The sequence below is a fragment of the Pelobates fuscus genome, chromosome 3 (genome assembly GCF_036172605.1).
Source record: "Pelobates fuscus isolate aPelFus1 chromosome 3, aPelFus1.pri, whole genome shotgun sequence".
NCBI lineage: Eukaryota > Metazoa > Chordata > Amphibia > Anura > Pelobatidae > Pelobates > Pelobates fuscus.
Window position 1 is genome coordinate 129,795,562 of NC_086319.1, and position 288,358 is coordinate 130,083,919.

At 42.9% G+C, this 288,358-nt stretch overlaps 3 protein-coding genes across 5 annotated transcripts; all 3 read right to left on the reverse strand.

Annotated features, from left to right (window-relative positions):
- Positions 1-1,614: 1,614 nt before the first annotated feature.
- Positions 1,615-169,456, reverse strand: PCBD2 (pterin-4 alpha-carbinolamine dehydratase 2). Its single transcript, XM_063445268.1, has 4 exons — positions 169,219-169,456; positions 159,660-159,791; positions 34,621-34,701; positions 1,615-1,734 (listed from the first exon to the last, which is right to left on the reverse strand). Exons 1-4 carry the CDS (start codon positions 169,321-169,323, stop codon positions 1,642-1,644), a joined length of 411 nt encoding a protein of 136 aa, XP_063301338.1. The 5' UTR covers positions 169,324-169,456; the 3' UTR covers positions 1,615-1,641.
- A 10,627-nt stretch (positions 169,457-180,083) lies between these two features.
- Positions 180,084-189,609, reverse strand: TXNDC15 (thioredoxin domain containing 15). The gene is made up of 5 exons (XM_063445270.1): positions 189,501-189,609; positions 187,941-188,410; positions 186,029-186,192; positions 183,711-183,841; positions 180,084-181,962 (listed from the first exon to the last, which is right to left on the reverse strand). The coding sequence occupies exons 1-5, from the start codon at positions 189,568-189,570 to the stop codon at positions 181,766-181,768; spliced, it is 1,032 nt and encodes a 343-aa protein (XP_063301340.1). The 5' UTR covers positions 189,571-189,609; the 3' UTR covers positions 180,084-181,765.
- Positions 189,610-254,603: 64,994 nt separating this feature from the next.
- C3H5orf24 (chromosome 3 C5orf24 homolog) lies at positions 254,604-277,268 on the reverse strand. Of its 3 annotated transcripts, none has more exons than XM_063447466.1 (4): positions 277,052-277,268; positions 263,352-263,533; positions 258,504-258,912; positions 254,604-255,817 (listed from the first exon to the last, which is right to left on the reverse strand). In XM_063447466.1, exons 2-4 carry the CDS (start codon positions 263,382-263,384, stop codon positions 255,798-255,800), a joined length of 462 nt encoding a protein of 153 aa, XP_063303536.1. In that variant the 5' UTR covers positions 263,385-263,533; positions 277,052-277,268; the 3' UTR covers positions 254,604-255,797. The 3 variants fall into 3 exon arrangements, with proteins under 3 accessions (XP_063303536.1, XP_063303535.1, XP_063303534.1); XM_063447465.1 differs by having other exon boundaries at positions 254,604-256,142; XM_063447464.1 differs by having other exon boundaries at positions 254,604-258,912.
- Between the last annotated feature and the right edge of the window lie 11,090 nt (positions 277,269-288,358).

Below are 288,358 nucleotides of genomic sequence, written 5' to 3' on the forward strand. Positions count from 1 at the left end.
ATACTGGCAGACAATTTGCATGAAGCCTGCACATGGGACACTCTTGGACTTTCCAGCATGACAATGACCCTAAGCACAAGGCCAAATTGACCTTCCAGAGGTTACAGCAGAAAAGGGTGAAGGTTCTGGAGTTTCCATCACAGTCTCCTGACCTTAATATCATCAAGCCACACTGGGGAGATCGCAAAAGTGTGTTTCATGCAAGACAACCAAAGACTTTGCATGACCTGGAGGCATTTTGCCAAGACAAATTGGCAGCTATACCACCTGCAAGAATGAGGGGCCTCATAGACAACTATTACAAAAGACTAAGCAAAAAAAATGTAGAGAAGAGGCGGCGCCACAGGTGAAAAAAAAACCTGATTATAAACTATACAAGCACATATACAATACACTACAAAAGAGAAAATACATACAAGATAAAAACCCAAAAGAGTTTGAAATAAAGATAATGAAAATTAATCAGGAGTCCAAAAAGTAAGTCCATTTATCTTTTTTCTATGTATATTTGGAATCCCCACCACCACTGTAGGTGCCCCATTGGAGGTGACCACAGGAAAGCATACATTGATTTTCTGGAAGCATTGCAGGTAGCATGTTAATCTCCCATGTTAAAATTTGTGTAGGACCCACCTATATTGGAGTACCCTCCTATATTGTTACATAGTGGTGGGCTTAACATGATATGGCCATATGATGAAACTGAATCCCCATATTTATTTACTAAGAAAGGTGATTTTAATTTAAAAAAAAAAAAAAAAAATTATATATGGCTCCTTAAGGAACTCCTAGATAGAATATGGCCAGCCTGGAGCTCTACTAATTTAAAGTCTTTGTTACTACCCACATTATAGGCTTGCTTTAACTAATTGTGGCTAATTGAAATGCTGGCATGTGTATAATCTTTGAGTTTTCAGACATGTTGTAATTTCTTTGGATAGCATTGCCAAAGAGCCACAATACAATTTTTGGAAGAAGTATGGAGCCCTGCAGTTAATTACTGAAAAGCTAGCACAATGTTCATAATGAGGGCACCAGCTCAACAATTTAATAAAATACAATATAGTATAAAATAGTGTACTGTATTCAGTGATATTGATATTGATTCAGTTGAGTTGAGTACTCAATAATAACAATGCAAAAGGAGAGTCTAAGCACCATGACCACTACAGTGCCATGCAGTGGTTATGGTTCCAGTGGTCTCCTGGTGGATTCCCATATTAAGTAGTCAAACTGTTGGTAAAGGGCACTATAGTGTTAGGAGTACAGTTTTTTTTTTATTTCTAACACTATAGTTTTCCTTTAATAGAAGAGAATGATAAGCTGTGATAGATACTGATAAATGAGATTAGGCAGGGTAAAGACATTAAGTGGTCAGTTTCCTGCCTAATATTTTTAACAATTTCTTAAAGGACTAAATACTAGGGTAAAGTCTACTGGTGTTGAATTCCCAAGATTTCTGCACCTCCAGACAAGTCTAGTTGCTGAGGATGAAAGATGCAAGTAACAAAAGAGAAAATGCACAGGTTAGTGTCAGGCATAATCAGACCCTTAAACTGGTGTAGAATGGCAACTTAGTATGTTTAGCAGCAAAATATAAGGAAACATAAAAAGTTATTTACAGCATTCTTTATTTATGTATTATGATGTTGCAGCATTTTCAATAAATTGGGCAAGTTTTATATCCTTTTTTGTCAGGCTTCCACAATCATGAGTTGTCAGAGTTACTTGAACCTGTAAACATAAAAAAGAACACATTTAGCATAGAATTTTGTCTTCAAATATAGTTATATTCACCTGGTAATGGCAGAGTGCTTAGTAATATTGCTTGCTAGTTTACATAACAGATTTAAGTGATTTTATTATCAACTGTAACACTGCAATTTCCCTTTGTTACCCCCAAAATAATGATTATTTCTTCATTAATCTCTGAATATTCATTTAGAAAAATATGTTGCCTCACAATTAACCTTTAAAGAATACAAGATACTAGCAGCTTATTTTTTTTGCAAATACAATTTTAGATTCTAGAAGTTCTAGATATTCTGTTAGCAATGAGGATGATAATAAACATTACACTACTCAGGCTAGATAAATACTGGGTCCTTTACGAATATTGATAGGCACATATACAGCAAACAGATGGATACACTCAGGGGTCAAGTCCTGGGTCAAAAAGTGCAGGAACTCACCCAAGATCCACTCCCCGCCCCCGCCCCCTCCCCCCCCCCCCCCCCCCCCACACCCCAAAAAAAGATACGCTTGTATGCAGGGACTGAGTAAGGGCACGGGGCTGAGGAGGGGGACAGGAGCTGAGGAAGAGGGACAGGAGATTGGGGGGGGGAGCATGGGCTGAGGAAGGGGACATGGGCTGAGGAAAGGGACAGGAACTGAGGAAAGGGACAGGAACTGAGGAAAGGGACAGGAACTGAGGAAAGGGACAGGAACTGAGGGGCTGAGGAAAGGGACAGGAACTGAGGGGCTGAGGAAGGGGGGCCAGGGGCTGAGGAAGGGGGGCCAGGGGCTGAGGAAGGGGGGCCAGGGGCTGAGGAAGGGGGGCAGGGGCTGAGGAAGGGGGGCAGGGGCTGAGGAAGAGGGGCAGGGGCTGATGCGCGTATGCAGGGGCTGAGTAAGAGCACTGGGCTGAGTAAGGTGGACAGGGGCTGAGTAAGGTGGACAGGGGCTGAGGGAGGGGGACAGGGGCTGAGGAGGGGGACAGGGGCTTAGGAGGGGGACAGGGGCTTAGGAGGGGGACAGGGGCTGAGGAGGGGGACAGGGGCTGAGGAGGGGGACAGGGGCTGAGGAGGGGGACAGGGGCTAAGGAGGGGGACGGGCTAAGGAGGGGGACAGGGGCTAAGTAAGTTGACAGTGCTGTGGAAAAGGGACAGGAGCTTAGGAGGAGGGGGGGGGCATGGGTTGAGGAAGGGGCCATGGGCTGAGTAAGGTGGCAGGGCTGAGGAAGAGGGACAGGAGCTTAGGAGGAGGTGAGGGGGGGGGGCATGGGCTGAGGAAGGGGCCATGGGCTGAGGAGGGGGACAGAGGCTGAGGAGGGGGACAGAGGCTGAGGAGGGGGGCAGGGGCTGATGAAGGGAGCAGGGGCTGAGGAGGGGGACAGGGCCTGAGTAAGAAGACAGGGACTGAGGAGGGAGACAGGGACTGAGTAAGGGGACAGGGCTTGAGGAGGGGGACAGAGACTGAGGAAAGGGACAGGGACTGAGGAAAGGGACAGGGGCTGAGGAAAGGGACAGGGACTGAGGAAAGGGACAGGGACTGAGGAAAGGGACAGGGACTGAGGAAAGGGACAGGGCTTGAGGAAAGGGACAGGGCTTGAGGAGGGAGACAGGGCTTGAGGAGGGAGACAGGGCTTGAGGAGGGAGACAGGGCTTGAGGAGGGAGACAGGGCTTGAGGAGGGAGACAGGGCTTGAGGAGGGAGACAGGGCTTGAGGAGCGAGACAGGGCTTGAGGAGCGAGACAGGGCTTGGGGAGCGGGGCAAGGACTGAGAAGGGGGGCAAGAACTGAGGAGGGGGGCAAGGACTGAGGAGGGGGGCAAGGACTGAGGAGGGGGGCAAGGACTGAGGAGGGGGGCAAGGACTGAGGAGGGAGACAGGCACTGAGTAAGGGAGACAGGCACTGAGTAAGGGGACAGGACTTGAGGAGGGGGGCAGGGACTGAGGAAAGGGACAGGGACTGAGGAGGGAGACAGGGACTGAGTAACGGGACAGGGCCTTAAATAGGGGGACAGGGACTGAGGAGGGGGTCAGGAACTGAGGAGGGGGTCAGGAACTGAGGAGGGGGTCAGGAACTGAGGAGGGAGGACAGGGCCTTAAATAGGGGGACAGGGACTGAGGAGGGGGACAGGGACAGGCCTGAGGAAGGGGGGCAGGGCCTTAAATAGGGGGACAGGGACTGAGGAGGGGGGACAGGGCCTTAAATAGGGGGACAGGGCCTTAAATAGGGGGACAGGGACTGAAGAGGGGGGACAGGGACTGAGGGAAGGGATAAAAAAAAAAAACTAAAGTGCCTTCCCCCCCTCCCTGAGGCTTACCTTGTGCCAGGAGGGGTGGGACAGGATCTGGAACCTGCAGCCTGCAGTCAGTGGAGTAAGCCGGCCTCTCCTGATGATGTCAGTAGGAGGGAGCGTGACTTCCTCTGCTCCCCAGCGGTCCTGTGAGAAGAGCAGAGAAAGCCACGCCCCCTACTACTGACATCATCAGGAGAGGCCGGACGACTCCACTGACTGCAGGGGGAGAGGTGAGTTTAAAAATCCGAGTCCCCAGTCAGAGGCAGGGGATTCGGATTTGTGCTCCCCCTGCTCTGGCAGCCGCTTGTGCCAGCCCTGGGTCCTGCAGGACTAGTAATGGGAACGGCGTTCCTGCTGTGGAAAAAGTGCAGGAACGCCGTTCCCACACGTTCCTGCAGGACTCGAGCCCTGGATACACTGGAGAGAATCTTGGAATAGAAGAATGCAACTAGGGAGGTTAGATGATGAACTGGAGGTTCTAGAAGTAGGTAGTTTGTTTGTATCAGGAATAAAGATCTGATGGTATATGGGGAAGGAGACTCTTTCAGCACAAGGAGGCTACGGTGAAGAATGAATGGAACCGCGAAAGATCAGAGGAGAAGACAATCAAGATATAAATTATTAAAGCTTACTTGGAATCTGCAGACAGAACACAGAAGTGGCTTAAACATTTTTTTCCTCTGTGCTAAATATAACTGACATGTAAAATTACTTGTTGAGAGAAAAGATCAGTCAAAACAGAAGAGTTGGGGTCCAGGAACAAGCTTAAATTTTACCTCAGGACTCGGGGAACAGTGCACCAAAATTGCTCTAGTTTTGCATCTTACGGCCAGCAACATAAAAAACTGACACGATTTTAAAAATACATATCATTTTACAGGAATTAAAAAAGGTTTAATTTGGATTGTTTCAATGACACATGTATATATTTTTCTTCAAACAAACTTTATTCAGTGCAGCGGTGAAAGAATGTGAACCTCAGCAATTATCCATTTACCTTCATCAATATGAATAACAAAATCAATATTAGCCTAGTGCAATAGGTATTTTTCAGTGTTCTTAGATTTCTTTAAGCTTTGTTCTATTTGGTTTAAATCATTAAATCTTAGATTAATTACCTGGCTTTACCTTTAAAAATTGATAAAATGCTAGTTAAATTTAACCTACCACAGAGAGCAATATTCGCATACCTACACCTCAAATCCTTTATCACTGGCAACTGCAACCTGGATAGCAGCAAATACAACTTATCTAAGTTTGAGAAACTATGCATTTCAACCTGCGAGAAAAATACTTATACAACTTATTAATAACGACCTCCCTGGAAGTGAAGAGAGATTTTATTGAAACTTGGCACACACTATGTACCTGCCGAATGTCCCACATGTACTCGGGCACTTCCAGCAAGTGCTGGAGATGCGCATCTGGCACGGACATGATGTTGCATGTCTGGTGGACGTGCCTGATAATAAAACCTTACTGGAATATGGTAGAGCAGGAACTCACCAAACTGTTTCACACCCCACGCCCTGTGACACCAGGAATATGGTTACTGTTTACAGGTCTGGACCAACTGCCCCGGATAGAGGCCAAACTTACATTTCAAAGCCTAATAGCGGCAAACACCCTCATAGCGCAGACATGGAAAAACTACTAGGGCACGAGACAGAACAAACCTTTTAACATAAGTCACCATGAACTGGGACTATGAATCTGTGGCCAACACCAGCCAAAGATATTTGGGATAGGCATGTAAAACCTTACGCCCCAGTTCATGAAGCAGTCAAACATGTATTTGTAGAGGAATGAAAAAAAATAAAAGTCAAATAAGGATCAGTGCTAAAACGCCACAGAGAATAATATATATGAATAGTGTAGGCAGCACACCTGTAAGGAGAGGGGTCCCCTCTAGTACCCCCCAATACAAACGTAATATGGAAAATAAAAAACACAAATAAGGTAGCGCCTGTGAGGAGTACATATGAAAATAAATATATAAAATAACTTTGAAAAAAGTCCAGGTAACTTAACACTAGTGAGGTAGTTTAAAGTAGTAAATAAAACTTGAAATCCAATAGGACATGTGGAGAATAAACAAAAAAGGGAAACTCCAATGGTATAGTGTGTATATAGAGATATATATATATATATATATATATATATATATATATACACACACTGTGTTACAGAAGGTATATAAATGAAATAGTACTCACAATATCCAGACTCTGGTTTAGAAAGCGTGAAGTGGAATAATCCCCACTGAAGGATATATGTAGTTCTTCAGGCTTTCAATCTTGTGTAGCAGCAAAGTAATCCAAACCAAAAAATAAAATGTGGTAGAATATAGTGTTCACTGTATCTTTAAGTGTTAATATATGAAATGTACTTACAATTTGCCGAGCAGTCTCACTGTTCGGTGTACAGCATATGGGTGGTATAATCCCCACCTAGGGAATCTTTATGCTTCTTAGGAACAACAAAAGGGATGTCAGGCCAAAAATAGTAAAAAAAAATAGCTGCGTCATCATGGGGGAGGAGCCTCGTGACGAGGTCAGCAACAAGCATCTAGAACAGGCAGATCGTTGCCGATCTGCTGTTTGGCAAAATGAACAGAGCAAAGCAGCATGGGCACACAACACATAGCTGGATCTCATGATCCAAACCGCCATAAGGTAGCTGTTATAGGTAACAGACATAATGTACATAAAGATTTTCTGTACAGACCCATACAGAAGCCCCTCAGGCCCAAACACCGCCGGGGCAGACCAGACACCCCAAGTCAGAAACGGACAAACCTATACACACAACCAAACTCCATTCGGGGCACTAGACAACCCGCTACAACCAACATCCCCAGAAACAGGACCGGGTCAAAACCTCTCCCTACAGATTCCACAAAAACTTAAAGGGACACTATAGTCACCAGAACAACTACAGCTTATTTAATTTGTTCTGGTGAATAAAATCATCACCTTTAGGCTTTTTGCTGTAAACACTGTCTTTTCAGAGAAAATGATTACATTATAAAGTGTTTACATTACAGCCTAGCGGTTAGAGATCCTTCCTGGGTCATGGCTGCCTAAAATGCATCCAAACATTCAATGTCTCCTCCCTCTGCATGCAGACACTGAACTTTCCTCATAGAGATTAATTGATTCAATTCATCTCTATGAGGAGATGCTGATTGGCCAGAGCTGTGTTTGAATAATGCTGGCTCTGCCCCTGATCTGCCTCTTTGTCAGACTCAGCCAATCATATGGGAAAGCATTGTGATTGGATCAGACTACCACTTCTGATGTCAGCAGGCTGCTTTTTTTCTGAGGCAAACAGCATGCAGAGTTACAGCTTCAGGCTTGAATACAGCAAGATTTTGCTATATTTATGGAGGCATGAGGGGCCCAGGGGAGCTAGATGGTTGTTATAACACTATAGGATCAGGAATACAAGTTTGTGTTCCTGACCCTATAGTGATCCTTTAAAGCCACAGACAGCTTGTCACATAGCACGAAGCAGGTGTTTAAATAGCTACTCCTTACGGGTTATATCACAAAAACCCAATACATTGACAGACGGCATATTTATAACCTAAGATTGTCCCTTACTCAAAGCGATTCTGAAAGGCTAGCTGGTCCTGAAGCACTCACTGTTAACTTCGCGCTAACCACACTTTAATAACTCTACAACCCAGCCATAAGCATTGGCACAAATACATAGCAAGTCATTACTCAGACTTAGACGTGCATACTTAGCCAGTTTCTATTACTCTTCTTTCTCCGTATCTGCCATAACCAAACATCACTATGATTAACATACCTGTCTCATACCAGGACATGTCTGAATTTCCCGACATGCACGTTAATTTTTACTTTCCTTTTACTTTTAAAAACATTTGCACAATATTCTCTATGCCATGTTATATTCTTTTTTTTTTTTTTTTAAATTCTTTATTTTTGGAGTGCAGGTGATTACAGAAAAAAGTCATGCGCCACAGCAGCGCGCATTAGCATTTGAGTTTCGGGTAAACAGTGGCATGAAAGGTTTTGCACATTTTTTGTAAAAGAAACATAAGTAAAACAGACATTCGTGGCTAGTCGTGTGTAAATTAATTGCAGTAACTGCAACAGGTTATTCCCAATAGCATCGTCGTCGTCAGGATGCCACACCGGCATGTTCAGACAGGTACATGTAGCGTAGTGGGTGGCATGTATTTTTATGTAGGTAGGTTTGCGTGCATTGTGGTACTAGACGGCCTGACCTGCCACGTCAGCTGGTACAGACCCAAAGTGTAATTAATAGACAAGGACATGGCAGGCAGAGTCCTGCTCTTCTATGGGAATGGCCTAGCATGGCTAGCGTGGCCTCGGTTTAGGGCGATAGGTGTGCTTGATAGCGGGGTCTCCAGGGGCCTAAGGCCGTACTAGCAGGTAGTTGCGGCAGAAATTTTGCGTGTAGGACGCATGTGTAGGGGTCTCATTGAGTTCCCTCATTCGAATAGGGAGGCTTGTGTGGCGTAGTCCCTACACCTGTGAGTAGATAGATCCCCTTCCTGGGACTATACAGAGGAGCGGTGGCTTTCTTCTTATGTTAGGGAGGGGATAGGGGGTCTCTGACGTAGTTCTCGGTCTGGTCCCCCATTACTACGGGTGTCTCGTGGATCTAAGTGATGGGTCTGATGTGGGGACACCCATACATAGCAGGTTATGTGTGGTGGAGGGGCGTATTGAAACAGGGTGTATAGAGGTGTATCAAAAATAATCGTCAGCAAAGAGAAAATAATAAACAATAAACATTTAGCAATGGCTTAGGTCTAAATACATGACCTAGTGTGTTCAGTCTGTGAACTTGTTATGCAGCAGAGAGTCCAGCCACTAGAGCGGCGTTTTGCAGGTTTCTCCACCAGCTTGCAGTTTGCGTTGCGCCGAGCGAGGGGTGAACTCCCGGATGGTGGAGGGGTTTATGCCCGCCAGACCCGTTGTGGTAGATCTCGTTGGTCCGTGCAGGTTCAGGCGTTGCAGATGTTGGTCCAGCTCTTGGAGCGTTGTTGCCCTGTATGTCTCGCCCTGATGGGTGAATGATATGATTTTCGGGAACCCCCAACGGTAAGGAATGTCCTTAGCCCTTAGTGTTTGCAATAGTGGCTGTAGGGTCTTGCGCCAGGTGATGGTGCCTCTGGTGAGGTCCGGGTACAGAGATAGGGTAGACCCCTCAAACACCAGGGGAGTGTGTCCTCGGGTAGCCGCCCGGATCGAGATTTTTTCGTGGAGCGTTTGAAACCTGATGATCAGATCCGCCGACGCCTCCGCTGGTGCGTTAGGTGGCTTTGCTATTCGGAACATGCCCTCTGGCTTGATCGCCTTGGCTTGTTTTGGCGGCAGCAGGGTACTTAGCAGGCGTCTGATATAATGTGGAAGGTCGGTCGGACTCACAGAGTCTGGGATGCCCCGTATTTTCAAGTTGGTGCGCCTTCTGCTTTACTCTTGGGCTTCCATTCTGTCCGCTGTGGCTTTTTGCCTCTGTTGGAGCTCTGCCAGTGTGCGTTCCACAGCCGCAAGCCGTGAATCCTGTGTTTCTGCTTTTACTTCCAGGAGGGTATTTTTTGTACCGCTCCATCTATGGCGTCCTTATAATGGGCCATGTCCGCTGCTATATTAGCTCTCAGTTCCGAGAGCATGTCCTTTAGTTGGGCGGCCGTGACCGGGTCCCCGGCAGCCGGAGGTCTGACTGCTGGCTCCGATGGCTGGATTTTCGAGGTCCCCATCCCAGGGATGTTAGAGAGATCCTCAGAGGAATATGAGGAGCCGTCGTCTCCCGACGCCATTTTGTCCCATGCTTGCCGCTGCGGGCCTCGCAGCATCTCACCGATGCCGTGGCAAAAGGGGCCTCTATCCGCCCTCTGCTTTTTGTTTTTCCGACCCATCTCACACTTATGCAGGTATGTGTTAGCTTGGTACCGGTTCCTGGCTCTTTTCAGTTCTTTTAGTGCTGTAATTTAGTACCGAAGCCCGGAGCTCGGGAAAAGTGTGGCCTCTCCGCTCGGCTGCTAGCTCCGCCCCCCGCCATGTTATATTCTTTTATTGAATAGTTTCCTACAGCTATTGTGGTGTAGCAAACCTGACTGTTATATCATGCACAAGAAAATAAAGAATTACTGTATATACTCGAGTATAAGTACATTTTTTGTGCTGAAAAACCCCAACTCGGCTTATACTCGAGTCAGTGTCTGTATTATGGCAATTTACATTGCCATAATACAGACTGGGGGCTGTTGGGGCAGCAGAGCGTTTACTTATCTCTCCTGCAGCTCCTGTCAGCTCCCTCCTCCTCCGCGCCGGTTCGTTCAGCACCTCTGTCAGCTCCCAGTGTAAGTCTCGCGAGAGCCGCGGGGTCATAGTGCGGCTCTCGCGAGACTTACAGTGTGAGTTGACAGAGGAGCTGCACGGACCGGCGCGGAGGAGGAGGGAGCTGACAGGAGCTGCAGGAGAGGTAAGTGCTCTCCGCCAGACTCCCTCCCCCCCACTGAACTGCCAATGCCACTGGACCACCAGGGAGTGAGAGCCCCCCTCCCTGCCATGTATCAAGCAGGGAGGGGGGACAAAAAAATAAAAAAAAATAATAAAATAAAAAATAATAATTAAATAAAATAAAAAATAATAATAATAAATAATTAGTAAAATAATTATAATAAAAAAAAATTGCCCACCCCCCACCAAGGCTCTGCAACACACACACTGCATTCATACACACACACACTGCACCCCCCCCACACACACTGCACTCATACACACTGCATTCATACACAAGCACTGCACTCATACACACACTCTACACTCATACACACACTGCACTCACACACACACACTGCACTCATACACACACACTGCATTCACTATATACCCACTGCATTCATTATATACACACACTGTAAATAAATATTCAATTAATATAATTTTTTTAGGATCTAATTTTATTTAGAAATTTACCAGTAGCTGCTGCATTTCCCACCCTAGTCTTATACTCGAGTCAATACGTTTTCCCAGTTTTTTGGGGTATAATTAGGGGCCTCGGCTTATATTCGGGTCGGCTTATACTCGAGTATATACGGTATATAAAAAAATATATTTTATTTACAATAATAAATATAGAGAGAAACATATGGGTATAAAAATAAGCATAAACATAATGGGAGACAATAATACAGTCATATATAGACATATATGAAGGAGAGTGCATATAGGTAATTAACTATGAGTGTTCTAGGTGTCTAAGGGCTAAGACATAAAATATAAGAATATATAAAAATCTATATATATATATATAATAAATAATAATGGAGGGATTTAAAAAAAACACAATATATATAGGAATAAATAGATTACACACTAAAATATAAAATGTAGAAAATATGTAAGAATAAAAGTAGGAAATACTGATATGAATTATATAATTATAAAATATGTGGGATGAAGAGATATATATTACAAAAAAGGGAATCTGGGGGCGTGGCTTGAATGCTGATGGCGCCGGCTGCTTAATCTTGGAGCTCCGACTCGCGCAGCAATCATCGGCGCACATATCGCAGCACAGACTCTCCTAAATGGGGCGCACTAAACTCCCAGACACGCACCAGACACCCATGAGGCAGCTGACTACCCCGCAAAGCGGCTCCCTGGACAGGTTCCTCCACGCGACAAGAAGACCGCTGAACGCCGAACAAGGCCCCAAGATGGCCGACGGGCCGACCACGCCGCTGGTGGTCGAGCCACAAGCTCTGTCCCTGGCAGACATCAGGGAGGACATTAGAGCCCTGACCACCAGCATGGTCACTAAAGCTGACCTGAAGGCCACATCTGACACGCTACATGCGGCGATCCGAGTGGAAGTTGCCACGCTGGGGAATGATATAGCAGCACAGGGCACCCGTATACAAGCATTGGAGGCTGCAGAACAATCGATGTCAGGCCGCATTGAAGCTAACAACCTGGCTATTAGCCAACAAGGTACCATTCTCTTACACCTCAGGAGGCAGGCAGAGGACCTAGATAACAGGGGACGTAGATCAAACATTAGAATCCGAAACCTCCCTGAGCCACATAACGAGGAAAATGTGGAAGCCACACTCACAGCACTATTCCAAGAAATACTGGGCCCAGACGCACCGCCTAACATCAGATTCGACAGAGCACACAGGGCACTTCGGCCACAAAACACTGACAACTCGCTGAGAGATATTATATATTGCCTGCATGAATTTAAAGTGAAAGATCTTATCATGTCAAAAGCCAGATCCAGACAAAGCTGGCCGTTCCAGGGAGCTGAGGTTGCCCTGTACCAGGACCTCTCACCCCTCACACTAGAAGCCTGCAGAGCTCTAAGGCCCATAACACAATTGTTACGGAGCAGAAACATACCATACAAATGGGGGTTTCCCTTTAGCCTGCTAGCCCGACATCAAAATGAATGGGTAACCGTGAGGTGGCCGGATTAGGTCCCAGTGTTCCTGAGAAGGCTGGGCTTGCCGCACACAGAAGTGGCCGACTGGATCTTGGGACCACTTGAACAACGGCCAGGCCCCATAGCACAGAGAGCCGCCAGAAGACGCAGAGAGGACTCACCGCGGAGACCTCCAGCGCATAGGCCGCGCAACCCAGCCCAACATGCTGAATGAGAGACAAGCTGACCCAATGGGCCAATGTGAAGCCATCCCTGATTGGCGGTCCGGAGACATCGACAGACAAGACCAGGGGATGGAGCAACCAAAACCCACTCAGATAAGTACCTTCTACCCCCCCCATCTTTTGACATGCACTGACTGACAGGTTTTGGCCCTTACCCGTCCCTCCCGGGACCCACCCCACCACGGGACACAACTTATGACAGAGGCACACAGCCCACCACTGACAGCGAACATGGCTTATGTATGCCCGACACGGAGCAGACCACAAGCTGGAAATACCGATACCACTATACGTGGCACCGAGGAGCCATAACCTGCCACATAGCTCTTGGGGAGGGTGTTACAAAACTATTATTTACCCTGTGTGCAGTTAAGTGCTATTTTACCTTCCAGCTCTATTTTCAGCCGTTCGCATGGTTCCTTTGTGTAAAGTATAGGTGGCCGCCATTTCGGGACTTTGCACGTGTTCGCGGCCATCTTACGTGCGAACAGCGGTGTTTGCCAGCAATCGTCTGGAACTAAAAACGGAGACGCAAACAGGCGAACAAAATAACGTAACTTCATGCTGGACCTACCGAACGACCAGCCATTCGGTAGAAAGATTACCCTTTACATGGGGATTATGGTGAACCCCGGGATAACTGTGGATGGCAAGGGTTTCGTGGAGTTTTAAAGTACGAACGGAGACCGACCGCAAGGCCAAAACTTGTGGAACTATTTTCGGCCAGAAAGTCTGTGCGGTCGGTCAAAACTTCAAAGATCCATAACTCCCGAACCCTTTAACCGAATGGGCTGGATTTTGAATATGTGGTTCCCCTGAACCAGGACTATCTGGGGATACCGGATTTAAAGCTGTACCCCCTGGTTTTGGGGTACATCCAGAACTTAGGTAAAATACTGTATGTGTTAATTATGTTAAATGTTTATCTGAGGGGAGGAGGTGTGGGGGTTGTACCATGTATATGATTGGTGATTTTATGCCTCCCCCTGGGTGTGTTCTTTTTGTACTCAACTGTAATAAAAAACAGTTTTCTCCTTAATCCCTATGTATATTTAGACAAATAGAGTTCATTTAGTTGCTCCAATGGCCATTGGAGGGAATGCCCGCCTGCCAACGTCAAGGCAGACCCCCCTAAGCGGGTCCTAACACTGACCCTTCAGCCTGCTTCCTTGAGCTTCTGGCAAAGATATCTCTAATGAGACAGAAAGGGGTATTTTTTATATACACCCCTATACTTATTAACCCTTAATAGGGAACACATGGGATGGGCAGCAGCATTGTAACCAGGCTGTGTGATACAAAGTAAATACAAATACAAAAAGAGAAGTCCTGCGCTTAGTCCCATTACTGCTGGGCCAGCAGCAAGGACTACAATACACATCAGCCCGAATATATAGTAAAAACCAAAGAAAATAAAATGTTACTTGCGCTTTCTCCTTAATCCCTATGTATATTTAGACAAATGGAGGTCATTTAGTTGCTCCAATGGCCATTGGAGGGAATGCCCGCCTGCCAACGTCAAGGCAGACCCCCCTAAGCGGGTCCTAACACTGACCCTTCAGCCTGCTTCCTTGAGCTTCTGGCAAAGATATCTCTAATGAGACAGAAAGGGGTATTTTTTTATATACACCCCTATACTGGCAGGCATTCCCTCCAATGGCCATTGGAGCAACTAAATGACCTCCATTTGTCTAAATATACATAGGGATTAAGGAGAAAGCGCAAGTAACTTTTTCTTTTCTTTGGTTTTTACTATATATTGGGGGTCCACGTATAGGTGGCCTGGTGTAACGACGCCCACTTACCACAATGGCTTACACCCCCACAACTTTGACTATACTTACGCAAAACTGCAGGGGACTCAATGCCCCGGAAAAGAGATCCCATTTTCTGAGAGATCTCAAGAGACAACACGTCTCAGTTGCACTCTTACAGGAAACCCACCTGAAGACGGAAGCGAACTCCCTACTTAAAAATCGGTATTACCCGCAGAACTTCTACAGCAACCACCCCTCTCTGAAGAAAGCGGGTACTGCCATCCTGATCGCAGCTAAACTCCATTTTGTGGTTTCCGACCAATTAGTGGACGCCGATGGTAGATTCCTATTTGTGAAAGGGGAAATGGCCGGAAAAACATACACACTTGCAAAGATCTACGCCCCGAACTCGGGACAGGCCAGCTTTATTCGCAGAACACTGATGAAACTGGCCAAATTCGTGGAAGGCGTCCTGATACTGGGAGGAGACTTAAACGTCCCACTGGACCCCCTGACAGACACGTCAATGGGACGGAGCAGTATACCGAGCTCGACTATTAAGACCATCCTGAAGACCCTCAGGGTCCTTCGGCTCATAGACACGTGGCGGGCACTACACCCGGTGGAACGAGACTTTACGTACTACTCCACACTACACCACCGGTACTCCAGAATTGATTACATCTGCATACAGCAGGAGGGACTCACCTACCTCAGGGACATCCAACCTACGCCCTGGTCGGACCACAGTGCGGTAAAAGTGGAACTGGAATCACCCCTGTACCGCCCGACCAAGATGACATGGAGACTTAACGATGCCCTACTTCTGGACGAACCAACGAGAACGCAGGTGGCTGAGCACATCCATCAATACTTCGAGGAGAATACGATGGAAGAACTGTCAGGCATGACGATCTGGGAAGCGCACAAAAGCGTCCTGAGGGGACACATAATACGGATAGCAGCGCAGAAGAAAAAAGACGCAGGACAACAACTAAGAGACCTCACCCAACAGATAGCGGCCTTAGAACAGAGGCATAAAAGATCCCAACGTGACCATACATATAGAGACCTCGTCGCGAAAAGGAGACAACTAACGGACATCATAGAAAACAGGTATGCAAGACAACTGCAACGCTCAAAAGCATTCTTCTATAGACATGCCAACAAGGGTGGGAAACAACTGCTGGCCCAAATGCTGCGGGGTCCGCAAAACAGGTCCCAGGTGAACGCCCTGTGAACCAGACAAGGCAGATTGTCGCAATTCCCTGAAGAAATCGTGGAGGAATTCAAGCTCTTCTACACAAACCTCTACAACATAGACGACTCAAACGGGGTCCCTGATGCCGCGCGCAAATAAACGGACACGGTGAACTACCTGCAGGACTTCAGCCCTGATGCCCTCACCCTGGAGGAAGCAGAAACGCTTGACGCGCCTGTGACTGAAGAGGAGGTCAAACTAGCCCTAAAAGTAGCTAAGAACGGTAAAGCACCAGGCCCGGACGGTTTCCCGGTAGAATACTACAAGAAGTTCAGCGATGAACTGGTACCGAAATTGGTTAACGCACTAAATAGCCTACGGGAAGGAGCATCCTTTCACAAGGAATCCCTAGCAGCGACGATCACGGTGATTCCGAAAGCGGGGAAAAACACAGAACAAGTGGGGAACTACCACCCGATATCTCTCATCAACACAGATGTCAAGCTCTTCTTGAAGATACTATCTTTTCGACTACAGACGTACATGCCGCGACTGATCCACCCGGACCAAACGGGGTTCATCCCGGGCAGGGAGGCCAGAGACAGCACCCTCAGGCTCTTTGTGGTCCAACACGCAGCAAAACACCTTAAGGAGAAGCTACTTCTGCTATCCACGGACGCAGAAAGAGCATTTGATAGAGTGGATTGGCGATTTATGATGGAAACACTGCGGAGAACAGGCATCGGAGACCAGATGCTGCAATGGATCGAAACACTCTATCATGAACCAAATGCTAAAGTCCGAGTGAATGGGACACTCACAGATAGCTTCAACATACAGAACGGAACCAGGCAAGGCTGCCCACTCTCGCCGCTTCTATTTGCGCTCACCTTGGAACCACTCCTGGACAGAATACAAAGCAACCCCAGGATACTAGGCTTCAGTCATATAACGCAGGAACACAAGGTCGCCGCTTACGCAGACGACATGCTATTCTTCCTGGCTGAACTTAACATACCCAAGTGCGAGATACTGAATGTGACGGTACCAGGGGAAGAATGCGAGCGGCTACGATGACAATTCCCGTTTCACTGGTGCACGGAGAGCATGAAATACCTGGGGCTACAGGTTACCCCCGATGCGAAAGATCTGTACGCGCATAACTACACACCCCTCCTGTCCACTGTCCTGGAGGACCTCAAAAGATGGAACTACAACCACATCTCATGGCAGGGACGTATCGCGGTTGTAAAGATGAATATCCTCCCCAGGATACTCTATGTGTTCCACACACTCCCATGCATAATCCCACAAATTTTCTTCAAAACGCTCCGGACCGCGATCCTTAAATACATATGGAAGGGGGATAGAGCCAGGATAGCACACGAAAAACGGTGCCTTCCCAAAACATGGGGGGGACTTGCCCTACCGGATCTGAACAAATACTACCAAGCAACGGTTCTACAGTGCATTAGAGAATTCCATATCGCCACACCTCATAAACGATGGACCACACTGTGCAAGGATCTCACAAATAATCAACTACACCAATAAATCTGGCACGACGGGGCCGAGGCCTCGAACCCGCTGGGAGAAGACTCCCCCCATCACACAAACGCTCAAATCTTGGACCAGACTGAGGAAGGCACCCAACATATCCCCCTCTCCCAGCCCGCTGATCCTCATCACACACAACTCGAACATAGGAGACAGTCTACCGCCGTCAGCATGGCCACTGGAAGCCCAAGAAGGCTACATCCCATTACATACGATACTAACTGGAACCGGACTGAAGACCCTACGGGAAATATCGGACGGAAGGACGACTACCCTCATACACCAATTTCACTATGCCCAACTCAAGCATTTTTACCACAACCTTCCAAACAAGACCAAGCTGCACAGGGACCTAACCTGGTTTGAACAACTCTGTTTCCAGACGGCCGAAGCAGATGGCACTGTCTCGACCGTATACCAACGACTGGCGACGGGCGAAAGGGAAAGGAAGGACCTGTTCAAGAGGCAGTGGGAAGACCTCCTGGATAACACATACACGGAGGGACAATGGGAACAAATATTGCTGCTACAGCATAAAAGCTCATCGAGCACTAACTACCAAGAAATGAATTATAAGTTGTTATCTCACTGGTACCGCACGCCGTCTCTCCTACATCGGATTAACCCGACAATACCAGACACCTGCTGGAGATGTGACAATGGAATCGGCACTCTCAAACACATCTGGTGGGACTGCGACAAGATTCAACCATACTGGAAGGAAATTGAAGCAGAAATACAAATAATAATGGGAGAACCCACGGTCCTGACAGCGGACCTGGCCCTGCTACACCATACGAAAGACACGCTCTCAGCGTACAAAAGATCAATCCTCAGACACCTGCTAAACGCAGATAAGGCACTGATACCGATACTGTGGAAAACGCTGACCCGGACGACAATGGAAACTCAAGGTCGAAGACATACACAGAGCCGAATCCACAATAGCTAGTCTTCTGGGGAGGCAGGAAAAACACGCAGAGAAGTGGACTATGGTATGTCTATTGCTCTTAGAACACATCCGATAACTAGAGGGGAGGTGGGAGGATGGGAGACGGGAGATGGGACACCTGGACTCGCCGGACGTAGCACCACCTGTCCAAAGCCTAGCACCCCCCCCCCCCCTTCCCCGCCCACCGGTAGCGGCGGAATGGGGACTCAGGGGGGAGCGGATACACTGTGAAGACGAACTTACACAGGACCCTACCAATGGGCAAACGGGAAGAACTAAGACCTTAGGGGTGGGAATAGGGGGGTTTACTATTAGACGACAGGTGGACAGACACTCCCCACAACCCCCGAAACCAGAATACAAACTACCCCATATCACACGGGGGGAAAACAAGATGGGAAACAACACCATTCACCACCACTGGTCTACCACAGCCCAGAACATACACACTGCAACCCCACGCAGGGATCCTCCATGCAACCACCACAGCACATTCACACATACAAACCACAACACTACAACCATACCCCGAATCACGGGGTCAACCACATGAAAACAACATTGAAGACCTCACTAGACAACAGATTAGATACCTGACATCTCACGCCAAACAACCACCCCAACGACCACGTAGCTACCTGGTGTTGACGGGACCGTGGGAGCTGGAGGGGAAACAGCAATCTCAGGGGCGAACATGACCCCACAATAGCCCTCAAAGGGCAGACACAACATATGCTCTACAGAAGCAGACGCAGAGGATCAAACCCCCCCCCCCCCCCCAACTCACAGGGGAGTCAGGCAACTGGCCAATACGAACCATGGAAACAAGGGGGGCCCAGTCAAAAGGGGAGACGCACCACATGGCACATCACTCCACACATACAACACACCACAGACTCAGATAAACACTGCCACATAAAGTTATAAATGTAAAGCAATAAATAATGAAGGAAAAACACATTTTCGTAAACGACTAAATGAAAATAATAAAGGTAATGAAAATAAAAACGAAATGATAAATAATAACGCTACGACAGACCCACTGTGGTCACGATTACTAATTGTTGAAGGGACCTCTGCGTCCCGTTGTTCATACTCACTTAAGTTAACTCTTAACACTCCACTAATTATATATAGGCAAACTGGTTAATAAGGTTTTTCGGACCGTATGGAGCAAGGTACTCACTTTCTCTCTACGAACGAATATATGCCTGACTAAAGTGGAGCTGCTTATCCAAATCATATGTTATTGATGTCACCCACATGGGGACCTGCGTGTCCCACTGCTATAACATCTGACTGCCATGTTTGCTTATCTATTCTGTTCATACCTTACAATAAAAAGTGACTTTAAAAAAAAAAAAAAAAAAAAAGGAAATCTGTTACGAAGTAGTTTTGAAGGACGGCAGACTCCCTATGCCCAAATATACCATAGACTGGGTGAAAGACCTAGGGCATGAGATACCCAACGCTGCCTGGTCTGGGGTCTTCAAAATACACAAAAAATACACAAGATGCAAATCTCACGTGGAATTAATAAGGAAAATAGCCACCAGATGGTACCTAACACCAGCGAGGCTAGCACATATGTTCCCAAACACCTCCGACAAATGTTGGAGATGCACCACTGGCAAAGGAACAATGCTACATATCTGGTGGGAATGCTCGTTGATTAAACCCTTCTGGGTGGGAATAGCCAAGCTAATTGGGGAAGTAATACACAAACCGATACAGGAATCGGCGGAATTCTTCCTACTGTACATGTTCCCCGATCACCTCTCAAAACAACAAGGGACCCTAGCATTCCACATATTGATTGCAGCAAACTTGCTGTTAGCTAGGAGGTGGAAATCCAACACTGCCCCTCCCATAGATGAAGTGATCCAACAGGTATCTCTTAATGGTCGGTACGAAAAGATGGCTCACGAGAGTTCCGATAGACATAACAATAGCCTAGATGCATGGGGCAACTGGAACGATTGGCTGAAAGGGAGGGCGAGTCAAAACACTGCAGCTACGGACGCAACAACCTGATGACACAAGGGGTATGTAACCACACTAGGTACCTCTCACCAACGCAGTTTGAAATAACAAAACCCATAAGAACACTCACCAACACCACCAACCCTCCCCCCGCCCTTACCAAGAAGGTCCACTGAGACACCACAAGTGTCTTCAAAACACCCTCCTCCCACTACTCTTTCTCTTCTTTCCTCTCTCTTTCTCTCTATAGGAGTCCTCTTATCCAGCCTCGAGCTGGAATTCTCTTGAAAAAAAAACCAGTGACCACACAGACAGGCATACCACGGGGGGCTAAAGACACACATATGAGATGCTACCGTAGCCTTCAGAAACCATGCACACAGGGAGCGACATATGGGCTATGGGGCCAGCAATCAACATAGTATTATCTTGACAATATAAGGGTTGAGCTGACTAGCGGCCCACAGGTATTGAATATGTACATACGACTGCGTAACCAAATTGTAACGTAATGTTAATGCTAGGGATCGACCGATTATCGGATCGACCGATATTATCGGCCGATATTCACAGTTTCCTAAATTATCGGTATCGGCATCTAACCTTGCCGATAATGCCGATAATGCGTCCAGCGGGTGCGCCCCTGTCTCGCTGCTCCGCACGGCAAAACAAGAAGTGCGCACGAATCGCGGGAGAGGAGCTGAAGTCCCGGCCGCCCTGAAGTAGTGCTCTCTGGAGGAGTGGCTTCAGTCAGTGCCGTGTGCCAGCCGAGTTGTCTGCTCTGCCGCTTGTGTGTCACTGCCAGCCCAGTTGGATCGCTTTATTTGCCACCTTTTCTGGTCTACTAAAAAGGTAATTTTCTTTTATGATTTATATCTATGATTTTTATGTAATACTATGAATATTGTTTATTTAGAGGTTACTAAGTGAGGTGGGGGAGGGGTGGTTGTGGTCGGATGCCGGATGGCACATGGTGGCACACTAAGTAACTATATTGGCACTTTGGCATCTTAAATTATAATTAATCCCTTGGTTGGAACTGGAAGTTTAAGTCAGGGGGAGGGTGGATGATGGTGGAAATTGGCATTTGGCATTAGTATAACTATATTATAAATGTAAATTATAAATTGACTACCAACTAATATTATTAATATTAATATTATTAATTTATAATTTACATTTATAATATAGTTATACTAGTGCAAATTTTGCCAAATGCCATTTTTTGTCACTAATAAAGCAATTAGTTGGTTGTCAGTGAGGGGGGAGGGGAGGTTGGTGGTGATGGTGGTGGTAATTGGCATTTGGCACTAGTATATTATAAATGTAAATTATAAATTAACAAAGCCTTTTGTTGGTAGTCAGTGAGGTGGGGGGAGGGGAGGTGGTGGTGGTGGAAATTGACATTTGGAAAAATTGGCACTAGTATATTATAAATTAATAAATCCCCTTAGTTGGTAGTCAGTGAGGTGGGGGGACGGGGTGGTGGTGGATATTGGCATTTGGCAGTGGCACTAGCTTAAATTATAATAAAGAAGCAAGCAGCCCTTGGTAGTCAGTCAGGGGGGGAGGGGTGGTGGTGCTGCTGGATAATATGGCACTATAGTATATATTATAATAAAGCTCTGGGTGTTGTTTGCATTAGATTTATATACACACACATACTATACAAACACACACTGCATTATATACACACACACTATACAAACACACACTGCATTATATACACACACACACTGCATCCACTACACACACATACACAGCTCCCCTGTCTAAACACACTGCATCCACTACACGTGGCATGTCTATTTTGTGCATTTACCTTTAGAAATAGTTTTTTATTTTCCAAAATGGTAAATGTACAGAATATCGGCAAATTATATCGGCTATCGGCCTGAAAGTTCACAGAATATCGGTATCGGTATCGGCTCTAAAAAATCAATATCGGTCGATCCCTAGTTAATGCACCGATTATATGCAACCACTGTAACAAAGTATAATGCCGTCTTATTGTTCGAATGCACTGTCAACCGTGTCCTATAAATGTTTGGATCTCCGGATGAAAAAGAAATAAAGAATTTAAAAAAAGGGAATCTATAGGAAGTTGAAAAGATCAAAATCTACGTTGAGACCCTGTGGAGAGAGAGGAAAGTTATAGGCCCATTCCATTTCTTTACTCCCCATAATTTTCTTTATATCACCTCCTCTCCATAAGATATTGCATTTATCTATAACTATGCACTTAAGGTATTTAGGATTTTTATTGTGTTTTAAGAAATGTTTTGACACCGAATGATTTTCATATCCCTTGGCAATATTATTCAATGTTCTGCTAGTCTGATCTTTAGATTTCTGGTGGTCATGCCCACATATTGGAGTCCACATGGGCATTCCAATAATTAAATTACGTTTTTTGTGTTGCAATCAATAAAATCTTTTATTGAATACGTTTTTTGTGTAATCGAAGATTTAAAAGTGGTAGTTTTTGATTAAGTGGTGCTATCTGTGCTTCTGCAAACTACACATTTATTGCATTTAAAAAAACCTTTTGGTTTTGCTAAAAAAGAAAAGCAAGGGGAGGGGGAAGTATAGTGTTGTTTGGTATAGTATTTTGTAAGGATAGATTTAAAACTGGGAAAAAAGACATTTGGTCTATCGGGAATAATTCCAGCTAAGATATCATACTTTTTTAATATATGCCAGTGTTTGTTAATGATCTTTTTTATAACATTGCTTTTGTTATTAAAATAATTGCAATGGTAAGGTGCTTTTTGTATTTTTATTTTTATATTTTAAAAGATCTGATCTGTTCTTTTCTTTAATATTTAGTGTTTTATTTAAATTATTAGTAGGATATTTTTTGGGTTAAATTTTTTTATTAGGGTTTGTGATTGTTCTTCAAAATCCTGGATATGAGAGCAATTTCTTCGAAGTTGAAGGAACTGGCTTTTTGGTATTCCATGTAGCCAGGGTTTGTAATGACAACTGGACATATCTATAACATTATTAGTACATACTTTTTAGAAAAAAGTTTTTGTATTTACCTGAGTGTTGTGAATAAAAATCTCCAAATCTAAAAAGTGAATAAAATATTGACTATATTCACAAGTTAAAATAATACCGTTATCATTAGATTTTAAATGTTGTAAGAACTGATTAAGAGAGCTTTCAGAGCCCTCCCAGATAAAAATAAAATCATTGATGTATCGAAAATATGTAACCAGGTTTGCCTGCCAGTCATGCCCACCAAGAATAGCTGCGGACTCCCATAAAGACTGCCATAAAGAGGTTGGCATAACTTGGGGCAAACCTGGTCCCCATAGCAGTCCCCTGTTTCTGTAAAAATAAGGAGTCTAAAAACCAAAAATAGTTATTTTTTTAAATTATATTATTACCTTGAATGATAAAACGTATCTGATGATCAGCGATCCTATTTTCTGCTCTTAGAATTTTCTCAACTGCTGAGCATCCCTTGTCATGGGGGATAATTGTGTACAGGGATTGTACATCACATGTAACTAAAAAATATGTATCTTTCCAAATAAATTTTTTTTTTTTTAAAAATGAAGCAGAGTCATTGAATCTTTTAGGTAGGATTTCATACATTTTACCGAAGGTTGTAATATCTAAATATTTAAAAACATTTTGTTTATTCTCCACACGTCCTATTGGATTTCAAGTTTTATTCCGTGATACCACTACTATCAAAACCAGTTTGCTGTTCCACAAAGACCCTCCCCTACTTTGAACTACCTCACTTGAATTAAAAAAAAAAAAAAACCTGAGTGGATATGGCAATTATACGACTTGGTAGAAAGACCGCTTTTCCCCTGGATGATGTTGCCTCCTACTGTGACCTTATGGACAGGCATATAAATATACATATGACAAAAGCCTATTTATCTGCAGGGATGGCATGAAAGCCAGCTGTTGCTTTGACGGCTGTTTCAAGAGCTCTAAAGAACTGGATATCTAATTTGGAGAATGATATTGAAAGCAAAAATAGTAGATCTAAGATCCTGAATTTGATGGCCGAAATTAAATGGACATTATGGCCCATCTTGCTGCAAAGAATAATTTGGAAGGTTTGCCTTTTAAAGGTGAACTGTTCTCTAGGAAACCATTAGAAGAGGCATTTAAAAGACCTGCTTATAGGAGAACATATTTTCTTCCCCAAGACAAAAGGGACTGCAGAGGTAGGAATTGATAAAGGTTTTAGTCTTCTAACACTTTGTTTACAAGTTTAAGCTTTATCCACCCTTATAGGTGCCGATGGGATTTTGAACCTGTGGTTGTAAGTATTAAGTTAATAGGCCTCCATTAAAAGCTTTGTCACTGCCATTGGATCTTCCATTAGTCTTCAGAGCACTATCATCATCATCATCATCATCTCCATTTGAACGTATTCAAGATATGCTTTATTACTTGCTTACTTTGAAAACCTGTATTTTTCCATGTATAAGACCATGTTTTTTTTCTAAATTTTTTAGTCTAATTTGGGGGTCATCTTGTACACGGAATGTCACTGCAGGGGTTAAAAACAAAAGACTTGTGCGCAGGGCTTAAGTTAAGATGGCAACTGCCGCATTTCAGTGTGCTACGGCCCACATACCTGGCTTCCCTCCTGCCAATCCACTTCTGAATGCTGTGGCAAGGAGGAAGAGGTCCCTATATGCGTGGAAGCTGCAGCAGACATCAGCACTTACCACCAACGGAGCTCCAGAGACATGCCACACCATACAAGGAGCAGCCATGTTAAGGTTTGCTCTACCTCAGGTAGGTCTTGCTCTCTGATATTTATGGGAGAGGAAATGGGGATCAGGGAGCAGAGGGAATACTACTGTGATGTCCCAGCATGCCCTCACACGACCTTCTGTATTGTGGGAGCTGTAGTCTCCCAGCATGCACTGTAGAGCCATTACCTTCACAGAGTACTGTAGCACAGGGGAGACATGAGAATCAGAAGTGTGTTGTTCTCCTCAGAAGTCACCTCTGTTCTATTTGATGTTTAAATACTGATTTGGGGCTAAAAAAAAAAATAGGGGTTGTCTTATACACGGAAAAATACAGTATTTTACCATAACCACAGCTATAAGAGTGTCAGAACTTCAGTCTCTTTCTAGCTTGGAACAGTACACAATCTTTCATCAAAATAAAGTCATTCTTCAATGTACGCCTGATTTCAGACCTCAAGTTGTCCCAAATGTCCATATGATTTGATTTACCTTCTTTTTCTCCAAACCCACAAACACAAGAACAATAAAATGGCAAACTTTGGATGTGGTAAGATGTCTCTCCATTTACTTACAAAGGACTAAGTTGAGGAGAAAATCAACCAGTTGTTTGTTATTCCTTATTGATCCCGCAAGGGGCAGATGGCATCCAAACCTACTTTGACTAGATGGATAGTGGCAGCGATTTATAAAGCTTAAAAAGTTCAAAATGTTCAAATTTCAGACAGACTTAAAGCACAATAAACTAGGTATCTCTCTTTCTCATGGCAGCTGCAGCAAAAAGTCCTGTAGAAGGCATTTTCAGGGCAACAATGTGGGCATCGTCAATACATGATGTCAGATCTGCTCTTGTTAAGAAGTCCTTAACTTGGTTACAATTTTCAGATTTTTTTTTCAATCTATTTGTAACTAATTGTTCTGTGTATGTTCATTTAGTTTCCACAGACAATAAGGTACTGCCATGGATTGTCCGGGAAAAAGTATTCATATTTACTGTAATTTTGTTTCATGACAGCATCAATTGGTCCCACCTCCCCTTTTTTTCTCTGCCTAAAAAATCTTTGTTTTATTTCGTGTCCGGTTACCCAAAAGGGGAGGAGCTACTTATTAGCGATAATGCCTTGGCTCTCTCCGGAAAAAGAAAATTATGGTAAATATGAATACAAATAAAAACAAATAAATAAATAATGGAGATCATTATCCAGCTATAACAAGAGGGGCTAAAAAGACAGAGAGGAGAGATCAACTGAACTACCACCACTGTTCTAGAAATTTAATGTTATTGTTCCCATGTCACATCCGGACTAAATATCACAATATCACTCCCAACCCTGCAACCAAAAACTCCAAACAAAGCTATAAAGCTATCAGCCACTTATTCAAAAAGAGGGATTCAAAGCAGATATATTACTCAAAATTGTTGGCAGCAGAGACACTGAACAGTGTATCAAACATGTAGCATGGGGTTTGTAAAAATCAAAAAAATGTTTTTAAAAGAAAAAAATGCGTGTTTTGGTGCCGCAATCTACACCTGCTTCAGATGATAAACCTGTCCTATGCTCATTTCCAGGTTTTTATTTCAAAGGTGGGCATACCTCTTTACTCTGTGGTAGATGGTCTCAGAAATGCCTCATAGCCATATGACCATATGTGGGACAAGAGCTGTACATGTTCAGGGCCAAGACACATGTACAGGAATGCTAAGAATGTTCCTACGCAGTAAAGTAATGAATGAAATGAATAAAATAATAGTTAAACGCATGCTATTTGGTTATTAATTGCCGCATTATGGGAGTAACCCTTGCATATCTCTATTGCGTATAAGCTGCATCATCTGTCACATTTAACCCGAGAGCCCTTTTTGCAGACATGTGTCTGTGGTGATGAGACCGCTATGAATAAACTGTGGATTTATTTTTTTCCTACGTAGTGAGTCTGTGTAACCTGACACCAAGACCACCTGCAACATTTCTGGTGCATTGGCCGGGAAACTCTAACTTCACTGTGGGACAGTGAGATTTCACCCTCAGGCTCCTGGTTCATGCTACAGAGCAGGCTCACCAGACCTTAATGTGTTTCAGGCGCCACTAAACCGGTTATGTCTAGGAGATTCTCGTTCCTCTCTTGGACCTGCTCCGGTCTAGGAACCACAACAATGTCTGGTAAGATCTCTCATACAGGGGACTTCTATTCTGTCCTGTCCTGGCCTCTCCCTATAGAGAGAAGACAGAGCTGATCAGTCTGTTTCTGTAATTGAGTTTTTATTCTTCCGATTCCAGAGGGCGGGTGTCTGTATATTTGGCTGAGTGTGTATGTATCTGAGACATTACATTGATCAGGGGAAGTGGTTAGTATTGTTAATATGTTGGTATCTCTGTCTGCCAGTATTGGAGGAGGTGGGTCTAAATCACTCGGGCCTCTGGACTGTATGACCAGTAACTGTAAAAAGGGTCATAGAGCAGACTATTGTGTTAAAATGTACCCCAAACAACTGATTGTTCTGTGTGAACGGGCATGGCCCGTCATATGCCCTGGCTGTCCGTCCATGAGTACAGGACTGTCCAGGACCCTAGAGCTGTCAACAATGATGTTGTCACTATTCACCCTGTTGTGCCTAACCCATACAACCTGCTTGCCTTAATCCCTGGTAAGGCTTCTTACTATACAGATCTGGGAAGATACCATCACTGTAATTGGGAGACAACTAACCTGGACCAGGCTCCCTCAGGGTATCAAAAACTCCCCCACCCTGTTTGGAGAAGCACTCAGTCAAGATTTGCGGGATTTCACGTCTGAGCCAGGACACTGTGTCCTCCTGCAATATGTGGATGACCTCCTCATTTCTGCTACTTCTCTAGACAAGGGCCTGCAAGCTACCAACCAACTGCTGCAGATTTTGTGGGAAGCAAGATACAACGTGTCCAGAAGAAAAGCACAAATATGCTACACAGCAGTCACGTACCTAGGATTCCATATTTCAGAGAGAAGACATATTCTCAGTCTAGAATGCAAAGAAGCTGTATGCCTCATTCCCACACCCACCAGTCGCCGAAAAGTGTGTGAATTCTTGGGTGCTGCTGTATTGTGTCGCACGTGGATATCTAATTTTGCTTTAATAGCTTAACCCCTCTACGAGGCCACCAAAGGCTCTGAGCATGACCCATTCCTTTGGGAACCAGAACAACAGCAAGCGTTCAGAGCTCTGAAGGAGACCTTAGTCCAAGCTGTGGGGTGATGCAACCCATATTTGACTGTTTTCTTTTACCTTGCTTATATCACTCACTATAATTCCTGTGCTCCCCTTTCCTACTTCAGATCTCATAGTTTAGATAGATAAGAGGGATATAATATTATTTTTAAATGTGCTCAACATAAGAGAAGAAAAAGTGAGGGAATGTGGTGACATTCTGTCATCAAACTAATATGGTGACCAGGGGTCATGTGACCAAGCTCATGTATTTACAGGGGGATAAGCTTTACCTTTTTATATGGTAATCGGGTAATTCAATACCTTTACAAGTCAGGAAAGAGATAACCACTTCCCCCTATATCCATTCCTCTCTGTTCCTTCTTGGCAGAGCAGATGTGCAGATGCCATGTGCTGGCATGGTGAACCATGTTACACTCTGTTGCTTCCTTTTCTTCCTTGGTGGATGTGATGTTAAACTTGCAGCAGTGAGCCATTACTAGATGTGAAGGCCTAACCATGTGGGGAAGGGGATTACTATATAGATAGATACATTTAAAAAGGGTTGTTGCTCCGTGGGTCTGGGCTGTGTGTTTGTGATACATTTATAGTATTGTGTTGTTGCCTTCCAATAAATTCCTTTTAATGTAGATGAACCTTGTGTAATATATATATTAATTTGGTAATTTTACCACACAAGCTCCTGCACTGGGACTCCCAGACCACCAGAGAGTATTCTTCCTGTATGTCCAGGAGAAAAGGAAGTGTGCAGTAGGCGTCCTTACACACTACTTGGGCTCATGGCAGTGCCCTGTTTTCTACCTGTCCCAAACAACTGGATCCAGTGGCTGAAGGCCTACCCTCTTGTCTGAGAGCAGTGGCTGCGGCCACCCTCATTGTTGCAGAAGCTGATTAACTGACCCTAGGACAGGAACTCTATGTCTGTGTTCCACATAGTGTTCAAATCCTCCTTGACTACAAGGGCAACCACTTGTTTAGTAATAGTACAATGACAAAGTACCAAGCCATGTTATGTGAGAACCCAAGGATCCACCTTGAAACTGTCAACACACTGAACCCATCCACTTTACTCCCAGAACCTGACCATATCCAAAATGACTGTATGGAAGTCATGGATGAAATCTTCTCCAGTAGACCTGTCCTCCAAGACTACCCCCAGGAAAAACTAGATGCCGAATACTTCACTGACGGCAGCAGTTTTGTTAAAGACGGGATCAGATATGCAGGATATGCAGTCACTACCGTCAGTTCTGTTATCGAAGCTAAAACCCTTCCAAAGGGCACCTCTGCACAAAAGGCTGAACTAATAGCCTTGACCAGGGCCCTGTAACTGGCCGCAGGCCTACGTGTCCACATCTACACTGACTCAAAGTATGCATTCCTTACAACTCATGCCCATGGAGCCCTGTACAAGGAACGGAGCCTACTCAACTCTGGAGGAAAAGACATCAAGCATTCATCTGAAATTGCGGCAATACTCAAAGCGGTCTGGGCTCCTGCCCAGGTTAGCATTATCCATGCCCACCAGGCGGGCGACAGCCATATGACAACTGGAAACAGATTGGCCGATGGAACTGCAAAACATTTCGCTATGAAAGACTCTGTACCTCAGTTAACCCTTGCCCCGCTGTTCCCGAACCCATCTGTAACGGATCACCTGGCACCCTGACTGGGTACCTTCCATTGATGGATGCTCCTAGTGCTTCCCGAGGCCTCCAAGCACTCCACTTGACACCCACGAACTGCTGCAGCTTGGTTGGGGTCTCGCCGTCTCCTACCCACCCTGGACCTACGATAAGGCTCCAGGCTCCAGTGGGTGAACCTCTCTCTTCCTTCAGAGAGCGAAGCAGGAACAAGCTCTTAAAAGAGCTTAGTGATTATAGCCATGGGAGTATACAGCATATAGCAATCCCCAGTGTAGATGCAGCCTTTTCCCCCACACATGAGACGAGGCTCTATGTTGAGGGTAAAACAGGAACTCAGCAGTCAGAGGGTTTATTCTCTCTTGTATACCTTATGGTACACAGGATACAAAGTTGAAAAAGCCAATCAGGACATACTTGTACATTTAGACACTCCCAAATAATGCACATAAACCCTCCCCTCTGCTTAGGAGATAATTGAGCGAGATACTGTATTAACTCAATTATCCCCAAACAGAAAAAACACATTTTTACACATTTCTCATAACTTTAAAATTATATATGCAGGGCGGGGCCTGACCGCCAAGATGGCTGGACGCACCTGCTTGTAGCTCCGGTGGCAGCGGGCACACTCAAAGCCCTAATTGTGATTTTCAGCACTGGGTAACAGCATCCTGATACTGGAACTGACCAGCAATCGATGGGGCACCTATTGATGCCTGAACCATAACGTACCGCCCGCAGAATGCCGGGGCCCGGCAGAGCGGCCTGACACGCAGCATGACAAGCGGAGGAGCCGCGGGAGAGACGGCTGCTCTCTCGCGACCACTAATCACTACGATCGCAGCACAGTTCAGCCCCCCCCCCCGCCCCCTTTTGGACCGGTGGGGGTTATCCCGGTCCCCACCATCCCCAGGCATATGGCCAAGCAAACACCAGTGCTGCCCTATAGCCTGAATGACAAGGCCAGACGGCCTCTCGAAATGGCGCCCGCATCCGAGCGGCAGAAACCTGCGCACACACAGCATAGCTGCCAGGGCACTAACCCGGTGGACCATCTCATGGAGCAACTTGACAGGCTCTTCCAGAGGTTCTGGAGGAGATTAGAGGACCGCAGCAGCCAGGAGCAGTATAATCCTGAGGTAGTGGTACCAGAGGGGAGAAGAGGAATGTTATACATTCAATTCACATAATTTTCCAAACGGGCATAATTATGGGAACAACATATTCAAAAATCACAGCAATCGGTTCAGGGGTTCGAGAGATAGCTGGAAGTCACATGGCTTTCATGCCCAAAACAGTTCCACAGATTTGGGCTGTGCGGCCGGTCTATTCACCATAGTTCACATAGGTTCAAATGTACGAACGGGAGTCGTTCGTGTAAATAGCCAATGTTAAAGTGACGTTTGAATTGTCGAAGCTCCAACGAAGGTAAAGTTCAGCGGTGTTCGTGCCGTTGCATGCCCGATTTTAGTTCCATGAGCTCGTCGGCAAAACACTGCTGACCGCGTTCGACTTAACAAGATGGCCGCCGCCATGTGTTCGACTATACAAACGGTGACCGCCCAGCCATTCTTCTATTAGCTTGCGGTTAACCACCAGCCTGGGAGGAAAATTGGCTGCACACTCCACTTGCGTGCTGTCCAGCTGTTCAGTAGTTTGTTCGATAAGTTCCATTTACCGAACCACATAGTAAAAAGACACGAACAAGCCTTTTTACAGGGGGCCATAATCCTGAGGCAAAAGGCTCGCAAACAGGCCTCTCCAAAACTCAGTGGCGAGGTTATTTACGCCACACAATCTTTGACTGGTCCCATCTTTACAGCCCTGCTGAACAAAAATGGCTAGAAACAGAGCCGGGCCAGTACCTGGACAACAAGTGGCACCTATAGAAGATGGAAGACTTGTTGTCCCCACATCATTAGCCGTGAACATTGTAAGGGCACTCCATGAGACCACCCATGCAGGGAAGTCGTCCATGGAAGCTACACTTAATCGTTTCTTCTACCTACCAGAGCTGTAGGTAGCCAAGCAAACACCAGCACTGGTAACACAGGCAGTAGCCAGAGGGTGCATGGGACGTGCCAGAAATAACCCCCAACAAGGACCAAGCCAGCCGCTGGGAATTCAAACTGTTGGAACACTACCTATGTCTGATCTACTCATTGATTTTACAGTCATGCAGAAATCCGTTGGATTTCACTACGTTCTTGTTATTGTGTGTTCCTAAGGGAATGAAGGGCATTAATGATATGGCAATAGAAAGATGATGAATGGCCCCCTGAAGGTATAATCAACTATTATAACCCAGCCATTTGGGCTGAAGATGGTAGTTATGGTTGTCACACCTCTATATACATGCTGAATCGAATAATCAGGTTACAAGCCATGGTTGAAATAGTTGCGTACAAAACTGCGAAAGCCCTCAATCTTCTGGCCAAACAAAATACTAGGATGTGGTCCGCTATTTTTCAGAACCGCCTGACCCTAGACTGCTTGCTTGCTACTGAAGGGGGTGTATATGGAAAATTCAACCTGTCTAACTGTTGCCTTCAGACTAATGATGAAGAAAAGGCAATTACTATGATCACCGATAAGATGACAACACCAGCCTACGTCCCAGACCTGGAACGGGCTTAACCCAGGTGGTTGGTTTACAGGATGGTTTGATTCTTTTGGGGGCCTAAAGACTCTGGTGGGAGAAGTCCTATTATTGCTAGCGATTTGCATGATCCTCCCATGCCTAATCCCAGTGCTGCTCCGGTCCCTTCGCAGCATCATTGATGCCACAGTAGAACGACAGCAGCCCATGTACTGGTCTTGTGGAAATATAAACCACTCAACCAAGAGGACACTTAATAGCCCCATCTGTTCTAGCATGGTATGAGCCCTACAGGTTCTGAAGCATCAAAGGGGGGAATGTGGTAGACGATCTCGGAAATGCCTCAGAGCCAAATGACCATATATGGGACAAGAGCTGTACATGATCAGGGCCAGGACGCATGTACAGGAATGCTAAGAATCTTTATACACAGTAAAGTAGGAAATGAATAAAGTAATAGTTAAATGTTTGCTAATTGGCTATTAATTGCCGCAGTATGGGAGTAACCCTTGCATATCTCTATTGCGTATAAGCTGCATCATCTGCCATATTTAAGCACTTTTTGCAGACATAAGTCTGTGGTGATGAGACCGTAGCCGGCTATGAATAAACTGTGGATTTTTTTTCCTATGATCTGTTATCAAACACCAAGTTCTGTGTAACCTGACACTAAGCGCACCTGGAACAACTCCACTGCACGTATCACCGGACAGTGTTGCCCCTAATGGACAGTTCTCTGCCAAGGTGTAACACCCTTCAGTGAATAGCTTCCCAATGCAGTTGTCACTTATCTCCGCCTAATTAAGGGGTGGAACCCAAATAATAATCTGTACCTCCTCATAAAGATGCATTCAATCAATGCATCTCTATGAGGAAAATTCAGCGTCCCCATGCAGAGCGGCACTGCTGCCTATTGTGCAGCACTGCACCAGGAAGCACCTCCAGTGGCCATCTAAGGAGTGGCCACTTGGAGGTGTCCCTAGGGGCAATGTAAAAGGCAGTGTTTGCATGAAAATGCCTGCATATAATGCTTATACTCACCAGAACAACTACAATAAGCTGTAGTTGTTCTGGTGACTACAGTGTCCCTTTAACTCAAATATTATTTTTACAGGATATCTATGATGATACTATTATATATCATGAGGATATATTTAATATTTGGCTATATTAACTATATGGGGTCTACCTTATCATTGGACACAGTATGACTATAAATATTTTGTTAATTCTAAGTGAAGGGACATAGTATGACGTATTACTAAATCTCCGGGGAAAATGACAGGTCTTATGTATATTTAGGCTAAGTGTATCCCTTCACCGACTTTACATTTGTTTATTATATACAAATGTATTAAACATCAATAATGTGAACAAATCAAACAGTTTTATCTTAATTCTGAAACAAAAGGTGTATATGAAAACCTTCATTCAACCTGCTGTACTTGATGTTGTAAACTTTTTTTTCTGCACAATTTGTAGCACTGACCCAGGAATCATCTCTAGTGGCCGTCTGAGTTTCAGTCACTGGAGGTGTTCTCAGTACTGTAAAAACTGCATTTTCTCTGAAAAGGTAGTGTTTACATAAAAACAAGTTTGTTCTGGCTATAGACACATTAAGCTGTAGTCGTTCTGGTGACTGTAGTGTCCCTTTAAGGGAAGGCACCAGAGCAAACGGTTTCTAGGTACCTAGAAAACTCTGTCTTAAGTCAAACAACTTGAAAATAATTTCATAAAATATAAATGAATGGTTATCAACCCAACAGCTAGGCAAATGGGTGGTAGTCAGAAACGATTTATTATTATTTTTCAAACTATGTCAATGACAATAATATAGTGACTTTCATTTCTTGTCAAATGATCTCACTTTTAAAGTATTCTAACAGTAGTGTATACAATGAATTAAAGTTAACAATTCTTATTTGATACTATTTATACAGATATTTTATATACAAATAACCGCTTATTCATGCACAAAGTATCACTTGCTAAAAGTAAAATGTCACAATGAATAGAACCTAGAATCTTGTCACCATGCTTATATGTGCTATGGAATACAGTGATAGAATGTACTTATCGCCTAGGCACTGACACTTGACAACTATTCCTATGTCATAACCTTTAAGAGTATCAGCATGGGACTGATCAGGTCTCCACAGTGTAAGGCTTAGCAGGAAGCACTATTCCCATTTGACTAACAAAACCCAGTAAAATGATATACTGAAAAAACAAATCCTAATGTGGTTTATGCTCAGGTGATGGAATATAAAAGTAATGAACTACCTTGTTGTACACATTAAACCATTCTGGGTGGTGATTCATTTTCTCTGCTTGCAGGGCCACACGAGTCATAAATCCAAAGGCCTTAAGAAAAAGGAAAAAAAATAGAGTAGACATTAGTTTAACATTACCACACTGTTAATGGGAGTGTTTCTGACCATCATATACAACTGATACACATACTTTTTCCCACTGCAGTCAGAAGGGAAGCTTCAGAAGGTAAAAATATAATATTTGTAAAAAAATTATAGGAAAAATGTAATTGAATTAAACATATGTTCCATAGCGAAAAGCAAGTACAGTTTAGTCAGGGAAGGATACGGTATTTATATAGCTGTAGTATCACAATGACCATAAGCATAATACACATATTAAAACTTGTATCATTACACTATTTTTACTGTGAACTTCTATGTTCAAAATATAAATCAAGGTTTAAAAATGAATCTGTGTAAGTAAGATACATTGTGTTCTATATTACATTTTGGTTGGATAAATAATAATTAGTAAGCCACTTAATATTTCTCAGAAAAGCCCCATCCCTGGTCACACCCCAACCCGCACCCATAAAATGACGGTGTACCTCTTTGTCCATTTTTTGAAGGAGCAATACCCTCTATATAAGCTCTGTTTCTCTCTTTTTGAAGAAAATTATTTGTCTTTATTCATTACATACAGGTTACAGCAACTCGACGTTTCAGTCCGTCATAGGACTTTCATATACATATATATATATATATTTACACACACTGACCCGCATAAATATATAATCCTGAAATTAAGGTCTGCAATCAAAGGTCTTTCCAAAGTGATGCCTTTATTTAAGCATACAAATTAGGTCTGTCCCGATCGCCGTTTCAACCATTTCAGGTCTTATATATATATATATATACACAATAAACAATACACAAGATCCAGCGCACTCACTCGTTTCAGTCCATCATAGGACTTTCATATATATATACACACACACACATATAATGTGAATTTGTTCAATAAACCACAAGAGGAAAAAGGAGACCACTTTCAATCCTTCAACCATGATTTACTAGTTACTAAAATACCCACAATCTAGTTCAATCCCATTGTATGAAGCTTGGTGCACACATAACAATATAGATAGTAATTAAGCCCAATGTTTATTTTTTCCCAAGTGTTTCTCACAATAATCTGTTAAATAGGAACATTTACTGCAAGAAATGTAACCATGAGGAAGACTAGCAATGTACCTCTCAACCAATCATACTCCCCCTGCCCTATCCTTTTCTTCTTTTGAAGTTCACACTGTCCGCCTATTTTAACCCACTCCTTTAAGAATTGCTATCATCTCCCCCCCCCTCCCCCCCCCCCAGTTATACTAGACTATTCATTGAGCACTTTTCTTCCTGGCTTCCCCACTTCCTCTCATCTAGCACTCCTTCCCTTATACTTGGGGATTTCAATATCCCGATCAACAACCCCAATTGCACTGATGCCTCTCGTCTGCTCTCTGTAACCTCCTCCTTTGGTCTTACGGAATGGTCCAATTTAGTAACCCATACAGCGGGAAACACTCAATCACAATTGATCTTGCCTTCACCAACAACTGTACTGCCTCTAATCTCTCCAATATTCCTTTTCCTCTATCTGACCACCATCTGCTGACTTTTGACATTAGCATACCTAAGACCCAATTGACACCACCGTCTGAACATCACTCTCACAGAAACCTCCAATGTCTTGACCTAGAGCATTTCTCCACTAATCTCCAAACTCTCCAAACCTCACCTGTCCTAGTTCTGCAACCTCCTTCTACAATTCCACCCTCTCCTCTCAACTAGACATCATGGCACCTTGTACATTTTAAACGCCGCAGGCGCCCCCAACAACAACCCTGGCACACCAAGTTCACTCGATACCTCCAAAAATGCTCCAGAACTGCTGAACGCTGTTGGAGAAAGTCTCACTGTGCACCTGACTTTCTCCACTATAAATGTATTCTGAGCTCATAAAGCTTGGCTCTTTCCTCTGCAAAAGTTAATTACTTTAATATCCTCATAACCACACTCTCCCGCAAACCCAAACGACTATTTCACACATTTAACTCTCTTCTTCACCCTGCTGTTCCTCCTCCACCTACTAGACATGTGCAATTCGTTTCGGTCCGAATATGTATTCGGACGAATTTCGGGCAATTCGGACATTCGGGTACTTCCGAATGTCCGAACTGCTGAAGTGCCGAATTGCCGAGGTCCCGAAGGTCCGAAATTACCGAATTTCCTAAGTTCCGAAGTGTCAAAGTGCCGAAGTTCCGAAGCACAGTATTGCCTAAGTACTAATATACTTACCCAGTGAAAGAAAAATGTTACATTGTATACAATTTTAAATAAAAAGTATACAAACATAGCCAGCATTCACCTGTAAGCATTTGCAACACTTACAACAATCAAGTAACATACATTCATTTAAAATGTAAGCTACTTGGCCAGTCAATGTAATGGCAGGAATGAATAAGTAGATAACTCCCTAATTACCACGGCATTAGGGAGCTATCTACTAAAAGGCTGAAAGACCTAAATTGGTCTTTCAGACAAATTTACTAATACTAAGTAAAGATTACTTAGTATTAGTAAGTTCTTGCTATACCGCGAGTAGGGACATGTCTATTAAACAGTGAGCAGCCCCCTTACCCTTGAGCGGCGGGTGGGGGCCCTAAATTATAATAAGGGGGGGGACCTAATGTCCTCCCCCCTGGCCCCCACCCCTGAGCAGTGGGTGGGGGCCCTAAATTATAATAAGGGGGAGGACCTAATGTCCTCCCCCTGGCCCCCACCCATAAGCGGCGGGTGGGGGCCCTAAATACTAATAAGGGGGGGACCTAATGTCCTCCCCCCTGGCGCCCACCCCTGAGCGGCAGATGGGGGCCCTAAATAGTAATGGGGGGGACCTAATGTCCTCCCCACTGAGCGGCGGGTGGGGCCCTAAATCCTAATAAGGGGGGGGACCTAATGTCCTCCCCCCCTGTCCCCCACCCCTGAGCAGCAGGTGGGGGCCCTAAATACCAATGGGGGGACCTATTGTCCTCCCCCCGGCCCCTACCCCTGAGCGGCGGGTGGGGGCCCTAAAAAAAATGTCGTCCCCCCAGGTGACTAGGGGTCCCCAATCATCAATTTGTGTTCACAGACTATTGTGCATGAATCAGTGTATCTCTATGGGAAACGTTTAGTGTCTCCAAACAGAGCACTGTGCAGCACTGACCCAAGAAGCAACTCTAGTGGCTGTCTGAGGGACTGCCAGAAGAGGTGCTCCTCGGCATCAATATAAATGCTATCTTTTCTCTAAAAAGGCAGCATTTACATTGAAAATCCTGCAGGGACAGGCTATAGACACTAGAAGAACTACATTAAGCTGTAGTTGTTCTAGTGACTATAGTGTCCTATAGACATATCTCTACCTAACCAGAAAGAGTAACCACCAATTAGAAGCTCTAATTCTAGTAGTATATCCTCCAGCTGCAGTTACACACATCACATGGTAAAAATTGTGAATCGGGTTGGTACTAGCTAGATGTGAAGATTTGGGGCAAATCATGATTTATCTGAATTTAGGATGATCAGCTATTAAGCTGAACAAACAAATTCTGAAAAGCCCACCGGCCTAATACAAACCAAGGGGACTGGGTGGGGAGACTAGGATGTATCCCCTATTTATTATTCACACTGTTTTAATCCATCCCCCATTTTTTAATATGCCTATGTGCTGGACTCCATAAATATGTGTGCATGCTTTCATTATATCCAATGAACCGTAATTAATGAATCTATGTCTGAACTGAGCTGCAAATGAAAAATGAGCAGGGCATTCCATACTAGCAGACAGAACCATACTAGCAGACAGAACAGAAAATACTGAGAATAAACAGCAACTCTAATATATCAGTTTTCAAGTTCATTTTAACTCATCTTGTACCATTACAGAGAGAACCTGCCTTTTGCATATCAGACTGAGGCCACCTAAAACGGTAGTCCAGATCTGAAATGTCGGGTCTGCTTAGGAGCCCATTTGAGCTCTAGCCTAGATCAGCACAATGTATTTAATCTTTGCTAAAGTTGGACAGAAATTATATAGACTCAGAAGATAACAATCTGGCTGCCTGATTAACAGCTCTGTGGGGCTATCTTACAGCGGAAGTGACTAATGCCAAATTTGACATTATGAGCAGCTATAAGAGTTGCTGCTTAGAGTTACAATTTAGCAGAAGTAAGTCACAGGACTGAAACCCGGAAAGTTATATCATGTTATAGAAGTAAGTCCGAGGACAGAAACCTGGAAGTGTAATTTAATAGGTTTCCCATAACTGTGCTACTAGTCCCTTTAGCATAGTCTGGATTATGAAGAAAAATCAGATGATTAAAGTATTATTCAAATTATACACTGCAGAGAGTATTATAAAAAGAACACCCATTGTTCACTTGCATGGGGAATAAAATAGGAAAGATAGATAGATTACATAGATAGACAGACAGACAGGCTGACAGGCCGACAGAGAAATTAACATGAAAGAAATGAAAGACAAAAAAAAACATGTATAGGTATAAGTAATTTCACCATTATAATCTCTATTCATTTTCTAAATACTTCCCATCATTAAATTAATTGAGTATTGTTTGAGACCGTCTCCAACCATTTAAAAGGTCTGCAATCTTGTTTTTGGCATGATAAAATTGTTTTTTAAAATGGAAATTATATTTACGTTACACTATGTAATCTTGTTTTCATTCCTCATCGGATATAGTATTTATAGTTTTGAAACATGATCACTAATTTGGTTTAAATGGTGATCAAGGAAACTATCTTGCGATCAATTAAAGTAATTTTGAGTTTCCGCACTGCACAACCTATGTTAATTTTGGCAGACATCTGTGCTTCTTCAACTTTAATTAGCAATAATGGCAATTATCAAACAGTTTTTCAAAGCAATATTATTGTCAAACACATTTATGTCACCCGGCATCCACTCAAGGGTTAGCCAGATCATGTTTGTTTGTCCTATCATATCCTCATCAATTCCAAACTAAAGTCTTTAAAATACACATGGACTGATCTATGGGATTTTAATTCCCTGTTGACTGAGTAAGGATTGTCTGTAACTTATGTAATCAATGCAATATAAATTATCATGTATGACTGACTTACTTTCAGCACCAAGGTGCCATAGATTAGCCTGACTAATCAGACATTGAAAATTCAAACTAATAACATTTATTTTGGCTCACAGGAACCCAGATTTAATAGATTGTGGTTGTTGAGAAGACTGCAATAATGAATTGACCAGTATTTAAAATAATTCCTACCAGTGCTTTCTATCTTGCAGGGGTCCGATCGCACTAAATGGGCTGCAGTGCTGACCAGGCCCCTGTAAACACTTTTGCCATGGTTTACCCGATGGGCAGCCTGAACTTTTCTGTAATCCAGCAAGCAAGGACTTAAATCTCTTCTCTCAATTTTATCTAAATATCTATACATCTTAATAAAATCTTCAGTTAAGAAGATGAAATCCTATCTGAAAGATTATATTTCCAAATTCTTGGTAACTTGTGAATTACATACCTTATACGAAATTATTTCAGAGAAAGGGCAGTGTTTACATTGCTGCCTAGTAACACCTAGTAACAGAGGACCCCTAGAGGTGCTTCCTAGTCCAGTGCTGCACTGTGTGCATCACCTCCACGCTCTGCATGGAGGTGCTGAACATTCCCCATAGAGATGCATTGATTCGATGCATCTCTATGAGGAAATGCTTATTGGCGCAGCGTGGCTTATTGCTGCGCATGCACAATAGCCTCCCACTGATTTCCTATAGGAAATAATGAGATTGGCTGAGATTAACATCATCGCAGCCATGGAGGTGTGGCCATCCCACTGTGAGAAAAGCATGGACTGGGGAAAAAGGTAAGTAAAAATGAATTTTCAATGAGATTAGAAGGGGGACTGTCACGTAAATTGTTTAACACTATAGCACTAGGAATACATGTTTGTGTTACTGACACTATAGTGTTTTTTTAAATTTACACATAAAGAAGACATACACACACACAGACACACGGACTGATTTGGCACACACTCACACATTCTTTTATACACTCACAAATTATTTGCTTTATTTTAATTTATGTCCACCTAGCTTCCCTATCTTTGGGAGTAATAATGCCCTCATTGAAGTATTCATAACTGCATCTGATGACTTACAGGATGGCACAGAGAGTGGCCTGGTAGGTTGGAAGGTTTTATCACTTTTATGTTGCAGATTGACAATAGACTCAGACAGTGGCGTACACATGACCTATGGGGCCCCGGTGCGAAAATTGATCCGCGGGCCCCCCCCCCCCGCACGCTTACTCTGCGCAGGCCGGGGCCGCAACACATGGCGGCAGGCACCTGGTTGCAGGGGTTGCAGGGATGCGACCCCTGCGACCGCAGTATGTACACCAGTGCATGCAGATGCACACACCCTTAACCCCTTAAGGACCAAACTTCTGTAATAAAAGGGAATCATGACATGTCACACATGTCATGTGTCCTTAAGGGGTTAAAGGACCACTACAGACACCCAGATCACATCAGCTCAATGAAGTGGTCTGGGTGTCAGGTCCCTCTAGTCTTAACCCTGCAGCTAAAAGCATAGCAGTTTCAGAGAAACTGCTATGTTTCACTGAGGGTTAATTCAGCCTCTAGCGGCTGTCTCACTGACAGCCGCTAGAGGAGCTTCCGCGATTCTAAGACACTAAACGTCCATAGGAAGTCCGGCGCTGGAGAAAGGTAAGTGCTGAAGACACACACACACTCTCACGAACAGATGCTTACACACTAGCTAACACACACATTTACTGACAGAGACACACTCAGCGACAGACATACATACACACTTACAAAACATACACTCTCACTGACAAACACACACTCACTAACAGACATCAAACAGACTCACTAACACAAACACACTCAGTAACAGACTCACACAGTAACACACTCACTGACATTCACTAGCAGACACACACTCACTGACACTAACACTAACACACACACTAACACTCACAGTAACACTAACACACACAGTAACACTAACACACACAGTAACACTAACACATACAGTAACACACACACACTAACACTCACCGTAACAGTAACACACACAGTAACAGTAACACACACACTAACACTCACAGTAACACTAACACACACACTAACACTCACAGTAACACTAACACTCACAGTAACACTAACACACACACACACACACTAACACATTTTTTTTTTTATTTAATCCCCCCAGCCTCCTTACCTTTTCGAGTGCTGGGGGGATTCCTTGGGGTCCAGTGCTGGGCTCCTGGGGGGCCGGTCACCCGGCGGGCAGTCAGGCAGGCGGGCGCGCGAGGGAGCACTCTCCCTTGAGTGCTTCCTCTTCAGCTCCCTCGCACGCCGCGTACTGATACGGCTCCGGTATCAGTGCGGTGCGCGAGGGAGTTGAAGAGGAAGCACTCAGGGGAGAGTGCTCCCTCGCGCACCGGCCAGCCTGCCTGCCCGCCGGGTGTAAGCAGAGCCAGCCTCGGGGGGCCCGGAGGTGGCCGGCTCCTGGGCCCCCCAGGAGAAGAGGCTGGCCCAGTGCGACCCTGGTATGTACACCACTGGACTCAGGGAGAGCATTATACCAAGGACAAGACTAAGAAACTCAGTTCTCACTTGGTTTTTATGCAGCCCTAGCCACACCTCCTTGCATTTGACTTGCACAATCAGATGTTGACTTGCTTTAAAAAAATTGATCTCGTGCTTTGTAAATTGAACTTGAATCACACACAGGAGGGTCTTGAACTTTAATTGAACTTTAATCACACACCCTCTTGCAGGGTCTAGAAGGATATTAACAGAGCAGGAAATAAGAAATTATAAATTAAATGGACTGTGCAATAAAATAAGTTTAAACACAGATCTCTCTATTCAAGAAATATTTGGAAAGTCTGTGCAAGTCACATGCAGGGAGGTGTGACTAGGGCTGTATAAACACAGTGATTTGACTTCTAAATAGCAGAGAATTGAGCAATTAGACTGCAGGGGCATAATCTATACACCAAAACTGCTTCAGTAAGATAAAGTTCTTTTGGCGACCATATTGACCTTTTAATTGTTTGCTAGTTTCTTTCCCCTTTTCATAAGAACCTAATACATTATCAGAATGGCTACATGTGAATTAACAAGCACAAGAGTGTACAATCGCTATTTCTGCTTTTTGGAAAAGCTATATGAACTCAATGAGGCTTTGAATTAATTATCTGGTAGAAAGACTTCGGCATTTAAATTCTGTGTCGCCCAAGCCCCATGCAGACTTAAAATCAAGCAAACTGTGCCCAAATAATTATATTTCAGGATCAAGAGTTACAGGCGGCCGCTTGCTGGGGTGTGAAGGAGGGAGGCAGGAGAGAGGACTGGCGGAGCGCAGACATGTTTCGCGGCAACACACACAGGGGTGTTTTTGGACGAGCGGATCGGCAGAGGGGTCGTGCCACCAGCCGCTTCTGGCCATCAGGCCACAGATACTCATGTCATCCATTCTTTCCAGAAGTGGGTGGCCGACAATCCTTTCAATATTCCTGAGGATCCAAGAGAGGCCGCGGTGGCCATGGACTGGCTTGTGCAAGTTTCACATCAGGTAAGCCACCATTGTTTAACTGTTAGGCCTTCTGTACTAACCGTAGCACCACCCCTGCGGGTCGCCTCTTTAATTTTTTTCCTTAAGTGGGAAGAACTTTCGTCAGATTCCTGTGTTCCTTGTGAGGAAAAAGACAGGAGAACTCCGTCCGGTAATAAATCTAAGGGATCTCAATGCTCACGTTTCATACCACCATTTCAAATTGGAAGGGATCCATTTACTGAGAGATCTCCTTCAGGAGAAAGATTGGTTTACCCACCTGGATCTAAAAAAGACGCATATCTGTCCGTGCCAATACACGCCGACAGTCGTCCTTTCTTACGATTCCTCTGGGATGGGACTCCATGGACCCTACCCTTCGGACTCAGTTCAGCACCTTGGTGATTTCTGAAAATCCTGAAAACAGTGATGGCCCACTTAGGAGGACAAGGTATCCGTTGCTTGATTTATCTAGATGATATTCTACTCTTCAACCAGATCCGAAGTCATCTAGTCTCAACCACGGATTACACGGTGACCTTGCTAGAATTCCTCGGGTTTCTGGTGAATCGGACAAAATCGGCTCTGATTCCAACTCAATGTGTCCAATTTCTGGGATTCGACATCGACTCAATGTCATGTACACTCCGACTCCCAACTACCAAAGTCACGGGGTTGGGGTGCCACCGATGGGCAGACGGTGTCTGAACGACAGAAGAACTCGCCCTGCACATCAATTGCCTGAAACTATTGGCAGGCACCTTCACTTTCCTAAGCCTAGCAAAAGGGGGATCCGATTGTTGTATCCTACTCCATATGGACAACGTCTCCGCAGTTCAATACATCAACCACCTAGGTGGCACTCGCTCCCAGATGCTGGCAGAACGCACAAAGGAAATCTTTGAGTATTGCCTCTCACGCAATATCACGCTGATGGCAGAACACCTGCCAGGAGATACCAACCTGACAGAGGACTGGTTCTTCCGACACTGAAGAGACAGCAGCGATTGGCAACTGGATACGCACATATTTGCAATGCTGAACAGGTTTGATCTCTTTGCGTCTCGCACCAACCGACAACTAACGATTTTCTACAGTTGGTTGCCAGACCCAGAGAGCTCGGCACTGGCCACCCAAAGGGCTTATGCATTTCCGCCATTCACAATGATTGCGAGAGTGATCGATCACATCAGACTGCAGGAAGTGACGATCCTCCTGGTGACACCCGATGGCCGAGTCAACCCTGGTTCCCGGATCTCCTAGCACTGTCGTACAAAGATTCTCTCCTACTGCTGGATGATCAGATGTTGCTCATGGATCCCATGGGGAAGCCCATGCTACAAGAAGGATACCTAACTGCTTGGTGTACCGACAACCTATAGTCTACAGCTAGAGACTCATGGGCCCCAGGAACAAGGAAATGCTCTCTCTCAGCCTGGAATTCCTGGAACAATTGGTGTGTGGGACGGAATATCGACCCCTTTACAGCCTTTCTTCCCTCTATATTGAATTTTATAGAACCGACCATTAATGTGGTGTGTTCCGCGGCTCACATCCCAATATTGGCGGCTCACATCCCAATCCAGGGCAAACCGATACGGAAGAATCCCTTGGTTTGTAGTGCGTAGACCCCCGGCCTCAAAGTACTCCTCCCTTTGGGATGTGGCCAAGGTTCTTTGTTTCATAAAGGAGTGGCCTTCCAATGATAGATTGTGGTTACGACAATTGACGAAAAAGTTTACACTCCTTTTGTGTTTAATTTCTTTCCTTCGGATTTCGGATGTTCGGGCCTTGGATGTAGACGCTTTCTCGTTTTCTCCAGAAGGGGTCACTTTTCAGGTATCTCGACGTACCAAGTTGAATTATATAGCTTGGTTGCTACAACTAAGTGCTGCTTCAAAGTCTGTTATTGGAGATATTCTGGAGAGTTTTACAGAATATTCAACTATCTAAGATTTTGCCAAGAGCTTTCTATTTTACTGTTACAAGTAAGCTGCATCTATAGGAAAAATTTACTGAATGCTTGATTTCCTGTTGGTAATTGGTAAGTCATTTGACTTGATTAGAAAGGTGCTTGCTATTGATTGTTGGTTAATTAGATATTGTCTGCAAATAAGCGTAGGCCTAACCAGGTGTTAAACATTCCTAGAGGGTGGTGCGTTTGGGAGTTATAAGGGTTGTGGTCATTAGCTTGGCTAATATAGCTTGGTTGCTACATCTAAGTGCTGCTTCAAAGTGTGTTATTGGAGATATTCTGGAGATAAATTAGATATAATCTGTGGTATACACGAGGACAAAAATAAATAATTAAGATTTGTTTGATTTACATTATTCACCTCATTAAAATGGCAGACTTAGTTCAGTGTAATAGTTGTTATGCCTTTGTTTCACATTACACTTTTTGGAGATTTGGATGTCGTCTAATCTGTAGACAGTTCTCTATATTGCGGCAGGAGATTGTATTTTTGAAGTCTGAGATTTGTAAATTATCCGGTAAACAAACTCAGGCTGGAACTGTTGCAAAGCCACTGCCGCAGAGACGTTCTAGAAACGGCAGATGGATTACTGTAGGATCTGGTAGACTTAGAGTTGTGGATAAAAGGCACAGTCTGTTGCTCTACATAATTAGTTTTGTGGAGACAGGCTCGGTCACCATGTGTACTGGTATTATGGAGACAGGCTTGGAGACTGGACAATGGTGGTCTTGTGAGATGTCTTCCCGGAGATACTGCTCACAGAGACAGGAGAAGTATTTGTAATATTGTTAAGCGAGCAAAGCAGGAAGGGGAATTGGATGTACTTGTCAATCTAGGGACAAATGACTTGGCTTGGAATGAGGTTTCAGAGGTAAAGGAACTTTTTTGTGATTTTGCCATTGATATATGGCAGGTTGCTTCCACACTGTCCTTCTCTGAAGTTCTGCCTGTGCATAACACTCAGCAGGACAGGCGGATGCGTATTAGGGACTTTAACTTGTGGCTTGGTGAATGGTGTCGGGAGCAAGGATTTGGCTCTATTTCTCATGGCTCTGTTTGGAATGGAAATAAACTGTACAAAAAATATGGTTTGCATCTTTCTCAAAAGGGAACAAATGTTCTCAGTGAGCAGTTCAGAGGTTTTGCTAGGATGCATTTAAACTAGGAGGGGGGCAAAAGGGCGATAAAACATCAATCCAATTGCCCCCCAAAATAAGGACAGAAGGTGCCTGTAGCAAGCGTGTTAAAAAATTATAAGCATGTCTACAAATGCTCGCAGTTTAGGGAATAAGATTCATGAACTTGTGGTTATAATGGCAACTGATAATGTAGATTTAGTCGCTGTTACTGAGACATGGTATAATGAGAAAAATGACTGGGACATAACAATATCAGGGTACTCTTTATATAGAAAAGACAGTGAAGGCAAGAAAGGGGGAGGGGTGGCCCTGTATGTGATGGATAGCATAAAATCTAGCCTAATAAAAGTTAGTGAGGCGAACATATAGTCTGTTTGGGTTACATTAGAATTTTGTAATCACGCAGTAACTAGTGTAGGTGTGATTTATAGGCCCCCAGGACAAATAGAAGATTTAGATCATCTACTAGTTGAGGAAATAGCTAAAATAACAATGAAGGGGAAAGTTATCATCATGGGTGACTTTAATCTTCCTGATGTGAATTGGAAAACCAAAATTGCTGCTTGTGCCAGGAGCACACATATTCTAGACTCCCTACTAGGATTGTCTCTTGTAACGGCTACCCCAGTTAGTGAGAGGGTATCAGCCGTTGGAGACGTCCTTTTTCCTGGCAAGCTGCTGTTCAGTAGTGGAGTTGCTTATTCCCATTCACTGGATCCAAGTAGAGAGCAAGGCAGAGCTCTTAAAAGAGCTAGGTGATTAAGCTGCAGATTCCCTTCCGAGAACGAGACAAGGCTACGTTTTTAAGGGTCAAGAAGAACTCTGGTTTAATGACACACACTCTGCTTTTATGCAATTCTCCCATGCAAGGGAGACGCCCACAGACAATTATACATTAGCCAATCAAACAATGGTTACATCCCACTCATCTCCTCCCCTTAGCCTGAGAGGTAACCCAATTATCCGTACAGTTTAAAACATACTTTTTACCCAACTTTCATAACTTTAAAACTATACATCCAATATTAATAAAAGTCACATATTATTAATCGGCACATTTCAAATACAAACATACTCAAAAATCATTCAAATGCGTTCAGCCGTTCGGGAGATAGATATAAGTCACTTTTCACCGACCGCAAGCACATTTTCATGCCCAAAACAGTTCCATGGATTTGAGCTGTGCGATCGGTCTATTTTACACTGAGAAAATGTCTAAGTCCCATTCGAACGAGCGTTCGAATCTTCGAACGGGACTTAGTCTCCAGCCGCAGTGTCAAAGTAGAGTAGAAGGTACGGGTCAGCGGTGTTCGTGCGATTGGGTAGCCGAAAACAGTTCCATAGATTTGGCTGCACACACGGCTGACCGCGTTCGAAAAAGTTAAAATGGCCATCGCCACGTGTTCGGTTTTCGAATGGCGGCCACTTCGACGACTTTGGCACTTCGACTGCATCCGAAGTGCCAGTTTAAAAGTACAAATCCTTTCTCTGGGAATTAAAGGGCCAGTGTAACACCATATAAGAACAGTCTTTGCATTTATGTGCAGGATAAAGTGAGAAAGGGCAGAAAATGGTGGATGCTCCCAGGCACATTGTAGGGATTTGTTACATCTCTAAAACAAGTCGTTGAGGAGCCAACTCCTAAAGAGGCCATACTAGATTTAGTGTTAACAAATTGAGATTTGGTATCAGATATTACTGTAGGTGAAAGTTTAGGATCCAGTGATCATCAGTCAGTGTGGTTTAATATAAGAACAGTGACTGAGTCACACCACACAAAAACAAAAATGTTATACTATAGAAAAACAGACTTTTCTGAGTAAAGAAGTCATTATCAGACTGGAGCAATTTAAATGGAGTCCAAGAGAAATGGGATTATTTAAAATACAGAAAATTGCATTAGGCTTGTCAGTAAAAGCAAAAAATTCAAGAAAACACTGTGGTACTCTGTTGATGTGGCCAAAATAGTAAAAAACGAAAAGTTAGCATTTAGTAATTATAAAAAAACAGAATGAGGAAGACAGAATGATCTATAAGATTAGGCAGAAAGAGGCTAAGCAAGTTATAAGAGCTACCAAATCACACACAGAAGAGAAAATAGCACAGTCAGTAAAAAATGGGGACGAAACATTTTTTAGATACATAAATGAGAAAAGAAAAGTAAAACAAGGATTAGTTAGATTAAAAACAAAAGAAGGAATGTATGTAGAAGAGGATAAAGGTCTAGCTGACTGCCTCAATTAATATTTTTGTTCAGTATTTACAGATGAAAATTAAGGAAAGGGGCCTCAGTTAAGAAAAAGGACAAATGAGTCATTTGTTACATCTGAGTTTACAGATGAAGAGGTTCTATTTCAACTGTCAAAAGTAAAGACAAATAAGCCAATGGGACCTGATGGAATACACCCAAAGTTATTAAAGGAGCTTAGCAAAACCATTAACAGATTTATTTAACCAATCATTGCTAACAGGAGTAGTCCCAGAAGATTGGAAGTTAGCGAATGTTGTGCTCATGCACAAGAAAGGTAGTAGGGAGGAGTCGGGCAACTATAGGCCAGTCAGGAAAGTAATAGAAAGCATGTTAAAGGACAGGATTGTTGAACATCTAAATCACAAGGATTTCAAGATCAGAGACAACATGGGTTTACTTCAGGCAGATCATTCCAAACTAATCATATTGATTTTTTTGATTGGTTAACTAAAATAATAGATCAGGGTGGTGCAGTAGACATTGCTTACCTAGATTTCAGTAAGGCTTTTGACACTGTTGCACATCAATAAACTTATCAATACACTGCAACTTTAAGTTTGGATTCCAATATTTTTGAATGGGTAAGGTATGTATTTTTGCTGATGAAGATGTGTAACAGGGTTGATGTTCCAGGAGGGATAAGCCAAATGGCAAATGATTTAGGTAAACTATAAAAATGGTCAGAGTTGTGGCAACTCATATTTAATGTGGATAAGTGCAAGATAATGCATCTTGGACATAAAAACCCAAGGGCAGAGTACAGAATATTTGATAGAGTCCTAACCTCAACATCTGAGGAAAGGCATTTAGGGGTGATTATTTCTGATGACTTAAAGTTAGGCAGACAATGTAATAGAAAAGGAGAGAAAAGACAGGAGAATCCAAAGGGTAATGGAGTAGCTCCACACCCTTATAAAGGATAGACCTATCGAGGAGACCCCGTCCTGATGTAATGCTAAAACTTAACTTTTAATAATAATAGCATAAAACAATGTAAACACAAAAAATAATATATAAAATTAAAACAAAAAATGGAAAATAGGAGTGCTACCACAGAAAAATATATATAAGTGTGTGGATATCAACCGTGAAAAATATATATACACAGTCCACTATAACCACCTATATATACATATATTATATAGAGATCAAAGCGTCACAAAAAGTGACTATTAGTGGGGGGGGGGAAAGGGGGAACAGCCTGGGTAATCCTATGAGATACTGAAAAAAATCCCTAGGCTGTAAGCCTAGAGGTAACAGAGTATATAGTGCAAATGGCAACAAAGTTGCACTACTGACAGTTGCACATAGAAAAAAAGTTCAGCTGTAAGAACCCAAAACTGCTGTACAGCTTGCCCAGAATCCTAAAGTCAGATCCTGAGGCTAAAAAGCCTGGAGGTGACCGAGTGTCTGGTGCAAAAGGCAGCAGAGATTCACTAATAGCTAGTGGATATGAGGCAAAGTAACTCTGCAAGCACCAAATCTCGGCTAAAACCCTCGCCCAGTTAAATAAATGTAGCGACAAAAATCCCCTCCTACATAAACCACCAGAGTCCCAGAGCTAAATAAGGCGGCTAGACTAACTAAGATCTCAGAGTGTGGAGCAACAACTAACTAGACTAACTAATGCGCGTTTCATCGCTTGATTGCGCCTTCGTCAAGAGGTAAATTTTGTGTCTGCCCCCTAGCCGGCTTTTTTATATAAGTGCCGAGCCGGCCAAATTGAGGGGGAGTGGCGGACCCGTGCGCGTGAAAAACGGCGTGCAAGGTAGTACCGCCCCCCCTGGATGCGTCACTCTAATGATTGACAGGGCTTGTGAATGTGTCCATGAAGTTCCAACACCTAAACGCTCGATACGAAATGAGCTAAATGGCTTGAAAGCAATGAAGAGAGAGTCACTTTGCTCATCAGGAATAATGAAAGAAGTAAATAAATCAGAGTCTATTGATAAATAGATAATTTTATAATTTCTCTTGCTGGCAAAGTGTCATATATTATCTATTGAACTGAGGAAACTAAATGAACAAGTAAAAGGATCTAGCCCATCTATTAGTCCGTCTTAAAGTGACAGTATCCTAATCTCACATCAAAAACAGGGGGATAGGACTACAAAAATCCATATATTCAAATGATTGATGATGAAAAAAAGTGTTTACAAAACATAAATAAAGTAAATAAACTTAAGTACAAATTAAGAAACGTGCATTACTTATGATGTAAATTAAATATACTCGCAATGTAACTCATTTATCGATGAAGGGAGTAAAAGTAAACCCCTCGTTTAACCCATTGGGGGCCAGAGTGTTGAAATTGTAAATCCAAAAGGATTCTCTTCTGAGGAGGGTACGGTCTAGGTCGCCTCCTCTGCGACCCAATTGTACTTTCTCAACCCCTGCAAACTTTATACCTCTCGTGTCGCCTTGGTGATAGTTTCTCATGTGTCTAGCAACCGGGGTGTCTCTGAGGTTTCTAACAGAATGTATGTGTTCCATGATTCGCCTCTTGAAGGGGCGAATGGTTTTACCCACATACCTAAGTCCACAGGTGCAGGTTAGCAAGTAAATGATGCCTTTTGTGTTGCAGTTGAAAAAGTGTGTGACATGATGCGCTGAGTTATCAATCAAGTTTGAAAGGATTTTCGAGTCTTTCATTATGTATTGGCAGGCCACACACCTTCCACATTTGTAGGTGCCCTGTACCGAGAGCCAGTTTGTAGTGGCACTCTTGGAGGACAGGTGGCTAGAGACAAGAACCTCTTTTAGATTTTGGCCTCTCCTTGCAGTGAGAGAGACAAAAGGGGTCACAACTCCCTTGAGATGGGGATCTTGGGAGATCAGTGGCCAGAACCTGCCTAAAATTCGTTTAGACTGATCCCAACCCGAGTCAAACGTTGCTATGCAGCGTATAGGTTCCTGTTTGGTAGAAATCACCTTATCTTTCAGAAGGTCCTCTCTGTCACTCAAAAGGGCCCTCTGATAAGCCCTCTTGAGGCAGCGATTGGGGTATCCCCTCTCTTTAAACCTTGTTCGGAGGAGTTTTGCTTGGTTGATATATTCTTCCGTAGTTGAGCAATTTCTCCTCAGACGAAGGTATTGCCCAACCGGGATCCCTTTTTTGAGGGGAATAGGGTGATGGCTGTCCCACTTCAGCATAGTGTTAGTTGAAGTGGGTTTCCTAAATAGGGTAGTCTCGATCTCTAAATCTTTAGAGATGTTAAAGGTGCAGTCAAGGAAGTTAAGTGTGGAACCACCAATCTCAAAAGTAAATTTTAAATTGAGATCGTTGGTGTTCAGAATATCCACAAATGACCTAAAAAGGTCCCCCGTGCCTGTCCACACAACGAGGACATCATCAATAAACCTCTTCCACAGGAAAATATGCTTCGTGAAATCAGCATTTGCGTCTGAAAATACCACATTCTCTTCCCACCACCCCAGGTGCAGGTTAGCGTAGGATGGGGCACAAGACGTACCCATAGCTGTACCCTGCACCTGGTGGTAGAACTGACCATCAAAGAGGAAGAAATTGTGGGTGAGTACGAATCTTAGCAGCTCAATCACGAATTTTGTATGTCCCTCATGTCTCAAACCACGTGTTTCAAGATAGTATTTGGTGTGTGTTAAACCCAAAATGTGGGGAATGGAAGAGTACAAAGTCTCTACATCGAGGCTACACAAGAGTGCATTGCTTGGTAGACTGAGAGAGGCTAGGCATTTAAGTGTGTCCTTTGTATCTCTTAAGTAGGAGGGTAACATTCCCCACATTTTGGGTTTAACACACACCAAATACTATCTTGAAACACGTGGTTTGAGACATGAGGGCCATACAAAATTCGTGATTGAGCTGCTAAGATTCGTACTCACCCACAATTTCTTCCTCTTTGATGGTCAGTTCTACCACCAGGTGCAGGGTACAGCTATGGGTACGTCTTGTGCCCCATCCTACGCTAACCTGCACCTGGGGTGGTGGGAAGAGAATGTGGTATTTTCAGACGCAAATGCTGATTTCACGAAGCATATTTTCCTGTGGAAGAGGTTTATTGATGATGTCCTCGTTGTGTGGACAGGCACGGGGGACCTTTTTAGGTCATTTGTGGATATTCTGAACACCAACGATCTCAATTTAAAATTTACTTTTGAGATTGGTGGTTCCACACTTAACTTACTTGACTGCACCTTTAACATCTCTAAAGATTTAGAGATCGAGACTACCCTATTTAGGAAACCCACTCCAACTAACACTCTGCTGAAGTGGGACAGCCATCACCCTATTCCCCTCAAAAAAGGGATCCCGGTTGGGCAATACCTTCGTCTGAGGAGAAATTGCTCAACTACGGAAGAATATATCAACCAAGCAAAACTCCTCCGAACAAGGTTTAAAGAGAGGGGATACCCCAATCGCTGCCTCAAGAGGGCTTATCAGAGGGCCCTTTTGAGTGACAGAGAGGACCTTCTGAAAGATAAGGTGATTTCTACCAAACAGGAACCTACACGCTGCATAGCAACGTTTGACTCGGGTTGGGATCAGTCTAAACGAATTTTAGGCAGGTTCTGGCCACTGATCTCCCAAGATCCCCATCTCAAGGGAGTTGTGACCCCTTTTGTCTCTCTCACTGCAAGGAGAGGCCAAAATCTAAAAGAGGTTCTTGTCTCTAGCCACCTGTCCTCCAAGAGTGCCACTACAAACTGGCTCTCGGTACAGGGCACCTACAAATGTGGAAGGTGTGTGGCCTGCCAATACATAATGAAAGACTCGAAAATCCTTTCAAACTTGATTGATAACTCAGCGCATCATGTCACACACTTTTTCAACTGCAACACAAAAGGCATCATTTACTTGCTAACCTGCACCTGTGGACTTAGGTATGTGGGTAAAACCATTCGCCCCTTCAAGAGGCGAATCATGGAACACATACATTCTGTTAGAAACCTCAGAGACACCCCGGTTGCTAGACACATGAGAAACTATCACCAGGGCGACACGAGAGGTATAAAGTTTGCAGGGGTTGAGAAAGTACAATTGGGTCGCAGAAGAGGCGACCTAGACTGTACCCTCCTCAGAAGAGAATCCTTTTGGATTTACAATTTCAACACTCTGGCCCCCAATGGGTTAAACGAGGGGTTTACTTTTACTCCCTTCATCGATAAATGAGTTACATTGCGAGTATATTTTATTTACATCATAAGTAATGCACGTTTCTTAATTTGTACTTAGGTTTATTTACTTTATTTATGTTTTGTAAACACTTTTTTTCATCATCAATCATTTGAATATATGGATTTTTGTAGTCCTATCCCCCTGTTTTTGATGTGAGATTAGGATACTGTCACTTTAAGACGGACTAATAGATGGGCTAGATCCTTTTACTTGTTCATTTAGTTTCCTCAGTTCAATAGATAATATATGACACTTTGCCAGCAAGAGAAATTATAAAATTATCTATTTATCAATAGACTCTGATTTATTTACTTCTTTCATTATTCCTGATGAGCAAAGTGACTCTCTCTTCATTGCTTTCAAGCCATTTAGCTCATTTCGTATCGAGCGTTTAGGTGTTGGAACTTCATGGACACATTCACAAGCCCTGTCAATCATTAGAGTGACGCATCCAGGGGGGGCGGTACTACCTTGCACGCCGTTTTTCGCGCGCACGGGTCCGCCACTCCCCCTCAATTTGGCCGGCTCGGCACTTATATAAAAAAGCCGGCTAGGGGGCAGACACAAAATTTACCTCTTGACGAAGGCGCAATCAAGCGCTGAAACGCGCGTTAGGTAGTCTAGTTAGTTGTTGCTCCACACTCTGAGATCTTAGTTAGTCTAGCCGCCTTATTTAGCTCTGGGACTCTGGTGGTTTATGTAGGAGGGGATTTTTGTCGCTACATTTATTTAACTGGGCGAGGGTTTTAGCCGAGATTTGGTGCTTGCAGAGTTACTTTGCCTCATATCCACTAGCTATTAGTGAATCTCTGCTGCCTTTTGCACCAGACACTCGGTCACCTCCAGGCTTTTTATTTATTTATTTTTTTTGTAAATCTTTTTATTTGTTCACCGTACAGCAACAGTTGTCTTAGGCTCGCAGGCCAGTAAGAAAGATCATCTGGAAAAATACACTTTAGGACTGGTAGCAAACAAATTATCATGACATAACAGTGTATAAAGTGTTGCATAAGTACTGTACAGCATTTTTTTTCTTTTTTTTTTTTTTTTTCCTGTTTTTTTCTTTTTTCGTTTGTTGTTATGTTTTAGGTTTTTGAAAAGGAGTAGGAGATCATATAAATTAACAAGGGAACAGTAAATGTAGGGCTCGTAGGCCTCAAATAAACATTCGTGGTTACATAATATGTCTGCATCTTATATCTTTCAGTTTATAATTCAGCATTTTTTTTTTTTTTTCCCCAACATAATGTGCTTGTTAATACCTTCGATGAGCGTAAGATGCAGTGTCCTTTTACATGAGTGTATAGTGTGTGTATGTCAAGGTTGTAGCGTGTGTAAGTAAACAAAAATAGTGCGTTCCCACAGGTAGGGTATTTCATCTCACATCTGAGTACCTTTTTGCCCCTCTGGGTAGAGTGTACGTGATGATGTCTATGTGAGATGTCTTTATTTGTAGGTAGTGAGGAAGATCAGATTGTTGGTAGGCGATATGATAGGTGGGTTGTGGTGGTGTTCGTGTCAGCGTCCGCCTCCGAATCCCCGCGATGCGGCCCCCACGGCAAGCGACCCCACCGTCCCAGTGAGGGAAGGCCTGGCTCGCTCGGGCTACTCATCCCCAGCGTCAGATTGGATGTGTGGGAGACCATGCCCGAGATCCAACGTTGAGGTTACTATTCTCGGGGGTATTCCCTCGGTATAAGGGTGTTTGTGTGTCCGGCAGTGTTAACGTGCTGTGTTATGTTCTAATGCTCAACCTCGTTTCCCCCTCCCTCATGCTAGGCTGTGTTTTATTTAATGTCCTCTGGCTTTGTAAATGAACCATGGTTGCCAAAGCTCCGCGTGCCTAGTCTCTCGGCCCGCCAGGGATGCCTGCAGTGCCTCCGCCAATTGTATGTCTCCAACCCTATGGCGCCACTCCTCTACCGTGGGGATCTCCACACGTTTCCAGTACAGAGGTACAAGGGCCTTGGCTGCGTTCAATAAGTGTCTGAGTATGGACTTTTTATATCTAGATATGGACTGAGAGGTGATATGGAGGAGAGCCAGTTCTTTAGACCACTCTGTATCATCCCCGAGGACCATTTTAATTTCTGTCCTAATTCGTTCCCAGTATGGTATAATGGTATTACAGTCCCACCACAGGTGTACCACCGTCCCCCTTTCCTCCTGGCATCTCCAGCATGTCGGGGACACCTCCGGGAATATTCTGTGTAAGGCGACTGGCGTTCTGTACCACATGGAGATCAGTTTATAATTGACCTCCTGGTAGTGGGAACTGGAGGAGCTTTTGTGTTGCCACAAGAGCGCTTTGTCCCACTGCGATGTTGATATGGATTCTCCCAGCTGGTCTTCCCATCGTCTCTTGAAGGTGTGGTTATTTGCGGTGGTACTGACTATTAAGTGCTGGTAGAGCTGTGAGACTGCTTTGTCGAGTTGCGCTCCACGATGGCATATATCCTCGAACCAGGTGAGTTCTCTATGCAGCTGTTCTTTGAGTGGAAGCGATTCGTAATAATGTGTCAGCTGCATATGTCGGAGGGATGCCATTGGTGTAAGAGGTCTATCTGCCAACAGTGCGCGCAGGGGCTGTATCGTTCCTTCCTTAAGCACAGTGTATATCGGGATGTAGTCCCTTTCCTCCAGGAATATCCAAGCCCGGGCCGGGACACCTCCCCCTATACCCGCGTTAGGTGTAATGGGGATCAGGGGGCTAGGGATCGGGGAGACCTGTGTGGTTTTCCTTATCTTCCCCCATGTCACCAGTGTTTGAGTCACTGGGTTCCCCGTTCCCCCGTCATTGTGACGTCTCGATCCTCCTTGCCACACTGCTGCCTTAAGTTTAGCTTTCGAGTCTCCTCTGTCCAAAGTCACCCATAGTTTTGGGGAGTCATTTGAGTGCCATTCTAGAATGCGCTGCATCGTGGTTGCTTGATGGTATCATTGGAAGTCTGGGAGTGCCAGCCCTCCTTCTCGTCTAGGTAGGCACAGAGTTTCGTGTCGTAGTCTGGACTTTTCTCCCCTCCAGACGTACCGTATGATAGCCGATTTTAGGGTGGAAAAGAAGATAGGCGGTGGTGCCAGCGGGATTGTTTGAAACAGATAGAGGATTCTCGGTAGTACATTCATCTTAAGTACGGCAATTCGACCATGCCATGTAATGTGCGGATATCTCCAATTGTCGAGATCCCTGGTTACCTGTTGGAGGATGTGTGCGAAATTATATCGGTAAAGCTCTTGGGGGTTCGTAGTTATCCAGACACCGAGGTATTTCATCTTCCCTACGCACCATCGGAACGGGAAGGCGGCTCCCATTTCTGTGTATTCTCCTGTTGGGAAGGTCAAGTTGAGTACCTCACATTTTGAAAGGTTCAGCTTGAACCCCGATATTCTCCCAAATTTTTCAAATTCCAGGAGTAGGCATGGGATCATGATCCGTGGGTTAGATATGAAAAAAAGGAGGTCATCCGCGTAAGCGGCTACCTTGTGCTCTGTGTCCTTCCATGTGTATCCCGTGATATCTGGGTTCTGTCGGATCGCTTGTAGCAACGGTTCCAGAGTTATTGCGAATAAGAGTGGTGACAGGGGACACCCCTGTCTCGTTCCGTTGTTGATCGCAAAGCTAGGTGTCAGGGCCCCATTCACTCGGACCGTTGCGCGGGGCGAATCGTACAGCGCCGATATCCATGTCAGCATGTTTTGTCCGAGTCCCATGGCTCGCAGCGTGTCCAGCATGTATGACCAGTTGACGCGGTCAAAGGCTTTTTCAGCATCTGTGGAAAGTAGGAAAATCTTATCCTGTGACTCCCGGGCTCTGTGCTGTATAGAGAAGAGGCGTAGGGTGCTGTCACGGGCCTCTCTCCCTGGTATGAACCCCGTCTGATCCGCGTGGATCAGACTTGGTAGCACGCGTTGTATCCTGGTTGCGAGTACTTTAGTGAGCAGTTTCGTGTCTACGTTTAATAGGGATATTGGACGGTAACTGCTGCACTGTTCGGGGTCTTTTCCGGGCTTAAGTAACACTGTGATGGTAGCTGTCAGAGATTCTGGTCCAAATCGTTGCCCCTCGGTGATGGTATTGACCGCAGTCGTCAGTCTCGGCAGGAGGATGGAAGAAAAGCATTTGTAATATCCTGTGGAGAAGCCGTCAGGTCCCGGAGCTTTGCCCAATTTGGTGCGCTTCAGGGCCGCCGCCATCTCCTCAAGACTAATCGGGTCGTCCAGTATGTTAGCTGCCTCCATTGTCACTGTTCGGCTTACGGTGTTACGCAGGTATTCGTGTATAGATGTATTGTTATGCTGCGTCGGTGGCGTAGCTCCGGGGCCAGGTAGGTTGTATAAGGTGTGGTAAAATCGACGGAATTCATTTGCGATGTCGTCTGGGTGTTGGGATGAGTTCCCTGTCGGTAGTCGTATCTTGTGCACCCGTGTGCGGGGGGTGTCGCCTTTCAGGATGCGGGCCAGGTATTTGCCACCTTTGTTTGCGTGGATATAAAAGAAATTTTTTGAGTGTTGTAGAAATCGGTGGTGTCTTCTCGTAATTAGGTCCCTGAGTCGGTGTCGGGCCTCTGTCAAGTCCCTTTGTACGTCGGCACTTTGAGTTTCTTTGTGTTGGAGTTCCAACCTCGAGATGGTAGCATATAGGTCCGTCATTTCCCTCAGGATTGCTTTTTTCTTGCGTGAGGCGATTTTGACGAGTGTGCCACGGATGGTGCACTTGTGGGCTTCCCACAGTGTGATTGGTGAAATGTCCGCCACATCATTTTCTTGAAAGTATAGGTCGAGAGCTTGCGTAATTTCCCCTTTCACCTCCGGGTCCTGGAGCAGGGACTCGTTTAAGCGCCAAGTCCATTGTGCCGGCTTGAACATCGGCGATTCCAGTTCCACTGTCACCGGACCATGGTCAGACCATGTAGCGGGTTCTATGGCGGCCTTCCGTAATCGGGGCAATCCTTCCTGTTGAAGTAACAGGTAGTCAATTCGCGAATAGCGCCCATGGAGTGCGGAGTAATGAGTGTAGTCTTTAGTATCTGGGTTGAGCGTTCTCCAGCAGTCTACTAGCCCCAGGTCGTCCATTGACTTACGTATTGAGTGAAGGCTAGATCGCGGTATATGGCTGTGCCCTGTGGAGGTGTCTATGTGGGGTTCTAGGGGGGTGTTAAGGTCCCCCCCAGGATGAGTGTGCCCTCGGAGAATTCCCGCAGCTTGTTCAGTGTTCTTCGGATGAAGCGTGCCTGGTTCTTATTGGGCACATAGACTGACGCTAAGGTGTAAAGCTTGCCTGCAATGGTGCCTTTGAGGAAGAGAAATCTCCCTTGTGTGCCTGTCATCTTACCTAGTTCTTTAAAGTCCAGTTCGGCTGCGATTAGTATTGCAACTCCGGCTCTGCGGGCCGTGGGGTGATTGCCAAAGGAGTTGTTAGGGAAATGTCGGTTTCGGAGTTTGGGTGCGGAGCCCTCAAGGAAATGGGTCTCCTGGAGCATTGCCACTGAGATCCGTTTCGTGTGTAATTCCCGCAGTAGGTGAGTGCGCCGTTCTGGGACGTTCAGGCCCCGACAGTTGAGAGTCATGACATTGAGCGGGGCACCGAGGCACGCCATAGGCACACCACTGAGGTAGCCCGGTCGCGCGGAGATACCAGCACCTGTCTGTTAGCTATTGTTATCAATAGGCCTAATCGTGTCTCCGTATAGTTTCCCGGGGTTCTATGCGTTGTGCGGGTGTGGTGTAGCAGGTTATGTCGTGTTACTCCTTTACGTGTACTGTAGTCCCTGGCTATACCTGTGTAGCAATAATTCGCGGGTCTCTCGGGTGTGCGGACTTTTACGTGTTGTCTAGGTATGTGATGTTGGGATTGGGTAGGGTGCCGGGTTCGGTGAGCTCACCCGCCCGTGGGCCGCACCGCAGGGCAGGGGAGAGGTAGACGCCGGTGTGTTAAGTGTGGGATGTAAGGTGTAGAGTGGGTGTAGTGGAGAGGTTAAGAAAATGGGGTTGTTAGGTCCCCAGATAGAGGTGACCCCCACAGTGGGAAGGGAGAGTGTCCACCTCGGTCCCCCTTCAGGAGAAGGGGGGTATAGTCGTGCGACGGCAGGGGTTGCCCAGGCCCACTCCAGTAACCAGACCAGGAGTTGGGGTCCCGGGGAGCTCCGCCGTTGTATTCTATGCACGGCCTGTCGTAGGGGTAGGCGGCCTCGCCCCGATCCGATACGGATCCAAAGTATGTGTGTGGTATGTGTTTTGTATCAACTAACTCCTCACCGCCAGCATCACAGCCTAGTGCTGTGAAGAACACATGGTATGGTATGGAACAAAGAAAACATGAATAGCAACATATAAACATTTCAACATAGCAATATTATTAAACATGTGGCATAGCTCAAGTCACTTCCCCTCCCCGTCTCCCCTCCTCCCATCCCATAGCTATTCCCGCAATGGATGTACATTTAACGAGTATCAGGCAATGCGTATAAGGTACAATCAATGGTATCACCTCCACGTGTTTCTGTATAAGTGATAAGTAGCATTATTCCTCGACATTGTTGTAGTCATATACCCACTCGAGCCCCCCTCCCCCCCTTACATCATGTTGCGGAGTGTAGCATGTGGTATAGGTACATGTCCCTGCTAGTATACCTTGGTATTACAGATGTTGCAATAGAATGAGTGTTTGCATAACCTTTGAAATGTGCGGCCTATGTGTAGGTAACATGACTATAAGCGTGTCAGTAAGTTGAACACCTAATGTTGTGTGAGTGTGGACGTGACACCCTGTACCGTTAGTCCATCGTGAGCATCTTTCGATTAGACGGTGCAGTGTGGGGGTTCAGAGTTTTGTTCAATGCAGAGGTGTGTGGTTCTCACAACGGAGTCCTGTTTTGTAGGGGTATATACAGTCACACGTGCATGGGGTCTTTCTCCTGCTATATCTGCTTTCCAGGGGCTGGTTCGGTGCACCAATCAACAAGTGTATCGCAGTGTCCACATTTTCCGTAGTTGGTGGGTTCCGTGTCCTTTGGTCTGAGAGTTGGTACTGAACGTGTTCTCTCTTATGTCTGTATGGGCATATAACAGTTACCGTCCATATCCTGCGAGTTGGCGTAACGAAGGGATATTGTAGCCTGTCTTTGTGAGGGGTAGTCCCCTAGGGTTCCAATGTCTGCGGTTAGTCCATAAATTTCAAAGGAGTGGTGGGGTACGTGGGTATCCAGGGGAATGCAGAAGTTGGGATGGGTATTCAGGGAGGCGGTGAGCATACTCATTATTCTGGTGCCTCCGGGTTGTTGCGTCTGCGCCTCGCTAGGCCCCGAGGCGAACCACCTCCACGCCTCCGTGGTGCTCCCCTTTGAAATTGGGGTCTCCCTCCCAATGGGCCCAGGAACCAGTCCGGGACCGAGATGTTCGGTAAGTCCATTTCCTCGAGGAATCTGGGGATCTCTTCTGGCCATCGGATGGAGGCCCAGCCATTCTGGTGTCTGGCCATCAAGGCAAATGGGAAACCCCATCTATAGGCGATATTTCGTTCTTGCAAGGCTGCCGTGATGGGTTTTAAAGCCCTCCTGGCCTCTAAGGTGATGGGCGAGAGGTCGTTAAATACTGAGACCAGTGCCCCTCGGTGGTTCCAGGTAGGTTGAGCTCTAGCTGCTTTCATGATGGCTTCTTTGTCACGGAACGAGCTGAGGCAGCATATAATATCCCTTGGACTGTCATCTAGGGATCTGGGGCGCAATGCTCTGTGTGCACGGTCGTATTTGAAGGTGTGAGGAGCTTGCTCACCCATGATCTGATGGAAGAGATCATTCAGGGTGTGTTCGACATTTTCCTCTCCTTCCGCTTCAGGGACTCCACGTACTCTGATATTGCTCCTCCGTCCCCTGTTGTCTAAGTCTTCCACTGTTCTCCTCATGTGCAACAGCATTTCCCCCTGGCGTGCAAGGGCTGTGTCAGTTGCCTGCAGTCTTGTGGATTGGGCCTCCTGTGCGTGCTCAATAGTCTGAATGCGGCCTGCTTGTGCTGCAACCTCTGATCTGATACCTGCAATTTCCGCACGTAATGCATCTTGTATGGATGTGGTGTGAATTAAGAGGTCTGCCTTAGTCACCATTGCTGCAGCCATCGAGCGGATCTCTTCCCCAAGTCCATCTAGGGTAGTGCCACGTGGCCCGCTTGTGGGGGGTGATGTCGGCGCCATATTGGATCCGCACGCTTCCCCACTTACTTCGGTGTGGGTTTGGAGGAAGCCGTCCATCGGTCCGTGAGTGTGTCCGGACTGGGAGCCCCTCGGGGTCTGCGGGGTATCGGTGCGGCGGTTTCGTCCCATGTGTGCCGTTTATTGCTAATTTTAAGGCTATGTTTTGTGCTGGCGGAGCGGAGCTCACTCTCTAAGCGTCCATCTCGGTCAGAGCTCAGGCCACGCCCCCCATGCTCTCCTCCAGGCTTTTTAGCCTCAGGATCTGACTTTAGGATTCTGGGCAAGCTGTACAGCAGTTTTGGGTTCTTACAGCTGAACTTTGTTTCTATGTGCAACTGTCAGTAGTGCAACTTTGTTGCCATTTGCACTATATACTCTGTTACCTCTAGGCTTACAGCCTAGGGATTTTTTTCAGTATCTCATAGGATTACCCAGGCTGTTCCCCCTTTCCCCCCCCCCACTAATAGTCACTTTTTGTGACGCTTTGATCTCTATATAATATATGTATATATAGGTGGTTATAGTGGACTGTGTATATATATTTTTCACGGTTGATATCCACACACTTATATATATTTTTCTGTGGTAGCACTCCTATTTTCCATTTTTTGTTTTAATTTTATATATTATTTTTTGTGTTTACATTGTTTTATGCTATTATTATTAAAAGTTAAGTTTTAGCATTACATCAGGACGGGGTCTCCTCGATAGGTCTATCCTTTATAAGGGTGTGGAACTACTCCATTGCCCTTTGGATTCTCCTGTCTTTTCTCTCCTGTTCTTCTTATACGTATGTAAGGGTTACCCCCTTTTAGGATTCCCCAGACACACTCTCAAGCTGGCTGCCTTAGGCAACTAGCTTATTTTCTTGTCAGACAATGTAATAGAGCAGCAGGAAATGCTAGCAGAATGCTTGGTTGTATAGGGAGAGGTATTAGCAGTAGAAAGAGGGAAGTGCTCATGCCATTGTACAGAACACTGGTGAGACCTCACTTCGAGTATTGTACGCAGTACTGGAGACGAATCTCCAGAAGGATATTGATACTTTAGAGAGAGTTCAGAGAACGGCTACTCAACTGGTTCATGAATTACAGGAAAGGTTAAAGTAACTTAAAATGTATAGCTTGGAGGACAGGGGGGATATGAAAGAAACATTTAAATACATAAAGGGAATCAACACAGTAATGGAGAAGACTATATTTAAAAGAAGAAAAACTGCCACAACAAGAGTACATAGTCTTAAATAAGAGGTGCAAAGGTTTAAAAATAATATCAGGAAGTATTACTTTACTGAGAGGGTAGTGGATTGTTAACACGGTTAACACAGTAAAGGAGTTAAGGCATGCATTGGATAGGCATAAGGCTATCCTAACTATAAGATAAGGCCAGGGACTAAAGTATTTAGAAAATTGGGCAGACTAGATGGGCCGAATGGTTCTTATCTGCCGTCATGTTCTATGAATTAAACTGCAATTTTTTATCCGTTTTTCCCATTAGAACCCCAACTTTGTGTGGTCCAGGCACTACATGCCTATGTGACGGCTACAGCCACGCTTCAAAATACTTCATCCAGACAATTGTTGGTATCTTATGTTAGATCAAATGGGCCGATTTCGGTTACCACGTTGGTCCGATGGCTTTTATCTCTAGCCGGGATTGACCCATTTGGTGCTCACTCGGTCCGGGGTGCGGCAGCCTCTTCCAGGGGCCTCCTTATCAGACATTTTACTAGCGGTGGACTGGTCATAGGAAACCACCTTCTGGACCTTTTATTTCCGTTCGTCTTCTCATGCTGCTTTCTCAATTCTACCTTAGCATTAAAACTGCAAAATATGAAGCCACCTATAATGTAATAAAATTGAAGATTATACTAGCTTTAGTATACTAATAATCTTAATTTTAATAATGACAGGAGGCATTGGTAGGAGAGCATCTCATGATACAGATAAGTAAAACGATGGAGGGAAATGTAACTGAGAAATGTAACAAGGCAAGTTGAACAAGTTCGCTCATAGAGACAAGCTTCTCCCACTAATACTAGGCTTTCTCCAACTGACCTGGCTTGTACAATATATGCTATACCTCTGTACAGAAAAATACTAGCATCAACAGCACAATCAAATTTCTCAGCTTCATGTTTACTCCATTCTGCTCTTGTGAGCTCATATATTTTGCTAAATCTCTAGTAGGATTTACCATTTTAAAAATATCAATGCTACAAATTGCCACCATGTGTTTAAGAAGAAGAATTTGAGAGTAAATTGCAAAATGCTGGCTGACAAGAAATTATGCTATTCAAGGAGGGCTGCAAGACAACACAAAGCTCACACTCTTCTAGATGCAGTAAACCTGCATGATATCAGGAGTAGTAGCAGTTTGACCGACAAACCTTTGTTTTAAATTATGTCATAAATCAAATGTATTTCTAATTCTTGTATTGACACTTTTTTTTTTTGTTTGTTGGATATTGTTTTCGGTTACCCAGTTTAGATTTCTTTTAGCAGCCTCCTTAAAATGCTATTCAAGGTGAGTATAGATTAGGATGGTCCCATATACGTTTCTACATCAGTAATAATGTTGGTAGATCTTTAACCAGATTTGCTAGGTCTGGCCATTCAGGAATAGCTACAGGAGATGTGCAGCAGTTGGCAGTCATGCATTCATTCTGGTCATCTTGCGGTGTACCACGTTTTTTTATAGAGTTTCTAGGGCTTATGGGCAAAGTTATTTTAATGCCTCAAGAAATCAAGCAATCAGTGCTCTGTGGATGAAATATTATTTAACTGGCAAAGGGAAACAGCTGTTAGCGGCCATCCTATTCCTATAAAACACTCACACTGACTATCTGATAATAATATAATGATGACCTACAGGCAGTTATATAAGCTTTGTGTCATAAACCAAACAGCACAATAATCCAACTGTTTTTTCAAAGAGTTTAGCAAAATACCAGCTAGCTTTTTAAAGGTGCACTCAATGTGTACTTACTATTACTAGCTTTAAATTGTTTCCTTTAAATAAAACCAAACCACTACTAGGAGAAAAACAATCAGAGGCATGACGGTCTCTATTGTCTGTAAGGATTGATATGATGTATTTTCTAGTAATAAGATAGCCTGGCTGTATCCTACCAAAAATTAGCCGATGTTGCTCGCTTGCAGTACCTACCAAGCTTAAAGGGACACTGTAGGCACCAGAAACTAGTCCCTATAAACACTCTTTTAGAGACACCTCCAGTGGCCATTCTTCAGAAGGCTAAGTTTGGCTCTGCCCCAGTTTGCCTCCTTGGCTCCTAAGGGAATGTATTGTAATTGGCAGAGATCTTCACTTCTGATGATGTCAGCCAATAAGGCAGATCAGGGGCAGAGCCAGCACCAGTAGACTGGAATAAAGGTAAGGTTTTACCATATTTAGGGGGCAATGGGGAACCTGAAAAGTTAGATAGTGTTAACACTTTAGGGTCAGGAATACTTGTTTGTGTTCCTTTAGTGTTCCTTTAATTAATCTACTCTATCTGTTTTAGTTTTGCATTAAAGGAACACTATAGGCACTATCTGAATGAAGTGTCATTGGTGCCATGGGTTTCCCATTTTAACATTGCTGTTCTGTAAATATGACAGGCACTAGAGGTACTTCCGGTAGCAGAGTAAATCTGCTTGGCGCAACGTTTAACATGCATCTGCACTAGCCTCCCAATGCTTTCCCAAAGCATTGGATTGGTTGAGATCATCAACACTGATGATATCAGCCAAGGAGGCAGAGCTACATTGAGGAGACTGGTGCAGTATAGTTGTCAACATTTTAAAAACATTTCCAGGAACACTGCAGCACAGCTATCAATTACTACATTGAAAATGTACCACACCCACTGCCGCAAAGCTCTGCCCACTATGTTCAACCCACATCATTAATATCCACCTACTTATAGTGCAGATTACAGCGTCTACTTAATAAAGAGAGAATTACAGGGAATTGAGATGGTAATTTTAAACTAAAGGCCACAGTAGCGGAGTTGGAAAAATTCTCTCATTCAGCTGCACTATTTCAGCCTAAAGTTTGAAATTCCCATCACAATTCTCTGCAATTCTCTCTTAATTTAGCAGACATTTATAACACCAAGTTCCCACCAACAGTATCATGCATCCTTAGTATGCAGTAGATACATTCGCAGCACAGCATCTATATCAGGCAGGTGCATTTTATCATATTTAGGTGAGTTGGGTATCAGTGGTGACACTGTCAGTACAAATATAGAAAGACCTGACTGCTTTAGTCAGAGAGTTGTGTCTACATCATAGAACAAACAGTTCACAAAAATAATTATATTGGAGAGTGAATATAGTAAAATAAAAAGCTGAAAATAGTAAATTAAAGATATACAAATAGAACTTACATAATGGAATTAATGAGAGAAATGGGAGCAAAAGGAAAACATATGCACATTCCACTAGCCCATTTTCATGCCACCAATTCAATATGTTGAATGTCTCAGATTGAGGCTTCAGTCACCACTCCACTGTTTCCGATTGTTCTAGTTCCAGGAGTCTGTGGGTATTATATGTGTATTATACAAAGAGCAGCACTATTCAGGGAGCACTAAATATCCCAGGATATTATACACAGACCTGTATTGTACAGAGAGCGGCACAATACAGGGAGCACTGACTGTCCCAGGATATTATACACAGACCTGTATTATATAGAGAGCAGCACTAAACAGGGAGCACTGACTGTACTGGGATATTATACACACAGACCTGTACTATACAGAGAGCAGCACTATACAGGGAGCACTGACTATTCTGGGATATTATATAGACACAAACTTGTATTATACAGAGAGCAGCACTCTACAGGGAGCACTGACTGTCCCGGGATACTATACACCCATAGAACTGTATTATACAAATAGCAGCACTATACACACAGACCTGTACTATACAGAGAGCATCACTCTACAGGGAGCACTGGCTGTCCCAGAAAATTATACAAACAGACCTGTATTATACAGAGAGCAGCACTATACAGGGAGCACTGACTGTCCCAGAAAATTATACACACAGACCTGGACTATACAGGGAGCCCTGACTGTCCCAGAATATTATACTCACAGACCTGTATTATACAGAGAGCAGCACTATACAGGGAGCCCTGACTGTCCCAGAATATCATACACACATACCTGTACCACACGCACACACCGACTGCTGAATACATACACACACTGACTGCTAAATACACGCACACACCGACTCCTAAATACACGCATACACAGAGTGGTGAGCACACACACACAGAGTGCTGAGCACACACACACAGGCTGTTGAATACATACACACACACACACACATACAGAGTGCATACACTCAGTACACTAAATACACACACAAACAGACTGCTGAATACACACACACACACACACAGACTGTTAAATACACACACACACACACAGACTGCTGAATACATACACACACAGACTGCTGAATACATACACACACAGACTGCTGAATGCACACAGGGTGCTGAATGCATACAGATTGCGGAATACACACACACACACTGCTGAATACACACACTGCTGAACACACACAGAGAGACTGCTGATTACACACATTCTATTTGATACACACACACACACACACACTGTTGAATACACACACTGCTGAACACACACACAGAGACTGCTGAATACACACACTGCTGAACACACACAGAGAGACTGCTGATTACACACATTCTATTTGATACACACACACACACACACACACACTGCTGAATACACAGACTGCAGTGAATGGTACAGTGCATGTGTTTTTGTTTAGGGGTGCTGTGTGTGAGTTGTGTGTGGGGCTGTTGTGTGTGAGGGGTGCAGTGAGTGAAGAGTGCAGTGTGTGTGTGTGAGGGGTGCAGTTTGTGACAGTACTGTGTGTGTGTGTGGGGGGGGGGGGGGGTGCTGAGTGTGTGTGAGGGGTGCTGAGTCATGGATGAGTATATTAAGGAATCACTAGAAAAGAGGTTTATTAGGAGATCCTCTTCTCCGGCTGGAACGGGGTTCTTCTTTGTATCGAAGAAAGAAGGTGATTTAAGACCGTGTATCGATTATAGAGGTCTAAATAAAATCACCATCAAAAATGCATACCCTATACCTTTAATCACGGAATTGTTTGACAGGCTCAAACATGCTACTGTATTCACAAAATTGGATCTTAGAGGTGCATACAATTTAATATGTATTAAGAAAGACCATTACGAGTATACTGTTATGCCATTAGGTCTATGTAATGCCCCAGCAGTATTTCAAGAATTTATTAATGACGTCTTAAGAGATTTTATTCACACATTTGTAATTGTGTACTTGGATGACATATTAATATATTCTACAGATTTACACACTCATCACAGACATGTTACAACAGTTCTGAAGACCCTTCTTGCTAATGGTCTTTATTGTAAACTGGAAAAATGTCTATTTGACCAATCCGAAGTCCAGTTTTTGGGGTATTTGATTTCCGCTAAAGGTTTTCGTATGGATCCCCAGAAGCTTTCTGCTGTCATAGAATGGCCTCTACCACAAGGTTTGAAAGCCATTCAGCGTTTTCTTGGTTTCTCCAACTATTATAGACGCTTTATTAAAGGTTTTCCTCTATTGTAGCGCCTATCACCCGTATGACAAAAAAGGATGGCAATACTCGTGTCTGGTCTCCCGAGGCACTTCAGGCTTTTGAATTTGTTAAGACTACGTTCGCACCTATTTTACAGCATCCTGTCCCCTCACTGCCCTATATTCTTGAAGTTGATGCGGGGTAGGTGCTGTCTTATCCCAAAGAGAGTCGTCTGAAAAGCCATTGCATCCTTGTGGCTCCTTTTCCAAACAAATATCAAAAGCAGAAAAGAATTATGATGTGGGTAATCGCGAACTCCTTGCTATTATTTTAGCACTTAAAGAATGGAGACATTTGTTAGAAGGAACTAAGGATCCCATCCTCATATTTACGGATCACAAGAACCTATCCTACCTTAGTGAGGCTAAAAGATTGTCTTCTAGGCAGGCTAGGTGGTCACTGTTTTTGTCTCATTTCAATTATATTATCCCCTATAGGCCAGGTGATCGCAACACTAAAGCAGAAGCTCTGTCCAGACAGTTCGAAACTGCTGACAAACAGGAGATTGATGTTACTCCTGTCATTTCCCCAGACAGGATAATAGCTACTACTATTTGTCTATTTCCTCGTCCCTCTTGCAGGCCATACAAGCGAAACAAAGCATGGCACCTAGCGAGAGGCCTACTGATAAACTATTCGTTGATGTTCCCGAGAGACGGGATATTCTGTCATTGTATCATGACACTAAGACTGCTGGACATCCTGCTATTTCCAAAACGGTGTCAGCTGTTTCTCAGAATTTTTGGTGGGATTCCTTACGCAAGGATGTCACCGACTATATAGGTGCTTGTACTACTTGTGCCTGTATGAAATATTCTCGTAGAGTTCCTTGTGGGCTGTTGCATCCGTTACCCGTTCCCGAGAGACCTTGGTCTAACCTGTCCATGGATTTTATTGTTGAATTACCCCCTTCGAATGGTAACACAGTTATCCTAATGATAGTAGATCGGTTTTCCAAGATGGCTCACTTTGTGTCTCTTCGCAAGCTGCCCACGTCTAGGGAACTGGCACTTATCTTCGCTAGAGAGGTGTTTCGGTTGCATGGCATTCCCGTATCTACTGTGTCCGATAGGGGTAGCCAATTTATTTCCAGGTTCTGGAAAGCCTTTTGTTCGGAAATGGGTATAACTCTCTAATTTTCTTCCGCATACCACCCCCAGTCTAATGGAGCTACTGAACGTGCCAATCAATCTCTGGAGCAGTACCTTCGTTGTTTCGTATCCCACCATCAGAACAATTGGTCTGACCTTCTTCCTTGGGCTGAGTTTGCTCGGAATAACGCTACTCATGATTCTTCCGGCAAAAGTCATTTTTTACGTTGTCTACAGCCAGCACCCGTTGTTCTTCCAGCTGCATTCTCCTCACAGGGCATGCCAGTTCTGGATGAGCATTTTGCTGGTTTGCGTGATACTTGGGAGCAGGTTCAGCGTTCTTTGGTGGATTCCGCTGCTCGCCAGAAGGTTCAGGCTGACAAGCGTCGCAGAGCAGCTCCTTCTTATGTCGTGGGGGACAGGGTTTTACTTTCCACGCAAAATATTCGCCTCCGGGTGCCTTCTATGAAGTTGGCTCCCCGCTTTATTGGTCCTTATCGTATTTTGCATAAGGTTAATCCTGTTTCGTATGCCTTGGGTCTTCCTAAGAACCTGCGTATTCCTAATGTCTTTCACACCTCATTGTTGAAGCCATACGTACGCAACCGCTATACCCGGCATACTCCTCCTCCCCCTCCTGTCTCTGTGGAGGGTCATGAGGAATTTGAAGTTGCTGCTGTTCTTAACTCTCGTTTCCTTAGGGGTCGACTTCAGTACCTGGTGTATTGGAAGGCGCAGTTGGATTTCCGCTGACGCTGTTCACGCTCCTCGCCTTGTACGTTCTTTCCATTCTCGTTTTCCTGCCCGGCCTGGTCCTCCCCGCCCGGAGGGCGTGTCCTCGGGGGGGCTACTGTAGCGGTACTTACCCTTTCCAGGGGCCGGCCGGGGTCCTCTTTTCGAGCCGCGCGCGGGCCTGCTGCTTCACGAGCCGCACGCGGCTCATCCGATGGCTGTAACAGAAAGGCGGGCACTGACCGCGAGAAGCGGTGACGTGTCCCACCTGACTCTAAGAGCGCGCCGCGGGTCTCGGGCACGCTCTTAAAGGAACAGTGGGAGCCTAAATTGGAAAAGGTCTCCCATTGGCCCCTGTCATGCCACATTCCCCATACACTCACCTTTTGGGGGCGTGGATATGACAGGGGCCAATCAAATTAATTGCTAAGGTATATATACTCACCTTTTTCCCTTAGTACCTTGCCCTATCGTGGTTTCTGTTTCAGTTCCCTTTAGCGCTTGTTGTGTTCAGTTGTGTTCCTTCGTACTTGACCTTGGCTTTGTTTCTGACTATGTCATCTCTTTATCCTTTTCTGTTGTTTGCCGGCTTGCTGTTTACTGTGTACCAGACCCCGGTTAGTCCTAGTTTACGCTGTCTATTTGTGCCCTTGACCTCGGATCGCTCCTGACTCTGTACGCCTCTCATATACGTCGAGTCCGGCCATTCTAAGGTCCGGTAGACGTATCTCCCCTCTGTGTTGTCTTCTGTTGAATTGAATCCTGCGTGTTGGGGTATATTTTCGTTACACAAACTAATCATTAAGTGTTCTCCCCAGTTTTAGTCTCTAGATCAGAGGTAGACAACCTTTGGAACTCCAGATGTTTTGGACTACATCTCCCATAATGCTTTTACAGCCATAATGGTGGCAAAGGTTCAAGGGAGATGTAGTCCAAAACATTTGAAGTGCCAAAGGTTGTCTAACCCTGCTCTATGGTCATAAAACAACTCCAACAAGAATTACTGCTGTCTAATAAATTAATTTCACAAAGTATTGTACATAAGGTGTATCATCCACCACTAAACCAAAAAATAATTCAGCAGAAAGCTTAATACGAAGTGGGGACTGGAATCTAAGACTGAGAGAGGCTTTTCCCTACACTGGCCCTGGCCAACAGGCTAACTGCAATAAAATATCCAGACTTAATAGTGATATAGTGAAAATAGTAAATTGACCCGCACCCAGATCATCAGGAGTGCCTATACGGTGAAAAACCTTTCAGGACAACAGTTAAAAGACCAAGGCATGTATGTGCTTAAAACACTACATTATCAATATATAAATTTAAATACAATCAGTATTTAGCCGATATATCCTTAATAATACCATTGGAAAGTGTATGTGCTGGATTCACAAGCGGCTCTTACGACTGCAGTCTTTCTAAGCTTTTCAGTAAGCTGTAATAAAGCTCATCGAGGTGGGGGAAAGGCACATGTGCGCTAGCACAGTGGCTAGCTCAGCTATTGGAAGTGGAAAATACTTCCCTAGCTATCTGACAGCTAGGGGGTCTATCTGCCCCAATTATAAAAGTGTTGATTATATTTAATATTTCATAAACTGCCACTAATATCACAGTCTCCAGGCACATAAAGCACTTCAGCAAGCTGAAGTGCCTTATGTGTGTACAGCATTCCTTTAAAAAGTTTGTGCTTCAATATATTAAATGATTACTCTTACCTTCATGAGCACTTCTGATTTTTAAAGTCATCATGGAGGGAGTGTAGGTGTGCAGTGTTTCACAGCTTCTCTTTTTGGGATTTCCTAATTGTTATGAATGTGTTATAAGGACATTTCAGGTGGCTGCCTGCAGGTATCCCATTGTGAGTTGTTTAGTTTGCACATTTAAGATTTTTGAGGTTTTTAATATCTGATGACTTACAAAAAATTACTTACACTTCTGAGGTGCCAACCATTAGAATATAAACCAAGTCATATTGTGGAATTCCTCTAAAAATAAAATCTAGATAACTTGTTTATGGAAAAAAAGGGGAGTTAGGCGCTCACTAAATAAACTAAAAATGGGCAGCAGTGCACCGAGCAGGAATTCCCAATACCTGCTGACAATAGTAAATCAAAAAAGGACAGAAGTGGTGAGCCGCGCCCAAAAAGTGCAAGAAATAATTAAAATGTATACATACAGATAATCCTATAATGAGCGATGTATAAAACCTTCAATAAAAAAAATTACAGAACAATAATAGTGCAATATGTCTGACAAGATAAGAGTGTATAAAGACTTATAAAAGACTCACTCACACTTTGCAGAGCTACTGAGAGCTCTGCCGTATAGCGCCTAGACGGTACAATCCCCGTCTCAGGATATCAAATGATGATGGATACGATGTCCAATCCTCCACCGTAGTATATGGAAAAGATAAAAATAAACTCCAATAGTGAAGTATGTCTAATAACCAATAATATATAAAGGAAAAGGTATCCTACTTACAAATTTCTGAGCAAATATCTTGCTCTGGTATGTGCAGCATGTGGTGGTATAATCCCCACCAAATGATATATATCAGGATTCAGATGAATCAGGAACAACAAAAAATAAAGTAGTAAAAAAACTCTAACTTTATTATAATAAAAGAATAAATGAAGTGGATATAAATCTCTTACTTAACGCGTTTTGCCCGGTCTGGGGCTTCTTCAGAAGTAATAAGTCCAAAATTTAGTATAATCTTCTTTATATAGGTGTTCCTGATAGTTGTAATAGCATCCTGATGTGATTTTTCTTCCTACTTCCGGGTCGCGTATGTCGCCCGGAAGTGACGTCAGCTCGTCTGCTTGTGGTCTGCTGGGATATGTAGTATCCCTCCATTCATGCTGTATGCGGCTCCCGGAATTGACGTCAGCGTATATCCATGATGATCTGTGGGACATGTAGTTTACACTGTCCATAGTCTTACAAGTAAAATTTTCGTCACCCGGAGATGGCAGATGGAAAATTTCTACCCTCTAATTTCACCAGAAGAATGTATAGATTAGTTTGAATACTTACCTAAAGATTAGATTGCCATTTTGTGTATTACAAAACTCCACTCCGTTTTTTTCTCAGATTTAACAGTGTGTAAATTTGCATAAATGGGATTATATACATCACTGGAATTATGTCTAAACTCCAGTTTTTCCTCAACATGTAGCACAGGATTTAATGTTTTTTAATAATAATAAAATATGTAGTCAAATAAACATTTAATACATGTCTAATCAGAGAATTCCCATCTACACCTAAAAGCAAATTAAAATGCTCGGAGCTTTGTTTCAGGAGTGGGTGCGATAAATTACATGCAGCCTTTCAGATCAAGTAACTTGAAAAAGCTAGCAAAATCTCTTTACTAATCTGATAATATCTTTGGTCTCACACTTCCTGCCAAGGAACCATTCCTCCACCATAAGAGATATTGTGTTTGAAAAACAGTTCTAGGTCAACATTGTCTTATTAAGTAATGCATCCGTGAAGTAATCCTATTTAAAGCTATTCTATCGACACCATCTCGCAGCCAGCAATCCAGTGTTATTCAATAACACATTATTAATGTGAGCCTAAGTACTTAATTATATAGAGTAAGCACTTAACCGCAACACTGTGCAGAAGCTGCAAATTATCGAGAGAAAAAAAAGTCAGGTATTTTACATTTGACAAAAAAATAGAAAATCACAAAGAAACATGCATCTGCAATCTGCAAATGCTATAGTATTTTTAATACAGTTTCAGTGCTTTCTACGGTCCAAATGTCCTGAGCATAGCGTTAACACATCTAATGGTGCGCTCACTATATACTTGTTGGGGACAGTTCCATGTGGTCCCCAAAAGCAGACACCAGGAATCTAAGTGGGTGCAGCAGGACCCAAAAATTGGGACTGTCCTGCCAAAATTGGGACAGTCAGCAGACTTGCCCTTACCATTTGTTAAAGGCACCCAAACCACTTAATCTCATTGAGTGGTTAGGGTGCCTGCACTGGGTGCAGTATCTCTCCCCCTCCTTAGTCCTGCAATGTAAATCATTGCAGTTTTACTGTAGTGATTACATTGCAGGACTAAGACTGCCTCTAGAGGCACCTCCTGGTTGTTAAGCAATTTTGATCACCTAACTGACACTGGACGTCCTCATGAGCACATCCAGCGTCAGTAAAATCCCCATAGTAAAGCAATGCAGCAATGCTTTCCTATGGGGAGGGCCTAATGCACATGCCGCAATCCCTGTCGGATGATGTTGGTAGAGGTGGAGGGCCGACCCAGCGTCAAGAGTGATTTTTTTAAACCTTACTGTGCTGGGGAGGGAGTGAATGGGTTAGGGGGAACTATAGTGTAATAAATACAACTTTGTATTTCTTACACTATAGAATCCATTTAAAGTAAGCAAACTGAGCTAGCTTACACGGGTATTTTGAGTATTTTAAGGAGGTTGTCTTATAACTATTGTTTGCTGAAGTTAGAGATAATATAATTTTGCTGTGTTTTACATTTTATATTTGCTGGTCTAGGTTTTCTTAGTTTGCCTCTACCTACTGCAAATGTAGATTACTGGGCTACCTTTTCATGAAGCCATGTCTATGTATGTGTTTGTGTTAAAGACCTTTTTTTAACACAAAATTCTAGCACACAAGGTTTCACTGTGAATTTAATCAAGGCTAACATATTATACTACATAAAACCCCCCAATAATCTTATTATGGGACTGCTGGAAACCATGGAGAAACCAGAGATACAGAGATAAAATTGTTACGCCACCACATGTACCACCCCTGAGCTCCCATTCGCCCTGGCATTTATTCGAAATACCCATTCTCAATACAATAGAAAAAAATACTGTCGAACACAGTGGCAAACACAGATCAGGCAGGCCTTTACTAATACTAATTCCTCTAGAGGCCCTTCCAGAGGAAACGCAATAAATCTCTGGACGTCTCGGCCACTGGGACCGTCAAGTACGCGTCCTTCAGATCCAGTTTTGCCATCCAGTCGTCACGAAGGAGTAAGTCCCGCAGGATGTGGATGCCCTCCATCTTGAAGTGGCGGTAGCACACCAAGGCGTTGAGGGGACGGAGATTGATAACTGAGCGCATCTGTCCACCCCAAGATGTTGCAGAGTACCCCTGCGGGGGACGTGGGGGCTAGTTCTATCGGCCCTTTTTTGTGAAGGGCCGACAATTCCATGTCTATCAAGACGCGGTCTCTTACGGAGAATGAGATTGGGTGAGGAGGGGGGATGTGACAAGGAGTGTCGACCAATTCTATGTGGAAACCATGAACGGTGGCCAGAACCCAAGCATCAGAGGTGATGGATGACCAAGTGTGGAAAAAATGACAGAGTGACCTCAGGTTCATCAGTCATATGGGTTCTGGAGGCAGAGGGATTTAAGTGCCTGGATTTGGCAGTAGTCTTTTTGGGTGTGTCCCCTGAAAGGTCCGAGCCAGGACATGTTTGACGCGTCGGTGTGGCCGAACTTTCTGCGGCCAGTGGGCACGCAAGTAAAGCCTGGGAGATGGTCTGGGAGAGGGCAGAGGACATAGAGCCCATAGGTGCCATAAAGGCGTCAGTGACGGAGCACTGTAGCACCAGGGACAAAGCCTCATCAGACAGAGACACAGGGTCAACCACTGATGAAGGGGAACTAGAAATTGAAGAGGGGTTCCCGAAGCCCTGAGGCATGTCCATCTCACCAGGGGAAAAGGGGCAGGCAGGCACCTTAGACATGGGCATTCGTATGCTGTGAGATCCACCAAATAAAATACTAGACCCTGAACAAGCTGTCTAAAACAAATATAACAGTACAGGCTAGTAGGAGTGAATCACCCCGAGCTAGATACACCAGAGAGGGAGAAATAGGGGAGCTCACCAGGTCCCAGACCGGCAGACAGAGAGAGACACGAGAAAACACAGAGCCAGAAGGTCAGAAAATGGCCACCGCCAGAGTCGCGAGATTCGCAGCAAAAAATCCCGCGAACGTGTCCAATTTGCAAACCAAAAGTTCGGAGAAACAGGACGAATTTGTGGGAACAAACTAACGAGCGGTCAGTATACTGTAAAACAGTTGAACAAAAACCATTTGCAGCAAAATAGTCGAATGGTACTATATGCCGGTCAGACCAACGAATGGCACAGATTCGTGATAGGTTTAGCCGAAAGGGCTTAACTCAGACACGAAATTAGCCGAACAAAAGTGAGGAAACAGGTGCAAAAAGGCACCAAACAGTCAAGGTGAAGGGGGGAGACCAAAAAAGCAAAAAAATAAGGCAAAATAGGGAGAGAATAAAGGAAATGAAAATAGAAGCAACAAAGTAAAGCTCAAGAGAGAGGAGAGGTAATAATTCCCCAAAATTATAAAATAATAAGTAAACAGTTATTGGTAAGAGTAAATTTTGTTGTACTTACCTTGTGTGGAGCAGCAAAGAAAGAGAAAATATGTTGGGAGGTGCTTACTATTATACTGGGACTTGGTATGGGAGTGGCTTATCACTATGGATACCATTTTTTCTTACTGTTTCTATTCTTTGCTGCTATTGGGGGACAGTAAAGAAAGGGTTAAGCAATATGAGCCTCCGTGTCTTGACATAAAATTCAGAGTCAAATTACAAGAATGTTAACAGATACATTTTGCTATGCCCTACCTACAAAGTTATGCCTTTGTAATATGACAATATGTTGCAATCTGCATTCTGAGAGCAGGATAACCAGGCAAATTCACACAATAACAGAGGAACACTAAATCAGGTATGCAATGAGGTAGCCGCACTGCACAGAACAAGTTAGAATGTTCAGTCAGCAGCTCCCAGCCTGACAGTATCTGCAGACAATATTTAGGTTGGTGAGAAATGGGGGCAGACAAGTGACATGACAGCCTCAAAGAGACACATTTGGAGACGAGGAGAGATAACAATGAAGGCTAATATGAGGAGACACACAGATTGGGGGTTTGGACAGAAGGAGAGAAGCAGATTGGGGGTTTGGACAGACGGAGAGGCACAGATTCGGGGTTTGGACTGGAGGAGTGACAAATACTGTGGATTTGATGAGCTTTTACATCACTTTTAGGGTCATTGCAATTAGCAATCCATCACTTCGTGTTTCTCACGCAATTCTCAATGCTGCAATCGCTGTCTCTCTTCTTATAACATAGACCATCACACACTCTTATTTATGCCTTTTTGAAGGGACGTTAATTCCTTATATAAACTAACTATTCCGTGCTTCCTTTGACTGATAGTAATTTCTTAATATGCAAAGCTCTTTTCTTCTATCATTAGTTGCCTCACTTATTATTTAAAATCGATTTTAATCATCTAAAAACTTAATAAGCTCAGCATAAGCTTTCTTGTTCTTGCAAATCTTCATCCTCATCATCGGTATCATCCGACTCGTTTAGGGTGGTTTCCTTATGATTCAGCAACCATATATGTCCTCAGAAGATTGTTTTCCATAACAGCATTAAAAAATGGGCTTCAGGGTTAAACTTCAAGGACTTTAGTTTTTCTTCACCCTAGAACAACTATGTAACTCATAGTTCTTCTCATCTCGAGTTCCAGCATGCAATCCAGATTGGACAAAGTGACTCTGAATGCTCACTACCTTCCTCCAGTTCTCCCTGCCAATCCATTCTGCTTGCCGAAGTACTTTAGGGGTTTAACTACATATCCCTGTTAGCTTATTTTATTCACACCCAGAAGCATCTGATCACAAATCATCAGTAATGATGACTCTCTCAAAGTGGTGGAATAAAGGCCAGTGTAATTGATAATAACCCACCCAATGCTGAAATGGGGGAGGGCTCAGTCATCTAAAGATTTTTAAAAATAGTACAATTATAAAATAAATGTGTTTTACAATTAAGCGGAGTGTTCCTTTAACGGCAAATGACACAAAATACGCGTCCACCCTTTTTTGTTCAATCAATGTTCCCCCAGTGCCAAAGATGTTAAAACATTTCCTAAACATTCTAACATGAATACATTTCTGGCACTTCCATCCCTGCCCTTCTCTCCCCCTCACACAAATAGCTTTTCGGCCAAGATGTTTTGTTTTTACAATTGGCTATATGCAAATAACAGTCTGCATATTAAGGAATAACAGATGAGATACAGCTCGTGTTAAATTTAATCCAACACAGAACTCTGCCAGAATGCTATGATGTGCCCATAAAAAAATATTCCAATTTGTTGATTTTACATTGGATGAAACATACTGTAGCAATCTTGGTAATTTATGTCCTGTTGGGACACAATGATTTAAAGTAACATAATACAGAACAGCATCAGGGCTAATCTAAACCACCTGACCAGATAAACAATAGTTTCTCTTCTCTCTTCACAGACGGTATTTCTGTTTATTGTCGTATCATTTGTTAATTTGGAGAATCTTGCCAATAATTGCTGTCAAACCACCAATGGAAAGCCTATGGTTCTCTGCATACAGCAGAGTTAGTCGTGTATGTATGCTACTAGTGATTATTTCAGGCCCTCAACTCTTTGGATATCATCTTTGAAATCCTTTTGTGGTCGATGAAATCTTGAGTTCATCCTTTGCAATTTAGACCAGGTGCAGTGTCATAAACTACATATTTTATCTGTCACTATAGCAGCAGCTTTTGAGAGGAAATTACGGAGCCTCAAACTGACATGCACATAAATATTTAATGTACGTGGCAAACAAATGTTAGATGGTGAACAGATATCCAGAAACGTGTTAAAAAGGGATTTCACTCACGTATACATGTCGGACCCTACTTCATCATTTAGCATTTCAACAAGGACTCCTTTTATCCTGTATCCATCAACAAAATGTACAATAAAATACTTGCTTTGAAATAAGTATAGAGAACTGTATACCTATAACCGTGTGCTGACTAGGAATTGTCAACTTCATAAAGTATTACAATTTTTTTTGTCCTTATGAAAACAAAATGTCTGTACTACCAAGATTCATTATCAGAGAATGCAGCAATGCTGACGTTTTTCAGGTCCTTTCAAGATCTTTGAAGCACACAAACGTTTCTCAATAAAATCAATATTGTTCACAGACTCTTATTTTTTACCTAAACCTGCTATAGTAAATTCATCTTTATCTTATTAGACTTCCAAGTTTTCATTGTAGATGTAACGCTCATAAACATTTTCCAAACCCTTTACAGTTGATTTTTTGTTTTATAAATTAGCATCAAATCCAGCAGGAGGTGGAGGAGAGACAGACAGAAGAGGCTGAGGTGGAAGGCTTTGAATAAATAATCATGATAGTTTCAAGATAGTTACAGGCACCCTGACTACTTAATTTCAATAAAGTGGTCTGGGTGAGTGGCCTTTTAGTTTTAGCCCTGCAATCTAAAACACTGCTGTTTAGTAGATACGGCAATATTATGAATGCAGGGTTAACACACTTCTAGTGGCTGTCTTCCTGAAAGCCACAATAGGCCCTTTTCCTCTGAGAACAGAGTCAGACTCTGATCTCCATCAAATGCTGCTCACAGAGTGCATTTGATTGGCTAGGGATGATGATGTGAGTTTCTGCATATTCACAAGAGCATTGAAAGCTGTAAGATGTGGTAAGGTCTGACAAATTGAGGTAGGGTATTTTAACAGATGCTGCAGAATGGAGTGAAACTGGGGAACTCCAATGCGGAACTCTTCTCCTCCTGCCGATGTCGGTGCCGAATGCGCATGCGCGGCAAGAGCCGCGCGCGCATTTAAACAGTCCATATGAAAGCATTTCTCAATGCTTTCCTATGGATGTCCAGCGTCTTCTCACTGTGATTTTCACAGTGAGAAGCGCGGAAGCGCCTCTAGCGGCTGTCAGTGAGCTGCAAGGTTAACATTAGAGGGACCCGGCACCCAGACCCCTTCATTGAGCTGAAGTGGTCTGGGTGCCTATAGTGGTCCTTCAAAGATCGTAGTCATTTGTTAATTTATCCAAATCACAAATGCACAAATTCCCATTTTCACAGATTACATGAAAAAAGTGATTTGCATAAATCCATACAATGTATTATTTGTCTAGTGGGACATTATTTCCATTGCCATTGTTTTTGATATTTAATGCACTACCCCATTGGAGACAGATGTACAGTGAACTCTGGTGACCCCAGCCCATAGACTAGCGGTTGATCAACAAGAGTGAGCCAGCTAAATGGCAAATTTGACAAAGACAGATAGTTCTTTTTCAGGTCTTTTCACTAAAAGCGTCCAAATAAATTTTTTCTGTTTTTTTTTCATTATTCAACGTTTATCTATAGCCAAAGTAATCGGATTTCCTTAATTCTTGTCCAGTATAATAACTGGGAATACATGCATGGAAAGCATATGTTGGATAAATAAAATTCTAATTGCATGATCATATCCATCAATTTGGTAGTTTGTGGTCAAGAGAGGGGTCTCACACAAAAGTTCTCTTTTGCTTTTATAATATTTAACGTAGATCTTGATCTGTTGTTGCTACTTCTTGACATAACTTTGGCGAGAAAAGCATAGGCAGACATCCAAAACTGTAAAGTTGCCACATTCGTAGAAAACCTTTAGTTATCATTATTTGCTCTTAATTATACACCTTATATGACAAGAGGACCTAGGAACTTCATTATACATTTTATAGCCTATAAACTTCTATTTTGGTCCTTCTTGGTCATCTTCTTGAGCTTTCCACAACTTCCATTTCAGTGGAAGAATGATTTCTTGGCATAACTTACCATACAACTTTTCTGTCTAAATAACCCTGGCATCTTTACAAAGTTAATATTCTTACCCCACTAGACAGGTCAAAACAGATTTCTGAAAATGGTACAATCTATCTATACTATTTATGAGTAGATTTATACATATCTGCTGTCTTAGCCAGAATCTACCTAGTAACTATGTTAAGCAAAAACCAAGAAAGTTATGGTGAGGAAAAATTGTGATTGAAAACCCCTTCCACCTGACTCACTCAATGACACATGCTCCCTTGATACGTTGGGGGCTATTCTGTGACTTTCTCTCCCTTCTCTCATTCGCCTTAATAGGTTCTATTGGTTCTGGTATGTACTATTTGGTTACATTTGTATATAGGTATCCATTCTCGTTTGTATTTAGATTAATACTATTTAGTTTGCATATCCAATATTGCTGATTTCTTATCTCCATTCTCTGTTTTGGTCAGAGCCGTCACATTGACTGTATATGTATGACTATATTTAGACTTTGATGTATACTTTTGATATTTGGCAATACCTGTTACGATTGTACCTGTACAATAAAGTGCTTTGTATTTTAGTTGGTTGTGCTCCTCATTCAGTACTATATCACTCACTGACACAAATACACTTCAGTAAAAGCAAGTTTCATTATTTGACTGGTGTGCAGATCTTGTTTAACGTTGTATTAACTAGCCACTGACTTCAGCTGGGAGGGGTTTTCAAACTCCCCCCCCCCCCTCCCCTTGGACCAACAAGCTGTAAGGGCACATTATAACCCTCAATATTCGGTTTTATCAAAAACTCTGTTCTTTGAAAATTGGTACAGAATCTGATTATCTCTATTATGCATCTTCATCGTTTGAACACTAAAGAATTCACTTATTTCCCCACTTAGCTCCTTAAGTACTCATGGGTGAATACCGTCAGGCCTCTGAGCTTTATTTACATTCATTTTTTTTAACTGCTGTTGCACCTTGTCTCGAGGCATCCAATCACAAGTTATCTGCAAGTTTTTTGCCGCAATCATTTGCATATCTATTGCGACAGGATCCTCAATATATACTGAAGAAAAGTAGTTATTTAAAATGTCTGCCTTTTCCTGGTTAACTAACAGACCCATTTCTGTTTCCAGTATACCTACACTTTCAATTATTTTTTTTTTTTTTAGAATTTATGTATTAAAAAAAAAAAACTTTAGGGTTGGTTTAGCATTCTTTGGCTATCAATTTCTAATTTTCTATTTTAGCCACTTTAATTGCCTTTTTGCAAGCATTATTGGCTTCCTTATATCTTATATAAAATGCTTCTGATTTGTCCGATTTAAATGCCTTAAATGCCCCTTCTTCTATCTTACAATAACTATTAGCCAGGGAGATGTAATTGAAATGGTAATGGAACTAGAAAGACAAGCAGCATAGGAGCTGCTAGTCTGAATGAAAACCTGCAAAAAAAAATATTTATCATTAAAATAACCACAGTAAATAAATTAAATTAACATTTCTTTAATTTGGAGAAAAGCATTATTTGGTGATCCATATTTCAGCACACGTTTAGAGGCTTCAAAGAGCACATAATCAAGCACCTTAGCCCCGGGTATAAATATATAAAGAGTAAGATTCTCTTGTTTAAAATAATTAGATTACCAAATCCACAAGTCAACCTCAAATGACTGGCAGTGACACTGGCACAGAGAAAAGGGCATATGTTTTAAGAAGCAGTATACATTGGAGTCTGCAGTTATATCTTGATGAAATGCATTTAATATTTTTAGATCTTGTTAACAAAACTGCCTGTCATTAGAGGTAATACCTCTATAACTATCATACTAATGACCTGTTTGAGGAATTTTAATGTAAACAGCGGGTGAGGTTTTCAACCACTGGTTTGAGGGCTGTCAGTACCAGTGATAGGTCTTAACTCACAGGCAGAGCCCTCTTTAAATTTTGTAGTGGTCTGTGTATATTGTAATGTCTGTTTTCCCAATCTGTACAGCGCTGCAGAATACTAATAATTTTCCTCCACCTCAAGACCTTATAAAAGATTTACATATTCAGTGCAGACAACAGATTATTAGGGGAACGGTCACTCTTCTAGAATTTACACCATTGAATAAAACACTGAAAAACCCTGTGCTCAGTCTGCCCAGAGAAGTATCAGCTACACCCTGCTGATGAGGCCCAAAGAAGGCCAAAACGATAATACGTGGTTGCTGTATTTGTCATGCAGAGAGAACTTGAGACCTCAGCGGGAACTAAGTGAAGGGCAAACTACTGAGTTTCTCTAAGCATTCGTCTGTTCTTAGAGTTCTTAATATCTGTTTTTGTTGCAAACACTGGAAATCACTTATAATGTGTGTTAATCTTTTTTTTTCATGTTTGGTTTTAACTATATCATACATAATATGCAATAATTAAAACAGACAGCATTAGAATACCAAATAACTAAGTTACCAAGTTTGCCAGAAACTCAAATGACTTGCCCTTTGGTGGTTCACCACTCACCACTCACAAGTTTTTTTTTTTTGTCAATCTTTCTTTTATTAAGGCATGTGCAATGGGGTACAGAACAAGAAGAGGGGAAATGCAGTAGTGATATACAGATAAGGGTTAATACAGCATTAAGTACATTTCCTGCTAAACAATGCCTAATTTTTTATTTTTGTGTTGGTTAACGATAATTTCTCATTCAATCAAGTAGTATAGATTATCTGTCGGTCTCATTAACTGACTATACATATAAGATCGGTAGAAATGGTTCGCTAGCTATTACCTCACTGTCTAGTAATACCACGACACAACATAAGTAAATCAACTTAGTGAAACTGGTACTGCGCTTGCTAATAACAGGTTAAGAGCACGTATAGTGAAATCGCATATGGTCTGGTACAGCAATTGGGGAAAGGTTACATTATGTTAGGCTACCTGAGGGGTCTGCCAAGTATTATACAAGTATATGTCCTTCGATTAAGTAGCATAGGTTAATTTCTGTGGTTATCATTCCAGTTATCTGGGCTAGGGTAACGCAATGCAAAAACTTAACATATTTAACAGAAACAGGACACGCTGACTCTGAACTAAAACAAAAACAAAAACACTGCCCCGACATCTCCTGCTAAAGCAAGTGTGCATTATGTGTGCAAATTAAAATATGTAAAATGCTAAACCAGGCACAAGGGGGTCTGTTGATAGCATGAGAAGGGGCAAATACCACCAGTGGTCTGCCACTCGGGCTAGTCCTCATCATGTCCAGTGACAGGGGGCCAGATCTGGACCCAGAGTCCCGCTTGCCTTCGATGTCGTTAAGCCGCTGACCAGAGTCTCTGTGTTGGCTATGCTGCTTTCGAGGGCCGCTCGTCCTCTGCCTGAGGCCTTGATGGGCACTCGCGCCTGTGTGCCATTGGACCCATCTTCAGGACCGTGGGCCCAGGGTTCCGCCGGGCCCCTAGCTTCTCCCTGGGTGTATGGCAGGCTGTGGGGGGGGATTCCTCCCAATGAGCACCCAGCCCAGATGAAACGTGTGCGGACCTCTCAGCAACGTAGTATCCGTGAGCGGTATATGTTGGGCTCTCTGTGTCAGGGGTATCTCCGGGTGTCTGTGCCCGTACCTGAAAATGCCTCGGGTGCCAGAGCGGATGGTGGCTGCAGGTCGTCTTGCTGGTCTCCGCCATCTTGTGCACGGGTCCAGGCTGCATGTTGGTGCACGTGTGGGGGGCTGGTAAGCGTGAGCTCTGCATCTGCAATTCTCTGGACTTTAATGCTGCTTAAGAATGTGGGTCGTGGAGTTCAGGCGACCCTGTGTACCACGCCAGGTCGTTTCTGTTGTCGGCTTCATGCGATCACCGCTCTCGTGGCCTCCGCCATCTTGGCCGCGTGTCTGAGGCCTGCATGATGGTCTGCTAGCTCCACCGCGTGTAGCTTAAAGCATGGACCGGGATCACCCCCCCGGTCCGGTGGGGGGGAAACAGGACCGGGTCCGCCGTTGCGCTTTGTGTGCTCCGGGCTCCGTTGGGCAGGATAGTGGAGCGGCGGCCGTCCACTCCACTCACCGCCAGGCAGGTACCCGCTGGTTGCTGCAGGGCACCCCTCCTCCGGGGGACTAGAACTCCGCGAGCAAGCCTCTCCCCGGCTCCGGTAGCCCGTGTGCTGTGCGGGTCGAGGTTGGTAGTAGTTGATTTCAGATTAAGTACCGGTTTTCAGGTGAAATTGAGTATCTTGTGCGGGAGCTGTGCTTGCCTGCGACCGCTTGGCTCGGCGGCCCGGCCCCGCCCCCCCACTCACAAGTTTTAACTTAACTATGCCATTATAGAGGGATCTATTTTACTTGCTTATGATTCAACAGTCCATATCTGAAATGCCAGCAAGTTCCCTGTGCACGAAAGATACAGCAACCTCAGACAATTATTTCAGCCTTGAGATTGATATGTGGCTAATTCTCCTCTGGCCTGAGCAACGATAAAGTGGCACTGGCAGCTTTAGGGTGCATCGGCCCGGGGGTGCAATGTCTGACAGTCCGTGTGACCGGCAGGAGGAGAGCTAATAACGCTCCTCTCCTGTAAGTCACTTTTGTGCGGTAGAGCTCTGTCATACAAAATGCATATTATTCTTTGTTTAACGATAGGGAGCTCTGTGATACACTAAAAAAGCACATTGCCGGTTATATTTTTGTTTAGCTTTGTCACACACTAACAAACTGCACATTACTGTTGTGCAGTAATTATGAATTTAATAAATCCCCTACACAAGCACTACACCCCTATACATGGATGGGGGGTGTGACCAGGGAAGGGTGCTGTGAAGATCTTTGCACAGGGCACCTAAATGCCTAAGGCCAATACTGACTATATGTATTATTTTCAAGTACTGCTAAAATCATGATAAAAGGAATACATAGTGAATCTGACAACATTAGATGAGATAGTGATGAGGTAAATGTTAAAGGGACATTAGCTTATAGCCATGGTCTGGTACAGGAATCAGTCCATGGGGGTGAAACTATGAATTAACCGTACCAGGTGGCTCAGGACGGCAACTGGAAACATTAGTGCCGTTTTTTTCACTCACCGCGATCTGCAACGGCTAACTGACACTACAATCATATAGCGTCTGCAAGTCAATGAGTTGATAGCCCTTCATAGAGGGAATACCTTTCTCTCTCTACCACTCAGTAAAACATCCTTTTCTTCTCGATCAGTAGCGTTAGTAGGAAGGGGGGTTTAGAAACAGAGCGGGTTTTTGTTAAGGGGTGCCCTCGAAGGCACTATTGATCCATACTGCTAACTTAGGAGAATTCATCTCTAGTTTAAAATTCGTGTCATCTATTCTTGACAGTTTTTAAAACACCTTTACTTTTTACTTTATACTTAGGAATACCAGCCCTCCTACAGCTGCATCTGTATCTTTATGTACATAGTGATACGAAGTATCTGAAATCTCTTACTAACTTCATAAACTGCTACTAGTATCTCTATACGGAGATACAGAGGACGAACACCATTGCAAAATACAGCATATTTGCTATCATTACAGCTATTTTACATTGCTATAATTGTCAAACCAGCTAGGACTGTACTCTTGTATTGTTTTTAACTTTACCTTTATTCTTTTCATTCAATTATTTCCTTTTTTTTAACGGGCTAATAAAAGTTATATTTTATACCCCTCTCACAAAGATATGACACACTTATAGGTAGAAATGTTTTGTTTTATTTATTTTAGTTTTATGTTCATTTGAAATTCACTGTTTAGGGGTTATCCCCCACTTTTGCATGCTACCTTAAAGTGTCTTTAAAGGCTCGACATATTTTCTTTTTCTTCTTTTGTCTTAACTGTACCAGACAACACCAAACCTGGTGTTGTCATTGACTAAGGGAGACCTACTAAAACAGCATGTTGAAGTGATTTTGGGGTCTGGAGTGTCTGCTTAATGGAAATGAGTGCCTTCTCTCGATTTGGAAATATGAATCAATATTTAGTTTGGTTACTTCAATTGTTCATGGGGGGGGGGGTGAGACTGCATGTTTTCATGGACTGGAATAAAGGAGATTCCTTATAGTTCACATGTTTTTATCATCCCAAAATTATGGGTTAAAGAGAGCTGCAGATAGAAAAACAAACGCAGTCCAGGATTTCCACAGATAGCCAATTATCGCTTGCAGTAATAATTAGGTCTAGTTGTTCTAGAGTTAATCTAGTTTTTTAGAAGTGGTCATGTGCAATGTTTCTTCTTAAAATTAGTTCTAGTTGGGGGGCGTGACTGTGACGAAAATAACCTTGTCACTGGCTTTTGGAGGGGCCTGTTTGCCAGCCTCCTGCCCTGTGATTATGGCCCTGTGACAAACTGAACCTCGTTAAGGGTTCTTGGAGGGGCCTGCTGGCCAGCCTATTGCCTCAGGACTATGGGCCCGACAATATACCTTACCAATGCACTTTAAAAGGCTCTGTTCCTGTGAAGTATGTACTTTTGTACTTCAGACAGAGAGAACAACCGTTAGCCCGAATTCTCTGGAACTGTTTTGGGCATGGGACCATGTGCACGGTGGGTCAAAAATAAGACTTCTCGGAATTTCCTGAACCCCTGCTCTGATCTGGGTGATTTTTGGATATGTTGTTCACCCAGATCAGGGCTATCAGGGGATGTAAGATGGGGATATGTTGTGTTTTGGGGTACTTTTGGGGTTTTGTAAAATATATGTGTTTTTTATGCTTGGGGATAATTACGTTAATACATTATCTACCTTAATTGTATCACAGGCAGAGGGGAGGGATTGTGTGCTGTATGTGGGAGTGTCAGGCATTGTTACATTGTTTCTATTGATCTGTACAATTTGTGTCCTGTGCCCCCATCAGGTCCAGTGGGTCCAGCACCCAGAATGCCCAGGCTACAGCTGCAGCCAAAGACGGTGCCTGAAACTTGCAGTGAACTAGAGGCTTTGGAGTATTCCCAGGAAAATGGTTCTATTGCCTCACCGCGGTCTGCAAGCGTCTCCCATCCATCACAGTCAGATGAGGACACCTGCCCATCGATGAAAGGGGACATTAAGAAGCTTTTAACTGACCTATGGAAGGTCTGGAAGGCCGACTTGAAGGAAGCCCAAACAGAGATGGGCATAATCCATAACAAAGTCAAGGCAGTGGAGGAGAGAGAGATGGTCAGAGATGGAGAAATCCAAGTGGCTAAACACCAGATTGAGGGTTTTACCTCACAGGCCCGGGTGGTCGTGGTCCTTGGAAACACGCCACAAACGTCTCAGAGGAGTACCCGAATCGGTGGGCAGTGAGAAACTATTGCAGTATGTCCAGGGTCTTCTTTCCTCTATCGGGGTAGGGGGGAGCACAGGCCCTACACAGATAACCTCTGTCTTCCAGGTGTGCAAATCTGGAGCTGCACCCTCTAGGGCTCCCAGAGACATCACTGCGGTCACAAGAGATGTAGTGGCACGAGCAGCAATTATGAACCACTCCAGAGCTTTAGGGACTATCCAATGTGAGGGTTACACAGTAGCGATATATGGAGATATCCCGTAATCAGTACTGAATGAGAGGAAAAGGTTGGCACAGATCGCTAGGAAACTCAAAGATTACTCAGTAAAATACAGATGGAGCGGAGAGGGATCACTCCTGGCTACAACTGGAGATGGAACCCTTGCATCAAACCTCAGCTTAAAATCCGGCCCTACTATGAGCAGAGGACACCACAGGGGAGAGATGAAACTGCCACAGAGCCCACAGCAGAACAGGGCCCAGTACATTGTCTGGTGGGGGGCTGCCTATTGGCAGTGACCCCTGCTCAGAAGGCCAAGGGACTTAAGAGTTCTTCTCGCCATTTATATGTCCAATGCCATTTATCCACCTCTTTCCACACACGGGCTATGCTAGACTGCTTCCTTAGTCTGATTGCTTACAGAATGACCAAGATTGTTAGACTTTTATTTTGTTTACAGATATGTATACACTTACCATATCTAGATTGTTTTGTTTGTTATATTACTTGCATATCTTGGAAATTATGAGTACACAGTGTACAACTCAAATAAAATTTAAATTAAAAAAAGAAATGCACAAGTTTACTGGGACCACCAGTATGATACAATTCTAGTTGCACGCCTGGCAAATGTGACTTAGGCAGCTCGGAGCTCTGTTCCAGATTGCCTAATGTTAGTATGTGCTGAAGACAGACATAAGATTTGCTCAAAACTTTATATCATTTTGACAAATGCAATGAGATTCACTTGTAGGCAGAGCTGTGAGCATGCATGCAAGTGAGTTGCGCACACAGTCTCACAATGTGCCTCAATGCAATCCTTCTCCCTCCCCAGTGACAGTCCACTCTTATATCAACATTTCCTTATGTCCATCTCTATCCCTCCCAGATTCTAGCTCCCTACATATTATACAATGTATCCTATTCAAAATTGCTTTCTCTCCCATTGTCCACTGCCCCGGTCCACCCTATTGCAAGTTACACTACCTCCCTTAAATGCTTCAGATAGAGAAGCACTGGATCCAGTGTATGTGAAGGAGTTCATTGGTGCATACATGGCACTCATTGGGCATGTACCCAAGGTCCACCAATGCTTTAGTATGAGAATAATTTGACTGGACCAAAACCTGAAAGATGATGATAAATTGTGAAGATGATGATACAGCATGATGACAAAAGAGGGGTGGAAACAATTTTGGCCCCGCACTTTATTGCAGGTAAGTATTATACTATTTTAAAAGATTACTCAGATAAGAGACAAAAATATATATATTGATTTAGAATCTAATACTATAAAAATAAATGGAGTGAAGAAATTGCATAGAGCAATCCTTTAAATAGACAGCTGGCAAGAGGAGAGGTAGAACCCACTTTTAAAGAGTGTTTGAAATCTGTGCATGGAAAAAGGTATAGATTTCCTGTTTATTATCTTATGGTTGAAAAGAAGGGTAGCTGCCCACAGTTTATTGGGCCTACAACTGAAGGGTTTTCTTTTGTTGTTTATTTATTTTGTAGATTTATAATCACAATCACTCAATAAAAAACAGAAGTTGGGGTATTATATCACACCAGATAAACCACAATTCTTAAGGTTCAAGATAAAGACATCACAAGCACAATTTTATAAATTCTTTTTTTTTTTCAATTGTATACATTTTTAAACAAAAGAACAACCCTTGACAGCACATTTAATTCATTGTAAGATTTAAGATGCATGTGCACAGCCAAAAAGAGACTTATGTATGCTTATTACATAAGAAATATATATACAAATAAAAAATAAAAAGAGCATAAATAAATATATATAAACATGCATGTACTTCACATGGATAATACTGATATACTGGCATTGAATTCAGTGACAAAACAATTAAACCGTTTTGGGGGGTGACATGACATTATTACTAATCAATTTTAACAGATGAACTCAAGTTCAAGCGTGATGATACTCTCTCAATAATCTTCTCCATAGACCCCAGCAACCTACATGACATTTCCTCATTTGTCTTAGTACGTGCCAATCTCTTCTGGACTAGCACCATATACTTGGGAGGGATAAAGATTTCCATGCACCTGCTATAGTGTCCTTAGCAACAATCAAATGCAATATTGCCAATCTGTCCCATTTAGGAACATATTCTGGTAGAATATGTAAGATATAGATCTCTGGTCGGAACAGTAGTTTATGCCCGGAGAATATATAAATCCCCAAATGCCCAGTTATTGCAAAACCAATAAATTTGCTCATGGACCCCAACGCTATTTGGCATTTCCAACAATAAGTTGAAGCTCTAGGATATATATATTGGGCAATTTTTGTGGTGTCAAATACTAGCTCATCATAACCTTAGATGAGTTATAGCCAAATGCCTACTAAACGTTGGAGATTCAGCTCTTTTTGCCATTTAAGCATGTATGTAAGTTTACTGGGTCTGGATAGATCAACCAACAACATATAGCATAAGGATAAAGGTCTAAAATTACATCTAATGCCCATACATATTTTTACAAATGCATTCTTTTTTTTACATCTATACAGCACATCTTTGTATTCTCTAAAATATGTTTTAAAAACTTTTACAAATCTCTGGCTGGAGCAAAATAAAATCAAAAACAGAACAAAACAAAAACAAAAAAAATGGTTCTGCTGTCATTGCTGCGGTCAAGCTGATTAAAAAGCAATCTTGCAATAACTAATAATCTTCCAGGCTATCCTTTAGCCAATAAGTTCTAACGTTGTAATGCTTGCTAGCAGTGTTGCCTCTCTGTATTAAAGTGTATGAAAATGTAGGAATCCAAAAGACATACGGTAATTGTAGAAATACTGTGATCAAGGAAAGTTTGTTTGTATTCATTTATTTTATAAGTAACAAAAAAAGCATTTGTGTATATATGTATGTATGATGAATCATACGTTTAAACACATTCGAAAACACGTTAGGCTGGGGGTAATTACATTTTTTTATGAAAAACAAATTAAACTTCCGTGTGCCCCGCAACAATAAATGGCAGCTCTGCATGATTATTTCTTTCTTATTTTTAACTTGTGCATGTACATATTTTATATTTATATATGTATGTGTATATAAATATCTCAGCTATTTTTTTTTCCAAGCAGCACATGTAACATTCTAGCTAATGTGATTGTTTGTGTAAGAATTTATTCTGATCAAGAAGTAAATTGCAGCCAATGCAGGCTCTGCACTCCATCATGGTAATCCATTGTGACAGGTTGCAGTAAGTGGAGATTCCTACTGTGAACGGAGCAGATGTGAAGGGTCAGTGTTGGACTCAGACATCAAAACAGTTAACGTGTAAAACAGTGTACATTAAAGTCTAAAACAGCTAGCCAATGGATTAACGGATGTCCGCTGAGTGGTTTTGATGTGCTTTTGTAAAGTAACAGTTAAATAACAGCCCCCTACACACACTCTTTCTGCTTTTAATTGTAATTGCAGTATGCAATGCTAAGAGGCTTTAGAGTGGATCATAACTCTCAGCGCTGTAATTAAAATGTAAATTAAGCTCATGGGGCTAATTGGGAGTTTAAAATAAGAATCAAGTGTCAATCGTTACACTAACTTCAGTAACTACCAATGCAGTCATCCTTTTATCCCTGCTACTCATAGACTGTAAGGTCGTTTGAGCAGGGTTTTCTTTACCTCTTGTCTCGGGTAATATTTTGAATATTTGTTGTCAATTTTCTCACATTCTATTGTAAAGCGTTGCAGAATATTTCGCCGCTGTATAACTAATAATAATAACTGCATAGACACATATCTGGTACAAAGAGAGGTACCTCAAGGAGTTAAAAATAATGGTGGCCTTAAAAAAAATGTAAAAAAAAATAATTTGTTTTTCCTTTTTTTTTTTCTTCTAAGAGGGGCAATTTAACAGGTCGGCCTTCACAGATGACAAGGATGGAAATAGACTCAGTGGGTACTTTAGGAATCAACATGCTGAAAATACCTTGCAGACCTCAAACATGTCATAGTTGATTAGAGAGACCTAACAACCATCCCTAAATTGCTTGAAAGGAAAAAGTGTTCCTTAAAATGGTTCAAAATTGCTCCAAATCAAGATATTTTGGGAAAGCAGACTGCAGATTGGACTCATTTCATCCCAAACTCAAACACAGGCAAGTCAGATTTCTCTACAAGTGAGCTCTCTGGTTGATAGTTCTGATTACAGACAAGGTAGACTAGTACATAATACATTCTAATTACACTGCAACACAGCTGATTTAAATCTCTGAGCTTCTTTTTTTTAAAATGAAAGATTTTTTTATTTTAATTGAGGAAAAAAAAAGAGTATTAAAGTAAATTTGTTTCGTAAAAACCTTTTCCTGGTTACTATAATTCAATAAAATGATCCATAAGACATAAGGTAAAATTTATAGTAAATGTAAATAATTGGTAAATTGTGCAAATCCCTCTATATTTTTTGAACAATAAATACAAATATGAGGCACGTGCTTTTTTATGTCACTTACATTGTTTTTTTGTCTTCCTCAATGCAGTGTTGTGCTTTAGTTACTTTTTAATATATCATAATACAATTTAGGTTACAGTGCTATGATGCATGCCTACTCACACAAACAAATGTCATAAGAGATAATCGATCGTCCTGCATCGTACAACAATCACTTTTATTACATAAGCAAAGTAGTTAACAGCACCTCGTAAAGCAATCCATTTAGATATTGAATTTTTTCGGAAGCAGTTTATTTATGTAAGCCACAACAAAGAAAAAGTAAAGGGAAAAAAATACTACCACTATACTCTGCAACACGTCAAGATGTATTCAGGGTTTTTTGAGGGGTGATTCTGCATTAATGAAAAAAAATTTAAATCATCCGCTATATCAACCTTGCGCCACCTTTTAGTTAAATGGAGATTAAGCAAAAAATAATTTTTAAATTGTGTTCAAGAGTTTCAAAAGCATTCTGGAGCAAATACAAAATTCAAATGCCTGTAAGGTCAACATGCAAGGCGAATGCACACAATATCTCTTTATCTGTATCCAAACACTGTTGTTTTTAGCAATACATTTGCATTGTTAAAACTTTATAGGATTATTTCCATCCATAAAAATATTTAATGTTAACCTAAATTAGCAATATACTTGCGATCACATAACCACAATGTCTGGTTCTACCACTTTTAATGCATGGAATTAAATAATTGCTGAAGATTCCTTATAACTGTTAAATTATCAGGAGCCAAACCTAATTTAGGGACACATGAACAATTTGAACTTTATTTTTTTTTTATATTTATATTTATATGTTTATAAATATTTTTTTTGCCTTTTTGCATTTTCAATTTGTCTGATTCTTCACAGTTTTACACTTGTTTCTTAACTTCCATGTTAGCATATAAAGCTTAATCTTAAAAAATATGAAAAAGGGAAAACCAAATGAAATAAAATTAATAGCAATTTTTAGATTAATAAAATAGTTAAAAAGAAAAATATCATGGAAAAAATAATAAGAAAAGTCAATAGACTTGTGAAACACAAAGGACTAAATTTAATAAACTGTTCAAATGATTCAATACTGTTAGAAAACTTTCCAAAAGATTAAGCTACAAACAGACTTTAATGGAGAGTTCTGTAGTTGAAAAGTGTTCTAACATTATTGAATCATTTGTAAAACCAATGAAATTGAGACGCAAGCATGCAGACACCATTATACAATGCAATGAAAATAAAGGATAATGTTAAAAAGGGGGGGGGGGCAGAAGTGCAATAGCAAGAGGAAGAAATGGCTGCCGGACAAAACTGAAAATGAAAGTGAAACTTGCATATTCAGGATCCACACAGTATGTAAAATACAGATTTTTGTATATTTAGTTTCATGGGGGAAAATAACCTATAAGAATAAAATACACATGGGAAAGGGTAAAAAAAAAAAAAAAAAACAGGACACAAAATCACAGAAAAAAATAAATAAAAAACAATAGTAAGAAAAGGCTTACAAATGAAGGAATACATATTTAAACTCTCATAGTTACAAACACTGGCCAAAGCTCGCGTTCATATATTTTTTTTTTTTGTGTGAAAAATCCAAAAAACAAATTTGAATGCTAAGAAAGAGGCTACTAAAAAAGACTGGAAATACCCCATTTGCAATACCTTGGGTTACCATCATGGGGGTAATTCTCATTCCTGGGCTACCATACAGTTTCAAAGGCACCATTACCAATTTGGCAAATTTCAATGTGAAAAAAATTGAAATCCAAGCCTTATATTTGACTCTGTAACTTTAAAAAACATCATAAAACCTGTACATAGGGGTACTATTATACTCGGGATACTTCGCTGAACACAAATATTAGGGTTTCAAAACAGTCAAATGTATCACAACAATTAAAACGTCAGTGAAAGTTCTGTTTGTGTGTGAAAAATGCAAACAACGGCACTTTAACTGACGATATCATCATTGTGATACATTTTACTGTTTTGAAACACTAATATTTGTGTTTAGCGAAGTCTCCCATGTAAAATGGTAAAACAGTACCCCCCATGTACAGGTTTTATGGTGTTTTGGAATCTTACAGGGTTAAATATAGGACTTCCAAATTAAATTATCTTGACTTTCTGTCTGGGTTGTCAGGCAGGTCCCTCAATTGTAATTAATAAAGTCACTTAATTATGTATAAAGATTACATAAAAATACATGTTGAATATAAATATATGTAAATATATATCTATTTAAATTCTGTGTGTATATTTATGTAATTATTTATGCAATTATATGTATATATATTTTAAATAATTTTTATTTATATATATATATTATGTAATTCTAAGTAAAAAAAATAAATATATATATATATATATATATATATATACACACACACACACACACACACACACACACTTTTAAAATAAAATACAGTTAGAATGGAATTTTATATATATATATATATATATATATATTTGTGTAAGGGGCAATAGCCGTATATGGAGTAAGGATCCAGCATAAGCGTAGGATAGTATAAAGTGAGCAAGTCGGTTGTGGTGTGCCGAGACCGACGATACGGTAGGCCTGTAAATAAAGAGGGCCCACCAAGGAGTAAGAAATTAAAGTAAATGAAAAGAAAAGAGAGTGTTGAAATGAGGAGTGGGTGGGAGGGTCATTCTGATGCTGACCTCAAGCGATATGAGTCAGGTAAGGAGTGTCCCTTATATAGGGGAGTGAATTAATTTAAGCCCCTCCCACAAATACAGGCCAAACGGCCTTAATACTTGTGTAAGGGGCAATAGCCGTATATGGAGTAAGGATCCAGCATAAGCGTAGGATAGTATAAAGTGAGCAAGTCGGTTGTGGTGTGCCGAGACCGACGATACGGTAGGCCTGTAAATAAAGAGGGCAAAAATGAATAATCAAAGATTTAATACAGTCAACAAATATATACAAATTAACCAGACATTTCCTTAAATGCATTACAGTATTTAATTCCTGGAAGAATTTTGAAGGTAGGAATCTAGGACCGAAAGTGAACACCATTTGTTGTGGGTAGGATAGTATGTTATCTCTACTGTTGGTCCGTGTTGACTCGTTTCGGAATGTGGTAGAGCCAATAGGTAATGAAATATGTGTTTACGTACGTGGGATCGTTGAAGACAATGATATGTCTGAGTGGTGGTGATGGTAGTGAATTCTCTGGCCTGAGAAAGGCATAAAAGGCAATGTGCATGGCTGGTAATGGCCGACTTGGTAGTATAATTGAATGGTTGTAGATCTAATAGGTCCGATAAGGATGAAAAGTTGGATGGCTATTGGTAATCTCTGAGAGGAACGTGGGAGAATGGATTCCTGAAAACCTCTGAGTATATTCTTGTCTGGTATGATAGCATGAAGTTATGGTAGTTTTGGCCATAGGTTATCCTGTGTTGTTGAATGCCTGTAAATATAATTAATGGTGTGTGAGATAGTTTAAGTTTAAGGTGGCAAAAAGAAGCAAACCCTAGGAGAAATGTTATGACACAGGTTGAGCTATGTCGTGTTCCAATGAGATTCTTTAAGCCAGTTGAAAAGCAGTGTTATGTGTTCTACAAGTATGGGACGAAAGTGCTAGGTGGGATAGTGCATGCTATGCTGCATAAGTATGTCTAATCCATGATTTTGTCTCTGGAACGAAAGCGTGGCCGTGACTGTATGGGCGGCTGTAGGAAGCGTATGATGAACATGCCTGGAATATAAATGAGACAATTATCGGCAGGGATGTATACATATATATAGTGAGTTCCCCAAAAATATCATGACCTTATGGATGAGTAGTGGCGATTGTTGATGATATGACATGTGCCTAGTTGTCAGAGTAACAACGGATTGATGACCCTGACCATGATTTACCCTATGCCACAGCAGCTGCTACAATGGGGTAGATCTCCCAAAGGGGCTGAGGTGGTGGAAAAATTTCCAAACCTGGATGCCATGGCCAACAGCTCCAAAGCAATCGTTCCCGGTAGATCGCTGCCAAACCCGTGGTAGACGCCGCGTCTGACCATCTGGTTGGAGAAGTGTCAGACAATCCTGGAAGGAACATGCTTTTACCATGCCAAGTGGTTAAGAAATTCCCCCCCATGTGCAGGTCTGCTGTTGCTGAGGTGTCTAGGGACATCCTCTGATCATCATGTTGGAAGTGTGGAAAAAAGGGGAAAGTACTCTGGATGTGAAAGCATGGTCTTGTGGTATGATTGGCATGGCAAAATTAAGGAACCTGGTAGGGATTGTAGTTCTTTGCAGTTGTAAGTACTAAGCAGGAGGTAGTGATTGATGTAGATGAGATTGTTCCCTATTTGTCTTGTGGTAACTTGCGTGTATGGATGCCGACTCAAGTCATATGCCCAGTAATGTGATGATAGTGTCTGGGCCTTCTGTTTCTTATGGGGTACTGGGACGCCCAAGTGGTCAACCAGACTAAGCTGCCGTGAGGCTTCTAGTGAAAAATATGTTATCTTTGATCAACAAGAAGTCTTCTAGATAGTGTATGACTGTAAGACCTCTGGATATGTTATCATAACCAGCACAGAGTATCTGCGAATATCGATAGTAGGCTAATCTGTAGCTCGAAAGTTGAGCAGGGAAAGGATTGCCCAATTTATGCCATGTAAGTGCCAGTGTGTAGGGTAGATGGTAGCCGTTTACTGCGTTGATGATATTGGTCTTACTTAACCAAGCTTCAACCCATGCTTGAGTGATAGCTGTAAAGGTAGATCAATGGTGTTGTATAGTAAGAAAACTCCTCGGAGGGTATGAGGGAGTTGAGACTTGGGGTAGCGGAGGTGTGTGGTGCAAATAGGTCTATGGTTAGTCTTTGTTTAAGGGAAGATTCCTTGTGACAATACCAATGTGTTTGGTGCCCTGCTGTAAATGGTGGAGATTGGAAGACCCCTCTGCAAATCTTGGCTATGAGTGTGTTTACAGCCAATGGTTTTGTTGTGCTGACTGTAAGTGAGGGCATGCGATATTCCTTGAAGGTGTGTTTATGATACCTGTATGGGAGCCCTTTGAAGCTCCAGAGCTTTAGTAAATCTACTACAAGTCTGGAAGGGTGATGAGTCAGTAGTGTTGAAAATGCATTGGTGTGTACAGATGGTGAGTACGTTATTTGTAAGTTGTATTGGGACACATGGTTTGTCATGTGCCCTGAACCATTTGAACATATATGCAACAGTCTATATGCAATGCAACTACTCATATCAATGGTCTCTGGTAGTTCAGAGGTGCTGGTACCTGGAGCCTGAGAGCGCTCGTCCATTTGTTTGGGACAAAATCCCTTCTGTATGGGTACCTGCAAAAATACCACAGATACATCATCATACATATATATATATATATATATATGCCTTGCTTCCCCAATGTGCTGACATCATACGTGCAGGGTTAACGTCTTGTGTGTCATAAGAATTGATTGTACCAGGTAACCGAGTTTTGGTTAGTGCTGGTTGTACAGTAGCGTGAGGCCCAGCCTTGTGAGGGCTGTGGTGACCAACTCGAGATTGCCAGTCTGTCATAAATTTTTTGGCTCATGAGTTTATGAGTGAGGCTAGTATAGCCTGGGTGTCACCTGAGTTGATGTAGCTGGGCCTTCCCCTGCCTCCGTGTTGTCCGTTGATGTATGGAGGAGTTTGAATAACTCTGCTTTCCTTGCTGTAGCAGGGTAGGGGATTTGTCACCTCCTTAGGTCGGTGGTAATGTGTGGGATCGTCCAGGATCTGATTGCTGCTGGACTAGCAACATCTCCTCTGCTTGAAGGTGTATCAATTCTAGCCGGGGTGCTAGGAAGAGGTGATTCTTCACCATCTTTGTGAGAAATACTTAAATAACAATAAAGACTGCAATTATTATTTGTACCCAAGGTTCTTGCACTGGCTTGCTAGCTAAGCCGTAAGGCGAAACGATTAGGCTTGGTGTTTTTTGGTGACTGGTGAGGCCCTGCTAGTTGCCAAGTGGCTTGAGAGGCTCTATCTATGCTTGGCGCGAGGGGATTTTGAGTGGCCACCGAACGTTGTGGCAGGATGTTGGCCTCTCGGTGACAGTAACCAGAAAATAGGAAGGGGAGTGACAGGTGAGGCCCTTTCTATGATACAATGCGAGGTGGCTAGCTCACGAGTGGCCCGAGGGGTGTATGCCTCCGAGTGTGAGGCGGGGTGTTGGCCTCGCGGGACCACTAACCGAAGCATAATGCAGAGAAAAAAGGGGGTAATACCTATTGGGCCCTAGAACCCTAATTGCCAGTATACTATTACTATTCCAGGGAAGGTAAGAGATGAATAACTACGTGAGCAGGTGTATGTACTTGGTAGTATGGTATTGAACCTGACAATCCATATAGTTTTTTTAGTAGTAACTGTAACCTGAATGGATAAAACTGTATGGCATAAGGAAATATGGCATAGACCAAGCTTATCTTAATACGTACAGTATATGTGAAAAGTAAAGTGCTGTGATGTGTAAATATTAAACATCGTAGCCATACTGGTTAAATATGTATCAATCTTAACCCATTAAGTGCCGTATGTACAAGTGAAAATGTGGTCTGTCTCCACCTTGTATGTTGTATGTCCCCTTGCTAGGGGAAAGTCTGTTGCGTGAGCAGCGTGCTGTGAAAAATGTATGTGAACTATATTACCAGTTACGTATATACAGATGCGTCTGCTATTGTGTAATAATATATGTATTTATACCAGATGTTGATATAGTGCTTGCTATGTGAATTGTTGGATGTCTTATTGAATGGTAGGGGTCAGTGAACATGGTGTTGCAAAATGCAAGTGCACTGGAGATCTGCCGAGTGCCCTATAGGTGAAAGTGTAGTTGGATACTGATTGGTATGTGAAATGTTGTTTGTCTGTTGACCTATAGGTGTCAGTGTTTTGGTGTTTGTAAAACCCCATGAAAATTGTCAATGTACTTGACAGACCTGTAGGTGGCAGTGTTGATAGAACCACTGTTGGTCTTGATGTGAAATGTAAATTATTGTGAATTAAACCTGAAGTTGAGCCCGTGCTGGAGTTTAATTTATGGTTTATGGTTATGTTTAAAACAATCTTATGTGTAATTTATATTGGCTGGTAAATTGTATATGACATGTGATGACTGTTTTGCCGTTGACCAGTAGGGGTCAGAAATGCTGATTGTATGTTAAAATACCCTTTAACCCCTTAAGGACCAAACTTCTGGAATACAAGGGGATCATTACATGTCACACATATCATGTGTCCTTAAGGGGTTAATCCTACCGTTTGACAGATAGGAGTCAGTATAAAAGCGAAAATGCTGTAGTTAGTTTGTTTGCTTATGAAGTGAAATAAAGTCTGAGAAGCCTATAGTATACCGATTAACCGGTAGGGGTCAGCATGTAGGCGAAAATGCTGTGGTTAGTTGGTTTGTACATGAAGTGCAATAATGTCTGAGAAGCCTGTAGTACACTGAATGACCGGTAGGGGTCAGTGTGTAGGCGCAAATGCAGTGGTTCGTTGGTTTGTACATGAAATGCAATAATGTCTGAGAAGCCTGTAGTACAATGAATGACTGGTAGGGGTCAGTGTGTAGGTGAAAATGCAGTGTTTTGTTGGTTTGTACATGAAATGCAATAATGTCTGAGAAGCCTGTAGTACACCAAAAGACCAGTAGGGGTCAGTGTGTAGGCGAAAAAAGAGTTTGTTGATTTGTACATGAAATGCGATAATATCTAAGAAGCCTGTAGTACACCAAAAACCGGTAGGGGTCAGTGTGTAGGTGAAAATGCAGTGGTTTATTGGTTTGTATATGAAAATGCAAAAAACGTCTAAGACGCCTGTAGTACATCGAATGACCGATAGGGGTCAGTGTGTAGGTGAAAAATGCGGTGGTTGGTTGGTTTTTACATGAAATGCAATAATGTCTGAGAAGCCTGTAGTACACTGAATGACCGGTAGGGGTCAGTGTGCAGACGAAAATGCAGTGGTTCGTTGGTTTGTACATGAAATGCGATAATGTCTAAGAAGCCTGTAGTACACTGAATGACCGATAGGGGGCAGTGTGTAGGTGAAAAATGCGGTGGTTGGTTGGTTTTTACATGAAATGCAATAATGTCTGAGAAGCCTGTAGTACACTGAATGACCGGTAGGGGTCAGTGTGCTGACGAAAATGCAGTGGTTTGTACATGAAATGCAATAATGTCTGAGAAGCCTGTAGTACACCGAATGGCTGGTAGGGGTCAGTGTGTAGGCGAAAATCCAGTGGTTCGTTGGTTTGTACATGAAATGCGATAATGTCTAAGAAGCCTGTAGTACACTGAATGACCGGTAGGGGTCAGTGTGTAGGCAAAAATGCAGTGGTTCGTTGGTTTGTACATGAAATGTGATTATGTCTAAGAAGCCTGTAGTACACCCAAAGACTGGTAGGGGGTTTAAACAAATGATATGCATGAACATGCAATGTTTTAGAACAGACTTAGACAAAATTCAGCCGTAAAGTGAGGACCTGACCCGTGAATGGTGCCGTGGGACTGATGCCTGGCGTAACGGGTAGGTCGACTTACGGTTTGTGAGTCACTTGGGCACCATCCACGGCGATGGATTGAAGAAAGAAGGTGGTAGGCCGGAAAAGCCTGTGGCTGGATTCCTGACACAGCTCTGCTTAGAAAACCTCATGGAGTAATCAAGTAAAATGGCGTCTGGATGACCCGGAAGTGGAAATCATTCTGATGCTGACCTCAAGCGATATGAGTCAGGTAAGGAGTGTCCCTTATATAGGGGAGTGAATTAATTTAAGCCCCTCCCACAAATACAGGCCAAACGGCCTTAATACATATATACGCACACACACACACACACAAATTCATTTTTATTTAATTTTTTTGATTTTTTTTTACATTTATTATTTTATTTTAGCTATATATATATATATATATATCTTTATTTCTTAATTATTGTGTATATATATCTATATTATACGTGTAATTTCAAAGTGTAGTTTTATATAATTAATTATTAATTATATATAAAATATATTATATGCACATAATATATGTATATATATATATATACATACATATATATTTATGTTGTGCATTGCTCATTTTTATTTATTTTTATTTTACAACAGCAGGGGGACTGCCTGATAGCCCAGACAGTCCCCCTGCAGCCATCTCTATAGACGCCTATTGCGGCCATGTGATTACTCTGTGAGAGTGCTCACATGGCCCCCCGGAGGCCTGATTCAGCAGCCGGGGGACTGACTGGGCTGTCAGATAGTCCCCCTGAAGCAGATTGCGGCTGAGGCAAGTTCGGAAGGATGCTGGGGCTCTAAACCGTTACAGCGTTCCGTGCCGCCGCAACAGCTTTAAAGCCCATTATAATAGGGATGGCATGGAATGCCGTAACGGTGTTAATGGGTTAAAACACATTACTTTGATTATTATTGATATCGAGCTCTGTTATACACTCAGATACAGATACACCAACAATATGGGGCTCTTAGAAAAGAGGGACGTTAGAACAGAAAAGTGAGACAGAGAGGGACTGTCCCTTCAAAATAGGTATGCTCTCACTAATGGGATATGAACAGATAAAATATACCGCATTTACGTTTTCAATATACATTGTCAAAGACAAAATTCAATAGACAGGAAAAAAATCTGTCTGTATATAGTGGACATGTTTTAAAGCCCACGGCGTTTCTTAAAATAATTGGAGAACTGTAATAACACCTTGACACTGAAAATGGTGGTTTCAGCTTTAAAAAAAATTTTAATCACAAATACCACTTCATTAAAATAAAAGTTATTTTAGTGCTTATAGTCTCCCTTTAAATTAATTTTAATTCCCAACACAACAATTCTCACTTAAGTAAATAACCCTGATAGTTTATTAAAAGAAAACACAGACACACACGAGAATATAAAGACTCTGAAAACATTTTTTTTGTTTTTAGTTGATTAACATCTTGATGAATATATATATATATTTATATTAATTCAAAAAAAGAAAACCTTCCAAAATAAGAAATAATTCTTCTTATCCAACCACAATCAGCTACCCCATTTTGTTGATCAAGTGCAGGTATATACCTATACTGTACACATACTGTAGACATACACATATTGAAGGTAATATTGCTTGGGTGTTTAAAAACACAAATGTAAAACTGTTGAGAAATATTTCAGTTTCTAAACAGGATTTGTTTTTTATCACTTGTTCAGCCTTGCAACATTAATCCTTGCAACATATAAAAATCCTACACTATGCCATTTAAACATTACAACAATACAGATCACTAAATCTACAGCTTTCTTCACTGTAATAAAAAACATGTTAAGTTATTGAAAGATTATATTATGCAAATAATAATGAGGAACATTGCCCCTATGAATAATTCAGTTTAGAATCCTTTCAGCATTAAATTCTTCATACTTATATGCAGCTCGGTGCATCCCAAAATCTCTCTTAATACACCTCCCAACATTCCAAATGGACAGATAGTGAAACTTCGGAACTCGAACGGTCCCGTATCCCGAACAATTCGATAGTCGAACAAAAAAAATTGAGAAAAAAAATGTGTCGGTACACGAGCGATTCTTGGTACCTCAACAAATCGAACCAAAACATGTTCAATTATAAACCTTTGTCTCACTTTATACACATTTTAAATGCCAGAAGAACAGTTGCCTATCCCCATCCAACCAATAATATTTATTCTACTTACTACATCAACTCTCATCATTACAGGTAAAGTGAAGTTACATTTTCTTTTCATTTACTGTATATTGTAGTTGTTTTTTTTTCTATATGGGGCTAGGGCTGTGACTATGGGCGTGGCTGTATTGAGAACTGTTAGGTGACTTACTAATAATTTATGCAACTAAACTGTAATATAGATTAATAAGAATTTATGTTATTTACACAGACTGATTTCTAATGACATTTTTTGTTGTATAATAAATAATACAGTGCAGTATAAGTGACAAAGACCTACACTTATAAGTGGAGCGCTCAAACAGATATAAAGCTTACCAAGCGTGGCTGGTCCTGAGCCTGTAAATCCCAGCTCTGAGGTGTATAAACGTGGTGCCAATTTGAATAGGGATGGCACTGCCCGTATGGAGATTCCTAGAGGTTCCAAAAAGGACTTGAGCAAGGTGTCTTCAGTAAAATAACAAATTTATTGGTATATAATGACAATAAAAAATAAGTGATAAAAAAAAAGTCCTTTGTAAAAGTCCTTTAAAATGGCCAATACGCATTTCACTCTCAATAGAGCTTCCTCAGTCAGTCAGTGAGAGTGAAACGCGTATTGGCCATTTTAAAGGACTTTTACTAAGGACTTTTTTTAATCACTTATTTGTTATTGTCATTATATACCAATAAATTTGTTATTTTACTGAAGACACCTTGCTCAAGTCCTTTTTGGAACATCTAGGAATCTCCATACGGGCAGTGCCATCCCTATTCAAATTGGCACCATGTTTATACACCTCAGAGCCTGGATATACAGGCTCAGGACCAGCCACGCTTGGTAAGCTTTATATCTGTTTGAGTGCTCCACTTATAGGTGTAGGTCTTTGTCACTTATACCGCACTGTATTTTACATTACTGTTTAGTGGAAAAGAGGATATTTCCACAGAAGTGTAGAGAGATGCTTTTTTATCACTTTTATTCACGTTTAAGCACTTTTGTTGCACACATTCCTCCGAGTAAGGAGGTAATTTTGGATTGGTATAATAAATAATAGTTTATAAAAAGATGGGAAGAGGGATTTTGGGCCCAAAATAAGCACTGGCCCACCTAAATAGGGACACTTGATAGGTTTGCGTTTGGAACACTTATGTCTCTCAGGGATGATATGACATCATATTCTGGCTCCCGGCATCAGCAAACGTCGCACAAGGGAGCAGAGCTGGAAGAACACAGCTCCCTCGCCGCGTCTGACTGGTAGACAGCCTCCCGCCAGTGGGGTCCATCAAGTGCCCCCCCCATGACAGGGGGTACACGGGGGCCTTTGGGATTGGCATTTTTTGCCACCCCCTGGTTAGTGCCTGCAGGGGGAACGGCATTCCTGCTGTGAAAAAAGTGCAGGAACGCCGTTCCTATGCGTTCCTGCAGGACTCGAGCCCTGCATATATGGATACGAAATAGCAATAGTACAGCAGACATTTGAGTAGAATATTTGAAGTGGAATGTTTACTTAGCCAGTTCTATTGCAGTTTCATAGAATGGCAAAAGAAAATGCTGATTATGCTATGAGCATTCTGTGTCAGCTTAAAATAACAAAGTCACATGTCAATTTGGAGACAAATTCTGAAATTCTGTGTCAAGGCATCACCAAAGTGGAAAGACTTGTGGGGTGTTCCCGATGTAGTGGTTAGTAACTACCAACCTGCGTCAAGGTCAAGGCTTATTGGGCATGTGGGAAGCGAAGGCTAGACAGACTGGTCTAATCACACAGAAAGGTTACTGTAGCTCAAACTATTGAAAAACTGAATTTTGGTGTCGAACACACAGCGCATTGCAGTTTGCTGTGCATGGGGCTACGTATTTGCAGATTGGTCAGAGTGCCCATTATGACCCCTGTCCACTGCCAAAAGCACTTACTTTAAATGGTGAAGTGAGCATCAAAACTGGACCATGGAAGAAGGTTGCCCTGGTCTGATGAATCACATTTTCTTTTAGATTAGGTGGATGGTTGGGTGCGTGCGTGTGTGTCCTTTACCTGAGGAATATGTGGCAGCAGAAGGCACTATAAGTAGAATGCCAGGCCAGGCAGTGTTATGCTCTGGGTAATATTTTCCTGGCATTCGTGTGGATGTTACTTTGACACGTACCACCTACCTACAGATTGCTGCAGACTACGTAGACTACGTATTGCCATTCATGGCAATGGTGTTCCCTGATGGCAGTGGTCTCTTGCAGCAGGATAATGCATCCTGCCACACTACGAAAATTGTTTAGGAATGGTTTGAGGAACCTGACAAAGAATTCAAAGTGTTGCCTTGGCTTCAAAATTCCCCAGATCTTAATAACAGAAATTACTGAAATAACAAATACAATACATAAAGGCCCATCTTTGCACGATTTAAGGGATATGCTGCTAATTGTTTGGTGCCAGATACCACAGGACATGTTCAGAGGTCTTGTGGAGTCCAGGCCTCGACGCACCAGTGCTGTTTTGGCAGCACGAAGAGCATCTACATGATATTAGGCAGGTGATTTTAATGTTGTGGCTCATCACTGTATTTAAAAATATTAAAATCAGTGCCAAAGTTTGAAGGGTTTATTAAACATCATTCTACCCCCCCCCCCCCTATTGGCTATGTCTATCAATCCTGACATAGCTCCCTGGCTATAGTTACATCTCCAGTCTTCTTCCTTCAGCTCAATGTTCAGCCCAATTATTCACTCTCTAAAAGCTAGTATTATTTGCAGCATCAAAAACAATGTCTTGTTTATATGAATGTTTTTATATCTGCATCTACGTCTTACTGTAAAATAACTTCATAGCTATTCACATTGCAGCATCAATTTGACTCTAATTATAAAATAGTGTGGCGGACCACCGTAGTATCGCTGTCAAGCTTTCCCTTTCCCGTCGTATTATAGCTTCTTCCCGAGTAAGTAGTGATTATAACTGGTATAGATTTCTCCCCATACATTAGTCGAAATGTAATGCTTAGAGTAGATCTGGTTTTATTAGGTTCAGTATGGTCATTTATACACAGATACCCCAAGCATGAGGTCCTTATTCACAGTACCAGGATTCTGTCCTGGTGCCTCTGTGTCTGGTAGATAATTGAGTTGCTGCTTGCTAAACTAATTATCTCCCAGATACAGAGAACACAACACAAAAACACCCCAAACCCATGATAAAAACACACAGCAACCCCACAGATTATACATCCCCGGATAGATCTGATCTGAGCACCCATTTTGGCAGACACACACACACTCTTATGAACAGACGCATACACACTAGCTAACAGACACAGACACACACTCAGTGACATACACACTCACTGACAGACCCACACTAACTTACAAAACACACAATCACTAACAGACACACACAAACTAACACACTCAGTAACAGACACACACAGTAACACACTCATTGACACACTCTAACACTAACACACACTCCAACACTAACACACTAACACACACACACACACGTTTTAAAAAAAAAAAATGAATCTCCCCAACCTCCCTACCTTTGCTGTCACCCAGCGGGCACGCAAGGGAGCACTGTCCCCTGAGTGCTTCCTGTTCAGCTCCCTTGCGCGCCGCTTACTGATACCGGAGACGGAAGATGACGTCATCTTCCGGCTCTGGTATCAGTGTGGTGAGCGAGGGAGCTGAAGAGTGAGTGCTCCTTCGCGCGCGCCAAGTGACACCAGGGCCAGCCTCGGGGGGCCCTGAGGTGGCCGGCTCCTGGGCCCCCCAGGAGAAGAGGCTGGCCACAGTGGGTACATACCGGGTACCGGTATGTACGCCACTGGTTACCACACAATAATATACATATTGAGCTTTCATTAATACACAAGACAGATTCGGGAATTAAACTCAAAATTTTTCAATATGAAAGTTAAAAATGAGAAGAGAATAGTTGTTGTACTTTTCAAGAGTTCTAGGTCTTACTGAAAGATGTAAACATTTAGATAATGTGTCCATCAGCCACATATCCTATATTTTAGATTTTATTACAGCTAAGGTAGGAAAGGAATCCTTTACTAAACAAGATGCTACAGCTCTAAGTGCCACTGACACTATTTAAGAAGTAAGCTTTTCTTTTCAGCTTTTATTAGTGGAACAATCGGGCAGGACAAAAGAAAGAACCGAGATTCAATCTCCACACATCAGAGCAAAACTGTTAAAAGCAGTTTACCCACTGAAGTGCAAAACTGAATAATTTTATTGCGGCTCTATCACATATGGTAAATATTACCTGTGACAAATGCTCCTTACCCTGGACATTTGACAATAACTCCTGGAGGAATGTAGAACCTGCCTCCTGCCCACCGACTATGAGCCATATACATTGTGCCAAACTCACTATTTTCCCTTCCTTTGGCAGTTACAATCTACCGAACACAACAACTACAGAGAAACCACAGACTTAAGTCCTGTCGCACGAACGCACGCAGCGGGACTTGGTCATCAAGTGACTGGATCTATAATTCGGATACTCAACCTCGCGAACACCGGTAAAATCACACGAATGCCTGCTACTTTCCACGACAAGCCAGGAGAGCGCTGTTTAGAAGCATTGTTTGCACGAACAAGGCGACCAATCGCTACCTATGAGCTAGGGGAACCGTTCGATAGTTTGTTTCTATGGTACTCCCAAAAGTGACCGCTACCACTATTTCTCTGGAACTAATCTGGGCAGATGCGGTCGGTCACAACTTTCCCCCGGTGGCGATTCGGCTGTGTTCATGGGATCTGAGCACTATTTGGACAATTTGGGCACTCAGATCCAGGCTATCCGGGGATATAATATTTGTGGGGGTTCCTATATGTGTTGTGTGTATTTTTAATATTGTATGTTTTATATTTTGTAACTCTAGTGCCTGGGAGATAATTAGTTTAACCCCTTAAGGACACATGACGTGTGTGACACGTCATGATTCCCTTTTATTCCAGAAGTTTGGTCCTTAAGGGGTTAAGCAAAGTACACTAAATTATCTCCCAGACACAGAGATTCCTGGGTGTGTTGTAGGAGTGTCCTGGGCATGTTGTGGGAGTGGTTTCCTATGTTACTGGGGGTCTGTGTATATAAGCTGGCCACTGAGCCATAATAAACCAGTCTTCTTGAACTCTTCATCAAGTCTTAGCTGATGTTTGTGTAGCTCAGAGCTTTAATCACTGCTTCACTTGGGATTTGGGAGAACTACAGAGGATCCGTTACATTACTCTTTTTTTTTATGTGACAATTTTTATTTTCCATATTTAGAAAACATATTGGACAGGTTAAGGGATACAGAAGGAAAGAAGAAGGTGAGGGGGGGTTTCAGCAGATACTCATACACAAAACATTCCAGGATTGGGTATAGTGCTACAGCCCACGAGATAAAGACTTTACATCGCTTAACTGGTTATAATCTACATTTGTTCCGACAGAGGTACATTGGGGTCACTCTGTGTTTCAGAGTGGACCAATCTCCATGCGTCCCAAGACTCCCATGCTGCTAGGGCTGTCCTAGATGGTGGCCGTATTTTGTGGACGCAACGCTCGTAAGTGCGTTGGTTATCAATGTCCGTGATTAGAGTAGACATAGATGGGCACTGCGGAGACTTCCATGCTTTGGCTATCAACCTTTGAGCTGATAATACATGGTAAATGAGCTTCTGTTTAAATTTAGGGATGCCTTCCTGGAGAAGCATAGTTAAGTATGTGAGTGGATGAAGGCGTAATATGCTCGCCGTTGTGGTATATTACCAAACTCTATAAATTATTATGTACGCATACACATATAAACTCTGGTCCGTCTACTTTAACAAATATTTATTCAGAGACAAAACAACAACAACATACAAATAATGACACACAATCTAACTAACTATACCAACAACAACAACAACAACAGCAACAACAACCTAACTAACAATAACAACTAAATCTTATAAAATCACCAGATCCCACTCACAGTTCACCATGATAAAAATTAGCCCATGTCTGCTTAAGGGTCTGCTTAGTAGCACAGCCAAGAAGGAACAGAAAGGAATGAGGATAGAGGGGGGAGTGGCTATCTCTTTCCTGACTTGTAAATTACCATATCAATTACCATATCAAAGTAAAGCTTATCCCCCTGTAAGAAAGATCTACATGAACTTGATCACATGACCCCTGGTCACCATGCTAGTTTGATGACAGAATGTCACCACATTCCCTCACTTTTTCTTCTCTTATGTTGAGCACATTTAAAAATAATAATATATCCCTCTTATCTATGTAAACTATGAGATCTGAAGTAGGAAAGGGGAGCACAGGAATTAGTGTGAGTGAGATGAGTAAGGTAAAAGAAAACAGTCAAATAGGGGTTGCATCACCCCACATTCCCCCACTTTTTCTTCATCTATGTTGCTCCGTTATCTAGTTATCCCTCTAGTACAAGAGAACCTAGTGGGAGCAAAAACCTGATATACAGGAGAAATTCAACCCACCGTCCCTCCGGAATAGTTCCCTCAGCGACATAAGTTCTCCTGTACTTTCCTATGGCTGTCAATTCACATTTTATACAAATTTGTCAAAAAAACAAAACAAACAAAAAAAAAAGAAATTTAGGTCAATGTGTGTGTGTGTGTGTGTGTGTTAAATATGTATGTATGTGCAATGTACTAGTGGCAGAGTTTGTAGAGTGTGTAGGACTGGATGTGATATTTGCGGAATTCCATATTCTTAATCCAGTTCCGACTCCTCCCAGAAGGGCTGCAAATATGTCCAGTTTTTCCTGACTCCCTGCTTTGCCTAAACCACTGCCGCCGTTGTTCCGGACACCTTGGAAGAATAGAAGGATTATTAAAATGTAGACTAATCTTTTTAAACTGACTCCCTTATTTGGAGTATCTTCTGCCCGCATTGCCTGTCTCCCATCCCTACTGTGATACAGCTTATACTTATCCATCCTGTAACAAGGATCCACCACAATCTTCTGTTGACACACATCATCATCCTAATGCAGCTTTGCCTTGCTCTGTGGGAACACTAGATCTCATCATTAGAAATGTATAGCTATATGGGAGACTGGAAAACTCAGAGAAAGAATCAAAACAAAAGAAAAACAAACATACATACAGATGTAGAGAGATACAAAAATTATGAGAGTTATTGATTGCTGGGACCCCCCAATTGAACAATCTTTTCCTCCTCTCTCATCTGTTCCCTCAGTGCTTTCACATCTGCCTCCAATCTTTCAGTCTGTCTCTTTAGGTCCCAGTAGTCTCTATTCCCTTCTTTATTCCTCCAATTATCCCAGTCCCGTCTATTGGTCTGATGCTCATCCCATCTATGGTTCCTTCTCCAATTATTCTCCCAATAACTGTTCCTGTTGTTTCTCCGTTTTTCTCCCCAATTGTGATTATCTGTCCTTTTTAGCCTCTCCCAGGTATTTTTATTATTCCAATTATTATTGATTACCTTAGGCCCCTCCCATCTATTTCTCCAATTCTCTCCCATTACATTACTTCCATTAGCACTGTCCCTATTCCTATGGTCCCTCTGTGGATCTCTCCATCTTTTGTCAAAGTCCTGTTTTGGTCTCCAGTTCTCATTATCCCTCTTGTTCTGGGGTACATCCCACCTCTGGCTTCTCCATTTACCATTTATATCTCTACCAGAGTCAACCTTGAATGTTCTTATGGCTGAAACAGAGAAGGCCTGTTCTGAGGAAGGATGCTTGATCCACCAATTGTCAGCTCTAGTTAGTACCATTTCTAAGTCTGCTAATGTTGGATCAAAAAGCCTCACAAATTCTTGACACTCCCAGGGAAGGGCTTCCATTACTTTAGCAATGTGTTCTGGTGAGCCCAAGACCAGAGGCTGCTGAGGTTGGCGTAGCGTATACCAGAACAATATCCTTTGAGCTACCTCTCTAGGACCATCTGCTGGCCTCATCGTAATATTCGCAATTTCTTTCTCAATGCTGAGTAAATAGAAATTTGTTGCAGCAATTCTTCCTGCCTGATCAGACACACTGTTATTAAATCCAAATAGTCTGCTAGCCAAAGGACCCATAGCATATTCTAACAGTTCTGTCCATTCTTCTAAGTTAAGACCTCCTTTTTTCGCTCTATTTGCTCCCCTCATAAACCAATGTGTAAAGGTGTTAAAGTCGTCAGTTGGCATACTTCCCCACCATTTCTGGAAATTATCTTTGTCTGTGATTGGCATAGTCCTTGACTGTCTAGAGAAGCTAGTAGGCATTTCTCTTACATTAAAATGTTCAGTTATTATTATAGGGGCTTGTGGGACACAATTCACAATTGGCACATTTCCATTGTGTTTTGTTCCCACTACTGGTTCTTTAATAAAATACGACTGGCCTGGGCATACTCTAGGAATCTCCTTATCCCATTTATTTGTGTTTTCTTTAATTTTCATTTTATATTCCATGACTAGGTCTTGGAGTTCAGTGATCTTAGCACTATATGCATCTCTCTGTTGTTCTATTTCTCTTAACTCCTTTTCCAACCCCTCAATCATTTTGTTTGTTCTTAGGGCAGCTATTTTAAAACAATTTCTTTCATCAAGAGCATCTTCCATTTTATTAGTGGTTACTAAATTAGCTTGCTGCAATTCGAGTACCATGCTTGCCAAACCCCCTATTGCAGCAACAACCGCTTGTGCCACCAAGCTTTTCCTTTTCTTAATATTGCACTTTTTATTAGTAACAATCTGTGTCAAAACATCCATAAAACCTTTATATTTTCCACAATTGGGGCCTGCTGGTTCTGGAAGCTCATATGGTCCACCATGTTTGTCAATGTCATTCTTGAAGTACTCTAGTACTTCTACAGAAAAATACTTAGTACCCAGAAATGACATTTTAAAACTGAGCTCTCCCTGAGTCTTTAACAATGGGATTGATTTTTTAAAAAAACTGAAACTGGCTCCAAAGAGATTAAACCATTTGAGAAACTTAATTACATTAACCTATTCAAACAAACTCTTGTCTTTTAAGAAAAAAACTTCACAGTTTCAATACAACAAATGCCCACAGAAAGCAAAACACAAAACAACCCTTTTGCCTTTGTTTAAGTGCAGTAGGGGGGAGGAGGAGGGAGTTACAAATAAACAGAATGACTTAAAGGAAGAGATGGGAACTGGAAAATACCTGACTGTAACTTCAGCACAATGATAATTCCCAACCATATAACAATCTAACATAGGCACCTTTACTTCATAATATTTACCTCAAATACAAACTGTTCATTTTCTATTAAACACACTCCAGTGTAAAAATGGAAATGTTAACCTGGCTAAACAATAGCCACCACACTGTATTAGCCCCAATACCTTTATCATGTAAACACAATGCAAATTATATTTACCTTAGTATGGTGAAGGTAATACTTGCTAATTAACTTCAAAACCAGTAAATTAGCCCAAATTAGCATATTAAAATATAATAGCAAGGCTTGGAGGGTAGGAGTTATACCTAAACTAGATTATTCAAGACACACAAAAAAAGTATAAAGTATGGAAGCCTATAGTGTATTAAAATGCAGGCCTGAAAAAAAATTAAACATTTTTATTTTTTATTTTTTTTAGGTCTGTACTATGATAGCCAAAACACAACAAAACTCAACCTTAAATATATGAAACACACAAAAAACAATAGTATGTTCAACATTGAGGCCTATGCTGGTAGTGTATTAAAATAAAATAAAATGAAGGCCTGAGAAAACACACAAAAAACTAATCAGCATTCGAATACAAAAATAAACCGCATGGAAGCCTACTATAGTGTGTTAAAATGCAGGGCTAGGCCTGTACTCTGATAATGAAGGCCTTAAAAACTACTAGGCCTGAACTATGGTAGTCTAAACACAACAAACTCAGATATTTGAAACACGCAAAAAGACTAATACTCTATTCAAAATTGAGGCCTGATGCCCAAGCTTGTATAAAGAATCAAATCAGCATTCAAATACAAAAAGAAGCCGCATGGAAGCCTATTATAATGCAGGGCTAGGCCTGTACTCTGATAGCCAAAAACCCAATAAAACTCAACTCAGATATTTGAAACATATATTCAAAACTGAGGCCTGATGCCTAATCTGGTATATTAAAATGGAGGCCTGATGCCTAATCTGGTACATTAAAATGGAGGCCTGAACTAGACTCCAAACATAATCAGCCCTGGATTTCCCATACAGAGGATAATTAAACAAAGTACTTTTTTTTTTCCTCCCCAAAAAGTAAATCTGACTATCTATTAATGTGTTATTACCTCATAAATAACCTTTGTAGAAGTCTAAAATTCGTTGGTCGCCATATGTGGTGTATTACCAAACTCTATAAATTATTATGTACGCATACACATATAAACTCTGGTCCGTCTACTTTAACAAATATTTATTCAGAGACAAAACAACAACAACATACAAATAATGACACACAATCTAACTAACTATACCAACAACAACAACAACAACAGCAACAACAACCTAACTAACAATAACAACTAAATCTTATAAAATCACCAGATCCCACTCACAGTTCACCATGATAAAAATTAGCCCATGTCTGCTTAAGGGTCTGCTTAGTAGCACAGCCAAGAAGGAACAGAAAGGAATGAGGATAGAGGGGGGAGTGGCTATCTCTTTCCTGACTTGTAAATTACCATATCAATTACCATATCAAAGTAAAGCTTATCCCCCTGTAAGAAAGATCTACATGAACTTGATCACATGACCCCTGGTCACCATGCTAGTTTGATGACAGAATGTCACCACAGCCGTCAGTTCTGTAAGCAGGGTCTGGACATTCTGCCAACATGGCTTGATGACCGAGCATTGCCACCAAATGTCTAGGACTGTCCCTTCTTCCAATTTACACCTCCAACATTTCGGAGAGCTATCAGGGTAGATTTTATGAATACGTGTCGGTACCATATACCATCTATAAAATCGTTTTCCGCTGCTGTTCCAGAAGGTTACTGGACTTAATTAATCATTGGGTAGTGTTAAACAGTGAACCCCACTGTTGTTGGGATATTTCAGTTTCTAAGGCTGTTCCAATGCTGTGCAGGCGTAGATTTGGCGAATGGAAGGTAATCGAGCAGCATTTTGTAACACATGGAGATGGGTTTACAGGTTGGCGGAAATTGCCTATTGATACAAATCTGTTCCCAGATAGTGATTTTCTGCTCATTGGTGTAGCGTGAAAGTAGGGCCACGATGGAGGTAGCCAAGGAAATGTGACTCGAGGAGCTTAGTAAGGACCTGTGGGTATCCCATACATGGATGCTCAAAGTTATCTGTGTTGGTGCTGTGGTTAGGGGTGGTCTGAGCAGTCTAGGTAGCCACAATATGCTGGGGAGATCAAAGGGTTTTAGCGTTTCATTGTCACCCATTGGGTTAATTATTGCTTTGCAGACCGGTTATTTTGAGGGCCTCTGAGAAAATGGGGTAAAACTGAGGCTAGGATAGAGGCATGATAGAATGTTTTAACATCTGGGACCGCTAGTCCACCTGCCTTCGTTGATGCTTGAAGCACCTTCATAGCCACTCTTGGTCTAAAGCCCGCCCAAATAAATCTAGTTATATACTTTTGAACATTCTTGAAGTAAGCCTGAGGGGCTGATATAGGGAGTGTGAGAAAGACATATTGTAGCTTGGGTAAGATAGACATCTTGAGTGCCACAATTCTTTCCACCCATGTCAGGCACAGTGGTCCCCAACGATGGAGAATCTCTTTGCATTAATTCCATACTCTTATGTAGTTCCCTGTATACAGTTCCGCTGCATTTTAAACAATAACCCTAGGTATTTAAGATTATCCTTCCTCCATTCAAAGGGGTATATATCACGAAGGGTAACCTTGTCGACTAGTGGTAAGCCTATCATCAATGCCTGGGACGCATTAAGGGAGTAATATGAATGCAGGCCATATTCCTTGATGAGTTCCATAAGTGGGGGTAGAGATGTTTTGGGCTGGGAAACGTAGAGAAGAATATTGTCTGTGAATGCTCTAATCTTGACTTCTCGTCCACAGACCTCTATCCCATGAATGTCAGGGAGATCAATATAGTGTTTAAAAGGGGCACTAGAGCTAGTATGTACAATAGTGGGGAAAGTGGGCGCCCCTGCCTAGTCCCATTGGTGATCTTAAAGGGGTTGGATAGAAAACCTGCCTGCATAACCTGGGCCGTCATAGCCAAGTATAGGGCAAATATTTGTCTTATGACCTGTGGGGGAAATCGATATTTACTTAATGCATGCCTCAGGAAGGGCCTTTAGCCCGGTATACCCATAGGCAATGACTAGTCACCTTCAAGCTGTTGGGTTGAGTTTAAGCCTACTGGAGGGCATCGGGATCTTAGTACAAAATCAAATGCATAAACAGTGAAACTTATGAACCATAAACATTCAATATGCATAGGATACCCGTGAAAAATGGGGTCAGTATGCGCCCAACATATAAGATAAGGGAATATGTATCCCATATAGAGCTACCAGTTACTTGCTGTGCAACCATCAGGGCCGTGCACAGCCAGCTGAATGGGAGAGACCACCAAATGTCATGGGACTCTTGTTCAAATCGCAGGCCAGCCATGATCTGCTAAAACTTTGCCATGAGTGCTCTCAGCCCCAGGACCATGAAACTTGGCACTTTCTGGAGGGGAAATAGAGTAGGTGGTGAGGCATCCAACAACATCCTGTATATGAGGGAGCTCCATGTACCCACAAAGCTGTATCCTTATAATTTGAAACTATTTCTTTAGAATTCTAAAATATAAATATGTGTGTATTCTAAATATGGGCCACTACCAAAGATAAGTGAAGGCCAATTTAATTTGTAATGGAAAAATCTGCATTATGCCCCAGCTGAAAGATATCTGTTAGAAAAGCCACAAATCATTTGAGCAGAATAATTGAGGATTTTAAAGAGGGTGTTCTAATCAGACAAACATTTTTAAAGAAATTTCATTTTAATTAGTATCCTTATAAAGATTCAGTTACACTTAAAGAAGAATGGTTTTGCTAACTAGGCTCTCCCGTGTGAAAAATTAATATGCTGCATGTTCAAGCATATCAATTACTTCTGTTGATCCCGTTAAAAAGAGAACATAATCCCATTTTTCAAACTAAATCAAAAGGTGCAATTGATATAGCTTATTGAGAACTTACTGCACAGATTAAAAAACTATTTTATCAGATGGTATATGTTTAACAATCATTTCTACTTTGATAGGTTTTGGTCAGTGCTGCATTATTAAGAATAAATTAAACCATCTATGGCCTGCTCTATACCCCTGGCATCAACAGCAGCAATTCTAAGCAGGCTCGCCACATCTTTTTAAGATTTCCTTCTTGGATATTACATATAGTACCCCTCCCCCCTCACCCATTCCCCTCCCAAATGTAGCTTTAAGATCAGCTTTGTGTATCCACATTAATTCATCGCTCTTCTAAATAAAAATCTCACTTAGCCACTTTATAGACCTATATTATCATACATACTGCTTTATTGTTTGGTACCTCTAATTGGTTGTTGCACAGAGTACTTCAGGCTATAGTGTATGCATCTACAATTTTCTATACATGGTATCTGATTTGTCATGCACTAAAATGATGGCATACAACTGTCAATTTTAACAATGCATTTCTGTAAACTAAAAATGTATTGCTCTTTTCATGCCTAATAATAACGGTTATTGTACCTGCATACCAAAATACAGAATTACAAAAAATAAATAAAAAAAATAAACCATTGATCTAAAATTATATTGCTGCTTTATATAAATACAGTTTATTCAATTATATAAAGTATAATTGCATAGTCCTCCATATCTACAACAATACTATCTATGGTGAAATATAAAAGACTGAAAAATTACATTTTGTGTCTTTTCTGACTGTAACCCAGATGGCCAGAAACACACATAATTCAATCATTCACACTCCTACCTCTTCACCCCATGAATGCATCCTCAGTTCAATGTATAGCCAATGTATAGTAATGCAAAGCAAAAAACAGGAAGGCACAGGCCCCCAAAGTGTAGTGGGGTCTTGTGGGTTCTCATCATCTGAAAGGAATTTGTCAGTTAAGACATAAAATTTGTTTTCCTTCCTAGGATGGTGGTAGCCCTGCAGAGAAGAACAGGAAGCCACCACAAATACAAGGTGGGAAGTAAAGGTGGCTAACCAGGCACACCTCCCAGAGGATCCTTTGGAAAAACTGAGTTACCACCCTGAGAAAGGGTACCCTGAGAAACAGGTTGAGGGTTAAGGTCCAGAATAGGATAAAAAATACACTACATTGGTTTTACACAAACCACAAAAAGGTTTGAGTAAAACCTAAGACCCTGTTAAGGAAAAGGAACTAGAGTGACAGCCACAATACACAAATACCTTGGTCTTTTGCAGCTCTCGAGAAGGTTAAGCTATACACAAAGAAATAGTGGTTGGCAATGCAAAATGGAAAATTTACAAGCTTCTCAAGTGCAAAAACTTCCAATGGCAGCAATAAAACAGTGGACCTCAAGCCACCTGACCTTATTGCTAAAGGATTTAAACATTTTCCAAATCAGTAGAAACATTAATGAAACTTACACCAATGTCCAGCATGCTGAAGATTTCCTGCACTAGACACTGCGAGGCACATACAGTCCACAGGTTCATAGTTGGGCAGTATTGCTTTAGCAACTGATTTTAGAAAGCGCTCATTGCTTGTGATTGGAAGCATTAAGGCAATTTAACTTTAACAAGACCCCATTAATTGAAACCCCATCTTAAAAAACACTGTGTCAAGAAATGATTATTGGAAAACAGATCAAAGTCCTCAGGGGTTTAAATAAGGACAGTGGTAGACAATTTGCCAAGATACAAAGGTCAAATAGGACCCTTTGGCAGCAAAATACACAGCAGATTTAAGCATTATCCCAATCCACTTTATAATTTGTGACATTTAATTGCAACTATGGACCGCAAAACATAAGGAACCGTTTCACCCAAACATATTCAACCTACAGGTATTGTAACAATGTCGACATTTTTATAATCCCTGAAGTCTTCAAGCTAAGAGGACGTCTTTAAATATTTACATACATGTGCACCAAAGATTCCCACTTTTGTCTATTGGCATCTGCATCAACTTAATTTAATTAGTTAATCATGTGTGTCATTGAATTAACAGGAACCGCTGAGCCAAGTAGTTTTAGGTCTATATTTGTATTTTATTTGATTGTAATGAGAGTGAAGAGTAAGAACAGGCATATCACTGTTTAACATCATTGTCCAATTGTCAATTACTGCAGGTTACTAATAAAACAATTTTTTCCCTTTAAAAATACATACAAATTCCATATCACATCAGTCCTAGTTTATACGACAAACCACTTTAAAAATACAATTCATGCATAACTGGGAAATAGGGTAATTCCCACACAATTGCCTTTAAAAGCAAATCAATAATGCAAGGTTATTTAAAAATATGTATCTGCAAGAAAGATCAGATGATTCACAACATATGTAATTTTCTATGTGAATAAATTACTTTAAGCATATTTATTACAAGATTTCCATTATTCTTGATTATAGTAACATTCTTTAAAAAAAAAAGGATAAATTCCTTATAAAGTCATTCACAACGATCATAAATTTCTGGAGGAAAGAAACACACTGGCTCTGGAGAAATAGGGTTTCGGAGATGTTACACACACACACACACACACACACTATACATATATACATACACACAGTATGTCACAAAAGTGAGTACACCCCTCACATTTTTAAAAATATTTTATTATATCTTTTCATGTGACAACACTGAAGAAATTACACTCTGCTACAATGTAAAGTAGTAAGTGTACAGCCTGCATAACAGTGTAAATTTGCCGTCCCCTCAAAATAACTAAACACCCATTAATGTCTAAACCATTGGCAAAAAAAGTGAGTACACCCCTAAGTGGAAACGTCCAAATTGGGCCCAATTAGCCATTTTCCCTCCCCGGTGTCATGTGACTCTTTAGTGTTACAATGTCTCTGGTGTGAATGCGGAGCAGGTGTGTTAAATTTGGTGTTATGGCTCTCACACTCTCTCATACTGGTCAATGGAAGTTCAACATGGCACCTTATGGCAGTAAACTCTCTGAGGATCTGAAAAAGATTGTTGCTCTACATAAAGATGGCCTAGACTATAAGAAGATTGCCAACACCCTGAATCTGAGCTGCAGCACGGTGGGTAAGACCATACAGCGGTTTCACAGGACAGGTTCCACCCAGAACAGGCCTCGCCATGGTTGACCAAAGAAGTTGAGGGCATGTGCTCAGCGTCATGTACAGAGGTTGTCTTTGGGAAATAGACGTATGAGTGCTGCCAGCATCGCTGCAGAGGTTGAAGGGGTGGGGGGTCAGCCTGGCTGTGCTCAGACCATACGCCGCACACTGCATCAAATTGGTCTGCATGGCTGTCGTCCTAGAAGGAAGCCTCTTTTAAAGATGAAGCACATGAAAGCCTGCAAACAGTTTGCTGAAGACAGACTAAGGACATGGATTAATGAAAATGTCCTGTGGTCCGATGAGACCAAGATAGATAAACTTATTTAGTTCAGATGGTGTCAAGCGTGTGTGGCGGCAACAAGGTGAGGAGTACAAAGTGTGTCTTGCCTACATTCAAGCATGGCGGTGGGACTGTCATGGTCTAGGCCTGCATGAATGCTGCCGGCACTGGGGAGCTACAGTTCATTGAGGGAACCATGAATGCTAACATGTAATGTGATATGCTGAAGAAGAGCATGATCCCGTCCCTTTGGAGACTGGGCCACAGGGCAGTACTCCAAAATGATAATGGCCCCAAACACACCTCCAAGATGACCACTGCCTTGCTAAAGAAGCTGAACGTAAAGGTGATGGACTGGCCAAGTAAATCTCAAGACCTAAACCCTATCTGTGGAGCATCTTCAAATGGTAGGTGGGAGAGCACAACTTCTCTAACATCTACCAGCTCTGTGCGGTCGTCATGGAGGAGTGGAAGAGGACTCCAGTGCAACCTGTGAAGCTCTGGTGAACTCCATGCCCATGAGGGTTAAGGTAGTGCTGGAAAATAATGGTGGCCACACAAAATATTGATACTTTGGGCCCAATTTTGACATTCATACTTAGGGGTGTATTGTAATACTTCTCAGGAAATATTTATTTGGAACTCAACTGCAGGTGAAGAAAGACATTTTAAGCTGTCACAATACTTAGTACTTCGGTAAATCCTGGTTTCAGAGTGGTTATAGTCCTTTAGACTCCAAATAATAATGAATAAGACAATTGATGAGTAATTGGCTTATAAGACTTTCAATTAGAATATGCAAATGGAATCCCAGAAGCAGACTTAGTTATTTCTTATCCTTCCCAAATAACTTCAGTAAAGAACAATTTGTTAATCCCAATAATATAATAATTTATCTTGCATTGAGTGATGAGCATGAGAGTCCTTCCAGGATAGAGTGGATTATGGTTCCTTGAGGTATGTGGAGAAAGGCAGGAATCAGAAGTGAAGTCTGGTTCCAAGTCAGGGAGTCAAGAGTAGAGCGTAGTCAGGATCAAGTCAAGAAGTACACAGGAAATCAATTAGAAGCTCCGCTGTTAAATAGACAACAAGGTAGCACGTATGCAAGAGTATCAAACACAGGAAACATTGATTGAGCAATTTGGATGTGGTCGCAGCTTCCTTTTGAAAGGAAGCGCATGACATCAGACGCATGAGCGGAGAGAGATCGGCGAAACCCGGAAGTCATACGGGTAGTGCCGATCTGGCTGAAATCAAATGTGGAGGAATTCCAAGAGAATAGGGAGGAATCTTGACATGTACTCACTTTTGTTGCCAACAGTTTAGACATTAATGGCTGTGTGTTACATTATTTTGAGGGGACAGCAAATTTACACTGTTATACAGGCTGTACACTTACTACTTTAAATTGTAGCAGAATGTAATTTCTTTAGTGTGGTCACATGAAAAGATATATATATATATATATATACACACACACACACACACACACACAAACACACACTGATCAGCCACAACATTAAAACCACCTGCATAACATCGTGTACATAACCCTTGTGTCGCCAACAGCTCTGATGCGTTGAGGCACTAACTCCACATGATATTAGTAGCAGATCCTACAGTCCTACAAGTTGTGGAGTGGGGGCCTCCATGGATCGGATTTGTTGTTCCAGCACATCTCACAGATGCTCAATGGCAGTTTGGAGGCCAAGGCAACACTCTCTGTCATGTTCCTCGACCCATTCCAGAACAATTTTTGCAATGTGGCAGGGTGCATTATCCTGCTGAAAAAGGTCACTGCCATGAAGGAGTGTATGTGGTCCTCAGCAATCTCTAGGTAGGTGGTACATGTTAAAGTAACATCCACATGAAAGCAAGAACCCAAGAATTCCCAGAAAAACATTGCCCAGGAGATAACACTTTTAGTAGGATAACACTTTTAGCAGGGTAAGAGGGGGAGACAGGGGCTGCAGGGTAAGAGGGGGATACAGGGGCTGCAGGGTGAAAGGGGGGCAAGGGCTGCAGGGTAAGAGGAGGAGACAGGGGATGCAGAGTATGCGAGGGGGAGACAGGGATGCTGGGTGTAACGGACCGTTTTGCACACAAGAGTTTAAAAACCGTTTAGGCGATATTCCCCTTTTCAGATGCACAGCCAGCTACTGCAATCACCAATCTCCCGAACTGCAAACACATGAATTCACCAATCTCCCGAACTGGAACCAGGGGAATGCTCCAAACTCCCAAACAGGAAACACACGGATTCTGTTAACAGCCAAACAGGAAAAATCATACCAGTTTACACTCCTGGCAGTAGCACTGTAACAGCATACAATCCAATTCCCCCCAAGAACGAGAGTCAAACAGAACTGATTTACTGGGGCTACCTGCCCGGCTTCCATGCAGGTCTCCCACCTGGTGGACACTCCCCTAGGGGACCAGATGGAAGACTGGGAAACATATTGGACATTGACCAATCACAAGCTTACAATCCCACAATGCATCACAATCCCTCCTCTCTGTCCTGGAGATAATTTGGAAGTAATCCAATTATCTCCAAGGACAGAGGCAAAACTCCATTAACCACATGGCAGACAAAGGACAATAAAAGACATTAAAGGGACACTATAGTCACCTGAACAACTTTAGCTTAATGAAGCAGTTTTGGTGTATAGAACATGCCCCTGCAGCCTCACTGCTTAATCCTCTGCCATTTAGGAGTTAAATCCCTTTGTTTATGAACCCTAGTCACACCTCCCTGCATGTGACTTGCACAGCCTTCCATAAACACTTACTGTAAAGAGAGCCCTATTTAGGCTTTCTTTATTGCAAGTTCTATTTAATTAAGATTTTCTTATCCCCTGCTATGTTAATAGCTTGCTAGACCCTGCAAGAGCCTCCTGTATGTGATTAAAGTTCAATTTAGAGATTGAGATTTTTAAAGGTAAATTACATCTGTTTGAAAGGGAAACCAGTTGTTTTTTTTTCATGCAGGCTCTGTCAATCTTAGCCAGGGGAGGTGTGGCTGGGGCTGCATAAACAGAAACAAAGTGATTTAACTCCTTAACGCCGTTACGGCGTTCTATGCCGTCGCGGCTTTAAAGGGCTTAAGCCCCCAGGAGATCGCAACTACTTACCTCCGCCGCGATCCTCTTCTGGAGGGCTGCCTGACAGCCCAGGCAGCCCTCCCCCGGCAAATGAGGCCCCCGGGGGCCATGTGATCGCTCTCAAAGAGCAATCACATGGCCCCCTATAGCTGGCTGTGGATCTGCCAGCAGGGGGGCTGTCTGAAATATCAGACAGTCCCCCTGCTGGTGGGATCTGTAAAAAAACCAAATCATTAAACATGTGTAAAATAAATGAAAAGTATTTTTATACATATATATATAATAAATGTATATATATTATATATATAATATATATACACATATTATATATATATATGTAACGTCATACGTAATGTATTTTAATATTAATATTACTATAGATATTAGTATTAAAATACACTTAGAATGACGTTACATATATGTAATATGTATATATATAATAGATGTATAGACATATTTTATATATATATATATATATATATATATATATATATGTTTAATTACAATAATAAATAAATAAAACAATTAAATAAATAAAATATTGAAACAAAATTTTAAATAAATTATATATTCATATGTAATTTAATTCTAACTGTATTTTGTTATTAATATATATATCTATCTATATATATATATATATATATATATATATATATATATGTAACAAAATACACTTAGAATGACATTCTATATATATCTATCTATATATAAAATACAAATAACCACAAATATATATAGAGATAAATACATATAATCACATAAAAGATTAGGAGTGCGCTTTTTCGCCATATTCGCCTTGAAGCCTGAAATTTCCCCGTACGTTTCTAAGACCTCACTCAGCGCCCTCATAGAATCCATGGGTCTCGTGAGCGTCAGAAGTACGTCGTCAGCGTAAGCTGCTGCTACGAATTCCCGGCCCCCCACCCGCACCCCCTGGATATCCGGGTGCTTCCTGAGCGATATGACAAAAAGCAGAGGGGAGAGTGGACATCCCTGCCTGGTGCCATTATGAAGTGGGAAGGGGGAGGGGGGCACGCCCGTGATCCGGACCTGTGCTCCAAGATTGCTGTACATAGCCTTTACTACTGTAAGGTATTCCGCAGGGAACCCCAGATGTTGCAGCACTGTGAACATATAATGCCATTTGACGCGGTCAAAGGCTTTTTCAGCGTTTATAGAGACCGCCAGGGTAGGCGTGTTGGTAACCGTTTGTTTCCATATGAGATCTATATTCCTACGGGTATTTTCAAATAATTGCCTCCCTGGGATGAAGCCAACTTGGTCGGGGTCTATTAGGGAGGTCAGATGTGGGGAAAGTCTATCCGCCTGTATCTTGGCTAGTATTTTCATGTCCTGATTTATGAGGGATATGGGCCTGTAACTACCAGGTAACAGCGGGTCCTTATCTGGCTTGGGAAGCAATACAATGGATACCAATGCCATGTCTGGGTTCGGTGCGCCCCCCTCTCTAAAGTTGTTAAATAGTTTGAGTAAGTAGGGTACAAGCTCCTCCCGAAAGGTCTTGTGATCGCCCTGTCTATTTCCTCTTCAGTTATCTCCGCCGATAGCTGGGCCCTAGCCGCTCTGGAGAGTTTCGATAAGCCTAGATCCATCAGAAATCTGTGGATGCGTTCCGTCTCTTGGTCTTCTCTCAGTCCGTCTGTAGGAGTGTGGTTGTATAATGCTTTGTAAAAATCGCGGAAGACTCCCGCAATTCGCCTGGAGTCGTTTTTATTGATCCGTCTGTGTGTCTTATGGATGTGATATGTGTACGTCCCTGTCGGGGCCGTAGAGTCCTGGCTAACAGAGTGTCCATTTTGTTACCTTTTTCATAAAAGGAACGTTTAGACCATGACATTGATCGTGCCACATCGTCTACAAGCAATGTAGTATGTCATGTCTCTTAGCCTCTACCCATCTCAGTGTCTCCCCGTCCGGGCAGGTCTGGTGTCTCTGCTCTGCAGTCTTAAGTTCCCTAATGAGTCTCTCTAAAGTTTTTCTTTTGCTTTTTCTTTATAGTTGCTAGGTGGATAAGGGCTCCCCTCACTACTGTTTTATGCGCTGCCCAAACCGAGGGCACTCCTACGTCAGGTGTGTCATTACGGGCGAAGAAGTCCACAATCTCCGCCTGTATCTGTTCTTTGATCATGGGGTCTCGTAGTAAGGAGGTGTTAAGTCATGTCCAGGGGGATGCTGCACAAAGATTCCCCAGGGTAATCGAGACCTCCGCATGGTCAGACCATGTGATGGATCCCACAGTCGAGTCAGTGGTGCGCGCGAGGCAACAATCGTTAGCCAAAAAAGGTCTATCCTTGAATATGTGCCATGTGGGGCCGAGTAGTACGTGTAATCGACCTCACTCGGGTGTTGAGCCCTCCATAAGTCCACCAATCCCGATCGTGTCATAAAATTGTGTAGCAGCTTGTCCTGTCCCCCTCTCCCCTGCGATCTGAGCAAGCCTCTATGGGTACTTCTATCCACTGCCGGGCTCGACGAGGCATTGAGGTTCCCTTTTTTATATTACAAAATTTGCAGATATCAATAGAAATTGGCACTTTTATAAATTAACCTTGTTATAACTCTCTGGATGTCAATCATATTACTGGCCCTGTTACTTCCTGGTTTGGTTAGCTCAGTGGATCTAAACTGAAGAGTCAACAATGGCTCAAATCATCTGCCTTGCAAAGACTTCTCACTGAACTGCATTGTGAAGTCTGTCCTGGGTTAGAGGAGGAGAGCTAGCAAAGGCTTTAGACAAGAGATCTGCAGCTTCTGCAAGCTGTTTTAGATATACCCTCAATCAGACAATCAGATATATTGCTAGGTGGTAAAAAGATCAGGGTCAAAATATCGGATAACCTCTCCTACATTTTATATTAAGCCCGCCCAAGCTCCACCACCCAAAATTTATATAAACACATTTATATGTTCATTTATATTGCTACTAGGCTAGAGCAAGCCGTCAGGAGCTGTGCTGTGTATGAATCTACCAACAGCTGTGAGTAGGAGGAAGAGAGAGTAGGGCAGCCTTTTGTGGTATTTTGCCATGTATTACTGTTAGCCCAGAAAGCCCTGTTCTTGCCAGGCAAAGAACAGGGGACTCGGAGCGAACAGTAATGAATGGCAAAATGTAAAACCAGGCCTTTCATGGGGGTCTACTCATGGTTCTAGCCTGGATAAGCACCCCCTGCTGATGCCTATGCCCCAATACAAAATAAATGCATAATTAAATGCACGCATGGGTTCATTGGTGGTACGTCTACTAAACAGTGATTTTTATTTATATAATTTTTTTTCTACTGCAGTTACTACAGTTTTATTCAACATATTACCGTTTGTATGTGTTACACAGTAAATCAGTATAATTTTACATATTCATGACCAGTGCACGGATGTGTTGACTTTTCCCAGCACCAAAAACATTTCAAGTTGTTAAATTACAGAATATTTTTTAATGTTGAAACTACAGGACAGATCAAAGAAGGGTTTATTCTACTATGTGACCAGAAACAGAATTTATTCTAAGTGGCAGAGCAAGTAGTGCAATTATTTAATCAATTTAAAAATTAAATAGGACACATAATTTTAACACTAAAAAGATAGCAGTACAAACAGCCAGAATGCATATACATTCAAAAACTAATTCATGGCTAGCATGTTAAAATACGCTTTGTGTGTCTATAACGAGCCAAAGCAGTGATTTCTATATGAAGGAAGTTCCAAAATGGATTTATTGAGAATGTGTTTCTTTTCTTTGGCAACTAAACCAGTAGTGGGTTCATTTTATAGATTTACCACTGCTTTGGAAAGATTAAACTCAAATATGATGCATATAATTATTTTATACATATTACTGTAGATGAAAAACATATTTTATGGAAAATTTAACTATAAAAATCTAATATAGAGGTGGCTATCCAACAAGTAGGCCAGCACATGGTTGTTTTTATTTTATTTTTTATTTTATTTTTTTATAAATTGGATTTATTAAGGCAAGGAAAGGTAGATAAAAAACTAAACCAAACTGCTATTAACAGACTAGTATTTATGAATGTCCACTAATTACATGGAATGATGCAATATGGAATTACTAAATGCTACTCTGATCAACTAATTCAATTTTTTTTATAAACTGTTATAGAAACATTTGCACATTTTTAGACTTCCTACAAAAAAAAATAAACAACACAAAAAGTTTACACAGATAAATTTCTAAACACATTTATTATACAGTACTTTAAATGCATATTACTGTGAGTATTAATGCTGTGGAGCTCACTGAAAAAAGGGACATTAGGACAAAAAAGTGGAACAGTTATTTTGCCCAAAGTCAGACTCTCCCTCCTAAATAGGGACATGTAACGGATCGCCTTGCACCCCGACTGGGTACCTCCGTTTGACGGACGCTCCCAGTGCTTCCTGAGGGCTCCAAGCACTCCACTAGACACCATAACCACCACAGACCCCACGAAGTGCCACAGCTTGGTTGGGGTTTCACCGTCGTCCACCCACTCTGGACCCAAAACCAGGATCCAGCTTCCACTAGGTAGACCTCTTTTATAATCCAGAGAGCAGGAACAGGAGCAACTTTTACAAGAGCTAGTGAAAATACTCTGGGGAGTATAGTGATTATAGCAATCCCCAGAGTGTAGTTCTCCAATCCCCCAAACATGAGCCAAGACTCCATGAAGGGTAGAACAAGTCGAAGGCTTTATTGGTATAGGTTTGCTTTTATACAATTCCTCAGGCCAGAGGCACACACCCTGGACCTGATGGAACACAGGCACACAAAGGACACAAACCAATCAGAACAATACAACAATGTCCGACACTCCCACTTACAGCACACAATCCCTCCCCTTTGCCTGTGATACAATTAACAAAGACAATGGGCTAACTCAATTAACTCTAAACAGAAAAAACATACATTTTTACAAACCCCCAAAATTACCCCAAAATACAACATATCCCCACAGTCACATGACCTGATAGCCCCGATCTGGGTGAACAACATATCCAAAAATCACCCAGATCGGTTCAGGGGTTCAGGAATTTCCTGGAAGTCTTATTTTTGCCCCACAGTGCACATGGTCCATGCCCAAAACAGTTCCATACACTTGACAACAAAACACCGCTGGACAATTTAAGATGGCCGACGCCACATGTTGGAATCTGTCCAAGTTAAAAGTCCAAGGGGTAGAAACAGTACTTTTGAACATGGGTTATCACAGGGCCCATAGTCCCAGGGTAGGAGGCTGGCAAACAGGCCCCTCCAAAAACCAGTGGCAAAGTGGACACTTGGGAGGGATCTAATGTATATAATACAATGCATACTGCACAAACACCTAAACAGGATTTGACTTATGATATATACATATAGGCAATCACTGGATAGGAGTTCAGACCTGCCAGTGACTGCAAGTCTCAAAGACCTCTCTCTTGTGGCAATCTAGAGTTTTATAGGAATGAAAGGAAGAGAAGGTTGCGCCTCAATAAAATTAACTAGATTATACCTAAAAAAAGTGACTGTTATAAACCGGAAAAAAAGATAAATAAAAATAAAAATATATAGTCAAATACAATAATACAAAAAAGGCTAGGTCCAATAGGTAAAAGTCCAATGGGTAAAATATCTTGAGAGGGAGCAGCCAGACAGGTAAAATCAGAAATTCTTGACAGTGGAGTGCTTGTGATTCCAGTAGTGCATGGAAAATATAAAAAGAAAAACTCCAATGGCACATTTCATTTAAAATGTAACATAGAAAAATATGCAAAGTCAGTTCTACTCACATTTACCAGAGCTATATCCAGCTCCAGTTTGTATGGCTTGAAGTGGAATGATCCCCACTTCTGGGATATATGTGGTGGGTGAACTCATCAATTGTTTTGACAGTAGTACGGATCCAAACCGAGAAAATAAAAAATGGCGACAATATAGTGCTCACTGTAGCTTTAAGACCGATGGGTGATATACAATATAAAAAATTTACCAGTTTTAAGATTTAGTGTTCTAGCCTGTGACCTTGGACATCATAATATGTTCCTGTGTAGAGGACTGAAAGATTTTTCCAAATTTATTGATTTAAAGGGAAAATCCAGTGCCAGGAAAACAATCCGTTTTCCTGGCACTGCAGGGTCCACCTCCCAATCCCCGGTTGCTGAAGGGGTGAAAACCCCTTCAGTGACTTACCAGAGGCAGCAACATGTCCCACGTCGCTGCTTCTTCCTCCGCCGCCGCTCCTCCTCCTCTGCATTATGTCGGCCGGTGGGCGAGACTGATCCCGCCCACCGGCCGGGGAGACCTAATGCGCATGCGCGGCAATGCCACGCATGCGCATTACAGCTCCAAATAGGAAAGCATTGAAAATGCTTTTCAATGCTTTCCTATGGGGAATTGAGCAACGCTGGAGGTCCTCACACAGCGTGAGGACGTCCAACGACACTCTAGCACAGGTTTTCTGTGCTATAATCCAGGAAGTCTCTAGTGGCTGGCGAGCAGACAGCCACTAGAGGTGGAGTTAACCCTGCAATGTACTTATTGCAGTTTATAAAAACTGCAATAATTACACTTGCAGGGTTAAGAGTAGTGGGAGTTGGCACCCAGACCACTCCAATGGGCAGAAGTGGTCTGTGTGTCTGGAGTGTCCCTATAAGTTTTTCTAAACACAAGTATTAAAGGGACACTAGAGTCACCAGAACAACTACAGCTTATTGCATTTGTTCTGGTGAGTAGAATAATTCCCTTCAGGCTTTTTGCTGTAAACACTGTCTTTTCATAGAAAATGCAGTGTTTACCTTACAGCCTAGTGATAGCTTCACTGGCCACTCCTTAGATGGCTGCTAGAGCTGCTTCCTATCAGAGTCTTGCCTAGTGTGCATCACAACATATCAGTATCTACTCCATCTGCATGCAGAAACTGAACTTTCCTCATGGAGATTCATTGATTCAATTCATCTCTATGAGGAGATGCTGATTATCCAGGGCTGTGTTTGACTTGTGTTGGCTCTGCCCCTGATCTGCCTCCTTAACAATCTCAGCCATTCCTATGGGGAAGCACTGTGATTGGCCCAGAACACCACTTCTGATGATGTCAGCAGACAGCAGACAGTTTCACAATTAAACAGGGGCATAGGTAGCAGCTGCCGACTTGAATACAAGTAAGATTATACTATATTTAGGAAGGCAAGAGAGGGCCATGAGGGCTAGATGGTGGCTTTAACACTATAGGGTCAGAAATATATGTTTGTGTTCCTGACCCTACAGTGCTCCTAAAACTATAATATTGTTTTGTTTGGCTACGTTATATAATACAGGGAACAATGATACATAAAACTTAAATGGTTCTGCAAATGCTAATTTATAGGAGGTTCTTTATATGTTTTTGTTTTGTTTGGTGATTAGATTTCACTTCATTGCACCAGGGCTTAATTTTATAGTCTTTTTTGAGTCTCAACATATGCGCAGTGGTGTCCCAAGGGTGTTGCGGGGCACCAACGGCAGCAGGGCTGGTGCGTCCATAAGGCAGTACAATCGGCCGCCTTAGGGCGCATCGGCCCGGGGGGGCGCACATCGCTTCCTCCTGTCAGTACTTCAGTGTAGCGTGGCCGAGCGGAGCAGTGCGTACCGCGGTACAGAAACTTCTGCTTCCTGTAACCGGCCGGACTGAAAGGAAGTGCTCACTGAGAGAGCACTTCCTGTCAGTCTGGCTAGGTAGAGGAAACTGAAGCTCCTTTACTGTGGTCTGCTCCGCTCGGCCACGCAGCAAGCATACACTTACACAGTAAATATAGAAATATATACTGGCGCTCTATAAAAACACAAATTAAACAAAATATACAAAAAAACTTTATATTAGCTGCTATATCACCAAGTGCAATCTTTCCTCATACACTAATCACAAGACACAAATATAACAGAAGGTGTAGCGCTACATACAGATATAAAAATCGTCCAGAGTCTGAATGGCTATCACTCCAGAAAAAGTCATAATATTGCTGATATAAGAACAGTGATCTGAAAGAGAGATTAAATTCTCATAGTGTAAAACTGTAATCCAATATACTTGATATTACTCTGTATAAGGAACCACTCACATATTACTGAGCTAACAACCAAGCTCAGGGATAAACGCTTCTCAGGTCCGTAATCCTAAGAAAATGCTACCTAACGGGGATTGATTATGATGAATTTTGTAATGGAGAGGTACACTATGATTCTCAGCTCCCTTCATTATGTTTCTGCTGTGCTCCTCAATCCTAATGTGGAGTGGCCAAGTAGTTTAACCCACATAATTTAAACCCCAGGGACATTGCATTACATAAATCACATTGTTTGTATGACATGTGATCACTTCTCTTATTGCATATTCCTTCTTCTCCTTACTCATGAAGTGTATGTTTTTTCTTTTTTTATTCCCTGTTCTTTTTCTTTTTTTATTCCCTGTGCACGCCAAGCACTGACCACAACCAAAAAACCTTTTTCTTGCTTAAAAAACGTATCATGGGGGCGGAGCCTGAATGCCGATGAAGAAGGACGTGTGAATCCTGAGCTCCCTCACCCCCCGAGCACAAAATCCGCTAACATCAGCGACTTGCAAAAGCCATCCACGGCAGCGAGCACCAAACACTGCTACTACTGTCCTCACCACAACACCATCATGGGCGGCAATAAAAAAAGAAAAGAACAAACCCAGTCAGTGGCCACGCTGTTTTGCGCCTCGGATCAGGGGCGGCCATCTTTGGCCCAGACCACGCAGAACTCCGGCTCAGACTCAGATGACAGTGACATCCCTGACGATACCACGGCCCCTCTATCGATGGGCAACCTGAGAAAACTACTTAGGGAAACGTCCTCGGATATTAAAGCATACACGGCAGCGGAACTGGAAAAACAAATGTCGGGCCTCAAAAGCGTCATCGATGCGCTCACGACGCGTACCACACAGGCCGAACACGACATCACGGGCCTAACCCAAACAAATCAATCCCACCACCAAGAAATCCTCACCATGCAAGACAGGATAGTGCAGCTGGAGGACGGCCTAGAAGATCTCAGTAATAGAACCCGCAGGAATAATATCAGGATCCGAGGCCTACCTGAAACAGTTGCACCAGAGGCCATCCTCACCACCGTTAAGGACATCTTCCTCCACCTCTGGCCTGAAGCCTCAGAACGTGATCTCACAATCGAGAGAGCTCACCGGGCATTACGGCCTCCAACGCCTAACCCAGCCATGCCAAGGGATATGATTGTAAAATTGCTCCTTTTCACCACCAGGGAAAAAGTGATGGCAGAGGCCCGTACAAACCCTCCGACACACCAGGGGCACCAGCTCCAACTCTTCCAGGACCTGGCACCCGCAAAAAAGAAGGGAACTCAAACCCCTCACCACCTCACTAGCCCAACATGGATGGAAATATATGTGGGGCCACCCGTTTAAGTTAATGGTCCGGAAAGATAACCGTTCTTACACCCTCCACTACCCCGCAGACATGCTGGACTTTGCCAAACACATTGGAGTCCCACTCCTCCAGCCACCAGCACCTGCCGCCAGAGACGCACAACGTCCACATCGCCCATCATACAAAGACGACACGACATCTCTACGCCTGTCCCAGAGGAACAGACCACCACAGACCACAAAGAAGACATCGTAAATGAGCACAAGAACGAGAAGAGCGATGACGCAAGCTATGCAGGCTGGACTTACCTCCATATTGGACAACTAAACAGGTTTTACCCCTTTAATACCCCCTCTGGGCCGCTTTCCCCCTCCTACCCCCCCCCCATCCACTCCACTGGTGGCATGAAAATCCAACCGGGGGGCTACCCATTACCCCCTGCACACGGCTAGGGCCTGGCCACCCCGGCCCTCATATTACTAACCGCCCGGGAATAACCCCCGTACTTTAGGAGATCTACACTGGCCCTGACCCGGGCGGGCCCTACCCGTCCACCTCTGGACCGGGATATAGCCATTGAGGGGGGACACCCGCAGCTGGTCACTAAAGAGCGCGGCAGGACCCGAGCGCCGGTCTGGCCCTCCCTATCGGGGTTACTACCCCACTAAAAACTTACAGCAACATACAGGTGCCCCCCCGGTGATACATACGCTAAGCGATGAAGATGCCGATAGACCTGACAGGCCCAGGTTCACCCGGGGCCACCACCTTGCGGGTGACCCCCGCTGACACTACCTTGGCCTAGTCGGCGCAGGGTCCCAACCCCAAAGGCCCATATCCACCACCAACAACTTAGGGAGGAGGGGGGGGGGAAGCACAATATAGCCTGGCACAAACCGCGGCTTTCCATGCCTGCAACACCAGACCTCCTTGATTACCCCCAAGAGTTACCAAAGCGAGATACATAGCATGTTGCTAGACTCCACAGGCGCACAGGCGCTAGTTTAATAGTTTTAACGGTTTATATGTTTAAATGTTCAGGTGTTAATGGAACAAAGGGGACAGACATCATGCAATATACGCTGAACTACCGTGACACCCTCCGACTCCATAGGCCACCCACTATGATTCCCTGAGGGGGACGGTTCATCAGTACTAAGTTTTGGGATCACAGTGCACAGGCGCAAGACTTGCAATTTCAATATAAATGGACCTAAGAGAGGACCCAGCGCCCCATATCCATAAATACCTGGCACTCACCCCACTTTCTTAGGCACGGACCCCCACAGGACTCGGAGGTACCAACAGCCAGGACTGGACTGTATCCATGGGCCACCTCCCCTCACCAGACACAACACAACCGTCTCCCGTAGACGACGATAGAGATTCCTCAACTGCTAGCCTTAGGTAAAATCGGAAAATGTATGTCATGCATGTCAGGCAATGATGAACTGTTCCAATGTATATAGGATGTAAAGTAATGTAATGCAATGCAATGTAATGTCTAACACCAAACTGCTCTCTCCTATGCACAGACACAGACGTACCCCACCACGCAGGGACCACGTCAGGGAGAACCCCCACAGGCTTCCCCACCTAGAGGGCGGGAGGGGGGAGGGGGGGGAGACCCTAGATAGTTGGGACTTTAGACAGGCACGACATAGGGGGACAGCGCGCTATGTACAACCATGGACCCCCCTCGCAACGACAACGCCTATTCCCCCTCCTACCGAAACACCGCATGCTTAGCCACAGAGGCCGACAGATGACCCAACATTGTCATGCCCGCCACGGCACTCCAACACACCCAGGGCCGAACAGTATACACCCCTGTTTGGGGGGCCCTCGACCCCCCCTCCTAGCCCAGTAACCTCCCCAGGGCACTCATAGGCATCAAATGCACCCTTCGGGGAATGGGACCCCACAAAACCACTGGCACAGGCAACCTACCCACACATGGGGCTCCACCTGTACAGATACATAACACAGGCACACCCAGACTCCCAGGGAGCCCACCTCTAGACTACATGAATGACCGCCCAGTCCACACAGCAACCAGGGGTAACTAGACGGCCAGGGAACACAACCAGAAGACCTACCCAGGCCAACAGACGGGCCTATCGACAGTTTCCTGACCCTGACCAACAAAGTGAGACAGTGACTTCAACCGCGCAAGCGTGCTCACACCTACTACAAAACCCGACCCACACGCTTCATGTAGACACCCAGGCTCGGGGGGAGGCATGGGACGTACCGGCCTTCTTGACTCCACCACTTCAAAATCCCTTTTCCACAACGAACTCCCGCAAACAGAGGGGGGCAAATCTCCGCCCCCGACTCTCCTGGCTATATATAGGTAAGACCAGGATCAACTAACACACCTCACACACCCACAGCCCACACCCTCACCCACACCAGACAACACAACATACTCTCATATCACACAACCGTTCCCTTACCTCCTCTGTCCCCTCCACTCCCCTATCCCGCCCTGCTCACCCGCCTGGTCTCCCTACACACCACCTAGAGACATTGCACCCCAGAAGGGGACACAGGGGGGGAGAAGCCATGGCACCCTCATTGACTTGCATCTCCATCAACTGCAAGGGCCTCAACAGCCCACTTAAGCGTCACCAAACCATGCGCTGGGCGAGTAGAACCCAAGCGCAAATCATTCTCTTACAAGAAACCCATTTTCAACATAACAGAACATTCCCGTTACTAAACCGAAACTTCAACAGATTATTTCTGGCTAACTCGCCGACAGGCAAGCAAAACGGAGTGGCGATCTTATTACATAAAGCATGCCCCCTCACAGTGGACACAATCAACGCGGACCCCCAAGGACGCTATGTAACAGTGGCGGGGAGGGTGGGCACCCAGAAATACGCCTTCTCCTCGATTTACGCTCCTAATGCACCTTCAGCCTCCTTCTGGCAGACGCTACAAGCACATCTAACCCTGTTCTCCTCACACCACCTAGTAATAGGGGGAGACTGCAATGCCACCCCATCCCCAGCAATAGACAGGCACAGAGCGGGACCCCAAACAAAATCCAGCGGACACACGGCAAAATCAGATAAACTCTTCCAATCCTTTCTAGCACGCACCCGCCTCATTGACATATGGAGGGCCCAACACCCAGCGTCCCGGGACTACATATTTTACTCCCACCCACACCGATCCCCCTACCAAACACCACCCGCCGATGGTCCTGGCGACTGAACCCTACCCTTCTACATAACCCTACAATTCGGGACTCCACTTCCCAGGCCATCACAGACTACTTCTCCCTAAACCAACACTTGGTCACCTCAACGGGCATCCTTTGCGCGGCACACAAAACAGTAATCAGGGGCACCCTGATAAGCCAGGCCGCCCACCACAAAAAACAACGCCTAGCAAAACTTGAACGCACTCTAAAAGAACTCCGCCTACTGGAAATCGCCTTCAAAAAACAACCCACACCAGATTTAAATACTAAAATACAACCAGACAGCTATAAAAGATTTCATGTCCGCGGACACAGCCAAAGCCCTCCAATGGACCCGGCAGCTCTTCTATGAAAAGTCTAATAAAGCAGACACTTTACTTGCCCGTAAACTTAACCGCAGAGCTGCCCACAAAAATATCACTAAAATACATTCAAAAGACGGTAAACCAGAGGAGTCACCAGAACAAATAGCAAAGGTATTCCAAGAATACTTCACAGAACTGTACGATCATAGCCCCCAACACAGACGCGACCCCGCACTACTAACGACCAACATCAACGAATACCTTGACTCCACAGCCCTACCCTCACTAACACCTGAAGGAGCTAGCCGACTGTCCGAAGAAATCACACCAGAAGAAATAGCTAACGCACTCAAAACTCTCAAACCAAAGAAATGCCCGGGACCGGACGGCTTCTCGGGTCTATACTATAAAACCTTTGCAGCAGCATTACTCCCGCAACTCAGCGCACTCTTCAACTCACTACTACAGGAGGACCCTCTCACCCCTGACATGCTGCAGGCGAATATATGCCTCCTACAAAAACCCGTTAAGTCCCATCTTGATCCAGGGCATTACAGACCTATTTCCCTACTAAATGTAGATGTCAAACTATTTACAAAGGTGATGGCAGAAAGACTTAACCCCCTACTTCCCCGACTCATTCACCCAGACCAAGTGGGATTCATCCGCAACAGACAGGCCAGCGACAATACCCGACGCACCTTCGATCTCATCTGGTATACTGACCGCAGACGCATCCCCACCCTGCTCTTATCCTTCGATGCAGAAAAAGCTTTCGACAGATTACTTTGGCCCTTTCTATTAGCAACGTTACAGAAATTCGGATTCCTTACGCCCTTCCTAAATGCACTGAGAACTCTCTACTCCTCCCCTACAGCCACCCTTCTCCTGCACTCCACTACAACCCCATCCTTCCAGATTAAGAATGGCACACGACAGGGTTGCCCACTCTCCCCAATTTTATTCGCCCTATCTCTCGAACCACTGCTCCAGGTCCTTCGAACCCACAAAGACATACAAGGAGTTCGTATCTGGGAGGAAACATATAAGATCGCTGCGTACACGGACGACTGTCTCCTAACAGTCACAGACCCGCTGAACTCTCTCCCACCCCTGTCCACAGAGATAACAAAATATGCACACATATCCGCTTACAAACTCAACCTTGGAAAAACCGAAGCCCTCCCGATCCAGGTAGACCAAACCACACTTCAGGCACTCCAAACACGACACCCATTCACGTACCAGCATACAGCCATCAAATATCTGGGCACCACACTTCCAGCAGACCTTACACAAACCTACAGCTTGAACTACACACCCCTACTCAACACTGCCATACAAGACCTAGACAAATGGAAAGACATGTCAATCTCATGGATTGGCAGAATGACCTCCATAAAAATGAATCTCCTCCCGAGGTTCCTATACCTCTTCCAAACCCTGCCAATCCCGATACTCAGCCCTGACTTCAAAACACTGCAGACCAAAATAGACCAGTTCATATGGGCTGGAAAAAGGGCTCGGATCGCCCGCCGAACACTGTATGTACCAAACAGAATGGGGGGGCTGGGACTTCCCAATCTCACCCAATACTTCCACGCAGCACAATTAGCACAAGCCATCCAACTCCACGATGCCCCCGGCAACATATTTGGATTCGATTTCCCATCCTTCTACATCTGGCTCAAAAAAGACGCCAGACCACAGTCCCCTCCCCCCTCCCCCCCCCCCCCCCACTTCTCCAGCAGTCCTCACCACGATCAATATATGGGACAAAGTAACGGAGAAACACGACCTCATCTCACGTCCCTCCCAGTTAATGCCCATTCTCCGGAACACAAAATTCATGCCAGGTATGTCCCCGAGGGACTTCACCCGCTTCGAAGACAACGTTCTAATCCGCATCCACCAATTCTACAAAAACCAACAGATCATACCCTTCGCGGAACTCCCCCAGCAGACCCCTCTTACCACCCGAGACTTCTTCCGATACTTACATATTCGCAGCTTCGTTGACACACCAGCCCTGCAGAAAGCTAGCACTACCCCCCTCACCCCGCTAGAAGAAGCATGCAACATCCACTCACTTCACAAAGGACAAATATCAACGATATACTCCCTACTAAGCAGAAACACACAAGAAGGCTCTATGCCCTATATGGCAGCCTGGGAGAGGGACCTGGGCCCCATAGGGGAAAGCAACAATCTCGATTTGTGTCAATCACAAAGAGCAAGCGTACAAGACCCTCCTCAGATGGTATCTCACCCCACTACGCCTAAAACAAATTAGACAAACAGACAACGATCTCTGCTGGAAGGGGTGCGGGAACAGAGGAACATTCATACACATGTGGTGGGAGTGTCCTAGGGTAGCACTACTATGGCAACAAATCGCACAACTAGCAACACAGGCACTACACACAACTCTCCCGATGGACCCATGGCTCTGGCTCCTATCCAGACCCCTCAGGGACACCCCTAGGGCACAAAACAAATTGATAGCCAAACTGGCACTAGCCACCAGGCGGGCAATCGCAGCGAAATGGGGGAGCCCAGATACCCCAACAATGACACTTATCAAACAGAAAATTAACGAAGCAATGAGCATGGATAAGCTTACCGCCCTCGTACATGACACCACCAAACACTTTGACAAAATTTGGGAACCATGGACCTTCGAATTCCCAACTCTATAAGTTGTCCTCTAGCGCAGGGCAGACCAGGCGGGCGGGACTAAACGAGGAACAAAATCATTGAGGACCACCCTGGTCCCTCCACCTTCCCTACCAGGCCAAACCGCCTTATATACCCACCCCCCTACATCCCCCTCAAACACTCACCTCAGCCAAACAAGACAACAACACGCACACTACTCTGTACTCACCCAGGTACTCACACGCCCACCTGCTGCATGAGACAAGACGACCCCCACAGGCCGCCCTAACTTGATGGGCAGCAAGCATCAACGACACAAAGACATACCAAATGTTTAACTAACGCGAACACGAGCCCTGACCTGAGCATACACAAGATAGGCCACCAATTTACACAGGGTCATAAGCATGCCCACTGTGCGAGCCGCCAAACCAGGACACGACAAATGGGGCGCACACAGGCAACCTCACGGACAAGCGTAACGACCCCAGAACGCAAGTGTTCATGACCACACTTAACGGGACCGAAAGCGGCACACCGTTACCCACAACACACAGTACAAGAGACATCCAATGAGGCCATGACCAACATGACCCACCCTGGATGACAGTCCACACCGGGGCATACCCAACGAGCATCTGAAGGGCAACACACAACCTTGTATCAATATCACCGAACCCTGACGACATAAGTACCAGGACCCCCAAACCCAGCCATGAAACGCCACACAACATAGGGTCTGCACACCAGACGCAAGGACCCCCATTCCTACCTGACAACACTACCCTCACTACCCTCCCCTTTTTTTTCTCTCCTCTTTCCCCCACACGTCCCGCTCCCACCCCCCCCCCCCCCTAGTACCCCAAACTCTCCCCGATGGGAGCTTTTCTATCACATACAGACCACGCTTCGAAAACACTGACATGAGGGGAACACAACACACGACTCTACCAGTTTGTAATCTCTTTAACAGGTTTGCTGTAATGTGCAAAACAATGTTACCCCCCACTAGAGACCCGGCCCCGTACCCCTCCCTCAAAAGGTACGGAGTCAAACAACGACAACGAAGGACCACGTTGGCAACATGTAATAAATGGTCGCAGAACCACGTAGTATATGAGATTGTTACAGAATATGATATTGAAACCACTGAACTCTGTAAACATAACCTTACTCCCACGTTTTTAATTTCTGTAGCCTAACCCTGCTACCCATGAAAAATTAAAAATAAAGAATTTATAAAAATAAAACAAACGTATCATAGTGTACCTCTCCATTACAAAATTCATCATAATCAATCCCCGTTAGGTAGCATTTTCTTAGGATTAAAGGACCACTCTAGGCACCCAGACCACTTCAGCTTAATGAAGTGGTCTGGGTGCCAGGTCCAGCTAGGGTTAACCCATTTTTTTAATAAACATAGCCGTTTCAGAGAAACGGCTATGTTTATTATTGGGTTAAGCCTTCCCCCAAATCCTCTAGTGGCTGTCTCATTGACAGCCGCTAGAGGCGCTTGCATGATTCTCACTGTGAAAATCACAGTGAGAGCACTTAAGCGTCCATAGGAAAGCATTGTAAATGCTTTCCTATGCGACCGGCTGAATGCGCGCGCAGCTCTTGCCGCGCGTGCGCATTCAGCCGACAGGGTGGAACGGAGGCGGAGAGGAGGAGGAGAGCTCCCCGCCCAGCGCTGGAAAAAGGTAAGATTTACCCCTTTTCCACTTTCCAGAGCCGGGCAGGAGGGGGACCCTGAGGGTGGGGGCACCCTCAGGGCACTCTAGTGCCAGGAAAACGAGTATGTTTTCCTGGCACTAGAGTGGTCCTTTAAGTAGAGTGGAAAAAGATTGGAGGGGAGGAGATTTTAACCAGAAACTTAGTAAAGAAGAGATGAAATGGATCTTCAAATTAAATACCCTTATCCCCTACGGATTGAACTCCGAATTCGAAATTTAGATTAACTTTTGTACTGGACATATAGCTAATAATTTTGAAGGTATTTTTAAGGTGTATTTTTGGAATAATTGTTATAGTTTTTATAAATTTTATTATTTCTATAATTGTTATGGTTTGTCTCTTATAAGTAGGGGAAGGAGAAGTTATAGAATAATATATAAAAGAATAAAGAAAAATAAAGAAAATAAAAATAAGTCACAGAATAAAGGCTAAATGTACTTCTCTAAGAGAGGAATTCCCTAACATTTAGAATCTACATAGATACTAATTATTTTGATACAGAATTGACACATTAGCAATAATATATGAATGTATCTTTATATATACGTTGTTGCAAGAATAGTGAGGATTACTCTGTAATATCCCGGTTTTATATTTATGAAAATGATATTGCAATGAAATAGGTATTGGAGTGAAAATCACACTATTCTAAAATAGATATTGGAGTGTCAAATATAGACTGAGACTATATTACATATAGGAATATTAGTTATAATGTGTTATACTTAGGATATGTATTTTAAAACATATTGTCCTTCCTATATAACAGCAATATAAGAAGATTATGGATTTACAATATTCTAATCTAGGTGATCGAGGTTCTGAGAGACTATAGAGTTAACAGCACTAAATACATATGATGTCATATGCGGAAGTAAGCCGCAATGAGAGGGAGGCTTGGAACACATACAGAGCCAGCCTAGAAAGAAGCAGTATCAGCGCGCCAAATTACAGCTGAACGCCGTGCTCAAAATTATGGAGAGGGTATAATAGCAGGACTCCTGACAGGAGGAGGAAGGTATTGTGACTTTTACCTAGCTGAGGAAGCCGATAGAATTTTGGCGAAACGCGTCCTTGGGACTTCAATACTATCACATTTATGCCCTTCTTTATATATTTATTTTTATATGTTTTTGAGTATATTTGTTTTTATATATTCTAATTGGCCATTAGAATTTTAGATTCAGAATACCTAAATAAAATATTTTGATTTTCTTTATTGGGCTATTGGTTCCTGCTATATAGGAGTGTAGTCCTTAACTACACAACATGTTGGTAAAGAGCCTTAAGAGTGGCTCCATACTTGTGAGTATATATATATATATATATATATATATTTCTATTCCTTACCAAAATACGGGTTCCAGACTATATTGCACCATATATATTTTTTGTTTGAGCTCTAGCCACATCGTGGGAGATTATCCGAATTGAAGAAGGGGAAAGGTCGCCCTTACGGACCTGAGAAGCGTTTATCCCTGAGCTTGGTTGATAGCTCAGGAATATGTGAGTGATTCCTTATACAGAGTAATATCAAGTATATTGGATTACAGTTTTACACTATGAGAATTTAATCTCTCTTTCAGATCACTGTTCTTATATCAGCAACATTACGACTTTTTCTGGAGTGATAGCCATTCAGACTCTGGACGATTTTTATATCTGTATGTAGCGCTACACCTTCTGTTATACACTTACACAGTGATTGCTAGATTGTCACCCACAAAAAGCAAAGGAACCCAAAGATTTAAAACAATGATTCGATGTGCTGTGGTAAGGTAAGTGCTGCTAATTTTATATGAGATGAATACAGTGAATATGTTATCAATAGTACATCTACATCAATTTATTTTCATCATAAAAGCTGATGCATTCTGTAGATGTTTGATATTTTGCGAATATTTGAAATGGAAATGGTTGGCAGACGATTATGATTTCTACATTCTATGGGTCAGTGAAAATATTCTCTCTCAGTTTATGGGATTCAGATGATCCTGGTGTAAACTAAGTGATTGAGTATCAAACTGGGGGGGGGGGGTGTGGAGAACACTATGGGACAGGGGAGGGGGGAAGAAAAGAACACTGTGGGACAGGGTAGGGGGGAGAAAGAACACTATGGGATAGGGGAGGGGGTGGGGGGAGAAAGAACACCATGAGACAGGGGGGAGACACTAGGGGGGAGAGAGAGGAACATTAAGGGGGGCACTAAGGTACAGGGGAGGGAAGGGGAAAGGAACACAGGTGGGGAGGGACCACTTAAAGAGAAGGGAGAGGAACACTAAGGGGGGGTGGAGGAACATTAATGTGAATTGCGGGCACTAAGAGACTGGAAAAGGGGGGAAAGAGGAAAACTAAAAGACAGGGGAGGGAGAGGAACACTAAGGGACAGGGGAGGGAGGGGAGTGGAACACTAAGGGACACCGTGAGTTACCGCACCGGGTGACACCAGCCCTAGTGACACCACTGCCTATGGGTGTCTATGTAGTTACACTAATTATACATGATTGTGTGTAATTCAGTATTTATTTACATGACCTGTTGTTGCTTGGACTCTAGGGCTTGACAAAGACCCTGAAGGGTCTAAATGTTGCAGACTCCACTGTGATGGAAAAAAAAAAAAAAGAGTAACAGTAACTACATTAACCTGCTGTTGTAATGTTGCTCTAATAATGAAATATTATTTCTAAGCAACACTATAGTGGAAGGAATGCAAACACGTATTCCTTACACTATAGTGCTGAAGTGGCTGTTTAGATGACCGGCCCTCTGTCTGTGCAGTAAAAAGATATTTTAGTCACCTTTTTTCCCACGCCATACCAGTCTCACAGCGGCTGGCTCCACTCCGACATCATCAATCTTAATGGCCTCAGCCAACCAATGCTTTTCCATAGAAAAGCATTGGGAGGTTTAAAGCATGTCTGGCAAAAAAGCTGACAGTTAAAAAACAGAAAAATAAAGAGCACATCATGCAGAGAATTGAGCAATGAAACTTCAGAGGCATGATCTATACAGTAAAACTGCTTCATTAAGCTAAAGTTGTTTTGGTGTCTATAATGTCACTTTAAGACAAAGAAGGGGCTAAAAACACGATAGCCCTGTTAACCAAGTACTCTCGGGCTATAATTACCAGGTTGGCTATGAAAGCAGAGTAAAGCCCCAGGTTTGCCACCCATATTATATCATGAAGAGCTATAGTGGTTATAATCTTTAGAATGTCCACTTAAAGGAACACTATAGTCACCTAAATTACTTTAGCTAAATAAAGCAGTTTTAGTGTATAGATCGTTCCCCTGCCATTTCACTGCTCAATTCACTGTCATTTAGGAGTTAAATCACTTTGTTTCTGTTTATGCAGCCCTAGCCACACCTCCCCTGGCTATGATTGACAGAGCCTGCATGAAAAACAAAACTGGTTTCACTTTCAAACAGATGTAATTTACCTTAAATAATTGTATCTCAATCTCTAAATTGAACTTTAATCACATACAGGAGGCTCTTCCAGGGTCTAGCAAGCTATTAACATAGCAGGGGATAAGAAAATCTTAATTAAACAGAACTTGCAATAAAGAAAGCCTAAATAGGGCTCTCTTTACAGGAAGTGTTTATGGAAGGCTGTGCAAGTCACATGCAGGGAGGTGTGACTAGGGTTCATAAACAAAGGGATTTAACTCCTAAATGGCAGAGGATTGAGCAGTGAGGCTGCAGGGGCATGTTCTATACACCAAAACTGCTTCATTAAGCTAAAGTTGTTCAGGTGACTATAGTGTCCCTTTAATGATATCAAACTAGAGTAGTGATTTATTATGTAAATAATTCTCAATGTATGAACGGTTGCAACTAATATTATATCATTTTTAATTGATGGGGTTATCGTTACTTTCTAATGTAACTTTTCACACCCAAGTCATCATAATGCAAGTATAATAAAGGAGACAGATTGGTGGTGTTTTGTTCATCAATGAATTAATTATTCGAATAATGTAAATCCTGTAGTTTAGTTTAGTTTTGAAAGTATGCTCTGGTAAAAAAAAAGAAAAAAATTTAAGGATATATAAAATTACACAATAAAATCTTTTTTTAAAACTCCTTTCACACGCCAAGTCAAATAAATGTAATTCTGAGTTGTGAATGATTTCATTGGGCACAGATGTCTTAATGCATTGAATATTTAATGCCTTTTTCTTAGAGTTGAATTGATAAAAGCTTTTCACTATATGAACTAGTTAAAGGGTAAAATAAATTACCTTATATTAATATCATTGGAGAATTAGTGTCTTGTGATTGGCTGCAAATCTTTATCATCAAAATGCATGTGAAGGAAAGTCTGTTGTCAGAGTGATATGAACTTCTAGTTCTGCTTGCCGTAAAATTTTAGTAGGAATCAAATGAATGCAAAGTATTACAGGTTCTTATTATAGACTATAGGAGTAAATATATAACAATAACCAATATCAAACTCAGAAAAGGTCAGAAAACAAATAAACTGTTCTTTCCTTTATCATAGAGCACATACCTCAGTAAGAAAACTATGTATGCTCTATTTATGGTGCAGTCTGTCAAATACTTCATTGTATACAGTATTTTATTTATTAAAATATGTCGGGCAATTACACTACCCTCAAGTTCAGCACCGCCATGACTGAACACCTCCCCTTTGATGAGCTACTTTGGCGAAACACGCGCGTCAGGGGCTCAGGACACCTACTCTGCAAATCTTAGGTGTTAGTACTTACTGTCGCGAACCTCATGCCGGCGAAACTCTCACTCTGAGAATAGACATCCTTTGACTGGACATTCAGTCCTTGTGATAATCCTGTTATTCCCTCAATTTTCCTACTAGTAGCAGCAGTGGGTGGCTTAGTGTCAGAGCAGGCGTTTATAACGGGTGCCCACGAAGGCACATTAGACTCTCACTGAAATAGGAACAAATCTAGCAGCACCTCTCTTCTCGCTACATCCAATAGCCTTTACACTGACTCTAGTTAAACAGTGTGTCAATTAGATTATATCAATTTGTTCAGTATAATTTTTGGCAATATTCAAAGTTATTTTGTTGCCACACTACCCAGTACCATATTACACAGGAAGGACTGCACATCATGTTTGATTTCGATTAATCCAATTGTCTATTACAAGATTTATATGTTTTTATTTTTAAATAAAATTAAAAGTTAAGATTTAATTTCAGCACTAATTCCATAACTCTCTTAGTTAGAGACACACCTGTTGGTAGTTTGTGGTTTTTATTTTCTTTTTATTATATTTTCCCCATTCCTACCTCGAGTCCGCCATCATTGCTCTTGCAGGCTTTATTGATTTGTCTTGCTTGGGGACGTTTCCCCAAGCGTGGCAAGCCTCCTCTGTGATGCCAGCACACTGGTTGCCGCTGTCTGAACTGAGTGAAGTACCTCACTCCGTTTCTATACCACCTAGCCAGCACTAGAAATGTCGGATAGGTAGTTACCATAACAGCACAGTACAAGAGCAGGGGTTGCTATGCATGGAGAGCTCTTCCTTGTCAGTCAATTATTTGACATAAAGTCTATGCTGAATAATTGATTAGACACAGTGCTTTACTAATTTAGCAGTTAATCATAACTAGGTTTACAGCAAGCAGGATAGTTAGTTAAGTATCATGTTACAAAAGGAATATAGTACCAAGCTCTTTGATCTAATATACCTAACACTTTTAGTGGTAGGCTAGATTGAGTTTGATAAATGATGGGTCCTTGTCAATTAGCCACATATAACATTGCACTCTAAGCTCCAATGTAGCGGTCATGTGAGTATATATGATCAGAGGCACAAATAGAAAACACGGGGCACCAGTGCGAAAATTGTCCTGCCCCCCCCACCCCCCACCCCGCAGAATATGTCTCCCCCCATTCGTATACCCTCCCCCTCCCATACATTCCCCCCACATGCAGACAAACAGATACACATGCAGACACACATACATACAGACACACACACATACATACACACATACCTACAAACACACTTACACACACACAGAGACACATACAAATAAACACACACATATACAGACACATACAAACAGACACACATACATAATATTTTAGTCACCCTCCTGCACCTAAAAGGTAGGAAACAGGACTTTCCCTGGGGTCCAGTGGCTCAGCCTGATGGAAGTTCCCACTCTGACTCCCTCTTCTCCTTCCTCCTCCCGCGTCGCTCCCGGTGATTGCTGGGAGGAGTGGCCAGGGCTGTCACTTCCACCCAGCGTCTGACATCATCACAGGGGGCCCATCTGTGCTGTTAAAGCGCCACAACGCTGATCCGGTGGCCCTAACAGCATGGGCAACCCGATGGACCCCTTCAAGGCAGCCCAGGTATAAGGGGTCAACAGAGAGGCTGGGCCCCCTTGAAGTGACATATGTGATTATATCATGATTCAGTGTCATGAGAAATACAGAATAGGTACACAATAACAGTCCTCAAAATGGGCCAGGCTTTTAAAGTAGGGCAAAAACACAGAAGCAAAGTCAGAGAAAAGCCAAGATCAAGGAACACAATAGATCAGGATAGTCAAAACAGAGCTGGGTTAATGCCAATACATAAATTGCAGTACTACAATTCCTGGATAACAAGATCCACGCTAAGGCACATTCTAAAAAGAACAATGGACTTAAATACACATGGTACAAATGTTATTAGTCAGCGTCATTTCTGCAACGCCAAAAGGTATGTTGGGGGGGGCGGGGCCTGACCGGGGAGCCGAGCAAACACGCTTTTCGTGAGCTCCCGAGACTGGGCCCGATTTTCTGCGGAAAACGAACGGAAACTCACCCAAACTGGACCCTCAGCCCACCATAACTGGCACTGTGACAACAGGGGTACAGAAGGACACCTCACAGACCCACTAACCCGCTGGGAGTCAGGGCTGAGAACTTGGGGCCTACAACGCACGGTGGTGGGGAGAGACAGCCGCTCTCCCAGCCTGCCAAACCAAGCGGCACCCGCACCCCCTCTACCCCCCCCCTAGGACCAGTAGGGGTTATCCTGGTCCATACAAGCAAGTACCCTAAGCCAAACTTAGCTGCAATAGATGTAAGCTGCCTAAAGCACGAAACACAAAGACAAGCAGACGCACATAAAATGGCGACCTCAGGCCACGCTGCAGAGCACGCTCCCACTCAGCCTCTGCATGAGCGACTGGACGCACTGTTCCGCCGGTTCTGGGAGAAGCTGGACAGTCGGACGGCACATCTAACCCTGCAACACGGAGAAGAGGTGAGGCGGTCTCAAGCTGAGAGGCAGCGCGGGCAGACCCTGAGAAAAGCCGCCGTGCACCGACAGACGGCTCACCCACCCAGGCAGGGGAACAAAAGGAGACCCCCTCCTATACACCGGCCACACCGCAGGAGAGCCGTCCGCCGCAGGCGGCGGTCTACCACCTGGGCCCTCCGCAGCGCCTGTCATGGGAAAGACCCGGCCCCGAGAGGCAACCGAGTCTGTGGCCGCATGGTGCGTACCCCACTTGCTGCCAGGAAAGAGGGAGAAGCCCCCTGCCGCAACCACCTCCACCCCCCGCTGACCCACCTGAAAACCATGCCGGAATCCATGCCCAGAGAGAGCCCGAACGGCCGACACGCGCCCGGTCGCACAAGAAGAGCCATCAGAACGGGCATAGGGTGAGGCAAGCTGGACTTATACAGGCCGCGGCCCGCAACTAACAACCCAGCCCACAACCCACAGAATAACCTTTTACCGAACTGAACCATAGACTTTAATGCATGCCACTTTCCGTGGTAATCAGACCAAGCCGTATGTATCACATACCTCATCCCTACCAAGGGAATACACTCACCCAACGCAGTCAGCAATACGCAGACAACACATACTGATACCGTAACCCTGGTCGCCAGCAGGGCGCTCACAAAGGCTTTCACCGCGCAAATATAATAACACACCAGCTTGACCCCGAGAATGCCCTGCTCAGCAGACTCGGATAGTGTAATCTCACCCTCACGAATCGCGGTAAAGCCTCAGCATGCTCACACACAGTACCACACACCTGTGTTACTCTCCTTGTCACGCACGGTCTTAAACTTAATCTAGCGAGTGTTTGTGCTCCATCTCCTTATACAGCAGTTAAACAATCATATTATAATAACTTGTTATACCCTATATTGAATATATATATATATATATATAATATATTATATATTATATTGAATCATTTTATTAGTAAAAAATTTTTTATCCTTATTTTATGTCTACATATATGCATTTTTCGATGTTAATAATATGACATTGTCCCAATAATGATAAACGTTTTCATTTATTATATTTGGTGTTGCTTTATCCACTTGCAGCATTCCTTATTTAGATCTGTAATGATCTCAGTATATCAATTTACAATCATGACCATTCTATGAAACAATTAAGAGTGGGTATATATACCCGGCTCTTAGACAGCATACATTGTCTTGAAAAAGTCCTCCAGCTAGGACGAAACGCGTAGACGTGCTGTCTGCTGCTTCACCACACCGCCGACTGATTTGAACTTTCCAGCCGGTCCGTCCTTTACGACCCACCATTGATTTTCGGCAAGTGACCTGGCGAGAACGACTGATCCTGCAGCTCCCACGGTTTGGAGTTTATGTGCTCCCAGTATCTCATCCGAAGGTCGGACGAATAGGGTAAGTTGCCGTAGTGATATCCCCATAGTGTTCCATATCTGGTGGATGTGATTTTCACCTTTGGGGCCATCCCTATCGCTTCCCCCTTAGTCTTGACCAGGGTGTTTGGCTGGTTTTCGAGCTCCCTCTCCGTGAGACGGCTCTGTCGTCTGGGCACTATCCGTCTACCTACTTATATTTGTTACGGACTGTACATGGAGTTTATCGCTTGATTTCAAGTTTACATATAGTTTTTATGTTTATGTGCACATCTCCGATTTTTCACATCAGTCCTTTGTCGACAAGAATATGAACAAGGGGCCCCTTACTATTCACCACGCTTACATCTGATACTGGACATTTTGAGATGTTGTTTCATATTTTTATGTTTGGCTTTTTATACAATAAATGATATTTTGTATACTCTTTATATATGTGTAGAGTATTCTGATTCAGATAAACTCACCCAGTACATTTTATTTTGGTTTATGGTGGTCATTGTGGTGATCCCAGCGATATTGGTCATTATTACTCTTTATTTTACTTTGATTTTTATGTTGATTTGCATAATTAATTGGAGCGCTCACATACCAGTTATATCTTTTCTGTTCTATTAGATAAGTCGCTCCTTTGTATGTGACGCAGCCCTACTGTTATTTGATCCCATTGGGTCTATTTATTTCTCACTGTCAGTCCCTATTATATTTACATTTGGTTTACTTGTTATACCCTACTTTAATGTTTGGCAGGGGCACACCGGCTGACTCACGGTTTAACTCACTTGTAAATATGATGTTGAAATATTAAGAATCGTTTACGCACTGTTACCTTGACATGCTATATACTAGACCAAACAATCCTGAGATATTCCTGTTATTAAGCCTGGCGCAAATCCTTAGCGTGTTTTAACCCATGTTATATTACAACAACCACACGCCTGTTACTGCTAAGAAATTGCGTTATTAAGCCATGTATATCATACTGAATGTCCATCACCTTGATCTTTTCACTTTATTTTGTACTCTCTCAGTTAAGCTTGTTTATATAATATAAAACGAGGCCGTTAATCCTAGGAGATATTGCAATTTGCCATGATGTGTACAACCTGTATAACCCCTGCATGTCTCCTTCTCTTTATTCTGTACCACCATAACCACATGCCTCAATAAAATAAAAATAAAGATTGACAAAAGGTATGTTGGTGGGTGAAATGACAACAGAAGATGTCCCCAGAGGAGGACATGAAGGGATAACTGAATAAAAGAGAGCAGCACCTTGTATCACTATTGATGCCAGAATGATGCGCAGTGTGAATACAGAGCAAAGGACATCAGTGCGTGACATGACATCAGTGTGACGGTTTAATGAAGCACAGCATTGACAGAGGACACAGCACCAAAAGGTAACTGGACAGTCTCTACTATACTGGTGTTGAAAAGCGCAACCCTAGTCATGTCTCTAACTATCTTCAGATCCTGTCCTGTTTAGTCCAGGTTTCACAACATCTTCCTGCAGCCTGAGTCCGGTTAGTCCATCTTTAAAGTGTCTTTGAGTGTTGCTACCACTGAAGTTATCAGGAATGGAAATGGTTATAACTTAAGGAAACACTATAGTGACAGGAATACACACATGTATTACTGTCACAATAGCAGTGTAAACATAGTTTAGGTGACCGGCCCCCATGTCAGCAAAGTAAAAGATGATGTTACACAACTTTATTCTGTGCTGTGTGGTTTTCCTCACAGCTGACTTAAAGATCTATTGTGCATGCACAGTAATGGCCACATGGCTAGTCAGTATTTCCTCATAGAGATTCATTGAATCAATGCATCTCTATGAGGAACGTTCAGTGCCTCCATGCAGTATGTCCTCTCACATCCCCTGCTGACTCATGTACCCCTCACACACACTCTGCTGCCCCGTGGTGCGAAGGCAAGATTCCCTCATAATTGCATCCCCACAAGTAGTTTCCCCATGTACACATAGCACTACAGGTAGCCTACACCCACCCCCGCAACCAGTCTACAAACATATACAACACCCAGGCAGTCTCCCTGCACACAGCCCACTCCTTAGAGCCTGTCCCACTTTTGTCCTCTGTTGTTCCACTTATGGGCACAACAGAGACAAATCACAAGCAAATGCAGGACATGCATTTCATAACATTAGCTTGTGCGGTGCTTAACAAACACAGGGACTTTTCCCCATGCAAGAGCTCTTCGCCAGGGCTCAGCACATGGGTTACCCTGCATCAAACTAACATGCACTCTTTGAGGAGGCGTGCATGTTGCTGGTCCCACCATCCTATAGGACTGCTTTGCCTTCAAATGCCCGGGCCAAATATTTGTACCAGTCAAGTCCTGGCAGAGAAGGAGCAAGCCCTGAGGGACCTCAACGATGCAATAAGAGAAGTGGAAAAGGAGGGGTGCAGAGGGACACTTTAGTGTTAGGAACACAGCTTTGTATTCCTAACACTATAGGGTTCCATTAAAGATGCCTCACAGAGGCATATATATTGTTTCAATCAAAATTATCTGTCCCAGTTATATATACTGCATATACTTATATATACACTGCATACATGATCAAAATGTTTAGGTTATTCCTTTAATTATATGACAACATTATAATTTTGAAAACGAATAGAAATCACTTTGTTTTATACATTCAGGACCCACTAAATGACTGGAAACATTAACTTCTATATCAAAGTATGTGAAAGGCCTAATTCCAATCTTAAAAAAGAATGATTCAACCTAATACAAAAGATTAGTAGGTGTGATATGGGATAATCTGAAGAAGAGGTCAATAGGGGTTCATAAAACACAAAATAGCATCAGGCTCTAACTCTCACAAAACTTTTTCTACTCATCTTTTCAAGAAAGTAATGAAGGATAATGCCTCGTTTATCTTCAACAACACCATTCAGATTGACAGCATGATACCTGAAGGCAAATACAACACAACCATATGTGAATCTGGCATGCTCCCAACTTATTATTAGCAAGAAAATGTCACTACAGGCTAAAGATTAAAATAATGCATTTGGGGGGGCGGAGCCTGACTGCCAAGGGAACCAGACGTGCTCGGCAAGAGCTCCTGCATCTGGCCCCAAAAAAGCGAGATTTACACCCAGGTCACTCACCTAGCAGACCGTTTTCGGCACCCATCATACCGAGGGAGTCGCGGTGCACCGGAGGATACTCGTTGTGAGCTGATCCGGCTCCGGTACGTCCTGAAGGCAGTCAGCGGCCTACGAAAGCCTGAGCTCTGGAGAGACGGCCGCTCTCCAGGCTCCTTCGTTGCCTGAATGGCCCTGGTGACCGAAGCTATGCTCCATCCCCCCCCCTCTGGACCGGCGGGGGTTATCCCGGTATCCACTGGCTGGTGCCCCTGTCAACCCTGCACAGCTCCCACCTCCCGACGCATGATCGCGGCTGACCCACCTAAGATGGCGGCCGGGCCTCTGCATCACCAGCAGGGCCTAATGCAACCCATGGAGACACGAGGAGGTGCTGCAGAATATGTGCTTGAGCGACTAGATGCCACCTTTGCGGATTTCTGGGCCAAAATGGAGGCCTTATTTGCAGCGACACCAAATCAAGCTCCAGAGGGAGCTCAACCCAACGAGCTATCCCACCTACCTGCAACAAGCCAGACAGTTCCAGGGGGATATTCTGCTACACGAAGCGGCAAGCATAGACACCCCCCTCGCACAACTAATAAACGGAGAACACGCAAGAAACCAAAGTGGCGAACAATACTCCGCCGACCAGGCCAGCTGCATGGACACTCCTACTCGCCTCGACTAAGGAGCTCCAGACGTCCGCAGCAGGGGCAAAAACCCCCAGAGGCGATCTCCTTAAGCTGCCTGGCAGACAAAAATGCCAACCTATGGAGGTCACAATCTTCACTGGCTCGACGCCACACAGGGAAAGCGCAAGAAGGGGGAGCAGCCCAGACACCCCTTGCAGATATCACACCCCTGCCGAAGCGGGGTACCGGCTGACGCGGCTACACCATCAACGCACCGGCCCTTCTCCACGAGATGCAGGCAGGTCGGACGACTGGCGCACAAGCCTTACATTACTCACATTATGGGACTCTATCCTGCAGAATACATTGATCTGACTTTACCTAGCCTGTTCATACATAGTCAAACATAGTCAAACTTTGATATACACTGTCTCAGCCAGCTACTGCTTTTGTGCAATTCATTAGTGTGTTTCATGGTAATCTAGATCATCTCAAATCTCCAATCTATCTATCTGTTTCGTTAAGCATGTCCAGAAAACATAAATGTGTGCCATCCCAACAATATGCTTCACCTAGGCTTATTCTGCTCTAGCTAATATACTAACGCACTAGCAGAACGCATAGAGACCTAAGACCAGGGACTTAATCCCATATAACTTCAACGTGTTCAACAGAGTGCTAATCATTATTTTATGCAGGTCACGTCTATTGCCTCTTTTCTTTGTGAAACGTTAAATGCAAAAAGTTACCGAGACCTGCAGCAAATGTGTTATAACAGCTTGTTTATCCTTATGTTTAGAAAAAGAAAAAAACGTGCAGAGACCAAACTGTCCTACAAATGTACAACTATGTCAGAACTATGCTTGCATGTGCTGTCGTGGCAGTGTAAGATGTATTGTTATTACTTGCACAACAAAAATAACGAATTCAAAAAAAAAAGAATGCATTTGGGATTTCCCCTGTTTAAATAACATCCAGTCTACTACATCTATATATAAAATGTCCATACATTTATTTTTGACTATTCAGTTTATGGCATGGAGGGATCCACTTGAACTGCATTCACAATTTCCTGCCTCTGTCTATCGATGGCTAATTTTGTTGTAGATAAAAATTATGTTGTCTCAAAGGAATAACCTAAACATGATCTTGTATGCAGTATATATAACTAGGTCAGATAATTTTGATAGAAATATATATAAGTACCTGTGAGGCATCTTTAATGAAACACTATAGTGTCCCTCTGCACCCCCCCCCCCCCCCCCCCTTTTACGCTTACCTTAGTGCAGTGCCGAGGTCCCTCAGGGCTTGCTCCTTCAGGACTGGAATGGGACAAATATTTGAAGCACGGCATTTAAAGGCATAGCAGTCCTATCGGATTTTAAACAATGTAGAACTATGAAAAAAAAATGGTGGTACAAACATACAACACACGTGTGTCAATTGCAAGTACAATGCCTTCTTTAGATTTGATTTCAAAGTACCGTACTTACTTCACTGTTGGAGTTTCTTTTGATTCTGTTTTTACATACTGTACTGGCATTACCCAATCTGAAGAACGGTCATCTGGACCTACATATATCCTTAGACAGGGATTATACTGTCCATGCGCAATTCAGCAGAGCTCTAATTTAGCTCTGAAAAAAGGAATCTGAAAAGCTCTGAAAAGTTTTCTGCATTAATCTCACTGAATATTTGCACATTGTTTAACTATATTGCACTTTTTTCTTTTCCTGTTTTTCATTTTGAGGTTAACTTAATATGAAATACTCCAAGTGGTCCATGTATGTATTAATGTATTGAGTGCACTTTAAATGTATCTTTTTGGTGCTGTGTTGCCTTTTCCTGTTGGTATTGTGCATTATGTACAGTGGGAACATGTACATTTCTCTATTCCAAACTACACTTCATAAACTTGGTAGCAAATATACAAGCTATAAATATATCCTCCATAACAGTGATATGATGCTTTGGCACACGTGCCACTTCCAGCACACAGAGGCTTCTTAAGTGGTACCCAGTGTTTACCTAAAGGGTAGCTCATAGGTCCAATTCTGAAGTCCAAAATAAACTTAAATAGCTAAGGCACTTAACACTCCCTGGTACCATCATAGGAAACATGCAGCGAGTGCACACAAAGCACTTTACCGATGTAGGAGCAAACAAAAGGACAAAAACCACACATTGATTGAGAAGGAAGGGAAAGCTGCAGTACTGACAATAAAAAAGTAACAGCAATAATATAATAGTGAGACAGAGTGGAGCTCTAATACATAGTAGATTGCAAGAGGATACTGATGATGAAATTAAAATAAATATGGTGAAGATTAGGATAAAGATAAAAATAAACAGCAATGGCAGAAGTATGAAACTATAGGAACACAATGAACAGATACCTTGGAGAAGAGGTTAGAAGGAACAAATGAACAGATGATTTCAGACACTAGTGCAGAATTACATTACAACTTATATGTAGGTAGCAAATGGCCACTAAATCAAAATGACTCGGTTACAGAAGGCAAGGTGAGATATAGCCTATTACTTAACTTAAGCACATTTGAGATACATACACACACATAGACATATACATACATACACACACCCATAGCAGTAGGTGTGACAAAAAATAAAAAAGACACAGAATATATTGTCTGCTATTTTCAGTTACCTTGCAACTATTCATGGTGAGAGAATGATGAACTACATATTTTCAACATAGAAAATAAAGCAGCATGGGAAGAAAATGATGACAAACTTCAGAATAAAAATGCTTACGTTAAACATTTAGGCACGTGGTACTGTGATATCATACATTTCACCAAAGATAGATTAATTATGAAGAAAAAAAGCTCCCCCTGGAAGTTAATTCAAATCCCAACACAATCAAAAGATATCATATGTGTTTCATTGCTTACTTATGCAAGGAGTTTTAGTAAAATACAAAGCATTAATCAGTCTCCACCTGCTATATTTTGTGAATTCTAATAGTTGTTGAATATGTGTTACATTATAAAAATGTGAAACCAAGATAAGATCATCCAATATATAACTCCAATCTATTACTTAGTACCCCCGATTTACTACTCTTCTCATAACTGAAGTGAAGTGGAAGTACATCAGCTTCTGAAATTAGTAATTTCAAACAATGTCATCATGTGCACTGCAAGGTCATTTTTTTTTTGTTTATTTGGAAATATATATATGCTGTTAATGTTAATGTAGGACCCTTGGTACGACGCTTCCTCAATTTTGCTCTGTTGGCTGCACCCGGGTCCATGCTGGAGCTCTGTTTGCTGGTGAGGCGGTATGAGGCGCCTTGCTGTGGGTGACACTTTGGCCATCGAAGTGGGTCTTTTCTTGTGTCTGCTCGGTCTCGAGTAGGAGTGCTGTGGGTTGGCTGCGCACCGCTCTGAGTTTTCCTGTGGTGAGCACTGTGGTGTGATTCCCTGTGGGGGTTCTTGCTCTGTGGGCCATGTAAGGCCCTTTAGCTTCTCCCAGAAGCATTTGAATATGTGGTCGAGTCGTAGCTCCATGCTGTGGCTAGAGATGCGGTGTGAGTACTATCCGCCATTTAGTAGTCTGCCCTGCTTCCTTCTGGGTCTGGTGAGCTAATTGCTTGACTGTATTGTGGGGATCGTGTGGGGGTGGCCCGGGATAACCCCAGCCGGTCCAGAAGGGGGGGGACGTGGGACGTGGAGCGAGGTGTCATCTGTGCCTGGCGGCAGGAGAGTGGCCGTCTCTCCCGCGCCCGCCATGCTGGTAGGCCCCTCCCGGGTGATCGGTACGTACCGGAGCGGGTGTCGCTTGGAGGACATTGTTGTGTGCGCCCCGGTTCCCCCTTTCACCAGGAGGCCTTTTGTCGCTAGTTCACCGCCATTTTAGGGTTTTTCCCCCGTTTTTAGCACCTCGATGTGCCGGAGCTGTCGAGGTTAGCGTCCTCTCGGCTCAGCGGTCAGGCCACGCCCCCACATCAGTTCTTTTAAGTGTTAAACTCTATCAGATTGATTAGTATTGCTTCAGACCTGAAGAAGAGAGGAAAACTCTCGAAAGATTGTCTTTAAAATATTATGTTAATCCAATAAAAAAGGTAGCATTGCATACTGCAATACTCTGGTATTTTGGCAATATATATATATATATATATATATATATATATATATATATAACAAGAAGTGTAATGGCACTCACCCTTGCTGGTAATGCAATATTGAATTTTATGCCCTGGTGCACTTCCACGCTGGTTATATACAAAGTAAATAGAAAAAAGGTTGCACTCTTGGGTCTTTCAATTAGTAAATGAAGTGTTTAATCCATCAAAGGGTATACAATAGAATGACCGACGTTTCGACCCATTCGGGTCTTCCTCAAGTTCGACCTGAATGGGTCGAAACGTCCCGAATGGGTCGAAACGTCGGTCATTCTATTGTATACCCTTTGATGGATTAAACACTTTGTTTACTATTTGAAAGACTCAAGAGTGCAACCTTTTTTCTATTTACATATATATATATATATATATATATATATATATATATATACATATACACATACACACACACACACACACAATTTTGACTGACCTCTTTTGGGAGCGGTTACATCTCCTGGAACATGATTAGGACCAACAGTTGAGGTGAAATAGTACATGCCTTGGCTGTAGTCAGCAGGAATATGATCCTGGATAACCAGTTCTCTCTCCACATTCACTTGAGCGGACTGTCTGAGATATCCTACCTTGGTTGGTCTATATACATATACATACATATATATATATATATATATATATATATATATATATATATATATATATACACACACACACACACACACACGTATATACACTGCTCAAAAAAATAAAGGGAACACAAAAATAACACATCCTAAATCTGAATGAATTAAATATTCTTTTGAAATACTTTGTTCTTTACATACACACACACGTATATACACTGCTCAAAAAAATAAAGGGAACACAAAAATAACACATCCTAGATCTGAATGAATTAAATATTCTTCTGAAATACTTTGTTCTTTACATAGTTGAATGTGATGACAACAAAATCACACAAAAATTAAATAATGGAAATCAAAGTTTTCAACTCATGGAGGTCTGGATTTGGAGTCACACTCAAAATTAAAGTGGAAAAACACACTACAGGCTGATCCAACTTTGATGTAATGTCCTTAAAACAAGTCAGAATGAGGCTCAGTAGTGTGTGTGGCCTCCACATGCCTGTATGACCTCCCTACAACGCATATGCATGCTCCTGATGAGGTGGCGGATGGTCTCCTGAGGGATTTCCTCCGAGACCTGGACTAAAGCATCTGCCAACTCCTGAACAGTCTGTGGTGCAACGTGACGTTGGTGGATGGAGCGAGACATGATGTCCCAGATGTGCTCAATTGGATTCAGGTCTGGGAAACAGCCAAGCCAGTCTATAGCATCAATGCCTTCGTCTTGCAGGAACTGCTGACACACTCCAGCCACATGAGGTCTAGCATTGTCTTGCATTAGGAGGAACCCAGGGTCAACCGCACCCTCGTGGAGTCTGTTTCTGACCGTTTGAGCAGACACATGCACATTTGTGGCCTGCTGGAGGTAATTTTGCAGGGCTTTAGCAGTGCTCTTCCTGTTCCTCCTTGCACAAAGGCAGAGGTAGCGGTCCTGCTGTTGAGTTGTTGCCCTCCTACGGCCTCCTGCACGTCTCCTGATGTACTGGCCTGTCTCCTGGTAGCGCCTCCATGCTCTGGACACAGCAAACCTTCTTGCCACAGCTTGCATTAATGTGCCATCCTGGATGAGCTGCAATACCTGAGCCACTTGTGTGGGTTGTAAATTCCGTCTCATGCTACCACTAGAGTGAAAGCACTGCCAGCATTCAAAAGTGACCAAAACATCAGCCAGGAAGCATAGGAACTGAGAAGTGGTCTGTGGTCACCACATGCAGAACCACTCCTTTATTGGGGGTGTCTTGCTAATTGCCTATAATTTCCATCTGCTGTCTATCCCATTTGCACAACAGCATGTTAAATTGATTGTCACTCAGTGTTGCTTCCTAAGTGGACAGTTTGATTTCACAGTAGTGTGATTGACTTGGAGTTACATTGTGTTGTCTAAGTGTTCCCTTTATTTTTTTTGAGCAGTGTATATTGATGTTTGAGACCAACCAAGGTAGGATATCTCAGACAGTCCGCTCAAGTGAATGTGGAGAGAGAACTGGTTATCCAGGATCATATTCCTGCTAACTACAGCCAAGGCATGTAATATTTCACCTCAACTGTTGGTCTCCATCATGTTCCAGGAGATGTAACCGCTCCCAAAAGAGGTCAGTCAAAATGTAAATTTCAAGACTACGCTAGTAAATTTGTGAACTTTTTTTCCATAAGAAACATATAACCAGTAAATCCCAGAAAGTAAAATGTAGAAGTTTGGCATGTAAAACTTTATATTTGAAAATGCATTACCTGGTTGAAGTTCTTGAATATATATTCCTTATAAATGGCATTTCTTGCAGGGACCTCAGTCCATCCTATTGTGCTGAGCTCTTGAACTGCTTGAGTTCGTTCCTCTGGAGTTAGTAAGTGGCCTTGTGAAGTCTGCAGAGCAATACTGAATGTAGTCAATATATGAGTCTAGATTTTTTTTGTGGTTTACAAATCATAAAAAAAAGGATAAATGACAACTCACAATATTATATAATATTCAGAATCATCTGTAATCTTAAAGGAGACCGTTTGTGTGACCTCACTTATTACTGCCATTCACCAATTTTCATCTGCCACTTCCTAGAGTGCAGTCCAGTATATTTCCCCTATTTGACAGGCAGTTCATTCTCTATAGGTATGCAAACGTATATCCTATAGTGTCCGCTTACATTGTTTAGTCTTGCTCAATATGTATATGCCTTCCATTCTCAGTGAGATTGTCTGCAGAGCAGATACTTCCTATATACATCCTCTAATACCATAACAATACATTTATAATAATGCATCTTTATAATAAGAACACTAACTACACGTACACATAATACCTGTAAAATGCTAAGTAACATTTGTCAATACTACATAAAATTGATATACATCAAATTCAGTTCCTATCGTACCACATATATTTGCATATATACACTAATCAGTAACAACATGAAAACCACCTGCCTAATATCATGTAGGTCCCCCTTGTGCTGCCAATATATGCATTGAGGTATGGACTCCACATTAGTAGAAGATCCTTTAACCCCTTAAGGACCAAACTTCTGGAATAAAAGGGAATCATGACATGTCACACATGTCGTGTGTCCTTAAGGGGTTAACTCTTGCACATTTTAAGGTGACGTTTCCATGGATCAGATTTGTTGTTTCAGCACATTCCACAAATGCTCAATCGTAATGAGATCTGGGGAATTTGGAGGTCAAGGCAACACTGAACACTGTCCGGTTCTTCAAACCATTCCTGAACAATTTTTGCAGTGTGGTAGGGCATGGAAGTAAAACCTAATCCCGCTGAAAGTGGTAACATTCATCACAGAACACCACAGCCATGAAGGGGTATACGCGGTCTGTAACACTCTGTAGGTAGGTGGTACATGTCAAAGTAAAAGCCACTTAAATGCCAGGACCCAAGGTTTCCCAGCAGAATATTGCCTAGAACATAACACTGCCCCTCCGCTGGCCTGGCTACTTCCCATAGTGCATCCTGTTGCCATCCACCTTATCTAGAAGAAAACATGATTCATTAGACCAGGCAACCTTCTTCCATTTCTCTGTGGTCCAGTACTGATGCTCACGTTCCCTTTGAAGGCAATTACGGCATTGGACAGGGGTAATTGTGGGCACTCTGACCACTCTGCGGCTATGCAGCCCCATACACAGCAAACTGTGATGCACTGTGTGTTCTGACAGCCTTAAGTTTTTCAGCAATATGAGCTATAGTAGCTCTTCTGTGTGATCAGACCAGACAGGCTAGCCTTCGCTCCCCACGTGCATCAATGAGCCATTGGCGCCCATGAGCCTGACCCAGGTTCACCAGTTGTCCTTCCTTGTACCACGTTTGGTAGGTACTGCCACTGGATACATCCCAAAAGACTTGTTGTTCTGAAGAAGCTCTGTCCCAGTCATCTAGCTATCACTACCTGACTCTTGTCAATAGTCATTCAGGTTTTTTTTGCTTGTGCATTTTTCCTGCTTCCAACACATGAAATTCAAGAACTGACTGTTCACTTGCTGCCTAATATATCCCACTCCATGACAGGTGCTATTGTAATAATATTATGAATGTTTTTCATTTTACATGTCAGTAGTTTTAATGTTATGGCTGATCAGTGTAGATAAGGCTCTATAATGCTCTACCTAAATAATTTCACTAGATGGTGCTAGATCACAAAGATAATACAATCTAGCTGTTCTAAGCTAACAAAATGTGAACAATGTAACTACTTTAACTGGGTTATTAAATCAATTTAACAAACTTTGAATGCAAAGGAAAATATTTAAACATTTAAGAATCATGCCAGGATCACAATTTGGTCAGTTAAAAAAGTTATATAAACATCCCTGCTGCAATCGACCAAGAATGATATTCCATTTCAATACAGCATCTTTAAACCAATGAATTGGTCCTTAAAGGGAAACTCCAGTGCCAGAAAAACGATCCGTTTTTCTGGCACTGGAGGGTCCCTCTCCCTCCCACCCACCAATCCCCGGTTACTGAAGGGGTGAAAACCCCTTCAGTGACTTACCTGGGACAGCGGCGATGTCCCTCGCCGCTGTCTCCGCCTCCGCGACGCTCCTCCTAGTGATTACGTCGGCCGGTGGGCGAGACTAATCTCGCTCACCGGCCGAGGAGACCTAATGCGCATGCGCGGAAATTCCGCGCATGCGCATTACGTCTCCCCATAGGAAAGCATTGAAAAATCATTTCAGGGGCGGAGCCTGACCACGAGCCGGAGCGGTCGCAACACAGCACGGATCCCGACTAAAACCTGCAATAAAGCCTGACTAAAGGGGATTAACACCCCCAATAGACCCACTCCTGACCGGGGGCACCGTCTGGACTCACCCCTGCAACCTCCCATGCCGTTCGTTTACCCGGCACGGGTGAACCGCCGGAAGCACAGACCCGCAGCCTAGAAGCCTGGAGCAGCCCACGACTGGTCAGCACTCCTGGACGAACTGGCACAGACTGCAGTGGACGACCCCCACATAGCACCCTTACCTCACCAGGCGGAGATGGGCCGGCGGTCCCAAAAACCTCCACCGGAGATGGCACCAGGGTCCAGGGACATAGGCACCATGCTGCAGCAACAACGCCCGCCAGTCAAAATGGCGGGAGCGGCGGATCATGACACCGTTCAGGTACCAAGGGGTCCCATTCCACCTGCCCAACCTCCAGAACAGGCACAAACGCCCGGGGGAACCACAGATGGGTCTGCCCCAGTCACCCAGCGGGACTTCCAGCATTTAATTGGGGAAATAAAAAGCCTCCTGGCGACCAGCATAGCAGCTATTAAAACTGATGTGCAGGCAATTGCAGACAGGGTGCAGACCACGGAGGACGATGTCACTAACATCAAACAGGGACTAACATCCCTGCAAGACACCGTAATGGCCCTTCAGACCCAACAACAAGCCCTCTCCCTCCATTATGTCGCCCTCGACGACAGAACAAGACGCAACCACATAAAAATAAGGGGAGTGCCAGACACCGTCTCGTCCGACGAACTACCCCACTACCTGAGGCGTCTAGTGGCGGCCATCCTGCCACCCACACAGGCCAAGAAATTTAACACAGACGGGATGTACCGTCTTCCACCCTCAGGCAGAACAGCTCCAAACTTGATCCGAGATGTGATAGTCCGCTGTGCTACCTCCCAAGACAAGAGAATCCTGATGACTGCTCTCAGGGGCAAAACGCCACTACCATTTGAAGGCGCACAGCTCACCATCTATCAAGACCTCACCAGATCAACGCTACAATGGCGTAGATCGCTGAAGCAAGTAACCAACACCCTCAGAGAAGCAGGAATAGAATACCACTGGAGGTCTCCCAGATTCTTGGTGGTCACACACCACGGAACTGTCCACAAACTCTCCACGCTTGCAGAGTTCCCGACATTCTGTCACGCACTGGGCATCCCCGCACCCACCCAGGACACCGTCCAGTGACCCATTCCTGAGGCCTGATCTCCCCAGGAGCAACAGAGACTATACCTAACATGGACTATGTTACACTGTTACAGCTACGCACTACCAGTTGGCCCAGACCCACACCTAGTCCACCCATCCCCCCCATTGCAAAGAGGGAGCGACCGCTCCAAACCTACCTACCTCCCCCCCCCCCCCAGGCCCTCCTGGGATCTGGGTACATATAGAAGAAGGCCATAACTCAAAAACCCGTTGGGGTTACCCTAAGACCATTATCGCCAATCATCCATTCTCCCGAAGCAGTCCACACACGCCTGATAACGTACCTCTGCAGGTCCAATCTCCCTAATACATGACTGTGCAGTAGCGCAAATGTTTATGTCATGATATGTTTCATAATGCTACGTGTATTATATGTTTCTTGTGTCTCATGACCCGCATGGGTATGATTAAAACAAAATTTCAATAAAAAGAGATTGACAAAAAAAAAAAAAGAAAAATCATTTCAATGCTTTCCTATGGGGTTTTGAGCGACGCTGGAGGTCCTCACACAGCGTGAGGACGTCCAGCGACGCTCTAGCACAGGAAACCTGTGCTAGAACCCAGGAAGTGACCTCTAGTGGTTGTCTAATAGACAGCCACTAGAGGTGGAGTTAACCCTGCAATGTAAATATTGCAGTTTATGAAAAACTGCAATAATTACACTTGCAGGGTTAAGGGTAGTGGGAGTTGGCACCCAGACCACTCCAATGAGCAGAAGTGGTCTGGGTGCCTGGAGTGTCCCTTTAAGGGCTTTATAAAACCTACTTTAATTTTTGATTGTAAGTTCATTTGGGCAGGGCACGCTTTACCTACTGCTCTCATTTGTTAAAATGTGCTGCGGAATATGTTGCCATCTTATTAATCATTGTAATAAATTTGTTCTCTCAAATGATCAGTAAATACATTTTCATTGTAATTATTTTATATGTGACTAATTTTGGCATCACATATATTCTCGATTATTTAATTGCAAATATCTATAGACCAATGGTTCTAATGGGTTTACTTACACGCCCCATGGACGACCCATTACTTACTACCTCTCTGTAGTCCAAACAAATCCTTCTCTTAGAGAAGGATTCAATTAGACGTTTTCACCAGATGAAAGCACATGCATGGATGGTTATAATGGGTGGGGAAGGGAGTGGACAGTAGAAAGGAGGGAATTAGAAATAAAAACTTGACAAATATGAAGAAATGTAGGGAAGCAGGCTCAATTCACTCAAGCAGGAAAGGAGGGGAAAGAGACAGTGTCACCAGCACACAGTGCGCACTGACAGAAGACGTATTTTATGCTGAGTTGATATTAGAATTGATCTGAACATGCAGCATTTCAAGAAGTAACTTTGCACATACTTCTAATTCAAGTAGTGAAAAGAAGGGAACTCGCTCTTAACCCTGGAGTATGGTTAGTTCATTTTTTTAAAACGTAATTTTTTTACATTGCAGTAGATAAAAAGAGTATATAGAGACAATATTTAGTATTGTCACTAGATGGAGACAAAACCTGACCATGCTAAGAAATAAAATCAAAGAAATAGATACTCTATTCACAATATTTGCAGTGTTGCAAAAGGGAAAAAAAATAATCAAAAGATATATATATACATAAATAGAGGTTTACTATGGGATGTGTATAGATATAGATAGATAGCAGACAGAGCTGAATGACAATGATAATCGAAGACAGTGTCCTATGGAGAATCAAAGCGATCTGTAGCAATTTATCACCACAATGCAACATGGTATGATAACATCATGTTTGCTATTCTGTGCCAGGGGAAATCCTCTGCAATTTGGGAGTGCAGTCAATGTACAGTGGCTACTGAAACAGTGAGGAGTAAAGTCCTAGACAGAACTGTTGGTGTAGAGTAAACAATAATAGTTACGGTAATGGTGAAAATATCGGCATGCTAGTATATACAAATGCTAAATCTGTGCCTTCAAGGGCACCTACGCTGGAGTATCAAAACTAAGTCAAACTGTCACTGGATAACACCGTCGATAATAATCACCATCCCAACATGCAATGTAGAATCAAATCGGCAGAAAAGTAATTCTGCTGCAAGGATTTGCTAATCTGTGCCTTTCGGGGCATCTGTAAGAGAGAGAGTGAATCTAACTATCTCTGGAAGTAATAGTTCTGCAAGGATTTGCTAGTCTGTGCCTTCAAGGGCACCTGTAAGTAAGAGAGAATTTAACTATCTCTATGGACGCCAGAAGGTCTGTTCACCCGAGTCAGACTGCTACTGAAGAATTCAGTGCAGGGAAGTCTGTTAGAATGCACGTGCTGCTTGCACGCCAGTGATCACAAACTGTCGGTAAAGGGTCTGCAGTCTAACCACGGGTGAATGGTGGAGCCCCGACTCTGCCATTTGGGTGGCTCTTCAGGGGTAAATAAGCATCTGCTAACAGAGGTTTTAAATATCAGGCTGTTTCTCATGATTGGTAGAGAAGTGACCAATCCGGAGCTTAAGTGAATTGATTGACAGGTAGGTCAGCCAATAGGAGTAATAAAGGGAGAACAGAGCAAAAAATGGTGGTTAGCGCTCTATGCAGTAAATAATGACAAGAAGTATGCGCACAGTGTTCAAAAAAGTGCAGTAGTAGAAATTTATACATACACTTTTAAATAAACTTTAACCAGAGGAATTTCTATAAGAGAAAAGAGCTCACATAGGGCAATATAGTCTGTATAGTGTACACAGTGTGACTAAAATATTAATACAATCGTTGCATCCTCCTCACATTTTCATGAGCCTGTATTAAAAAAAAACTGGCTCAGGTAAATAGGCATAGGTAGGATGTAAAGGTGTAATTCCTCAGATATAAAAAGCACAGCAAACTGCATGCAGGGGATCTTCCTAGATAAAACACAGGAAGAAACACTAGGACGATTATATTGCCCTATGTGAGCTCTTTTGTCTTATAGAAATTCCTCTGGATAAAGTTTATTTAAAAGTATATGTATAAATTTCTACTACTGCACTTTTTTGAACACTGTGCGCATACTTGTTGTCACTATTTACTGCATAGAGCGCTAACCACCATTTTGTGCTCTGTTTTTATTGTATGTACTGTGTGGAATTAAGTGGTTGATTTCACGGTGGTTTTCAGCAGCACTATCTATCTTACACCACTATAGCGCCAATTTACCACTATTTTGTTCTTCTATATAGGAGTAATAAAGGGTCTGAATAAATTAACAACAGAAAAAAAAGGTCATATAGTAGTTTGATTGTAGGATCAATTGATGAATGGTTTTATATGGCAGTTTATTAAAGATGTCCAATCTTATTGGAGTAGCAGCCAAATGAACATAAACAGTGTGTCTAATGTTGTCGATGTATATACTGAATATATTAATAGTATTAAAGTGTAGTCTCCTAAAATAATAACTGTGATAGTAATGAGTACTATTAATAGTTTTAAGATGTGATTAGCTGTCAGAGCAGTTAAGTAATATGTTTCTGAAAATAAATATATGAGTAAATTAATTAGAGATATGAAATTGGGGGGGGCATGTTATGAATGAATAAAAGGGGTGAAGTTAAAGGATCACTATAGGGCCAGGAAAGCAAACCCATTTTCCTGATACTATGTCATCCTTGAAGGACCCTCACCCTCAGGGCCCCCCTCCCGTGGCGCTGAAGGGGTTAAAACCCCTTCAGCAGCTTAACTTAATCCAGCGCAAGGCTCCCTCGGCGCTGGTGACCGTTCCTCCCCCGCCAACGTCAGCTCCCGCGCGCGCATTTTAACAGTCTATAGGAAAGCATTTCTCAATGCTTTTCTATGGATGTTCTGCACGCTGGATGCGAATTTTGCATCCAACGTCGCAGAAGCGCCTCTAGCGGCTGTCAGGAAGACAGCCACTAGAGGTTGGATTAACCCTGCTATGTAAACATAGCAGTTTCTCTGAAACTGCTATGTTTAAATGTGAAGTGTTAAAACCTGAGGGATCTGGCACCCAGACCACTTCATTGAGCTGAAGTGGTCTGGGTGACTATAGTGTCCCTTTAAATTCTTTATTATTTCTTAGCATGGTCAAGTCTCTATCTAGTGGCAATGCTAAATATTGTCTACACTTTTTATCTACTACAATATTAAAAGTTACATTTAAACAATTAAACAACCATACACTTCAGGGTTAAGAGCTAGTTCTCCTATTTTCACTACTTCATTATCTGGATTCATGTCCTGCTCTTTCAGTCCTACTGAACTTATATACCATTCTCCAGCCTCCTCTCTCCTTTCTTTTGTTTACTTCTAATTCAAAGCGGATTTCAAATTTACGGCTAAAATAGCAAAACTGGAAAATTCTCCAAATTCAGCTATTTTGGCCTTAAATTTGAAATTCGCATTGCATTTCCGATACTTCTCACTTTAGTGAACAATCCCAATGTTTGAGTTTCCTGGCATTTATATAATCTACACATAAACATATTGTTTTGTTTAAATCTTGAGTATACCATATTTTAAAACTATAGAACGCAGTTTTCATATTTATACAGTTATAGGCAGGCCTCCCTCACTGACCCAGTTCAGCCTTCTGTGGCAGGAGTGGAGCCACGCAAAATCTAGCCAGCACCTCAGCTGGCTGCAGAATGAGAGCATTTCACCAAGGCAGGGGCAATGGTAAATTTGGAAACATTTCAATTTCGCACAATGCCAGGGCTTGCGAGAAGAGCATACATAGTCTATTCCGGACAGAGGTGCAGTCTATAGAGTCCCTCACCACCACAAGGTAAGAAACAGGGAGGAGGAATAAAAATATTTTAAAAAATATATATATAAAACTGCACCCCTTTTTAACCCCTACCTCACACTCACTACATCCCCTACACCAGGGGTAGGCAACCTTCATTGGGCTGTAAAAGCATAATGAGAGTTGTAGCCTACAACATCTGGAGTGCTGAAGGTTTACTACCCCTGCCCTACACAGACACACTTGCTACATCCCTTATACACATACATTGAGATTTACCATAATTACAGAACTGGTTTGTTTATGTTCCTTTTAAATTTCTAGACATGGGTACACATATTCCAGGGCACGTTATACTCTGGTAAATATTTTGTGAGTGATATGCCATATTTAGGGGAAATGCTATTTCTGACCCCATTAACAGATTTTTATTTAATGTTTTTCTTTTTATTGAGATTGACCCTGCTGGGGGAAAAGGTAATCCACCTTATAACTCTTTTGTTTTATTTCCCCAGCAGGTGCATAGTCCTCTGATGGACGGTAGAACTGCCCTGTTTACAAAGAGCAATTAATGCCAGCCCCTTCCACATATCACACCTTCTGCATCCAAGGCTCCCTCTTCAGTACTGTGAAGAGAATGGACATAATTTATTCAGCATTAGACATTGTTACTGTCAACATCTAAGGAGATGCAAAATTGTGCAAAGAATAGCAATGATTGTGACTATTACTAATTTTGCAATTACCTTGATTTTGGATCTAAACCTTAAAAAGTATTATAGGGGATATTGGCACCTACATCCAATTGAGGTATTATAATAATAAGCCACAATCGAATTTGAAGCACAATTTTTTTTCATTTTTTTTGTTTATAACTTTATTTAGACCCCCCGCCTCGAACAAATGTGCTCTGTTATGATAAAGATAATCATAAACTGGACTTTATGCCCATCGACAGAAGTATTAGTAGTAACTGAAGAGCAATGTTATGTCAATAGAATTGGCTTTGCAATTGATCTCTGGTTCTCTGCATGGAGACAATTTCCAGCAGACTGGGCTGTATTGAGCTGTTTTCAAATGAATGGGATAGTGTACCTTTAATTACTCGTGACTGTAATGGGGGGAGGCAGCACTTACCATTTTACTGAAGTCTCTCCTGCAGACTGCGGGTATGAATGCCCTGCTCACCACAGGATTATTTAATAATGATCTAAGTCTTGAAATAAACAGGAAGCTGCACATGGCTGCACCGCCTCCCTCAGCACTGACTGTCTGAGAAACTAATCTACAGGCTAACTCAGCTTCTCAAAACTAGATATGTACATATCGAAGCATGCCAGGATAAGGGTATACAATACACAACACAGCTTCCTCCTGCTGCCTTATATCTGGGAGGGGCTCTAGTGACAGTGTTTTATGTACACAGTAAGACCTGCAGGAAGTAGTAAGCAGCTCAAGCACATGGACCTAGTGATTGCTCTGTGTTCCATAGAATGTCAGAGCTCTGTGATACAATGTTATTATACCTATATCTAACCAGTATACTGAATCTGTTTCATATCGCTTTGTATTTAGTGTGTGCAACAAAAAGCATACTTTCGTGATGTATGCTAGTGACATTTTTTTTTTAAATGGAATGTGGGGTGTTACTGAAAAATCGGTAAAATATTACTTTTATTTGTTTTATTGAAAAAAAACTGAAAGTGAACTTTAACATAACATATTCAATGTACTTAAAAATATTAACTAAAAAGAAAAATTAGGCACAAAATTCCACGTTTTTTTATTTAATGATAGTGTATATACAAACATAAACCAGCAAGATTATGAACTAAACTAGATTTATGTAAAGTGTGTAAATATCACCCTAAATATAGGGCAAATAGGTAATCTGGTCCTGCATAGGGTGTTGAATGGGCCTGGAGCACCAAGTGTGGTCCTGGAAAGCAAGCCCAAAGTCTACTTTAGTTACCCGTTCATTTTTAGCCGGGATTCCCTTGTAATGCTGCTCCCAAATATCTATCCTCCCTTGTACACAAGTATGTCCCGTCTAGGCCCTTACGATCTGCTGAAGACTTACGTCTATCTTCTGTTCGTACTCCCACTTCTGATGCTCGCCTTCAAGATTTCTCGAGGGCTGCACCGTTCCTGTGGAACTCGCTTCCCTCCTCCGTTAGATGCTCACCCAGTCTCCACTCCTTCAAAAAATCGTTAAAAACCCACTTCTTCATAAAAGCGTATCAATTAAACTGTTAATAGCTCCCAACTGATTCCTCTTCTGCAACTGTCACTAGTCTAATACTATCCTTACCTTTTTGTGTAATTTTACCTCACTCCCTCTAGCATGTAAGCTCATTGTTTAGGGCCCTCAACCCCTCTGTTCCCGTGTGTCCAACTTGTCTGGTTACAACTACATGTCTGTTCGTCCACCCATTGTAAAGCGCTGCGGAATTTGACGGCGCTCTGTAAATATCATAATAATAATAATAATAAATCACATTATTTGTAAAAGGGTTGCTTTAATACACTATATTTGGATCTAATTTTATAACATGACAGGAGGCTTCATATTTGCTTAAGTCTCTCTTTACTAGAACTCCACAGCAGCACATAAACATAGAGAAAAAACAACCAATCAGAAAAAAGTAAGGAACAATAAAAGTCCCCTCCGAACCAACTAGCACAGGTCAGAGTACCACTGCCTCCTGCTCTTAGTTGGTGGCTGTAGGATTTAATGGATATATATATTGTGTGTATATGGTGTTTATATATATATATATATATATATATATATATATATATATATATATATATATATATATATATTGTGTATAGATGTGTGTATATATGGTGTATAGCTTGTGTATATATTGTGTATATCTTGTGTGTGTATATGGTGTATATATATATTGTGTATATATGTGTATATATGGTGTATGGCTCATGTATATATGGTGTATATATTTTGTGTATATATGATGTCTATTTTGGTCAGACATCCTGTGTATTTTATATATATGCCTTTCCTTCACTGGTCTATCTCTAATACTTTAGCTGCCTGCAGGGCCGCCATCAGGGGGTGACAACCATGGCAATTGTCATAGGCCCAGCGGCCCTGGGGGGCCCGGCCCCCACGTGGAGCAGCAAAACTGCTGCAGGTGCATCTGCACCGGGGCCCATCAGGTGGCCCAAGCATTTAAAGCCACCCGATGAGCCCTATAGCTTCAGGGGCCCGGTCAGCGCTGCGGCCGTGTAATAGCGCGACCTGGCCCCTTTCAAAAAAATTGCGGATGCACCGCAAGTGCTGCTGGGAGAAAGTGACAGCCGGTCACTTCCTCCCAGCTTACTCCACGCAGGGGGAGAGACAGCCGAGGAGAGCAGATGAGATGCATCCGCTTCCATCAGGTGTGTGTGTGTGTATATGTATGTATGTCTGTTTGTCAGTATGTATGTCTGTGTGTGTGTGTGTATATATCTATCAGTATGTATGTGTGTATGTATGTCAGTATGCATGTATGTATGTGTGTATGTGTCTCTGTATGTGTGTGTGTATGTCAGTATGAATATATGTCTGTGTGTGTGTGTCAGTATGTGTGTGTTAGTGTCAGTGTGTATGTATGGATATATCTATCAGTATGTATGTCAGTATGCAGATATGTCAGTATAAGTTAGAAACACTCTAGGATGCAGTGTACAAACTCTAGGAGCTGTCTAGTGGCTAATCTCAGTAGAATAAAATTTGTGGAATAAAATAAGTAAAATTTAATATGTAAAATTTAATATGCTGTGCCTTTAAATGCTTGATATGTGCAGTGTCCCTTTAAATGCAATAAGGGATCATGGATAAAAAACAGATAGATAGAAAGAGGAAATGAATAAAGTGAGGTAGAAGAAAAAAAGGAGAAAAGGGATAAATAAATAAAAAGAGAAAAAATAAAACAAAATGGAAAAAGATAGAAATGTAAATGTTAATGAAAAAAGGATAATAAAATGAAATATGGTAAGAAAAATAAATTAAACTCCTGAATGAGTATGCAGCAAACATGTACAGAACAGGTATTTCAATCCCCAATATAGTGTGGGGTAGATGACGTATGACGTGATGATGTATGTCAGTATGTATCTGTGTATGTGTCTATCTGTATGTGTGTGTAAGTAAGTATGTATATATGTCAGTATGTATGTCTGTGTGTGTGTATGTCATTATGTATGTGTGTATGTATGTATATATTTATCTGTATGTATGTCAGTATGCATGTATGTCTGTGTGTGTGTGTGTGTATGTCTGTATGTATCTGTGTATGTATATATCTATCTGTGTGTGTGTGTGTGTCTGTATGTATGTGTATGTATGCCATTATGTATGTATGTATGTCAGTATGTATTTATGTGTATGTCAGTTTGTATGTATGTCTGTGTATGTGTGTGTGTCAGTATGTGAGTATGTATGGACGTCAGTGTGTGTGTGTATCTGTATCTCCTTATGCATGTGTATGTGTCTATATGTGTGTATGTCTGTTTCAGTATTTGTGTCTGTTAGTATGTGTGTATCTTTCTGTGTGTGTGTGTGTCCTTTTGTGTCTGTGTTTGTGTATTCCTGTGGGCCGGGTTTGGAGGCAGCGACACCCAGGGGCACAGACCTTGAGCTGTGTTAGGGGTCCCACAATTTCTGATGGCGGCCCTGGGTGCTAACCAGGCTCTCTCTCTGCGCTCCTCTTCGTTTTCCCTCCTGTGGGGTTCTTTGCGAGGATGTCGCGTGAGACGGCCATTTAGCCGCCTCCTCTGATCTCCTGCGCAGCGGGGCTGCGGAGTACGTCTCCGGCGGCCCCACGTGTTGTGTCCCGCAGCTTGTTGGCCTCGTGCCACTGCACGGGACCCATCGCCTGGGCTTTCCCCCTTTCTCATCGCCGCTTACCTTTCCCGTCACCAGGCCGCGAAAAAATAACCTCCGGTATTGTGGCCCACGTGCGGCAGGGGAGGAGAGGGGTAAGAGGCCTGCCACGTCGGAGCTGTTGCTCCCGGATTTCCTAATGTACCCTCCCCGGCTCTTCACAAACTAATATCTGTAAAGCGAATCTAAATCCTTTTTCATTCTACTCATTTGATAGTGGTCATAAGCCCTCCCCGGCTCTTCACAAACTAATATCTGTAAAGCGAATCTAAATCCTTTTTCATTCTACTCATTCTAGTTTAAATTTATGATTAATCTACACTGAAGCTGACAATATATTCTGCCATATACAATGGACCATACATCAGCCCTGTACATCACATGGATTTGTGATGCCCTTAACTACACTCCAGGATCGGCCTGCTCTGGCTGTGCCCCATGATCTCCTGTGCTGTCTTTGCCATCGCCATGGGATGACACCGGTTTGGCTACCCATTTAAGTACACATATATGTTGCAGATGCTGTTTATCTTGCCTTGGCCACTAATTTGGGGTGCTGCTCTTATATTCTGCCTGTGACCCTAGGTATCACCCTGCAAGCATATCCTAGCTCTGGCTAGGGCCCTCCCGTGAACCCCTCAGGATAGGGGATCTCAGGGGAACACACACATGGCAGACGACTCGGTGGAGTCAGACTCTCCCAGGATAAATCTGGCAAGAGCGCCCAAGCGCTATTGGAAGGGTGAAGGCCCTGAACCACACTCCCAAAGGGCAAGGCTCCAGCAAAGCGACAGGGACCAGTGGTCTCAGACCCGCCTACCAGACGGAGACATCTCTCCGACGAGGGGGAGCATGACTCCCTGCCCCCCACTCACCCCCACCCCTGGCCATCTTGGTTGAATGGTGGGCAGTTCAGTCTCCCTCGGACGAGGAAGACAGGTGGGGCCAGGACGAGCTGGACGACACTGTGTGGCCCCTCAAATTTGAGGGTCGTTCTATGCAGGGAGCGCCTGCCTCTAGGCTGGAGGTCGATGTATTCCTGGAGCTAAGGGCGAACCCCTGAGCGACCCGCAGTCCATTGGACACCCCAGATTCTCGGAATGGTCTTTGCCCAATCACCTGGCACAGTTTGTGCACTATTGGTCCGCAGGCCTCTGGTCTGGGAAGTACAGAAAATATTATGGGCAGAATGCCCCAGGCCCGTTTTTGTCGGATAAGGTTGCCTGCACCTGGGATTTGACCCCATTGTGTCCACATTCATGGCATGTACCGGACTTGACCCCTTCACTCCATCTCGGCCCTGCCCCTGCTATGCTCCTGCCCACTTGTCCCCATGTACAGGGAAAGGGGCAGGAGCAGTGGCGTACCTACCATGGTCGCAGGGGCCAAAGCTGCGACCGGGCCCCACACAGCAGGGGGCCAGGCCGCATCCACGAACCCTGCGATCGTTGGCCGCCTAGATGCCACCCCTCCATGTTCCCCCTGTGTGTCATAGGGGGGCCCAAGAGGTGGCCCACTCGCTACCTAATGGTCCCCCCCACCACCGGCAAGCGTCAGAGTTCCTGTAAGATGCGGTGAGGGAGCTGTGTTCTCTCCGCTCTGCTCCCTCGCGCACCGTTTGCTGATGCCGGAACATGATGTCATATTCCGGCTCCCGGCATCAGTAGACAGCCAACCCCAAAGCATTTTTTAAGTACATAAATTCCAAAAAACCCAAAAATGAAAGTATAGGTACACTTAAAACTGAAACGGGGGTGTTAGTTAATGAAGACCAAGAAAAGGCAGGAATTCTAAATAACTATTTCTCCTCCGTATATATTAAAGAAGAACCCATGGCAATAGATGTGCAAATGATTGCTACTAAAAACTTGCAGAATAATTGTAATTGGTTAACTCAAGACAATGTGCTGCAGCAACTAAAGAAAGTTAATATAAACAAAGCTCCAGGGCCTGACGGTATCCATCCACGTGTACTTAAGGAACTAAGTGTAGAAATAAGTGAACCTCTGTTTTTAATCTTTCAAGATTCCTTTCTTTCAGGAAGTGTTCCGGAGGATTGGAGGAAGGCAGATGTGGTTCCTATATTCAAAAAGGGTTCAAAATCCTTGCCTGGAAATTATAGACCTGTGAGCTTAACTTCTGTGGCTGGTAAAATATTTGAAAGGTTATTAAGGGATAATATTCAAGAATTCCTTGAGAAGAATATGGTTATCAGCAAAAATCAGCACGGTTTTATGAAGCACAGGTCATGTCAAACTAACTTGATTGCGTTCTACGAAGAAGTAAGTAGAAGTATAGATCAGGGTGTTGCAGTGGATGTGATCTATTTGGATTTTGTCAAGGCATTTGATACAGTTCCACACAAAAGATTAGTGTTCAAACTCAAGGAAATCGGTCTCGATGAAAATGCTTGTTCTTGGGTAGAACATTGGCTTAAAAACAGAATACAAAGAGTTGTCATTAATGGTAAATTTTCAAGCTGGACAGAGGTGGCAAGTGGTGTCCCTCAGGGGTCTGTTCTGGGACCCCTTCTATTTAACATTTTTATAAATGATCTTGAAGACAGCATTGAAAGTCATGTTTCAGTGTTTGCAGATGACACAAAACTTTGTAAAATAATACAATGTGAGCAAGATATTACTTTGCTGCAGAAGGATTTAGATAGACTGGAGGACTGGGCACTCAAATGGCAGATGAAATTTAATGTTGAAAAATGCAAAGTTATGCACTTTGGCGTAAAGAATACACAAGCAACGTATACCCTTAATGGAAGCGAATTAGGGGTAACAACACACGAAAAGGACTTGGGAATTGTTATAGACAACAAACTATGCAACAATGTGCAATGTCAATCAGCAGTGGCCAAGGCCAGTAAGGTATTGTCATGCATGAAAAAGGGCATTCATTCTCGGGACGAGAATATCATTTTGCCTCTCTATAAATCACTGGTAAGACCACATATTGAATATGCTGTGCAATTTTGGGCACCTGTTCTAAAGAAGGATATCATGGCACTAGAAAAAGTGCAGAGGCGGGCTACAAAATTAATAAAAGGAATGGAACATATCAGCTATGAAGAAAGGTTAACAAATTTAAACCTATTTAGTTTAGAAAAACGTCGCCTGAGAGGGGATATGATAACATTATACAAATATATTCGGGGCCAATACAAACCATTGTGTGGAAATCTATTCACAAACCGGACTTTACATAGGACACGAGGCCATGCGTTTAGACTGGAAGAAAGAAGATTTCGTCTAAGGCAAAGGAAAGGTTTTTTTACTGTAAGAACAATCAGGATGTGGAATTCTCTGCCTGAAGAAGTGGTTTTATCAGAGTCCATACAGATGTTCAAACAGCTACTAGATGCATACTTGCAAAGACAGAATATTCAAGGATATAATCTTTCAATGTAGGGTAATAACTGCTTGATTCAAGGATAAATCTGACTGCCATTCTGGGGTCAATAAGGAATTTTTTGTCCTAGCTTGTTGCAAAATTGTGCTTCAAACTGGGGTGTTTTTTGTTTTTTTTTTCTCTCTTTTGGATCAACAGCAAAAAACAGGTGTGAGGAAGGCTGAACTTGATGGACGCAAGTCTCTTTTCAGCTATCTAACTATGTAACTATGTAACGAGGGAGCAGAGCAGAGAGAACACAGCTCCCTTGCCGCGTCTGACAGGAACTCTGCTGCCTGCCGCACTGAAACCCCACTGGACCCCAGGGACAAATGCACGCCAGCTCTCCAGGTAGGGAGGCTGGGTGGACATTTAATATTCATAATTTGCATGTGTGTGTCTGAGTGTATGTGTCTGTGTGTATGTTTCTGCATGTGTGGAGGGGGGCCGGGACGTGTGGGGTAGGAGGTAGATGTGGGGTAGGAGGTAGGTGTATGGGGGGGGCCCCAGGGCAATTTTTGCACCAGGCATTGTGTACCTGTGTATGTGCCTGACATTCTTGTGTGTGAATGTGTGTCTCTGTTTCGATGTGCATATGTATACCAGTGTCTGGTATTGTACGTGTGTTGGGTAGTTGCTTGTGCTGTGCTTTTTGTAAGGGAGCTTCTTGTGGTTTTTGTGCGTTGTGTTTTTGGTCAGGATGTTTCTCTTGGGTGGGAGTGCGTGACAACATTTGGGGAGTAAATGTGACAAGGTTTGGGGGTAGGTGTGACATGGTGATGGGGTGTGTGACAGTTGGGGTATTGAGAATGACTGGATAAAGGGGCGAGTGTGAGAGATAAGGGGTGAGTGAGTTTGACATGATGAGTGTGGCACTGTGAGGTGTCGAGTGTTACACGGTTAGTGTGGCAGGGTGAGAGGGGTGGTGAGTGTGACATGGTTGGTGGTGAGTGTAACAGTGAGCGGTGGCATTGTATGGGGGCTAAGTGTGTGTATAGTGGGAGTGATAGTATGATGGGAGAATGTGTTAGAATACAGTTTCCCCACACTATAAAAAAATTTAATATAACATTTCCTCCCTCCCTTACCTACTGGGCAGGAAGGGGGGCACAGATAGATTCCCTGGTGGTCCAGTGGATACCTGTGTATGTTCCAGCACACTGTATTGATGTCAGAAACCTGGTAGCTGTGAGGAACCATGGCCCATTTTTTTTATAGGGCCATGCAGGAAGATCTTTTGATGAACAGAGGGATTTGAGCCCAAATAGGGACTGTCCCTCATAAATAGGGCCACTTGGAAGGTATATATTGTACTGTAGGTGCGGGGATTTAATGCAAAAAAAATCATACAGCAGGTGTGGGGTTAATACAGCAGGTTTATAAAGGTTGAAATAATACCCTGAATACACTTAATGCTTTGGTGTCATAATTTGATTCATAGAACACATTATAGTTTAGGGGTGGACATAGGAGTGGATTGTGGGAGGGGTATAAAGCTATATATGTGAGATGGACATAAAATTTAGGTCTGGTATATATACCACCTATATACCACCACTGGGCACACGTTTGCGCAAGCCTATGTGTATTAATAATAATAAAATTATTATTATCCATTAGTTTAACTAAAAAGCTGTGTGACATCAAGGCCGGATTAACATAAGGGCTGATGAAGCAGCTGTTTCAAGCCCGCGCGCATAGAATAGTCCCATGGTTCCTATAAAAAAGAAAAAACACTACTCATATGCTCTTGCTTTAAAATGTTGTGCAGTAGTGAAAACTATTTTTTTTTTTAAAGTTCAATGAATTGTTCCTTTAAAATTCTGCAAGTTTCACTCTTCTCTTTAAAAGTCTGTGTACCTCTAGCACCACCAGATATGGGAAACTCCGCAGGTAGGTGTGTTCTATGGTTTTCTGTCTCATAACCATTAATATTAGGCCCAATATGAACTTAATTTAGCACTGGGTGACAGTACGCGTACATTACCACCTGAAATGCATTGTTTGAATGTCACTGTGCAATCATGTCTCCAGAGCCCCTGAATGGTATTATCTTTTCCATACTAGTTTGTTGATATGTATCCTTTTTATTCCTTTCTATGTATTTTTCTTTCTTTTTTCCCTTGCTCTTCTTTCCTATTTTCCATTGTCTTGTTTCAAGAAAGGTTTGTTGCTACAGCCAGCCTGAATGATTTACTACACCAGGGTTGACTGATGAATTTCAACTCACCTAGGTCACCCCTTGTGGTCAGGCTGTCGTCGGGTGCCATGGCCCTGTTGTGAAGGCGTAGCAGGCTGGGATCTTCCTTTGAAGTGTCGCCCCGTGCCAAACCAGCCCGAAGGCAAGTTCTCTAAGGGGGAATGGTGTGGGCTGCTTCCGAGCCTCATTCGTTGGTGTACCAATATCTCCATCTTGTGCGCGGTCTGTGGGTCCAGATTCTTAGCGAATACCGAGTGGGCACAGCACAGAACCCCAGCTGCTTTAGCCTCTTCGATCTCGTTGTCGACTTCCACCAGGGTTCTGTGGGGAGTTTGACCAGCCAGGAGGGAGAGTTTGAAAGCCCATACCCAGAGGCATATAGAGTCCAGTTTGCCGCCATTTTACATGTGGCTCCGGGTCTCATCCTCAGCATAGTGGCGTTTTGTTTGTTGCTGCAGGGTCACTGCTGCTGCAGGGGTCTCGGGGCATGGACCGGGATGACCCCCACCGGCCCAAGGGGGGAGACGGGGCCAGATCCACAAGCTAGTGGGAGTCTGGTGTGACACAGTCGGGCAGGATAGCGGGGCAGCGGCCGTCCACCCCGCTCACCGCCTGAGTAGGCCTCATCCTATGCGGACGACATGGGTCTTTCTGAGGGACTAAAACAAGGATTGCAAGCCTCTCCTCAGATCCAGTGCCCCCTCATGCATCGGACCGCAGTCTCTGGTCTTCAAGAGGGTACCAGGTCAGCTTTTACTTGCTTAAAGTACTCCTGATTACGGGAGCTATTGTTACATGCGACTGTTCTGCATGGCGGTCAGGCCCCGCCCCCAACAGCTGTTTTGTTAATGCAACTCATCAGCATGAGTTTGGTTACTGGCTTGCTATTGAGTCTTGAAGTTACTTGCAAAGCACAAACCATGAAAGTTACGGTGGGAAAACAATTGAGATTGAAATAATGGGGGTTTATTTACATTACATGATCATACATTGCATAAGCCTGCCACAACGTCAATGTACCCCATCTTTGGCAGGTGGTACTCTAATTACTCTAGCCTAATGTCTGCTCTTATGAGATTAACCCACTTACTTGGGGAGAAAATTCCACATCTGGGGCTCTCTGCAGTACAAGGCTAAATAGGGTCCTGGGATGATGCACCTGTGACAGGGAGGGGTGCAAAACCCAGGAGTTAGCTAGACTCCCAAATATTATATATATATATATATATATATATATATATATATATATACACACATACACATACACATATACACACACACACACACACACACACACACATATTACACATATACATACATACACACACACACACACACACACACACAGTCACATCTTATTTTACTATGAAAATGTAAGTTAGTTAAAAGGATTTTACCCTAACATGTTATTTTAATGTATGTATGGTGTAAATTGCAATATAATAGGTGAAAATTAGGTTACACAGTTTCCATATCTGTGACAGGTATAAAAAACACAGCAGCCACAAGGCAAAATTAAATGAAACTCTAGTTTTAAACATGGATGAAAAAAGTTACACCATTTGTTAGCAAGTAAGTACAAGAGAGGACAAACTATTTTTGTCAAAAAAATACAGTGCTCTTTGCAACTCAATATTTAAATACACATTGTCATGGCAGCATTCTTGTAAAGAAAAATCATATTTCGATGTACAATCTCAGGCTTCCACCCAATAACTTAATTATTAAACATATCTGGGTTCATTTAGCCCATTTTGAGTATGAGTGCACTTTAAAAGGAAATTCATTTTTAATCTGCCGTAATTCTGCACAAAATTAAAAGCCACTAAACAAAAGATACTTGTGTGACTTATTTCAAAGTTATTTCCACTTTCATTTCCACGTTAATGACAAACCCATAACCCCTATTCTGCCTCTCCCTCCTTTAAATATTTGAAATTTAGCAACCATCCATACTTTTAACTGCATTTACAATCTGTTCACATCTCAGATTTGGACTCACTCGTTTTCTCTCAAAATCAGGTTTTATTCCACTGCTCATTTACTAAGATAATGGGACACTATACTCACCAGAAGAACAGCTTAATGTAGTTGATCTGGTGTGTGTATAGCATGTCCCTAAAGGCTTTTCAGAGAAAATGCTGTGTTTACATTACTGCCTAGTAACACCTCTGGTAGCAGTCACTCAGACGACCACTAGAGGTGCTTCCTGGGTCAGTGCTGCACAATGTGCAGTACTCACGCCCAGCGTCTCCATGCTCGGCATGGAAGCGCTGAGTGGTCCACATGAGATGTACTAATTCCATGCATCTCTAGGATGCACGATAGCCCCACAGTGCTTTTGTATTCCTAACACTATAGTGTTCCTTTAATTTTGAGCTTGAGTCTCACTGCTCATGTAGCCCAGGAAACAATTAAAGGAACACTAAATTGAAAATGTATCAGTTTAGTAGATATACTCCCACACGCATGGCAAATACACCAATCAGAGACTTCTCACTGAGAAGCCTCTTTGCTTAAGTGGTGAGTGTTCAGTTGTGCATTTTCTATGCTTCCTTTTTGAGGAAAGAACATAGCAAAGTGAGACAGAAATAGTTAAAGACAGAGAGATAAATAGAAAAAAATAATAGCAATTTCAAGTAAAAAATGTTCCCCCCAAGAAAAGGTTTTTAAAGCTTTTCATTTAAAGCAGCACTCTCCTTCCTCCAGCACCCCACTCAAAGTCACCAGTGATGGCTGCAGATATATTAGCCGGATCCTCCATAGACCTTAATGCTGAAGCGTCAGGAGCAGAAGAGGACCGTCTAGGAAATAAAATGGCAGCACCCACAGAGGACAGGTTCAGGTAAGTAAATCTCACCTTCTCCCCCCCTCCGGACACCGTACCACCAGTGGTGGGTGAAGTCCCCAGATGGTTACAGTGCCGCTTTAAAGATTAACAGAATGGTAAAGGAAAACATGAAGTGTAGAAATTAGCTCTATTTTTAGTAGCAAAATTGGAAACATTCAGACAAAAAAAACATGTATGTATAAATCAATAAAATTATATTTCGGAGTCCAAACCAATCGGTCTATTTTATGTACAATATACATTAATACAAAGCTGCAAGAGGAAACATCCATACACACAAACTAGTGTAGTTTCCTTAGGAAAACAAATTTGAATTTCAGCTTCCAGATGATTGAAAAAAGTCAGTTTACTCCTGGTGTTCATGCTCCTGGCCAGGTATAAGCCATCGAATACTTTCAGTCTGCATTGTTGCATATAATATGAAGACTGTCACATACAGCAATGAGAAGGCCAGCAGCCAGTCTATTCCTCCAAGTGGAACACTGGGCAAGGGGCCTTCATAATCTGCTTCTGTAAGTGCCACATCAGTTTTAGCCTGAATTCCTGGGGGGAGGAAGCAGATAGCCAATGAAACCACGTCATAGAAAGACTAATTGATATACAATCTAAATTATTAGTTTATTAAGCTCTGTTATGATTTAAAGTACATAAAATATAATACATACAGGACTTATTGGGCTTCACTTTCATTAACATTGAGTGGGCTAGGAGCACAACAGAATAATAAAATAGAAATAATGTTGGGCTTATTGAAAGAAATGCAATTTAAGTACACATAGTAATTATGTAGGAATTATGTGCTGCGCTATGACTATGTGGACAGTGAATATGCTATGAGTACCTGAAGTAGCACATTGCCTGTATCACAGCTACAATCCTTATATTAGGCACTTAATGTCTCGACCTGTGGCAACCATAAACTCTTGGAGATGACTGAAATAACATTTACATAGATCCGCATAGCTAAATGAACTAGTCATTCCAAATTCAATGTGTCTTGATTCTGGATGTGATACAAATGACATGACACTTCACAGTAAAATGCTCTGTGTACTTTGCACCTCTACCTTACATTTTAGTTATATTCAAAAGAACAGTACATCTATATTTTTATGTATTTTGTAATACCTTACACCATCTGACATACAATTAGGTGATTACAAAGGTAAGGTAACTTGGACTTATCTTGGACTTGTATGTTCTGTCTTTAAAGGGAAACTAAAGTGCCAGAAAAGCAAAGTTGTTTTCCTGGCACCATTGCACCCTATAGTGCCCACCCCCACGAGTTAAAAGACCCTTAAAATACACCTACCTTGTTCCAGCACCAATGTCCCTCGATGTTGGTTTGGAGTTTGCCTACACGCCCCCTCCACTCCACCCGCGCCGCCATCAGCTGATGGGGTAGAGCTAATGCACATGAGCGGCAATGACCACGCTTGCATTAGAAGAGCCCCACAAGAAAGCATCATACAATGCTTTCCTATGGGGTATTGGGAGATGCTGGATGTCCTCATGCATAGTGTGAGGACGTCCAGCATCAGTTAGGCAACCAAAAGTGGTAGACAGCAACTAGAGGTGGAGTTAACGCATACAAGTAAAAACTGCAATAATTACCAGTCCAGGGTTAAGGGACCTGGGAATATGCGCCCAGACCACTTCAATGAGATGAAGTGGTCTGGGTGCATATAGTGTCCTTTTAAGCATAAACAGGGGCTAAATCCATTTGCTCATGGGGAGAACCAAGCATCTATTGAAGCCAGTGTCTCCTCATAAGCTGTGGCCTAAATTAGTAGCAGACATCATTTGTGTAGTCACCGAGTATTCCACTTATGGAAAGGAGACCCACAGGTTCGAAAAAAAAAAAAAACCATACAAGTCTCCCTGAATGCTACTGGAGTTCGTTTGATCAAACTGGGCTTGGTCTTTAGCCCGGAGGACAAAATAGTTCTACTATAATGTCTGTCTTCTTACAACATCTACTAATAAAGTTATATAGCTATTTATGGAGATAGACAGATCAAAGAAAAGATCAGCAGATAAAAATAAAATTTCCCTTTCAATGAAGAAGTCCCATGAGCCTGGCTTTTTGGATGCTTTCTGCCCATACAAATGCAGGAATCCATGAAAAAAAAAAAGAAAATTGGTCAATTGGTTGCTTTTGAATTAAATTTGAAATTATGATAGCTGAAATGTAAACAAGTACTAATAACACAATCAACACTAGAATGAGTTACATGTTTTGTTTCAGTATTGAAAAAACATGTTTTATGTAATAAGAAAATATTCCATACCTGATTGGTTAAATATAAATGATTTTAGAGTCTCTAGAGTCCTTTCACTGTGATTAAATCTGGCCATAGGCTTGGCACCTTGAAACAATAGGATATTAGGAACTGCTACAGTACCAAATCGAGTAGACAGACTAATGAGAAGAAAAAAAAGAAAAAAATTACATAAATAAAAAACAAGAAATTATGATCACAGTAACACAACTTTTGCTAAAGAGGGCATAAGAATCACACGAGGAATATTTCACAAAATGTTATGCCACATAACATGTATTGCTTTACTTGTATAATTATGGATTGATTATTTTTTTTTTGCTAACCCTACCTATGATTAAAGGAGCACCATATAGCCTCTTCTGAATGTGTCTTCCCCCAGTTATGTGTCAAACTGTTTTTCAGCACCCACATCCAAGCCTATCTTTCACAGGACTATTAAGGCCGATGTTCCACTTCTGCACTGGCAATGTTCGTTTTGACAACATTTTGGCAACAAGGAATGTCAGTGAACACACTGAAAATCAATGCGGCTAAAAATGACACTACTAATAAATATCTGCATTAGCAATCTGAGGAGCAGTGTTGCAGGTGTGTAGGAGTGCCCTTGGTTTGTCTCAAACCATCGGAAAAGGATTTTATAAAGAATCAAGAGACTGTGCCCACTGCCTACTAGCATCATAACCACTACGATAGACTGCTGTATGGTAATGGTGCTAAAAGTGCCCTGTTTTATAAAACTCTACATATGAACTGTTAAAAAAACTAATTAATCTAGAATTACAAGGAGCCTGAGCAGCCAACCTATGTGCTTTGCCAGTATATAATTGTTCTGGAGTTTTACTTCAGAAAAGCAAATACCCACAAATCTTCACACACAAATAATAAAAATATATCAAGAATAATATGATCTCTGTCTCTTTATAATTCAGTTTAATAGAAAACATCTATTTATCAGCGTAATTGGTGACAACATTAACACTTCACACTCACTCGACACAGCATGTTCTGTTTCTTCGAAAGCAATGAGCCAGCTGCCACCATGTTAATGCAGCCTTTTATTGTCAGACGCGTAAGACAAGTGAAAATTGCAAATTGCCAGCACTGTCTTCTTGGTCATAAGATCAGTCCATAAGTTCCTGACCCTTGAAGTCCTGTACACTATTTAAGCTGCTGATTCTGCCAGACGACCATGTGTTCTATCCATTCCTGTATGACAATTTTTTTATGCTGGTCATGCAAGTTTTGACAACTAGTTCTGCCAATGCTTGTACAGACCCTGCCTGTATTGTTCACAGGTTTTCTCTAACTGGTCTCCAATGCTAAGTTTCTGCCTTTTTCTACTGGGCAGACTAGATGGGCCGAATGGTTCTTATCTGCCGTCACATTCTATGTTTCTATGTTTCTTTTGCAGACTAGAAATATAGCAAAGTAAATGTATCATTCATCTTGTTACTGCATATACGTACATGTATGCATTTCCAAAGTCTACCCAGAAGCTATATCATAGAATATTTTATTGTGAATAATAACAAGGGTTTTCCCTTACAACTTTAAAGGAACACTATAGTCACCTAAATTACTTTAGCTAAATAAAGCAGTTTTAGTGTATAGATCATTCCCCTGCAATTTCACTGCTCAATTCACTGTCATTTAGGAGTTAAATCACTTTGTTTCTGTATATGCAGCCCTAGCCACACCTCCCCTGGCTATGATTGACAGAGCCTGCATGAAAAAAACCTGGTTTCACTTTCAAACAGATGTAATTTACCTTAAATAGTTGTATCTCAATCTCTAAATTGAACTTTAATCACATACAGGAGGCTACTGCAGGGTCTAGCAAGCTATTAACATAGCAGGGGATAAGAAAATCTTAATTAAACAGAACTTGCAATAAAGAAAGCCTAAATAGGGCTCTCTTTACAGGAAATGTTTATGGAAGGCTGTACAAGTCACATGCAGGGAGGTGTGACTAGGGTTCATAAACAAAGGGATTTAACTCCTAAATGGCAGAGGATTGAGCAGTGAGGCTGCAGGGGCATGTTCTATACACCAAAACTGCTTCATTAAGCTAAAGTTGTTTAGGTGACTATAGTGTCCCTTTAATGACTTCCATACACAAACTTTCCCCCAAAACCCTACTCCTACCTTATTGCCATCCTATTTTTCTTCGTAATAGGAAAAAGTTTTTAAAGTTTTAAAATTCAGCTGTGTGCAGTGAACTTTAGGATACATTTATCAACCGAATGCTATAGAACAAAACAAAATAAGTTTGCCAAATATATTTTAGTAAATTCAGTGTTTAGTGAATAAACAGATAAACATACCTGCTGTGTTGTGTAGCATCAAGTGCCAAAAAATGTAGCATAGGAAAGGCTCTTGGTAGGGAATTAAAGTGCGGCGCCAGTCCTGCAGAAAAACGACACCAAGGGGTATAGAACAATACCAGGGTGCATTCTGTGCTATTAGGATTCAAAAACTCCATCAGGTCCTGTAAGATATGAAAACATCCAGTCGGCAGATGTTAAAAAGTTCATATTACATAAACCTCTTGCCAATCACATGGCCATCACCTTGATGTCACTTTTGCTGGACAGAGAAATATGAACTAGTTAAATAACCTGGACAAATCAGAGCACAGTTAAGTGGTCCCTATAAGAACTGGCAAAATGACATAGAAACATAGAATGTGACGGCAGTAAGAACCCATCGGCCCATCTAGTCTGCCCAATTTTCCAAAATATTTCATTAGTCCCTAGCCTTATCGTACGTCTAGGATAGCCTTATGCCTATGCGATATTTTTTTTTAAGAGAAGACATTCTAAACTAAACACAGAGTACAATAAGGGAAAAAAATTATAGTAATAGCAGCCGCGTAACTGCCATGTATAGTGTGGTGAAGGTAGCATAAACAAAGTGAATCCAAGTGCATGATATATAAATAGAGCAAAACTAGTTCATTAAGCTAAAAATTGTTTTGGTGCTTAAAGTTTCCTTTAGGGACCTCAAGGAAACTGTAATTACTGTGATAGTTTCCAGGTATACAACATAGACAAACAGTACAAATATGAGAAGTTTGCTATCTTAGCAAAAATAAGTTGTTCATGTGACATAACCTGAACACAGTACGTTTATTACCTCCAACAGATATTCTCTACCATCATATTTAAACCCTACACTCTACCTTACAATGCAACAAGATCAGATCTTGTATGTCACACTTTTAATAATAATTATCCCCACTTCTTCTAAATTTCTAACATATTATGTGTTGTATACACATAAAGGTTATGTTAGATTAGGCTTGGGTGGCTGTATTGCCAAGTCTACCAGTGTCTGCATTGTAGTTTGAAAACACACCCTCTGCATGCATACTGACACAACATTGTTTTCTTTGTCTCCCTTTCATTTATTTTGGGTTACTTACTGTCCAAGACATTGGCAGAAATTAACAAAAACTGTGTTTATTATCAAATGCAGCTATAGTCCCAGCTTAGCTGTTTTAGTCTAACATTTTCGGTTTGATCAACTTGCAATAATTTTCTGTTTAGGGAATAATCCTACAAACACCCTTGTTACCCACCCCTTAAATCTGTTTGCTTTTTTTCTCTTCTACAGAAAGAAAAGTAGGGACCCTTATTAGGAAAGGCAAAACAGAACAAAGGTATTGATCCAAGGCGAGATCTGACAGCCATTCCATGCTGGTTTCAATAATAATTTTTTCCTAGTTTGTTGCAAAATTACAAGTGCTTCAGACTGGGATGTTTGCCTTCTTTGGATCAACAGAAAAAAAAGTGGGAAAGGCAGAAGTTGATGAATGCATGCCTCTTTTCAACTATATAACTATGTAAAAGGATACCCAGTCATTGAAGTGGTCTGAGTGTCCATGTCCCCTTAACTTTGCAATGTAAAACACTGCAGTTTAAATTGCAGGGTTAAGACTGCCTCTAAATGCTGTCTTCCAGATTTTAACTCTGTAAAATGACGCTGGACGTCCAGCTTCTTGAAAATCCCTATACATTCATTGCTTTCCTGTGGTTTTCCTATAATGGCCAACTTGCTTTGCCAATTATGACAAGGGGTGATGTGCAGTGACAAGATACCATGAGTTGGAGGGCTCTCCATAATAACTTTGTAACTTCTTACATTTAGAATATCTTTGAAAAATTTTCCAAAACATTTTATATATTCTCAGATGATATCCTAAATACCGAGAGAATAATCAGATATATGTCAAACCTGTGAAACATTGAGTATCTGGAGTGTAAAATTCTCAAGCCCAGTAATGTTACGCTCCTCACATACAACTTTCAAAGGCTTGCTGCTGTCTGTGGTATTGGATTCATCTGTCTTTAATGTCTCTGCATCAGATTCAGCACTATGAACGCTTGCTTTATTATGAGTATCAGCAAAATCATGTGCCACATCTATCAGACTTTGATGGGTATTGCAATCTTTACTATCTATTGTTTTTTCACAAACTGCTTCTGAAACAAGTCTATCCTTCATCACTTTTGGTACCATGGAGAACAGTACAGAAGGATTAGTTAAAATGTCTGAACTCTGCATTGCATCTGCAATCTCCGCAGTCTTGTACTGAACAATTTCTGGGACATGAACATCTTCAGTATTTTTAGGCATTTGAGTATTTGGGTTCAGATGATTGATTGGTTTGTCATCCTTTTGTTGAATATCCTCAATATCTTGACCTGGATAAATTAAGACAATAAAAAAAATAAAAAGATTTAGAATCCAATATATACACTTTTTTATTTAAAACACAAATTAGTTGCTAGGTCAAATAAAATAATCTACCTATACATATGTTTTAGAAGAAGTCTTCTAACATACACATTTATAGTAAAATACTAAGACTTAACACAAAAGAAAATGCTTTTGATATATGACACCATATGAAACTACGCATATAACTTAATAGACCCTTCTTTCATTCATTTATTTTGGCCACATTCACCATGTTTTCCTAAAAAATATATCATTAAAATATTATGTTAAGGAATAAATGGAGATGGCTGCCTAGAAATGCATATATTGCAGGAGTTACACAATCAAAATGATCTGCCTTTGTTTATATTTAAATCTCCAGCACGAAAGCAAATCCATGTACCAAACAAGATCGTGAATAAATAGATTTGGCAAACCTACATTTACTATAGTTTGGCTTGAGCAATTATGAGAACTTTTGTTACATTTCATTTTTTGTTTGTACGAATTACTGAAAATGCACAATTTCAAATGAACAAACCATTGTTGTTTTACAAAATAAAAGATGGATGCGGTTCTCTATGTTTCTCATGTTAAATTGCTTTATAACACGCTATAGAGGCAACTGTCCTTGACAGAAGGTTATTGGTGCCTGAATTTAAGCACCTGTTAATCTATAAAGCTTCACCAAATACTTTACCATTACCCAAATAAAATGTTGATAAATGAAAAACTGAAGCAAGTACATTTTCTAACTGACTGCAGTGTTGTGGGTTCCCATTTATTTGATGAACTTGTGTTATTAACTGTTGTCGTTTCAACACCCCCTCTAAAACATATTGCCATCAGAACACTGTGGTACTTGTATACATTTACCAATCTCTTTAACAACATTCAAAGGCGTTTTATTACTGAAAAGCTCAGCTAGCCAGTGACCATTCTGCTGGCCTACAATAAACGATGTAAAAAGTGTTGACTAGCCTAACCTGCTGTGTTTTCTGTGCCTAAACCTGATGATGGTATATAGACAATATAAGATACTATGAGACGCTGTCTCCCTTATATTCTCCTCACCTTGAGCCAACAGACTTAAAAAGAGACAGAAGCCAGCACTTGATAACAAGAGACGATTACACCAATCCATCGTAGAACACACACATAGAACACAAACAGATCTACACTGTCTGTGCGTTCCAATATGTTCCGGATTACATTGATGACGCACTGCCGCTCTGTACGTAGGAAAACGAGTCGTGGAACGCACAGTGACTGAACAAGATAAGGGGTATTCCGGCCACTAGATGGCAGTGTGTACTGTAAACTACTTGTTGGACATATATAGAGTAAAAAAGGGATTACAGTTCCCCCCACCCTAATGCACTTCTTGATTCAATTTACAATTCGTTATTGTAAAAAAAAACTAGTGATTGGTAAATCAATATCTGCTTAGTCTGGGTGCTTGACTAATACATAGGGTTTGTTTTTTTCTAAACTGGGAATTGAGAACAATGGAAATTGGACATTTTTTTTTTTTTTGTAAATCTTTTAATGGAAATTGGAAATTATATTCCGTACTGGCTAAACACTATACTTCCCAATAGTGATGTCCCGAACAGTTCGCCAGGAACTGTTCGCCAGCGAACATAGCTTGTTCGTGGCGAACGCGGCAGGCGAACATATGCGATGTTCGGTCCGCCCCCTATTCGTCATGGAGGTGGGAGGGTCTGGGAGGGAGGGTCTGCTGCTGATTGGCTGGAATGTGTCTGCTGACTGTATGGTACAGGGTCAAAGTTTACTCAATGATGACGAATAGGGGGCGGACCGACCATCGCATATGTTCGCCAGCCGCGTTCGCCACGAACAAGCTATGTTCGCCGGCGAACAAGCTATGGCGAACAGTTCCCGGCGAACTGTTCGGGACATCACTACTTCCCAATAATCCTGGTTTTAGGATAATGTTCTCCACTGAATTTGTCATTATCAAGCCTCCAGCTTTCAGTGCAACTCCTGACAGCTTTGCTTAGAGTGATTGCATTACTGACCACTTCATTATTATTATATTCATTATTAGTTATTTTCTAACACATGCACATCTTCATTCACGTCATAAAGAATGCCCCATCTACATGCCTGCAGTTAAGGGACCACTTGCTTGATGGTGTGCCATCCTCAATATTACAAACCCCTGCATTTTGTACAAGTACCTGAGACATTCAGGTGATGTTTTCGACAGAAACCAGTAAGCAGAACTGACATGTTAAATGGATAGTTTTGTCTGCAGACTGACTGGAAGCAGAAAGCTATCATTGACTAATATCCTAATATACTGACTAGTATTTGATATGTGTACCAAAGATGATCTCGCTTCAATGTCAGTGGCAACTAGTGACGTTTAAAAATGGCAGTGCGCTAGATTTTGGGACAGAATGTGACTCTACCCCCTGACTTTTGGAATGATAAATACTGGATTTTAAATGCTCACAGGCCAATCAACAGAACCTTTGTGGAAACAGCATCCTGATAGACTGTGGAAAAATGGACTGCTAGTGGTGGTAGCTTGCATATTCAGTTTTTTTTTGTTTTGTTTGTTTGTTTGTTTTTTTATTCAAATTTTATTAAGAATATCAACATTACATTCACCTGCAAATCATATAGCAAGTTATTAGAGAATGCCATCACATATCTTGCAGTCTACAGTTGGTTTGAACAAGCAGGATTTTTTGTTGTTGTTTTCCTCCATAAAACCATAAAATATAAATAATTACAAAAAATAGGGGCGTGGCTTGGACGCCGGACGGAATGGCAGCGTGAACCAGGAGCTCCCTGCAGGCTCGACACCATTACCCGCCTCACCAGCCCCATACCGCACAACATGGGCAAAACAAATAAGCCATAACAAGCTGCAGCGGCCGCCAACACCCCGAGGGGGTCACAAGCGACGGGCATGCGCCAATACCTCATGGTCCAGGCAGATCAAGCTTCCCAGGCCTCCAGCGACTCTGAAGCCTTGGGCCGGACCCGCCCGACCTCACCCCGCGGCAGGCACCACAAGCAGGTACAACAAACATCCGATCTACCCCCATCCCAGCCGGACTGGGCATCCCTATTAAGCAACCTACCCACAAAAACCGACCTGAAAGAGGCAAATTACACCCTCCATAAATCCATTGCGGGGGAACTCCATGCCCTGAGGGAGGATATGCAGGGGATCCAACACAAATTAGCACAGTTGGAGGCAGACTGCAACCATGTGACATCGGCGCAAAACGCCACCGTGGGCATCATACAGCGGCAAGAAGTACAGCTACGCCAAATGGCCCTCCACCTGGAGGATTTAGACAACCGGGGAGGCGGCAGAATCTCAGAATCCGAGGCCTACCTGAGGAATTAGACCAGACCACCCCAATACGTGACACCCTCACAGAAATCTTCAACTCCCTTCTACAAAGGCTGAACACAACACCTATCGAATTCGTTAGGGCACACAGGGTCCTCAGACCCAGAGACCCGCCTGAGTCCCCTCCAAAGGATGTAGGATGTAGTGTGCTGCTTAATGCACTTTCAAGTGAAGGAAGACCTCCTGAAAAGCGCCAGGGATAAACGACAAATCCTCCACAATGGCGCTGATATACAGCTGTACCCGGACTTATCTCCGGCGACACTAGCATACCGCCGGGCCATGTGCCCTCTCACATGCATACTACAGACCAATAGTGATGTCGCAAACATAACATTTTCGGTTTGCGAACGGCGAACGCGAACTTCCGCAAACGTTCGCAAACCGGCGAACCGGGCGAACCGCCATAGACTTCAATTGGCAGGCGAGTTTTAAAACCCACAGGGACTCTTTCTGGCCACAATAGTGATGGAAAAGTTGTTTCAAGGAGACTAACACCTGGACTGTGGCATGCCGGAGGGGGATCCATGGAAAAACTCCCATGGAAAATTACACAGTTGATGCAGAGTCTGGTTTTAAATCATAAAGGGCATGAATCACCTAACATTCCTAAATCACAATGGATATGGATTGACACCTGACATATGACATATACACCTTGATATATGGATTGACACCTGTCCTCAGAGACCCTGATACACACTGACACAGAGCAGAATAGGGACTGTTCCCCCTACATAGGGTCACTTGGCAGATATGGATTGACACCTATCCTAAGGATCCCTGATACACACTGACACAGAGCAGAATAGGGACTGTTCCCCCTACATAGGGTCACTTGGCAGATATGGATTGACACCTGTCCTCAGGGACCCTACTGTCCTCCCCCCGCCCCCACCCTTACGCGGTGGGTGGGGGCCATAAATCACAATGGGGGGACCTACTGTCCTCCCCCTGCCCCCACCCCTGCGCGGTGGGTGGGGGACATAAAAATAATGAGGGGGGGACCTACTGTCCTCCCCCCCTGGCCCTCACCCCTGCGTGGTGGGTGGGGGCCATAAAAATAATGAGGGGGGGACCTACTGTCCTCCCCCCGGCCCCCACCCCTACGCGGTGGGTGGGGGCCATAAATCACAATGTGGGGACCTACTGTCCTCCCCCCGCCCCCACCCCTGCGCGGTGGGTGGGGGCCATAAAAATAATGAGGGGGAGGGACCTACTGTCCTCCCCCCTGGCCCATACCCCTGAGCGGTGGGTGGGGGCCCTAAAAAAAATAATAAGGGGGGACCTACTGCCCCCCCCCCCAGCCCCCACTGAGTGGTGGGTGGGGGCCCTAAATAAAGATCCCCCCCAATCAAAGGTCACTAGGGGTCCCCAAGCCCCTAGTCACTCACCCCCCCCACCCCAAAAGAAGTTACCCCCTACCTACCCCCCTCACCCTAAAAAATAGTGAGGGGGGAATAAAATAACTAACCTGTAAAGAAAAATTCAATTTACCATTTGACGTCTTCTTTTTTCTAAAAATCTTCTTTTTTCAGCCCCAAAAAAGGCCAAATAAAAAGCCATAAGAACCGACGCAACGAAAAAAAAAAAAAACTAGCGCAATTTTTTTTTAGCCATCTTCACCCATGGAGGGCTCCGCAGACTGAGCTCTGCAGGGCGGGGGAAGGCTTATAAAGCCTTGCCACGCCCTGCAATTAGGCTGAGAACACTCTGATTGGCTGGTTTAAGCCAATCAGAGTGCTCTGTCATTTTACACAGCGTGGGAAAATTCCAAAGAACTTTCCCACGCCGTGTAAAATGACACAGAGCACTCTCATTGGTTAGATTCCAAGCCCACCAATCACAGTGCTCTGTGTCATTTTACACAGCGTGGGAAAGTTCTTTGGAATTTTCCCATGCTGTGTAAAATGACAAAGACCACTCTGATTGGTGGGCTTGGAATCTAACCAATCAGAGTGCTCCGTGTCATTTTACACAGCGTGGGAAAGTTCTTTGGAATTTTCCCACGCTGTGTAAAATGACAAAGAGCACTCTGATTGGTGGGCTTGGAATCTAACCAATCAGAGTGCTCTGCGTCATTTTACACCGCGTGGGAAAGTTCTTTAGAATTTCCCCACACTGTGTAAAATGACCAAGAGCACTCTGATTGGCTTAAACCAGCCAATCAGAGTGTTCTTAGCCTAATTGCAGGGCGTAGCAAGGCTTTATAAGCCTTCCCCTGCCCTGCAGAGCTCAGTCTGTGCGGAGCCCTCCAGGGGTGAAGATGGATTTTTTTGGGGGGGGCGCTCTTTTTTTTATATATTTTTTTATTTTTTTAAATTGCGTTGGTTCTTATGGCTTTTTATTTGGCCTTTTTGGGGGCTGAAAAAAATAAGATTTTAGAAAAAATAAGACGTCAAATTGGGGGCGGGGAGAAGGACAGTAGGTCCCCCCCCAGTGTGTATCAGGGTCCCTGAGGACAGGTGTCAATCCATATCTGCCAAGTGACCCTATGTAGGGGGAACAGTCCCTATTCTGCTCTGTGTCAGTGTGTATCAGGGATCCTTCGGATAGGTGTCAATCCACATCTGCCAAGTGACCCTATGTAGGGGGAACAGTCCCTATTCTGCTCTGTGTCAGTGTGTATCAGAGATCCTTAGGATAGGTGTCAATCCATATCTGCCAAGTGACCCTATGTAGGAGGAACAGTCCCTATTCTGCTCTGTGTCAGTGTGTATCAGGGATCCTTAGGATAGGTGTCAATCCATATCTGCCAAGTGACCCTATGTGGGGGGCAGGGGCGGGCTGGGCCGGGGGGCAGGGAGGCAATTGCCCCCCAGGCCGCCCTAAATAATTAGAAAAATGGCCACTGTAGGGCCGGTCCTGGGCGCCAGGAGGAGGGGGTGCCGCGCAGAGCAGGCTGATAGCCTGTCACAAGGAGCCCAGCAGGTGGCCAGCTGGCCACTTACGGTGCCCCAGTAGCAAGGCAGAGTAGGCACCTGCTTGTCCCAGATGGCAGGTGCCTACTCTGCAGCAATATACCGGCCGGGTGAGGAAGGAGGCATGCAGCGGCGAGGGAGCTCTGCTGATGATCTTCCTGCTCCCTCGCGCGCCCTCTCTGTTGATGTCGGGAGCCGGAATATGACGTCATTCCGGCCCCGCATCACTAAACTGCGCGAGGAAGCAGAGAGGAGCAGGAATATCACGGAGGAAGTCACTGGACCCCGGGGAAAGGACCCAGAGCACTCCTAAAGGTAGGAGCAACAAGAAATAAAATAAATTTGTGTGTGTGTGTCTGAAAGTAAGGGTGTGTGTGTGTGTCAGGAAGTGTAAGTGTGTGTGTGTCTGAGTGTGTGTGCGTGTGTGTGTGCGTGTGTGTGTCTGGAAGTGTGTGTGTGTGTGTAAGTGTGTGTGTGTGTGTGTCAGGAAGTGTAAGTGTGTGTGTGTGTGTGTCTGGAAGTGTGTGTGTCAGGAAGTGTAAGTGTGTGTCTGGAAGTGTGTGTGTGTGTGTGTCTGGAAGTGTGTGTGTGTGTCTGGAAGTGTGTGTGCGTGTGTGTCTGGAAGTGTGTGTGTGTGTGTGTAAGTGTGTGCGTGTGTGTCTGGAAGTGTGTGTGTGTAAGTGTGTGTGTGTGTCTGGAAGTGTGTGTGTCAGGAAGTGTAAGTGTGTGTGTGTGTGTCTGGAAGTGTGCGTGTGTGTGTATGTGTGTGTCTGGAAGTGTGTGTGTGTCTGGAAGTGTGTGTGTGTCTGGAAGTGTGTGTGTGTGTCTGGAAGTGTGTGTGTGTGTCTGGAAGTGTGTGTGTGTGTGTGTGTCTGGAAGTGTGTGTGTGTGTGGAAGTGTGTGTGTGTCTGGAAGTGTGTGTGTGTGTGTGTCTGGAAGTGTGTGTGTGTCTGGAAGTGTTTGTGTGTGACTGTCAGGGACGTCTTTCCGCATGGGGCCCTACCGCGCTGCCCAGCATGCCCGGCCGACAGGGGAGATCCTTTGATCTCCCCTGCCAGCCAACGGAGAGGTGGCCTTGTTTTCTGGCCTTGTGCCGATGAGGGAGATCTCAATTCAATCGGGGAGAGAGGTAGCTGCCTAGGACCCAGGGCTGCAGGAGAGGCAAGCAGGCTGTGTGGAGCGTTGCAGCGCATTACCATTGCAATGCTCCACACAGCATTCTGCGTGCAGTAGGACAGGAGATAGCCTGCAGCCAGACAAGCTGCGCTCAGCCTGCGCTCTAACAACATTGAAAGTCGGAGCCGCAAAGGAGTGGGTATGGCAAAGAGCTACTAATTAGCATAATATCAATATCCGTTATAAAACCAGGAAAAGGTGGCCATGGATGGTGAGCTAATTCAGGGGTGCAATGGGCCACTTGACTGGATTTGCCCCCCAGGCCTGAGGCTGCCAGCCCTCCCCTGGTGGGGGGAACAGCCCCTATTCTGCTCTGTGTCAGTGTGTATCAGGGATCCTTACGATAGGTGTCAATCCATATCTGCCAAGTGACCCTATGTAGGGGGAACAGTCCCTATTCTGCTCTGTGTCAGTGTGTATCAGGGATCCTTCGGATAGGTGTCAATCCATATCTGCCAAGTGACCCTATGTAGGAGGAACAGTCTCTATTCTACTCTGTGTCAGTGTCTGGGGGGAGTAACTGCAGTAATACAGAGTGTCTGGAGGGAGTATCTGCAGTAATACAGAGTGTCTGGAGGGAGTATCTGCAGTAACACAGGGTGTCTGGAGGGAGTATCTGCAGTAACACAGAGTGTCTGGGGGGAGTATCTGCAGTAATACAGAGTGTCTGGGGGGAGTATCTGCTTGTAACATTTATATGCACTGAAAAAAATAAAAATAAATTAATGCAGCTTCAGAATGAATCTTAAATGGATGCTGTCCAGGAGGTGGGAGGGTCTGGAAGGGAGGGTCTGCTGCTGATTGGCTGGAATGTGTCTACTGACTGAGGCACAGGGTCAAAGTTTACCGCGCATATGTTCGCCCCCCGCCGCAAACGCAAACACGCTATGTTCGCCGGGAACTATTCGCCGGCGAACCGTCCGGGACATCACTACAGACCAACAAGATCAGGTATCGATGGAGCTTCCCCACCGGAGTACAAATCACCACAAGCACTGTCTCCTTCACAGTGAAGAACGAAGGAGATTTAAAGGACATTGTAAGGGAACTACAACTACCACATATACAACTGTCATGGCCGGATCCGATGACCTTCTACACATTCACACCTGAGGCACACCGCCAGACGCAGAAGCCCACCAGACCTAGAAGAACGAGACAGCAGACCACGCGCCCTTCGGGCACCAGCATGTAAAGGACCGTGCACTACCTGCCTTCCATCCCAGTGACCCGCCTGGTACCACCTGTGGACTAGATAGACACTACCCTATCCGAACTATGAGACCAGAGACACTGGACGCACCAAGTTGACCCCTCTGAATCGCAAGTCTACCTCCGATGGGGAGACACGTCTAGTCACAATAGCAGTGGGGCACACCGAAGGCACAGGCGCCCGACCCAGCGGAGCCCTGTAGCCTACTGGACTGATTATGAACAGCTAATGATAACACAAGGGGGGCGCAGGGGGAATGGGGGTCATGCATAAATAGATCCTCTTACTTGTGACAAGGGGAACCAGGGGCAGCCCGCCCTCCTGGCTGGGCCCGCCCGCCGACATCCACCTGCTCTGTGACGAACCTAGGGGAGCAGGCGGGGGGTGGCGCCGGCAGGGCACACCCGGGGTGGGGGCACCGGGTGCACAAAAGGTGACAGGGGGAGGCAGCGGAAGCCGGAACACTCAGCCCAGAACCACCCATTGTGCAGCCACACACTACCTGGAACAGAGGGAGGGAGGCATGGACACATAAGGGACCATTACAGTGGGCACACCCAGAACGATTATAATGACTCTGGAAACCGCACACCTACATCTTGAACCCGGCTAAGGGGTGCCCCCACATCTAGACAGGGATAGAGTACACAACTCGAAGGGACGAGGGACACAATATAACACGCTAGACAGGCTGGCCAGCGGGAACATGGGGAAATAAGGGAGGGGGGCGGAATATGTATGGCCCAGCAATGTGATTGAGCTGTCAGTTAATTGTTTTCACCTGTTGTGAAATGGAACTAAATGTTAATGTTGTTGTTTATGCCTTTCTACACTACTACAATTGGAAATGTTGTACACAAAGACGAAACACGCATACCGGCTCTCGAGCCAACACACCCCGAGGCGGGGAAGATTAACACATTCCCACTGAGACATCACCTGGGAGCCACACAGGGATGACACGGGACCTGACATACCGCTAAGACACTGATACCGAGAGACGTCACCTGGACGATGAGCTACCCACGTGCACCACTGGTGGTGCCGCGAACTGAGACTCCCCGACGTCTACACCTAGCGGTCACGAGACCATGACGTGACAACCGGAGGTCCCAGGAAACCTCCACAACTTTCACGGTACCTTAACCCCTCCACCCTACCCCACCTCGCCCTTTGACGCCCTGACCCCACATTGACTACGACACACGGGACACCCTGAGACCACCCATACCGCAGAGACTTTAGACACAGACACCCACACAGTACCTACCAATAGCGAACTAACCCGACGACATGACGCTGACCCCCGCCCCCTGCACATTCTCAAGATAAACGCAAAAGGTCTAAACAAACCAGAGAAGAGATCGGGAGCCCTGAGAGACTTCCATAAACAAAAAGCCTCCATAGTCATGTTACAGGAAACACACTTTAAGAAAGGGGCCAGACCCAAATTGACTAACCAACACTACACGCAAGGATACTACAGTGACTTCCAAAGGGGAAAGACTAGGGGGACAGCAATCATTTTTCATAAGAGGGTGCTGTTCCAGGAGGGGGGGGGTGCCTATTGGATGACGAAGGCAGATATCTCTTCCTCAGGGGAAGATTGCAGATCGTCAGTACACGTTTGCAACCATATACGCCCCTAACACACGGCACTATCGCTTCCTTAAACAGACACTTCGCAAACTCCAGGAGTTCAGGGAAGTGACCCTCATACTGGGGGGGGGGACTTTAATGTCGCTATAGACCCATCATGGGACACTTCAACAGGCGCCACCCTTATCCCAAACCAACAACTCCAGAGCATTAAATCCCTACTCCGCGACCAACGCCTGGTCGATTGCTGGAGAGCCCATCACCCAGACGTCAGAGACTTCACCTTCTTCTCCCACCCGCACAACTCATACTCCCGAATAGACCACATATACACCACACACTACGACCTCCCGCTAGTGACCGACGTAACAATCGGCATAGCCACGTGGTCAGACCACGCCCCAGTATCTCTTAAACTTAAATCACCGCTCTTCCGCCCCACGTCCCCGAAATGGAGACTCAACGAATACCTACTCTCCAACCCGGAGGTCACGACCCTCATAGGCGAGAAAATTAGGGAATACCTAACTACCAACACTGCGGAGCAAACATCCCGACAATTCAATGGGAAGCACACAAAAGCGTTATTTCGGGGTCACTATATACAACAGTGGGCGAGACTAAAGAAACAAATTGAAGCCCGACTGGCAGGCCTGGACGATATACACAAGACGGACGAACAAAACAAGTGAGACCCAGACCACACACACTAAGCCCGACTCCTGCAACTGAGGAGGGACCTAGCAACACTACTGCACTCCAAACACCATAGGGACGCACTCAGACATAAGGCCTTCTTCACCCTGCATGGGAACAAGAGTGGCAAGCTCCTTGCCACGATGCTGAAGAAACAGAGACAACACACATACATCGACAAGATTAGAGATAAGCAGGGGACACTCCCGACTGATATCATGAGAACGATTCGCGCTTACTACACAGAGCTATACACACTCCCACAACCAAAAAACGAACGGGCGAAGACACACCTCCGTAACTCGGTCTGAGAATACTTGACAAAGCACCCACTACCGACCCTAGATGCAGAAGTCGCCGAACTAATCAACGAACCTATCACAATTGAGGAACTAGCGCTGGCGGTCAAACTCACTAAACCAGGCAAAAGCCCAGGGCTGGACGGCCTACTGGCAAAATACTATAAAACCTATGCCGAGGACCTATATCCACCCATGGTGGAAGCATTCAACGGGAACCACATCCCCACACAAGCCCTAACAGCCCACATCACCATTATACCCAAAGACGGCAAAGACAGGGAACACTGCGGGAACTACAGGCCAATTTCGCTTATTAATTGCGACATTAAGCTACTGGCCAAGATCCTGGCGACGCGTCTCACAAAACATATCCCGTCTCTGGTCCACCCTGACCAGGTGGGATTTGTGACGGGACGCGAGGCACGCGACAACACCATCAGGGCGCTCACCCTCATGCACGGAGGTAGGAACACAGACGGAGGCCTTCTCTTGCTGTCCACGGACGCAGAGAAGGCTTTCGACAGAGTGTGCTGGGTGTACCCCTTCGAAACGCTAGCTCACGTGGGGCTGGGACCTCACTTACGACATTGGATAGAGGCGCTATACCGAGAACCAACAGCCCAGGTGCTGGTCAATGGGGCGCTAACTGACGCCTTTACCATACACAACGGCAAGAGACAGGAGTGCCCTCTATCCCCGCTTCTGTTCGCTCTCACCCTGGAACCGTTTCTCGCACACATCCGACACAACCCAGACATAACCGGCCTAACGACAGGCCAAGTACACCACAAAGTTGCTGCGTACGCGGATGACCTTCTCTTTGTGGTGACCAACCCCGAAATCACCCTCCCGAACATCCAGAAAGACCTGCGGATATTTGGAGACATATCTAACCTGAAAATTAACTACAGTAAATCATACATTCTTAACGTTAGCGTCCCCACCACGCGCGCGGACCCCCTACGGCATAGCTTCCCCTTTCAATGGGCCGAACACAAAATTAGATACTTAGGAATCTGGCTGACCAAGCAGTAGAGACCTGTTTAGAGACAATTTCGCCGACATACTACAAACGTTCCAAAAAGATCTGAGGGAATGGTCATACCCGCATATCTCGTGGCTTGGGAGAGTTCAGGTCATAAAAATGAACTTCCTCCTACGCCTGTTATACCTCCTCCAGGCCATTCCCATTGAGATTCCAGGCACCTTCTTTAACTCACTCATAAAATAAATGACTAGATACGTATGGAACGGGGGGAGACCTAGGGTGAAATTCTCCACATTAACACGACCTGAAGACAAAAGGGCACTAGCCCTCCCAGACTTCCACCTGTACTACGTGGCCACACACCTACAGAGAGTAATGGAATGGTCTAAGGACAGGGTGCACAAACTATGGAAGGCAGTGGAGGAGACAGAGGCAAGCAGACCAATCTCAGGACTTCCCTGGGTCCAAGACACAGCCGAATGGGGCGAAATGTCCATATATACGAGACACACCCTGAGAGTGTGGAGGAGGGCCTACCATTGACGCACAATGAGGACTTTACACCGGAACTAGACCCAAGAGCCCTCAAACACATCCTCCCAGACACGTCCCCCCTACACCATATCCTTCAAGGAGGGAAATGTAAAACGCTAACAGATATGCTAGGGGAAACACCCCCGACCTTCATGCACCACTTTCGATACGCCCAACTAACCAACTTTGTCCACTCCCTGCCACAGGGACCGGCACTCACCAGAGACCGGACCACAATAGAGGTGGTCAGCTCACACCCGGACCCACTCCCACATGGAATGTCCTTCCTATAGTCCATGCTACAATCAGAAACCCCATCCGAGACGCCCCTATTCATGGGAAAATGAATAAACCCAGACCACTCCAGGCTATGCTGGTAATGCAAACGAGAGGAAGGCACTATGTAACACATTTGGTGGGATTGTGCGATGATCCAGCCATACTGGAAGAGGATACACAAAATGCTAGAGAAATTCACGGACAAGAACTGAAAATTGTCATTTGTTGTGTTTGCCGCATATTTACTTAAATCAAAAGCTATTTCAATCAAACTTATAACAACATTTTAACTTTTTTTAACATTTTAACAGGTCACGTTACAGTTTAACATAGGACTCCTTATTTGATAGCAGCTTCACAAGTCATGCATCCATTGAACTTGTGAGGTTTTGGGCAGTTTCTGCTTGAATTTGTTTGCAAGATGTTAGAATAGCCTCGCAGAGCTGCTGTTTGGATGTAAACTGCCTCCCACCCTCATCGATCTTTTGCTTGAGGATGCTCCAAAGGGTCTCAATAGGATTGAGGTCAGGGGAGGATGGAGGCCACACCATGACTTTCTTTCCTTTTATCCCCATAGCAGCCATTGATGCAGAGGTATTCTTTGCAGCATGAGATGGTGCATTGTCATGCATGAAGATGATTTTATTACGGAAAGCATAGTTCTTCCTTCTATTCCAGGGAAGAAAGTGGTCAGTCAGAAACTCCACATAATTTGCAGAGGTCATCTTTACACCTTCGGGGACCCTAAAGGGGCTGACCAGCTCTCTTCCCATGATTCCGGCCCAAAACATGACTCCACCACCGCCTTGCTGGCCGTCCACCAACTCCATCCACTACTCCATCCATCTGGACCATCCAGGGTTGCTCGGCACTCATCAGTGAACAGGACTGTTTGAAAATTAGTCTTCATGTATTTTTCTGCCCAATGCAGCTGTTTCTGCGTGTGAGCATTGGTTAGTGGTGGCCGAATAGAAGGTTTATGCACAGTTGCAAGACTCTTGAGGACTCTACACCTTGACGTCTGTGGGACTCCAGAGGCACCAACAGCTTCAAATATCTGTTTGCTGCTATGTTATGGTATTTTAGCAGCTGCTCTCTTGATCCAATGCATGGATCTGGCAGAAATCCTTCTCAATGTGCCTTTATCTGCACACACCTGTTTGTGCTCTGAATTAGCCACAAATCTCTTAATAGTGATTATGATTATGCTTAAGTTTTCGTGAAATATCTAATGTTTTCATACCTCGTCCAAGGCATTGAACTATTTCACTCTTTTCGGCAGCAGAGAGATCCTTTTTCTTCCCCATATTGCATGAAAATGGTGCTCTGCTTAATAATGTGGAACACCCTCCTTTAGTATTTTTTACTTAAATTGGGCTCACCTGGCAATCTAATTATCACAGGTGTCCGAGATTGTTTTCAGTGATCAAAAGAGCCCTGAGACACAATGTCATCCATGAGTTAAATTGAAAAACAAAATATTTAATCTTTGTGACACTTAAATAGAATTTGCATAATAATTTGGAACAGAACACTAGGGATCAGAATCTTCCATTATCTGGACGATATCCTTCTCGTGGCATTCAACTTTGAGTCATTCCTGAAACACAGACTATTGACATTGCAGATTGCCAAAGAACAAGAGTGGCTTATAAATGACCAGAAACGTAATCTCATCCCCTGTCAAGAGAAAGGGGTCTTCTCATCCATATGAAGATCGCGGTAAGTGAGTATATGTGTCACCTGGCTTCCCTTTGTACCACAACAAGCCAAGTTGGGTGGGCTCAATTGAATATGTGGATACCTCAGAAATTATTTCTATATTTTTTTGTTCTATAAACAACAAAATATAGAACAGGAAATTCTACGTTTCCCAGAAGGTGAAATCAACTCTTCTGTGGTGGTAAGAGGATGATCACATCTTCAAGGGATTCTAATTGAAAGTAGTTCCCAGAAGAACTATCACAACAGATGCCTGCCAGATGAGATGGTGAGCATATCTGGATTTCCAATATGTTCAAGGTCGCTGGTCTCATGTCATGGAGACAGTTCAATTCAGCATTTTAATCCTCTTATACGAAACCAGCAAGTAAACATTCCAATGAACAACAAATCTGTGGTGTCTTATTTAAATTACCAAGGAGGAATGAGAAGACACATGCTTATGTCCATCCTCTATCCCCAAATGATATGAGCACAGAGTCACTTGAGTGCCATCTATCTTCCAGGTCCAGAGAAAATTACTGCGCTCTATTTCAGCAGAGTGTACACAGATACAGAAGAATTTTTGTGTTTCATCAGAATTCCATCAATGGGGAAGATCATAGATAGACGGTATGCCCACATTATGCAACAAAAAAGTCGAGTGGTTCTTCTCCAGGAGATTTGACCCCCTAGCAGAACACAAACCATGGGAATTGTAATATGTTTTTATTATTGTCTCTCTAATATTCCCCATCCTAATCTCCCCCTCCCAGGCCACAGGTAAGAAGCAGGGAGGAATAAAATAACATGTACTAAAATTTTTTTTTCAAAATTGCATTTACTACACACACTCTGGATTCACTACGCAAAGAAACCAGATCCACTACACAAACGCACACTGCAGTCACTATACACACACTACATCCACTATACACACACTACATCTACTACACAAACACACACTAACATTTAATACACACTCACTGTGCATTCACTATATACACTGCATCCACTACACAAACACACTCTGCATTCACTAAACATCTAATACACACAAACACTATATACATTACATATGAAAATAAGAGAAGAGAAGAGAAGTCACACGACAGGAGTACAACACAGATTTTCAGGTAAAAAACAGGGACAGGTGAGTTCGACCTCCTTAACTGAGGGGGCTATCCCTCAAACTAGCAACAAAAATGAAAGAAGGACCCTTAAGGTAACAGGGGTCCTAGGCAGGGGGACGAAGGGCATGCGACCTTCGGAAATCCTTTAAAGAAAAGTGTTACCCAAATAAGGTCCTTATGAAAGCCTACTTTAGAGCAGTTAGCATGGACAAAAATAGTCTCCTAAGAGATAAAGCTCCAGCTGTTGGACTTAACTTAATACTGCATAGCAACCTATGATGCAGGCTGGAAGAATATGATGAGTATCTTTAAAAGATAATGGCCGATACTTACTTCTGACTCTCACATCAAACATATCATAACCCCTTTTCCCTCTGTGACTGATATATTGGTACCTAGCCATTTCTCCCCCGTGAGTAGACCTTCGAGACAATATCTACATAACGGCACTTATGAATGTGGCCATTGTAGTCCCTGTACGTATATTGCTAGGGAAACCAAGAATTTCTCAAACAGTAGTAGTTCAGAGGTATTTCCTATACGCTCTTTCTTTAACTGTCGTACCAAAGGGGTAGTCTACCTGCTGACATGCTCCTGCGGGATGAAGTAATTAGGTAAATCCTTCCGCCCTTTTAAATTTAGAATAAGGGAGCATCAATTCAGTAAAGAGACCCTTGGAGACACCCATTTCACATCATCTCAAATCACATAATACTAACTCCTCAAGTAAGATCAGATTTATGGGCATTGAATCAGTTCTGCAAACCCAACATAAGAGTGATTGGGACTGAAGGATAAAACAAAGCACTGTCTCCTTCACAGTGAAGAATGAAGGAGATTTAAAGGACATTGTAAGGGAACTACAACTACCACATATACAACTGTCATGGCCGGATCCGATGACCTTCTACACATTCACACCTGAGGCACACCGCCAGACGCAGAAGCCCACCAGACCTAGAAGAACGAGACAGCAGACCACGCGCCCTTCGGGCACCAGCATGTAAAGGACCGTGCACTACCTGCCTTCCATCCCAGTGACCCGCCTGGTACCACCTGTGGACTAGATAGACACTACCCTATCCGAACTATGAGACCAGAGACACTGGACGCACCAAGTTGACCCCTCTGAATCGCAAGTCTACCTCCGATGGGGAGACACGTCTAGTCACAATAGCAGTGGGGCACACCGAAGGCACAGGCGCCCGACCCAGCGGAGCCCTGTAGCCTACTGGACTGATTATGAACAGCTAATGATAACACAAGGGGGGCGCAGGGGGAATGGGGGTCATGCATAAATAGATCCTCTTACTTGTGACAAGGGGAACCAGGGGCAGCCCGCCCTCCTGGCTGGGCCCGCCCGCCGACATCCACCTGCTCTGTGACGAACCTAGGGGAGCAGGCGGGGGGTGGCGCCGGCAGGGCACACCCGGGGTGGGGGCACCGGGTGCACAAAAGGTGACAGGGGGAGGCAGCGGAAGCCGGAACACTCAGCCCAGAACCACCCATTGTGCAGCCACACACTACCTGGAACAGAGGGAGGGAGGCATGGACACATAAGGGACCATTACAGTGGGCACACCCAGAACGATTATAATGACTCTGGAAACCGCACACCTACATCTTGAACCCGGCTAAGGGGTGCCCCCACATCTAGACAGGGATAGAGTACACAACTCGAAGGGACGAGGGACACAATATAACACGCTAGACAGGCTGGCCAGCGGGAACATGGGGAAATAAGGGAGGGGGGCGGAATATGTATGGCCCAGCAATGTGATTGAGCTGTCAGTTAATTGTTTTCACCTGTTGTGAAATGGAACTAAATGTTAATGTTGTTGTTTATGCCTTTCTACACTACTACAATTGGAAATGTTGTACACAAAGACGAAACACGCATACCGGCTCTCGAGCCAACACACCCCGAGGCGGGGAAGATTAACACATTCCCACTGAGACATCACCTGGGAGCCACACAGGGATGACACGGGACCTGACATACCGCTAAGACACTGATACCGAGACACCGAGAGACGTCACCTGGACGATGAGCTACCCACGTGCACCACTGGTGGTGCCGCGAACTGAGACTCCCCGACGTCTACACCTAGCGGTCACGAGACCATGACGTGACAACCGGAGGTCCCAGGAAACCTCCACAACTTTCACGGTACCTTAACCCCTCCACCCTACCCCACCTCGCCCTTTGACGCCCTGACCCCACATTGACTACGACACACGGGACACCCTGAGACCACCCATACCGCAGAGACTTTAGACACAGACACCCACACAGTACCTACCAATAGCGAACTAACCCGACGACATGACGCTGACCCCCGCCCCCTGCACATTCTCAAGATAAACGCAAAAGGTCTAAACAAACCAGAGAAGAGATCGGGAGCCCTGAGAGACTTCCATAAACAAAAAGCCTCCATAGTCATGTTACAGGAAACACACTTTAAGAAAGGGGCCAGACCCAAATTGACTAACCAACACTACACGCAAGGATACTACAGTGACTTCCAAAGGGGAAAGACTAGGGGGACAGCAATCATTTTTCATAAGAGGGTGCTGTTCCAGGAGGGGGGGGGTGCCTATTGGATGACGAAGGCAGATATCTCTTCCTCAGGGGAAGATTGCAGATCGTCAGTACACGTTTGCAACCATATACGCCCCTAACACACGGCACTATCGCTTCCTTAAACAGACACTTCGCAAACTCCAGGAGTTCAGGGAAGTGACCCTCATACTGGGGGGGGGGACTTTAATGTCGCTATAGACCCATCATGGGACACTTCAACAGGCGCCACCCTTATCCCAAACCAACAACTCCAGAGCATTAAATCCCTACTCCGCGACCAACGCCTGGTCGATTGCTGGAGAGCCCATCACCCAGACGTCAGAGACTTCACCTTCTTCTCCCACCCGCACAACTCATACTCCCGAATAGACCACATATACACCACACACTACGACCTCCCGCTAGTGACCGACGTAACAATCGGCATAGCCACGTGGTCAGACCACGCCCCAGTATCTCTTAAACTTAAATCACCGCTCTTCCGCCCCACGTCCCCGAAATGGAGACTCAACGAATACCTACTCTCCAACCCGGAGGTCACGACCCTCATAGGCGAGAAAATTAGGGAATACCTAACTACCAACACTGCGGAGCAAACATCCCGACAATTCAATGGGAAGCACACAAAAGCGTTATTTCGGGGTCACTATATACAACAGGGGGCGAGACTAAAGAAACAAACTGAAGCCCGACTGGCAGGCCTGGACGATATACACAAGACGGACGAACAAAACAAGTGAGACCCAGACCACACACACTAAGCCCGACTCCTGCAACTGAGGAGGGACCTAGCAACACTACTGCACTCCAAACACCATAGGGACGCACTCAGACATAAGGCCTTCTTCACCCTGCATGGGAACAAGAGTGGCAAGCTCCTTGCCACGATGCTGAAGAAACAGAGACAACACACATACATCGACAAGATTAGAGATAAGCAGGGGACACTCCCGACTGATATCATGAGAACGATTCGCGCTTACTACACAGAGCTATACACACTCCCACAACCAAAAAACGAACGGGCGAAGACACACCTCCGTAACTCGGTCTGAGAATACTTGACAAAGCACCCACTACCGACCCTAGATGCAGAAGTCGCCGAACTAATCAACGAACCTATCACAATTGAGGAACTAGCGCTGGCGGTCAAACTCACTAAACCAGGCAAAAGCCCAGGGCTGGACGGCCTACTGGCAAAATACTATAAAACCTATGCCGAGGACCTATATCCACCCATGGTGGAAGCATTCAACGGGAACCACATCCCCACACAAGCCCTAACAGCCCACATCACCATTATACCCAAAGACGGCAAAGACAGGGAACACTGCGGGAACTACAGGCCAATTTCGCTTATTAATTGCGACATTAAGCTACTGGCCAAGATCCTGGCGACGCGTCTCACAAAACATATCCCGTCTCTGGTCCACCCTGACCAGGTGGGATTTGTGACGGGACGCGAGGCACGCGACAACACCATCAGGGCGCTCACCCTCATGCACGGAGGTAGGAACACAGACGGAGGCCTTCTCTTGCTGTCCACGGACGCAGAGAAGGCTTTCGACAGAGTGTGCTGGGTGTACCCCTTCGAAACGCTAGCTCACGTGGGGCTGGGACCTCACTTACGACATTGGATAGAGGCGCTATACCGAGAACCAACAGCCCAGGTGCTGGTCAATGGGGCGCTAACTGACGCCTTTACCATACACAACGGCAAGAGACAGGAGTGCCCTCTATCCCCGCTTCTGTTCGCTCTCACCCTGGAACCGTTTCTCGCACACATCCGACACAACCCAGACATAACCGGCCTAACGACAGGCCAAGTACACCACAAAGTTGCTGCGTACGCGGATGACCTTCTCTTTGTGGTGACCAACCCCGAAATCACCCTCCCGAACATCCAGAAAGACCTGCGGATATTTGGAGACATATCTAACCTGAAAATTAACTACAGTAAATCATACATTCTTAACGTTAGCGTCCCCACCACGCGCGCGGACCCCCTACGGCATAGCTTCCCCTTTCAATGGGCCGAACACAAAATTAGATACTTAGGAATCTGGCTGACCAAGCAGTAGAGACCTGTTTAGAGACAATTTCGCCGACATACTACAAACGTTCCAAAAAGATCTGAGGGAATGGTCATACCCGCATATCTCGTGGCTTGGGAGAGTTCAGGTCATAAAAATGAACTTCCTCCTACGCCTGTTATACCTCCTCCAGGCCATTCCCATTGAGATTCCAGGCACCTTCTTTAACTCACTCATAAAATAAATGACTAGATACGTATGGAACGGGGGGAGACCTAGGGTGAAATTCTCCACATTAACACGACCTGAAGACAAAAGGGCACTAGCCCTCCCAGACTTCCACCTGTACTACGTGGCCACACACCTACAGAGAGTAATGGAATGGTCTAAGGACAGGGTGCACAAACTATGGAAGGCAGTGGAGGAGACAGAGGCAAGCAGACCAATCTCAGGACTTCCCTGGGTCCAAGACACAGCCGAATGGGGCGAAATGTCCATATATACGAGACACACCCTGAGAGTGTGGAGGAGGGCCTACCATTGACGCACAATGAGGACTTTACACCGGAACTAGACCCAAGAGCCCTCAAACACATCCTCCCAGACACGTCCCCCCTACACCATATCCTTCAAGGAGGGAAATGTAAAACGCTAACAGATATGCTAGGGGAAACACCCCCGACCTTCATGCACCACTTTCGATACGCCCAACTAACCAACTTTGTCCACTCCCTGCCACAGGGACCGGCACTCACCAGAGACCGGACCACAATAGAGGTGGTCAGCTCACACCCGGACCCACTCCCACATGGAATGTCCTTCCTATAGTCCATGCTACAATCAGAAACCCCATCCGAGACGCCCCTATTCATGGGAAAATGAATAAACCCAGACCACTCCAGGCTATGCTGGTAATGCAAACGAGAGGAAGGCACTATGTAACACATTTGGTGGGATTGTGCGATGATCCAGCCATACTGGAAGAGGATACACAAAATGCTAGAGAAATTCACGGACAAGAACTGAAAATTGTCATTTGTTGTGTTTGCCGCATATTTACTTAAATCAAAAGCTATTTCAATCAAACTTATAACAACATTTTAACTTTTTTTAACATTTTAACAGGTCACGTTACAGTTTAACATAGGACTCCTTATTTGATAGCAGCTTCACAAGTCATGCATCCATTGAACTTGTGAGGTTTTGGGCAGTTTCTGCTTGAATTTGTTTGCAAGATGTTAGAATAGCCTCGCAGAGCTGCTGTTTGGATGTAAACTGCCTCCCACCCTCATCGATCTTTTGCTTGAGGATGCTCCAAAGGGTCTCAATAGGATTGAGGTCAGGGGAGGATGGAGGCCACACCATGACTTTCTTTCCTTTTATCCCCATAGCAGCCATTGATGCAGAGGTATTCTTTGCAGCATGAGATGGTGCATTGTCATGCATGAAGATGATTTTATTACGGAAAGCATAGTTCTTCCTTCTATTCCAGGGAAGAAAGTGGTCAGTCAGAAACTCCACATAATTTGCAGAGGTCATCTTTACACCTTCGGGGACCCTAAAGGGGCTGACCAGCTCTCTTCCCATGATTCCGGCCCAAAACATGACTCCACCACCGCCTTGCTGGCCGTCCACCAACTCCATCCACTACTCCATCCATCTGGACCATCCAGGGTTGCTCGGCACTCATCAGTGAACAGGACTGTTTGAAAATTAGTCTTCATGTATTTTTCTGCCCAATGCAGCTGTTTCTGCGTGTGAGCATTGGTTAGTGGTGGCCGAATAGAAGGTTTATGCACAGTTGCAAGACTCTTGAGGACTCTACACCTTGACGTCTGTGGGACTCCAGAGGCACCAACAGCTTCAAATATCTGTTTGCTGCTATGTTATGGTATTTTAGCAGCTGCTCTCTTGATCCAATGCATGGATCTGGCAGAAATCCTTCTCAATGTGCCTTTATCTGCACACACCTGTTTGTGCTCTGAATTAGCCACAAATCTCTTAATAGTGATTATGATTATGCTTAAGTTTTCGTGAAATATCTAATGTTTTCATACCTCGTCCAAGGCATTGAACTATTTCACTCTTTTCGGCAGCAGAGAGATCCCTTTTCTTCCCCATATTGCATGAAAATGGTGCTCTGCTTAATAATGTGGAACACCCTCCTTTAGTATTTTTTACTTAAATTGGGCTCACCTGGCAATCTAATTATCACAGGTGTCCGAGATTGTTTTCAGTGATCAAAAGAGCCCTGAGACACAATGTCATCCATGAGTTAAATTGAAAAACAAAATATTTAATCTTTGTGACACTTAAATAGAATTTGCATAATAATTTGGAACAGAACACTAGGGATCAGAATCTTCCATTATCTGGACGATATCCTTCTCGTGGCATTCAACTTTGAGTCATTCCTGAAACACAGACTATTGACATTGCAGATTGCCAAAGAACAAGAGTGGCTTATAAATGACCAGAAACGTAATCTCATCCCCTGTCAAGAGAAAGGGGTCTTCTCATCCATATGAAGATCGCGGTAAGTGAGTATATGTGTCACCTGGCTTCCCTTTGTACCACAACAAGCCAAGTTGGGTGGGCTCAATTGAATATGTGGATACCTCAGAAATTATTTCTATATTTTTTTGTTCTATAAACAACAAAATATAGAACAGGAAATTCTACGTTTCCCAGAAGGTGAAATCAACTCTTCTGTGGTGGTAAGAGGATGATCACATCTTCAAGGGATTCTAATTGAAAGTAGTTCCCAGAAGAACTATCACAACAGATGCCTGCCAGATGAGATGGTGAGCATATCTGGATTTCCAATATGTTCAAGGTCGCTGGTCTCATGTCATGGAGACAGTTCAATTCAGCATTTTAATCCTCTTATACGAAACCAGCAAGTAAACATTCCAATGAACAACAAATCTGTGGTGTCTTATTTAAATTACCAAGGAGGAATGAGAAGACACATGCTTATGTCCATCCTCTATCCCCAAATGATATGAGCACAGAGTCACTTGAGTGCCATCTATCTTCCAGGTCCAGAGAAAATTACTGCGCTCTATTTCAGCAGAGTGTACACAGATACAGAAGAATTTTTGTGTTTCATCAGAATTCCATCAATGGGGAAGATCATAGATAGACGGTATGCCCACATTATGCAACAAAAAAGTCGAGTGGTTCTTCTCCAGGAGATTTGACCCCCTAGCAGAACACAAACCATGGGAATTGTAATATGTTTTTATTATTGTCTCTCTAATATTCCCCATCCTAATCTCCCCCTCCCAGGCCACAGGTAAGAAGCAGGGAGGAATAAAATAACATGTACTAAAATTTTTTTTTCAAAATTGCATTTACTACACACACTCTGGATTCACTACGCAAAGAAACCAGATCCACTACACAAACGCACACTGCAGTCACTATACACACACTACATCCACTATACACACACTACATCTACTACACAAACACACACTAACATTTAATACACACTCACTGTGCATTCACTATATACACTGCATCCACTACACAAACACACTCTGCATTCACTAAACATCTAATACACACAAACACTATATACATTACATATGAAAATAAGAGAAGAGAAGAGAAGTCACACGACAGGAGTACAACACAGATTTTCAGGTAAAAAACAGGGACAGGTGAGTTCGACCTCCTTAACTGAGGGGGCTATCCCTCAAACTAGCAACAAAAATGAAAGAAGGACCCTTAAGGTAACAGGGGTCCTAGGCAGGGGGACGAAGGGCATGCGACCTTCGGAAATCCTTTAAAGAAAAGTGTTACCCAAATAAGGTCCTTATGAAAGCCTACTTTAGAGCAGTTAGCATGGACAAAAATAGTCTCCTAAGAGATAAAGCTCCAGCTGTTGGACTTAACTTAATACTGCATAGCAACCTATGATGCAGGCTGGAAGAATATGATGAGTATCTTTAAAAGATAATGGCCGATACTTACTTCTGACTCTCACATCAAGCATATCATAACCCCTTTTCCCTCTGTGACTGATATATTGGTACCTAGCCATTTCTCCCCCGTGAGTAGACCTTCGAGACAATATCTACATAACGGCACTTATGAATGTGGCCATTGTAGTCCCTGTACGTATATTGCTAGGGAAACCAAGAATTTCTCAAACAGTAGTAGTTCAGAGGTATTTCCTATACGCTCTTTCTTTAACTGTCGTACCAAAGGGGTAGTCTACCTGCTGACATGCTCCTGCGGGATGAAGTAATTAGGTAAATCCTTCCGCCCTTTTAAATTTAGAATAAGGGAGCATCAATTCAGTAAAGAGACCCTTGGAGACACCCATTTCACATCATCTCAAATCACATAATACTAACTCCTCAAGTAAGATCAGATTTATGGGCATTGAATCAGTTCTGCAAACCCAACATAAGAGTGATTGGGAACACAAAACACAGTTTGGAGTAAAGGAACGTGCATCGATATCCAGAGCTCGGACGTGCAGGAAATTAAGCACAAGAGCATAGCCAATTTTGCAGACACTTGTTTGAGCATAAGGTCCGAGTTCATAGGCCAATCTTCCAATAGATGAAGAACCAGGTTGACGTCCCATAGAGCCGTGTATCGGGGCTGGGGTGGAAGCGCAAATCTAATGCCTCGTAGAAGGCGACAAACCAACAAGTGTTTCCCAGCTGGGAAGTCATCCATTCCTCCATGACCAGCTGAGATCGCGGATCTATATGCATTTATCGTGCGGTAGGCCAAGCCTTGGTCATACAGGGCAGTAAGGAAACTCAAGATGTGGTTTACAGTAGCACGGATGGGATCCACGTGATGTTCCATGCACCAACCACTCCATGTGTTCCAGGCATGGGTATAAGATCTTCTTGCTCCTGGAGCCCAAGCTCCCGCCAATAAGTCAAGGGTTGTTTGTGAAACGTTCGGCATGACCCAAGGTCCCCGGAGAAGAGCCACGCCAGAAGTCTGAGGTGTCTCTAAACTAGAAGGGGGTGAGAGTTCCTATCGGGATCTGATAGTAGGTCCATGGATCCCGGGATTAGTCTGGGGAGGTCGATAGACATTTCCATGAGCGAAGGAAACCAAGGCCGTGCCATCCAGAACAGTGCTATCAATACCAATGATGCTCTGGAGCATTTTAGATGTAGTAGGGTCCGAGCTATTAGAGGATGAAATGCATATAACCATTTGTTCGGCCAGGGTTGGAGGAAGGCATCTACCGCCAGGGCGTCTGGGTCCGGTCTCCAGCTGAAGAATGACGGGAGTTGAGAATTCAATTGGGAGGCGAAGAGGTCGATGTGCGTTGGACCCCAGAGTTGTTGGAGCCGCAGGAATATTGTGTGGTTCAGTCGCCAGGCACCGTTGTCTTGTAGGTGCCTGGAATTCCAATCTGCTATGATGTTGGATAACCCCGGAAGGTATTCCGCTTGTACCGATATGTTGCGATCCAGGCAGAAGTGGCAAAACTCTTTCACTAGGTTCGTGAGTATGGAGGATCTCATGCCACCCACTCAGCATGTCGTTGAGGTATTTGATAATACGGACTCCTCTGCTGCGTAGAAGGGCGACCTGCTTCAGCAGCTTGGTGAAACAGCACGAGGATAGGCCGAACGGGAGACATTGGAAGTGCCACATAGTCTTTTCCCATTGGAACTGAAGGAGGTGTTGACACTCTTTGGCGATCGGAATCATGAGGTACGCGTCCTGGAGATCAAGTTTGACCATCCAATCTCCCAGTCTGAGGAGTTCCCGAAGGAAGTGTATCCCTTCCATCTTGAAGTGATGGTACATGACAAAGGCGTTGAGGGGTCGAAGATTGATTACCGGTCTTATACCACCACCTTTGTTGGGTACCAAGAATATGTTGCTCTGGAAACTGGGAGAGGTAGTCGGAACCTCATAGATCGCACCTTTCTCTTTTAATGTGCGAATCTCCTCTGATGTGGTAGTGAGAATTGGATTGGTTGTTGTACAAATTCGGTGTGATAACCTAGAATGGTCTCTAGGACCCAAACATCTGATGTTAGCTTGTGCCATGCATCGATAAAATGGGATAGTCTGCCCCCCACATATGACAGAGAAAGGGTGTGTGATGGAAAATAACTCACCATAAGGCCGACGGCCAAAGCAGTGAAGGATCCAGAGCCTGATCTCGGGATGGGCACTTGTAGATTATTTAAATAAATAATCCATGCATAATAACCACTACAGCTCTATGTAGTGGTTATGGTGCCAGGAGTGCCGGGACCCCCTCCCAGAGTAAGTAGTCAAACCGTGTAAGAACAGTTTGACAACTTACCTGGGGTCTGCTGGGATATGGGGCTGTAGTAGGGTATAGGAGCAGTGGTGTTTGTGAGTGGAGCAATGTGTGAGGAGTGCTGTGTGTGTTGCAGGTTCAGGGTGTGTGTGGAGGGGTGTAGTGTGTGAATGTGTTGGGTGAGTGGGGCAATGTGTGTATGGGGGCAGTGTGTGTGTGGGGCGGTATGTGTATGGGGGCTGTTACGTGTGTGTGGGACAATGTGTGTACGGGGGGCTGTGTGTGTGGGGGGGCAGTGTGTGTATGGGTGGGCAGTGTATGTGTGTGGGGGGCAATCTGTGTATGGGGGGCAGTGTATGTGTGGGACAATGTGTGCATGGGGCAGTGTGTGAATGTGTATGGTGTGTGTGGGGGCAGTGTGTGTGTGGGGGCAGCAATGTGTGTATGGGAGGGCAGTGTGTGAATGTGTATGGTGTGTGGGGTCAATTTGTGTATGTGTGTGTGGGGCAATGTGTGTATGAGGGGGCATTGTGTGAATGTGTATGGTGTGTGGGGGCAATGTGTGTATGAGGGGGCATTGTGTGAATGTGTATGGTGTGTGGGGGCAATGTGTGTGTGGGGCAATGTGTCTATGGGGGCAGTGTGTGAATGTCTATGGTGTGTTCAGTACTCTAGGGCTATCAGAGGTCTCTGTACCCTCTTACATTTTCTTCTCTCTTACTAGAGAGTGTATACCCTTGAGCACTGTTTAGACTGTTTAGACAATGTTCCCCCTTTTCTCCTAGTTTGTGAAGTTTTGTTTACTTTACTCCTTAGACACAATAAAGGTAGGGCCCCCTCTCCATGAGTATTTTGGCCATCCCCCTGTCTAGGACCCCTATTCTCCTAAGGGTCCTTCTTTCACTATATACATTACGCTAATGTACAATCTGTATCCACTATACACACTGCTTCCACTTAACACACATACTATGCATTCACTACACACATTCTACATCCACTATAAACCCCACGTTCAGTACATACACACATACTGCAGTCTTGTTGGCGGACTTAGGATGGATCCTATGGGAAGACAGGATGGTGGGCCCAGCTGTGTTAGGGGCACCAGAATTTCTAATGGCAGCCCTGCCCCTGTGTATTTATCCATCATCATTTTAAGCTCATTTGAGCAAGGCTCTCGTCACCTTCTGTTAAACGTGTTTTGTTAGAATAATTGTTTGTCTTAGTTTACGTATTGTGCAACACTGAACATACCAATATGTTGGCACTATAAAAATAATTGTAATTGTACTATCTCTGCTGTCATGGGCTTCTATTATTTTAGGAAAATATCTTCCATTTTTTTAAATTACCTTTAATTTGCACAAGTAGTATGTCTAATAAATTATAAGTTAATGTCTGTGGAGTCTCAAGCTAAATCAAGCTTATATAACAATGACAGTACATATTGTTGTAATAGCTTGCCTTTCCATTAATGGATTCTGTGCTCTATTAAAAAAAGATATACAACTCTGGAATGCTGTTTTAATACTTTGTATTGTTTTCCAGTTGCACCCTGTGTTCTGTATCTAACCTTTAAAAAAAAAAATGATATTGTAAAAAGAGTAATGTTTTAATAGTTTTTGCACTTTTGTTAGAACTTTTGTTGCTATCTAGCTAGAACTCGCCCATTTGTTTGTCATGTAGATTATTGTATTTTAATGGCCATTTTGATGTATATGTACTTTAACCCCTTAAGGACACATGACATGTGTGACATGTCATGATTCCCTTTTATTTCAGAAGTTTGGTCCTTAAGGGGTTAAAGAGGCTCTTTCACTTTGCAGATTTAATATTTAAATGTAGCTTTTTTTTATACATTCATTTCTCCTTGTTACTATTTTTTTTTTTTATTCACCATAGATTTTTAGTTATACATGAGAATAAATTGGGATTACTTAGGGAGAAAGATAATAAATAAGGGCAATGGTGGGGTTATAATCTTTAAGAAATAAAGAGCATAAGGAAGGGATTTTTTTTTTTTTTTTTTTTTTTTTTTTTAAACATGACGGTGACACTTTAATTACAGATGTCTCTTCCAAAAGTATTTAAATAAATAAGAAAGACAAGTTAAAAAAATGTAATATATATATATATATATATATATATATATATATATATATATATATATATATATATATCAAATTCTCTTCTTCCTGTACTTTATTATAAGCAGTCCACAAAAGAATAATTATGTTTCTGTAAATTCTTGGCAGGACTTCATATTAAATGTGCAGTGTAGTTTTTGGCAAGTATTCTCAAAATTGACATTGTAGAACTGGGGGGATAAAAGTAGTGGAAAAAATTAGCTATAGAGGAAAGCATGTGCAAACAGAGTTTGTTTACACACTAAAAGAGGCACTTAGAGGGGAATATAACAATAACTATATTAACCTCTCCAAGACCAATATGTCAGGGCTGACAAGATAACAAAGGATTTGACTAATATCAGCAAAGAAAAAGGAAATGTTTAGCATGCAGAAGTAGTAGGATTGTCCCTTGTTCACATAATATAGGCTTCAAATATTGTTGAATAAGCTTTCGAAATTATTTATCATTTTTGGATAGACTTTTTAAATGATTTTTTCCCCAACATATTAAAACAAAAAATATATCATGGGAGGGCAGGGCGGGGCCTGATCAACATTGCAGAAGGACGTGTATAGTGTGTGCTCCTCATACAACTTGTGAAACCCTAATTTTTATAGTGTGGAAACAACCTCAGAAATCACCCAAGCGATTAGCCATCTGAACCTGACTACTGAGGAGTTTATTTCAGCAATCTTGGAGCCACACTTCATAGCCTATGGCCTGAAATCACTATTGCGGCATACACGTCTGGTAAGCTCAACTGCCTGGAGCTACAGGTGTCGGGGAAATTCAAAGTTGTTACCCTGTCTCCCCCTCCTCCCCTCCCCCCCGGACCAGTGGGGGATATACCGGTCCACACCAAGGAAAGAGTACTTGAGAAATCACAGCAGTACCTAGGCTATATTGGCGACTTTATGGCAATCTCTCGCAGGTCACGGTCAGCCTGCAGTGAACAAAATGGCGAATGTCACGTGCAACTCTGCACCTCGAAACCTGCAACCCACTCTCTTTGAGGAACTTAAAAAGCTATTTGCTGAATTCTGGCTTAAACCGTCATCTTACCGTCTGGCTTACCTGTCGCCTGAGAACTGCTGAGGTCCTGCTGGAGTCTCTCTTGCATCAGACAACTCTACAATCTGCAGATCGTGGTCGAAGCTCTTGCGCTGCATAGTCGGTGAAGAAGCAGAGGCAGGCACCCCGGAAGGCACATTGGCGCTGAAGGCTCAGTCCCGCCGTGGGCCACCATCTTCCTGTTCCGCGGTCTGGACTGGGACAGTCCCCCAAACACTCACTCCCTCAGAAGGCCATCACTCCTCATGTAAGAAAGCTGCGTGACGGATGGCCTCGAGACCTAGTCATTGTAGCGGAGGCCTGATATTCCACATGCTAACTCCACTATAGATCCCAGTGAAGCTCAGGAACAAATAGTAAAAACACCATGAAGCAGTAATTCAAGCAAATAAAGTAATCCACGAATATCCCCATACAGATTCCAATGACTGGACGACACACAGCATCAGGAGCAGAACTCACTTTTAATCCACACAGTCTGCTTATAAAGCATTCTCCCATGTAAGGGAGGGATTCACATTAATCAAGACAGTATCCAATAGTGTAACCGTTACCTCCCACACATCTCCTCCACTCAGTATGACACTTAATCCCATTATACATACTGTAGTTTTCCCCGAGTTCTGAATGTACCCCAAAACAAGCAGTTACAATAATCCTGGGGGTACCCCCTGGTAGCCCTGATCTGGGTGACTAACATATCCAAAAATCACCCAGATCGGACCAGGGGTTCGGGAGTTAGGTGGAGGGTGTAATTTGACCGACCACACACGTGGTATCCGAAAAGAGTTCCATAGGTTTTGGCCCTGCGGTCGGTCTTTGTTCAGGAGGTAAAATCCACATCAAATACTGCCATCCACGATTAATCTTGGATTCGTATGATTCCCCTTGTTCGGTACTTTGAAACTGCCGAACGGGAGATTGATTAGCCTTCCCGTTCGGGAGTTACGGAGCCATGGAGGTCTCAGCGGTGTTCGGGTAATTGAGTGTCCGATTTGAGTTCCAGACACTCGACGACCAAACACCGCTGAGATTTTCGTGCGTATATCGAACGGCGGCCACCCAGATACAGCACTAAAGTACAGATTAACCTGCGGTTAGAGAAGTGTGAACGATTAATAAGGTACACACTTCTCTCTGGGGTGGTCTATTGGTTCGGTAGTTTACATTCGTATGGAGTACGGATGGAAACTACCGAACAATCATACGAATCCCACATACATTTTAACCATAGAAACAGAAATAACACACGAATTGCAATAATATTACAGTCTTTTAGGACAGCCCTGGTACCATCTGCTACACTGCTCCCCCTTGCCCACAAGCCGGCATACACAGTCTGATTCAACACGGATCGGCCTGGGGATGTCCGGGGAGGCTCACAGATCATTTTTCCAGGTCAGTTTGTTTCGACAACCTGTCAGCGTTTCCATTCCGTTTCCCCGGGCGGTACTGAATGTTAAAGTCAAATGGCTGCAGCACCAAACTCCAGCGCAGCAGCCTGGCACTGTCCCCAGCCACCTGGTTCAGCCATACTAACGGGTTGTGATCCGTGAGCATTGAAAAGGGCTGTCCATACAAATACGGCTGCAACTTCTTTAGGGCCCACACCACAGCCAGGCATTCCTTTTCGATGGCGGCGTAGCTTACTTCTCTAGTTAACAGCTTGCGACTGATGTAAGCCCCGGGATGTTCTCCGCCATCGGCTCCGACTTGGCTTAGTACTGCCCCCAATCCAAACATAGAAGCGTCTGTGTGAACAAGAAAACGTTTAGTTGGATTGGGAGCTGCCAAGACAGGAGCATTGCTAAGTGCACTTTTCAGATGTTGGAATGCCTGCTCACACTCCGGGGTCCAGGTTACTTGGCGGGGAAGGTTCTTACGGGTCAGGTCAGTAAGGGGTTTTGCTATGGCGCTATAATTGGGAACAAATTTCTGCTGTCCCTAGAAATGCTAGCACCTGAGTCTTAGTCCTAGGAGTGGGCCATTGGGCTACGGCCTCTACCTTTGCTGGTTCTGGCTTTTGCTTCCCACAGCTTCCTATACTACATTTGTCTGGTTTTAACATCATACCGGCCTCCCTAATCCTGTCTAGAACCGCTCCTATATGGCCAAGTGCTCCTGCCAGGTATTGCTAAAAATGGCAATATCATCTAGGTATGCACAGGTGTAGTCCTGGAACCCATCTAGGAGTCGGTCCACCATCCTCTGGAAGGTAGCCGGAGCGTTTTTCATCCCAAACGGCATGACTTTAAAGTGGTACAGGCCGAATGGGGTGACAAAGGCTGACTTAGGGATGGCGTCTGCAGCCAAGGGAATCTGCCAATACCCCTTACACAGATCAATAGTAGTGAGGTATTGGCCTCTGGCCATCCGGTCTAGCAGTTCATCTATCCAAGGCATAGGATATGCGGCGGATATAGTCTTTTCGTTCAATCTCTGGTAGTCCACGCAGAAGCGGGTCGTACCATCTCGCTTGGGTACGAGGACTACCGGAGAAGCCCAGGGGCTATCTGAGGGCTCAATCACTCCCAGTTGGAGCATCTCATCGATCTCCTTGTGCATATTCTCCCGTACCGCTTCAGGGATGCGGTATGGGGTCTGGCGCATGGGGAGTTGCCCTGGGGTTTCCACCCGGTGAGTAGCCAGAGGAGTGTATCCAGGTACATTAGAGAATGTCTCTTGCTTCTCTCGCAACACCTGCTGTACCTCGGTACGCTCCTGTGGGTTCAGCCGGTCTCCCAGTACAACCTCTCCTAAATCCCCAGACAGCCTACCGTCTCCCAGCAGATCGGGGAGGGGAAGGCTGTCAAACTCGTCGGAGTTGGATGCACAAATTGCTGTCACCTCCTCTGAGCGTTTCTAGTAGGGCTTCAGCATGTTCACATGGAGCATGCGTCGCCCTCCAGCCCTGTGCAGGGGCCAATTATATAAGTGGTGTCACATCTCTGTTCCACGACTTCATAAGGGCCTTGCCAGGTGGCCTGTAGCTGATCATGTCGGACAGGTTTTAAAATTAAAACTTTCTGCCCCACCTGGAAGCTACGGTCCCTGGCGCCCCGATCATACCAGGTGCATTGGCGCATCTGAGCCGCCTGAACGGTTTTCCCTTACTGTCTTAGTTAGGGCCTCCAGTCGGTCTTGGAGCGCCAACATATATGGTACAATGGGGGTACCGTCTGCGCTACGGTCTCCCTCCCAATGCTCTCTAATAAGATATAGAGGCCCTCTTACCCTCCTCCCAAATAACAGCTCAAAAGGGGAAAACCCAACCGGGATTCCTGAGGCACCTCCCGGTAAGCAAAGAGGAGGTGAGGCAGGAATAGCTCCCAGTCCCTGTGAGTCTCGGCGAAGGTTCGGAGCATTTGTTTTAATGTGCCATTGAACCTTTCACAGAGCCCATTGGTCTGGGGATGGTATGGGGCACTAATGATGGGTTTAACATTACACAGTCTCCAGAGTTGCTGAGTGACTTCTGCGGTAAACTGAGTACCCTGATCCGAGATGATCTCCCTGGGTAACCCCTTCCGGGAGAAGATCTGCATCAGGGCCTCGGCCACGGTTTCAGCGTGTATATTTGTCAGGGCCACCGCCTCTGGATATCGGGTAGCGTAATCTACAACCGTTAAGATGTATTTCTTGCCCGAAGGGCTAGGTTTCTGAAGGGGACCTATGATATCTACCGCTATTCTGTGGAAGGGTTCCTCAATTATAGGTAGCGGATGCAACTTCGCCTTCCGCCGGTCTCCCCTCTTCCCTACCCTCTGGCACGTATCACAGGTACTGCAATACATCCGCACCTCCTGGCTAACTCCTGGCCAAAAGAAACTCTGGGTTAGTCGGTATCGGGTCCGACTAACCCCCAAATGCCCGGATAGCGGAATATCGTGCGCTACCCGCAGCAATTTGGCTCGGTACCTCTGTGGTACAACTAACTGTCTTAACACAATCGGGTCTGACCCAGCTATTTGCTTGTCTGACTCCCTGTATAACAGCTGTCCATCCCATACAAATCTTCCCCCTCCGCCCCAGGTTGGTCAGAGGTGACTTTATCTCTATATACTTGTAGGGTAGGGTCAGTGATCACCTCTGCCGCACCTCCGGCAGTGGTTTGTAGTCCTGGGTGCGGGCCTGTTGCCTGGTGACCACTGGATGTGCTTCCTCAGTGGTTGTGGTTTGGGGCTCAAAAGCAGACCAACTTTGCGGGTAACTGTGGCATCAACCCCACCTTTACATTTCCTGACCCCACTCCCCAATGCAAATGGACGTTCGCAGTATTCAGCCGGTAGACGGCTCCCCCAGCAACCCTGACTGCTATACTCCTGTTGGTTTTGGTCTTGTCAGCAGTCTCGGAGCCCCTGCAGCCTTCCTTCCAGATATACAGTTTGCCTGTGGTGTTGGCGATTATCTGCATGGGCTTGTAGCGGGTTGGCTTCGTGCAGTACCTCCCACTGTTCTATGGTAGTGACAGGAACTGTGGAGCCATAGGCGGCGGGTGTCTCCTCTTGGTAGTGATGTGCAGCTGCTCTCGGTGGTGGTGGTGGTGGTCCTGGTCGGATCCAGGAGGATCGGTCTCTGAGTTGCGGGCATTCTCTTTTGTAATGTCCCCACTTCTGGCAGTGATGACAGGGCCCTGAGCTAGGCTGGCAAAAACGTGGTTGTACAGCAGGTGGTGGTGGTGGTTGTGGTGTATCACCAAATTAATATAAATATTACACAAGGTTCGTCTACATTAAAAGGTATTTATTTAGAAGACAACAACACAATACTATAAATGTATCACAAACACACAGCCCAGACCCACGGAGCAACAACCCTTTTAAATCTATCTATCTATATAGTAATCCCCTTCCCCACACGTTTGATCTCACCCACGGTTAGGCCTTCACATCTAGTAATGGCTCACTGCTGCAAGTCCAACATCACATCCACCAAGGAAGAAAAGGAAGCAATAGAGTGTAACATGGTTCCCCATGCTAGCACATGGTGTCTGCACATCTGCTCAGTAGCACAGCCAAGAAGGAACAGAGAGGAATGAGGATAGAGGGGGAGTGGTTATCTCTTTCCTGACTTGTAAATTACCATATCAAATTAAAGCTTATCCCCCTGTAAGAAAGATCTACATGAACTTGATCACATGACCCCTGGTCACCATGCTAGTTTGATGACAGAATGTCACCACAGTGGTAGCTGTCGTGGTAGTACTGTGGGGTAGTTTGTCCCCCCAAAGGATTTTACTGTGGCTTTTGGGACTACCGTTTTTTGTGGCCTGCGAGCATCCAGGTAGTCGTCTGCTTTCCTAGCAGCCTTTGTGAGGGATATAGGATTACGGTCCCTTACCCACTCCTGAACATCGGTTGCTACCCCAACATAAAACTGCTACCCCAACATAAAACTGTTCCATTAGCAACATTTGTATGACATCCTCCATGGGCTTTGCTAGCTTGTACCCATCCAAGGGCCGCCCGCTGTAGCCTACAAGCCCACTCAGCATGCGAGTCTTTCTCTGCCTTCTTTAAATCCCGGAACCGCCTTCGGTATGCCTCTGGTGTGATGGCATACCGGGCTAATATAATTTCCTTTACTCTACTGTAGTCCTGGATTTCCTCGTCTGGTACAGTCCTATAAGCTTCTGCTGCTCTCCCAGTTAACCGCCCAGCCAAAATAGGTACCCAATCTTCAGTACTGATCTTATGCAAGGTACACAGTCTTTCAAAATCTTGGAGGAAGGCATCTATGTCTTCCTCTGCCTCCACATAATTTTTAAAAGCTTGGTAAGGAATTTTTCGTAAGGAGTCTTACCCTCTGTGTTGTTAGTGGTTGCTGTGTTTCTTACTGCGCCCTGTGGTGGTCTTTGGAGTAATATAAACTCCTGCACTTTGGTCATAGTCCTGGAGATAATGTCAGGCATTGGATTTTCCCCATAGAAGGCCAGCCTAAATTGTAGCTGCCTTTGAAATTCTTCCTGTTCCGACCCATCTGTTGCATTTTGCTGTTCAGGGATTGCCCTGCCCTCGGTTTGGTATTCTGCCATAACCTCTGCAATGAGGGTTGCTTTCTTTTTGTTGCTTGCTGCAATACCTCTTGCTTCCAGTAGGTCTTTTAGTGTGGCTCTTTTTAGCTTAGCATAATCACTCTCCATCCGTATTCCATTAGTCCTTGTTCCTTTGTGAGTCTGGATCCCACTGCTGCCACCAATGTAGCGGAGGCCTGATATTCCACAGGTTAACTCCACTATAGATCCCAGTGAGGCTCAGGAACAAGTAGTAAAAACACCAGTAATTCAAGCAAATAAAGTAATCCACGAATATCCCCATACAGATCCCAATGACTGGACGACACACAGCATAAGGAGCAGAACTCACTTTTAATCCACACAGTCTACTTATAAAGCATTCTCCCATGCAAGAGAGGGATTCACATTAATCAGGACAGTATCCAATAGTGTAACCGTTACCTCCCACACATCTCCTCCCCTCAGTATGACACTTAATCCCATTATACATACTGTAGTTTTCCCCGAGTTCTGAATGTACCCCAAAACAAGCAGTTACAATAATCCTGGGGGTACCCCCTGGTAGCCCTGATCTGGGTGACTAACATATCCAAAAATCACCCAGATCGGACCAGGGGTTCGGGAGTTAGGTGGAGGGTGTAATTTGACCGACCACACACGAGGTGGTATCCGAAAAGAGTTCCATAGGTTTTGGCCCTGCGGTCGGTCTTCGTTCGGGAGGTAAAATACACATCAAATACTGCCATCCACGATTAATCTTGGATTCGTATGAATCCCCTTGTTTGGTACTTTGAAACTGCCGAACGGGAGACTAATTAGCCTTCCCGTTCGGGAGTTACGGAGCCATGGAGGTCTCAGCGGTGTTCGGGTAATTGAGTGTCCGATTTGAGTTCCATACACTCGACGACCAAACACCGCTGAGATTTTCGTGCGTATATCGAACGGCGGCCACCCAGATACAGCACTAAAGTACCGATTAACCTGCGGTTAGAGAAGCGTGAACGATTAATAAGGTACACACTTCTCTCTGGGGTGGTCTATTGGTTCGGTAGTTTACATTCGTATGGAGTACGGATGGAAACTACCGCACAATCATACGAATCCCACATCCATTTTAACCATAGAAATAGAAATAACACACGAATTGCAATAATATTACAGTCTTTTAGGACAGCCCTGGTACCATCTGCTACAGTCATGTCTCGCAAAGGGACTTGTGAGTTTGGTGCTCAGGACTCTGTATGGGGCTGGCGAAGTGTGGATATGCAGTACTCAAGCCCTCAACATTACTGGAGCTATATCCATCCGTTGACTGGGGTCGGCACGGCCTTCCAACTTTAGCTATTTGGATTGATGCTCTTATTTTACAGCAGATAAAGGCATCCAGGACTCAACATTGGTACACGCAGGTACCAAGAACGGTGAAGATGCATTGAGTCCGTGCTCACAGGCACTGTTTAAGGTAATAGCAAAAAGAGAAAGTCGGTATACGCAGGTACCCCATGCAGAAAATAATGAAGTATGTAGGAAATGTGCAGATCCTGTCAGGCTAATACAGGCTGGTGTGAAACCGGGTTCAGGAACAAACAGAAGTGTATATAACCTATTGCAGTGCACCGATGGGTGCTTTAAATGTAACAGGCCAGGAGTCCGAGTTGCGTTGGTCCAGGGTGGGAGCACCCTCCCGGCACTCCCGTCAATCCTCCCAGTTTCCCAGGGCATGGATGCTCGCCTGGGGGAATTGGAGGGGAGTGAAGGAGGAGTGGGCATACTGGTTACCCTCCCGGCTTACCCATCAGTCTGACCCTTCCCTGTTAATTATTGCCATAAGGAGCGGAAATCCGCAGAGTCTACCTTCAGGATCCATTGGGTCCAGATTGCCATGTATGTTTGTGTTTTACCTTCAGTTAGCATGATGATTTCCTCAATAGTGCGTAGCTCTTCCATGCGCTGAAGCCAAGTGGCCATCGAGGGAGGCCTCTCCTGTTTCCAGTAAATGGGGATTAGACTTTTGGCTACATTGAGAATTCTGATAGTGAGTGATTTCTTATAGATCGATGTACAGAGTTTAGTGTGGTGTAAGAGAAGTGCTGATGGTTTCAGGGGTTGGGGGGCATCTGAAAATTTCTGTATAATTTTGTGGATTGTGGCCCAGTAGGGTCTTATCAGTTGACAGTCCCACCAGATTTGCAACAGCGTACCCGTGGCCTGCTTGCATCTCCAGCAACGTTCTGTGACATGTAGTAGTAGGGGTTGTCCTATATCAGTAGGCCAGCAGCTTCTACGCCGTTTCTTGTGTCCCGCTGGATAGTGCAGAGTGTAGTGTCAGGGTGCAGACTTTGGACCATTGTGTGGGCGTGAGTGTCATCTCCAGGGTGGCCTCCCACTTCCACATGAAAATCGGGGCCGGCAGTCTTCTGCAGTTCATGAGATATTGATAAAGGAACGAGAGTCCCCTCTCCATGTGCTCACTCTCCATGCATAGCGACTCAAAGTCAGTGGGTACCCTTGATACTAAGTGTGTTTGTGGTATAGAAGCGATGAATTGTGCTAGCTGTCTGTACCTGACGTGGTGCATAAAGTTCAGTGAGGTAAGGTTGGGGAGGTCAGTCATGGGTTTGATGATGCTGTCTCATGTCGCATGTCTGAGTGTTTGGAACACTCGCATCTCTAGTCCCGGGGGGAATGCTGTGTTGTGTACTATAGGGTATAATGGGGAGGGGAAGGATGTAAACTCCAATTTGGTTGCTAGGTGGTGCCAAATTTGCGTAGTGGCTTTGATAAGTGGACACGGGGCAGCTATTCTTGAGCAGTGTGGAAGTGTTGTGGCTAATCCTGACTTTGGACTTCCGCTAGATAAATTGTAGTACCAGTGTGCGAAGGGAAGTGAAGAATGCTTCGGTGATAGTGATGGGTACTGTTTGGAAGAAGTAAAATATTCGGAGTAGAAGCGTCATCTTCACAGTCCCTATCCTAGTGAACCAGGATGTGCCTGGCTTGGACCAGTCCTCTATGTCCCTATGCACCATGATCAGGATAGGGTGAAAGTTTTCTTGGTAGAGATGAGTGAGGTCTTTAGTTAGCCAGACCCCCAAGTATTTCAGGGAGCCCATTTGAAGGGGTGGTTGTGGCGTAGCTCTCTTTCTAACTTACGTGGAGATGTTCAGGATGGTTGATTTTGTGTAATTTATTTTGAGATTTGAAATGTTGCCATATGTTTCGAATTCTGTCATGATTGTGGGAAGGGATACCTTAGGCTTTGTCACAAAAGAATAGACGCATGCCGCCACTGAGTGTTTTTCTTTACACACTTGGAGCCCATGGATCTGGGGGTAGTCCCTCTTTTAACATAGCATTATTAGTGAGAAGAGGCCAGTATATCTGCAGAATATTTTTCATGATGTCCCACCATGCGTCGTATATATAAAAACTGCGTATTTGATCAGGTTCAGTCAGATCTGTCAGTCTATCCGGCTGGCAAGCACTCTTGTATGCCCATTTTAGGCATTCATTAGGGTATCTGTTGGATTTAAAGTACTGTTTCAAAATTTTAGCTTGTGCCTGAAATTCATTATCACTAGAGCAGTTGCTCAAAAATCTGAGATACTGTAACATGGGTATCGCCCTCTTAGAGAGGAGGGGTGGTAGTTATACCACTGTAACAGATATGATGCTGTAGGCTTACGGAATATGGTTGTTTCAATATAATTAGCTTCATGAATGGTAATCGTAAGGTCAAGAAAGTTAATACTTTTCCCTCCAAATTCATGGGTGAATTTCAAATTTAGGTTGTTTGTGTTCAGCAGTTTAACAAAGGAGACAAACTGTTTAAATGAGGAGAATATATTCTATATACCTTTTCCATAGGTATATAGACTAAGTGCTTTCTCTCATTGTGCAAGAAAAAAACCCACAAATTATTCACACCACCCCAAGTGAAGGTTAGCGTACGTAGGCAAACAAGCTTTGCCCTTGGCTGTGCCCTTCAGCTGGTGGTAGAAGATGCTATCAAACAGGAAATAATTGTGGGTCCATATAATTTTTAATAACTCTATTAAGAATTCTGAATGTGAGTCAAATGGTCTTCCTCTAGTTCTCAAGAAATTTTCAATATGAGCAATTCCACTGACATGAGGAATCAAAGAATACAAGGACTCCACAACTAAGTTGCAAAGAGCCGTCCGATTAGGTAGAGTTAAATCAGACAATATCGTCCAAGGTTTGTTTGTATCACTTAGATACAAAGGTAAATCTTCCACTAATGTTCTCAGAATACTGTCAATATATTGACTTCCATTCTAGGTTAAATTGTCTGTTGCCAAAACAATTGGGTGACCAGGTGGATTCACTATGTCCTTGTGTACCTTTGGGAGGCAATAAAAAGTTGCCATTCGAGAATGCCTTTGAGGGATGAACACATATTCTTCCCTAGCTAGAACATTGTTGTCAATTGTTCTATCAAGGGTAGCCTTATAGATAGATAGGTATTTCTCTGTGGGGTCTTTAGGAAGAAATATGTAAGTAGACGAGACCTGGATATTCTTAGAGTAATCACAGTACACTTTATTATTCATGACTACCACATTCCTTCCAGGCGGTTTGATAATTAGCTCATCCATTTTTTTAATGGATTTGAGGGATTCCTGTTCTCTATGATTGAAACTAAAGGTAATAATGAAGGTCCTTTATGTGTATGGACTCCATTTACTTACAAGCTGATTCAACAAACAATTCAATAGTGCTGAATCCACTAAGTATAGGAGTGAATTTACCTTTGCTTTTAAGTCCAGTCAAATTATGCTTGGGAAAAAACTAAATATCACTATAAGCTCAACCTAGAGCATATTGAATCCCTTTACATTAAGTCTTCACTCAAACACTACAACATAAATAGTACAACAAAAGAAAAAATAGTAAAGGGAATAAAATACGTCCGACTCACACCAAAGTGTAATTTACATAAATATACAGCCTGGAATAATAGTATAGGAGATTCTCGGGCGGGGCCTGACTGCCAAGATAGCCGGACGTGTTCTCTTACGGCTCCGACAGCAAAGCGATTATAGCAAGCTTGTACCGTCCAACGCAACTTCAGTTTAAGCCTAGAGAGACCGATGGACAGGCCTGCACCGAGTGGGCACACAGGTAAACCCAATTCTCACCTTTGCTCCAGAAGACCCCGGAGTCCGGCCATGCGGCCTAGCTTGAAACATGGCCTGATGTGTGGGGGAGGCTGACGATCCTCTTGCTCGGGACGAGTTTAGACCAAACTGCCCTGTGCAGCCCCGTAGCTAAACCTCCCCCCCTCCCCCCCCCGCCTCCCCTCTGGACTGGCGGAGATATCCCAGTCCTCGCTGGGGAAGAAAGAAAGTCCTGCAATCGCATTGCGTACCAAAGATTGCCGCCAATCCGCAGCCTAGATAACATAAGAAGAGCCCAGAGGGCTGTGCACCCTGCACCACTGAGCGGGCTGACTTCACTACCAGGTTAGACGCAATTTTTGCATGGTTTAAAAAAGTATTAGCCCAACGCATGCGGCAGAGTGCACAGAGGGAGAATCCTAGTGCTCCAAAGCAGAGCCTTCAAATTACGCTCAAACAGCCTGCCAAGCCAGGAATACAGCCCAGCAATAGCAACCTCACAACATGTCTTTTCCTGACAAACATTGGGCCCACGTGTCAGGACTTAACTTTCCGATCGGCTCCGTTCTGACACTTCCGGGTATGTGGAACAGTCCCTGCCCCCTTCTCTGACGCGGCTCTCTCAAGCCTTATAGAGAAACCGCGCCAGTTTCAAAATTGCTTAGTGATTGAGTTAGGTTACTTCCGCATTCAATGGCAGATTCAACGGCAAATGGCAGGGGGACCCATGGACACTGGGCTGTGGCCCTCATTACAGCCCGGGCTCAGGGACCTGCAGGGCTGCGTCAGCACCACCCAAGGCTTACACAACACATGAAATACCAGCGTCTCCTGTGCCCTGAAATGCTTGGAGGCGGCACTATATTTCATAAAGTGAAGGACTCTCTCCCATGGCTTCTTAGCAGTGTGGGCTGAATAATAGCAGAGGACATTTTTCATTACTGGATCTCAGAGTTGAAGAGTCTTATTACATCTTTGCTTTTACTTTTGCGGTTTGTTCCCTTTGTACCCAGCAGCAAATACACTCCGCCTAGCATGTTAAATACCTATTTTGTTTTAATATACTTTTACTTAGTTGATCCATATATCTGAGAAGCCTGTGTTACTACACGTATACTTAGTTATCCTTACATCTGAGAGGCTATATCTACCTATATGTATTCTCTATATATCTAAGTCCTGATATACACAACTAGCCAACCAAAGTAGTAAACTGCTTATCAACAATACTTAATTAATTACATTAATTAGAAAGAGAGTCTAATACTTAATTGCCATTGGTTATGAAATTAAAATAAATACCATACAAAATAAGCCATTGGTTATGAAATTAAAATAAATACCATACAAAATAAGGAAGTATATGAAAGATTAGAAGTGTTAATAGTGCAAAGGATACTTAATATTAATACTCTGTGATTTTGATCAAGGATTTCTAATCGATAATGGAAATTTCTGTTCTTGTATACTCTGGTCTTATCTTTGTATTGTATTTATGTTGTATATGTGTTATTTTATGTCCTATATACACTTGGATGTTATGTCAGTATCCATATAAAAATAATATATACATTTCTTTTTCCTGTATCAACAAATTAATAAGTCTTTCAAAGCTCGTTTGTTATTGGCAATTAAGTATTAGACTCTTTCTAATTAATGTAATTAATTAAGTATTGTTGATAAGCAGTATACTATTTCCAGCTGTTAAACTACTTGCTTAGGATACTGATTCACATGTGTATTTTATAATTGTGATTGTTTAAAGTGTGTTATATTTATTGTAAAATTGATGTATCAGCTTGACAAAGACCTTTGGGTTGAAACATTGCCCCCACCCTCAGGGCCCCTCTCCCGCCGGGCTCTAGGGGAGGAAGGGGTTAAATTTACCTCTTTCTCCAGTGTCGGGCGGGGAAATCTCTGCTTCCTCTCCTCCTCCATATCGCCGTTATCGGCAGAAATGTGCATGCGCGGCAGGAGCCAGTCCGCATTCAGCCAGTCCAGTGAGAAGATGCCAGCGTCCATAGGAAAGCATTGAGAATGCTTTCCTATGGATGCTGGCGTAAGCGCGTAAGCGCCTCTAGTGGCTGTCAATGAGACAGCCACTAGAGGCTGGATTAACCCTATTATAGAAGAAAGGGTTAATCCTAGCTGGACCTGGCACCCAGACCACTTCAATAAGCTGAAGTGGTCTGGGTGCCTATAGTGGTCTTTTAAAGCAGTCATTGCCTGCAAAGGACTCTCAAAAATGTATTAAAAAATTACATTTTATTTATGATTGTGTTAATTTGTCCAATTACATTTGAGACCCTGAAATAAGGGGACTGTGTATGAAAATGGTTGCAATTCCTAATGTTTCATACAATATTTTTGTTCAACCACTTGCTTTAAAGCTGAAGGTGCGCATCTCAGTTGTTTCATTTCAAATCAGTTATAAAAATTGTGCCAGTGTCCAAATATTTCTGGACCTATATATATATATATACAACATAATGTTCAAAGTGTACCTTCACTTGAAAGAGAATACTGCAAAGTATGCGTCTGCTGCTCAATTTTTAAAACATTATGGCCCTCTAAGTGGACGTTGGAACTATCTACCCTAGACAGTAGCATTGCCTAAAAATTTAAGCCAGATTACCAATTAGTGTTCAGCAGAACCCTGGGTATCCGTATTAACAAAACTCGGGTTCTGCGACAGATTTTTCCACATCCAAGATGGCCACTGTTCCCAAAAGTCAGAAACAGCAGAGATCTTAGTTCTGCCCACTGTAAGCATTTTTAGTCTTATTCAGTTGTTTGCGAGCACTGATACAGGACAGCCGCTTATAGGAAACGTCTCATTCTTTCAGCTAATTTTGTTGCTTCAATCAGTATTGAGCCCAATCTGGCTTCACCTAGGAGGGAAATTATTTGTTTTATTGTGTTCCCTATTAGATTAGCTGCCAATGTGGCATCTGAGGATAGTTTAAAAAAAAAATAAAAAAATCTAAGTCAGATTGTGTTCGTTAAAAGTGTGCTGCTAATCTGTTACACGATTAGACCAAGATATAGTCTTACATGTCTACCCTCACAAACAGATTTACACTAGGATATTACTAGGACAAAACTGTTACGAATGTTACCAAACCTGTTGTTTTAAGTTTAAAAATATATATGTGCATGTTTATCTCTAACCAATCCCTCAATGCTTACAAACTGTGTAAAATGCCTTCCTGATCGCAAGCTGTTGGGGCTTGGCGAGCTGATGTGTATCTATCTGCACTTCAAAAATAAAGAATTTAAAAAAAAAATAAAAGTGTGCTGCTAAAAATATTTCTATTGTTGGGTTGGGTTCTTATTTTGTAAAATTTCATTAGAAATCATTTTATTGAAAAAAATTAATTAAATAAAAAAAAATATTCTGCTACAATCTGTTTACTAACTGTACAAATCAGTGTATATATCCCTCTAAAATCTGTTTACTTTAAACTTACAAAACGGTGCATTTTGCTCCCAAACTAACCCAAAACAAAAGTGTATTTTACTTGCTTACTATGAGAACAAAACAGAATTGCTTCTACTCATGTACTATTTTTCTAAATCTGATCAATATTACTGAAAGATGAAATGTTCCTCTCATTGCTTTTTCATTGATTTACTCAAACAATACTCTTAGTTGTCGTGATGGGCAATCAAAGTACTGTTGCTATTCACCAGCACGATATTTCTTAAAATCTCTTTATTTTTAGGTTAGGGAAGTGTTCTTTTTAACCCCTGAAGACCGCAGCCAAATGTACAAGTTGTGATCAAAACAAAACGTAAACAAAACCTGGCATTTGCGCTATATGTCTGTCCAACCGTAATTCGCCTCTTTCATATTAAAGGGACACTATAGTCACCTGAACAACTTTAGCTTAATGAAGCAGTTTTGGTGTATAGAACATGCCCCTGCAGCCTCACGGCTCAATCCTCTGTCATTTAGGAGTTAAATCCCTTTGTTTATGAACCCTAGTCACACCTCCCTGCATGTGACTGCACAGCCTTCCATAAACACTTCCTGTAAAGAGAGCCCTATTTAGGCTTTCTTTATTTCAAGTTCTGTTTAATTAAGATTTTCTTATCCCCTGCTATGTTAATAGCTTGCTAGACCCTGCAAGAGCCTCCTGTATGTGATTAAAGTTCAATTTAGAGATTGAGATACAATTATTTAAGGTAAATTACATCTGTTTGAAAGTGAAACCAGTATTTTTTTTCATGCAGGCTCTGTCAATCATAGCCAGGGGAGGTGTGGCTAGGGCTGCATAAACTGAAACAAAGTGAATTAACTCCTAAATGACAGTGAATTGAGCAGTGAAATTGCAAGGGAATGATCTATACACTAAAACTGCTTTATTTAGCTAACGTAATTTAGGTGACTATAGTGTTCCTTTAAATGCACCCACACTTATTATATATCATTTTATTCAGGGGAAACAGGGCTTTCATTTAACATTAAATATTTAGGTATGGAACATAATTTAATATGAATAAAATATAAAAAAAAAGGGAGAAAATATTTTTTTTAAATTTTCTTAGTTCTACGTGACATTTTAACTGTGAATGTCAAAATACTGTTTGCTTTTACTGCAATAAAATACACATATTTGTATTCAGCGATGTGTCACATGTAAAACAGTACCCCATATGTACAGGTTTTATGGTGTTTTGGGAAGTTACAGGGTCAAATATAGCGTGTTACATTTTTCTGTTTTTTCACATTGAAATTTGCCAGATTGGTTACGTTGCCTTTGAGACCATATGGTAGCCCAGGAATAAGAATGACCCCCATGATTGGCATACCATTTGCAAAAGTAGACAACCCAAGGTATTGCAAATGGGGTATGTTCAGTCTTTTTTAGTAGCCACTTGGTCACAAACACTGGCCAAAGTTAGTGTTAATATTTGAAAATGCAAAAAACTAATTTGAACGCCAATTTTGGCCAGTGTTTGTGACTAAGTGGCTACTAAAAAAGACTGAACATACCCCATTTGCAATACCCTGGGTTGTCTACTATTGCAAATGGCATGCCATCATGGGGGTAATTTTCATTCCTGGGCAACATAACCAACCTGGTGAATTTTAATGTGAAAAAACTGAAACACAAGCCTTATATTTGACTCTGTAACTAATATTTGTGTTCAGCGAAGTCTTCTGAGTAAAACAGTAACCCCCATGTACAGGTTTTATGGTGTCTTGGAAAGTTACAGGGTTAAATATAGTGCTAGCAAATTCAATTCTCTGAACTTTCGCCTGGATTGTCAGGCAGGTCCTGCAAATTGTAATTAATAAAATGACCTAATTATGTAAAATTATTACATAAATATATACGTAGAATTATTATATATATACATGTGTGTGTGTATATATATATATATATATATATATATATATATATATGTGTGTGTATATATATATTTATAATTTTTTCAAATTATTTTTATTTATATATAGGTATATATATAGTGATATCAAAGAAGGGTGGTGTACCTACACTGTGTAAAATTGAAGTCAAAGATGCATAACTTATTATTAAATCTCAGAAATAATGGACTGATCACTACCAGACATAGTACAGGATTAATAAAATGCCTCAATCAGAAGGCAAAAAATAAATAAATTTTATTCAACAAAAATTCGAATCTACCGAGAGGATTCCCCCTCTACGTCATCTATTACGTTGCTCAGAACTTACCAATTAGAAGCTGCCACATGGCACCAATATGAGGATTTCTCTCCATATTTAAACTGAATGTTGTGTACTGACCGGATCCCTCCTGATGAGCCAGGTCGGGTGAAACGCACGCATCAGGGGATCTTAGCGTGCTGTCTTCATGATTTAGCAACCGAGCCACAGAATGTATTAGCTTACTTTTTATCATTTAATTATTTAATTTCCTTTTTTTGCCACCACCTTAGCAGTACCAGCCTAGGGGGACTAGCGGCAGGTGCCCTCGAAGGCACAGGGGGATTTACAGTGTCAGGAGTTTTTAGCATTGATATTTTACTATGCAGCTGTTATTACCCTGATAAGGCTCTCATATTTTGATCATCTGTATGAGCAGCACTATTAGAAACTCTTAGAACTTTTCATTTAGTGATCCTTACTATAGGACCCACTAATACTTATCCCATTTCCACATTAATCTTTAGACCGACCAGTTTTACCAAATATAATTCTGGTCTGGGGTTCCCCATTAGTAATTTGTGCTGTAGTAAAATATATATTGCTTCCAATGGTGGAGCATGTTGTATGTTGAATCTAATGAACATTAAGAGATATATAAACTTACTGATGAATAGATCATTTAACTAGTTTTTCATTCAGCAGCTCATTTTCTTATCGATTGATTTTACGGTTAGGACTCCACACTTGCCAATCTACCTGTGCAGTCCTTATCAGTCCTGTTTTTCTGGCAACAAATTGTTAGTTAGACTAGATCGTCTTGACAGTTCATTGATTTTTGTAAGCGGTTGTTGCACATTATTAGAGACCATTTCCTAGCTTATAATTGTGATTTTTGTTAGCTGTTGTTGCATACAATTATAGAATATATAAAAAGGCTGATCAGAACAGTAGCTGGATAGTAGAATAATAGACTGATCTTGATTGAATGTTATTTGATTTAAAAAAAAAAAAAAAAAAGCTATAGAAATTAACTCTTTATTATGGGGTATTTCATATTTCATATTCAAATCTTCTTATGCTAAATAATTTATATGGTTACTAAACTCGTTATCTTCCTTCCTAATGTTAGACATAATAATTTTTATGGATAAATACTATGGTGACTGGTACATTGTCATGTTATGTGTTTTATGTTGTTTGTCATTTTGGACCTTCTTATGATTCTGATCGTATTTGATGCTAATTTATATAAATTTCATTTGTGAGGTCTATAAATATTAAATGTTTATATGTATTTGTAAATTATAAGGAAATAATAAAAATTATTAAATGTTAAGAATATACCATAGCTTACATTGTGATTTTTTTTATACCACTAGGTAATTTTATAGGGTATAGAATTCTAATACCCATTATATGTTAATCGTTTGTACACAGGCACATTCACCACACATTATTTTTGTCATAAGGTTTTTGTTGAATAAAATTTTTTTATTTTTTGCCTTCTGATTGAGGCATTTTATTAATCCTGTACTATGTCTGGTAGTGATCAGTCTGTTATTTCTGAGATTTAATAATAAGTCATGCATCTTTGACTTCAATTTCACATTGTGTAGGTACACCACCCTTCTTTTTGATATTTCCTACTTGGGGTTACCCCCCGTTTCTTTGTGTACCTAATCTTTGGCTCTATCTTTGTTTTTCTTCTGGCAATCCTATATGTAGTGATATATACGTATAAACCGTATATACTCGAGTATAAGCCGACCCGAATATAAGCCGAGGCCCCTAATTTTACCCCAAAAAACTGGGAAAACTTATTGACTCGAGTATAAGACTAGGGTGAGAAATGCAGCAGCTACTGGTAAATTTCTAAATAAAATGAGATCCTTATTAAAATTAGATATTTATTTACAGTGTGTGTATAATGAATGCAGCGTGTGTATGAGTGCAGCGTGTGTATGAGTGCAGTGTGTGTATGAGTGCAGTGTGTGTGTATGAATGCAGTGTGTGTGTGTATGAGTGCAGTGTGTGTGTGTATGAGTGCAGTGTGCTTATGAGTGCAGTGTGTGTGTATGAATGCAGAGTGTGTGTATGAATGCAGTGTGTGTGTGTGTGTGTGTGTGTGTTGCAGAGCCTTGGTGGGGGGTGTGCAATGTTTTTTTATTTTTTTTTATTATTTTTATTTTTTTATTATTATTATTATTATTTTTTATTTAATTTAATTATTATTATTTTAGTATTATTATTTAATTATTATTATTTTTTTTATTATTATTAATTATTTTTTTTTCGTCCCCCCTCCCTGCTTGATACATAGCAGGGAGGGGGGCTCCTTCCCTGGTGGTCCAGCATTGGCAGTTCAGTGGGGGGAGAGGGGGGCTGGCAGAGCTTTAACTTACCTTTCCTGCAGCTCCTGTCAGCTCTCTCCTCCTCCGCGCCGTCCGTGCAGCTCCCTCTGTCAGCTCCCAGTGTAAGTCTCGCGAGAGCCGCAGCTCTCGCGAGACTTACACTGGGAGCTGACCGAGGTGCTGAACGGACGGCGCGGAGGAGGAGAGAGCTGACAGGAGCTGCAGGAAAGGTAAGTTACAGCTCTGCCAGCCCCCTCTCCCCCAGTCTGTATTATGGCAATGCAAATTGCCATAATACAGACTATTGACTCGAGTATAAGCCGAGGTGGGGTTTTTTAGCACAAAAAATGTGCTGAAAAACTCGGCTTATACTCGAGTATATACGGTACTTATGTATATATTATTTCGTTCTACATGTATTTTGATAGCAATATATATATTAATTTTAAAATACAGTTAGAACGAAATTACACATGTATATATATTTATTTTTTAAATTTTATTTTTTAACGTATTTACATATTTATTTTTTATTATATATAAATATATATATATATATAAAATGAAAATTATATATATATTTATTCAATATCATTGTACATGTATTTTAATATTAATATATACATATATATGTATATATTAATATACACAGACTATGTGTGTATATATACTTAGCTCATATATATATATATAATAAATATGTATATATATATCTACATTTTACACTGTTTTTCCCCCTGCTGGCAATGCCTTGGATGGCTATGCCGTCCATGTGATCGCGAGGTCCTCGCAAGGACCTCGCGATCACATGGCCCAGGGGGGACAAAGAGGAAGGAGGGGGACTCCCTGGGCTCCCAGGTGAGTCCCCATGCCGCGATTGCCGGAGACCGGGTAAGTACATAAGATTGCAGGGCGTTCTAAAAACACATGGATTTCAAGATCAGAGACAACATGGAATCACTTTAGGGAGATCATGCCAAACTAATCTTATTGATTTTTTTGATTGGGTAAACTGGGTCAATAAACTGCAATATTTAAGTTTGGATTCCAATATTGTTGAATGGGTAAGGCAGTGGCTGAGTGACAGGCAACAGAGGGTTGTAGTCAATGGAGTATATTCGAAACTTGGGCTTGTCACCAGTGGGGTACCTCAGGGATCTGTACTTGGACCCAATCTCTTTAATATTTTTATTAGTGATATTGCAGAAGGTCTTGATGGTAAGCTATGTCTTTTTGCTGATGATACTAAGATATGTAACAGGGTTGATGTTCCAGGAGGGATAAGCCAAATGGCTAATGATTTAGGTAAACTGGAAAAATGGTCAGAGTTGTGGCAACTGACATTTAATGTGGATAAGTGCAGGATAATGCATCTTGGACGTAAAAACCCAAGGGCAGAGTACAGAATATTTGATAGAGTCCTATCCTCAACATCTGAGGAAAGGGATTTAGGGGTGATTATTTCTGATGACTTAAAGGTAGGCAGACAATGTAATAGAGCGGCAGGAAATGCTAGCAGAATGCTTGGTTGTATAGGGAGAGGCATTAGCAGTAGAAAGAGGGAAGTGCTCATGCCATTGTACAGAACACTGGTGAGACCTCACTTGGAGTATTGTACGCAGTACTGGAGACCGTATCTTCAGAAGGATATTGATACCTTAGAGAGAGTTCGGAGAAGGGCTACTAAACTGGTTCATGGATTGCAGGATAAAACTTACCAGGAAAGGTTAAATGATCTTAACATGTATAGCTTGGAGGAAAGACGAGACAGGGGGGATATGATAGAAACATTTAAATACATAAAGGGAATCAACACAGTAAAGGAGGAGACTATATTTAAAAGAAGAAAAACTACCACAACAAGACATAGTCTTAAATTAGAGGGACAAAGGTTTAAAAATAATATCAGGAAGTATTACTTTATTGAGAGGGTAATGGATGCATGGAATAGCCTTCCAGCTGAAGTGGTAGAGGTTAACACAGTAAAGGAGTTTAAGCATGCGTGGGATAGGCATAAGGCTATCCTAACTATAAGATAAGGCCAGGGACTAATGAAAGTATTTAGAAAATTGGGCAGACTAGATGGGCCGATTGGTTCTTATCTGCCGTCACATTCTATGTTTCTATGTTCTATGCTGCCCTGCGGCTTTTAGAGCCATCAAAATAGGGATGGCATAGAACGCCCTGCGGTCTTAAGGGGTTGATCCAATACAGAACCAGAATCCTGGGTACTTTATTTTCTTTTTTAACAGCTGAGAACAATACAGCATCCCTTCTACTCAAGTACTAAAACTTAAATATTCTGCTTACTTTACTTGCTTAGGAAGAGCTAAGAACAAATATATTTATATATTTGTATTCAAGTGCTGAAAGCTGTATTGTTCAAGGTTAGAGAAGGGTTCTTTTTACTTCAAGACTGAAGCTAAAACAATGAATGGACAGCTGGTTAAAGGAAAGAACTATGAGGAGAAAAATTATTACTAGTTCTAATTTTTCAGCATTTATAGAAACTGAGAAAGAAGATTAAACAAGAAATCAAGAAAACAGGTCTGAAAATTGGTTCCTCAAACAGCAGAGACAAATGACAAGTTGAAGAAAATTAGAAAAGCACACAATGCTACAATGCTCCTCAAACAAGAAACAAAAATATGACAGCTACTTGTCGTTTTGATTAACAAATGCCAGAAATGAACATTGTCCTTAAGGACCATGGTTACTTTTCAAGAAAATATTGCCAGTTTGTTAGCACGTGCTAAATTACGTCGTCATTTTGAGCAAAACCACACAGAGTACAAAAATAAGAGATTTCCTATTTTAAGTGAAAGCTTCAGAAATAAAAAGAGTAAACAACATTTTTAAGTCCATTCATACAAGACAAAACAAACAGTTTTTCTAACATAGATTTTGAGAATTTTATCGATAAAAGGTCTGACAATTAACCCCAAAATTTCAAGAAGCTTCTATTACTGTTTTTTGGAGCGATCTACTCAAGGAACACACAGAGTTGTCGCATTGGGCAATGAAAGTTCTGTTGCCATTTGCCAGCACGCAATTGTGGAAAAGTGGATTCTTGCTTTACTCTGCAACTAAAACTAAGTGTTGAAACTGACTAAACGAAATTGCAGACATGCAAATACAATTGTCAACAACTAAACCAGATAGAACAATTTTGACAAAGAAAGAAAACATTCGGCTCACTCAAAGGCATGTGCTACAGCGCAAACATTTTTGGGAGTTCCCACAATGTTGGTACACTATGTCAAAGGGTTCTACAGAAAAAAATAATTGGGAAACACAGGTGGAAATAGTTTCTTAAATTCTTCTGCCTCTTTTCAGGATGTTTACAATCATCGTTAAGCACATATACAAGGTCTTCATGTATAGGAAGTTTCAGTTTTTAAGCACATATTTTGTCTTCATCAGGATTTTCCATATCATTGTCCTTGTAACTAAACATGATACAATTGTTCCTTTCCCTTACCAGAAAATATGCTAACTCGTATACCCATTGCTCAGAGATGGATGGTAAGCATGTAGGCTTCTCCATGGGTTTATGTACCAAAGTGGAAGGATTAGCTGAAGTGGAGATCTGTTAGGAAATATGATCTGATGCTCTGTGAAAATAATTAGATTTATGATTTGAATAACTATCGCAAAACAGATGCAGAATCTTTCTCATGTCTCTAACATCAGTCGTATTTGTTCAGTGACGTATATTTCTTTGTAATTTTGCAGATTTGAAATTAAGTAGTTTATGTTTTAGAGTATGTCTACTAGTTAGTTGAACTTAAAAATTATTATAAGCTAAAATGTAAAAAAAAGGTTTTCATTTAAAGGGATGTGTCAATCATCTGGAAATATATCTGCTTGGCTGCAAGAACAAAATAGAACACTAAATGAAAAAATACTTGCTTGGATCTGGCATGGCCACAATCAAATATGTGAGGCAGTAGCAATGTAGCTTCTTGCCTGGTGGATGCTGGAGAAGTTTCAGAAACTGGTGGTCAAACAACTACAGGACAAATAAATGTCAAACTGGCTATCAAAAACCCTTCTAAACGTTGGCAGTACAGAAACACTGAAATTAATTAAAAGGCTGCTAATGGTGTCATGGAAATATCATGGCCTGGAAGCCGTCGGAGATGGCCGCTTGATTCCCGAGCTCTGACCCGCGCCGCATTGCAAGCAGCACTACCCGCAGCACTACTCTCCCGATGGGGCGCACTAAACGAGCGGACACTCACCAGACACCCAGGAGACCGCTGACTAGCCCGCACACCGGCTCCCTGGACGGCTACTTACAAACACCGGGCAGCCAGCCACGCGGCGCACAGGGCCCCAAGATGGCCGACAGTCAGAACTCACCGCCGGGGACGGAGTCCCAAACTTTATCCCTGGCAGACATAAGGGCGGATATCAGAGCCCTCACTGCAACCATGGTCACAAAAGCTGACCTTAAAAACACCTCAGACACACTCCATGAGGCGATTAGAGCGGAGGTCACCATCTTGGGAAGCGACTTGGCAGCGCAAGGCAACCGTATCCAGACTCTAGAAGCCGCAGAGCAGGTGATGACTAGCTGCATAGAAGCTAATAACCTGGCAATTACCCGGCAGGGAACTATCCTATTGCACCTCAGACGTCAGGCTGAAGATCTAGATAACAGGGGGCGCAGGTCTAATATACGGGTTCGCAACCTCCCTGAAACAAATGGCGAGGAAGACGTGGAGGCCACACTTACCGCCCTCTTCAAAGGTATACTGGGCCCGGATGCACCGCAACATATCCAATTTGACAGGGCTCATAGGGCCACAAGACCACGAACCATGGATAATGCCCCCAGAGACATTGTCTGCTGCCTGCATGAATTTAAGCTAAAAGAACCCCTTTCTCGGCCTCCGACCCCCTTCTCTCTGCTATTTCTACGGCGGAAGGTCTGACGAGCCCCGGCCCCTCACCCACGGAGGAGAAACGAGACCCCCTGATCGACATTACCTATTAGACCACACACAGCTGACCCAACAAGTGAGACATTGGGATGGCTTACTCTCCGGCACCCCTGATCATCACGACACAGAACTGCAGGGGACTTAACGCCCCTGAAAAGAGGTCTCACCTCCTGAGAGCCCTCAAGAGGCAACACGTCTCCATCGCTCTCCTGCAGGAGACACACCTGAGAGCGGAGGCGAATTCGCTACTCAAAAACCGTCACTACCCACTGAATTTCTACAGCAATCACCCCACACTGCGAAAAACGGGGACAGCCATTTTAATTGCGGCTAACCTCCAATTCGTGCCCACAGACCATGTGGCGGATGTGGACAGCAGATACGTCTTCGTAAAGGGGATCCTGGCAGGGAGAACATACACAATAGCAAACATATACACCCCGAACTCGGGACAAGCCAGCTTCATCCGCAGAACACTGAGAAAGCTAACTAATTTCACAGAAGGGGTGCTGGTGTTGGGAGGCGACCTAAATGTTCCACTGGACCCTCTGGTTGATACATCTATGGGACGGAGCAGCGTACCAGATTCGGCCCTGAAAAATATCCGAAAATCCCTCAGAGCGCTTCGCCTGATAGACACATGGAGGGCGCTTCATCCCACGGACCGGGACTACACCTATTACTCAACGCTACACCGCAGATACTCTCGGATCGATTACATATGCATACAACAGGAAGGACTCACCTACCTTCGAAAGGCAAGTATCCAATCCACCCCCTGGTCAGACCACAGTGAGATGAGGGTGGAGCTAGAGTCACCACTGTACCGCCCAGCCAGAACGACGTGGAGACTCAATGACGCTCTCCTCCTGGACATACCATCGAGAACGTTGATTGCGGACCACATCCGCCAATACTTTGAAGAGAACTCCACGGATGACGTGTCAGACATGACCATTTGGGAGGCACACAAGAGCTTTCTGAGGGGTCACCTCATCAGAATGGCTACACAAAAAAAGAAGGAGGCGGGTGAACAGATTAAGGACCTCACCAAACAGATAGCGGACCTGGAACAACTACATAAAAGAACCCAACAAGATCCGACATACTGTGAGCTGACCCTGAAAAGGAAACAACTCACGGACATCCTAGAACGAAACCACACGAGACAGGTGCAACGCTCAAAGGCTTTTTTATACGCCCATGCCAACAAGGGAGGGAAGCTTCTTGCCCAAATGCTTAGAGGCCCACAGAAACAGGCACAGGTACACACCCTGCGCACCGGACAGGGCAAACTGACGCAGTTCCCGGGGGACATCGCAAACGAATTTAGGGCATACTACTCCAAACTATATAATATCCCTGAAGTAGATGAGGGTACCGCTGCCGCACAGAAGAGAACTGAAACCACCAGATACCTACAAGGCTTCAATCCGGACGCCCTCACCCCGGAAGAAGCGGAAGCACTAGATGCACCTGTTACCGAAGGAGAACTCAAGCTAGCCTTAAAATCTGCGAAAAACGGTAAGACGCCGGGCCCAGATGGCTTCCCGGTGGAATATTACAAGAAATTCAGCGAAGACCTAGTACCAAGACTAGTGAAGGCCCTTAACAACCTCCGAGACGGCGCTTCCTTCCATAGGGAATCCTTGGCGGCGACGATCACGGTGATACCTAAACCGGGCAAGAACACGGAACAGGTGGGTAATTACCGCCCAATCTCCCTCATCAATACAGACGTGAAACTCTTCTCCAAGATACTCTCCTGCCGTCTGCAGGCCTACATGCCTAGGCTAGTTCACCCTGACCAGACGGGCTTCATCCCGGGCAGAGAGGCCAGGGACAGTACGCTCCGGCTCTTTGTGCTACAACACCTAGCAAAGCATCTGAAGAAAAAACTACTTCTGCTATCCACGGATGCAGAAAAAGCATTCGACAGGGTGGACTGGCACTTTATGATGGAGACGCTAAGGAGAGTTGGAGTCGGAGAGGGAATGCTGACATGGATCCAGACATTGTACCATCAACCGAACACCAGGGTGAATGGGGCTCTCACGGACAGCTTCACGATTCGAAATGGAACCAGGCAGGGCTGCCCACTCTCACGGAGGAGAAACGAGACCCCCTGATCGACATTACCTATTAGACCACACACAGCTGACCCAACAAGTGAGACATTGGGATGGCATACTCTCCGGCACCCCTGATCATCACGACACAGAACTGCAGGGGACTTAACGCCCCTGAAAAGAGGTCTCACCTCCTGAGAGCCCTCAAGAGGCAACACGTCTCCATCGCTCTCCTGCAGGAGACACACCTGAGAGCGGAGGCGAATTCGCTACTCAAAAACCGTCACTACCCACTGAATTTCTACAGCAATCACCCCACACTGCGAAAAACGGGGACAGCCATTTTAATTGCGGCTAACCTCCAATTCGTGCCCACAGACCATGTGGCGGATGTGGACAGCAGATACGTCTTCGTAAAGGGGATCCTGGCAGGGAGAACATACACAATAGCAAACATATACACCCCGAACTCGGGACAAGCCAGCTTCATCCGCAGAACACTGAGAAAGCTAACTAATTTCACAGAAGGGGTGCTGGTGTTGGGAGGCGACCTAAATGTTCCACTGGACCCTCTGGTTGATACATCTATGGGACGGAGCAGCGTACCAGATTCGGCCCTGAAAAATATCCGAAAATCCCTCAGAGCGCTTCGCCTGATAGACACATGGAGGGCGCTTCATCCCACGGACCGGGACTACACCTATTACTCAACGCTACACCGCAGATACTCTCGGATCGATTACATATGCATACAACAGGAAGGACTCACCTACCTTCGAAAGGCAAGTATCCAATCCACCCCCTGGTCAGACCACAGTGAGATGAGGGTGGAGCTAGAGTCACCACTGTACCGCCCAGCCAGAACGACGTGGAGACTCAATGACGCTCTCCTCCTGGACATACCATCGAGAACGTTGATTGCGGACCACATCCGCCAATACTTTGAAGAGAACTCCACGGATGACGTGTCAGACATGACCATTTGGGAGGCACACAAGAGCTTTCTGAGGGGTCACCTCATCAGAATGGCTACACAAAAAAAGAAGGAGGCGGGTGAACAGATTAAGGACCTCACCAAACAGATAGCGGACCTGGAACAACTACATAAAAGAACCCAACAAGATCCGACATACTGTGAGCTGACCCTGAAAAGGAAACAACTCACGGACATCCTAGAACGAAACCACACGAGCCGGTGCAACGCTCAAAGGCTTTTTTATACGCCCATGCCAACAAGGGAGGGAAGCTTCTTGCCCAAATGCTTAGAGGCCCACAGAAACAGGCACAGGTACACACCCTGCGCACCGGACAGGGCAAACTGACGCAATTCCCGGGGGACATCGCAAACGAATTTAGGGCATACTACTCCAAACTATATAATATCCCTGAAGTAGATGAGGGTACCGCTGCCGCACAGAAGAGAACTGAAACCACCAGATACCTACAAGGCTTCAATCCGGACGCCCTCACCCCGGCAGTGGCGGATCCAGAGCCTGATCTCGGGAGGGGCACTTGTAGATTATTTAAATAAATAATGCAGACACAATAACCACTACAGCTCAGTGTAGTGGTTATAGTGCCAATAATGCCAAGACCCCCTCCCAGAGTAAGTAGTCAAACTGTTTAAGAACTGTTTGACAACTTACCTGAGGTCCTCTGGGAAATGGGGCTGTAGTAGGGCAGAGGAGCAGTGGTATGTGTGAGTGGTGCAATGTGTGAGTGGTGCAGTGTGTGTGTGTGTGTGTGTGAAGGTTGCAGTGTGTACGTGAGGGCGGCAGTATATGTCAGGGGTGCAGTGTGTGTGTGTGACAATGTATGTGTGTGGGGGCAGTGTGTTTATGGGGGGCAGTGTGTGTATGGGGGCAGTGTGTTTATGGGGGGCAGGGGCAATGTGTGTGTGTGTATGGGGGGCAGGGGCAATGTGTGTGTGTGTATGGGAGGCAGGGGCAATGTGTGTATATGGGGGGCAGGGGCAATGTGTGTGTGTATGGGAGGCAGGGGCAATGTGTGTGTGTATGGGGGGCAGGGGCAATGTGTGTGTGTATGGGGGGCAGGGGCAATGTGTGTGTGTATGGGGGGCAGGGGCAATGTGTGTGTGTATTGGGGGCAGGGGCAATGTGTGTGTGTATGGGGGGCAGGGGCAATGTGTGTGTATGGGGGGCAGGGGCAATGTGTGTATATGGGGGGCAGGGGCAATGTGTGTATATGGGGGGCAGGGGCAATGTGTGTGTGTATGGGGGGCAGGGGCAATGTGTGTGTGTGTATGGGGGGCAGGGGCAATGTGTGTGTGTGTATGGGGGGCAGGGGCAATGTGTGTGTGTGTGTGTGTGTATGGGGGGCAGGGGCAATGTGTGTGTGTGTATGGGGGGCAGGGGCAATGTGTGTGTGTGTATGGGGGGCAGGGGCTGTGTATGTGTGTATGGGGGGCAGGGGCAATGTGTGTGTGTGTATAGGGGGCAGGGGCAATGTGTGTGTGTACGGGGGACAGGGGCAATGTGTGTGTGTGTGTGTGTGTATGGGGGGCAGGGGCAATGTGTGTGTGTGTATGGGGGGCAGGGGCAATGTGTGTGTGTGTGTGTGTGTGTATGGGGGGCAGGGGCAATGTGTGTGTGTGTGTGTGTATGGGGGGCAGGGGCAATGTGTGTGTGTGTGTGTATGGGGGGCAGGGGCAATGTGGGTGTGTGTGTGTATGGGGCAGGGGCAATGTGTGTGTGTGTGTGTATGGGGGGCAGGGGCAATGTGTGTGTGTGTATGGGGGGCAGGGGCAATGTGGGTGTGTGTGTGTGTGTATGGGGGGCAGGGGCAATGTGGGTGTGTGTGTGTGTGTGTGTATGGGGGGCAGGGGCAATGTGTGTGTAGAAGGATGGGGGGGGGGCTTTTTTTTTAATGTGTGTGTTTTTTTTTTTTTTACATTTAATTAAAAATTAATATATACTTTATGTCCCCCCTCCCTTCTTACCTTTACTGGGAGGAGGGGGGACATCTTTCGTTCCCTGGTGGTCCAGTGGGGTTCATTGGTGGTCCCAGTGGTAGGAGTGAACTCTAGCCCGCGCTCCAGGGCTAGAGTTCACTCTCGCGACATTTGGAGCGTTGCCGTGGTAACCGCGGCAACGCTCCAAATCTCGCGAGAGGAGGACCCGGAGGAGCTGCTGGTAACAGCTCCCGGGTCCTCTCTCCCTCCCCTTCCGGTCGGCTGTCAGTAATGTGCCTGCGGACCGGGGAGGGAGATCACTGATCTCCCTCCCCGGTTTGCAGGCACAATGCAGGGCTGGCACTTGGGCAATGTCAGCCCTGCATTAGCCGGCAGGGGAGAATCTCGGGGGGGGCAATTGCCCCGTTGCCCCCCCCCCCCTGGATCCGCCACTGCACCCCGGAAGAAGCGGAAGCACTAGACGCACCTGTTACCGAAGGAGAACTCAAGCTAGCCTTAAAATCTGCGAAAAACGGTAAGACGCCGGGCCCAGATGGCTTCCCGGTGGAATATTACAAGAAATTCAGCGAAGACCTAGTACCAAGACTAGTGAAGGCCCTTAACAACCTCCGAGACGGCGCTTCCTTCCATAGGGAATCCTTGGCGGCGACGATCACGGTGATACCTAAACCGGGCAAGAACACGGAACAGGTGGGTAATTACCGCCCAATCTCCCTCATCAATACAGACGTGAAACTCTTCTCCAAGATACTCTCCTGCCGTCTGCAGGCCTACATGCCTAGGCTAGTTCACCCTGACCAGACGGGCTTCATCCCGGGCAGAGAGGCCAGGGACAGTACGCTCCGGCTCTTTGTGCTACAACACCTAGCAAAGCATCTGAAGAAAAAACTACTTCTGCTATCCACGGATGCAGAAAAAGCATTCGACAGGGTGGACTGGCACTTTATGATGGAGACGCTAAGGAGAGTTGGAGTCGGAGAGGGAATGCTGACATGGATCCAGACATTGTACCATCAACCGAACACCAGGGTGAATGGGGCTCTCACGGACAGCTTCACGATTCGAAATGGAACCAGGCAGGGCTGCCCACTCTCACCGCTCTTATTCGCGCTCACCCTGGAGTCGTTCCTGGACAAAATCCGTCATAACTCCAGGATATCAGGCCTCTCATATAAAACACAAGAACACAAAGTAGCCGCCTACGCGGACGGCATGCTATTCTTTTTAGCTGACCCCCTTGAGTAGCTCTTACAACTCATGAGAGAATTCCAGTCGTACGGAGCTCTATCGGGGCTCAAACTCAATCTGCCCAAGTGTGAGGTCCTGAACGTGACGGTACCAGATGGGGAATGCGCTACCTTGCAACACCGGTTCCCTTTCCATTGGTGTACGGAATACATGTCCTATCTCGGGCTCCGGGTCACACCCGAGGCGAAAAACCTGTACGCACACAACTACACGCTGCTCCTGACCGACATCCTCGACAACCTCAAGAGATGGAACTACAACCACATTTCCTGGCAGGGTCGCATAGCGGTCATTAAAATGAACGTCCTCCCGCGGATATTATACAAGTTCCACACCATACCCCGCACGATCCCACAAACATTCTTTTTAAACCCTCCGAACGGCGTTCCTCCCATTTATATGGAAGGGGGACAGAGCCAGGATTAACCATGACACACTTTGCCTTCCCAAACCCTGGGGAGGTCTAGCCCTACCTAACCTCCACAAATACTACCAGGCTACGGTTCTACAACGAATCAGGGAATTGCACCTGGCAACTCCTCATAAACGGTGGATCTCTTTATGCAAGGAAATTACGGACAATCATCTCCACCTCTTCCTCTGGCACAAAGAAGCAGACGCCAAAAAGGACCTCGGGGAGGACTCACCCATCACCCAAACTCTTAACACGTGGACCCGATTGAGGAAAACACCCTATATTTCGCCTACACCAAGCCCCCTGATCCCCATCGCTCATAACACGTACATAGGAGATGGAATACCACCACTCGCATGGCCACTAACTAGCAAGGACGGATATATACCGATACATATTGCAATAACAGACGTGGGGATGAAGACGTTACGAGATATGTCGGAGGTGGAGATACCCACGATGATGCACCAGTTCCATTATGCCCAACTAAAACACTTTTACCATAACCTGCCACGTAAAAATAGACTACACAGAGACCTGGTTTGAAAAGCTATGCTTCCAGACACCGGAGGCGGACGGCACAGTCTCCGTAATGTATCAACGGTTGGCGACGGTGGAGACAGAGAGAAAAGATACCTTCAAGAGGCGCTGGGAAGATGTAATAGACAAAGATTACACGGAAAGCCAATGGGAGCAAATATTATTGCTGCAGCATAAGAGCTCCTCCAGTTCACAATACCAGGAGACAAATTACAAATTGCTGTCCCACTGGTACCGCACCCCCTCACTACTACACCGAATCAACCCCGAAATACCAGACACATGTTGGAGATGCGAGACCGGGACTGGAACCCTCCAACACATCTGGTGGGAATGCGACGAACTTAAGCCATACAGGAATAACGTAGGGGAGGAGATACATAAGATACTGGGTGAACCCACGAGCCTGACAGCAGAACTTGCCTTACTACACCACACGGACAAAACTCTCTCAGTATATAAAAAAATCGATCCTTAGACACCTCTTAAACGCGGCGAAGGCACTGATACCACTGCTGTGGAAAAAGACGCACCCGCCGACGATCGAACAGTGGAGACGCAAGGTGGACGCGGTGCAAAAAGCTGAATCTGCAATAGCACACCTGCTAGGCAGACAAGAAAAGCACACGGAACAATGGGGACCCTGGTACTTATACCGTGCGCGAAATGCAGACGTTGATTAGGGGGGGTGGGGAGAATCACGGGACCCGGGCTCGTCGGGCACAACATCACCGCTTTTGCACTAACTCGTCCTACTCTCAACTATGGGGCTGGGGGACAGGCGAGCATAGCTTCTGGCGAAACTTGAGGGGAGACCACAATACTGGCAGGAACTGATATATGAGTGGCGGGAGCGGGGGACCACCCTCTGCACACAGGGACACCAGACTTACACATAAGGTCCGCGGGGAGTTGATCATTTTCTTACAAAATTACACATCCGAAATGGTAACCGACACTGCACTACACGACCAACACTGCACGGGCCTACACGGGAGAAAGCTTGCATATATGGTGAAGGAGAACAGGCCATGCGAGGCACATGCCAGCCCACATACCACATGCACCCACTCATACCCCTGAACGTCTGGTTCCTCATACATACACGAACCTGAGGCTTGAGTGGACAAGAGACGGCATACCCGGGCACCAGGGACCCTAGGGGGATACTAGCTAGAGGGAACACATCAGCCACCGGCCTCAGTGGACGCATGACCTGACAGCAGGCACTTAGACAGGTGGAAGAGACAGGGGAACAGACGATCTACTGGCCCCACCCAAATATTGACCCATGCACCGGATAGCAAAGGCACTAGCCAAGCACACGAGCACGCCACCAACGCGACACATCACCCCCCGGCAAAGCTACCCTTCATGTAACCGCACAACACCCACTGGAGGGACTGTAAGCACTGGAGGGGGGGGGGGGAACGGGGGAGGGGATACAAAGTACACCCCAGAGGGTGTGCGGTATTACGGCTATAACAACTACCCCCCTGACCCCGCTTAGTGGTGAACTGCATCTCTTGCAGTCATTCCCCCTGAAATGGTAAACTGACGCCTACTCACCTACGGTCAGTAGGACTATGCTCATGGCCTCACCTGCGATACCAACTCCGTTCTGCAAGATCCAAACCTCACCTCGCGCCTAAGTTCATTTGACCCCTGTCGGATAGGTTGCTAAATTACGGATAGGTTGCTAAATTACTACCCATGGCCTATAATAATCCACACGACCCCTTATTTGGAGCCATGACAACCACATTCACCTACCTTACTTACTACTCCCTGCAAAACGCAACTGGTATTGACAAACAACACATAGGGGGGATGGGTGGGGGGAGGGGGGGTGGAAGGAGGTAGGAGTTCAAATATTGACCACTAGAGAACTGGTATCTACGACGTACGGTGACCTGCGTGTCACCTTCTTCTACGTGATTGCATACCCATTCCAAACGATATTGTTAATGTTATAAATTGCCGGGACCTGCGTGTCCCACACGAAGTTTACTTAAGGTTGAATAACAAAATGAACAACAAAATATTTCAATAAACACATATTTACAAAAAAGAAATATCATGGCCTAATTGCATTCAGAATTCTGTAAAGTAGTAAATAGCCATACAAGGAACAAAATATAGTATGAAAACAAAGATCTTTAAACATAGTAGATACATCATTAGATATCAGTAAAAAAAAACTTTTTTAAATCAAGAGGAAATATATAATGCATTTACTTTATTAGAACAAATGAAGTAATATGTAACAGACAATGCAAAAAGGAAACATCAAGCACCAGTTGATAAACGTTAATCTACAAAAGTGTATGAAAAAACTAAACTTTCAATGCTATAATATATATTTTTTTCAACTCAATTTACATTAGTAATTCGTGGTAAATTCAGAATTGACACAGAACAGATATATGGAACAATGTCCATTTTGTGCATGTGGCTAGTATATGCTGCATGAACAATACTGAAGGCTCAGCCAATAGTGAAACACAAACTGGCTCAGTAAACAATTAAACAGGCTGTATATTGAATGGTAGCAACAGTAGGATTGCTATCCATTTATAATACGGTTCCAAACAACCTACGTGATGATTGCAGCTGTGGAATACTTTTGCCATATATTCCTATTGGACATAGTTTTATGAGATAAGGTCTGTCCCCATAGACCAGGATAAGATACTCCCTGATTGAAGCATGTCATCCTGGTATGGGAGGGATCAGCCTGCAAACTAATAGGTGCTGCAATAAACAAAATTCAGTTATTGAACTTATTTATTTTTAATGTTATATTTTGGAATATTTTAATACAGTATTTGTACAATGTATAAAAACATATGTATGTATATATGTTGGGTCATTTTAAAGTTGACATTATTGAGAAAAAAAAAGTTTTTGGGGTAAAGTTGTATCTGCATGAATGTTTCTCCTCTGCTAGAGAACCCAAGAATAAGGAATAAATATAACACCCAGAAGGGTTGAGAAAATCAATTAGTGTGTGTATATATATTTTCCTCCATGATACATCTTATATAAACACAATATAAGGGTCTGTCAATTACAGCAAAAATAAGCTTAGTAATTATTTTTTCTTTTTTTACAGGGCATGATTGAATATACTCTTAGCAATCCACACTTTTCAAGTTTCTGTTTGAAAATAATAATTATTTGATGACCTACAAAGCAAGTAGACAGGAAAACAGTTGTATAATAGTAAGAATCATTCTAATAAATGTTATAGCAAAATATGTTACAAGTTGTTGAACCATTTAAAATACTAACAAATGCAGACTGTTTTTCATACTTCTTAAGTACCTTACTTTGTTTCAATCTGTACTTTAACCGTTAAAGGGACTTTAACCACTTCACTACCAGAATTGTGTGGAAAAATGTTTACTTTCATGTATTTCATGTATAAAGTTTAGTCCATAGAACATTACTCATCCTCATTTATCCTCTGTAATCATTACTTGTAGAAAAACTAATATTTATGTCAAAAGCTCCTGGTCAATTATATAATGCTTGCAAATTAGCTGAACATGTCTCCTTTTCCTCTCTTACCAAACCGTAAAATGAGTTTCAATGAGGCATATCATTCCTACAGTCGGGAAAGAGTGAATGGACTGTTAGAATTACATTAGCATTCCAGAGATTGATTAAGATTGCTACTGAAGTTTTAAATACTTTTGTTTCGGACATGTATGATTTAGCTGCATTTATTGTATGCAGATATTCTTTTTACAAGCTGCTGTCATTTTCAGTAAGCTGCCCGGCTAGCAATGCCTTCAGGGCCCTTACAAACAATTACCTACAAGCATGGTATTTGACAATATTTAAACAATTTTTGTGACAGATAAATTATACTGTATACTGTCTAAAGCTTTTCACTTCCCAAATATTTTTATAGAGGCTGAACGAATAAGTGCAGAATAAAAACTGTGTAAATTGACAATTTTTTTAATGTTTTTCTGCAAAGCAATACATACACAAAATTGCTGTATTATAAAATGTTTATATGCTAGATATGCACCCCTTGCTTCAAATAAATATTATGCTATATCTTAATCAAAAAGTGCTCGGTAGTGAAGGGCTTAAAAGAGAATTGTTATAATTTACTAAAATGAAAGATTACATACATTACAGATAACTGAATGTATCATTCTATAATACATACTTATTATACCTCTTTAAGTGCATAACCTGGCCTACTCTCCCTTGTGCAAGCTGCAAAAATATTTAAATGTTATGGTTGGAAGTACCTGCATCAGACCAAAGATAATACAAGTAATGTCCAAAGTGAAAAGGCAGAGCCAAGAGATGTACTGATTAAAAAAAAGCTATTTACTTTTATCTATTTACAGAATAATACACAAAGAGGCTATGTAACACGTAATATTTTATTTCCAACTATAATAAAAAGTTTTTAAAAAAGTATGACATTTTTCTTTTAAGGATGCAACTCCACAATGGAATGTCTCATTCATTTAGAGACAACTGAGTTCTATAGAGATAATTCATTATAGCATGAAGTCTCGGGGACCAGATTTTGACGTTGGCAAAAATTTAATTGGTCCTTAAGGGGTTAAACAATACTAACATACCAAACCCAAAATGAGTGTTTTCAAATAAACAGAGTAGTTTACATTTAGGAATGGGGAAGTAAAACAACAACTTTCATGTACACTCAGTAACCCGATTTAGGAATGTTTTAATAAGAATATGTATGGTTAAAACAATTAAAAACAGGATGTATATATCTATATATATTCTTTTTTTTTTTTTTAAACTGTCACATCAAGATGAAATACATGTCAACAGATTTATTACATAGGGCCAGTAAAAGAATGAAAAACTTCCAGTTTTTAATATGCCATAGTGTAAAGAATATTCTTATTCATTATACACACATCTGTTTTACTACTCTTACATGACTTCACAACAATAGAAATGAGGACACAAAATTCAAAGTCTTAATATAATTTGAAGTTTACCATTCAAGGGTAATGTGCTCATATGTTTATCTGTGGATGTGGGTTTTTTTTTTTTTTTTCAAGCTAGTATATATATCTTTTTAAGATAATGTCTCTATGCAGAGTGCTAGAGTAAAGCAGAGCATTCACGTAGTATTTAAAAAAATAAAAAAAAATAAAATAAAAAAAAGGAAATGTTACATGGTGTTATTTAGTATAGAAGTGAACAGCTTACTTTTTGTAAGTTCAGTGAGGTTGAGGCCTTGAGTCCCACTGCCTGAAAATACAAATGCAGCCAGGTACAGAAGATCCTGATATTGTCACATCTATGAAAAACAAAAACCACAAGGGATACATGTTTTGCATACACTTCATACATTTAAATAGATTAGAAATAGGCTTCCATTTCATTTGTCTCCAAGAAACAGTATGGATGACTTCTTTTCCCCTTTCCGAGGCCTCTAAAGAATTTGTAATACAGTTATACAGGTCATTAGGTGATGTACAACACAAAAATAACTCACTGTAGCTGTGACATTAACAAAGAACAAGTTGAGAGATAACCGGATAGTGTAGAACACATTTCTTTCAGTGGAAGAGAAGTGAAATAAGGATTATCAGCACTTGATTAATGTGATGAAAACTGGGTCATGAAGATGGCTTTGGAAGATTCCACATCTTTAAAGGATGGCGTGTAACCAAACTCCTGTGGTTGCATTTTAACTGTATCCTGAATCCAAAATAGTCTTTGTTTGTGACTGGGCATACACATTTAGAAACTCATGAATCGCCCATAAACTCAATACACGATGGCAGAAATACAGCAACATTTCAATATCAAGTCTCTTTAAAGCATCAGTCCCATTTTTATTTTTTGCCATTTTATTTTTAGTTGCCAAATATGCAATAATACATGAATTATTTGCAGGGCTCAAATAGGATGGCACGTGTTCACTGTTCTGGAGACTTCTCTGTGCATTTGTTTCCGTCCAACACCTCATTTTAATTTTGTTGGTGTATCAGGTGTTGAAAGTAGTTTTCTGACTTTTAATTGCAGGATACTATAAATCAAACTGCCAAACTGAAAGAAGCAAAACAGAAGGTGAGGAAAGATTTAATCTTCCCTAAACCAATAAAACCAAAGCAACCATTGCAATTAGTAGAACCGACACTTAATATCCACTTAGCTGCCAGATAAAAACAATTAAGTAGTCATCCAATTGATCAATAGGATTTGTTACAATGAGCGGTACGAAGGCTTGAAAAGCTCATTTTCTTGATTGCACGTGGTGCGAAATAGGTCCAGAATATATAAATCATAATATCGTACGGTAAAGATTCGATTTAAGTCCAACCCATTTTGTCCTACGCATCACTGGAACACATGAAGGCTTGCTGCTTTTTTCCTGACAAGAAAGGCATGAAATGTGACATCTGGTCTTAATCCAGCAAAGTTTCCTTCTAATCAAAATAGCAGCAGATTGCTATCTCTTGCTATATGAAGACAGGTAACCAATTACTAACTAATATTGCTGACAAAGGTCTGGAAAATTAAAGAAATAAGATTTCTTCTCCCCAACATGAATTAAGGACTCAACCACTAGCATTTAATACTTTGAGTCCACTTCGATCATAAACATAGGGCTCATATTGGATCTCACTGAAACCCCCCGGGTCAGCTTTTTACAAAATACCACTTTATTGTTGTCCTGATCAGTGTGTAGTTTATAATTACATTAGTCTATTTTCTGGTTGACATCAATTTTCTACTTAATTTTTTTCCCCAGAATGTCTTTTATTAGACTCAATGGACTTTGACTGTACCCAGAATACAAAAAAATTCATGCAAATAAATTTTAGTAAAAGTGCAATCTCTCATCACTGGTGTTTTGCTCAGGGGTTTTAATATGCATGTGTGTGTGTATACACAAACTACCACTTTATTAAAGTTATGGTGGGTGTAATTAACTGACAGGGCTCATTACTGTACAATTCACAAAAAATTAAGAAAAAAAAAAAAAAAACACTTTTCCCAGAACAAAACTTAAAAACTGTGATTGTTTACAATGCAGTTTAAAACAGCTGGTATATATTATAAAAGGGATGTGTATATGATCGAGGAAAGGATTATAAAAATAAAACACATTCTTATATGCATATCCTCATCCAAAATTTCTAACCTAAATTGAGAAGACTGTAGAATTTGAGATTTTATATTGGAAGTAGATTTTCATACATGTGTGATTCATTCTGCACAATACGTTTACTGGGGAAAGCTCTCTTGTTTTTCTAGCAAACTACAATTGAGGTAGTCTAAGGGCACTTCTCCCACTTTATGCTCATGACATTGCTTGAAAGTTTGAATATTTCAATCATTTTCCAGTTTGGATTTCGAGACATTATAGGCAATGTCATAAAAATGTGAACTATTATGACTTACCATGAAAGGAAAATGGCTGTTCAGTAGTAGCATTAGTTTGGTGCAGCACAAGAATTGTTGCAGGAAAGCTACACATACATTTAAAGGCATCAAGCTATTTGAAAAGTAATTTCTGTTTATTCCTAGGCTTTCACAAGTGCTCTGCATTATTTATACATTAGAGTACTAGAAAGTCATGCAACACAATACAGCCAAATCCTTTCAAATCTTTCTAATTTTTGCCATGTTTTGTCATTTTTCAAGTTAGATGGGGTTGTGATTTGTTAAATGTCTTATTTCAAAAGCCCTAAGAAAAATGTATAAAATTTACACTTTTTTTGGTCTCTGCTTTAGATCTCAATAACTAAATTAAAAGCAATTTGGAATTAAAAACAAATCTCAAATATTCCCCAATTAAAGAACATAAAGAATGGAGAAAAAAAATATATAAAGTAGACGGTTAGATAATTAGATAAATAGGAGACTTAATATTTAAATCATCATTACTAAAAAATAGGATTGAAAAAAAAAAAGGTAAATTCTCCCAAATTGTATTCTTTGGACTAAATGTACCTGTTTAAATAGGAGTTCCACAAATGTACCCACAGAACTTAAATATTTACACTGTGTTTGTTATATTCTCTGCATGTTTTCTTTAAACAAAATTCCATTTATGTAATGTTACATTTTTGGTTTTATAAATCCCTCATCTGTGATTATACAATGGTGACTTGCTATTTTTAGGTAACATGAATATAAAATGCTAGAATTAACAAAATTCTTTGTTTTCTTTAATAATTGTCAGCTTCCAATTTTCCTATTTATACTTAATTACAAGTATGTGTCTAGCACTGTTTATGGCTGTGTTTCTTTAGCTAAAGTGAGTTGAAAGTAATGCGCCAAGACCAACAAAAATTACATTTCTCCACATAGAGAGCAGACAGACTATCACTACATGCTAACTAAAATTAACACGATATATCATAATTACAAGCCAGCATAAAGATAAAAACAATTTTTAGTATGTGTGCAGTACTGAGCATAAACCAACATGGTTTATGCGAAGCTGCTATTTTTGTATTTTGTAAATATGTAAAAGTGATTCAATCACACCAGCGGAAAATAAATTTTATAAAATTAAAAGACAACAATGAAATAATACAATGGCCTGATATGCTTCATCCTACATATATGCACAGAAAGCTTTTTGACTCCTACTCAACAGGATGTTTGATGTTGGCATCCACAGCAGAATGTAGTCCTCTGCTAAGTGATGTGGGGTAGGGAAATTCTGCATTGTTACTTGTGTAACCTAGGTTTGCAAGCCGTGATAGAGCTTTTATGCTACCTGGAGGTCTCCCTGGGCTGACTTTGTATCCGGCGGCTTTGGTTGTACCCAAGGGTCTGCCCGGACTTGTCTTAAATCCAGCAGCTTTGGTGGTCCCCAGGGGTCTACCAGTGCTGGTTCTGTAGCCTGCTGATTTAGTGGTCCCAGATGGTCTTCCTCGCTTCCCAGACCTGCCAAGGTTCTTCTTTTTCTTTAGATCATTCTTTGTATCCAAATCCCTGTTGCTGGTTGTCTGTAAATGTGCCTCATTTATAGTTTCTTGTGTCTGACAAGAAATGGTCTTGTGACTGACTGAATGGCTGTATTTGTTCTGCTGGGCAGCATACAAGCCAAACTGATCAACACTTCTCATGCTGTCCTGGTTAAGGCAGGAAGACACGTTACTGCTGGGGACAGGACGCATCATTTTCTACAAAAACAAAAGTATGTAGATCAACATGTAATATCACATTTTGCAAAATATGTTTCAAGCTGCAAGTAAACATTTTTAATGGAATGTGGTGAAACACCAGAGGTAAATGTTAAAATATAACTTTTAATTAGAAACTAATAAAAAGTTATCCAACCTATGGATGTATGGCAGTTATGTACTCTAAAATGAGACGAGAAACAAAACAAAAAGTAGGTAAACAGTGAAATAACAAGAGGAGCCAAATATGCAGATCGGTAAATAGGTGGCAACCAGTACCAGATTCTAAGGTACATATAGTGTGTGGCTATTGAGTAATCTGCCACCTGATATCACTGGATGCCAAAAAAAAAAAAAATACCTTGTAGCTCAAATGATATGAGGATAGTCTAATACATCAAGTGGGCTAAAAAAAAGTCCACTTTAAATATATACATATCTAACAGTGATGTTTCTGCAAATGATGTACATATAATAGAGCAGGTATATAATGTAAATCTGTAGTTCACATATAGGTATAAGGGAACACAAGGAAGGGTGTGTGTCGGTTGGTCCCTCACTTGGTCTAAAGTTTAGCCAAAGGATGATTTGCTAGTCCCTACATATTTAGCCACCGACACACCTTCTCACGTGAGTGTCCCAAAATAGATACAATTGTCTGAAAAGGGTAACTTCTATCAAGGTTCCTCAACTAAGTATCCACATGAGAGAGATTAAGTTAAAAATGTAATTACAAGTAAAATTAAAATGTGGGATCCTGAGCGGAGGAGTGAAAATTAACATAAAGTACGAGAATTATAAGTAAGGTGAACTGCCAGCTCCAGAAAACAACAAAGTCCGCACTCAACGCGCGTTTCACCAGGCAGACGTTACCCAGATCATCAGGACTGCTAAGGGAGTGTCAGAAAATTGATTGGTTTTTAAAGCAAGCATCTAAGATTCCATTGGTTAATTAATCCCTGTTGGGGTGCGTCTGCTAAGTAGTTGTTTACGTTTTCTACCTCTTCAGCGTTTGAACTGCTGTGACGGGTAGATTTAAATAACTAGAGAAATCTCACACACATGGTATAAATAATTAACATAAGAGAATGAGTCAGACTTTTAACTGTCAAATTATGTAATCTAGTACGTGCGTAGAATATATATATATATTCTATATATTTTCTCAAAGGGTTTATTTACCGTCTTTTGCTGTCATCGAGCAAGACATTGCCAATAGAACACGGATGTGTAAAAAAATACTAGTCCGTGTTCTGAGTTTAAAGTCATGAGAAGTAAGCCAAACACTATTATGTAACAGAGGGTATTATTTGTTAAAAAGTAGTTAAAAAGGTAAGAACCCATAAAGCAAAGTTATGTGGGTCTGACACTCTTTGGAATGATCTGAGAAAAACTGAAAAAAATGGTCTATTTCTCCCAGGTAGGTGTAAGCCTATAGAAAATTGCAAATAAGAAAATTAACCTCTATTTTATAAAAAAAAATAAAAAAAAAATTGTGGCACTCAATTCGTGTATGTTATAGGGAATTGATTCACATTCTGACATAGATGGTGCATGTATAGTTAGTGGTCTCATGTAGTAATCAAAAATGAAATTAATGATAATAGTAACTAATCATAAAGAATGTTAACGAAAAGTAAAGAAAATAATAAATATCTAGAGCTACCTAGGGGCTCTAATGATCCAAACATTAAGATAAAATTAGGTGATAAAAAACTATATAATTAAACTCCTTGTTTAAACTGAGGGGGCTCAACGTAAAAATCCATTTGGATTCACTTTGTAGTAATTTGGGGTTAATGTCACCCCCTCTTGGAGATCTGTCTACTTTCTCAATGGCATGAAATGTAAGGCTAGATGCTTCACCATTGTGGAAATTAGATACATGTCTTGCAATAGTTGCATCACTTCCTAAATTTATAGTATAGATATGTTGTAGGATCCTATGACGGAACTGTTGGATAGTTTTTCCGATATATTGGACCCCACATTTGCAGTTAGCCAAATAGACAACATTACAAGAGCAATTGATAAAGGTACAAATTTTGACTGTTTGTTGGTTGATGAAAGATTTGACTTCTTTAGTGGGGGTGATGTACTGGCAGGCTTCGTAATGTCCACAGCGAAAAATTCCTTTTGTAGGTGTTAGCCATGTATGTTGTTGTGATGGTTGTGTGAGGTGGCTATGTACTAGCAAATCACCTACTAAAGAAGTCAAATCTTTCATCACCCAACGAACAGTCAAAATTCGTACCTTTATCAATTGCTCTTCTTGTAATGCTGTCTATTTTACTAACTGAAAATGTGGGGTCCAATATATCGGAAAAACTAGCCAACAGTTCTGTCGTAGGAACTCATTCAACTTTTGTTCCTCTTGTCATTTGACAAGTTATTTCACTGTTTACCTGCTTTTTGTTTTGCTTCTTGTCTCATTTCAGAGTACATTACTGCCATACATCCATAGGTTGGATAACCTTTTATTAGTTTGTCACTAAAAGTTGTATTTTATCATTTACCTCTGGTGTTTTACCACATTTCATTCTTTTCTCTAGTATGTCGAAGGGCTCAAAACCCTTAATAGTAGTAGTAGTGAATCATCCCTTCTAGACTATGTGTTTACAGTGGTAGACAATACCTATATCACATACAGTCTTAAACATTTTCAATAATGCGTGGCAAAAAAAACCACAATAAAAACATAAATAAATATTTTTGTGCAAACCATTCTAAAATTGGTCTTTAGTTCTGCCCAATCCCAGAAGTCGTTTTGAAAATCCAATCAGGAGCCTTTCAATCTGGGCTACGGGGGTTTGAATTGTTATGCTTGAATTTGCTACAGTGCAGATCAGGCTCTACCTGTGTGTTGTAAGGGTTGTAAGTGGTTAGTAGCAGATTGTAAAGCTCTCTGTGCAGAATAGTTTTGTTCTGAGCAAAGTTTTGAGAATCATAGTTCATTACCAGCTTTATTTTTTTTTAGTTAGCTGAACGCTAACAAACCTTGCAATCACAACATGTTTCATCACAACATGTAAAACTGTTTTTGGACACTGCAGGTTGAGAGAAAGTGACAGAAAATGAGGTGGTACATAACATTTTGTATGGAACCACAGCAACCAGCAATAAGGAAGCATTTTTGAATGGTGAAGTGGGACAAAGGAGGCATGGCTGGTATGCCGTGTGTGGCTTTTTTTCTTGCTTATAAAAAAGACTTATTAAAAATAAATAGACCTCATTGTTTAAGCATTTTTAAGATCATAAAACTTGTATTACCAGCAGTGTATCATTGTTTTCCTCTCAACACTATATACAGGCGTTTTGTTTTTGCTTTGGTATATTCTTTACCTGCTAAACATCCTGCCTTGCAGCTGGAGACTATCTTGTACCTGTTGAATGAGTGCAGATTTGTGCATCTTGAGAGAAGGAATCGGGAGGAGATTGTTATAGAAACCTTACGTATATCAAATAATTAAAGCTTGCAGTAAGAAGCTATTTCATTAAAGAAAACAAGACAAAATGTTTTGAAGTTCTAAGGGAATCAATAATATGCTAAATTAATTGCTGAGATGAAGCCTGTCAGTGGGGTTTGGATACTTTTACAAAAATATACTGTACTTCCAAAAAGGAGCACTTAGGAAATATGGCTCAACGATATCCATACATCCACATAGATCTATATACATACACACAGTCAAGGGAATATGAAAGTACTTAGATTCTATGGTTTGACATATCAGGACATAATATCATTCATCTGTTCCTTAGCAAGTCTTAAAAATAGGTAAATACAACCTCAGGTGCACAACAACACATGACATATTACACCTTGTCACTGTTTAACAAAAAAAAAAGATGTAAAAATGGAGAAGCCCTGTGTGAAAAACAGGGTAATGATCACAAGCACACAAACAAATCTACAACAGAATGGCTGAAATAGGAAAATAATCAAGGTGTTGCAATGGCCGTGTCAAAGTCTGGACCTCAACCTGATTGAAATGCTGTGGCAGGACCTTAAGAGAGTTGTGCATAACCAAATGCCAGCAAACCTCAATGAATTGAAACAAAACTATTCCTCCACAATGATGTGAGAGATTGATAAAAATTATACAGAAAATGATAACTAAGTTTTTGCGGCTAAAGCTGGTTCTACAAGCTATTAAATCACAAGGTGTACTTCGTTTTTAACATATGACTTCTCCATTTTGGCTTTATTTTTGTGAAATAAATCATGACACTGTAATATGTCATGTATTGTTCATCTGAAGTTGTATTTATTTTTTTCCATGACTGTATGTTTGTTTGTTTTTAAACACTGAGTTAATTGTTAATTATCTGCACAGATTCCTAATTGACAGTGATTCATCCGCAATTAGATCTTTATGTGTCTAGACTGTATGAAGCTATCAAACTTTGGTAAGAAAAAAAAATTCAAACAAACGTACATGCATTCCAGATAAGTCCGGTCGTCTGAACATGATGCAATGTGGGTTGCAATATATTTAGTAGAAAACAAAAATCCTGTGGATTCCTACTGTTGAGTCTTCTAGTAAAATTCCATCTGCAAGCAGCCACAGACCATGCATAAGTGCTGCCACCTTTGTATACAAATTTAAAGTTCTCACACCTAAGTAAGAGAAGATAAAACAAATGTTAGCAAAATACTGACATACACAATGAAAAATAATACAAACAATGTAAAAGACCGCGTCAGGCATTGTTTCCTTTTTTTAATGTTTTAGTTAGGATATATACATATATAAAAAAAATTATGTATGTAGTGCAGTCTCATTAGGCTGGAATATTCTCGTGGCAGGCAATATCAGTTTTGTGCAACTGCTAAAAAAAAAAAATCCAGCAAAACAAGAAAAAAAAAAAAAAATCTCACAAGCCACTCTGATCAAATTGAGTGCAAAATATTGCTGGGCTCTGCTGGACTACAACTCATATCATGAACTGTGAGATTCTGGAAAAGGCTACTTATTATTATTATTATTATTATTATAAATCAGGGAAACCTTATGTGAGAATCCCTGGTTTTATATTTCACAAAACTAAGTAACTGATTAAATGAAATGTCTCCAACAGTAAACAATGTGTGAGGAGATTGCTGCAGTCTAGCAAAATATAACCATTTAACCGTCTATGCAATGATATAACAGGCTTTATTATCCATTGCCAAAAATGAACATAAAACTGACAGTTGCATCTATATGCTAATTAGATATAGTGATCCTAAAAATCAAACCAACAGGTGATATATTTTGTCTATGTATTCCCTATTAGTATAATAAACATGCCTTCAGAATCATTTCATAATTACAATGTCCAAATAATCTGGAACAATCATTGAAAAAGGAGAGGGGAGATTAATTTGAACCCCCCCCCCCCCCCACACTCTGCCTCACCCCAAAAAAACAGTATTATAATAGGGAGAGATCACCTAAATTGTCAATTTGCTGTTATGGTAGTACAGAGGGTTATTGGAGTAGAAAAGTAGAGTAATAATAGTAAGATAAGTATACAAAGCGAGATGATATTGGAAGATCTGGAGAAATAGAAGGAGGGAGAAGGTAAGTAACTTTAGACACAGCTTAGGTAAGTAAGATGGTAATCAAAGGTAGCAATTATCTGGAGGCTTAAAAGTGCCAATTTCAGGGGGCGGGGCCGGGCCGCCGAGCCCAACGGTCGCAGGAAAGATCTGCTCCTTCAAACCATGCAAAATGAAGCCTGAAAACCGGGACTTTTGACCACTTACATGGCCCATAACTGCGACCCTCAGTGATTGCGGGCCACCGGAGCCGAGGAGAGGCTAGCTCTTGGAGCTTTAGTCCCTCGGGTGAGAGATCTCCGCTGTATCAAGCGGGACCTTCCTGGCGGTGAGTGGAGTGGACGGCCGCCGCTCCACTATCCTGCCCCACGGATCCCAACAGTGTAACTGATTTATCGCGGTCCCGGTACTGATTTCCCCCCCCCCCCCCTCTGGACCGGGGGGGATATCCCGGTCCTCTCCTCACAGCACTTGGAGACGATGCCACGCCGCCATGTGAGCTTGAGGCCCACAACAAGATGGCCGCCAGATCTGAGCTTATTTCTCTGAAGGCCTGCATACAGCTTACTTATATGGCGGACTCGCTTACATAAGACCGAAAATTCATGCACATGACTTTGGACAAAGCGGTAAAAGAGCGGACAAGCTTATGCCCACCAGTGCCAACCTACCGGAGAACGGCGCCTGGAGCAGCCCCAACCGTGTGTCCCTCAGGTGACACCGCCGAGGTGTAAACACAGACAGACAGAGCAAGCAGAGCACCAGCCTTGATGGCACAGCCCTTCGGTCAGTTATTTTTTTATTAGCAATACACACGGAACCCACGTATCCTGCCAGTTTTATAAAGAGCTTATCAACCGGAAAACCTTGCTCTGCCCCTGCATGGCATCAGAGAAAGGGTACATGGGACTCCGCCTGTGACATGGTGCCTGCCTGGCGCCTTCAGCTTTAACGCCTGCCGAGTACCTACTTTAACATAAGTGACTTTCATCTGACGTCCAGAATATTTTATAATTATATACATCAGCAGGGGGGACTATGCTATGTAAACTTCAAGCTGTATTTTAACCACTGAGGCACTGGAGACGGGTGGATTGTTATTGTCCATTGTTTTGTTTACTTACATACATTCTTTGACCCACATCTGTCACCTCATATATAACATATGTATAACTCGCATGTTAAACTGTTTATAACCATCACTCACATATACCTAATGTATACAAAATTTGGCTTGCTCACAGAGGCTCCACTAGTGCTGTTAGCAGAGAATGTAATGCCGCATGTTAGATGTAGGCACACTGTAAGTAATATTAAGTTTCAAAGCACGGTATACACGCTTGTTTACACAAAGCTTTGCTTAGGTAGAATGCCTAATTGCAATGCCGCTTCAGCCATAAACGTTTTCTTTTACATGTAAAGCAAAGTATAATATCACAATGTAACACCAAGCGAGAACGACTTTACTATGTCCACATTTTGCTTAGCTTGTTTATCATAAATCATAATAGTCTTATAGCTTGTTAACTTTATGTTGAAAAAAAAAACAACTGTGCTGTTTAATCTGCCACGTTATGTGATAATATGAAACTGCTTGCAGCAGCTATCGTGGCTCTGCATGCTCACTGTCAAACCATGCACAAATAAAATAAAGAATTAAAAAAAAAAAAAAATGTGCCAATTTCTATGCTGCTCCTTATCCTGCAAAATGTCCACTTATCTATAGTCTGGACTATTAAATACAATCGCCAAAATCCCTCAAATACTGCACCTTCAAAGGTGCAAAAACACAGAAATAAGTATAATCTCCTGCACCTACACGGTTCTATTAGTGCCTGATACTGATATCCTATAGCACCTTCATGGATGCTAATGGTATAAGTCCCTGTATAAACAGCTGCAATGGAGTCTCCTATCTCCTAGTATACATAGGTAAACCCTAAGTTAACCCCCTGGAGCATCCTCACAATAAAAACAAAAGTGGTGATCAAGCTTTGTGCATAGTGAGTAAAGTGCTAAGTGAAAAGTAAATAAAAATAAAGTCCCGACACGCGTTTCGGTGCTCTAATGGCACCTTCGTCAGGGGTGCAGCTTTCAAACTGAAATCCTTGAGTTTTAAATGGTGATCGATCCCACCTTCATCATGCTTCCACCTATCGCATCTCATGTTCCATCCCCCAAAATTACATCATCATCTAGATCTTGCAAGTTTAACCCTGCATGGTAGTTCCCAGTAAGCAATGATGTATGTGATTCTCGGGCGAAGTATCCACTTTAACCTTTTAGCTTATTGATCATTTACAGGTTGTTAGAATAGATAGAAATATACTAATCAGTTACAAATTATGTTATGAGGGTGGACTACTTGTGATTGTGCAGATATATATGAAAATACCAGTAAATATCAAACGGTACAGAGTGTATGTTCTTGACAAAGGGGCTATAGATCCCCACAGGTCCCTAATCTCTTTTCCAATGAATGGAGGAATAAAGAAAATTATGGAGAGACATAATGGTATTAGTGAAAGTGAGCATCTTGCAATGCAGTAATAAACTGCTGTCAATGATAGTCCTCCCTGTATGCTTTCATTTGACATTAGAGCTGTTGGAAAGGAAAACAAAAAGTGTGACGTGAAAAGCAGACGTGTAAAGATAAATATTACAAGGGTGTTAATATCAAAACACCATTTCTCCCTCTCCCTCGAAATGTAGAAATCTATTGCATTATTGTACCAGATTAAAAACCAGGAAGGTTTTTTTATCTGTTCACATGCTGTATGTTTAATAATGTATGAACCCCTTGGCTGCCACAGGCTAAAACTAAATATTTTTTAGAGAATGTATTATTCCTGAGTGTTAAAGGATGAAATAACACTTTGTGTACCGGCACATCCAATACCATACATCCCTTTAACACCAATATATTGAATGTCATATAAATCTCAATTTTTTTTTATGTTTTATAAGGCTTCTAATTTGATACTTGTGGGTATCAATGACAAATGGGAGTGTAAACAGGTATACAACTATGCTAGGGATGGGATGTAAAGTAGAGGCGCGTCCAGTTGTAATTTATACATTTGCAAGCAGTTTTTAATCTTTTTCTTTTAATAGTTTATTTTAAATTCTACAAGGCAACTATTTTATATTTTAGTCTGTCCTAAAGTGCCAGTCAGTCTTTTGAATCATTAATATGGCAGCAAGACCCTAGTTGTAAGTATGTAACTTTAGAACTGCTTTTCTTCTAGAACACAGTTAAAAAAAAAAAAAAAAAAAATTCAAATAAATTGGCACAATGCCTATCCAATGTGAAAAATGTGTAGTCTGAGAAACTATATTTCTGTTTGGCTTTTGTAACTTAAATTTTTATTGTAATATGATAGACATTGTTCTTGTTCTAAATTACCTTTAATTGCATAATTGCATGAATTATTATTAAGTCACCAAAAATTTCTCAGGAGAGTGCGTCCCAGGCCACACCCCTAAAGTATCCTCACTGTCCACTTGAAGTGTTGGGAGGTATGCTACAGTGACTATGACCGACTGTGGTATGAACAGGCAAGTTAATAATCTTGCCTTCATTTAAGATCCCAAAAGTGTTTAGTAACAAAAGGATAATGCTGCGGCATGGGACCCTGAAAGGGTCAGACCGTTTGTACCTGCAGCCCGCCGGAGAGATGCATCCTCAACCCAAGTGTAATAACTCTCCCGTGCCACATTTGGCAGCTTCATGACTTGTTATTTTGTTTACGTTGTTCTAGATAAGTGTTTCTGTTCCTTTTAACCCCTTAACCCCTTAAGGACCAAACTTCTGGAATAAAAGGGAATCATGACATGTCACGTGTCCTTAAGGGGTTAAAGGGACTCTATAGTCAACATATAAAAGCAAGAAAGACAGGTCCCCCAGCCTTCCTTCTTGCTTTTATATGAACTTTCATTGATTACAAATAATTTTCGGAGAGTTTTTATATTAAAAACTTACCTCCGTTCCAGCGCCGAGCTCCCAGCCATGCCGCGCCCCCTTTTTCGTCAAAATGACGAAATCGTGGGGCCCAATAGGACGCTTCTCTGAGAGAAGCGTCATCGCGATGTGGTGCGCATGCGCGGCTTCGCGCTACACCAATCGCGTTCTTCATAGAGCGGCATTGACAGCCGCCCTATGAAGAAATTCAGCGCTTTACCGCGCATGTGCGCGGAATACGCGTTCGCGAGCTGAGCTGTCTGAGCACCCCTGAGCGCTGGGTGGGGGCCCTAAAACTAAAAATAAGGGGGGACCTATTGTCCCCCCTGGCCCCCACCCCTGAGCGGTGGGTGGGGGCCCTAAATACAAAGGGGGGGGGACGCTAGTTAACCCTCCCCCCCCCAAAAAAAAAATTATCTCCCTACCTACCCCCCTCACCCTAAAAATAATGAGGGGGGACCTTTAACTAAAAACCTGTAAAAAAAAAAAAAATTAGATAAAAACAACTTACCATTCGATGTTTTCTTTCTTCTAAAATCTTCTTTCTTCAACCCCAAAAAAGGCCAAATAAAAAGCCATAATAACCGACGCAATAAAAAAAAAAAAAACGAGCGCAAAAAAAACAATCCATGTTCACCCAAGGAGGGCTCCGCGCAGACTGAGCTTTGCAGGGTGGTGGAAGGCTTATTTTTAGGGTGAGGGGGGTAGGTAGGGAGATCATTTTTTTTTTTGGGAGGGGGAGGGTTAACTAGGGTCCCCCCCTTTGTATTTAGGGCCCCCACCCACCGCTCAGGGGTGGGGGCCGGGGGCACAATAGGTCCCCCCCTTATTGATAATTTTAAGGCCCCCACCCGACGCTCAGGGGTGGGGGCCAGGGGGGGACAGTAGGTCACCCCCCTTATTGATAATTTTAGGGCCCCCACCCACCGCTCAGGGGTGGGGGCCGGGGGGGGACAGTAGGTCCCCCCCTTATTTTTAATTTTAGGGCCCCCACCCGCCGCACAGGGGTGGGGGCCGGGGGGGCAGTAGGTCCCCCCCTTATTTTTAATTTTAGGGCCCCCACCCGCCGCACTGGGGTGGGGGCTGGGTGGGGGCTGGGGGGGGGGGGACAGTAGGTCCCCCCCTTATTTTTAATTTTAGGGCCCCCACCGGCCGCACAGGGGTGGGAGCCGGGGGGGGGCAGTAGGTCCCCCCCTTATTTTTAACTTTAGGGCCCCCTCCCGCCGCACAGGGGTGGGGGCCGGGGGGGACAGTAGGTCCCCCCTTATTTTTAATTTTAGGGCCCCCACCCACCGCCCAGGGGTGGGGGCCGGGGGGGGGGGGGAGAGTAGGTCTCCCCCCCCCCTTCAACCACTATTGTGGCCAGAAAGCGTCCCTGTGGGTTCAGGCTTCAGCTGTCAGCTGAAGCCACTCCCACAGCAGTGCTGACAGCCTCAGCACACAAAGCGCGTTCACAGTGCTTTGTGTGCTGATAGCCCGTCTGATGTATTCACCCATGCGTGAATACGTCAGACGTGAGGCCTTTTTAGGGCCTCTGAACTCGGAAGTCCCTCTGGTGGCCGCCTGATTGACTGCAACAAGAGGTGTTCCAAGCTTCCAATGTAAACACTGCATTTTCTCAGAAAATACAGTGCTTACAAGAAAAGGCTGCAGGGAGCTGTAGCACTCACCTGAACAACCTCATTAAGCTGAAGTTGTTCAGGTGACTATAGTGTCCCTTTAAGGACTTAGCCTAATGTACACGTTTTGATCAAAATAAAACGTAAACAAAACTTGGAATTTGACTATATGTCTGTTCAACCGTAATTCACCTCTTTTATATTAGTGCACCCCCACTTATTATATATCATTTTATTCAGGAGAAATATGGCTTTCATTTAACATCAATTATTGAGCTATGAAACATAGTTTAATATGAATAAAATATTTTAAAAATTAGAGAAATTAAGAATTTAAAAAAAATGTTTTAGTTCTGTATGATATTTTAACTGTGAATGTCATAATGCTGTTTGCTTTTACTGCAAACAAATACACATATTTGTATTCAGCAATGTCTCACGTGTAAAACATTACCCCCATGTACAGGTTTTATTGTGTTTTGGGAAGTTACAGGGTCAAATGTAGCATGTTAAATTTTTCTTTTTTTATGCTACAAGAGATACATAAGATACAGTGGGTAAGCTGAGGTTCACGGGGCAATTAGTTGTAATCACTTAGCGTCTGGGAAGGAAACAATATGAAGGGTTATTCTTATTCAGTCCGTGTGGGGCTAGTGTCCCCAATCCAGTATAAATCCAGTATGCCTCCCTTCTTAAAAGTTGTGCATCTCTGTCACATTTATATTGTTTCCTTCCCAGACGCTAATTGATTAGAACTAATTTCCCTGTGAACCTCAGCTTGCCCACTGTATCTTATGTATCTCTTGTAGCAATTTATCTGTATGTGTTTCATTTTTATTGCTATATTGTTTGCTACATAACATTTTTATGCACTACTTGTATAATTTACATTGCAATTAATTATGCCTGTTAATGTGAGATTTCTGCTCCTCCTTTTCATGACTGGAACAATCACTGAATTAGGTTATTTGATCATTTCTGTTCTCACATAACTATCACCCCACTTCTCTCTGTCGATCCAGTTTTCTTTTTATCTGGTCTCAAGTTATCAAACGTTATAGAGCCAATTGTTTCTTTGTATATATTATTTCTAACCTTCTATCACATGGTTAAATTTGGTATGATTATGTACTCTCTAACATCACCAGTCTTGCTCTCCCTGGTTTACCCTCCAATTATCTCACAGCTTGTGTATATATAACAGTTATCTGGCACTTAGCACTTGTCTTGAGAAAAGTCCAGGAGGACTGAAACGTTGATGTTTATTTGTGCTAAATAAAGGCATTTCTACTTTACTACTACAGTCTCCAGAGTACACTCATCATCCTTCCTATACTATGGCTGGAGTTGGCACCTGAGCATCATTAAAGACCGGGAACTAGAGTGATGGGATCGTGGAAATATATATATATATATAATTTCATTCTAAGTGTATTTTGAGATAGATATATATATATATATATAAAACAAAAATAGTAATGCACTCCACCTTCCTTGATGTACTTGCCCGGTGCTTATCAGCAAACAGATACAGCCAAAAGTACAAGATAGCACTCCAGGGACTTCCAAGTCGAATGAATAAAACTTAGCTTTTATTAGCTCAAAATAAAAATAAACGTTTCAGTCTGTATCAAAATACAGTTAAAACGGAATTACACATATTTTTTCATTACTTTTAATTTTTAACGTATTTTATATATATATATATATATATATATATATATATATATATATTAATATTAAACTACACTTAGTGTATGTGCATATAGTTATTTTTTTTTTATCTTAAACAGGTTTTAACCTTTATTTACAGGCAGCAAGGGGACTACCTGTCATTCCAGGCACTCCCCTTGCTGGTACTGCTATGGATGGCTATTCCGTCCATGTGATCGTGATGTCCTCACAAGGACCACGCGATCACATGGTCCAGGAGGGCCGGATCAGCAGCGGCGAGACTCCCTGGGTTGCCAGGTAAGTCCCCCCATCGCAATCGCCGGCGAGCAGGTAAGTCCCCTGGATGGCATGGACGTGCTATGCTGGCCGCCGGCGTTTAGAGCTGGGTCCCCAAGGAGGGCATAGCACGCCCGCCGTTCTTAAGGGGTTAATATCTAATGTTTTCTAATGTATTCATTCTGTGACTTTTGAATAATGAAAGATTTGCAAAATTCTCTCAATGGCTCAGCCCTAAAAATAAGCTTCTGGAGAGTCTAGAGGCACAAAATGCAGACAATAATGCCAGCTATCTTGCATAGCAATAAAAACTTTGTGAGGGCCCAACCGATATTGTAGTAGGTAGTGCGTATTATCAACACCATAGTGCCTACTGGAGACAGGAGGAGGAGACATAATGGTCTGGCTGTTTTTCCAGGTTTGGGCAATATTCCTCAGTTCCAGTGAAGGGTAGTCTTAATACTACAGGATACAACAACATTTTAGGCGATTGGATGCTTCCAACTTTATGGCAACAGCTTGGGAAAGATCTTTATAATTTCTAGCATGACAGTGCCCCTGTGCACAAAGCAAGGTGTATAAATACATGGTTTGACAAATTAAACTATTGAAATAATTTTTACATAAGAAAGACTAGAATGTCCTCTAAAATGAACACTCCAAAACCTAAAGCTTGCCGAAGTGCTTCAGTGGTTATCAGAGTGTCCACTTCAATTGCAATAAATGCACTGTGCTGGCCAATGCTTCACTGTGAGAAGCATTTGATTGGTTTGGAGATCAACAAAACTAAAAGTGATGCTCTATGCATTATAACTACTTCAGATCATTGCGATTGTTACAGCACCTGACTTTCCTGGTGCCATATCTCAACTCAGTGTTAAGCTATTTTCAAACTGTTTAACACTGAGGCATGGTCCCTAGGTGTTCACAGCCATGTCCCACTGAAGATACCGGCACTCCAACAAATTCCAAAGCATAGGCAATCTTTTTGGAACAAGGAACCAAACAGCAACGTTTAGACCCCTTAGGGCCTTTGTCAGCTTGACAAAGGGCCTAAGGGTCGAAACGTTGCTGTTTGGTTCCTTGTTCCAATAAAGATTGCCTATGCTTTGGAATTTGTTGGAGTGCCTGGATTGTTTTCTATTTTAAAAAGCTAGAATTGGTCCTTTTTTGGTACTGGGACTTATCCACTTGAGCACCCTGAATTCCAGACAAAGGATTGAGTGCACTTCCATCACCTATATATGCCACTGAAGATACCAACATATATATATGATGATCATTCAGCAGATGGTCTCAGCTAATCACTACCACCCATCGCTGCTCTGGCTAGTGCAGAAGAAAACCTTTTTTTCCTTAACACAGGAGGCCAATAAACTCCACAACACATCACCATTAAAAAATATATGTATTTATTAATAACACTGGAGTTTACCCAAGTATAAGGTACAAAAAGCATGTATTCTAAGTTTCTATACTAAATAATAAACAGTACATCACATAAAAGATGAATATGCTGCATATATGCAGCTCTCCAATGAGCTAACTATAGCAATATGCCTGCACTTTTACTATAATTATAGTTAATTAAAAGTATTTTATTTTAGAGATCTCTTTATATTTTTACTAGTGTTCCTATTTCCTGTGAATTTCTCAGAAGTTATATTTGGTATTACACATTTAGCTTAGAGACTTTTTATATGTGTATTTCCTTCTGCTAGTGTTAAAAAAGGGAAATGGAAAAAAAAATTATTTAATAGCTGTCACAGCACTGTGCATGTTTCTCTTTCCACCAAAAATTTATGAGACTATAAGGTGAAAAAAAAAAAAGCTCAGAAAAAAACCTGCAGCACATTCCATATTTGGTACAGATCAAAAACAACATAAAATTCTCAGGTCCTCATGTGATTACACAGTAAAACAGATGCCACAGCTGCTTATTTAGTCCCAAGAAAAAGTGAAAGCTGCAAAGGACAGGTTTGCTTTTTACATTAATATGAATATAACTATCTACATGTAAAAAGAGACTTACTAAAGCGTTGATGTCTACAAATTCAGGGCTTAACATTAATGATATATCAACTACACAGCTATGTCACAAATTTTGAGAATTATATTAGATCTACTTTATGCATTACTAATTTCTGTATAATATTTTCCTGTACTACTGTAAATATATGTATGCGTATACTGTAAATCTTCACATCTCATCACTACCATACAGCAAAGCCGCAATACCTGTAACAGCGCCCCACCTACCAAGAGTTAGCTTGAACTGGCTTGGTTCCAAGAAAGAAGCTGGTTGTCTCCTTCCTTGCTGTAACTATCCAAGATCTGCTTTAAAGTGAATGCTGATGCTGTAAGCCAATGAATGGTGATGGCCACAGCTTCCGTTTCTGTAATGGTTATGGTGCCGAGAGTTCTCTGACTATGTCATGAGGCAAAACGTCAAAGAGGTTTCTTTTTTTTGTTTTTTTTTTAAACTGTAATCCTCATGTGTCAATGCTTCTTCTTTGGTATTGCTAATGCCGATGTTTCCTTTCTGCACTAGAGATAGCAATTCTGGCCATGTTTGGATGATTTAATTGTTCGATAAATAAGTCCAATAGTATCTATTTATTTTGAAAGGAACCTTCCAGTGTAGCTATACCATAGAAGAGAGATTGACCATGGGTGCCTGGAGTACCAAGGTAAATCAATTTGTTAGAAGATTTTTAACTCCTTACCATGGGGCAGTGTCTTTGAACTTTTGGCACCATAACCCTCTGCAGTGCACTATAATATTTATGGTGCTTAAAGTGACTCGGTATATAAATTTACACTATTTCATTTTAGAAATGCCTCATATGTCTAGGACGTCAAGTTTAAAATAGCACTTTGGGCTTAGCTTCTTTTGTTGAGCAATGCAATACCCCTTTTGTAGTTTACCAGATTTTTAAAATAATTTTTTTCTAGGGAATTAACACTGACTCACGATTCTAATTTTTACTTTGAATATGTTACTTGAATTTTCATAATAATTAAGAAACAAGGTCTCAAGACGAGAAGTCATATCTTAAATTATCTCATACGTCAAGAAACAGAGTTACAAACAACTGTCAAAACTACAGTAAATAAGTGTAATTGTACATCCGATTGCTCAGTAAATGTCCTTAAAGAGGTTCTTACTTGGTAGAGTTTTAGAGGGATGGGAGATTTTTAGAGGTTGCCAGAATTAAGACTCAATGGTGTTCATAGGTTGTAACAGGCAGACCTAGTGTGTGGAGGAATTTGCATTCTAAAATGTGTTCCCGCTGGAATCACAAAACGGCGTAAGGCGGGCCCTTGCTTTTGTTATAAGCAGTGAAATATTCCATCAAACATGTCAATTATGCCTAAATAACATCCTGAATAAACCAAGCAAATATTAATTACATGCTAAACATAAATGTCCATTCTAAGACTAATCCAACAACTCTAATCCAGTACCAAGTGATCGCAGTGAGAGCCAGTAACAATGACAACTAAAGCTCATGATCTCTTGATTGTCAACCATAGTACAGGTACACGGCAATCCTGGTCTGTTCCGGGTACAGAGGCTACATCCAGCCCTTCAGCTTGAGCTGCATCATCAGATCACAGCAAACTAGAAGACATGGGCAGCCAGCAATATCCTGCTACAAGCCATAATTGGCATGTACAAAGAGAACCTACAAGCCAGCTATGCTTGCCTTATAACAAATGGCATTGGGTGTATGTAGCTTGGGGCCACTAAGATTGGATGCCTGAAGTATCCATTAGGATTGCTGTTAATGACCGTTGAGTTTTGAGTCCAGCAATGACCTGGTTTTGTAGCAATTGGAAAAACCATTGGCCAAGGGATTATTTAAATGATGGATATACTCATACCATTGCCTTCTTCTGTTGGTTAACTGGCAAGAATTAAAATAGGGACTATAATGTTATATCAAGCAAAATTGAATTCAAATTATGAAACCATTCTTATACATTAAATCTTAAATGTGATACTATTTAATTTGATTGTATTGTTTGTATACGTCAGAAGACCATTTCAAAAAATGAGAAAGCTTTATGTATTCTTCTTAGTAAAACATCTTCTAAATAGACACATAAATGCTGCCAATAGGCAATCATAGACAATCTCAGAAGTGTAAATTACATGATGCAACAGGTCACAACTTGCGCCATGTGGAGAATTATTGTAATCCATTCAGGGGGTCAAAAAATGTCAGTAATTTAATAGTATTTACAATAAATATATATATATATATATATAAAACCACATGAACCAATTACAATCTAATAGATTTACAATATTCTAAAAGAAAGTATTCGTAATACACTAATAAGTAACGGTTAGAATAAGCAAAAAGGAACTGTTCTCATGTAAAAACCAATACATTTAGGTCTTTAGTTATAAATTACGATTTCCAACATTTGGGAAGTGATTACTAATAAATGTTTTTTGCTTTCTTTTTTAAATGGTACATAACATTTGTAAACAATGCTGAAATACATACAATATTTAAATATTAGTATAATTGGCTAGCACAAAACCTTGCAAAACTTAATTTAAAATAGACAACTAGATATATACTTCTAATGTAACAACAAATTGGCAATATTAAAATATTAAAAAAAATCGTTTAATAACCAGTTTAAAAGCAAAATATATATATATATATATATATATATATATTAATGATACAAGTAATATAGTAGTATATAGAAATACATACAAGTAATTATACTAAATATAAAATGATACAAGTAAGCAATACATTATCTATATTATACGATATCTATATAGATTATACGATTTCTATATGATGGGAAATACATGTTTACCTTCTGAGCCTAAAACACTCTAACAAATGCATATAAGTATTTTAAACATATATACATCATTAAATTCATGCAGATGCAGGCCAGTCTTGTAATGTATTAAGCCATATAAACCTTTAGATTTACATTAGACCAGCATTTCCCATTGTTTGTGGACAATAGCACTGCAGGTTTTTTTTTTTTTTTTGCCAGGAAGAAGAATTATAATATAGGCTTCACCTTTTTTATACGTGCAGCAGCAGAGCCTCCCGATACCCCCCTTGGGTATTAGCTATTGAGAGAGCACTAATAACTGGAAATGTGATGAGGACCGGACCTTCGGCTTCCAGGCCGGGGTAGGAGGAAGAAGGGAGGATGTAGGAAAGGAGGAGTAGGAGGCGGCAGAGATGTCAAAAACCTGTAGGTTCAGAGATTCGGCGCGGCGGCCATTTTGTGATCGCTGAGAATCCGGAAGTAACAGTGGGCGGAGCCGTATCCATGTTCTGAAGATGGAACATGAGCTGCATTATAGAACAGGATGCTTCTATTCTAGAGTGTGTGTAAACTAGCTATCAATAACACACGTGTGTTCTTCACATATGTGTTCAGTCCTTGTGGCTGAAGGCAGAAGTAAATATATATACACACTGGTGTCAAAAGCAATTTTACAGGCAATGTTGTGTATTGAAGTACAGAAAAAAATATTCTTGTTATATAGGAATAGCATCCATATAGAAGTGTTCCAAAATAAAATTGTCTGATTATGGTATTTGTTCAGGATAAATAAACAAAACGTTAGACATTCTTTAGATATGGAATGTAAGAGATCAAAATAAGTGTGTTGGAATTTCAGTCCCAAATATTTTATAATTTCAGAGTGTTCCAATATGATTGATGTATACATTATCAAGTTGATTGATACTCTAGTTCTAACTACTCGCGTTTATTGAAATTAAGGCTCGAGCCTAGCCTGTCTTCCAATAGAAGCTAGAAGTTAGAGCCAAAAAGATTTCCACTTATCTTAGTATAACTAAAGCTGTTTTACACTTGTAGTGCCTATCAAAACACACCAATATGTCACTTGAACACTGTAACTTAAGAAAATTACCTTAAAGGAGAACTCTGAGCACCAGAAGCACTACAACTGTAGTGGGTATGGAACCATTATGCTATGGCTACGTCGCCTGAGTTTTTGTCAAACCCATGTCAAGCATTTTGATACAAACCATACGTTACCTGGCGTATATATGACAGACAAACTAGTATACATCAATACAATATACCTAAAACAAGGCAACTGCACATTTTTAAGTAAAGGCAATAGTACACAGATATAGGTATGAAAAGAAACACAGAAAGTTAAAAAAAATTAGAGCAATATTGTCTGTGCAATTGTCATATAGGCCATAGTAAAAGTAGCACTCAACATAAACATTTTAAACACTACATAAACATATGGATCAAATGGTAGATGCAGTAGGACAGTTTACAGGATGGCCTAATCATTCTCCATTGTACTGTATAACTTAAATATAGTCATTTCCAGACATAGTCGATCAAATGTAGCAAGTTATCCCCTTTGAAGCTGGTCAGGCCTCCCATGAGCGGTGAAGAATGCGGGTGCATGCCACCATCTTGGGAAAGTATGAGGAGCCAAGATTTAGTAGCTGTAAATTCCAGGATAACCCTCACCAGCCCTGATCTGACATCTGCATGGTGCTGTGCTATTATAACTATGCTAAATTTCAACATTTGGGTTATTGGCCCAAAGTAGAAGCTACAGGGATGACCACATACACTGGAGCTGTGAATGTTATGGGAGTTGCTGTGCCTGTACTCATATCTACAAATTACCTGTTGTGGAAGTTCAGAATGTAGAATGACCTTGTGAAAAAGTATCTCTGGAACCCATGGAAGAGTCCACTAGCAGAAAGAAACCAGTGGCGAAAAAATAAGCAGAGGGAGGAGACATATAGAAACATCTGAATCAAGTGTCAGTTAATTGATCAGTTAGATTCTATTGGAAATAAGTTTGATGAAGAAAAATGGATAAAATCAAGTATATAACATTCAGTACTCCCTGTGTATGCAGTGCTGAGTCATATAGCAAGAAAGTAACCATGTGTGTTAACAAATTAATGTTTAAATCAAATATAATAATGATACACTTTTTGACTAGTGTTAAAGACAAAAGGCTTCCTACATATAGAAAGAGGGGAAAAGGTGCTACTAGACCAGTGATGGCTAACCTTGACACCATAAATAGTTTTGGAAATACATTTCCCATGATGCTCAGCTAGACTCTAAAAGCTAATTGAGCATCATAGGGAAATGTAGTCCAGAAACTATTTATGGTGTCAAGGTTAGCCATCACTGTACTAGACTTAACTCCTATTTCAGTGAGAGAGTCTAATGTGACTTGGTGGGCACCCCTTAAAAAAAGCCTGCTCTTACACTAAGCCACCCACTACTGCTATGAATGAAAAATATAAAGAAATAAGGGGGGCGGGGCCGGGCCGCCGAGCTGAGCGGCAGCCATCCGCGCTAGCTCCGGCAATGAGCAGCCTAAATAAGAAGAAAAACTGCTTAAAAAGCCCACCTGGACCCGAGACAAATACGGGCATCGAATGAGAGGTGGACCGGGAACACATCACATGAGCCTCAGCTGGAACATGGATGAATTATCCGCCCGACGAGCAGGATGAGCCCACGGGGCCTACGCACATGTGGCGATGAGAGACAACACGGCAGAGGGAGAGAGGGGGACCCGGCCCCGCTCCCCCCCCTCGAGCCGGCGGGGGTGATCCCGGCCCATAAGTCACATCTCCGGAGCCTGGAGGAGAGGGGCCCACAACATGGGGAATCCTCCCTTACGAAGTGCCAAGATGGCCGCAGAACGTGCTAGCTGCAGGGAGGTACGCGGGGTCACCTGGGCCTCCGGGGTGGCGGATCCCACAGATAGACCCCTCCAGGCGGCAGAATGGACGGCGCGGAGCCGGCCCATACCCCAGGATTTGGTGGTGGTCCAGGGAGGGATGCCCCCAACTTTGTGAGCCCTGTGTCGTTGGGGCGAGCTGAACCCCCGGCGGACCGGTGGCTGGGGAGGCGAGCACCAGTGACATGCATGAGACCGGAGAAGGGTGAGGCACCAAGGGGCTGGAGCTCCGACGGGGTACTGCAGGAGTTGGGGAGGTGCAGGGGATAAGGGGCCGAGGACTTTTCAGGGGTGGGAGTCTGCCGGGCTACCGACATCCCTGAGTGCCCACAACACTGCGGTGTACCCGGATGCACGGCCAGAGCAGGCCTGGATGGAGAAATGGGGGGGACGGATGCACCGGAGGTGCTAAGGAGACACTGCAACAACCGACCGACTGGACACATGGGAGCACCCTTGGCATGAGCATGCCAGAGGCCAAAGTGAGGAGCGGCCTGCACAGCTGCACCGTACCTTCCAGCCCTGGCTACGCTACCTCCAGCGGAGAGACTTTTTCCCCCCTTTTTTTTTTTTTTTTTTTTCCAATAACACAACGAATGACAGATAAGGATAAAGGGACAGTATTTCGATAATTCGATTGAGAAACCGTTCTTTATGTAATTTAGTTTTTTGTTTTTTTTCCATGTTTTGATTATTTCAACACGATGGGAATTACAATGTTATTATGATAATTTGTTTGAGAAACAACGCTCTATGCAACTTTAGTTTTTCCTTGCTTTGATTATTTGACACTCGTTGGTCCTTATTAAGTTAGCTTAAAATGCTAAAGGAATTCATAGTTTATGCTATAATACCCATAGGGGTCAATGATTGATGTTGGTTATAGCTGCGTATATAATAGCCGCCAGCCACGTGACAAGCCGTGGAGTAGCTACTTTCTATATTCCCGACAACCAGATAGCTTTATCATATATTAAGCCAGGCTATAACAATGCGTTCTACATGCCTGTAGCTTTAACTGTACTGCTTATATACTACCTGACCATGCAATGACTTATTTAAAACTGCATGATCTGTTTGCATCAGGCCTCCGAAATCCGATAGATAGGGAAGCCTTAACATCTGAGATTAAGTTATCAGGCCGTTATGCATTGCAATATATCTCTCGTCGCACTACATATATGACTACATATCTCATGAACATGCTCGCCTCATATAACTAGCATCCTCAACATTACCAACACGGTTCTTAAACGACAGACTGATGCTGACGGCTGTAAATACATTAAGATTTTAAGGCCCACGCAACGGGAAAAACTGATTCGAATATTTACATGCCAGTCCAGTGGCATGCATGGCTACCGGATTATACTTAGGCCACATGTAACATTAGAGAATACATACAATTATAGGACGCAATCAGGTGCAGACATAAATGTTACTGCAGTTGATAAACTAACAGACTTTCATTGCCTTTTTTACTACATTAGCTCGCTACGACATGCTTTGGAATGTGATGCTTAATTTTGAAAAGCCTATGTATACTCAATATATATGAATATGTGCATACATTGACCTATACAAATGCGTTAATGTACCTGTCCAATGCCTTTGCTATACCATATGCTGAAAAGTCAATGTACAACTAAATTATCCTATTGCTTGTTTATTTTGATTTACATGCCTCTGCGCAGGCAACCATATGTTATTTTCAGATTCGTAATATGTCTGCTCACGCTTTTCTGTTTGCGACATTAATAAACATATTTAAAACAAATTGAAAAAAAAAAAAATATATATAAAGAAATAAGTAGATGACAAGGACTACTATAACAAGGACTGAACGTCCAGTCAAAGGATGCTATTTTCTCGCAGTGTTAGTTCACTGTTGCAAGATTTACGGCAATGAATACTGACACCTAAGATATGCCGTGTTCAAGCGTACAGAACCCCTGACGCGCGCGTTTCTCCAAAGTATCTCATCAGAGGGGAGCTCTGATGAGCTGCTCTGGCAAAACGTGCGCGTCTGGGCTCTCTTGGCACATCTTAGTTGTCAGTATTCATGACCTTACTTACATGACCTTTTGATTTTGCAGGCCAAGCATAAGCCAGGATAGATCTCCAAGGAAACACAGGAAAAGTCTAATCGCTGCCTGGCCTGCAATAAGACAGCTCCAAAGGGTAAAAATCTATGTCTAACCTGTATGACAGAAGTGGCAGATATCCAGCCCAGCAAAAGTTCTCCTCAAGAAGTACTAAAAACCTGGATAACCCAAGCCATAGCTGAAGGCTTCAAGGCTTCTACTAAAAATGTCACCTCCTCAAAACATCAAAGAACTGAATCCTCTTCTCCCTCATCTGAGTCTGAGCTGGAATTCTTGGAAGATATCACAGACGAAGTGGAGGAGGATACAGAGTATGGCCCAAAATCCATAGAAACTTATCATCTTTTTTAAGAAATACTTAAAATATGAAAGTGTGGATAGACAATCCGGAAGAAGATATCCACTGGGGAGTAAGAAGGGAACACCTTCTTGACAAAACCTTAGGGATTTCAGACTTGCAGCAGACTTCAGCTCCAAAGCATACCTCCAAGATGATTGCCAAAAGCATGGTATTATCTGTCTCAGCCAGATGGGCTCTGTGGTTGCATTTTTGGGGAGCTGACTACTCTTCCAAATCCTCCCTTTGTTCTCTTCCTTTCCAGGGCGATCTCCTTTTTGGGAAAATCCTCATTGAGGCTATCAAAAAAGCATCAGCCCTCTTCATCTTCAGCAAAAGCCAATAGAGGAAGGGGATCCCAAGTCCCTTCGAAAAACTTCTGAAGGTTTACAGTCCCATACAGACTGCTTAGGAGGAAGACTACATCATTTCCTCTCTGTCTGGGCCAAAAATATATCAGACTGCAGGGTCTTGTCTATCCTCAATCAGGGCTACAGAATCAAATTCAACTCCTTTCCTCCAAGCAACTCCTTTATAAAGTCAAGAAAGCCTCCAGAGAAAAAAGAGGAAGCTACGATATCCGGCATAAAGAAGCTTCTACACCGAGGTGTCATAGAAGAGGTTCCTCATTCAGAGAGATACAAAGGTTCAACAGTATTCTTGGCACAAAAACAACCCAACGGGAAGTGGAGACTAATAATAGATTTGAAAATAACCAACAAATTCCTAAAACAACTATCATTCAAGATGGAATCCTTATCCACTATTATTCCCAACATCAACAGAGGGGAATTGCTAACGTCAATAGATCTGAGGGATGCATATTACCACATTCCCATCTACCCTCTTCATTGCAACTTTCTCAGATTTCATATTACAGGAAAACATTTTCAATTCAAAGGCCTTCCTTTCGGCTTAAGCCTTGCTCCAAGGACCATCTCAAAAATCTTGGTAGTCCTTATAGCACATCTAAGAAAACAGGGTCTAATTATCTTTCATTACCTATACGACATCTTAATAGTTGCTCCATCTCTTCACGAAGCCTCTCATCACACCATACGGGCCCTGATCTGTCTACAAGAACACAGATGGATTTTCAACAAGGAGAAGCGTTCTCTAATTCCATCTCAACAACCAATATTCCTGGGTGCATATATCAACACCATAGAAGCAAAGGTCTACCTATCACAAGAAAGAATAAAGAGACTGGAAAACAAGATTCTTGTGGTTCTTTCCAAGCCTTCCATCACAGTCAAAGAATACATGACCATTCTGGGCTTAATGGAATTCAAGAATAATCCAATGGAATTTCCTGAATCAGTTTGACCACAAACTCAACAACTGGAAATAAATGATTAAAATTCCTCTCAGAGTGAAAGGTCAATTGGTATGGTGGCTACAGAAGGACAATCTACAGAGGGATTTCCCATAGAAGAACCCAAATGGCAAATTATCACAACAGATGCCAGCTTGACAGGATGGGGAGCCAGTGGCGTACATACCGGGGTCGCAGGGGTCGCGGCTGCGACCGGGCCCGGCCCACCAGGGGGCCCGGCCGCCCTGCGACCCAGGTATGTAGGTCACTGGGCCAGCCTCTTCTGCTGGGGGGCCCAGGAGCCGGCCACCTCCGGGCCCCCCCGAGGCTGGCCCTGCTGTCACCCGGCTGGCTGGCGGGAGCGCGAGGGAGCACTGTCCCCTGGGTGCTCCCTCTTCAGCTCCCTCGCGCACCGCACTGAAACCGGAGCCGGAAGATGACGTCATCTTCCGGCTCCAGCATCCGTACGCGGCGCGCGAGGGAGCTGAAGAGGGAGCACCCAGGGGACAGTGCTCCCTCGCTCGCCCGCCAGCCAGCCGGGTGACAGCAGGGCCAGCAGCACCACTGGACCCCAGGGAATCCCCTCAGCTCTCCCACAGGTAAGGAGGCTGGGGGGATTAAAAAAAAAAAAAAAACGTTTGAGTGTGTTAGTGTTAGTGAGTGTGTTAGTGATTGTGTGTTAGTGAGTGTGTGTGTGTTAGTGAGTGTGTGTGTTAGTGAGTGTGTGTGTGTTAGTGAGTGTGTTAGTGTTAGTGAGTGTGTGTGTGTTAGTGAGTGTGTGTGTGTTAGTGAGTGTGTTAGTGTTAGTGAGTGTGTGTGTGTTAGTGAGTGTGTGTGTTAGTGAGTGTGTGTGTTAGTGAGTGTGTGTGTTAGTGAGTGTGTGTGTTGGTGAGTGTGTGTGTTAGTGTTAGTGAGTGTGTGTGTTAGTGAGTGTGTTAGTGTTAGTGAGTGTGTTAGTGTTAGTGAGTGTGTGTGTTAGTGTTAGAGTGTGTGTGTTAGTGAGTGTGTGTGTTAGTGTTAGAGTGTGTGTTAGTTAGAGTGTGTTAGTGTTAGTGAGTGTGTGTGTGTTAGTGAGTTTGTGTGTGTGTGTTAGTGTTAGTGAGTGAGTGTGTTAGTGTTAGAGTGTGTGTGTGTTAGTGTGTGTGTCTGTTACTGAGTATGTTTGTGTGCGTCTGTCACTGAGTGTGTGTCTGTCAGTAAATGTGTGCGTCTGTTCATGAGAGTGTTTGTGTGTGTGTGTGTGTCTTAAGCACTTACCTTTCTCCAGCGCCGGACTCCCTTAACGCTGGGGATCTCTCCGTCCCCATCCGCATCTCAGCTCCGAATGCACATGCGTGGCAAGAGCCACGCGCGCATTCAATGCTTTCTATGGACGTTCAGCGTCTTCTCACTGTGATTTTCACAGTGAGAATCGCAGAAAATCCTCTAGCGGCTGTCAATGAGACAGCCACTAGAGGCTGGATTAACCCTCAGTGAAACATAGCAGTTTCTCTGAAACTGCTATGTTTTCAGCTGCAGGGTTAAAACTAGAGAGACCTGGCACCCAGACCACTTCATTGAGCTGATGTGATCTGGGTGTCTGTAGTGGTCCTTTAAGTGTATGTGTTTATGCATGCACTGGCATACATACCGCGGTCGCACGGGTCGCAGCCCTGCGACCAGGTGCCCGCCGCCATGTGTTGCGGCCCCAGCCTGCGCAGAGTAAGCGCTCGCGCGGGGGGAGGGGGGGCCCCGGATCAGTTTTCGCACCGGGGCCCCATGGGTTGTGTGTACGCCACTGTGGGGAGCTCACACGGAATCAACATGGATTCAAGGTACTTGGGATCCATCAGAAAGGAGCCTTCACGCCTTGAGACACAAACGGCTCCATTAATTTAATTTGGATTAATCATTTATTTAGTTTAGCTAGAGGTTTGCTCAAGCCTATCTTGTATCCTAGAGGCACAGTGTACCCACATGCCCCAGCGTGTATATGAGCGGCCTACTACCGTAGCATAACCTGTTGCAGACACAGTAAAGCAAATTACTAAAACCGTAATATCACGACCTAGTGAGCCTCACACCAGACTGTCCCTACTGCAAAGAATTTACTGCATTTTTGCACAGCAATCAACACCAGTGCTAAGCATAATTCTGTGGGACTTGTTTAATTTGAGTCTATGTGGTTTTCACAGGCCAGCCTTAATCTGTAATACTCGACCAGTGTGCTTTCATATGATTATTTATATTGGAAAGGTAGCACTTGTTACATAGCATTATAATTCAGCCTGTTTCAAATAAGTTTAAGTTAAGCGATGTACAAAATATAGAAAATGAGGCATTAACAATCTGGAAATGTAACTAACAATGTTTTCGCTATATCAACCCTTTTTTGTTGCATTTTTACTCATGCATTTCCCTTTCTCTATTCTGTACCCTTCATATGTGCCTTAATAAAAGAAAGATTGACAAAGAAAGGAGCCTTCACTCAAACCTACGGGAGTTAAGGACCATTTATATTGCCATAAGGAAACTCCACGTACACTCAAAAGTCCTTGGATATCTATATGGACAGAAAACAGAGTGGTGGCTGCTTATATAAGTTACCAAGGAGGCACAAGGAGCAATCTACTCTTACTTGAAATAACTCCTCTTATGTCCTGGGCTCAATTTAATATAAAGAGGATAAAATAAATCTACCTTCCTACCCATAAGTGATGCTGCCATGATTAGCCAGGAATAAGGAAAATTAAATTACATACTTACCTAGTAATTTTCTTTTCCTGGCTATTTATCATGGCAGCATTAGTCACCCAATCTTCTTTCTTTCTAACTAGACTGAGGTATGGAAAGAAGGGGGACCTTTTATGCCTTCAATCTCTTTCTCTCTTTTTTTTTTTATTGGTTGATCCTATCCTGAACTGTTTAGGGGCGGAGCTACCCGTAAGGGATGCTGCCATGATAAATAGCCAGGAAAATAAATTACTAGGTAAGCATGTAATTTATTTTTCCTTATTATTGTTTAACAAAACACATATACAGCTATCAAAACTCTTTAGGTCATTGAGGTGCAACATCATACTTGTGCAAAGATTATAATTTCTTCAAAAACGCAGACAATCATTTTGTAGAAATAATGAGCATTGCTAATGGCAACAAATTGTCTATACAAGGAGGGGGAGACAGTTTCTTAAAATGTGTTGCAAAAGCAGAGACGTTAAACAACAAAGTGTAAAATGTTGTTTACTTAACTAAACTTACTGATAGTTTGCTCAATTTTTCAGCATTAACCAAGCATGGATATAATGCAAACGTCAACTGCAATAAATGTAAAGTATACAAAATGTATTTTTGTATACACAGTGCTTTGAAAGTAATACTGTAACGTATTGTATGTATATATATTTAGTGTTGTGTGTGTGTAGGGGAAGGGGGCTATAGTTTGATGTGTCCACTTAAATTTGGTTTAGTTTAAAGATATGCTGTAAGAAAATGCTAAGTTTGTTTTCTGATCATGGCGTCTCTGTTTGTGGTGGTTCATGTCTGCCAAGTCACTATGCTTGAGATTCTAGCAATATAGTACTAAACAGCTCACAGAGATCTTCTTCAGATGAGCATCCTACAGGGAAAGATTTTAATACTGGACTGTCAAGGATTACATTTGCTTCAAAAGAAAGGATAAGGGCACTCCAAAGGTTCAATTTCAGTCAATTTATTGTCATCAGAATGTGCAAAACAATGTTTCGACCAGTGTGGTCTTTATCAAGCTTGTTTTGCACATTCTGGTGACAATAAATTGACTGAAATTTAACCTTTGGAGTGCCCTTATCCTTTCTTTTGAAGTATTACATTTGGGATTTGGTGCTGAACCCGGATCTGGTTGCACCCTGGTTCTAAGGTTGGAAGATTGAGTGCAGTTTTTGTGTTACATTAAGGATTACATTTGCAACTTCCAACTACTGCTTATACCTGTTCAATGGTTACTCCAAGCATCATACCCACTTTTCTGATTTTAAGTGGTCATGGTGCCTGGAGACTGCATATGCAGCATTTCACAATGAATCACTGTGCACCCAGAGTTTAACCTCAGTCCAATTAGGCCCTTCCGGTCAGCAGTTCACCAAAAGAAGGAAATTGCCTCCTCTATCAAAATGCTTCCTACTCACCTTTCCAGAAGATCCTGTAAAGAAAAGTGTTGATAATATAATCTGCATGGTCCTTTTTCAAGAGAGAGATCAAGGGTTGTACTATATACTGTTCTTTGTCTCAAAAGTAGAAGACTGTTGGAGGCTGATATCTGTCTTGCATGGAAAACGATTTACAAAATTATTGATAGCCTTAATTATCGAGTTGATTCACCAATGAAATTCATGGTGTCACCTGACTTGAAAGACATCTATTTCCAATTGTGAAGAATCTTTAAACATTCCCCAGGTTCTGTTTTAAATGGAAGTATATTCAATCCTAGGCTCTACCATTCAGCTCAGTTCAGCATCCATTGTTTTCACAAAATTGTTGGTTACCCTTAATTAGGCACAAGCGAATTTTGTTCTTCCTCTGCCTGGACAACATCCTGATTTTCGCAAAGTGTCAGTCAAGTCTTTTGATACATTGTGTTGTCTATCCTTCTAGAACATTGAGGGTTCATAAATTAGCAGAAGGGTCAGCTGACAACTTCACAGACCATGGTTTATCTTTGTGCTTTGTTCAATACTTGAATTGTCCAGAGACAGAGGGTTTCATTTGAAGGAGAGGATTTTAGGAATTCTATAGAAAGCATGATAGTTCATGAGCCTTATGGGAATCCTGTCTTCCGTAACAGAACTCACCAAATGGGGCATCTGAAGATCTCTTTAACCCCTTAAGGACACATGAC

What these genes read in the sequence shown, in the direction of transcription:
- C3H5orf24 (XM_063447464.1), bottom strand. Translation starts at nt 263,384, where the DNA reads ATGTTCAGACGACCGGACTTATCTGGAATGCAT. An exon ending in CGGACTTATCTGGAATGCAT is followed by an intron (nt 258,913 to 263,351) that starts GTACGTTTGTTT and finishes TTGTTTTTGTAG; the next exon opens with AAAATGATGCGTCCTGTCCC.
- PCBD2 (XM_063445268.1), bottom strand. Translation starts at nt 169,323, where the DNA reads ATGTGCAGCTTCCTGTTTATTTCAAGACTTAGATCATTATTAAATAAT. An exon ending in GGAGAGACTTCAGTAAAATG is followed by an intron (nt 159,792 to 169,218) that starts GTAAGTGCTGCC and finishes ATTGCTCTGCAG; the next exon opens with ACTTCACAAGGCCACTTACT. An exon ending in TATTCAAGAACTTCAACCAG is followed by an intron (nt 34,702 to 159,659) that starts GTAATGCATTTT and finishes CTTTTTCTTAAG; the next exon opens with GCCTTTGGATTTATGACTCG.
- TXNDC15 (XM_063445270.1), bottom strand. Translation starts at nt 189,570, where the DNA reads ATGGATTGGTGTAATCGTCTCTTGTTATCAAGTGCTGGCTTCTGTCTC. An exon ending in TTTAAGTCTGTTGGCTCAAG is followed by an intron (nt 188,411 to 189,500) that starts GTGAGGAGAATA and finishes TAATTTATCCAG; the next exon opens with GTCAAGATATTGAGGATATT. An exon ending in GATGCTACACAACACAGCAG is followed by an intron (nt 183,842 to 186,028) that starts GTATGTTTATCT and finishes TCTTCTCATTAG; the next exon opens with TCTGTCTACTCGATTTGGTA.